Source organism: Chiroxiphia lanceolata, chromosome 7, assembly GCF_009829145.1.
Source record: "Chiroxiphia lanceolata isolate bChiLan1 chromosome 7, bChiLan1.pri, whole genome shotgun sequence".
Taxonomy (NCBI): domain Eukaryota; kingdom Metazoa; phylum Chordata; class Aves; order Passeriformes; family Pipridae; genus Chiroxiphia; species Chiroxiphia lanceolata.
Window position 1 is genome coordinate 32,754,915 of NC_045643.1, and position 243,793 is coordinate 32,998,707.

At 42.1% G+C, this 243,793-nt stretch overlaps 1 protein-coding gene and 1 long non-coding RNA gene across 2 annotated transcripts; one reads left to right on the forward strand and one right to left on the reverse strand.

Moving 5' to 3' along the window:
• Positions 1 to 101,582: 101,582 nt before the first annotated feature.
• Positions 101,583 to 102,959, reverse strand: LOC116789267. The gene is made up of 3 exons (XR_004357959.1): positions 102,570 to 102,959; positions 101,985 to 102,062; positions 101,583 to 101,890 (listed from the first exon to the last, which is right to left on the reverse strand). It is a non-coding gene; the product is annotated as an uncharacterized LOC116789267 (long non-coding RNA).
• Positions 102,960 to 122,518: 19,559 nt separating this feature from the next.
• On the forward strand, positions 122,519 to 243,522 carry MGAT5 (alpha-1,6-mannosylglycoprotein 6-beta-N-acetylglucosaminyltransferase). Its single transcript, XM_032692864.1, has 17 exons — positions 122,519 to 122,598; positions 167,371 to 167,759; positions 171,664 to 171,831; positions 185,020 to 185,096; positions 186,577 to 186,666; positions 196,057 to 196,128; positions 197,178 to 197,339; positions 198,190 to 198,359; positions 199,287 to 199,421; positions 205,448 to 205,581; positions 209,413 to 209,546; positions 218,814 to 218,963; positions 226,645 to 226,791; positions 230,518 to 230,634; positions 231,420 to 231,494; positions 234,608 to 234,765; positions 236,161 to 243,522. The coding sequence occupies exons 2-17, from the start codon at positions 167,522 to 167,524 to the stop codon at positions 236,357 to 236,359; spliced, it is 2,226 nt and encodes a 741-aa protein (XP_032548755.1). The 5' UTR covers positions 122,519 to 122,598; positions 167,371 to 167,521; the 3' UTR covers positions 236,360 to 243,522.
• Positions 243,523 to 243,793: the final 271 nt, after the last annotated feature.

Genomic DNA, 243,793 nt, shown 5'->3' on the forward strand with positions numbered 1-243,793 from the left:
AGTGCATGGCTTATGTTTGCCAGAAAAGATCTTGTTAGAAAGTACCCACATCTTGATTCAAACACAGTCTTTGTGTTGCACAAGAAAGCCGTGACATTCCCCAGAGAAGCCTGGTACTCTTCACTCTATCTCCTTTAAATGAACAAAAAATCCATTTACAGATATTTAGTTCCAAAATTACTCAGTTTTGGCACTCCATCACGCACTCCATCCTCCTGAGGGGACCAACAGCAGTACAGGAGACTTGCCTTCTGTTCTCATAAAGCTCTGTTGTTGAGAGGCAGTCAATAAAATTTTGTTTCAGTTTTTTACTGTCAATAGTGATACATCACTTTTGTATCATGCATGTCAGGCCAGGCAATCACAAAGCACTTTACAAGACCTCATTTCACAAACAGCTGTAAATGCATGTCCATCCATACACAGATATCCCCACAGCACTGAGTGGGATGTGCACTGTCTGCTCACTGTGTCTGTTACCTGCACAGCCCAGGTAATCCTCCAAACCTCTCAGGTGAGCACCTTACCCAGCCCAATTGGATTTAGATTGCAAAAGAAAGCAAGATTACATTATTCTCTGCAGGATTTTGTAAATCATGAAGTTTTTATACCTAAAAATTCCTTGTAGCATGTATTCCTATGTTAAAGAGTTAAAAGAGCACACAATTTATGCATTATGTTAAATAATTCATGCTAAATATATGTTGCAATATTAAAAGTAAGGTGTTAGCAATAAAATGGCAAGAAAAAGAAATCAGCCCTGTGTTTCTCCACAGGGGAATCAAGAAGGCATAAACATTGTTTAAAAATTCACCTGCACTAACAAGGACAGCAGTAGTTGTTCCTTCTACCTTGCGATGGTCAGAGTGTTGCAAAGGTAAAACTGTTGCTTTGAATGTGAACATGCTTCCAGGAATGCATTTTGTCCTCCGTACAATATTTTGCAGTGTGTCAGTTTCTTTTTGAGCAGTACACAGCCTTTCTAAACTGAAAAAAAAAGAGGAATACTACAAGTATAGGTATTATTTTGTACTGTCTCTGCATACATCCCCTATGGGCTTAGAGGGAATGGAGTTGAAAGAGCAGGAACTACACAGCTACCATTATTTTCTCTGGAAGGTGATTTAGAAAGAATAAAGAATTGGCTTTTCCTTTAGGACCAGTCACAAAGCCAGTGTGGCTGAAAGGCTGGAAAATAGAAGTAAATTACTTTTCTTCCAACAAATGAAAGAAATAAAGGCAATTCCTTCCTTGGAGCAATCACAGTCATAAAATTGGGTGTCTATAGACACAGTCTAACCCTACAGAAACAGAGCTCACAGTAATGAGTCAGGCTGCTATCTAGGTGAAGTTGTCCTGTGTTGATGTGACAAAGACAACATTCATCTGGGCTACCATAGAAAAAGTCATATAAAAATGATGTGGAATCCCTGCTTAGTTGCTCTTAGCACAGAAGACAGGAGGGGGATAACTCCTTGACTTTGGACAGGAAAATAACCTTGGTCCTGCAGGCAGGGTGTCTGCCTGAAACAATAATTTCAAAAAGGCCCAGGATCAATTTTGTGAACGACAGCTACTCATACTGATCACCAAGGCCTTAGAATCTCATTTAAGTGTGATGTTCTCATTTATCAACTCTAGTTACCACAACAACTTTAAGATTCTGGACTACTGCCCTGAACTGTCCAACTCTGGATAACTAAAATACCGTTTCATTAGACTTGCTTTCTAGGAAGGAAAGGATTGTCTACAGCTTCACTGTGTGCATGATAATTTTGTTGTTTAGGTGAGAGGCTGGGGAGCTGCCTGTTGTGCCACCAACAAAGTGCATCAGCAATTTTGCAGAGGTTAATCGTTCTCAGTTTATCCACAGGCTCTCAGACAGACAGTATGAGACTTGGAATGATCTCTTAAAGACCATAGATTAAGAGATAAATTCACTGTTACGGTGAATTTCTACAGACAGGACTGCCAGAGCTCTTACAAGCTCACAGATTTGAAGGACAACCTGTACTAGCACTGCTAGTCCCATAATTTGGGTAATTCACGATAGCTCTAAATTTATGTTTTGTCATTGACTATGATCATGTGTCCTTTGACTAGTCAATGACTATTGATTGCTCCACTTATCCTTATGACATAAAAACTGTAGCAAAAGGAATAAAGTTTACCAAAGAACTAGCTCCACAAACTCTAACAAGTGCTCACAGAGCCCTGACAAAAAGAGATCTCCCACAATACGTTGAGATTGGCCCTGCTTACCTTCTACTAACTTCCTACTGTAAATCATTCCTACCAAATTATATTTAGCATGATATACACATCTGGTACACCATTATTCTCCACCATTTATTACACAACTTCTATGTTGGTACTATTGTCTGTCCTCACAACAACTTGTCCCCACAACTTTCCTACATGTGATCCCTAGAAAACACTAACCAAAACAATGACTAACCAAAGAAATGGGAACAAATTATTTATTACAAATCCCACACAACCGAAAAAATCCCAGAACTGCTTCCCCAGAAGGTTTATTTTGTAATAGCAACATGCCCAAATGGCAAGAGCAATCCATGGTGTGGCTTTAGGATACCACCAGCAATGGACATAAAATGTTCTTCTGCTGCCGTTTTTCAAGCAAATTACTAGTAAGAGAAGAATGAGGCAAGAATTGTCTACCTCTCTGAGGATCAAAGCTTACTGTTTGAGGAAGGTGAAGAAACCTGAGTGCTATTCTAGTTGATCTCAGCGATTTCTCTGTAAGACACTGTGCAGTAGTTGCACTTGCTTTTAGTTCACAGGTCACAAGATTATGAGGAACCTATCAGACACAACTTGCTGGGAATGATAAATTCAGTTTGCAATCAACATCAGCAATTTTCACTTTTAATCTTGAAAACAACCACTAGCCTTCTGCCTTTTAAAGATATTTTGATTCCCTATAAAGGCTATTAGACCATTGCCCACTGAGAGGCAAAATGCTAACAGTCAAATCCCAGTACACATTGCCTCACATGTGAGGACAGACCAAGTGTTCTGAAGCAATAATGAATTTACGAAAGAACTGTGGAAGATGCACTTAAAGTACTCCAAGCTAACACACTCCTCCCATAGTCTCCCACTGTATACAGCTTCTTTCTCTCCTTGTGCCAGGAAGACTGTGGATCTCAGGACCAGCTGCAGTGACCACGGTGGAAGATAGAGCAGTGGTAGGGAAACATGGGTCAGGCAGCTCCTGTCACAGAAACCAGTGCACAACCTCTAAGTTTGACACAGGGCAGCAGCTCCCTTAGGCCAATACCTACATTCTGTACCTGAACATCATACATGAGGCATATCAAGGGGTTGGATGCAGCACAACATAAAAAGCAGAGGCTTCCATCCTCACAGCTAAGTACTGGAGAATACCACACACGTAGGAAAAATCCACCTTCTGCAAAGGTAGAGGGAGTTTTGCTGTTAACTAGGCTTCAGGTTGGGTCAAACTTTGATCTTTATCCAGTAATTAACTTGATATCCTCCCACTGCTGTGCCACTTCCCTTAAACATGGGCCAGGTTCTGTCTTCCAGAGTCTTAGAGCACCAGCAAAATCATAAGAAAAGGAACAGTAAATCCTACCTAAAATTAATAGATAGATGTTTTAATGTAGAACCAAAGAGCACTTTCCTGTTCAGGAAACCAGCAGAACAGCCATTCTTCAGTCCTGTGGGCAGTATAACCATTGCAGACTCCATGAAAGCTTTAATAAGAGGAGTATATGTTCAAATACCCAAAAATTCAGAGTTTGACTTGCCAAAGACATGAAGTAGTAGTGGCTTTTTACTGTAGCAGAATCACTGAGTAATACTACCCCAGGGGAAAACTCCAGGCAAGTTCTCATCTACTTGCATTATAAATTATGCCGACCCTTCAGCTGGACTTATGCAATTTTCCCTGTGGAGACACACTGAAGTTGTACAACTTTTCAGCAAGTCATTCTGGGGAAAGGCTCAGCAGAAACCTGCCCACATTTTGGCAGAATTTAAGGGCTAATATCCAAGGAAACAATAGAGAAAGCCAGCTTTCCAAAGGATATTTAACCCTGGGGACATCTAAAAAATTTTTAAGTGTTCCCAAACTGTTTCCTCAACACCTGTGCAGAAGTGCTCCACAGTTGGGAAGTTTCATATGTAGCTCAGCCTAAGCAGCACCAAGCTCCAGAGCCCTGTCAGCAGTGCCTACAGGCCAGTGCGTCCCCTGAAGAGACACTCACTCTCTAGTTAATTGTGCAGCAAAGGATGGCTCTAATTTGGAAACAGCTAAACTCAGCCCAGAACTGGTACAATGAGATCAAGAGGGAAATACAGAGGGCTAATACATCCTCTGCACCTGTTTTGTACACTTTCTAAGCACCTCTCTCGCTTTCCTTAAGGTAACTGGTGTATTAGATGAACCACTGGACCTAGGAGATACATCCACCATTGCACATATGCAAAAAGGAAAAGTAAATGACATGAAAAATGTTATTATGCAGGAAGACTTAGATTCATCCCTTGATTTATACTGAGTGAGTCAAGCCTGTTAAGACAGAGGCTTAGTATGAAACAAGTTTTAACATTATTAGCCCTGAGATTCATCAAAAAAAGACAGCTAGCAGCCTGCTTTTCAGTGACTCTAGATGCAGTTTCAGCTTCATCATTTGCCAACTTTAAAAAGGGGTTATTTGGTGTTTTGTAATAAAAAATTACTTATATTGCACTGCTTGTAGATCTCAAACATTAAAAAATCTGCCTTACAATCAGCTAACTGCTTTTTTACACTCTCCTATTCTCCTACTTGGGGCTTGTATCAACGTTAATGTTGTTATAGACCAGGTGCTGCTAAAACTTTTGTACAATTATTTTTATTATTTTTTGTATACTATGAATTTCATAAACATACAGAAATGTCTATTTCCATAATACTTATTGCTATTATCATTGATCCTAATTTGTAACAGTGCTGGTGATGAGTTGGACTTACCCAAACAAAGTGGCTTCAATCTATTCAATAGATTGCCCTCTGTAATAATTGTCAGTCAATAATGGTATTTGAAAAGAAAACCAACCCCTCAATTTAGAAATTTTTAATGTTGATTCCCTTAAATTTTGGGGGATTAGCTGCCTTACAGTTATTTTCATAGTATTTCTGTACTCGTGTTTATGTTTCTTGACAAATGTCTTTAAAACTTGATTTTATAATTGAATTGACACTTATTTTGGCAATAAGGTTAATTCTCATGAGCCTGCCTTTGGCATGTGCTCTATGCTACTTACACATTAACAATTAACAAGGCACATTTAACTGAACTCCTACTGCTGCCATATGATCTGTCACTAGGAACTTTGCAGGAGCCTTTACTCACAGTGAAGTCAAAAGTGAAGTCAGAATGGACTGACTGACTAGGATATGCTAGAAGAGGAAGCAATCAGGAATTTCAAATTATTTCAAAAGAATTTCATGTAAAAAGATACAACACAGGTAGAAAACAATACTCACTAGTTCTGGAAAATATTTTTTTTTCAGTTTCATTATTTGTTACTTCCTGATACAGTTAAAAAAACCTGAGACAACATAGGGAATCCTTTTAATTCACCTAATTTCAATGGTTTGTTTTATACCATAAAATTACAGACAGTATCCTCAAATAAAATATTACAAAGAAAAAACCACTCTAAACTGTCTATAAAAATTTTTGTTTCTGTTTCTAAAATCAGCACAATGATCTACTTATCAAATTAAGATTTAATTTTACAAAGGAATAGTAACAGCAGAAAATTAGAAATCTCACTTCTAGGCAGATGCAAGCATGACCATAAAATGCCTGGAAAGTACAAACATTCAAATATAGATGTGTACTAAAAACTCTGTAAAGGTTTGTGCATCTATAGAACACATTATCTGCAGCATCTGCACACAGCTACTTCCTGCGTAAAGTCTTTCACCTATTTACAAGGTCTGTTCTATCAGCCAAGCTTTTTCCCAAAACATGAGGTTAAATCAAAAGTGTTAATGGCATCTTTCAGAGCTACTAGCTGTAAACCTCTTTTCTAATAACATTTAAAGCATTAAACAAAAAATCTGTCCTTACTTACAAGGCAAAGCAGAAAAGGAAGGTCATTCATTATACCCATTCACTATTTTCTGTTTCATTCTGTAAATATTATAGTGCTACTGAGAAAAAATATAATGTCTGAGGTTCTCAGATCTTCCTTCAGAGTTTCAATCACTCACTTCCCAAGAAGGGGTTTAACAAATACCACACTGTTCTGTCAATATTTGTATGCAGCACCACATAGGGCAAGCTGCCAAACTTGCATGGTTTAAAGAGCCAAGGGTAGAAAACTGACACCCTAACAAACACACTCCTCGTTTTGTCTCTTTTAAGGTGGTGGTAAAAGTGTCATCTTTGCTTCTGACTGCAGTTTTGGAAGGCTCTTTGTTCGATTGCTCTACTTCCCCAGAAATGCAGTATTTAATAATTGCCATTCGCTAAACTTCAGGGATTTGTTTCATGCTCAAACATTTCTTACACAATTATAAGCCTTTTGGTCTCCACCAGCTGCACTTTAAATGTATTTAATTGGCTGGAATTTAGAAGGAATCCATTTGGCAGTATTTACATTTGAAGCACGCCCCTAGCAGCTGAAACAGACCCCAGAAGCAGCCCGATTACTTCTCAAAGAAACTGCTTGAATACCGTCAACTCCTACATAACTACAGTGAACTCTGTTATATAGGTGTAGTGATGTAATTAATAACTCTCTGCTACATTTTTTTGCTTATACTGGGAGCAGAATGTATTGTCAACTGATGCATTTAGAGAGCAGTCTCAGTTTTACAGCAGTCAGCATTAGTTTTCAGACTTCACTGTTTCCCAGAGAGGCCTTTCTTGTGCTTTTTTCTCTATCTGATGGTAGCAATGCTTGGCCCTAACACTGGTATATTGTTTCTATACTTGCAGCACAGCAAGAATGTCACCAGCTGGATTTTTGTATAAATATTATTTAAAGGCTTCTAATGTGTAGTTATTCCATGGATCAAAGTATAAACTAAGTTTAGCACATACATTAGGAATGGCTCAGTTTTTCCACTTCTCTTTATTTGTTGAGGCTCCGTGTGGTTATTGTAAGCCAACTTTGCAGAGACCTTAATTTAATGCAGTAAAGTCTTCACTCTAGCCTGCAGTTTGTAATGCAGAAGAGTTTAAGAGTTGACAGCACAGTAGGGAGAGCTACCAACCGCTGCTCAGAAAAAGAAAGAATGAGAAGACATTAGGAGAGAACACAAGAATCCCACTGTACAATGCAGTATTTAGGATTAATGTAGCGACATTACACAGGTCAGATTTAAAAACCGAGAGACATTCCAAGTGATGCTGATTGGAATGCGTGCATCTGAAAACCCCAGAGCTCTGCAAATCCATGAAAGCTCACTGTGAAATTGTAACTGCTTGAGAGTTTCACTTATCATCAGCGTACTCATGGAGGACGCAAGGAGCAAAAGAAAAGGGATTATTCTCTATCGGAAGTACAATGAGAACGGTTTTCCTACATTTAAAAGAAGGTGAAATCGCTCTTGAAAAGTTATGCAATACTTGCCGCCTACAGAGAAAAGCAGCATCTCAAGTGCATTGTATGAAAAGGAGAAGGATTAATGCCACAGAGAGACACCATTATACCATAGAAGAGCTGCATATTTTAATAATTTGACTCCATACAGCTCTGGAAATTTCCATGGTTAACTGGCTTATACTCCTAAGAAGTGGAAACCCTCAGTGTACTGAGGTCTTAAGGGAACTCACTTGACAAAATACTTAAAAAAACCCAAAAAACATGCAGAAATGGCCAAAGCAGATGATAAAACATGAGAAGCCAAATTATTTGTTATCTTTCAACTAGCTCTTCACTGAGAGAGGGCCAAGCAGCTGTCCAGACTCTGTTTGCATTGTTATGGTAACCCAGTGTACCTCACTCACTTAATGTATTTCATCCTCAAATATATTCATGACATATAGAAATATCCTTGCCTTCCTCCTTTTGAAGGCACATTGCCTATGACCAAGCTGGGACATGACCCCAACTCCTCAATGCTTTCCTCCCTCCATTAGGTCATGCATTTATAATTGTCCCACGTAGAGACACTTGCAGCTACAACCCAGATCAGAGCTGACTCAGGTTAGCAGCTGAGACGCACAAGGAAGCATCTTAGATCTTTGAAAGCCAAGGGAAAAAGAAGAGGGGGCTTAAATCCAGACTTCTTTTACCCTCATCCAAGCAGAAACAGCAGATTAGAGAGCCGCATACCTTTGCTCATCTGTAGCCTACCAAAACAGATGACAAAACTGCAACCGAGTTCAAAAGGTGATAAAGAGGAGTTGCAGAACTATTTGTGACCTCAGTTATAATTGAAAATAAAATCCTACATCATTACAAGCAAACAAAATACACCATATTTGAATACTTACTCATGCATCATTGAAAGCTTCACAATTTTTCCTATGTGATTTTATATGTTTGTTTTAAAGAATATGAAATCTTCCTGATAGAAGTGCTACAGTGTAAATATCCAGGGAATTATCAACAAGAATGGTAGGTGGATGTAGAATTCTAGACAGGAAGGTAAATGGCAACAGGCATAACAGCCTGCTCCTGTCCTCCTGCCTCTGTCAAGTGGCAAGCAGAAAACTTGAGAAAGGGAAAGGTCAGCACACCATTCATGCTGTCACTCTGGGAGACCCCTGCGTTGTCATGGACTGCGTGATGACAGCCATGAAGCCTTGATGTGTCACTGACTGTTATAGGACACCAGAGACAATTGGCCATTATTTAGCTTCAATATCTATCTTCACCATTATTTAAATGTGAGCCACTGGTGAATGTTTCCAAAGAAACAGTACCAGTGTGGTTTTCTAAAGAGGGAGACTGATTTATTTTCAAGCTTTATCTGATATTCGAGTCACAGCAACAATAAGCCTCAGAAAAGTTGTACACTGAACTGATTTTCTGGTAGCAGCTCTGCAAGAAAATTCTTGCATTGACAAAACTTAAGCATAAGAAGCATTTACTATTAAGACAGTTAATAGCCCTAAGCACACTGAAAAGGAAAGGCATTACTTTGAAATATCAGGAACTATTAAAAATAGAAGGCAGAGAGAGAAATATGGGTGCTATCAAAGGAAAGATAATCAATCCTTCAAAAGCAGAAACATCAAGCATTAAAGAATACTTCCACCATGCCTAATGGCAATTCTTTGCTGCCTTCCTTCCCTAACTGCTCTTAGCATTCAGCTGGACAAGAGGAATAAAAGCCACATTACAGTATTACACACAAGTAAAAATAAACTATGGCAAAGGAGAAACCCCACGGTGAACGAAAAGCTGGTGTGCTCTTATGCAAATGCTGTGCATCAATGAACCAGTTTCCAGTCTAACAGAACTATCTTCAGGAGATATATAATGCTATTAGTGTGACTGATACCTGGTTAAAAATGAAGGAGGTGAGGGGGATGAGAATGCAAGCGTGTAGGATTTATTAAACAGCAGCCCAGCAGAGTTCTAGTGAAACATATGAAAAATTACAAGAAGAATGATGTTTCTGAAGAGGAAGCTGAAAGAATATGTCACCTAGCCAGTATGCCAGAAACCAGGAGGTGGAAGTATTAAAATAAGGCTTATTGCAACCTTTTAAAAGCTAGGTGAGAGTGCCGGCCACTCAATTATTTTCTTTAATCCAGAGACTGCCCATGTGAAACACTGTGAAAGCAAGTAATTGGATGATCAGGCTCTCCCTGGTCCTAGCTGAAGCAGGCAAGCAGAAAGAAAGCAGAGGACAAATTGCAGCCTTTGTGCTCACAAACTGGGATTACCTCTGCACATTTTACATCATTTTCTGCCTCTCCATCTTCCTTCTGTACATTTCTAGATTTCCAGACGAGTTCACAGGTAAGTGTAGGAAAACAGCAGACTTAAGCTCCACTGGCCTATAATATCACCCAGAAGGTGTCATAGCACATGCACAACTCCCACCATACTATGGTATATGAGAAAGGATGTATATTTATGAAAATACTGCTCTGACCTTCTTTTGAAATCTGGTTCTGCACCCTTTGCTCTCTATCTTGAGGGAACTAGATCCAGTTCAGCTCAATTCACACGTATAGGGTGCATCTTTATTAAGACTGTATTAAAAAAACTCTGAAACTCACATTGTGGATACCAGGTCCTTGGCATAGTTTGACTCCATTACATGGCTCCTGCTGCATTGCACTGCTTCTTCATGTTGACATATTCCCAGTGGAAACAAGGCTCAACAGAAGCAAGATGACCAGTTATGAATGTGTCTTACGCTTCTGAGTAGCAAATTTGAAGCCTTGTAAACAAAAGAATTTATAAAAAAGATATCTGATTTTTTTGGATGGCAGTGACTTGATTACAACCTTGATTCTGTGCAGTGGTAGAGTGGGTGAGGAAGACAATCACCTTCCCAGAGCATTAACACCTCACCTTCTTGAGAGCAACAGCAAGGGGTTTGGAGACATTAGAAACCGACCCCCTCCTTTGCAGTAAGCAGCACTCTGAGAAATGCTTCCACGTTGTCAGTCTACTGGGAGTTCAAATGTCATCTGTCTGTAGCTCCTTTGAAGGAACAAATCTCTGATACTGGAACTGGAACACAGGGCATGTTATGGAATACCAAAAGCTGAGAGGACAGAGACTCTTTGATAGATCAATTCCCTCAAGATAAGCTACATGCATTGTTGGTCTGTTATCAGCTGCACACACTCCTGCGATAAGGTATTTGCAGCACTGTTACATTCTTATAAGTAGGCCTCAAACAGTGCTAAATATGGAAAAGATTTTTCAAAAAATAACAATTAGTTTGTGTCCAAGGTTAAATTCATACTTGCAGCAAAATTGTCTGGGTACAAAGTCATATTGTTCATCATTAAGATAAATTTTGAAGCTTATTGTAATATGTCCATGGGCTTCTTACCACCACTTCTCAGTTTTTCCCTACAAAATACTATCACTTCCTTGTTGCCTCATATCACTTGAAAAGGGAAAATATGAGTTTAAATATGAGTTGTATTCAGAATTGCTGGGATCATATGCCTTGCAAATTGCTGCTATCAGGGAAAGCAGCGATCTACCCATGAAGAGAAGAATAGGACCAAGCATGAAAGGAATGGTCTTGGAGTTCATGTTTTCAAGGCAGAAGACAGGTGTGTGCAGAAGACACAAAAGGCTGTGGGATAATGCAACTGATTACAAACAGGTCTGGACAACACAACTGACTGGAGCGCAAAAGTAAACAGGGGTGGAGCAAAAACATTCCAAATTCTGCATCCTGAGTGGATGCACATTCACCTTCAGGGGAGTCAGTCTGATGCCCTGGAGAGATGTGTCATCTTCAAGTGAAAAATATTTACTTTGATGCATTAAGACAAATGTCATTTTCAGTTGCTGCATGCTGGGTTACTTTTTAACCAGGCAGATTCACATGTCAAGCTGTGACAACTTGAAAAGAAATATAAAAGAACTATAAAAAACTATATATAGAAAAGGTATCAATGTATTGCTCTTCCATTGTAGAAAACATATAACTCCCCATTGCATATATTAAAATATTTAAAACATCTACTGCTATTCTAGGACTTTTCACTAAGGATTAAGTCACAGAAGTTGGGGGAGACACAAAGAAGTCCATAGCTGTTCATTCTTTTTACTTTTATCAGCTTTAATTTCTATTATGTTAATAATTATGTTGAGAAAGACTAATGGATACTCAGCACAGGATATTAAGGACCTCATATTTTGTTTATGCACATTCCTAATAATCTCTTGCTCATAAGCACTCACACCTTGTAATAAAATAATGCCTGAAAGTTCGTTTCAAGGACATTATTTTCAATAAATATCAGAAGCTATGACATTCTCATTAGCTTAATTAAGACAACCTGCAAAGATCAGGTATTTTTAATTAAACTATGTATTGGAACAGCATAGAATGGTAATGTACAGTGTTACCAGTGACACTGATAAAATACTGTTTTTTGTGAAATGAGGTTCTGATCCAGGACACCAGCCATGCCAGCAGATCATCAGGACCACCAGTGTTGGAGAATTTCTACGTGAACACAGAATTCTTTTATTTCAGAAGAAAGTTCCAGATCATACTTTAATCACTCAGGTTTTCACCACTACTTAGCAATTATTATAACAATGCATATATTAATAATCTTGTTTCACATATTCATTTAATAACAGCATGGAACTTTATACAGTATTAGAGGATTCAGCATCTAAACCTTCCCAGAAGGCAGGGATATAGGAAATGTCATGTTCTCATAATGCATTAAGGTACTGTATAGATGGGACATAATTAAAGCAAGACTTAATTAAAGCTTTTCTTCTCCAGAGACAGACAGGTAAAACATAACTTACCGTATTCTCAAGTACAAAAGAGTCTAAAATTGTCTTCACAATTACGCAACTGTAGACTCTCAGTACAGCAAATGAGAAATACAGTAACAGCTGGGAATAAGTGTTGCTTCCATTTTTTCCCATTTCAATCGGAACTAATTTCTAATCCCTTGAAACAAAGCAGTCAGGACCTACTCTGTTTGTAATAGAAAACTTGAATTTTGTAGCTTACTGCTAAAAGATTGTATAGGTGATCCCTTCTGCTCGTGCTAAACTGAAGTGCTTTCAGTGGTGCACCACAAAAATCTACCTGGGTGGAACCAGCCACTTCAAAGTGTGTCCTTGGGCAAGTTACTCAACTTTCTCGGTTAACAACTGGTTTTCTTCATGGCATCACTCACCACTTACTATCTGTAGGTATAGAAAAAAGAGCATTCAAAAACTAATGAACCACATTAATGAACACTATATAAACTTGGTTGTTGGTCTCTTTATATCTGGCGCGTGAGATCTCTGAGATGATGGCTGGCCTCAGTGCTCAGTATGAAGCATGGGGAGAGACTAAAAAGAAAAAAAAAACACAAAACAGCAGCATGTGCTGAGGTGAGGACTGTCCATGAAGTCACATATTAAACTTCAGTCCCTCTTGTACCCGAAGCAACAATTCTTTCTGCTTATTTCTATTCTAATTGGTGGCTCCATCTCTTAAAGGTATTTGGTGATTACAGTTCTCTGAAAAGCCTTACACAGAAAGCTCCCTGAGGAAGCAGCCTACTAGATTGTGTTTTCCAAAGAGTACCTAAAGGTAAAGTGTGCTAAGGAAGGGTATCACCAGTCAGTATTTTCTATGTGAGCAGCAAACCAGCAGGAGTTACCTACCCCAACAGTGTGGGCTCTACCCCACAGTTAGCTGCAATGAATAGGATGTCTATGCTTCAGGCACAAGTCCCTCTTAAGGGCTAAATTTCCAGCTACGTGACAGGATAGAGTCCTGTGAGGGATGAAGAGAGATGTTCCTGCTCCAGACCTCACCCTCCACTGCAGGTGGGTGAGAAGAGGACAGCCCACTCGCTCAGGGCCCTCACCAGGTAAAACTCTCAACGAGCCATGAGTTTTGCCAAGGGAATATAACCAAGGAGGCTGGGCTACATTAATACTGAGAGCTGATTATTTTACATCTGCTTTAGGGCTGCTGCAGAATTATTCCCTTTGACTAAAGAAGGGTCTAGAACAAGGTAGAAAAACCCCTCTTGAATGCTAGTCATTCTAAAATATGAACTAAAATAGTGAATTTACAGGTGGCCTTAGGCTTGGCCGACAAGGTCTGAATGGCTATACTGGGTGTTGTGTGTGAGTGACTGGATCTCTGTGCAGAGGATTTGTCTGTCCTCTCAGCAGTCACTGGTGCAACAGTTGATTTGGGTTCCAGGGAGATGTGAGGGGAAAACCCAGCTTAGAAAAGCAGAGCTGGGCCAGGAATCACAGCTATGAAGTGGAAGTGAGAGAACTGAAAACTGCCAGTCAGCCACAGAATGACTGTCATTGTCTCTTCTTTCAATTCCACACTCAGTTCCTCACAACCTTCTCCTCAAATGACTGTGGTAGCAATAGACAAGAAATTTAGCTATGAAATCCTCTGCTGGAAACAGTTACAGAAGCTGAACATTGTATTATTACTTGAGAAATGTCATTCTTTTGAAAATCTATTCTAGTCACAATGCTGTACTAAATTTTCCTGAGCATAGATGATTTTTAGCTGAATTTTCTTTGTTTATAGGGACACAGGAAAGAGAGTGGGACAAAGAGTTACAGCATGACTAGTAAACAGGTCCAAAGTTTTAAGGTCATAAAACTAAAGCAAGATGCAGAGCTCTGTAAGATCTTTCAGTTGCTTCACTTTTCCTCCAAAAGCCACCAAAGCTTTCTGAACATAGCAGAGAATGATATGGCCAGTTCTCCTGCACCAAGTAATTATGTGGTTGAATTCTGAACAAACAGACCGCTGTAGGATAGTGATATTTACAATTACTCAAATTAGTGGACATGAGCATATATAAACACTCCAACCAGAATGAGAGCATTTTGGTCAATGAACCAGCAAACAACAGGAAGAAAAAGACAAAAATGTTGACAAAAAAAGGATAAGAATAAAACAGCCACTGGGAAGAAGCAGCAAGTTCGACATTTCAATTTGCCAGACCTGAAATTCAGGTTTAAGGTATTTATTCCTCTTCTACATTACTCTTCCATTTTCTGAGGCCCTTAGGTGCTGTAGTATGGGTAGCTGAATTTTCTGTTCATTTTCTGTTTTCAATAAGACAATAAACATTCACCAGATCAAATGACATTTGTGCTAGCACAGCTTTTGCCCTGTGCCTTCTTGGCCACACAGCCCACAGACAGGTTTTATCTAAGTTCAAAATAATATAATGGATTACTTGAAGCATCTCCCGATGACAAAGCACTTTTAAGCATATTCACAGAGCAGGACTGAGAAAGGACAGCTGGACATCTGCAGGGACAAGTGTAGGGTTAGTTTATAGTCAGAGTTTGCAGAGCCTCAGCAGTGATGCTCTGAGTCAATGCATTCTCCAGTGACCTGGGTCAGTACCACATGTGTTGAGGTCACATTAACCCTTCTCCACTTGCAACAGAGATGCAAACACACCATGTTCCTGCAAATGATTGCTTACACCAGCTTTTTACTCCAGAAATCCTATATGAGGGTCTTGTATTGATAACACATTGACAGTGAATCAGACCCTGAGAATTTTGACAGTAGAACAGCACTTAGTTTTTAAAGATACTGCCCAGCTGTGGACTTATTAAATCTAAACTGCACATCTAAGGCAATTTTATTCCTTGCATGACAAACCTAGGTTGTTTTTAATCTGATCCCTAAATAGACCTCTCCCATTTGCATTTAGCCAAATATTTTGTTGTAAAACTTTAACAAGGGGAATGATGATTCACCTGAATTATAGCTATACATCTGCAGTAACTGTTTGCAAGGATGCTTGGATACTTAACACACCCATGGGACGGCTTGCAAAATAATCCACAGGAATGTACATTAGAAAAACACAGCCATAAACATAGCAAGATGAAGGTTTGACTGGGAATTAGTCAGTTAAAGCAAATATTTTTGCATTGAGTGATTAGAATCACAATTAAAAGGTGTTCTCTCCACTATGTGGTAGATGGATACGGCTCACATAAAAGAAATTGTTAGGTCTTAGGTCAGTAAGTGCATTCTTAACAATTCTTAACAAGTGCAAGCAGAAAGAGCAGATAAAGAGCCCGAGACCAGGTTGGCCTTGTATCACACATGAAGATTGATTGAGGCAGAGCAAGTGCAATAACAAGGATTTCAATCATGCCCTAGGCCTTGCTAGAAAAGAGCTTTTAAAAGGCAACAATAGAGACACTACTGCTGATACAGGAAAACCCCAGTGTGTATCATCTGGATCTCCCAAATGCAAGGCTGTGCACTCATGATGGATTGACTTGTCTATACCATGAGAGCACGTGGCGAGCATTTCATTGTTCTGCTCTTCTGCCACTATTCTTTGGACTTAGCCCCCATGGTAATTGGGCATTGGGCTGCACAGGGCCTCAATGGCATCACATTACTTCTTTCCTGAACTATCATCATGCCCTGGTTATTACTTTTCTTCCAGAAAAGAAATTGTACAAGTTCTGCTTTTCATTGCTCAGAAAGCAGCAGAAAATGAAGACGATAAGCCTTAACCGCCCTAGCAGATACAACGTATTTGATATGCTATTTTTATTCTGCTCTCATACTGCAATTAAAAGGAAACATTTGCCACCTCCTTCTTCCCAATTAAAAATCCCCATATGGAAGTTGACTGGACATGCCAGATAGCACTCAAAAAAAAAAAAGCTATAACAAAATGTGGAGGGAATTCATCTAATATTGTCAAGAAGTCAAGTTGTAGGGAAATAAGGAGTGACATTATCCAGGAAGACAACAATACTGTTTGTCTATAGCACCAAAGCAGTACTCTACAGTTGCACAATTAGAACTTAAGGGACTCAACAATGTTTTTATAGGAAAGAGGTACACATTAGATGGAAAATATAATAGAAAGAGTATGCACTCGTTTGGTCAATGATCAGAGAGATCTCAGCTCTACAAATCACTGTACAAGTGATGCCACAGCTTTGCAGCACAGGAGCTATATTAGTCTTTGAGAATCTCCAAATTCCCCGAGCTGTTTCCATTCTGTGTTGTGGATGGATTCTATCTGCCATGGAGTTGCTGTCATAATTCCTAATTATTCTGGTAGAAGAATAAAACACTGGACATTTGTGAGACTGGGTCTCATTTCATGAAAGAAAATGCAGAAAAAACTGACCAAGTCATAAAATAGTAAAGTTGATTTGGGAGAGAGTAGAAAAAGCAATTTTTATAGAAAAGGATTTTGGAGCACTGGAAAACTGCTGTAGCAAAAAAAAAATGACCTGAGTGGAAACTAGACCTTTGATAGATGAACAAGATAGAGGATGGGCTCCTCAGAGTTGCATGATGAAGAGTTCTGCTCCTTCTGCTACATCACCCATTCATGTCATCTCCTAGTACAGAAAGCAGAGTCTCAGGGTCACTGCTGATTTAAAAATAGATCTGCTAACCTGTGGTTTAACTATAAGCAAAGAGTATACAATTTGTTAAGTTTCAGGCCAAGTTTAGTCATATTTCCACAGCACAGCAAATCCACCTACCCCTCTGGCAAGAAAATGAGAGATCATAGAATCAAGAACAAACATGTACTACTGGAGGACACACATTACATTTTTAAGCTCAGACGCTTGAAAGTTTTTGCTATAAAGCAGTTAATGATGGGCCAAAACCCCAAAGGTTTTTTATCCTCCTTCACCAGCTGTCAGCTTCAGCTGCAGATAAACCAGGATCCTGACATAAGCTTCATAGATAAAGCCAGCAAAACATGCAAAGTTTAGATCGTTCCCACAAACACTGGTAAATTCCTTACACACAGGACCATGCTGCTTCTCGTGTTCATTTTCCTTTTCTTCTGTTTGACAAATAGCAAAAGCATCAAATTTTCATATTGTGCCTGGGAAATATAGTTGTCTCCATAAACCTGTGAACTTGGTCAAAGACCTTAAAGCAGCTGTGGCAAATTGAGACAAGAGTTGCAGTGCATGTCTGATGGATGGAAAGCAGCCCCAAGTGCACAGAGGGGTGCCCCTAGGGATATTTCCAGTAAGTGGGCTGGTATTGTTTCCTTCTATTGATTTTGTTACCCACTGGATTTCAAAGAACATGTTGTAATACAATTCTGCAAGCAAAATGCTTGCATTTTGATTGAGAGAACCTGTGAAATCTGTGGAAATGATGATTTTTACTAAAAAGTAGAAGTAAGAAAACAAAACTCCTGACTTCCTCAAATTATCAAGTTTGCACCAAAACCAAGAGGATACATTAAATGTGTAGATATTTTATGGGTTTCTGCATGAGATCTGATAGTGGATTTTCTGATTAGGTCTGAGGGAGCATAGAGAATAAAATCACTTCACAGAGATTAGAACATGAGGAGTTTCAGACAATGAAAAGTGTATCAGCCATACATTTCTCCGAAATGAGTGTCATTCATCTTAATATACCTTCCTGTTCACTTGCTTCATTTCAGTTGGAAAAGAATCTGGTAAAACTTGACATATTTTTATTAAACTAAGCAGTGAAAGAATTATTTGCTGTGAGTACTACTTAAGAGTGAATTTGTAGCCTTTTTTAAAAAATGTGGATTAGGATGAAGACTATTTTTTTCATTTTGCACATACCAGATCCATAAAGGAAATATAACACAGTTTTAGATGTCCAGGGAAACCACAGTGTACTTTTTAAAATCTATGTCTACATGAATGAACTAGTGCCCTTCATATTCGAAAAAGAAACATAATCAAAAGAAAAAGGAAGGTTATTAAGTGATTTAAATCACAGTAGAGCCTATAGAACCAACTCAACAACCAGCTGTGAAAAGAGCCATATTCTAGATGAAATGGACTGTAACATATTTATAAAAGAAAGTAAGGAACATAACCTTCAACTTTCCCTTAGGCCTCATAAAAGAAATTCAGCTCTGATTTAAGAGATCTGAGGCAGGAAGGTATCACAAACTCATTTAGTGAAAAAAAAAGAAAGGAAAAAACCCAAATAAAAACCCCAAAAATTTAGTTGCTTAAAACTTTAGACTAGATTATTTGCAATTAATTAATTTTTTCATCCTCTCTCCTTCACCTATTCCAAAGAGTATAAAAATCTATTACTATGGTGATGGGATTCCATGGAAAAATATTCTTAAGGAAAAAAAAGAAATTAGAAATTTAGAAGTTCTCCTTGTAGCACAGGGAGTCTAAAGCAACAAAAGCTAAACAGGAGTCCTGTTCTATCCCTCTGGCAGTGAAATGAAGTTCAAGCCTGCACCAAAACCCTGACATTCTCCTCAGAAGAGTTTCTCAGTGCAGTCTGAAAAACTGAGGGTAAACTAGAGGGGAATTCAGAATTTATTTAATGATTATTTAACTACTTCATTTTCCCATGGTATTCACCCCCTCCATAATGCCTGACATGAATGCAGAAAGCCATTGACTAGAAAGCACTGAAATGCACAGGCTCCAACCAGGTTCCACTGAAGATGAGCCTTGCAGCCTTTTCTTTAAAGTAAAGAAAAAAGTTCTGCTTGTCTTCCCATCTCACCACATGCTCTCATTCCAGGTGGACCTTTTTTAGGCCTGTTTGTAGATTTACTTCAGTTTATTTTAGTCTAATGTAACCCTCTCCATTTCTCTTTCACTAACACAACACTTCAGCAGACAGGTTACCCAAGCCATCTTCCCCGATGCTTCCAGTTTATCAGGCACCAACACAAGCCTTCTGGTAAACCTGTGGCATAGTATCAGTCAGATCCATGAATATAGAAAATATGACCCATAAGACATTTTCATATTTACTGAAGAGGAAAAAAGAGACTGAGAAGCAAAAAAAAAAAAAAAATCAGTCAGGTGCTCTATGAATCATGGTGTGGTTTGAAGTCTGAATTCCTTAATAATAATGTTTTTGCTGACACATATTGTTTTTATTTGCCTTCAGAACTGTCTGTGTTAATGATGAGTAATTCCACTTGGAAAATATTTACATTAAAGTATTTGTTCTTATGTCACAGGCATAGATTGTGTCTCCATTAAAGGGAAAGACCAGCCAGGAAATGACTAATACTGTAGCCAATTTTAACGTGCTGCCCTGGGATATCCCAGCAGAAATCTAATACACACACAGGGGCTATGGCTCCAATCTCAGCTATCACCACTTGGAGGACACAAGGCTGCATTCAGTCAGTAAGGTACAAAGTTTTTAGAGATTCCCAGCACCATGATGATTTTCAAAGCCGGTCTAGAGTGGCTTCCAACCACAGTTTAGATTCATGTGTATAACATTTACAGGATGAAATAATACCTCAGGCAGAGAAATATTGTCATATTTTACTAATACCACTATTTCCTACACTAATCCTAAATTCAATCTACACAGGCATTCTCATTTGGAGACAGAGGGAATGCAAGGCACTGTAATGTGGGTGAAGGGATTAATGGTCTTTTCTGCAAAGACTGTCTGTGGAGAACAAACAGAATAATTAATTTTCTGTGCTGATGGATTTTAGATGTGAGGCAATAAGGACCATGGTGACTCTGAACACAGAACTATGAAGACAGTAAAGCTCAGGAAAAAGCTGAACTGGACATTAGTCATTAATAGTTAAGCTGGGAATTTAAAATCAAGTTTTCTGACTGATTTTTATACCCAGTAGGAAAATAATCTGAGAGAGTAGGACTGAAAGAAAATAAAAGAATCCTTACAGACTACAATTCCTACTAATGATTGTCTTTAGTTACCACTAAAAAAAAAATCACATTTTTAAACAACAGTTTGTATTTGCACTAAAGAATTTGTAAATTACATAGTACAGTAAGATTAGAAAGATGTTTAATGATGTTTGTTTTTCAAAGCATCAAATATGCTTTTGCTTTTACTTTCCATCAGTTTAAAGATACTCCGTTGTAGGTAAGAAACATAACGCTTCTTTTGTGTAGGTTCAACAGTTAAAATTTAAATGATCTATGGTGGTTTTTTAAGTTGCCAATTGCAATTGAATTATCTTCCAAAATCAAAGGCATTGCCTCTGTTAAAAATCTTGCCCAGGAAATTTTCTCCACTTGGTGTTTGCTGTAAAAGTGATCTCCCAGTTCAGACAGAAACAAAGTCTTCTGAGAAGCTGGGAAACCATAGTTAAATAACATAAAAAATGAGAAAGGAACTTCTCATTGATGAAAACAGGGAGCAAAGACAGAGCAATGGGCTGCTGAGCACCAAGATCAAAAAGTTTCCAAAAGTTATCAAAGTAGACTGTAGTAAACCCACCAGACTGAGATGCTGGATGTGACTCTGCCTATAATACTCACTGGAAACCAAGAACAGAAATAAAACTGAAAAGAATACAATAAAACATTACCCACATCATGTGTTTTTCTTCACAGCTGTATCCAAAGATGAACATCCCAGGAATTCTGCAGATGTCTCCCTTAAATTCCTAACAGAAGATAAATATCTGCTGGGGCTGAAATAGAACCAAGTGGACAAATATTTCAGGTTGAATGTACCCAAAGGACTTTGCATGTCTTCAATACCTTTTTGGACTCTATGACCGTGGGAGATGATGGTGAAACACAGTGTGAAGCAAAGCCACGTAACAGAGCCACAATCAAGACATGCCCTAATCTCTAAAAATTCTGGCTTCCAAACACATCAGGTTCTCTGTTTGCTTTGTATGACTGAAGGAGAAAATCCAAACATGATACATTACTTTCCCTTTTGAACTTCCACTTTGAAACATTTCCAACAGCCTGTGCAGGAGGCAATCGGGGAGCTAATGAGATCACTACATATGGCCTTTGGATGTTGCAGCCATTGTGCGTCCCACAAGCGACAGTGCCTGCTATACATCCCTCATTAGTGACATCTGTCCCTTCTCAGGACAACCCACCCCAGCAGCACCTCTGTGCTGGAGAGCCAGTTGTCCCTGTTGTGGCCAGGGACAAAGAGTTGACATGGGCATTATTCAAGCAGCTCCGCGACAGATTGTGCGGCACAGCAAGGCTCCCTGCACTGTCTTCTGCTCAAAGTGTCCTGCTGAATGGAGTGGGTCAAAGGCACAGGATTTTCTGATCAGCTGTTATCATTTCTAAATTATGAATGCAGTGCAAAAGACCTGCAAACATTTTGTCAGTGTTCCTGCCCACAAGCCACCAAAACTCTTCCAGGTTGTTTTGCAGACAGAGAGCCAGCTGGTGGTTGTGCATAACCTGCACAAGGGACTGTCTAATACCTTGGTTGTCAGCAGGTTGTACATTTGATGACTTAACCAGGTTACAAATCACACCATTACATTGTGCTGCTACTTTTATAAATGTTATTGTGTTACTTCTATTAATGTTTCTAGGCCTGCTTTTTAAAACTGGCCATGATTTCCCAAAGTGAGCAGTCCACAGTCCTCTGAGGTGAACCAGAGCTAACGAAAGTACAGCCCTGGTTCTATAAATCTCTGGCAGTTTGCTGAGGAGATGGATGCATTTAGAAAAGATGGAAAGTATTGTTTCCAAGAAAGGTGACATGAGACAGATGCGAGGCATATTCTCTTATTTTTTTTCCCTGAGACACACAAATACAGGACTGAATTTACCTTTGCCATAAAATAATACGCAAACTCTTGTTTCTCTGTCTTGAAAACAAAAAGAAAGCTATTTTTTCTAGGGAAAAATATACAAAGACATGCCTGAATATTGCCACAGGCACCTTTAATGAAGATTTAAAAGACATTTCAAATGGAAACCTTGGCAAACCTTCCCTCCTCCTCAAAACAATCAACCGCCAACAGCAAATATTTCTGCTGGCAAACACTTTTCTGCTCTATAAAATTCTTCCCCATTAGAAACCTCCTTCCCCAAAGGCCTGGTAAAAAGGGTTTAGAGAGCTCCATGAATATTGTCAAGTGGAGGCTGCACTTTGCCTTAGGGCCAGAAGGGACCATTAGTTCATCTCATCTAACACCTGCATAAAAAAAAAAAAAAAAAAAACAAAAACAAAACAAAAGAAAAAAAATAAACAAACAACAATAGAACAACAAAAAATCCCCAGAATTTCACCCACTCACTTCTGTATACAGTCAGCAAAATATGCTTAGTTAGCAAATATCTTCCAGAAAGTCATTCCTTCACCCTTGATCATCAAAAAATGGAGAATGCATTCAGCAGTCTCCATATTTTTATCTATATGGAAAAACTACATTATATATCTCAAGAATTACTTCCCAGCAAAGAGCTACCCTGTTCTGGTACTGGTATCTGCGTTTGTAGCTCTCAAATGGCCCTCTGTGAATGCAGGTTCCACATCTCATGGGGACGTACCTGAACATTAGGTGAATGTTATTGTGCAATACTGAATGTATTAGTGATTTCAGAGCCAAGTTTTTATAAAGTTTGCATATGCCCATCAGTAACAGTACTGTGCTGAATATATAAGGCAGACATATGTTCTACGGGTATCGAGCCTAAGAGTGAATTTGGAGACAGATTTGGATTGATGCTGAACTACAGTGATTTACCACATCTGTAAAGTCAAAGGACTTCACCTGTTAGAGCTTCTGGGTATGGTTTCTATGTCACCACTGCTTATCCAAAACTCCTGCATTTTTAATTACACAAAAATTAGTCTTAAACACACCATCAGAGAGAAAACGTGTTTCACTACATATTTGTTTTAAAGTTATAAAATATTTAAATTTCTAATCAGTTCGTATCTTACCATATCCACATTAAAAATCAGGGCACTGGCATATAACTTTCAAATCAAACTTATGTTAGTATCTTATGTACTTAACATTATAGCACATTATTGAACAGTTTGTTAGCACTTCACATTTATAATTCATTACATGTTCTTTGCCTACCCTTGATTGCTGGAACTTTTCCCGTTTTGGGGGAAAAATCCAGATTGGAATTTTGTTCTCTATTTATCAGCATATGATTATTTTGGCTCTGGATTTGTATAGCTATGTTGGTTTCCTGCAGTATAAAGGGGAGAAGACATTTCTGCCTTTTTGAGAGAAATAGTAATGATGATACAAAATGACATCCATTGTCCTCATAAAAACATAAAGGATAATGAGGAGATAAAAGGCGAAGCAGAAGTTTAACCAGGAATAAATCCAACAAAAATGGAGGAATGTGAGCTTTTGAAATGGTAGGTATTGTGCCACAGATTGCAAAGTCAGCAGAATTAAAGCTTGTGTTTGGGTGTCCACGTGACATGTACTGAGTCATTGTCCAGCCAGGGTTACTGGGAAGAGCCGTGCCCGGCTGTCACCATTTGTGGGATTGGCCTGCACAGGGTAAGATCTCACTCCCAGTTAACAGCTCTAATATACAAACTCTGCTTTTTCTGCTGTGAGCAGTTTTGCCAAGAGAAGAACTACAGGACGGTAGCGTCTGAAAAAATCTTCCCAAATTACACTCTCACCTGACCAATGGTCCCGCTCGCTGTTTAATGCTGTTTGCCTACAATAACTGTCATGATTTCAAAACCATCATTGCCAGTACTCTTAAATTTGCATCCTTGCTCATGTAAAGATAAAGAAGTGCTTTTCAAACACTGGCTCTTAATCATTTTGGGAAATCCATTTGCCCTCAAGCACCACCCTCCTGAGGCGTGGAAAGAAAATTGCTTTCTCCAACACTGATGCATGTAGACTTTCTTAAGGAGAAATACAGACAAACTTTTATACCACACAGCCCTCTTATCTCAGCATAGCGTCATTATAAGCTTTCTCCTGTGCCAAAAACTATGCTAACAATCTGCAATATGCAGATGTTTTTTCTCTGAAAGAAAGAAAAAAGTAAAAAGATTTACTGGTTTGCTGTAATTTATGGAAGAAGCCTCATCATTATAGAGGAGCCTTCATCTTTCATAGCTAGGAAAAGAAAGCATCATGCTCTGCTTTCAGATGCCTCCACTGGGAGGCATCCCTCAAACACTAGATAACACTGGCAGGCGTAAGACGAACTTCAGTCTCCTCCAGTGGAAGAGGAATTGAAGCTCAGACATTAGGATTTATAAAGTTACTTGAGGAAAGCAACTGCAATTAGAAGACTTATGTTTAAAACAAATCTTAGAATTTATGAAAATCTGCAGGACTGAGGCACCTACCTTACGCTAAATATATGCTCAAGCACTTTAGTGATTTAGGACCACAGCTGGGAGGGAAAAGTTTCTTGTGGGAGTCAGCTCAGCCTCCCAATGTCTGTCAGTGATGATATTAGAAAGCAGATACACATTTGCCACTTTTCAGGTTCTATTCTAAATAACTTGCACTGACTTGAGGTTTACAGCAAATCTTGCTCAAAATCATGTGCCAGCTTGGGAAAGAAAGAAGTCACTAGTATAAAATCAGGGACTCAACACTAGGAACTCATCTGTGAAAACCTACAGGAAGACACTGCTTCTGTACTAAACAGATAATTTCTGTAGTTACTGCATTAGAACTCTGTATGGGCTGTTCAGCACTTTGCAAACTGTAATAATTCCCCACAAACAGCTACAAGATGAACTAGACCACATCAAATGATTTACATGCACAGCAGTTGAAATCTCAATGGATATCAAAGCATTTAATAAATTAAAGACTGTGATAAGCAGATAGAATAGATGGTGAACTGTGTTGTAGGTTTCAACTGTTTTAGGTTTCAGAAAATCCCCCACAGCCTCTTCCAGGAAGATGAAATAACAGGTAGGTGGTTAGAGTTAATTCCCTCTAGTACAGTATCAGCTACTTAAACAAATTAATGAATAACTTAATGTTGATCTCAGCCCTGTTGCAAACATACACACATAGATCATCAATATTAAATTGTTTCCAGTTGCAGAACAGCAATTTATTATCTCATATTGTATACAAGCAGAATAATCTCCTCTCCTTAGCTTTCCCCTCTGGCTGGAAGTTTGTGGGTATAATTCTTTAGAGATACAGTGACACAGAGAAGATTTTGTTGATGCTGGGAACACAAACAATGATCACTTTTTAAGATTCTGACAGATGTAGGGAAAGCGGTCTGTTCTGAAGTTCAAGTTATTACAAAAAGCCCCAATTCATGAAGAGCTGTATTCAGCTAAAGAATTAAGATCATATTGTCTTCATACTGTCTTAACTTGTTAATTTTCTTATACTGCCCTCATAGAAATAGTGTAGTTCAAGTGAATAATCAGAGCCTAGTGAGCACAGATCAGCCATGGATTAAAGATGAATTAAAGTTTTAATTTAATTAAAGGTTAATTAAAGACTGTGCATAAAGAAACCTCCAGACCAAGTTCCTGTCATCTTATCTGAGCATGGTTATTAAAGTAATTTCTACAGCTTTACTTGAAAATCTTTATACATAACATCAATGTAGTCATTTCTCTTCAAGTCTTTTCAAGGTGCCAATCCACTGTCTTATATTTACTGCTTTTCTCCATCTCTAGATTTGTCAGACACAATTCATTCCTTATGAATAAGAAATAGTAGATTTTGTCAGCTGATATTTCTCCAGAGGTTTTGAAATCTCACATCTTATTAATGTCTCCAGGATATTGCCTGCCAGTAAGATTAGGCACATAAGTGTGTAACTGTTTGTCTCTTCCCCTTCCAAGTGGCTCTTCTGCTTACTAACAGGTCTCACCAGCAAGGTCAGCCAGAGAAGGCACTTGGATAGCTACTCAAATGTCACATGCAGTGTATTTTTTCATTCATTCAGTGACCACAGTATTTTCAATGATATATTTCAAAAACATATATCTACTGGCACAAAGCCTGCTAATCCAATGGTGAAATGGGAATGGAACAGTTATAAATAAAAAGAGAAGAAAGAAAGAGGAGGAGATGTTTCCCACAGCTATCATTTGAAATCTCATCTTTGAAAGAAAATCTGTCTCTGTCTTACAAATACTCTTTTGTGCCTGGTGTGATTCAAGTTGCTACTAGTCTTCAGGTTATGCCCTGAAAGGAGCCGGAACTGTAGAAAGAGCAAGATGTGACAAGAGAGCTGGCAGGAATCCAGGAGATATGATTTGCACTGTGTAGATTTGAGGCAGCCTTAATATTTGGGATAACCTAGCAAGTTTGGGGGTTGAAATCTTAGGCATTCAAATTCTATTTATGCTAAGCTCTAATGTGAATTTCTGTAAGGGTGGTGTCATTGCCACCTTTACTGTTGCCTTAGACCAGGTAATGGTGAAACAACAATAATATTATCTACACAAAACATGTCAATTCTTGTGTCCTTTGAACTAAAAACCTCAAGTACATTTAGAGACATCATGAATGTAGCAAAAAGTAAGGATGATCACCTTATAAAAACATTGCTGGCACTGGACAGCTACACAAAATCTTCAGCTGCTTCTGCTGTTATTCCAAATTCAAGTTTGCCTCAATATCGTTAAATAATTTTCTTTCAAAATCCAAGACTTTACATAATTTTAGAGTACAAAATAACATCTCTGTGCTTGTGCAGATGCTTCCCTCCTCTCCTCTCCCAATCGTTTGAAAACTTTAGACACTTCCTGCAGATTGACTAAACATCCTTGCTACTGGTCATGAAATTTCATCTGTTGATTCAGTATGGTACAAATGAGATTATTTAGTTTACCCTAAAGAATGTCATCAACATTTTTGAAAACTATGTCAAATGGAACTTTACATAGATTACACCCTTGAGCTTCTGTACACAACAAGCCCTAGAGGTTCTTTTGATTGTATATCTATACTGAAGTTCTCTGTATAAGCTCCAGTTCAACCAGGTATTCAGACCTTCTCCTTCCTTTGCATGTTCATACTGTCCAGCTTTAAGTGTGTGGCTAACAGACACTTGCCCCATTCCCCAATTCTTCCTTTTTGTCTGCCTGGATTTAAAGCTTCAGACTGTGTCTGTATTTTTAGCTGGAAGTAATTCCAGGCTGTCTCTGGATTGCTGTCTTTGTACTCCTTAGTCTTGCAAACACCACTAACACCATAAAGCGTCATAGGACTCAATCTCAGGTTTACACACGCAATTTACTGTCTTAAAACTGAACAAAACTCATTTGTGATGATTTAGTCCAGACTGATGTCAACAGCCAGCCAAAACTGGGACTTTTTGTTACTGTAGTGGGTTGGCTTTTTTGGATTTTTTAGGCCTTCCTTAGCAACTGGGTCAGAAATCTAAGGAAGTATTCCGTATCATCCTTTAGCGTAACACAACATATAAACAAGGCGGAGATAAGAGAGCTCTCTCTTCTCTCTTCTGGTGGCTGAAGGCGACAGGTCTCTCCATGGACGGTCTTTGCTTGTATAGGCCAAGGCCTGCCTGCTCCGACCTGACATTATCTCCGGTCCCTTTGGGAGGCATGGGGAGTTAGTTGGTGCTGTCTCGTTCAGGAAAGTATTTAATTCCTTTTTTTTTATTTGTTTGTTCACTAGCTCTCTATTAGCAGTGTATATTGGAGGGTATTTGTTTTTAGTTTTTTTTAATCGCTGCTTCCCCTCCCTTTTCCCTTTTTTCCCCTCCGGAGCTCCCTGTTGTGTGTAATATATTTCAATTGTATATATAATTGTAAATATATGTAAATATATATTTTGATACAATCTCATTTTTGTTGGGACTTCCTTGGGTTTTTCAGTGATTCGGGTTTTTTTCCTCCCTTGAGAGAGCGGGAGGGGGAGGAGACAGTTTGGACTTGGCAAGAGAGCCAGGCCAAATTTAGACAGTTACGTTCACTAACTATTCAGTGTTAAGACCTAATTTCCATTAATTCTATGAGTAACTCACCCCTTCCTTTATTTTTCTAATCTAGTTCTGGGAAATTAAATGCTCCCATTATTGCATAGCTAGTAAATGTACTTATTTTCCTTGTAACCTAATAGATTATTATACTACCTGACACCACATCTTCCACTTATTAACCTCCTCATAAAAGGGCCTGCTGTTTAGATACTTTTGGGAATCAGCTATCTGCAACTTTCAGGCTTATGACCAGACTCATCCCCCACAATAGTCTCAAAATGGAATTAGAAACGCCAGGACTTTCTTTGATTGCATTTCTACTCCATACAGGCTTATTAAGTGCTCTTTCAGAGCAGCTGCAAGAATTTCATACATCCTGTACCCTCTACTTGTTTGCCTATGTCATGTTTTCAAATTTCATATCTCAGAGAGCTGCCATTTCAATCTTCCTCATCCTTACCAGAAAAATAGAGGAAGATGACCCCTCTTTATTTATAAAAGCATTAAAAAGCTTGTAGAAGCTCTCACATACAAAATTTTGCTGGTTTATACTACTTGCTAGACTTCCGGTGAACAGAGTCTGATGTGCTTTCAAAGCCCTCTCCCTCAGACAAATCCCAAATAAATATATCCTGTGACCATAGGCAGGAAAGAGGTGCCAAGTCTGACAGCAAAAAAGCCTCCTGTAATATACCCTGGAGAAAGACTCCACAGAAAACCAGCTGCTATGGTTTTGTGATTGTTTGTGATTTTTTGTTTTTTGTTTGTTTGATGACCATATGACACAAAAATTCTATTCCACAGACAGCCTCTATGCAAATCCCCCTTCCTAATGCTCTGCTCCCTGTTTTCCACTGGTCAGTTGTACTGAAACATCTTTCTGCTCCTCCTATTAAAATGCGCTTGGGAAGGATCATGATCCAAGGTGAAATCTTGGCGTCAGGAAAGCCTAATGGCCATTAACATCAAAAGCAGGCAGAACTTTGCCTAAAGGTTCCATTGCCCAAAGGAACTGGCACAGTCCTCTTGTCAAGTTTCTGCATGTGGAGCTGGATTAACTCTGTAGATTAAGGCACTCTATCACCTCCTGAGTATTTACACTTTATTTCATCTAATACCAAGTATGAATTTTGTAACTAGCTATTGTATATTAGGCTGCTTCATTTTCGTGATTTATGTTGCTAGTCTCTCGGCATCCACCGCATAACATAAATCAAACCACGTATAAAAATCATTGCCAAAATGAAATAAGATTTTGCACAACTCACAGTGGTCATGTAGCATCTCTAGCTGTAAAAGATGCTCTCTAATCAATTTAAGATGCATCATCTTTCTAATCTCAGAGCTCTAAAAATATAAATTATATTGAAAACCTATCCACAGTACTCCTGAAAGGCTGAACTTTAAACCCTAAGTCAGTTTCTGCAGCCAAATAATGCAGAAATACCACTTTTCTCCTAATTTTTAACAAAGAATTATTACTAATAGAATTCAGTGTTCCTGAGGCACAAATGAAAGGTAACACCTAATGAGAAGTACTTTCATCATCCTTTATGTGATTCACAATGGTTTTTGTTGCTATTGTTGTCTGTATGTGATTGTGATTACTTTCAGAATTACAGTTGTTGTAAAGTCTGTAAAGACAAAGTGCTCTACCTACCATAGAGATAAATACAAAAACGTTAGTGCTGCTGTTCTCTAAAATTTTTCACTGAAGAGTTGCACGTCATAAAGGGTAAACTTAGCTTTATTAAGAATTGTGATGTGTGAAAACATTATTTGTTAAATTTCAAAATATTTAATGACATTTTTAAATTCTTGACAAGCTTTTTTCTGCTTTTTTTTTCATTTTAAAGCTTCTTTAGAAGATTTCTAAAACCAACTAAAATTACATGTTAAATCTGTATAAAAAAATTAAAACATTTTAAATTATACTCTTACAATATTTGTGGAAATAAAAAAGGCACATCTTTCACGTTCATAAATTTGAATAAAATCACAGATACACAAGATCAACTGTTTTCAGTAAAATCATGTCTCTTGTGAAAAAAAAAGTGTCTTCCACTAAAGAAATACAGCTTCAAATTTTTTCTCAGACCTGTTAACTAATACAGGGATGGAAACTCGCTGCAACCCTCCTCTAGGTAATTCAGTGTTATTAAAAATGCAATCCAAGAAGCATAAAAGCCCAAGGAAAATGAGTAATACAGGCCTCTCGTTTATCATAATCACTAATTGAAGGAAAAATAATTGATTTTATATAAATCTCTAGCTGCTGGATGAAAGACACAGATTCTTTGACACAATTTCCACCCAAATCACTAAGGTCCCTTTTCCAGGGTGGGAGAATGGATGATGATAGCCTTTCTCCCTGTACAACACTTTCTCAATTTAGTAGACTGCTACCACATATAATTATAGATATCTTGGGGGATTTTTTCTGGATCATTTTCAGTTCCAAAACCTTTTCCTATCCTAGATCAAATTACCAGAGAGATCTATCCCTCCTTACAGGTCTGCTGGGACCCAAACCCAGGGATTGAGCAGCACTTTCTCTATAGTCAAAGACCAAGACAAAGCTGCACCCACAGAGCCCCAAAACCCCACCTGGATAATAACTCCAACTCCTGAGTGTTCTCACACAGCCCTGACAGCACGAAGCCCAGACTGCCAATTTGGAAAAGCCATCCCCAGTCCCTGAGTTCTGAGTTAGTATGCCTTCACCTACATGAACTGACCTCTCCCTCATACAGGGCAATTTAATGGCATGTTTTCCATCTAATCCAGACACCTTAAAAGCCCAGCTGGACAGTTCAGCCCAAATATCCTGCAAATCTGTGCATGGTATCCCATATATTTCTTTGGTGGCTCACTGAAGACCTGTAGGGTTGAGGACTGAATAGGGATCTCTCTCCAGCTGATTTCCAGCTCTCATGTCTAAGCAAATGTCTGGTGGTTTTAAAAATAAGACACTGATGTTTTATGGCTCTGACTAGATATTTGATTTTCACAAGGCAGACAATACAGAAAGAATTGTCTAATAATTCCTTCAGAAGGAATCCAGAGAGGGAAGATACTGAAGAATTTAAAACCGAAGGAAGGAGGTGCAATTTAACAGCAGAATGGTTTTGTTTCGGAAGAGTGCACGTGAAATGTTACTGTTGACTGTTCTTTTTAACTAGGTTACTTCTACTGAGAATATTTGTTCAAAGTGACCATGACAAGTGAAACTTATTCTGTGAACAGTGCTGTGGTTTGCTGCAGCTGAGTGTGGCTGCCCCTGAAAGCTGGAGTTCCAATCTTGCAGTGCAATTGCAGAAATAAACATTTGTTTATTTAGCATATCCTTTAATCACCATGTGAACCTGAGCAGTCTGCTGAGGTACAGCTCCTTGCTAACCATTTTCACAGCTGAAAGCTGTCTGTGTGTATGTGTACAGTAGCACATGCACAGCAACATATACTCATGTGTTTCCTTCTAAAGGAAAAGAATAGGTAACCCTTAGAGATGGAACATCATTGTCCTTCTCGACTTAAAAATCATACTGCTAAACTCCAGCAGAATTGAACTCTCTTTGCTGTGCCTCATGACATTTAAGTATAATGAGAGAAGGACAATGTTTTCAGTACGTGAAAATCTTGCCAAACCTCCCATTTAACTTCAGAAGGGTCAGAATTTTAGCTTGAATCTCGCTGAGATGCTAATGCAAAGCCAAGGTCAACTCCAAAAGAATCAGAGATACCTAAAAGTAGTTGATTTACAGTACTAAAAATTAATATGATCAATGCCCTCAAGATGAAAGCAGAGTGAATCATAAAAATATCCTATCCAGGCAAGACACAGATGTCAGGAAAGCTTCAGAAAAGTTTTTCGTTGCAGAATCCTTTTCATTCCTGTTACTTTGTAATTGTAAACCACATTTCAATTCATTCAAACATAGCCAGCTTGAAACACATTCCAATAACAGCTATTTGCCACACTTCTGCATAATGCCAGTAAAAGATAACTAATTAAAAGAAATACTGCAAATAGCTTACCTTACTTACGCTATATGGGCATTCATTTCACCCTGTGGTATATGTGCACCACACAAAATAAACTCAAATAAAATTCAAATCAAAACTTTAAGAGATCAGAGACAAGACTTATTTCAGGATACAGGGAGTATCCTGTCAGGATACAGGGAGTATCCTGTCTTTCTCACTAGGAGAAAGACAGCTCATCCTTTTCAGTCACCCAAACATGTAATTCCTTCCATTCTCATTCACCTTAATAGAGGGCACAGCACAGATGTAGATGACACTTCACAAATTCTCTCCATTTTTGATCACTGAATGTTCTGAAAAACTATTTTGTTTTATATCTTTTTTTGCATCGGCATATAAGGCAGTGGTGCTGGGGCACTCACATCCCATTGCAGCTGAAGAGAACTGTGAGCACCCTTTGTGAGCCTTTTGTCAAAAAACTCCCTCTGATCTTTTATTTTTATACCAATGCGAATTCTCTAAGAATGCTCTAAATTGCTATTCATGTAATTCATGCAGTGCAGCAGCAAATGTATCTCCATTATGCATTCAGAGCCTGAAATTCATTACTAAATGCTATTTACCTCAGAAAAAAAGACACTAGAAAGACCTACTACCTGGTGTGAGCTTTTCTGCAACGTACTTATCTGTGTACATGTAAGCAAGCAGACATTTCCAGTGTCCCTTATCTGTACCACTGGCATGGCACAGTCTATTCAGGCTTCTGCAGGGGGAGGGTGATGACTCTGACACCTTTCATGTGCATATTATAAGAGTAACCACTGCAGAAGTGCCAGGCTGACAAGTAGAAGGAGCTATTACTGACTTCTTAACTCTTGCTTTTGTCTTGGGTTACAGACACAGCACTCTTAGCAACAATCCTAATATTTCATATTTACAGTTTTAAGTGGTGAATCAGTTTTTCCATGTTTATTCACTAACATACCATATTTTTTGATTATAAATTATATATATAAAAGACAGCAAAATGAAACCACTGCTAGAAATACCTAAATTATAGATGTCCTTGCTGCTTTTTCAGGTCCACTGTATGATGCTTTGATGCATTTCTGACTCCAAAGCTCTGTGCAGGGGATTTAGGAAGACAGCACAGACTGTAAATGGTCTAAAAATCCCTGAGAAATATGGGACAACTTCATTGTGGACAAACTTCTATTCATTCACTGAGTGTAATACAGTGAGTGACAGCTTATACAGAACTTGGCAGGCTTCATGAACAGGGAAATAAAAGAAAACTTCGAGCCTGTGATGAGCTTTATGACAGGGCAGTAAAATCCTAATTGAGATACACTGAACCATACAAAGAAGTTTGTATAATACAATGCAAGTTTAAATGAATAGACATAGTCATAAGAAGATGAAAGAAACCTTCTTTAATGATAGATCCTTTGGTTTTTTAGAGTATTAATTTTTACAATTTTTTGCATTTGCTGATTTTCTTATCTATTCTTTTCATTTATGTTATGCATAAGCAGATAAATTCTTATATGTGCTGTCATTATTGCAATTATTTTGACAAGCTTTAATTGCACTAATAATTTTAATTCCCCTTTTTATAGGAATACATAGCATGGTCTGCCAAGACTTGTGTCATCTTGCCTTAAAAATTGTGTTACCCCAAACATGATTCTAAACCTGCAGAAATCCAACAGATATTTAGTGCATTAGTATGTAGGGAGTGTGGGAATAGCTTTTACCATAGTTCTATTTCAATGCATTCTCACTACAGGATTTGGTATGGGTATTGGCAGGATGATTTTTATAGAAATTAAGTCAGTTACAACTACAGAACCGAATATATTTGAGCTCCAATTCCAAACCCAGCTCAAATTTTCTGTCCTAAATGCTACCCCAGCCCTAACTGGTAATTCTTCTATCCCTACTTCATTAGCCCATTTGACCTTCAGCTCTGCCTCCTACTCTTAATTCAGACTTGTTTTACATGTACTCTAGTCCATGATCCGTACTCTCAAGTCTACATTTGTATCAACCACTCATATTTAAAGGTGCTGGAAAATTACTTCTGAAATGAAAGGAAATTCAGTCAAAATTGATTGTAGTGCCTCTGCTTTCTATTAAACCATGTAGTAACTGCATAGAGTACTACTTTGGAAATATGCTAATATAGTACCTGGCTGCTATTAGATAAACCTGAAACGAAAACTAACTACTATGTCACCACTATCTGATCAGAAAACACAAGACACAAGTACTGGTCTTCCTGAGACCAGGTACAGACTGAACCAATGGTTGTCATTTTCTGGTTGGTTACATTGACTGAAGTTCCTTTCTGTTAAATAGTCCTTAAAGTCAGGAGTGCACTTGGCAAACATATAATCCCAACCTTTTGCTGGGGTATTGCTGAGTCTCTTCTGTCAGAAGCTGATAAAAGTTCACCTCCAAGACACAGGATCACAAGAATACAGGCTTTCTTGGTTCTTTCATTTTAGCTCAAATTTCCCTATTGAAATCTGAGCTTTAAGGATGAGACAAGCCACATCCCCTCCATACAGAGTGTTTTGCTCTGTATGATTGCTTTGATGTCTGCAAGTTATAAACCCACATTTCTGACAAATTTTTTAATTTAGTGAGAGACCTTCCTACCTGGTTGCCATGTGGAGTTCATACACATATGCCAGTATTTGAGTTCCAAGTGGAACATCTTCCTTTTGAAGACTTTGTTGAAAACTCTTCAAAATTTAAAATCATTAGCACTTTCTGTCAATTATGCTTGCATAAACCATTGTCATTACCCAGGAATAGCAGCAGGATGAAGATGTACGATGCTGAAAGTAGTCCATTCTTTGCTGAAAAACTTCTACCTTTAAATACCTGGTTTGGACCTCAAAGCAGTTTTATATTTGGTTTTGGAGAAAAAGAGGTGAGAAAGGGGTTAAAAATCCAGGAACAGATTCTCACCTTGCCTTTTGGCACTGCTTCACTAATTTAAACAAATTTAATTGCTCAATATCAGCTGGTGAGGTAACTCTCGGTATTTCATTTTTAAGGTTTTACTTCCATTTTAGCACGGCCACAGTTTTAAAAAGACAGATACTGTCTGGGAGAGACAGACTGAAAGGGAAGGAGAGTGTAGAACTGTTTCCATGGTAACTCTTGAGATAACACTAACAGCCTACCTGCCTAGAGGGATAGGTAAGTGAGACTAAAATATGTATGGAAGAGAAGCACTTTCAAGGTCTCTTTTCAGTTTAAACACATAAATTTGAATTTAGGTACTTCCTGAAAACCCTAGATACTATGAATCCTATATATTCAACCTAAACAGTAAAAGAACATCTGTTTTACACTGTACCAAACAATTTAGGTAAGAAAACATTCTCTGAGAAAAGCCTGGGATCTTTCCACGGAAAAAAATCAAGACTATCTCTTCCCTAGGTAAATTGCAAAGGCTTTGTGTCATTTTAAATCCCACCAAAACAGCAATGAAATTATTCTCCATACTACATTCCATTTTGTTTCAGCGTGTAAGTGGTTTACTTAGAAGGTCTGAAAAATTATTTTGTCATCATTAGTGAGAAAATCCTTTCTGGCTTCCCACACCAACACCCTTTGCACCAACACCATGAGAAAGTCCCGTGCCTGCAAGAATCTGAACAGCAAAGAAAGGCCAGTTGCATGGCTGGCAAAACCAGAGCAAGCAAAAAAGCTTGGAAAATATGAAGGAAAGAAAGGTATTAGTGGAAAGGGTCAGATGGTATTAGAAGTGTATTAAAAAAATAGAGTACTCTTGGGGAAATAAAGCTCAGAATAGACCATGGATAACAGCAGGATAATCCCATTCCCAGTGGGAATGTGCTGAATGTCTCACAGTCAAAGGCAGGAATTGCACTGCTGGGGCCAGTCCCAGCCACACTGCAGGAAGGAGGCCTAGGAAGCAGACTCTGAACTCCAGAAACTTTAACCCAGTGTATTTAGACAAACTAGCACCAATCACAGTTTCCTCAAAAGCATGTTCAAAGTTACCCTGTGAGGGGTATAGTGGTTCTGCAGTGAGCTTTCACTACCTCAAGTCTGCCTAAAAACGTGCATCTTCTCAGACAGCTATTAGAAATCCAATTAGAAACCTAAAATCCTGTGCAAATATTTACTGCAACTTAAGTGATTCCTTTTTTTCTGTGAGGAGAAGAAATAATCATCACTTATCTCCAAACTTATGTCTTCTCAACCACCTGCTGTTCTCATTACTCCACTCCCAGCTCTTTCTAACTCTTTTTGGAAGTGTGGTGCCCAGAGCTGAAGGCAGGATTCCAGCTGAGGCTTCACCAGCACCGAGGTGAGAAGAGTAATTACATTTGACACTCCTCCTACAACATTCTGGAATGATATTTTCCTTTTAACAACTGCATCATGTAGTTGGCACACAGCTAAATAGTCAAAGCCTTGTGGTACATATGTATTTGATTTCCAGAAATAGAACTGCACTTCATTTTCAGTTTAGTCTCCGCTCTGATGCCATCATTCAGAGTGTCTCATTTCCTTTCTTTTCTTCATTTGGAGTCATAACAAATTTTGTAATTATCTAAGTTGTTAAAGTAAAATGCTGACTAGAACTTTGTATACAACAGATCTATCTGCTCTGCCTCAACCTCCCAAGCCTTCCCAGTCCCATACTAAGCCATGGCTTAGGACTCAAACAGGTGAACAACTGGCTTTAAAAAAAGCTATCATGTCATGAGAATGACCTCTAGAGCAGCTTACCTAGCTGGCTTGTGAGAAATGACATATAGGATTCTCAAAAAAAACCCCAATCTTTAACTAAAAAATACTTAAAACCTCTCAGATATATCAATGATACTGATTCCACCCTGTCAGTGCTTCAGTTATTCTACCACAAGTACATTATTTTTCAAGATAAAGTCTTGATTGTCTTAGAATCTGTAAGGAATTGAAATTTGACTGGCTGCTGTAGTATCAACTAGATCTTCCACACTTTTTCACTACAAATGAAATTATTGTGCTAATTTTTCCCTTTATCTTTGGGATATAATTGATGAAATCTTACAGATAGATACTAATAGCTAAGAGATCACTCCAGTGAACCTCTTAGGTACTCTAGGCCAAGCCTAAGGTTCACTGAGCTCTTGACTACAAAATGCAAAACCTACTCTGTCCTTGTACTGGCCTTCACGTCTATCCCCTTATTAAGATTAACTTCATTAAGCATCTGATTAAAATTTAAAGTTCGTGAAGGACAAAGCAAAGAAGGCATTGATAACTCCAGTCCTGTCTGCTTCACCCTTAATTTCCTCTCTTCCTTTGTTTTTTTTCCTTTTCTCCTTATTCCTAATATTCATAGAAGCCACTGATTATCTTTTACACCCTTTGCAAGCAAAATGTTCAGAACTCTTCAAACTAAGACTGACATGACTGAGACTCAGGTAACTGGGTGCTTCTCATTTTAATCCATAGAACATTTTTTCAGACATATCCCAATGCTCGCTCTTGTGCTACTCATAAGTATCAGCTGTGGGTCAAGTAGATTGAAGTTGATTCCAGAAGAAGAGCAGTTCATCATCTACAAAATGTAATTCCCCTCACCCAGAACCCATTGCAGAAGGCTCAAACGAGACATTTGCACTGTACATCAAGGTCACTCTAAGCTGCACCTTGTTAAAATGTCAAAGCTCAAACTTAACTATTACCTTCCTCGCACTTCAAAATGCACCATGTTCTCTAGAATCAATGTGACTGATTTCTACCATAGAACTTTAGGGAGAATAAAAGTATTTGAACTTCTGTTTCAGTGTTAGACTTTTTTAAGTTCTTGCTGTCTAGGATCCTTATGAACTTCCCTCAATTTTTCCAATACCCGAGTACTACCACTCAGCTCCTCACTTATACACAGCTCCCTCTTCATAAATTCTCAAGTAACTGCCTACAGAGGTTTTAAAAGTCATGAATTCTCTGCAAAGTTTTAAATTATCTATCATTGGCAGGTATCTGGAAATTATCCTACATATGTCTGTCCAAGAGATAAAGAGACATAACATTTTACTTACTGCTAGGAAAAAGGTTGGCAATACTAAAGAGGGAGCTGCCAGTAAAGTAAAAAAAAAAAAAGGGAAAGAAAAAAATCTGCTGCTTCCTTCCTTCCCTTTCCTTCTTCCCCTTCCTTCCTCCCTCCTTCCCTCCCTCCTTTCTTCCTTCCTTCCTTTCCTCCCTCCCTTCTACCCCCTGGTGACTTCAGTATGATCTGTTAGCAGCCCACCTTCTCCAAACCAGTTGCAGATTCATTGCCCTTTTGAACCCAGCTAACAATCTTATCTGAGACCTACAGCACCAAGTGAGACAAACACAAATTAGCAGAACGCTAATGGCATTTATCAAGTACTTACAACTCCCTCTGTAAACTTCTATAATCAATATTCTACAGTCTGTGTCTATGCAAATGCAGAATCTTAAACAGTAATGCTAATCCTCATAGAAAATGCTCATACCAGCAGATCCTGTAGATGAGGTTAAAAGGCTGTGAATTGGGTCTCATTTGAAATATGAATGTACTCCATGATTATTCTTCTATTCTTCACTCTTCAGGTAGGTTTTAAAATTGAAAGGAAAAAAACCTAACACTACGTAAGAATACATAAATTCATACATTTTTATAGATATTATCATACTAATATATAGTTAGAAATTCTTTTGTCATTAAGTATTATACAGTCAAGAATACAAGCACTGCAGTTTCTTCAGGAGGCCTCATTTTGCCTCAATTTGTGCCTCACTCTCTACTAACTCTGCCGTGCCTAACAAGCAATAATTGCTATACCACAGAAGAATTACATGTGAAAGCTTTATTCTAGTAACATGAAGTCTGATTCAGTATTCTAGAACCAGAAACCAATCTCAAAATGAACAAAAAAGTGGGCAGGACATTAAATTTTTGCACCAGTAAAGAGTAACTGAATACAAAGTGTTATGAGGAGTCTTAAAATATAGTCCTGTGCAATGAAATGCAGTGCTATACTGGGTTAAGTCCTGTCAGTGAATATACCAGCAGTACCTCTGAACTATCTCACACAAGCCTGAGGTGGCAACAGAGCTACATCAGCTCGATGCCCTGCCTATGCTGTTTATCCCACCCCAAACCAGTTAGTGCAGCTGTGTTGCTTCTGGGACTAAGCTCAAAAACCACATTGCAACAGGTCAGCGTACACAGAGCAGTGGCAAAAGTGCAGTTTGAATGGGTAAACTGTGCCATTTTTCAATTAAGTGACTTAATGGATGCAGCACTTCAAATCTGTTCCCATGGCAATGTAGAAACAGCAATGGCAATACGGGCAGTTTCCTCTTATACTCGCAGTACAAGGAGGAGAACAAAAACCTTCTCTCCATTTGAATGGACAAAAGGAGAAGCATTTTCCAGTGCAAACATGTAAAGCCAAAATCTTTCCCATGTCCTGACCACAGTAAAATTCATGAATAAACAGAAAAGACTTGCCAACGAGGTCAAAAAACTTGGTTTTTCTTTGTCAGACCAACAGGGGTTAGGACTGATTCACAGAGAACATCCTACTCCCCTTCCTCCTGAGCTAAAAATCAAAGCACTGTTGGAAGGAGAGTCCCAGATGTTCTTTCAAGAGGGTGAATAAAAGGAGAAACAGCCTGTAAGGTATCCTCAGCTCTTCTGATTAGTCATCATTTTCCACTGTGTTTGGAAACAGACAGCTAGTGCAGTAGAGGAAGCAAAGAGATGCATCACACAAAAAGTGATTGCTCAGAATATCTTCAGTCCTGAGGTCAAACAAAACATAATCTACATCAAAAAAAAAAACAAACCCAAGAAAATTCCAAGACAAACAAAATTCAAACCAATTATACTAGTTGCCTCTCCTGCATTAGGCAATCTGCAATTGCTATCACTCCCAAACAGAAAATACCTCTTAAGCTGCTAACCTCCTAACCATGGGGGATTTCCTGGGAAAAAGATATCCCCTTTCACTCCATTGTCTGGGGGTCTTGATCATCTCAGTCTAGTATGCCTTAATCTTTCGAAGAGTTTGCTTTTAGGCAGGCCCGCTACATCAGGTGTTGAGAAGCAGCAGGACAGCATTGCAATGTGATGAGGGGGAACACCAAGGATCAGGGTACCCAGCTATCCGGGTATGTATCTCATTGCCTATTGCAGCAGCCTGTTATTAGTATTTGCATTCCAGTTGTACCTAAAGACCACCAGTCAGCAGCAAGATCCTATTCTGCCCAACTTGTTGTACTTACCACGTATCTAAAGCTGTCCCATGCTCACAGAGCACGCTCATCACGCTGAAGGTAACTATGACAGGCTTTCCTGTGCACTGAAGAATTGAACTTGAAGGTAATCCTTTTGCTAACCTTTCTAAACTCAAACACTTGAAAAACAAATGCAAAGCCCTTGCTGAAGTACTCATAGCAGTAATGGAAAGTTTGTAGGAAGATTCCTTAACTGCTTCATATGAAACTGTAGATCCTGAAATTAGTCGGAAGCCTGACCAAAGAACACAGGCATTTTATAGCATTTTCCTTAAGGAAATACAGAGATTCAAAGGAAGCAGATGAAGTCTCAGAATTAGCATCCTAACTTACAATGTTCTGTAACCATTGCTGTCATGCCATATGTCATGCCATCATCTATTTTCTATCTTCAGAGGCCCAGGTCAAATTTCCCTGTTTCTACTTGTAGTTTCTTGTAGTTTCCTTTTTTTTTTCCTAATGGTTTTTGTCATTAAGAGCTATTTAGGCCTTGCTGCAGCCATCCTTTCAGATCTAGAGCTGGCAGCAAATCTGGACCAAGGCATAGTCCCAAGTCTAGAAAAGGAAAATGAGGAGAACAGATTGTTGAAAGCAGCAGTACAAAAACCATTTCTGATTACACTGTTTGTGGATCTCATAGAAAAGTCCTTTGTCTGCCTTCCTTATTTTCTCCTCCTGAGTGTAGTCATGAATGAAAAGGATGCATAATATACACCCTTTCAATGAACACACAGTGGTGTCACTTTGCCCTGAATCCAGGACACTGTTTGGGCAGCTGCTCTTCCACCTCATGACACAAAGCTGAGCACTAAAACATTAAGGGCTCCAACAGAGGAGATGCAGGTCTCCCACTACCCTGCCTTTTAATTAAATAATAAACAGGATTAAATGGAACTTAATTTAATTCCATGGGAAACTCACACCCACTCCATGGTGTGTGCATCACTTTCCTAGCAGTCAGCACTGTATGGATGTCTCTTTTTATTAATAAATGCTTCTCCATCCCAGACGTCCTGTTTGTTGTGTCTGTCTCCTTGTCACTCTCGACATGTGGCTTTCTAATCTCTTGCTTATAAACCATCAAAATCCATAGTTGGGGTATTCTGAAAGAATTAGTACTGGATGTCTTTGCACATGTAAGCTGCAATATATTCAAACATTCACAATACGTTCTTGAATCTAAACTGATGAATGTGGCTGGGTATTTTGTGTTAATATTAATGAGACAATTATTTTCTTTATAAAGGACACAGAGGCAGCTTCTCTTTGCTGACTGCACTGTGACAGGCCATACTTCTCAGCTGCAAGCAATAGTCTTTATACTCACTGTGAGCCCTGAGTGATAAGAATTTGTGATGTTCATTTTGCAGTGGTATTCTGACTGTATGAGCTGAACTTGGTTTGGAGCCCCACTGTATTTGGTTTCTCACAGAAAGCAGTGATACTCTAAGCCACTTCATCCCTTGTGTAACATTAGCTGAATCAGGGGAACTTAGCTGGCCCAGATACGATTTATATATGTGTTGCTGTACGGACTATGGCAGTAATTTCAGAATAAGAATATCACAGTGACCTTGACATGCCTTCTGTTCTCTGTTGTTTTTAGCAGTTTTAATGAATACATCTTTCTCGAGCAAAGGATCAAGATGTGATCCCTTAGATTACCCACACAGATGATGGCTTCTAAATTCATTTTAAAATCAAAGCGAACCGATTTGAGAGTTATTATGAACAATTCAGAGATGGTCGAGCTCAAAGTCTGATTATGCTCCTAGCCATCATTTTTCAGACATGGGGAAATCTGCTAAAGTAAAGCTCCAATTAGGATGCTTGTGTTCTTTTAAATTAATGTTTCGTTTCAATTTTGTTTCCTAGTTTCTCCTGTCATTTTCTGAGAAATACATGTGTTGGAATCATTCCTTTGATGAAGCACAGACAAGAAGCTTAGTGTGCTTTGATGTGGAAAAGGAAAATGAGCCCTTTTTGTTTCTATGGAACCAGCTTGCAAATCAAGGAATTCTCACAATCACTGTAGTTAATGCAGGACAAGCCCAAATATTTTTCCAACCAATAAAGAAGGCTAGAAGAAGCAGCTTATTCAAAGAGTTATGAACAACCAAGTAAGGACGAGACCTTCCATAATTACCTAGACTTCTCTTTTCAGTTTTCTTCAAAGCATCATGAAGCAGTGAACTGGAAAAGCAAACTCTGTTTGGAGAGGGAACTCTGCAGGACAAACCATGTTAGCTAGACATCAAACAGATTCAAAGTTCTAGCATATCGCTGCACACACATGCAACATTTGCATCTTTTAACTAGTAAATAGCAGGACTGAATCACAGTGGCAAGTCCATCTTTGGCTGCATTTATTATTCTTACTTCCTCATACCCTGCACAGACAGTAGAATATGACTCAGGACACCCAGAGCACTTGTACGTGACATATCCCAACCATGCAGAGGAAACAGGCTTTGACTATGGATAAAATACAGTTCCATAAGCTGTAAATGCACTTTGATGTGTGAATAAAGAAGTCCAACTGTACAGTCACAGTGCCCCCCTATAAATACATGTCCCTTAATTTCATCTTTCAGAAAAATCAGAGGCAAGGCTCAAAATGGCCTCAGAAAATTCAAAAACAAAGTATCTTTGATACAATGTAAGAAGGGTCAAGCCTACTCTCTGCTGTCAGGGAAGATACCCTGCTATTGCAAACTGGAAAATGGGAATATTTTGAATTACATCAACATGTTGAAAATTTTGAAACCACTTTATCTACCTTGCTAACTTCAGGAGCTGTCAATCTAGAGTGAAGGAGGTGCATGCTATAAGACTTTTTACTTTCTGACCTCGCTGCATCTAGAAACATTAGCAATTACATCACATTGCTGTACCTGGTTTTCATATACAGCACGATGCTTCAAAGTGAAAGTCACATTAAAAATGGATTAGATTAAATGTGCTAAGTGCCTACTGCAAAGTGCAGCATGCCTTCAACTACCATGGACTTCTGTGAGAAGGGAGAGTACAAGCACTTTGCAAGAGGTGGCCCATTTTGATGGGCTGGTCCCCTCTTACCATTTCAGCACTTTCCCATATGCATTCTGTATCAGTAAAAGGCATGGCCTCTCCTGTAGGTATTATGAGCTAGAATATATATTACACATAAACCATTTATTCCTCACATACTCTGTTCAATAAAAACTGTTGTTAATTTTAGAATTAGAAATTCCCAGTTCTGCCGAGTTTTAAGGTTCCTTTGCACAGATTGCACATAGTAGAAAGATGTTTGGTACTTTATTTTATGCAACCTAGGAATTTTTGAAGCTTTTTTGAGCAAGTTTCTTCTAGGTCAGTTCCATGTACAAAGAAGGATGAGAATTAATAATATTAATAAAAATGCACATTAATCAACTAATTAATTTTTAAAAGGCACTCTTAGTCAGCGAAAGGTGTCATAATGAATGATATATTGTCACCCTGATTCCACAAGCCACCTGCAGCTAATCATGAATCTATAAAGTACACTCTTCAAAGAGAGACCAACTATCTTCAGATCCAAAAGTACAGAAAGAATGAAAGGAAAAAACATCTTCTTCCATTGTGAGTCAGTTCCCATGCAAAACGAGAAACCTGGAGCAGCTACGTTTGGAGAGCTCTCATGTTCCTACTTCTGTATTCTTTTCTTTGATCTAAAAAATGTCAGCCACTGCGGGCTGAACCAATCCAGGAGATTTACACGGCTTCTCTGTTCACTCGTGGGTACTTACTATATTCTCTACTGCAGGCACTTTTAAACAATTCATTTTAATTTTATTCTGTAAAACACAGATGCTATTATGAAACAGACATTATCGGGGAGACTGTCTCTCAAACCTCCACTGCACTCTGGATTAAGAAACTGAGATTCTGTTCCTAGTTGTGCCAGGGATCCATGCAAATGGCTTCAGTGCTGGGTTCCTCACTCTTACACAAGTGCATGCCAATTTTTTACACTGTGTATCATTGTTGAAAAGGGTCCAAATTAGAACTTTGATCAGCAAAACTTTGGTCCTGAAGACAATTTCTTTTCCTGAGAGGAAGTGCCACTACCTCTGGCCAAAGATGGATACAGGGCCACTGTAATGTGTGTAAGACCTCTGCAGCAGGAAGTATATGGGGACCTGCAGAAAGAAAGAGCTTGCACCACTAATAGAGGATTAAACTGAGCTCTTTGCCTCACATTAAATGACACTTTCTGGTAAAACACTCCTAGGTAAAGTTACAGAGGGTAGCAGCTGTCGTTGGCATCTCACAGACTCAGCTACCCAGCCATACCCTGACCTTTCTTGCCAGGTAACCCAGGAAGGAGAGCCTTAAACCCCAGGGAAGCCAAGGAACAACACGCCTGCAATAATCATCTATGTGCTGGTAGATGCAGCACATAATGCATCCCCACACAAAGGAATGGTGTTATCAAGAGTGAGCCTAAGTGTCTGTACTATAGAAACAGAAAGTCTGTATTTTACCTATCTGGAATCAGAAAATCCTTCTGGTATACTGTAAGACAAACTTCTGAGAGTGGCAAATGAGTTCTAATGCACATTTTCACCTGCCATTTTGCTGCCTCCTACAAGTACACAGAGACCCCTAGCTGCAATTTTGCTTAGGACAAGCATTTGCCTGAGAATACCATTTATTATAATTTTAATTGAATAGTCAGGTTTCATTTTTAGCAAGCACCACATGAAGCCACAAGACTGTATAATGCCATTGCCCTGTACAGAATACCTGTCAAGGTCTCATAAATTTCTATTGGCACAAGTTTGTCAATCATCTATGCAGTTTTCCACTGAAACTTCTTGGAGGAAAGGTAGTTCACATGTATATTATTCCCTACAGAAGTAATGAGAACAGTCTGTCTCTGAGCAGTATGATTATCTATCTCAAAACCCTGCGAAAACTGATGCATCATCAGGCATTATAGGAGAGACACACTGGGAAGCTCTTTAAAAGTCAGTTATAAGACCTTTTATTCTTAGACAAAGTGCTGACTCCCCATTGCTTTCAAGTTACTCAGCTCACAGGCAGTCCCGAAGATGGGATGCATGTAGCTCTGGAAGCACAACGTGAACAGATCCCAGGCTGACTGCACAAGGCAGACTGAAGAGCAGCTGTGGGCATGCCTGTCTTCAGAGCCAGACTCCTCCCTATAGAGCTGCCAGAAAAGCTGAACTGTGCTGGGGTCTGTCTCCTGCCAGGTGCCTACTGCGATGCCAGATGTGCCTGGACATAGAGGTCCCTGCTTGTTCTGGCCACTCTTCCCCCGAGAGCTGCCCCAGGCCACACACAACAAATGACAGATGTAGTCAGAGACAGGCACAAGCTGGGCCGGGTTTGTTCTGGGGGCATTTAATTTGTCACCTTGTTGTTCCCACCTCACAGTGCCATAACTAAGATTTCCCCTTCTTTCTGTGCTCTTAGAGCAGTATTTGTTGTTCCTCTCCTCCTCTTTGGACACAAACAGATAGTGCTACTGATTCAGCAAGGAAGTGAAGGCCATCCACTCTTTCATTTGTAAACTGATTTGTGTGGACCCCAAGAAACACATGATCCTGCAGAAGTGATATATGCATCCTTATTTTTCTGGCTAAAACAACAACAACAAAAAGAGATTTGCAATAATTTATAACTTCATAGGATCAGCACGTTCACCAGGAGAACTGCTTGTGCAGCTGACTTACTTAACACAGTAATGAGCTTTTGGCCAGGTGATAGGTTATGTTGAACCTTACTGGATCAATGTGAAGAGGGAAAAGCTCAGCTTATTTGAGTACTCCATCCTCTAAACGTACATAGCAAGATGTCAAGATGGTCCACATACACTACGTGAAGAAAATTAATTCTTTCACGTAGGCCTTTTCCTATCCATCTTCTTTTCTCTCACTTATGCCCAAGATATTAGGATTTTAGCAAATGAAGGCTAAAAGAAAAAAGGCTGAGACCTCATTACATCTTGTTTCTAAATCTTCTGTCACTTCAATTAAATTCAATGCATTTTCACTGCTATCTTTTGGAGAAGATCAATAGAATGATCAGCTGAAAGACTGACTCCCTGTTTGAATTCAAATACTGATGAGCAAATTTCTTATGCAAAAAATACCAAAACACACATACAAAAGGCAAATGAGATTGTGCTTGAGTGGAAGAGATATGGAAAGTGGACAGGGGAACAGAGACTGCAGTCCTGTTCCTGTTGCTCACATAAAGAGGATCATATCCAATTTTTGTCCTAATTTAACACAAAATCTCAATATCAAAACAACGTCTGATATGTTCCCCATGGAAAACAAGCTCTGCAGGGAGAGCAGGAGCACCTGGACAGGGGCAGCACATCAGCTGCTCCACATGTTCCCCAGGGGCCTGTTTTCACCTGAGGTAATCACAGAGGAGCTCTCTGAACCACTTCCCATGTACAGACACACAGCTGTGTACCACACTGCAACATATACTTGTGTCTGCAGACACCTGGGCAACCAGGAAAAGAAGGGTAATACTTTGTAATACCCAAGAACTTCCGCATTTCTCTAGTTAAAGTAGGGAAAAACTGAAAAGGAATTAATTTACTATGCATGAAGACTTTCAAAGAAGAAATGTCCATTAAGGACAATGGTAAGATGCACTTTCATTTCAAAGGCGATAAATTGATTTTCCTAAATTCTAGAGTATCATGAGAGAGATTTCCTACTAGCTCTGCCAGTCATTTGTTAATGAAGTCACTCATCTGACAGAACTCTCTGTAAAAGAGAAAGATTATGAAAGCGCTTGAGTCACAGAAAAGAAAGTATTTTGAGATCTGCGAATGGAAAGTACTACGACACAAAAGTAGATATGCAGGACAGTGGTTATTCATCATCATTGCCTTCTAATAAGACAGTGCAGACACCCAAGCAGCTTCTAAAAAGTTTCAACAGTTTTGATTGTGTCTACATAGTGGCATTATTGCTTTCTTTTTTAAAAAAAAATTAGTATACTTTAAAATTATCTGTAAACGTGTGATCAAGGTGTATGTTAGAACACCTTTTAAAACAAAGCATTTCTTAGTTTCAAAATCGTTCTAATCAGATCAGAGAAAGGGAAGAGGCATATTTAGGCTAATACATAACTACTTACACAACTTTTGAAAAGCTTGGACTGATATATAAGGATTGAAGAGCTGTGAGACAGCATATCTTCACCCATGGTTAACAGAGGGAGATTAAAAACTCTCATAAATTCTTTAATGTAGAAGTTAAGCATAAAAATCACGTGCAAGTAGAGTGACATGAGGTTTCGGGAAGCAGCTGACAGCTGCTAGAAATTCATTGTAAAGCATATGAATTTTGACCTTCCCTTTACAATTAACCAAGTTATCAGCAAAGGCCAAGTATCTGGCATTCTACTTTTTCCTGCTTTAGGCTACAAATCTTAATGTTATCTCAATATGCATTATGAATTCATGTCCTTCATTAGGAATAAGTAGGCAGGGAAACATGAAAATAGGCACTTTAAAGGCTCTGCAGCATTTCTCACACTGTGAGGCAGAATGCCAGGGAATTTTAGAGGGCTTATTTACAGTGGGCATAATGAAGTAAGAGTCGCTCCAGAAATGCAGCTTATTGACACCTGATCTGTAGAGTATCAAAACGTGTTTGAAGAAATGCTTTTATAAGATCGCGATTGCTTATGCCACTGCCATTATTCAGTGTGGCATCGATTCTATATTCCTTTATGTCGCCTGCAGCACCAGAGCGAGCTGCCCGAAGACACACGAGCCGTGTTTGTGTCCCAGCCCCGGCGGCCGCTCGGTGCCCGCAGCTCCCGCACGGCGGGGCCGGCGGCGTTCGCGGGGCTCTGCTGACACCTGGCGGGAGCCGAGTTTGGAATTCTTCCGTACCTGTGCAACACCAGGCCTCTCCTGCCTTTCCCGACTGCCGCGGTGTGGCCGGGAGCAGCGTTGGAACAAGCCACAGTCGAGACGCCCCGGGGCTTGACCCGGTTGAGAGAGCGGCATCGAGGTCACTCCGGTACAGCCACGCCCACGGCGAATCTCTCTCTCGGCCTTTGTCTGGGTGGTTTAACGACTGATGGGCACGACAGGCTATTTTTCACCCAGTCAGTCCCTCTCCTCTTGCAGGGAAATCGGCACACAGGGGGTTTTATGCCCATTTGTCATTTGGAAGGGAGCTAGAAGAGTATAAATATAAAACATATAAATTCTTGTCTCATCTTTCTCCTGTACACAACTGGTCATAATTTTCTTTTATTGTTTGTGCTGTCCTTTAAAACTGATCACACTTTGCTTTTCTAGTTTTCCAATCTGCTGTCTTCTGTTTTTGCATAAGAAATGGCTGCACTTTTCCAAGAAGTGACTGAGGAGGGAACACAGAGGAAATGATACGGTGAGCGCCCCTGGCTGGCGGCAGCACCAGCCCCACGTAAGCAAAAAGCAGCTCCAACAGGGTCAGGGCAAGGGGAAGGAGTTTTTACTTCCTTTTCTAATATCTTTAGGTATGTAAACCAAGCCAGAAAAAGTAAAGGATTTCCTTAAACACCAAAAGAACAAGAAATAAATACAATAATCTGCTGCTGTGGGTTTGGTATTGAAATGATTTGAAAAAATTGAAATCAGTGAAAAGTGGCAAATTTAATAATAGCACCAGCAAAACACTGAGAATTTTCCACTGGACTGATTTTCTGGTTTCTAACAGAATATTTGTATTTTATTAAAATAAAACTGCTCCAAACTACTTCTTTTATTTTTCTCCAGATTATGCCTAACTATATTGTTCATGATCAGCCCAACGTCATTGAAAGCTGCCACAGAGCTGCCAACATGCAGATCTTGGGGATTGGTGCTTTCAGCCTCGTCCCTCCCATCTGGGCCATATTCCTGCAAAACTGCAGCTCTCAAAGTTTGTCTGAGAAAAAAAGTCTCATTGATGCAGTGTCTGGGAGTTTGGTGGGAAGAGAAATCCACGTTCTCTTTCTGGGAAGCTCAGATTAGGTGGGTAGGCAGAGAACAGTGCCAGGCCACGGCCTCAGTGGGTCTGTCCTTGTACTCCTGCCACTTGGCTCATGTACTCCAGCTGTCCCACAGCCTGATGGGCCCCATGGCTGACCCACTCACCTGAGGCATCTCTGATGGTATACATATCTGCTAAGTGTTTTTTGTAGACTGAGCCGCTATAATAAAAGGTAACAGTAGGCTTTTAATGGCAATTTTGCCAAGGCAAGGCACAGACTAGAGGTGAAACTAAGTATTTTGCAACATTAAAAACAGGGAAAAAACCCCCCTCAAGTATATTACTTTGAAGAAAAGTCCAATGCTGTGCAGGTGCACAAGAGAAGAGGGACAAACAAGGAGTTTCAGTTTTTAAAAATTCATTTTACAGAAGAAAAGAATGTGTTAAAATAAGAGGTTCTTTCCCAGGCATCTCACTGGGGGGGAAGGGATTTGCAGCAAAGTCAATGCTCTCTGGAAAGATTTTTAAAGGCATTTTCTGTCAAGAGAGGTTTGATGTGTTCCATCTTCTATTGCTGCTAATGCACACATACAGGAAGTGCTTGGATAAAATTGTGTCAAGACACCAATGCCAGAACAAAGAAGGGTTCTCTACAGAAGACATAAATAGCACCTGCAGTGTTAGATAAGTCTCTTATCTAAACCTACTACATACTGGTGCTTTTACTGTGCAGCAAGTGGCCAATCAACCTGGGAGGTGGCATCATATCGTTACCCAAGGCAGCAGTGATAGACCTCAATTAAATGACTCATCTGAGGTCCCCAGTTAGAGGTGAAAACAGCCATCTTGAGTTTTTGTGGTTTCGTAATGGAGAAACAAATAGGTGATGAAAGTCCCCTTGTAGCAAACACTCTTTTCATTTTTGGCACTTCATCAGAGACACCTTCAAAATCAGTCAAAACAAGCTTATGAAGAATCGCCAGACTCATATGGCTGGGCCAGCTGGTCATGTTTCCTTCTGAAGTGTAAGTGCTCATTTTAGGACTGTAGTTACCACTGCTGCCACATAAATTTTGTACTCTTCTTACTGTTGTGCAAACCCTTTCACATTAAAAAAAAAAGAAGGATACAGAAGTGCTGGAACAGAAGTACAAGACAGCTGCTAAGAGCAAAGAGACATATTCAACAGGGTGTGATCTCCTGTGTGTCAGCATTCTGTGAATCTTGTTTGAGATATTCAGAAGAGCCAACTGCAAAGTCTGCAGTTACGTGCTGATTTCCCTGCCAGAGGAAGCAGCACTGGCTGTGAAGGCAGCAAGGGAAAAAAAAAGGTGATTGTTTCAAACACTCAATTAGTTAAATCAAGTTATTTCTGAAACCTGATCTGAAACGAATAACTAGAGATGACCCAGATCATGCTCAGAGGACCCCAGTAATTCAGTGTAAGGAACTGCACGTATCACATTGATTTTAGTTCCTCCAATTCCATGAGTTAGCAGAAAATTAAGTAGAAAGACCTCTGTACTTAACAGATCTTTTTCACTTGTTTTGCCCATACTGTCCTTTGCTGCACCTCAGCTCTCCACATACCTGAAGAGTACAATTATTTCAAACACCAGATTTTTTAAATAATAAGTAATTTCTGAAAGCTTGTCTGAAAGAATAACTAGAGCTGAGCCAGATCAGGCTCAGAGGACCCCAGTAATTCACTGTAAGGAACAGCACACATCACCCCCTTCTCCAGAAGTCAGAACACTCTTGTAGACACAGGACAAAGGGAATTCCAAAACTGAACTATCCACTATAGTGCAGCACCTCACAGCCTTTAAAAGGTGCACAGCCCCTCAAAGGAGCACAGAGAAACAATCTTTGCCACAGGCCTTGGACAGCTCCACAGTTATTTGCTATGTCTTGCAAAAAGAGGCATGTGGCTCTATAATGTGTACCTTGGGGGCTGACCACAGTTCACTTTTACTTTACAGCTTCTTTGTAGAAAAGATGTTAGATGGAAGTTACAGTCTGCTAAGGTTATCTACAAGTTTTGCAATGGATGTTAGCTGGTCAAAAAATTTCTCCCTTTTTGCAACTCTTCTGTTCTGGACTAGTCCCTTCTGCTGAGCCAACAGGTTTACTAGTGAGTGAATAGCCTGGTGGGCCTAAGGAAGGGAGGGAACCTTGTACCTACCTACATGTAATAAAAGTGTTTGTAGTAAAGGCAGGGAACATCAGCCTGATTTGGAACCGAATGCATATTTTTTTTAAAGCAAAGAAACCACCTGCATGGTGTCATCTAGCAAGGGGTTTTTGCTGCAGAGTGGTTGCAGAGATCTGTCTTAGAACCTATTCAGTAGGTAAGAAATGCAGGACAGCTAATTGTTCTCTGGAATATCAGCACTCCTTACACTTCATTTAGCTAGAAGAAAACAAGATATGTTGAGAAAGGGTTTCGGAATAACTGAAGAAACTCTAAAATCATCATTCAGAGGCTAAATGGTGTCTCAGATTATTTTTAACCATGAATTACTGGGGTTGATCCTGCTAAGAATTGAACATTCAAATCTGAGAAGCGGTTTTAATTAAGCCTAGCCCAGTCCATGACAGAACAGCTTCTTTCAAGCTAGACAGCAAATGGCTCCAAGCTTTTCCTAAAACTTCTTAACCTTGAATAAAGTCTCCCACGAGTGAGGAAGTACACTTCAAAAACATCAAAGCGTTTTGTGGAGAGAAAGCTCTTTAGACATTGATGTGTCTTCATAACATTTATATCGAATCATTACAGTGACTGAGACATGGGGGAGTTAGATTGACACCTTGTTGGGAAAGGCACCCACAACTGCCTGTCGATTGCTCTCAGAGCTGAACTAGACAGAGAAAGACAATCAGTTGGTGAGAGGCACAAGGTGACTGCAAGAAGATCATGACTAATGCAACAGATAGCACATACGGCAGCTCCAGTGTCCACAGGGGCTCCAGCTTTCCAGATAATATAGTGAAAAACTCTTTAGAAAGCACAGAGATATTGAGCAGTAGAATGAGAATGCTGCTTGTAATGGTGAGATGCCTCTACAACTCCTGCCTCCACCCAAAAGCTGTACATTTTAATAGACAAGCAATAGTCACCTCGCATTAATTGCGTTCTCTTCTGTTTTGGTAAAAACTACAGATGGTTAAAGGCAACTGCCTTGTCTTTGAACTAAAAGAGAACAGAGGGGCTCATAGATGCAGAAGAAAATTAAAGAAATTCAAAGTTTTTAAAGAAATTACAGACTGATATGAGACCTCTTCCTGACTAATATTGCATACAGAGGAATACACGTTATCATCAAGCACTTAGATATGCTGATAAATACATGTGACAGAGCTCCCACTACACTACACTACGTCTTTTGTGTAATCATGTCAGCACACTCTAGGGCTATTCCATAGATAAATTTTAAATGTAGGAAACACAGACTACTGAAGTATACTTGGCAGAAACAGAAGCTAGATTAGAGCTGGACATCAAAGCTGAAGGCTTTCCATGATTGGAGGGAGGAAATGTCAGCACAGCCTGAACAGTGTAGAATTTTGAGTTATGTACATCCTACTCTGAAGCCAGATATGCAGTGAGTCCTTATAGTGAGAGGAGGTAAAATGGAGCTTCTTTGCCCCTAAACAAACTTGACGTTCGAAACCTTTCAAATGAGTGTTTCCCAAAGGTCTGAGAAGCGTGTCAACACAGCAGCAATACAGACAACCAAGGCCCTCAGAGGTCATGCAGACCTTGCCCATGGGTGGCAAAAGCCTGATATCATTCATGCTCATTTTCTTATTAGGGTGTTGACAGAGTGATATTATCATGACTTACAGGGAAGCTCTAAGTACAAAACTTACCATCTGTGGGGAAAATCTGACACTTTAGGATATAATTTCGTTGCACACAAGTTAAGCAAAAATTACCGAATTCTATGCTGTTTTATTTTTGCTTTGAGACAAATATTTTTGTCATTCACAATATTCCATAGAAAGTACCTGTATTAAAATAGCTGAATAACTTTATTTTTGCATGTTTTCAGTCTTACTAAAATGAGTAACTTCAAAAGAATTTCACAGACAAGTTGACAAGCAGAGATATGCCTTGGCTAGTGAAATCAACATTTTTCAGTGGCAAAACATTACAGTGGGGTGAATGTTCAACCAGCTATATGTCCCAGCAATCATAAAAACATTACAGATGAGGAAATCTCAAAGCTACCATAAATGTTGTAGGAAAGATTTCCCTCACTGCTCATTCATTGCCTTCCATGGCAATCCAGGAAACGTGTCCAAATCATGCATATGGACACTTTCTAGCACTCATTTACTGTGAAGCAACAACAGCTTTACCTGTCCCTGCACAACACAACTCATTCTTTAAACACAAAGCAATGCCAGCACAGCAGGATGCAGAATAGTTCACTGTGACAGCTGTGTGATTGTAGCTAATCCTTTGATTCATAGCACTTCTCAGCCCTTTATTATCAGAGAAAAAGACAAATGGGAAAACCTTTAGGCATTCTGTTGTCTCTATACATTGTTGCAGGTAAGAGCTGCAGTCCAGAACACAGTGCTCCTTCAGTGCAAATCCTTCTGTGCACTGCTGCAACTCACCACTTACCTGACCTGGCCACCACCTATCTCTGTGTACCTGTTTCTACACTTTAGATGAAAAACATGTCCAAAAGTGCCAAACACTGAGTAGAAAAGTAGTTTTGAAAGTATTTTGCAGCTTCTCCTTTTGTTATCTAATGCACTCAAGATTTGAGTTTGATTCTAGTAAGATGAAATATAAGTGTAAGAGGTATTAGATTTTGTTAGTAGGGGTAATTTACTCTTCCTATCATTTAAACATATATGAATGAAAAAATAATGAGAACCTTTCTCTCCTGAGAAAGAAAAGTTTACATGAATACTGCTAGAAGAAGGAATACTCAAGAGACTTCCTCTTCTCTCCCACTTGCAAGTGGTTCCTAAAATAGATTTTCCTTCCCATAAACTATCTGGAGTTTTTGAAAGTTACATTAGCAGAAGGTAACACTTTCATTCATGCATTACAGGGAGATTTTACACCTAGGACACGTTTGCTACATGCTCCAAATATTACCATCATTCTTGAGAAACTGGAACAGAAACGGAGAGATCAAATGTTTGTCTGTTTGACCTCTCAAAATTAAATGGGCACTTGTGCACAATGTCTAGGATGTTCTGGTCCTGAACACTAAACAACAGTTATTTTCTGCTATTATAAAACAGAAAGCTACTAAATACAGGAATACTTAAGAGCTCATATAGAAACAAAATGTCCCTACCATTGTGGACGCATCTCTCTAAAGGACTAAAATAAAGACAGAACTTCTGTTTCTCAAAATCTTGACTAAAGAATCCATTTTGAATTTAGGCTCTGAATTTGACTGGCCCATTCAAAAAGCAGTGGCTGACTGAAGAATCTCAACTCTGTAAGAAATTGCCAATTCTGGAGCACATTCTGCTTGTTTCAGATTCCACATACTGCAGTTATGAGTGAAACCCACATCATAAGCTTATATACATATTAAAGAGTTAGAAGTTCACTTCAACAATGAGCACATTTCATTCTCTTTCATGATAAGTAACATTTTTCTTTTAATCTTCTTTAATTAATATCCTTCAGCTAATTTTTAATTTGCCTGTGTATTATGACCAACAGGCAGATGATTCATAAACTGATACAGCATTTCAAACACTTTTAATCAGTAAATTGCATTCTTAATTATTTTGAAATTTCTATATTTGTCAAAACTCACAGTACAGTATCTTAATTTGTTTTATGCCTGAAAGTTTCAGAGACAGTCCATAGTAAGTACTGGAGTTTTGATGGAGCCTGAGAAGTTGTGAATACATTCTGCTCATCTGTTTGTTTGGTGCTTCTGTGTTTCACAAACAAATTCTTAAAGAAACATGGTTTTGGCATAATGCCTATGGATTGAACTGCTGTGGACAACCCTAGATGCTTAAAAATGTCATTGACTAGGATCTATATATACCTTATATATACATTAAATAAGCAAGTGGTGAGATTTTAGTCTATAAAAGGGGGATTTTACCTGCACAAATGGAAAACTCTAATACAGAATGACTTACTCAACAATCAGAAAAACAAAATGCTTTTTTTCAAGCAATAACTTGTTGACTGTCTGGGGTTCTGTACAGAGCAAATGCTCAGGATTGACCTGCCCTAAACATTTCAGCATTAAGCTTGAGGTACTGAGCAAAGAGTAAGACAGAAGGAAACAACTTCTATTTGACTCTCATCTCTCAGTATTGCACACACAATTTACATTAAACAATCACTAGGTGAAGACAAGCCTCAGAGCAGAGTCCAGATACAGGAGCTTCCCATTCCAGCCAAGCACCTTTAACACTAGATGCTCATAATGATTTTCATCTGTTTGATCTTCTCTTGGTCCTAGAAATACTGCACAGTAATTGACTTTTTAAACATGGAAAATCAGACTGGCCATGAGATTTCTACCTCCACTTATAGCCCAATGCTGAGAGCTGCTGGATTATGGACTTTTTACCACACTGAAGGTAAAGAAGAGCTGACAGAAAGGAGCCCTGAAGTACGAACCTGCATTTAACTAAACTGGTCACCAGATGTCACTGTCAAATGCACCGAACACAGCAGAATAGGAACTATCCCTGTCAGTAACAGCAGTCAGCCCCGCTCAGCACCCCCAGCTGCGACTGCGTGCTCCACAGAGAACCAGGAAATCTCAAAGCCTGACTTGAAACGGTAAAAAACTTGCAGAATCAGATATCCATTAAAGAGTTTGGACATTGACTGCCCCGGCGTTGAATGTGGATCTCAGACTAGCTGGAATTTCGCCTTTCTCTATGCAAAGCATTAATGGCTGGTAGAGGGTGGCTTATACACACCTTACTAAATGTTTGAGCTTTGCTCTACACCTATAAAACTTGGACCTTTAACCAAGGTTATACCATTCTAAGCACCATAAAAGCCTCTATTGAAAGGGGATCTTTACAAATGTAAACTAAACTGTATCCAAACAGAAATGCTCAGTAGCAGCCACATCAAAATCATTCGGGCCATATGCACTTCATAGGAAATTATGACAAATTTCTTTCCTCTCTGAGAGAGCATTCTGGACAACCCTCTTGCAAAAGTGAATTTTTAAAACCATCATGTTCACAGTTCTTGTTACTGCTTTTTACTCTGCATTACTAGCTGGAAAAATTAGTTTCTTGATTATGAATGTGATTCCCATTCTAGAAAGAAATTTCTTGTGGGCCTATTCCAGCTGGAATAAGTAGTAATTTGGGGGTTTTTTTACTTTAATAAACCAAACAGGAAGTTTCTTGTGGTTTTATCTTCACTTTTTTATTTTCCCTTAACAAAAGAAAGATCAAATCTCAGTTCCTTGTGTTATAATAAGTCTTTGATGGTTTGCTGATATAAATACATAACAGACAGAAATTTGGCCTTCTGTATCTCTGTTCCCGGCAGAACGTTTAACCACTATCTGTGTAACACTGGTGCTGCTTTTCTGTCTCTCTTCTTTTTTTTACTTCTAATGAATTTATAAAATCCTGTGCCTTCCTCCACTTCTCTCTCCACACTTTTCACTCCCCTCTTTGTAGAGGCTGTTTATTTTCTTCTCACAAACTTTCCGCGGCACTGCACAAAGAAGTCCAGCGAAGTCCGACGTTGCAACGCTCCTTCAATGAGGCTGCACAAGGGTTTTATCAGCTCGTGGAATGCACCAGAAAATGGGGTGGAGCGTGAGACAGACAACCAGGGAAACGAATAGGGATAGGGACTCCGGCAAAGAGGGAGGAAGGAACTGGGGAGGAACTGGGGAAGGAAAGGGCGAATGGTAGCTCTCTCCTCTCTGCAGCCTTCTCAGCCAATCAGAGGGGGAAGCGGGGAAGCAGGAATCAGGTGCCAGGCGTGCCTGGGCAAGACCGGGAATTACAACTGTAGGGGGAATCACGCAATGTATATATTTGTAAACACATAAGAACTGTAAAGTCCATATAATAAAGTCTTTTCAATTGCTGTATATCTTTTTCCACTCCTGAAACCGTTCCCATTCTGATCCTTGCTCCTCCACACCTTTTCTCCCTATTTTCCCACCTACAGCGGAAGAGGCTCAGTTCTTACGAAAATGCATTTGTTTCTCCATCCCATCTCAGATAGCTTATCAACTCAATGTGGCAGCTGCTGGTTTCTATACCTCTCTCTCCTCCTTGATGAATGCTTATGAAACTACTCAGTTTTCAGTAATATTCTCCCATTGCTGCCGGAGCAATTGTAGCATCTGGACTCATTAGTACTGATATTCTTTTCAGAGCAGCAAGAATCTCAGGTAAATCTGTAAACTTGCTGCAATCAACAGCAAAATCCCCACTGGTTTCAAGATTAGGATTTTTAACAGACATAAATTACTGGAGAAGAAAGGAAGTAGGGCTTCCATTTCTGGATTCATCTGTCTAAATTATTGAACAAAATAATCTGCAATAATTTTGGTTTAGTTGTGATTAGCAGCTCGTTCATAGTGGATTTGATGAATGAATGATTTTGTGATTCCTGCTCATTGGCTGTATTTTTGACAGGTCTCGTAATGTTCCAAACCCCACACTGTTTATTTGTTTCCATGATTAGAGAGCATAATTCCCTAGATAAACTTGAATATAGCTTTCAATGATTTGCACTTTAAGTACTTTCATATTATTTTAAATTTTAATGTACATTTTCTTTTTCCTTTTCCTTTTCCTTACTTTTTCCTAAGTCACTTGCAAATACCACTAAAAGTCATTTGCAGCAGCTGTACCAAGTAGAACAGTGGGAAAGGCGGCATTATTTCCCTCAAAAACTGAATCAAGTATATGTTGTAGAACCATTTTACCTTTAGTGAACTTGAATTCCCACCTATGAACAAAAAATCCCAGAAGTCTGCCCGCATGAGGGCTTCAGAACTGATCCCAGAACTTGAAACAATAAATAACAACTCACAGAGTACTTCTTAGTTCTTATCTCTGTATTATATATGCAAAAAGAATGTTTTAAAACTGGATTTTAGAAGACTTCACAAATACTCTAAATTGCAGACCTTTCTACTGAGTTCAGCAGATTGTGCCTTTGCAATTCTTATGCATTGAGGGATATAGTCTCCAAAACAAAAATCTGCAGGAAGTATATTTGTCTCCACTTCATAACTAGCGAGCTGAGATACAAGATTGCTGGAGTGCCTAATTTAAGCAACACGGCAGGCTGGCTTTGTTTTGGTGTCAGGACTGTTTCTCGCCACAGATTGTATAGGAAGTCTGACTCTTGACAGCTGAGGAAAACTGGCAGACTAAATCACTTGTTGCTCTTTTGAACTAAATATGATAACACACAATGTATTAAGCAGACAGAATTTCATTCTTCAGCATTGTACCTCCACAGAAGCTTGGGAACAGTCAGCTTTAAGACAAAGTCCCTAGCAGCAGAAGAGACAAACACCAATCCTTAAATATGTGTTACATGCACAGGGAATGCATAGGAAAATGAATACTGTGAAATTACTCTGTAAAACAATTAAGAGTGTTGTGCATATAAAAGTTGGAGGTACTGTTCAAATGCTTACTCTTAATGCCTTGGTGAACATGAACTTAAAAGAAGACACATTTCTCCTATTTAAATTATCATATAAAACTTCCTCTTTGGAAATATGAGAGAGAGATGACTGCCTTTGAATCCCAGAACACTATGACAAGGTCACACGTATCTTTGTTATGTAAAATAGATAAATATAGCATACATGATCTAAAATACGTTTTTGACATAGAAACAAAAGGGCTGATTTTATTTAGGACATTGGTATATAAACAATCTTGGGAAAAGTTAGAAGAAGTTTTCAGTATTGCTCTATGTGGCAGCTGGTCACAAGTAAAAGACCGTTTTTTATTATGGAACGACTAGCACAGATAAACTTTTAGGATATATTCCCAAAGGCAATTTAAAGAGATTTTGCTATTTGCAAAAGGCACTGTTACTGTTTAATTTACAAAGTTAATAAAGTGATTTCTAAATTATTTAATAAGGTAGGGAATAATCATGAAGTTCATAGTTGTTTGCTCCTAGCAGTATGAATCATACACCAGATTAAAACATTCTGGTCATGAAATAAACAACTATAAAAATTTAATTTTAAATAAAAAAAATAATTATAAAGTAAAGGGGCTTAAATAAAGCCCCTTAAATAAAGAAGTGGGTTTTGTGCTAGAGCAATGCTTTTTATTAGATCCAAGAATTTTTTACTGCTTTTTACTATTTTACATATGCCTTTTTACATCCCTTATTCCTTATCATCATCATGTATCACTAATTCATAGCCCTATTAAACTGCTGTGGACTTTATTTCGGGCTTTTGTGACTTGCCACAGTATTTCTAGGGCAGGGAAATCTGAGGGCAGAATGAAACCACTTATGGCTCCAATCTGAATTTAAATCCTTGGAAAGAGGCAAGCAGGAAAGAGAAATAAAACTGGGAGAAACAAAAGATAATTTTAATTCCTTTCTTTCTCATTCTAAAGATCAAACCTTTTAAATCCTTTATAAGACACTATAAAAAAGATTGAAGTTGCTACAAGTAGCTGAGTGTTTGTGGGTCAGCCCTGCTCTGGTTCCAGGTGATAGATAAAACAACATCATACAATCTGTGTACACTTATTGTGTCTCTGTGCACACACAAAGAAGGATTAGGACTGACCGTGTAAATAAGCTGTGAAGTCTAAAATAGATGGAGAGCTTTGTATTTTTCATGTGACTAATGCCTTATGTTGTTGTTCATAATGTACAAGCTATTATTGAAACTTACCCACAACCAAACCCTTTGTTCAAAGGTTTAGAAATATTTGGGGAATATTAAGGAAAAAAAATCAGAATAATTGTGTCAAATAGCCAAGAGTCTTGCAAACAACAACAACAACAAAAAGTCCTGTTTTTAAGTAGAAAACAGTATCACTTTTTTTTTCAGTATTTTTAGTTTCCCAATCAAGCCTGCAAATGGAAGAGAAGTTTTTGTTTGTGTATTAGATTCATAATTTTAATGAAAAACAACTGTTATTATCTACCTCCATCTGTAGCTTCAGGATGTGCACAGCTTCCACAAGATCTTCCACAGTGAATCACTCAAATTCCTATCCCAGTGTGACAGCCTCCCATTACAATTACAGTCCAGAATTTAACAAGTACAAGCAGAGCAAAGCAGAATAAAAAATACTCTTGGAAACCAGAAGAATCATCTCTAAGTCATGTGGATTCTTCCTTCCAGAAACTATTCTGACAGCTGAGTCTCCTAGCCTAGCCACACTATAGTAAAGTAGAAGGCATGGAAATATAATCATGCAGAGTCAAATCCTTGATTCCCACTGTTTTCCTACAAGTTGTGCACAGAGGGGCAGCATCCATCACCTCTACCTAACCAGTGGTCCTATGAAGTTCATTCAGGACTTACCTCTTGGAGCTAATTTTTACTTGAGAGGGTTGTTGGTCTGGCAGGCCCATGTGATGAAAGAATGACACTGTCTCCTCAGGCACATTTGGCAGGAGACTGCAAAGAGTATTCCAGCCTTCAGCTCTTCTGTGGCCAGGTTAAGGCTCTTGGAATGAAGAGTCTCTTCTTCCCACTTAACTATCTGCAGACATGTCTCTGAGCTCCACCAAACCCATTCCCATCTCAGCCCACTCCTTCCCCAGCCCTCCTAGCAGTGATCGCCAGATGCACTGTCCTGTTCCTGCCACAGCCTCACCCAGAGACTCAAGGTTAAACTTGGCAGCCTCCCACCTTTAGCAACAACAGCAGATGCCACTGTCTGTCTTGCTGTTGCAGGCACTGGAGGACTGATCCAGCCCTGTGGGCTACCTCCATCCCATCAACAGCTGCTCCCTGTCTCCTCCTGGGAAGTAGTGGTGAGCCAGATGAAAGCACTGCACAGGTCACAAGCTGAGCCACGGTCACCTAGAAACATTCCAGGGGCCTTAGCAGTGATCCTGGGGCAAAACTTCTCAGGGAGCTTATATCCCACAGCCCAGCAGCTGGCTTTGCTACCAGTACACATTGGGGCCAACCTCACCTTGTTCCTTCCTTCCCTGTCCCGCTGGCACACACCACAGGATGTTAATAGCTTGTAGATACAAAAGTCTAAGTCACATATTCTTTCTTCCCAAAATGTTTTTTCTTGCTTCAGTCACTACAGCAAATTGCATATACCAACTCTTCCTGCAGCAAACGTTTCTGCATACCCCTGACAAAGCTGTTACTATGATTGTTATTAATGTGTTAGTCCTAAAAAATACATAATTTTAAGTTAGTTTTTGTTTCTATAAAAGAACTACAATATGAAGCTTCCATTTAAACTAGGAATATGGGAAAGATTGGAAGGTAACTCCTGAGCCATGCAAGGCTTGTTTTTCATGATGGAACCTGGATATCACTAAATTCCTCTGATCCTTGTCTCCCACAACACATACATGCACATGCATACATACTCTTACCTCGTTTCTCTTACTATTAAAAACTTTCCTTTAAAGGTGTGGCACTTGGCTGATTTAGAGATTTCAGAGGTCAGAGTCACATACATGAGAGCTAAGGATAGACCATGGTTAGTCAGAAGGATCAAACTATGAATATTGCAGAGGAGATTAGATGATTCCAGAGTCCAGGCATCTTTAGAGAAGATAGCAAGACAAGCTTTCCTTTAAATAAGTCCACTCATGACAAGAACAACTCCCACGATACTGACCAATCCCTGCTTCCCAGACAAAAACAGTTCTATAACAAGGGACAATGAAAGAGTTGTGGGGGAGGGAAATATAAATACATATTTAATGGAAACCTTAGAACTGTGCAGTAAAGCACATACACAAAAATAAATTATTAAAACCTGAAAGTAAAATCATACCCAATATTAATTTCTCAAGCACAGTGTTGGCCCTGAAATGGGGAGAAATAGGAAGATATCATGTACTTCTCTTAGGGACTTCTTGTGCTGGGTAAATTACAAGATATTATTCAGAGACTAACTACAGTGTTCAGGAGCAACCTGGAACTACAGGGTATACAGCCAGATACTACTTACCCTGACTTATTGTGAAGATGTAGCAATGTAAATACACTGCTTTCCACCAAATTCAGCCATAGACGTCATTTGTACACAGATGTGTGTACTAATTTTATGCCAATGTTTGCTGTGTGTTCCCCTAGGACTTCTGACAGGTGATTTATCAGCAGAGAATGTTGTGAAGGCAGGCTGCTCCCCTCTGAATCAATCCTTGTATCACAGTCTTGATAAGCTAAACAATAAATGCATTTTGTACTATCTCTTTCTAGTAACTGGTTCTCAAAACTTGCTTTTTCCAGACTGCTCCTTTGATATTCTGTATTGCCATAGACTGTCTTTGAAGAGTGAATAATAATGGAGTGCTTTAAAGAGACTTGTAAAAGTTATGAAGTCATAAAACTCTATTTGATTCCTCCCTCAGACTGTTTTCTGAAAGCATGCTGAATATTAATAGTGAAGTGATCTTATGGGCTTTGAATGAAAGATTCTTTCTCCTCTCAAGCCACAGTTTCTACTGCACTATCCTCATTGACATTTCATTGCCCTCAGGATGATAGGATTTCTATAGGATTTTTTTCCAAGTCTCTTATCAACAGTATTTTGGGACATTTGTCCAAAATGTCTCTAGAGTTTTCTTTTCAAATACATGGTGTAAGTCAATTCTGCACAGAGCTACAGTCATTGTGATACAGCAGGTACATCAAAATACACTTTTGCAAACAAGACATGTACTTGTTTTCCTTTCCTTTCTTATTCCTGGCAACTGTGTATAGGAGCTTCCCATAAATTGAGTCCATTTCTCCCCCTCTTTTCCTAAGGTATGGCTATGTTGTGAATAATTTATGCTTCTGTGTAGAAAAATAGTTTTCTTTATCATGTTGCAGAGTTTGGACTTCCACCAACCCATTAACTCAAAATAAACTCCTAAGCATTCTACTGTCTGATCAGTGTCTGCATAGTGACATTTACCAGGAGAGAGAGAGAGACACAATAGTCAGTGACTGGAGATTCTTACAGACTGGAATAGTGACACTGTAATCTTGCTCGTTCCCTCCCTACACCTATCACCCCTTTTCCAATCTCTATATTCTTTTCTAGACACAGCTAAAACGATCGTTAGAAGCGTCCCTTGACATGTGTTCAACTCCAAACCAGAGGTATTAAAATTCACTTGAAAAACAAAACAAAACAAAACAAAACAAAAACAAAAACAACAACAACAAAAAGGCAATTTAAGCATTTTCTGGTTCCAGGACATATAACAGAAAAGACATCACCATTAGTAAGCTCATTTCTGAGGTCAACAGATGGTCTTGCTACATTTAGAGTACTTGGAAGTTGTTTGCTCTGTTCTTTGTTACAGAAAACACCTTGGAAGTATCCAGACTGTATCCAGAAGGCTTTATACCAGTCCTGCTTAAATCAGCTTTTCTGATACAGCTGGAAACAACTTTTACATTTGTGAGTAGGTATAAATGTCACAGGACATTTTTAAGTAGACATGAGCCAAATTAGAAACAATAAAGGAAAGTCTGATGTTATCACACAGTATATTTCATGCATCCAGTCAGTGGCAGCAGCCCACAGATGGTTAGGCTAGAGATGCTTTAGTAAAGAGAACAATTTGCAGCATTGTATGAGCCATCAGCACAGCATAATAAAACTTCACGGAGGTATGTGTTATACCTTTTCCTGAAAAAAAAAAAGAAAAAAAATTGAAAAGCACAAAATAACTTCTTATCTGCAGGAGTTCATTGACAACTGCCAGCTATGTATCATACAAGTGAAAGGAAGAGTTCTTTAAATGGGAACTTACAGAGGTACCATGGCACTTGAGTAATTAATACTGCTCCCTTGTATCAACTATCTCTGTGTCTTGTTTAAAGGAAAAAATACCACACACTTTTTTCTTGTCATGGTTTTACACTGCCATCCAACACCTGACACACAAATGATCGATATTTAGCATCGCTCCCCACTCTGGTCACATCTAGTCATGCATAATAATTGATGATCCATTCAGAGTAACTCCTTGCAATTATCATAACAAAGATTGGGGATAGACATGCATACGTGGTACTAAAACTGAATAACCACAAAGTATTTCGCACATGCATTCTCCAATTTTCTTTTCCATTTATGGATAATAACACTATTTGCAGAAAGGGCAGCAAAACTTTTCTCCGGGGATTTATTTATAACATATAGTCTTGTTTACTCAAATGTAAATAACAGGCACCGCGACCCGTCTGTAGCCAGGGGCTGGGCGTGTGCCCGCGCTGGAGCCCCCTGTAAGCAGGGCGGCAGCCTCTTTGGCTGTTGAATGGTTTAGGATACAGGAATCTCTTCCCTGAGGTTAAAAAGCCTTTTAATACATGGTATGTTCTCTGTGTGTTAGTACTTCTCTGCTACAATCAAGTTACCTTTCAAACTCTTTTTTGATAAGCTTAGCGAATTGCATTCATTCTGTCCTTCACAGTAGGGCTTTTTTTCAAGCATTCAGATAATCTTTGTGGCTTTCTTCTTACACCGCCTTCATTTCTTCCACTGTTAGAAACACTTGACATCCGACTTGTAAGCAATATTCTAGTACTGGCTTCATCAAAAAAATTGCCTTCCTATTCCTAACCACACTGCCTTCCTGAATAGATTTTAAAAGTCTTCTTAATTCTGTTTGCCTCACACACAACAGACACAACAGTGTGTTGACTCAGTTGTTCAACATGATTTATAAGCACTTTTCAAAGTTGCTGTTTTCAAGGATACTGTCCTCCCCTCCATACTTAAAAATTTTATTTTTTAGACATACAGTTCTTCATGTGAATATATTAAAACAGCGGCTAACTGCACGGGTTTATTCTCTTTACCAAACTATCCATGTTACTCTGTGTGACTTCAGCATCATTATCTGTCCTGCTGTCAAATTTCTGTGTCACCTGCATATTTTGTCCGTGGTGATTTTATATTTAAATCCAGGGGATGCATAAAACTGGCATCACTTTTCTTTGAGTGTTTTCCTTTGGAAGACACAATTTTAAACAGCCTCACTGGATGATTATTTCTCACTGGCATTATTTTTCTAACCCATCCAGACTGTATGTGCTACAGTGCCAGTTATTTTAAATGAGCAGTAGCATATTGAACTTGCTGGATTAACAAGCTAACAGTTAAAGCATATGATATCTCCACAGTAGGATTACATCTGTAATCTCTTAAAGAGTTAAATTAGGCCTATTTTCTATAAATTAATTTTATTACTTTAATTCTTCATCACTGAAATCCTTTGCCTTTTTCCTCTATTGCACCTGTCTCATGTCAGGTTAACAGGCAATTTAACTACAAGTCCTTCATAAATACTCCTAAATTATTCACAGGTTTCATGCTTCTGTAATTTCCTGAGCATTCCAAAATTCATCTCAAAAGCTGGTTAGTGTGTGTGAAGTGCCTCAGCCAAATGTGGGGTTTTTTTAAGGACTTTCAGGTGTGAATGATCCCAACTTGATCATTTGAAAAAAAAAATTATTTTAGGAAAATGGGTGCCATCTGTGTCCCTGAGGCGGAGGTGGGTATCTTGTGTATCCTTGAGGGGCTGCGTGACTCACTGAGAGGGACCTGAGTATTCCCTGTATCACTGAGGGGGAGGTGGGGGTTCTGTGTGTCTCTGAGGGGAAGAGGGTGCCCCGACGGCTACGCGAGTGTCTCCTGTGTCCCTTTAGGTGCTGTGAGGGACACAGGGCAAAAAGGGTGCTCCGAAGGGTCACCGAGGATCCCTGAGGGTGCCCTGAGGGAGACCAGACGGGGCGGGTCGGTCGCCGATGCTGCGCTGATTTTCCCGCCCTCCCCTCAGCCCCCTCAGCCCCCTCAGCCCCCTCAGCCGCAGTGTCCCGCCACTCCCCGGTCCGTGAGGCGGGCGCAGGTGAACGGCGCTTTAGCGAAGCTGGATAAAAGATTGTGGAGTCGCACTAAGGCAGATTTTCGGCTGTTACAGAGGTAAAACAGAGTGTTGGGCAGCAGGGTGTTTCAGTAGAGGGAAAAGCTTCTTGAACTCCCTCACCTTTGGTGAGGTAACACAAAGGGGACTAAGAGTTTCAGAGCGGTAAAGCTGAGGGAACTTGGAAAGCACATGCAGGGGATGTTTTGAGGGAAGATGTCAGGTAAAACGTGAGGACAGACTGAAAATCTTGGAGGGAAAAGCTGAGTAGGGGACATTTGGGGGGTTGAAATATGTGGTGTCCTGAGTGTCACTGAGGGGTTTTGAGGGTCACAAGAGAAGGAGGCTGGTGCCTCCGGTATCACTGAGGGGAAGGAGGATGTGCTATGTGTCATTGAGGGGAAGGCAGGTTTCCCACAGGTTGCTGAGGGGAGAGGCAGGTGCCCGATGCGTCCCTGAGGATCTCTGAGGGGGAAGAGGGTGCCCCGAGGGCTACTCTGGTGTCTCCTGTGTCCCTTTAGGTGCTGTGAGGGACACAGGGCAAAAAGGGTGCTCCGAAGGGTCACCGAGGATCCCTGAGGGTGCCCTGAGGGAGACCAGACGGGGCGGGTCGGTCGCCGATGCTGCGCTGATTTTCCCGCCCTCCCCTCAGCCCCCTCAGCCCCCTCAGCCCCCTCAGCCCCCTCAGCCCCCTCAGCCCCCTCAGCCGCAGTGTCCCGCCACTCCCCGGTCCGTGAGGCGGGCGCAGGTGAAAGGCGCTTTAGCGAAGCTGGATAAAAGATTGTGGAGTCGCACTAAGGCAGATTTTCGGCTGTTACAGAGGTAATACAGAGTGTTGGGCAGCAGGGTGTTTCAGTAGAGTTATTGAGGGAAAAGTTTCTTGAACTCCCTCACCTTTGGGTGAGGTAACACAAAGGGGACTAAGAGTTTCAGAGCGGTAAAGCTGAGGGAACTTGAAAAGCACATGCAGGGGATGTTTTGAGGGAAGATGTCAGGTAAAGTGTGAGGGACAGACTGAAAATCTTGGAGGGAAAAGCTGAGTAGGGGACATTTTGAGGGTGAAATATGTGATGTCCTGAGTGTCACTGAGGGGTTTTGAGGGTCACAAGAGGAGGAGGCTGGTGCCCCCGGTATCACTGAGGGGAAGGAGGAGGTCCTGTGTGTCACTGAGGGTCCATGAGGGTCACGGGGGAGGAATTGGGTGCCCCAAGTGTCACTGAGGGGCTTTGAGGGTCAGTGAGGAAGAGGTGGGTGTCCGGCACATCACTGAGGGGAAAGTGGGTGCCTCGTGTGTTACTGAGGGTTCTGGGAGGGTCACTGTGGGTGAAGAGGGTTCCCTGAGGGGCTGTGAGGGTCGCTGAGGGGAAAGCAGGTGCCGCGTTTGTTGCTGAGGATCACTGAGAGGCAACTGGGTGCCTTGAGTACCGGCGAGGAACTTTGAGAGTCACTGAGGGAGAGGTGTGTGTTCTCTCTGTCCCTGAGGGGAAGGCAGGTTTCCCGCATGTTGCTGAGGGGGGAGGCAGGTGCCCGGTGTGTCCCTGAGGATCTCTGAGGGGGAAGAGAGTGCCCCGAGGGGTGAGTGTCTCCTGTGTCCCTTTAGGTGCTGTGAGGGACACAGGGCGAAAAGGGTGCTCTGAAGGGTGACCCTGAGGGTGCCCTGAGGAGACGAGACGGGGTGGGGCAGAGCAAGGGCGGGTTGGTCGCTGCTGCTGCGCTGCTTTTCCTGCCCTCCCCTCAGCCTCGGTGTCCCGCTCCTCCCCCGGTCTGTGGGACGGGAGCAGGTGAAAGGCGCTTTAGAGAAGCCCGATGAAAGGTTGTGGAGTTGCCTTAGAGCAGATTTTGGGCTGTTACAGAGGTAGGGATTGTTGAGCAGCAGGGGCAGCAGGGTGTTTCAGTGGAGTTACTGAGGAAAAAGCTTCTTGAAGTCCGTCACCCTTGGTGAGGTAACACAGAGGGGACTGAGAGTTTCACAGAGGTAAAGCTGAGGGAACTTGGAAAGCACATGCAGGGGATGTCTTGAGGGAAGATCTCGGGTGAAGTGTGAGTAAAGTGGTGAATAAGGCACAAACCCTGCCGGTGGCACAATCAAGTGCCAGGGCAGAATTAAGGTTTATTACAAAACAATTTGGTTTAAATACAGCGCTTAAACATGTCACATGATCTTCCAAAAAATGACAATCAAGTATTGATTGAGCATGCGTGAGAATGTGGAAAACTACAACTCCCATAATTCCTTGCCACATCTCCCCTTCTCTAAATAATTAACAAGTTGTAAAATAATACATTTTTTAAACATCCTTAATGTAATCAATCTTATCATAACTGTTTATAAAAACCAGGGCCTATCATCACAAGGCCTTTATTGAGCTGTTTACAACTTTATTGGTTGGTGCAATATTCAAGCAACCTTGAATTAGCCAGGGTTTGTAGATGTGTAGAACCTTTTATCTGAGGGTAATTTTGTGTGGTTGGGTAAAGGCATCATCTTTATTTGAAAGGGAAATGTGTTGGGTTGTAGATGTTGTGTTTGAAGTAGTGTTGTTTGAGGTAGTGTTGTTGAATGATTGTTTAAGATATCTTGCTGTAAAATGTATTTGCATTCACACACGTAGGTATCTCCACTCAACTTTCTCATTCACATTTTGATGGCTACTGTTTCATTCTCTCCTAACACATGCATTCTTAAACTCTTTATTGTGTTTGAATCATGGAGTTTTGTTTTTGTATTGGTTACTGTTTGTGTGTTTCTTTCGGTTCTGTTTATTTATTGCTTCTTTGTGATTGTTTCTGTTTTGAAGAAATGTTAATGTAGATTTACACACATAGGGACCAGACCCCTATCTCTTTCCCTCCCTTTTTTGTGTTTTTATAGCATGTTTCTCAATGTGTGGTGTGTTCCTTTTACTATTGTCGGTTATGTTTCTTCAAATCCAATTTCTTCACTCATTTTTTCTGGTGATTGTTTGTTGTGAGGGAGTGCTAATATAAGGCCTGACACATTTAGAAGAGATCCTTTGTAATTTGGTACCCTTGGATACACAGGCATATATCCTCCCTCAAGTTCTGAGATCTACTGGTCCTGACCATTGCCTAGAAATTAGATTTTTAATCATAACTGGTGCTTTGGGAGATGAAAGTATTTGAATTTTATGTTGGTATTCATACCTGCTATGGTTTGTATCATCACAGTTTAAGAAATTTAGAACATATGATGCTTTCTATAAGCGTTCCTGGGGGCTATATACCAACTCCCCTCTTTTTTGCCTTTGAAGCATTTCTTTTAGTGTGCAGTGTGCTCTTTTTACAATTGTTCTGTGGCTGAGTGCGGCATGTTTGTGGAATGGAATATCTTCTGATTTGTGAGATGTGTTTTAACTTTTGTTGAATAACATACAGGATCATTGTTTGTGTTTATGGTTTTTGGAATGTTTGAAATTGCAAAACAAATTAGTACTTGGTAGTATCTTTTGCCTTTCCCTAGTGTGTGTTGTATTATTCTATCTGGAATGTGTGTGAATGGATGTGTCATGTAAGAGTTCGATTTTGTGTGGTTAACAAGGAATTATGTGGTGTGTATTTTTCTAGGTAAATGAGGGTTAGTGAAATCTCGAAGGAAGGAGGCTTCGAGATGTGGAAGTAGCATAGCATGAATCAATTATAACATTCATAAGTTAATTACAAAACAATTTAAATGTCTTGTGTATGTGAGTAAGTTGTAAAACTTATATAGAGTCCCGGTCCACAGTTTGTACCTTATTGTTCCGTTGTCTTCTTCAGTTTGTCCAGATGTAGATGGTCTTAGTGTCCCATTTACTTACTACATCTTTCGTTGTGTAGTTTTCTTTGTATTGGAGATTCCATTGTTGGTCCTGTTAAATTTTTTTTTTGAATGTTTTACAGTCCCCATTTCTTAATAATATCAGTTAGAGCAACTGTAACCAGGTTTAATTCAGTCTCTCAGGCAGCTGCAATTTACAAGCAGCTATTTTGCACTCTTGTTGACATTATGTATGTTGTTCTGTGATTGCAAAATGTTTTGAGAATGTTTGAATGTAACAAATATGGGGATGTTTAAGATTCTATACTTATTATTTGAATAACATTGTTATGATAATTGCATGTATGTAGTTGTATTTGAGAATTTAATAACTTCTAATAACTCTTATTTTTAATAATTCAAATAAAGCTACTGGGAAATTAATGAAAAAATAGGGAAAAAATTTTTAAAACTGTAGTGTTCTGGTTTTGTGGAAATAAATGGTTTTGGTTAAAATGACACCAATTTACATAGTGAAAGGCAACAGCAAGAGCTTTTAGGCGACAAAGAGAATTTTTCTCTCTCTTTACACTAAAACAGAAGGTTTCAAATCTCCTTTTTCATCTTGAGTCCAGCAATTGATTGGTAATCAGCATGCAATCTATGCTGAAACAATCTGTGGGTAAATTTATTTAATTCAAATTTATCTCCCTAGTAAATTGCTTATATTGCTCCAGTTTCTATAATATGTGTAACAATTTTGTTTGCTGATTGATAAAAGGTTTGTCTTGCATTCTTTAGCATAGCTAGAAGAATATGAAACTGCTCAACCTAATGAAAGTTTTGTATCAGCCAGTTTTATATTTAAAAATATGAATTAATGAATATATTGGGCTTTAAAATGGTGAGATGCTAAATTTTATTCCATATGTAAATGTTTTTAAACTATTTTCTACCCTTTATTTCTATTGTTAAGAAAACAATTTACAGTACTTTTAAGAAAACTGATTTGAAAACAAAAAAGAAAAAACCACAAATGTTAGAAGTAAAATTTATATTTTCTTGAAAATGTGAAATGCAGGGGTATGAGTGAATAGTTAATAAAGTTTTAGTTCGCTATGTTTTGCTTTCTTTTTCCCATATTATGTAAGAAAGGAGACTTTGAGTGAGAGATGAGAGGGGTTTGCTTGTCATTTTCCTCACCAAAAGGCAAATCACTTGTTTGTTTAGCCAAAGAGTTAGTAGGAAAGTTTTTATAGAAACAGGAATAGTGGTAGAAAATGACAAAATCTAATTCCACCCAGTTGTTAAACGGTAAACCATTGTTATGTTTGAGGGGCAACACGTTATTTCTTGTTTTGCAAAGGCAATTATGCAAGAAGTGTTTTTTATCCTTTTCTTTAACTTAAAAGTCATTTGTAAAATCTTGGTTTTCAAAAATTCTAATCTTTTTGCATTGTGAGATGGGTAAAAAGTATGAAAATCCATTTTTCTCTACTTTGAGAGATTGATAGATTAGTGAAAGGGTTTTTGTACTTAGCAAGGCTGTGTTTATATGGTTTTCTAGTGTTGTGTGTAAATGCATCACCTGTTTCAAGGAAAGGCCACTGTATCACGGATTTAGGACTATTTGTTTCTTGGGCCACTTGTGGGTTTAGCTGCAATGAAACTGCCATTGGGAAAAATCCGCTGTTAATTGACTTCCTCTTTGACTGAGGCAGCCTCTGTTCTACAGAATGAGTGATTTCAGTGGGTCCAATGAAAACAGGGTTAATGTCTGGGCTATTGCTGGTTATGATGTCTCTGTTTTGTTTTGGGGGTGCTAGTTTAAGAAAACTTGTTAAACAGCTTTGGATGTTTTTTAAGAGCCATTGTGAGGTTACATCTGTTCTGTTGTTAAAAATGTTTGATACTGCTGTCTTTGCCTCCCATTCTAATTGTTTAATTTGAGTATAGGCCAATTTATGCACGTTTGTGTTTTGAATGGATTTGGAGGTGTGTATTGCTCTATGTTGCAGCCTTGTGAGGCATCTTTGGGCTTGTGTTGTATGAGGGATTTGTTTGTTTTGCTTTATCAAGGCTTTTGCAGTGACTGTCTGTAAAGGGATATGTGTTTCTGCAGTTGAAATTGTAATTGGTTGTTTCTTTGCTACTTGTTTGTGTATGGCATACTGTCTAACAGCATTTTAAAATAGTGAGAAGTAAATACTCGATTTAGGGTCCCTCCTAGTATTTCTATTCTTCCCTCCTGTAACACAAAAGAACCTTTTATAATAGTAGATAATTTGTCTATTAGTAAAGTTGTCCTTTTGTGACTTAGTAAGTTAAATATGGTACCTGATAGTTGTATGTCTGCTGTGTTTTGCAATGTTCTCTTTAGATTGCTGGTTGTGTCAGTAGGTGGATTGTGTTGTTCCAGCTGAAATTCTCGCAACATAAAACCAACAGCTGCTGTTGTTAGCAATGTAGCCAATATATATACTGTCCATTTTAACACTGGTAGCTTTGACTTCACTGATGTTCTCGGCTTGTTTTGTGTGCTTTCCCAGTCTGTATTCTCTTCTTCGAACTGAAGTAGTAGCTGTAGCCATGTTTACTGCTCTTTCTCTTCTGCAGGATCCAAAACTGCTTGTCTTCTTTCTGGTTCTCTCATCTCGCTGAGTTCGGTTTGCCACAGCTCAGCTAAGATTTCTAGGGTGTCAATTTCTAATCTTCCTCCTCCATCAGGAATCTTCAGCATAGAAACTGTTCTGAGGCTGGCGAGGGCTGTGGATTGGCTTCTTGGTAGCAGTGCCACAGTGGTGTTTTAACTGTTGTGCATTTGTTGTCTGCTGGTTGAACTGGTGGTGACGGAAGAGGCACTTTAACTTCCGCCTCATGACAGGAGTAAGCTGGCTGTGTCCATTGTTCTGCAGAAGTCTCATGGCCGCTGCGCAGCCAAAGAGAGTTACAGGACTCCCCTGACTCCACAACAGCAGTCCATCTGTTGCACCCTTGTAGCAGCCCCTGCAGCTGACGCTGCTGCTGGTGCCCTAACCCAAGTGAAGTTCGGAGGGACTTGTGGAGGTGGGGGGACCTGTGGGTGAGTGGGTAGGTGGGTGGTGGCTTGGAGATCTCCCTCTGGGGGTGTAGGGACCGGGTTTCCTTCTTGGGGAGGAGCTGGTGTTTCTCAGGCTCAGCTGTGTCCTCCTGCCTTGGCAGAAGCCGTGGGAGAAGAAAGAAGACAGGAGTGAACTTCGAGGCAAGAGCGAAGAAGAGGAGCAGCAGCGTCGAGCTCAAGAGGGGGCACGACAGAGACCCTCTGGGCAAAGGCCCCTCCCTGGCATCCCCGGGGCAGGGATCCCTAAGAGTCCGGCGGGCAGCTTCCGGCTGCGCCGGCCGGCTTGGCGCTGGGCGGACCTCCCTGTAAGCAGGGCTGGGTCCTTTGCTTTGCTTGGCGTTGGCCTTTTGCCATCGCGCTCCTGTGGCTGCCCGGAGAGAGGGGCAACCGCCCTGTAAGGAGGGCGAGAGTGCCCGCCTCCGCGCCCGAGGGGGGAAACGGAGCTCTCCCGACCCCCAGCCCGCCCTGTAAGCCGGGCAGGGCTTTTTTCCCTTGGCACCTTTGGTGCCTGCTGGCGGCCCCTGGCCAGAGTGACCCCCCGTAGTCGGGGCGTGTCACGGCCCGTGTCCCTTGCCCCTCAGCACGCTGAGGCCCTTCTGGCCCGTGCGCAGCCCGGGGGCAAGGCTGAGGCTCTCGTCCCCCGCTCGGCGGCAGGGCCGGCTCCCCACGGCTCGGCGCACAGAGCTTGCTCCCTCTTCTGGGACGTTCCCCCCCCCTTTGTGTCCTTGTCTTGTGGGTGTGAGTGAGTGAGTGAGCGAGCTGGTCCCTTCTGTAGGCCCCGTAGAGACGTAGGCAGCGTAGCTTAGACTTCCCAGGAGGGAAAGAGGGGCTCTGTGCGCCAACCCGTGGGGAGCCAGCCCCGCCGCCGAGCAGGAGAGGAGCGCCTCAGGCTTGCCCCTTGTTCCCGAGGACGGAGCGAAGCCCGTTAGTGGCGGCGCGGGCGCCGCCACCCGCGCCGCGGGGCTGCCCGTCCTGCTGGCGATGTGCCAGCGTGGGCCTCCCCCCGTCCTCGGGGCGGGGGCCCCGTCCCCGCCGGCCTTAGGCCGCGAGGCCGTTGTTGGGAGTGCCGGGCCTCGGGGGGGGCGGCCCCCTAAGTGGGGCTTTGCGCATCCCCCCTGCTCGGCGGGCGGTTGGAGGGACCCCCTGTAATCAGGCGGGTGTCCCGCGGGGTCCCCCGGCCTCTCACAGGCGTGGGGCTGGGCGTGTGCCCTCCCTGCCCTCGGGGCCCAGCTCAGGGCCTTAGGCCACGAGCCCCAGTGCCTGGCCCTTGAGTCAGGCACTTGATGCTGCGGGGGAAGGCCGAGCTCCGTGGCTCCCTGGGTGTGGACCCTGCCTGTAAGCAGGGTCCGGGTCTGGGAGCCTTTGCGCTCCCTCAGCTGGCAGCCTGTGCGGGGCGACCGCCCCGTTAGCGGGGAGCGGGTCAGGTGCCCCCGAAGCGGAGAGAAGGAGCCTCCGTAGGCCTTTGGGCCCAGGGCCCCCCTGTAAGTCGGGGCCAGTGCCCTGGTGTCCCAGGCGCTTTGTGGTCCAGGCAGCGGCCGGAGCCCCCTGTAAGCAGGGCGGCAGCCTCTTTGGCCGCTGCCTCGCATGCCCAACTGCCTTTGCCCAGAGGGCCCGGCTCCCCGCAGCGGCCGGGACTGCGCCGTGCGTCGCCGTGGTGAGTCCGAGTGAAGCCTGGAGAGTTTTGTGGTGGGGGGGGGGCCTGTGGGTGGGTGGGCGGGGAGGGGCTTGGAGATGTGCCTCCGGGGGCGTGGGGTCCGGGTTGCCTTGGTACGGGGGAGCTGGTGTTTCTCGGGCCCACCTGCCTCCTCCCGCCCTGGCAGAAGCCGCCGGAGAAGAGAGCGGAAGAGGCGTCGTGCGGGACGGCAGCGCCGACGCGGCAAGACGCCGCGGCGAGCCCAGCTGAAGTTGGGGGGTGGTGTGGAGGTGTGGGGGTCCTGCGAGTGGGCGGGCGGGTGGTGGCTGGGGCAGCTGCCTCTGGGTCCTGCTTTCCTTCGGTGCAAGGACTCGGAGCTTCTGAGTCCCAACTGCGCCCTCCTGCCTTGGCAGGAGCCTTCCGAGAAGAAAGCGGAGCCGCGGAGCGGGACGGCGAGGCAAGAGCGAGGAAGAAGAGCGTCGGCTTCGCGCTCAAGAGGGGACGGGAGAAAGGCCCTCTGGGCAAAGGCCCCTCCCTGGCATCCCCGGGGCAGGGATCCCTAAGAGTCCGGCGGGCAGCTTCCGGCTGCGCCGGCCGGCTTGGCGCTGGGCGGACCTCCCTGTAAGCAGGGCTGGGTCCTTTGCTTTGCTTGGCGTTGGCCTTTTGCCATCGCGCTCCTGTGGCTGCCCGGAGAGAGGGGCAACCGCCCTGTAAGGAGGGCGAGAGTGCCCGCCTCCGCGCCCGAGGGGGGAAACGGAGCTCTCCCGACCCCCAGCCCGCCCTGTAAGCCGGGCAGGGCTTTTTTCCCTTGGCACCTTTGGTGCCTGCTGGCGGCCCCTGGCCAGGAGTGACCCCCCGTAGTCGGGGCGTGTCACGGCCCGTGTCCCTTGCCCCTCAGCACGCTGAGGCCCTTCTGGCCCGTGCGCAGCCCGGGGGCAAGGCTGAGGCTCTCGTCCCCCGCTCGGCGGCAGGGCCGGCTCCCCACGGCTCGGCGCACAGAGCTTGCTCCCTCTTCTGGGACGTTCCCCCCCCCTTTGTGTCCTTGTCTTGTGGGTGTGAGTGAGTGAGTGAGCGAGCTGGTCCCTTCTGTAGGCCCCGTAGAGACGTAGGCAGCGTAGCTTAGACTTCCCAGGAGGGAAAGAGGGGCTCTGTGCGCCAACCCGTGGGGAGCCAGCCCCGCCGCCGAGCAGGAGAGGAGCGCCTCAGGCTTGCCCCTTGTTCCCGAGGACGGAGCGAAGCCCGTTAGTGGCGGCGCGGGCGCCGCCACCCGCGCCGCGGGGCTGCCCGTCCTGCTGGCGATGTGCCAGCGTGGGCCTCCCCCCGTCCTCGGGGCGGGGGCCCCGTCCCCGCCGGCCTTAGGCCGCGAGGCCGTTGTTGGGAGTGCCGGGCCTCGGGGGGGGCGGCCCCCTAAGTGGGGCTTTGCGCATCCCCCCTGCTCGGCGGGCGGTTGGAGGGACCCCCTGTAATCAGGCGGGTGTCCCGCGGGGTCCCCCGGCCTCTCACAGGCGTGGGGCTGGGCGTGTGCCCTCCCTGCCCTCGGGGCCCAGCTCAGGGCCTTAGGCCACGAGCCCCAGTGCCTGGCCCTTGAGTCAGGCACTTGATGCTGCGGGGGAAGGCCGAGCTCCGTGGCTCCCTGGGTGTGGACCCTGCCTGTAAGCAGGGTCCGGGTCTGGGAGCCTTTGCGCTCCCTCAGCTGGCAGCCTGTGCGGGGCGACCGCCCCGTTAGCGGGGAGCGGGTCAGGTGCCCCCGAAGCGGAGAGAAGGAGCCTCCGTAGGCCTTTGGGCCCAGGGCCCCCCTGTAAGTCGGGGCTAGTGCCCTGGTGTCCCAGGCGCTTTGTGGTCCAGGCAGCGGCCGGAGCCCCCTGTAAGCAGGGCGGCAGCCTCTTTGGCCGCTGCCTCGCATGCCCAGCTGCCTTTGCCCAGAGGGCCCGGCTCCCCGCAGCGGCCGGGACTGCGCCGTGCGTCGCCGTGGTGAGTCCGAGTGAAGCCTGGAGAGTTTTGTGGTGGGGGGGGGGCCTGTGGGTGGGTGGGCGGGGAGGGGCTTGGAGATGTGCCTCCGGGGGCGTGGGGTCCGGGTTGCCTTGGTACGGGGGAGCTGGTGTTTCTCGGGCCCACCTGCCTCCTCCCGCCCTGGCAGAAGCCGCCGGAGAAGAGAGCGGAAGAGGCGTCGTGCGGGACGGCAGCGCCGACGCGGCAAGACGCCGCGGCGAGCCCAGCTGAAGTTGGGGGGTGGTGTGGAGGTGTGGGGGTCCTGCGAGTGGGCGGGCGGGTGGTGGCTGGGGCAGCTGCCTCTGGGTCCTGCTTTCCTTCGGTGCAAGGACTCGGAGCTTCTGAGTCCCAACTGCGCCCTCCTGCCTTGGCAGGAGCCTTCCGAGAAGAAAGCGGAGCCGCGGAGCGGGACGGCGAGGCAAGAGCGAGGAAGAAGAGCGTCGGCTTCGCGCTCAAGAGGGGACGGGAGAAAGGCCCTCTGGGCAAAGGCCCCTCCCTGGCATCCCCGGGGCAGGGATCCCTAAGAGTCCGGCGGGCAGCTTCCGGCTGCGCCGGCCGGCTTGGCGCTGGGCGGACCTCCCTGTAAGCAGGGCTGGGTCCTTTGCTTTGCTTGGCGTTGGCCTTTTGCCGTCGCGCTCCTGTGGCTGCCCGGAGAGAGGGGCAACCGCCCTGTAAGGAGGGCGAGAGTGCCCGCCTCCGCGCCCGAGGGGGGAAACGGAGCTCTCCCGACCCCCAGCCCGCCCTGTAAGCCGGGCAGGGCTTTTTTCCCTTGGCACCTTTGGTGCCTGCTGGCGGCCCCTGGCCAGAGTGACCCCCCGTAGTCGGGGCGTGTCACGGCCCGTGTCCCTTGCCCCTCAGCACGCTGAGGCCCTTCTGGCCCGTGCGCAGCCCGGGGGCAAGGCTGAGGCTCTCGTCCCCCGCTCGGCGGCAGGGCCGGCTCCCCACGGCTCGGCGCACAGAGCTTGCTCCCTCTTCTGGGACGTTCCCCCCCCCTTTGTGTCCTTGTCTTGTGGGTGTGAGTGAGTGAGTGAGCGAGCTGGTCCCTTCTGTAGGCCCCGTAGAGACGTAGGCAGCGTAGCTTAGACTTCCCAGGAGGGAAAGAGGGGCTCTGTGCGCCAACCCGTGGGGAGCCAGCCCCGCCGCCGAGCAGGAGAGGAGCGCCTCAGGCTTGCCCCTTGTTCCCGAGGACGGAGCGAAGCCCGTTAGTGGCGGCGCGGGCGCCGCCACCCGCGCCGCGGGGCTGCCCGTCCTGCTGGCGATGTGCCAGCGTGGGCCTCCCCCCGTCCTCGGGGCGGGGGCCCCGTCCCCGCCGGCCTTAGGCCGCGAGGCCGTTGTTGGGAGTGCCGGGCCTCGGGGGGGGCGGCCCCCTAAGTGGGGCTTTGCGCATCCCCCCTGCTCGGCGGGCGGTTGGAGGGACCCCCTGTAATCAGGCGGGTGTCCCGCGGGGTCCCCCGGCCTCTCACAGGCGTGGGGCTGGGCGTGTGCCCTCCCTGCCCTCGGGGCCCAGCTCAGGGCCTTAGGCCACGAGCCCCAGTGCCTGGCCCTTGAGTCAGGCACTTGATGCTGCGGGGGAAGGCCGAGCTCCGTGGCTCCCTGGGTGTGGACCCGCCTGTAAGCAGGGTCCGGGTCTGGGAGCCTTTGCGCTCCCTCAGCTGGCAGCCTGTGCGGGGCGACCGCCCCGTTAGCGGGGAGCGGGTCAGGTGCCCCCGAAGCGGAGAGAAGGAGCCTCCGTAGGCCTTTGGGCCCAGGGCCCCCCTGTAAGTCGGGGCCAGTGCCCTGGTGTCCCAGGCGCTTTGTGGTCCAGGCAGCGGCCGGAGCCCCCTGTAAGCAGGGCGGCAGCCTCTTTGGCCGCTGCCTCGCATGCCCAGCTGCCTTTGCCCAGAGGGCCCGGCTCCCCGCAGCGGCCGGGACTGCGCCGTGCGTCGCCGTGGTGAGTCCGAGTGAAGCCTGGAGAGTTTTGTGGTGGGGGGGGGGCCTGTGGGTGGGTGGGCGGGGAGGGGCTTGGAGATGTGCCTCCGGGGGCGTGGGGTCCGGGTTGCCTTGGTACGGGGGAGCTGGTGTTTCTCGGGCCCACCTGCCTCCTCCCGCCCTGGCAGAAGCCGCCGGAGAAGAGAGCGGAAGAGGCGTCGTGCGGGACGGCAGCGCCGACGCGGCAAGACGCCGCGGCGAGCCCAGCTGAAGTTGGGGGGTGGTGTGGAGGTGTGGGGGTCCTGCGAGTGGGCGGGCGGGTGGTGGCTGGGGCAGCTGCCTCTGGGTCCTGCTTTCCTTCGGTGCAAGGACTCGGAGCTTCTGAGTCCCAACTGCGCCCTCCTGCCTTGGCAGGAGCCTTCCGAGAAGAAAGCGGAGCCGCGGAGCGGGACGGCGAGGCAAGAGCGAGGAAGAAGAGCGTCGGCTTCGCGCTCAAGAGGGGACGGGAGAAAGGCCCTCTGGGCAAAGGCCCCTCCCTGGCATCCCCGGGGCAGGGATCCCTAAGAGTCCGGCGGGCAGCTTCCGGCTGCGCCGGCCGGCTTGGCGCTGGGCGGACCTCCCTGTAAGCAGGGCTGGGTCCTTTGCTTTGCTTGGCGTTGGCCTTTTGCCATCGCGCTCCTGTGGCTGCCCGGAGAGAGGGGCAACCGCCCTGTAAGGAGGGCGAGAGTGCCCGCCTCCGCGCCCGAGGGGGGAAACGGAGCTCTCCCGACCCCCAGCCCGCCCTGTAAGCAGGGCAGGGCTTTTTTCCCTTGGCACCTTTGGTGCCTGCTGGCGGCCCCTGGCCGGAGTGACCCCCCGTAGTCGGGGCGTGTCACGGCCCGTGTCCCTTGCCCCTCAGCACGCTGAGGCCCTTCTGGCCCGTGCGCAGCCCGGGGGCAAGGCTGAGGCTCTCGTCCCCCGCTCGGCGGCAGGGCCGGCTCCCCACGGCTCGGCGCACAGAGCTTGCTCCCTCTTCTGGGACGTTCCCCCCCCCTTTGTGTCCTTGTCTTGTGGGTGTGAGTGAGTGAGTGAGCGAGCTGGTCCCTTCTGTAGGCCCCGTAGAGACGTAGGCAGCGTAGCTTAGACTTCCCAGGAGGGAAAGAGGGGCTCTGTGCGCCAACCCGTGGGGAGCCAGCCCCGCCGCCGAGCAGGAGAGGAGCGCCTCAGGCTTGCCCCTTGTTCCCGAGGACGGAGCGAAGCCCGTTAGTGGCGGCGCGGGCGCCGCCACCCTGCGCCGCGGGGCTGCCCGTCCTGCTGGCGATGTGCCAGCGTGGGCCTCCCCCCGTCCTCGGGGCGGGGGCCCCGTCCCCGCCGGCCTTAGGCCGCGAGGCCGTTGTTGGGAGTGCCGGGCCTCGGGGGGGGCGGCCCCCTAAGTGGGGCTTTGCGCATCCCCCCTGCTCGGCGGGCGGTTGGAGGGACCCCCTGTAATCAGGCGGGTGTCCCGCGGGGTCCCCCGGCCTCTCACAGGCGTGGGGCTGGGCGTGTGCCCTCCCTGCCCTCGGGGCCCAGCTCAGGGCCTTAGGCCACGAGCCCCAGTGCCTGGCCCTTGAGTCAGGCACTTGATGCTGCGGGGGAAGGCCGAGCTCCGTGGCTCCCTGGGTGTGGACCCGCCTGTAAGCAGGGTCCGGGTCTGGGAGCCTTTGCGCTCCCTCAGCTGGCAGCCTGTGCGGGGCGACCGCCCCGTTAGCGGGGAGCGGGTCAGGTGCCCCCGAAGCGGAGAGAAGGAGCCTCCGTAGGCCTTTGGGCCCAGGGCCCCCCTGTAAGTCGGGGCCAGTGCCCTGGTGTCCCAGGCGCTTTGTGGTCCAGGCAGCGGCCGGAGCCCCCTGTAAGCAGGGCGGCAGCCTCTTTGGCCGCTGCCTCGCATGCCCAGCTGCCTTTGCCCAGAGGGCCCGGCTCCCCGCAGCGGCCGGGACTGCGCCGTGCGTCGCCGTGGTGAGTCCGAGTGAAGCCTGGAGAGTTTTGTGGTGGGGGGGGGGCCTGTGGGTGGGTGGGCGGGGAGGGGCTTGGAGATGTGCCTCCGGGGGCGTGGGGTCCGGGTTGCCTTGGTACGGGGGAGCTGGTGTTTCTCGGGCCCACCTGCCTCCTCCCGCCCTGGCAGAAGCCGCCGGAGAAGAGAGCGGAAGAGGCGTCGTGCGGGACGGCAGCGCCGACGCGGCAAGACGCCGCGGCGAGCCCAGCTGAAGTTGGGGGGTGGTGTGGAGGTGTGGGGGTCCTGCGAGTGGGCGGGCGGGTGGTGGCTGGGGCAGCTGCCTCTGGGTCCTGCTTTCCTTCGGTGCAAGGACTCGGAGCTTCTGAGTCCCAACTGCGCCCTCCTGCCTTGGCAGGAGCCTTCCGAGAAGAAAGCGGAGCCGCGGAGCGGGACGGCGAGGCAAGAGCGAGGAAGAAGAGCGTCGGCTTCGCGCTCAAGAGGGGACGGGAGAAAGGCCCTCTGGGCAAAGGCCCCTCCCTGGCATCCCCGGGGCAGGGATCCCTAAGAGTCCGGCGGGCAGCTTCCGGCTGCGCCGGCCGGCTTGGCGCTGGGCGGACCTCCCTGTAAGCAGGGCTGGGTCCTTTGCTTTGCTTGGCGTTGGCCTTTTGCCATCGCGCTCCTGTGGCTGCCCGGAGAGAGGGGCAACCGCCCTGTAAGGAGGGCGAGAGTGCCCGCCTCCGCGCCCGAGGGGGGAAACGGAGCTCTCCCGACCCCCAGCCCGCCCTGTAAGCAGGGCAGGGCTTTTTTCCCTTGGCACCTTTGGTGCCTGCTGGCGGCCCCTGGCCGGAGTGACCCCCCGTAGTCGGGGCGTGTCACGGCCCGTGTCCCTTGCCCCTCAGCACGCTGAGGCCCTTCTGGCCCGTGCGCAGCCCGGGGGCAAGGCTGAGGCTCTCGTCCCCCGCTCGGCGGCAGGGCCGGCTCCCCACGGCTCGGCGCACAGAGCTTGCTCCCTCTTCTGGGACGTTCCCCCCCCCTTTGTGTCCTTGTCTTGTGGGTGTGAGTGAGTGAGTGAGCGAGCTGGTCCCTTCTGTAGGCCCCGTAGAGACGTAGGCAGCGTAGCTTAGACTTCCCAGGAGGGAAAGAGGGGCTCTGTGCGCCAACCCGTGGGGAGCCAGCCCCGCCGCCGAGCAGGAGAGGAGCGCCTCAGGCTTGCCCCTTGTTCCCGAGGACGGAGCGAAGCCCGTTAGTGGCGGCGCGGGCGCCGCCACCCGCGCCGCGGGGCTGCCCGTCCTGCTGGCGATGTGCCAGCGTGGGCCTCCCCCCGTCCTCGGGGCGGGGGCCCCGTCCCCGCCGGCCTTAGGCCGCGAGGCCGTTGTTGGGAGTGCCGGGCCTCGGGGGGGGCGGCCCCCTAAGTGGGGCTTTGCGCATCCCCCCTGCTCGGCGGGCGGTTGGAGGGACCCCCTGTAATCAGGCGGGTGTCCCGCGGGGTCCCCCGGCCTCTCACAGGCGTGGGGCTGGGCGTGTGCCCTCCCTGCCCTCGGGGCCCAGCTCAGGGCCTTAGGCCACGAGCCCCAGTGCCTGGCCCTTGAGTCAGGCACTTGATGCTGCGGGGGAAGGCCGAGCTCCGTGGCTCCCTGGGTGTGGACCTGCCTGTAAGCAGGGTCCGGGTCTGGGAGCCTTTGCGCTCCCTCAGCTGGCAGCCTGTGCGGGGCGACCGCCCCGTTAGCGGGGAGCGGGTCAGGTGCCCCCGAAGCGGAGAGAAGGAGCCTCCGTAGGCCTTTGGGCCCAGGGCCCCCCTGTAAGTCGGGGCTAGTGCCCTGGTGTCCCAGGCGCTTTGTGGTCCAGGCAGCGGCCGGAGCCCCCTGTAAGCAGGGCGGCAGCCTCTTTGGCCGCTGCCTCGCATGCCCAGCTGCCTTTGCCCAGAGGGCCCGGCTCCCCGCAGCGGCCGGGACTGCGCCGTGCGTCGCCGTGGTGAGTCCGAGTGAAGCCTGGAGAGTTTTGTGGTGGGGGGGGGGCCTGTGGGTGGGTGGGCGGGGAGGGGCTTGGAGATGTGCCTCCGGGGGCGTGGGGTCCGGGTTGCCTTGGTACGGGGGAGCTGGTGTTTCTCGGGCCCACCTGCCTCCTCCCGCCCTGGCAGAAGCCGCCGGAGAAGAGAGCGGAAGAGGCGTCGTGCGGGACGGCAGCGCCGACGCGGCAAGACGCCGCGGCGAGCCCAGCTGAAGTTGGGGGGTGGTGTGGAGGTGTGGGGGTCCTGCGAGTGGGCGGGCGGGTGGTGGCTGGGGCAGCTGCCTCTGGGTCCTGCTTTCCTTCGGTGCAAGGACTCGGAGCTTCTGAGTCCCAACTGCGCCCTCCTGCCTTGGCAGGAGCCTTCCGAGAAGAAAGCGGAGCCGCGGAGCGGGACGGCGAGGCAAGAGCGAGGAAGAAGAGCGTCGGCTTCGCGCTCAAGAGGGGACGGGAGAAAGGCCCTCTGGGCAAAGGCCCCTCCCTGGCATCCCCGGGGCAGGGATCCCTAAGAGTCCGGCGGGCAGCTTCCGGCTGCGCCGGCCGGCTTGGCGCTGGGCGGACCTCCCTGTAAGCAGGGCTGGGTCCTTTGCTTTGCTTGGCGTTGGCCTTTTGCCATCGCGCTCCTGTGGCTGCCCGGAGAGAGGGGCAACCGCCCTGTAAGGAGGGCGAGAGTGCCCGCCTCCGCGCCCGAGGGGGGAAACGGAGCTCTCCCGACCCCCAGCCCGCCCTGTAAGCAGGGCAGGGCTTTTTTCCCTTGGCACCTTTGGTGCCTGCTGGCGGCCCCTGGCCGGAGTGACCCCCCGTAGTCGGGGCGTGTCACGGCCCGTGTCCCTTGCCCCTCAGCACGCTGAGGCCCTTCTGGCCCGTGCGCAGCCCGGGGGCAAGGCTGAGGCTCTCGTCCCCCGCTCGGCGGCAGGGCCGGCTCCCCACGGCTCGGCGCACAGAGCTTGCTCCCTCTTCTGGGACGTTCCCCCCCCCTTTGTGTCCTTGTCTTGTGGGTGTGAGTGAGTGAGTGAGCGAGCTGGTCCCTTCTGTAGGCCCCGTAGAGACGTAGGCAGCGTAGCTTAGACTTCCCAGGAGGGAAAGAGGGGCTCTGTGCGCCAACCCGTGGGGAGCCAGCCCCGCCGCCGAGCAGGAGAGGAGCGCCTCAGGCTTGCCCCTTGTTCCCGAGGACGGAGCGAAGCCCGTTAGTGGCGGCGCGGGCGCCGCCACCCGCGCCGCGGGGCTGCCCGTCCTGCTGGCGATGTGCCAGCGTGGGCCTCCCCCCGTCCTCGGGGCGGGGGCCCCGTCCCCGCCGGCCTTAGGCCGCGAGGCCGTTGTTGGGAGTGCCGGGCCTCGGGGGGGGCGGCCCCCTAAGTGGGGCTTTGCGCATCCCCCCTGCTCGGCGGGCGGTTGGAGGGACCCCCTGTAATCAGGCGGGTGTCCCGCGGGGTCCCCCGGCCTCTCACAGGCGTGGGGCTGGGCGTGTGCCCTCCCTGCCCTCGGGGCCCAGCTCAGGGCCTTAGGCCACGAGCCCCAGTGCCTGGCCCTTGAGTCAGGCACTTGATGCTGCGGGGGAAGGCCGAGCTCCGTGGCTCCCTGGGTGTGGACCCGCCTGTAAGCAGGGTCCGGGTCTGGGAGCCTTTGCGCTCCCTCAGCTGGCAGCCTGTGCGGGGCGACCGCCCCGTTAGCGGGGAGCGGGTCAGGTGCCCCCGAAGCGGAGAGAAGGAGCCTCCGTAGGCCTTTGGGCCCAGGGCCCCCCTGTAAGTCGGGGCCAGTGCCCTGGTGTCCCAGGCGCTTTGTGGTCCAGGCAGCGGCCGGAGCCCCCTGTAAGCAGGGCGGCAGCCTCTTTGGCCGCTGCCTCGCATGCCCAGCTGCCTTTGCCCAGAGGGCCCGGCTCCCCGCAGCGGCCGGGACTGCGCCGTGCGTCGCCGTGGTGAGTCCGAGTGAAGCCTGGAGAGTTTTGTGGTGGGGGGGGGGCCTGTGGGTGGGTGGGCGGGGAGGGGCTTGGAGATGTGCCTCCGGGGGCGTGGGGTCCGGGTTGCCTTGGTACGGGGGAGCTGGTGTTTCTCGGGCCCACCTGCCTCCTCCCGCCCTGGCAGAAGCCGCCGGAGAAGAGAGCGGAAGAGGCGTCGTGCGGGACGGCAGCGCCGACGCGGCAAGACGCCGCGGCGAGCCCAGCTGAAGTTGGGGGGTGGTGTGGAGGTGTGGGGGTCCTGCGAGTGGGCGGGCGGGTGGTGGCTGGGGCAGCTGCCTCTGGGTCCTGCTTTCCTTCGGTGCAAGGACTCGGAGCTTCTGAGTCCCAACTGCGCCCTCCTGCCTTGGCAGGAGCCTTCCGAGAAGAAAGCGGAGCCGCGGAGCGGGACGGCGAGGCAAGAGCGAGGAAGAAGAGCGTCGGCTTCGCGCTCAAGAGGGGACGGGAGAAAGGCCCTCTGGGCAAAGGCCCCTCCCTGGCATCCCCGGGGCAGGGATCCCTAAGAGTCCGGCGGGCAGCTTCCGGCTGCGCCGGCCGGCTTGGCGCTGGGCGGACCTCCCTGTAAGCAGGGCTGGGTCCTTTGCTTTGCTTGGCGTTGGCCTTTTGCCATCGCGCTCCTGTGGCTGCCCGGAGAGAGGGGCAACCGCCCTGTAAGGAGGGCGAGAGTGCCCGCCTCCGCGCCCGAGGGGGGAAACGGAGCTCTCCCGACCCCCAGCCCGCCCTGTAAGCAGGGCAGGGCTTTTTTCCCTTGGCACCTTTGGTGCCTGCTGGCGGCCCCTGGCCGGAGTGACCCCCCGTAGTCGGGGCGTGTCACGGCCCGTGTCCCTTGCCCCTCAGCACGCTGAGGCCCTTCTGGCCCGTGCGCAGCCCGGGGGCAAGGCTGAGGCTCTCGTCCCCCGCTCGGCGGCAGGGCCGGCTCCCCACGGCTCGGCGCACAGAGCTTGCTCCCTCTTCTGGGACGTTCCCCCCCCCTTTGTGTCCTTGTCTTGTGGGTGTGAGTGAGTGAGTGAGCGAGCTGGTCCCTTCTGTAGGCCCCGTAGAGACGTAGGCAGCGTAGCTTAGACTTCCCAGGAGGGAAAGAGGGGCTCTGTGCGCCAACCCGTGGGGAGCCAGCCCCGCCGCCGAGCAGGAGAGGAGCGCCTCAGGCTTGCCCCTTGTTCCCGAGGACGGAGCGAAGCCCGTTAGTGGCGGCGCGGGCGCCGCCACCCGCGCCGCGGGGCTGCCCGTCCTGCTGGCGATGTGCCAGCGTGGGCCTCCCCCCGTCCTCGGGGCGGGGGCCCCGTCCCCGCCGGCCTTAGGCCGCGAGGCCGTTGTTGGGAGTGCCGGGCCTCGGGGGGGGCGGCCCCCTAAGTGGGGCTTTGCGCATCCCCCCTGCTCGGCGGGCGGTTGGAGGGACCCCCTGTAATCAGGCGGGTGTCCCGCGGGGTCCCCCGGCCTCTCACAGGCGTGGGGCTGGGCGTGTGCCCTCCCTGCCCTCGGGGCCCAGCTCAGGGCCTTAGGCCACGAGCCCCAGTGCCTGGCCCTTGAGTCAGGCACTTGATGCTGCGGGGGAAGGCCGAGCTCCGTGGCTCCCTGGGTGTGGACCTGCCTGTAAGCAGGGTCCGGGTCTGGGAGCCTTTGCGCTCCCTCAGCTGGCAGCCTGTGCGGGGCGACCGCCCCGTTAGCGGGGAGCGGGTCAGGTGCCCCCGAAGCGGAGAGAAGGAGCCTCCGTAGGCCTTTGGGCCCAGGGCCCCCCTGTAAGTCGGGGCTAGTGCCCTGGTGTCCCAGGCGCTTTGTGGTCCAGGCAGCGGCCGGAGCCCCCTGTAAGCAGGGCGGCAGCCTCTTTGGCCGCTGCCTCGCATGCCCAGCTGCCTTTGCCCAGAGGGCCCGGCTCCCCGCAGCGGCCGGGACTGCGCCGTGCGTCGCCGTGGTGAGTCCGAGTGAAGCCTGGAGAGTTTTGTGGTGGGGGGGGGGCCTGTGGGTGGGTGGGCGGGGAGGGGCTTGGAGATGTGCCTCCGGGGGCGTGGGGTCCGGGTTGCCTTGGTACGGGGGAGCTGGTGTTTCTCGGGCCCACCTGCCTCCTCCCGCCCTGGCAGAAGCCGCCGGAGAAGAGAGCGGAAGAGGCGTCGTGCGGGACGGCAGCGCCGACGCGGCAAGACGCCGCGGCGAGCCCAGCTGAAGTTGGGGGGTGGTGTGGAGGTGTGGGGGTCCTGCGAGTGGGCGGGCGGGTGGTGGCTGGGGCAGCTGCCTCTGGGTCCTGCTTTCCTTCGGTGCAAGGACTCGGAGCTTCTGAGTCCCAACTGCGCCCTCCTGCCTTGGCAGGAGCCTTCCGAGAAGAAAGCGGAGCCGCGGAGCGGGACGGCGAGGCAAGAGCGAGGAAGAAGAGCGTCGGCTTCGCGCTCAAGAGGGGACGGGAGAAAGGCCCTCTGGGCAAAGGCCCCTCCCTGGCATCCCCGGGGCAGGGATCCCTAAGAGTCCGGCGGGCAGCTTCCGGCTGCGCCGGCCGGCTTGGCGCTGGGCGGACCTCCCTGTAAGCAGGGCTGGGTCCTTTGCTTTGCTTGGCGTTGGCCTTTTGCCATCGCGCTCCTGTGGCTGCCCGGAGAGAGGGGCAACCGCCCTGTAAGGAGGGCGAGAGTGCCCGCCTCCGCGCCCGAGGGGGGAAACGGAGCTCTCCCGACCCCCAGCCCGCCCTGTAAGCCGGGCAGGGCTTTTTTCCCTTGGCACCTTTGGTGCCTGCTGGCGGCCCCTGGCCAGGAGTGACCCCCCGTAGTCGGGGCGTGTCACGGCCCGTGTCCCTTGCCCCTCAGCACGCTGAGGCCCTTCTGGCCCGTGCGCAGCCCAGGGGGCAAGGCTGAGGCTCTCGTCCCCCGCTCGGCGGCAGGGCCGGCTCCCCACGGCTCGGCGCACAGAGCTTGCTCCCTCTTCTGGGACGTTCCCCCCCCCTTTGTGTCCTTGCCTTGTGGGTGTGAGTGAGTGAGTGAGCGAGCTGGTCCCTTCTGTAGGCCCCGTAGAGACGTAGGCAGCGTAGCTTAGACTTCCCAGGAGGGAAAGAGGGGCTCTGTGCGCCAACCCGTGGGGAGCCAGCCCCGCCGCCGAGCAGGAGAGGAGCGCCTCAGGCTTGCCCCTTGTTCCCGAGGACGGAGCGAAGCCCGTTAGTGGCGGCGCGGGCGCCGCCACCCGCGCCGCGGGGCTGCCCGTCCTGCTGGCGATGTGCCAGCGTGGGCCTCCCCCCGTCCTCGGGGCGGGGGCCCCGTCCCCGCCGGCCTTAGGCCGCGAGGCCGTTGTTGGGAGTGCCGGGCCTCGGGGGGGGCGGCCCCCTAAGTGGGGCTTTGCGCATCCCCCCTGCTCGGCGGGCGGTTGGAGGGACCCCCTGTAATCAGGCGGGTGTCCCGCGGGGTCCCCCGGCCTCTCACAGGCGTGGGGCTGGGCGTGTGCCCTCCCTGCCCTCGGGGCCCAGCTCAGGGCCTTAGGCCACGAGCCCCAGTGCCTGGCCCTTGAGTCAGGCACTTGATGCTGCGGGGGAAGGCCGAGCTCCGTGGCTCCCTGGGTGTGGACCCGCCTGTAAGCAGGGTCCGGGTCTGGGAGCCTTTGCGCTCCCTCAGCTGGCAGCCTGTGCGGGGCGACCGCCCCGTTAGCGGGGAGCGGGTCAGGTGCCCCCGAAGCGGAGAGAAGGAGCCTCCGTAGGCCTTTGGGCCCAGGGCCCCCCTGTAAGTCGGGGCTAGTGCCCTGGTGTCCCAGGCGCTTTGTGGTCCAGGCAGCGGCCGGAGCCCCCTGTAAGCAGGGCGGCAGCCTCTTTGGCCGCTGCCTCGCATGCCCAGCTGCCTTTGCCCAGAGGGCCCGGCTCCCCGCAGCGGCCGGGACTGCGCCGTGCGTCGCCGTGGTGAGTCCGAGTGAAGCCTGGAGAGTTTTGTGGTGGGGGGGGGGCCTGTGGGTGGGTGGGCGGGGAGGGGCTTGGAGATGTGCCTCCGGGGGCGTGGGGTCCGGGTTGCCTTGGTACGGGGGAGCTGGTGTTTCTCGGGCCCACCTGCCTCCTCCCGCCCTGGCAGAAGCCGCCGGAGAAGAGAGCGGAAGAGGCGTCGTGCGGGACGGCAGCGCCGACGCGGCAAGACGCCGCGGCGAGCCCAGCTGAAGTTGGGGGGTGGTGTGGAGGTGTGGGGGTCCTGCGAGTGGGCGGGCGGGTGGTGGCTGGGGCAGCTGCCTCTGGGTCCTGCTTTCCTTCGGTGCAAGGACTCGGAGCTTCTGAGTCCCAACTGCGCCCTCCTGCCTTGGCAGGAGCCTTCCGAGAAGAAAGCGGAGCCGCGGAGCGGGACGGCGAGGCAAGAGCGAGGAAGAAGAGCGTCGGCTTCGCGCTCAAGAGGGGACGGGAGAAAGGCCCTCTGGGCAAAGGCCCCTCCCTGGCATCCCCGGGGCAGGGATCCCTAAGAGTCCGGCGGGCAGCTTCCGGCTGCGCCGGCCGGCTTGGCGCTGGGCGGACCTCCCTGTAAGCAGGGCTGGGTCCTTTGCTTTGCTTGGCGTTGGCCTTTTGCCATCGCGCTCCTGTGGCTGCCCGGAGAGAGGGGCAACCGCCCTGTAAGGAGGGCGAGAGTGCCCGCCTCCGCGCCCGAGGGGGGAAACGGAGCTCTCCCGACCCCCAGCCCGCCCTGTAAGCAGGGCAGGGCTTTTTTCCCTTGGCACCTTTGGTGCCTGCTGGCGGCCCCTGGCCGGAGTGACCCCCCGTAGTCGGGGCGTGTCACGGCCCGTGTCCCTTGCCCCTCAGCACGCTGAGGCCCTTCTGGCCCGTGCGCAGCCCGGGGGCAAGGCTGAGGCTCTCGTCCCCCGCTCGGCGGCAGGGCCGGCTCCCCACGGCTCGGCGCACAGAGCTTGCTCCCTCTTCTGGGACGTTCCCCCCCCCTTTGTGTCCTTGTCTTGTGGGTGTGAGTGAGTGAGTGAGCGAGCTGGTCCCTTCTGTAGGCCCCGTAGAGACGTAGGCAGCGTAGCTTAGACTTCCCAGGAGGGAAAGAGGGGCTCTGTGCGCCAACCCGTGGGGAGCCAGCCCCGCCGCCGAGCAGGAGAGGAGCGCCTCAGGCTTGCCCCTTGTTCCCGAGGACGGAGCGAAGCCCGTTAGTGGCGGCGCGGGCGCCGCCACCCGCGCCGCGGGGCTGCCCGTCCTGCTGGCGATGTGCCAGCGTGGGCCTCCCCCCGTCCTCGGGGCGGGGGCCCCGTCCCCGCCGGCCTTAGGCCGCGAGGCCGTTGTTGGGAGTGCCGGGCCTCGGGGGGGGCGGCCCCCTAAGTGGGGCTTTGCGCATCCCCCCTGCTCGGCGGGCGGTTGGAGGGACCCCCTGTAATCAGGCGGGTGTCCCGCGGGGTCCCCCGGCCTCTCACAGGCGTGGGGCTGGGCGTGTGCCCTCCCTGCCCTCGGGGCCCAGCTCAGGGCCTTAGGCCACGAGCCCCAGTGCCTGGCCCTTGAGTCAGGCACTTGATGCTGCGGGGGAAGGCCGAGCTCCGTGGCTCCCTGGGTGTGGACCCGCCTGTAAGCAGGGTCCGGGTCTGGGAGCCTTTGCGCTCCCTCAGCTGGCAGCCTGTGCGGGGCGACCGCCCCGTTAGCGGGGAGCGGGTCAGGTGCCCCCGAAGCGGAGAGAAGGAGCCTCCGTAGGCCTTTGGGCCCAGGGCCCCCCTGTAAGTCGGGGCCAGTGCCCTGGTGTCCCAGGCGCTTTGTGGTCCAGGCAGCGGCCGGAGCCCCCTGTAAGCAGGGCGGCAGCCTCTTTGGCCGCTGCCTCGCATGCCCAGCTGCCTTTGCCCAGAGGGCCCGGCTCCCCGCAGCGGCCGGGACTGCGCCGTGCGTCGCCGTGGTGAGTCCGAGTGAAGCCTGGAGAGTTTTGTGGTGGGGGGGGGGCCTGTGGGTGGGTGGGCGGGGAGGGGCTTGGAGATGTGCCTCCGGGGGCGTGGGGTCCGGGTTGCCTTGGTACGGGGGAGCTGGTGTTTCTCGGGCCCACCTGCCTCCTCCCGCCCTGGCAGAAGCCGCCGGAGAAGAGAGCGGAAGAGGCGTCGTGCGGGACGGCAGCGCCGACGCGGCAAGACGCCGCGGCGAGCCCAGCTGAAGTTGGGGGGTGGTGTGGAGGTGTGGGGGTCCTGCGAGTGGGCGGGCGGGTGGTGGCTGGGGCAGCTGCCTCTGGGTCCTGCTTTCCTTCGGTGCAAGGACTCGGAGCTTCTGAGTCCCAACTGCGCCCTCCTGCCTTGGCAGGAGCCTTCCGAGAAGAAAGCGGAGCCGCGGAGCGGGACGGCGAGGCAAGAGCGAGGAAGAAGAGCGTCGGCTTCGCGCTCAAGAGGGGACGGGAGAAAGGCCCTCTGGGCAAAGGCCCCTCCCTGGCATCCCCGGGGCAGGGATCCCTAAGAGTCCGGCGGGCAGCTTCCGGCTGCGCCGGCCGGCTTGGCGCTGGGCGGACCTCCCTGTAAGCAGGGCTGGGTCCTTTGCTTTGCTTGGCGTTGGCCTTTTGCCATCGCGCTCCTGTGGCTGCCCGGAGAGAGGGGCAACCGCCCTGTAAGGAGGGCGAGAGTACCCGCCTCCGCGCCCGAGGGGGGAAACGGAGCTCTCCCGACCCCCAGCCCGCCCTGTAAGCCGGGCAGGGCTTTTTTCCCTTGGCACCTTTGGTGCCTGCTGGCGGCCCCTGGCCAGGAGTGACCCCCCGTAGTCGGGGCGTGTCACGGCCCGTGTCCCTTGCCCCTCAGCACGCTGAGGCCCTTCTGGCCCGTGCGCAGCCCAGGGGCAAGGCTGAGGCTCTCGTCCCCCGCTCGGCGGCAGGGCCGGCTCCCCACGGCTCGGCGCACAGAGCTTGCTCCCTCTTCTGGGACGTTCCCCCCCCCTTTGTGTCCTTGCCTTGTGGGTGTGAGTGAGTGAGTGAGCGAGCTGGTCCCTTCTGTAGGCCCCGTAGAGACGTAGGCAGCGTAGCTTAGACTTCCCAGGAGGGAAAGAGGGGCTCTGTGCGCCAACCCGTGGGGAGCCAGCCCCGCCGCCGAGCAGGAGAGGAGCGCCTCAGGCTTGCCCCTTGTTCCCGAGGACGGAGCGAAGCCCGTTAGTGGCGGCGCGGGCGCCGCCACCCGCGCCGCGGGGCTGCCCGTCCTGCTGGCGATGTGCCAGCGTGGGCCTCCCCCCGTCCTCGGGGCGGGGGCCCCGTCCCCGCCGGCCTTAGGCCGCGAGGCCGTTGTTGGGAGTGCCGGGCCTCGGGGGGGGCGGCCCCCTAAGTGGGGCTTTGCGCATCCCCCCTGCTCGGCGGGCGGTTGGAGGGACCCCCTGTAATCAGGCGGGTGTCCCGCGGGGTCCCCCGGCCTCTCACAGGCGTGGGGCTGGGCGTGTGCCCTCCCTGCCCTCGGGGCCCAGCTCAGGGCCTTAGGCCACGAGCCCCAGTGCCTGGCCCTTGAGTCAGGCACTTGATGCTGCGGGGGAAGGCCGAGCTCCGTGGCTCCCTGGGTGTGGACCCGCCTGTAAGCAGGGTCCGGGTCTGGGAGCCTTTGCGCTCCCTCAGCTGGCAGCCTGTGCGGGGCGACCGCCCCGTTAGCGGGGAGCGGGTCAGGTGCCCCCGAAGCGGAGAGAAGGAGCCTCCGTAGGCCTTTGGGCCCAGGGCCCCCCTGTAAGTCGGGGCTAGTGCCCTGGTGTCCCAGGCGCTTTGTGGTCCAGGCAGCGGCCGGAGCCCCCTGTAAGCAGGGCGGCAGCCTCTTTGGCCGCTGCCTCGCATGCCCAGCTGCCTTTGCCCAGAGGGCCCGGCTCCCCGCAGCGGCCGGGACTGCGCCGTGCGTCGCCGTGGTGAGTCCGAGTGAAGCCTGGAGAGTTTTGTGGTGGGGGGGGGGCCTGTGGGTGGGTGGGCGGGGAGGGGCTTGGAGATGTGCCTCCGGGGGCGTGGGGTCCGGGTTGCCTTGGTACGGGGGAGCTGGTGTTTCTCGGGCCCACCTGCCTCCTCCCGCCCTGGCAGAAGCCGCCGGAGAAGAGAGCGGAAGAGGCGTCGTGCGGGACGGCAGCGCCGACGCGGCAAGACGCCGCGGCGAGCCCAGCTGAAGTTGGGGGGTGGTGTGGAGGTGTGGGGGTCCTGCGAGTGGGCGGGCGGGTGGTGGCTGGGGCAGCTGCCTCTGGGTCCTGCTTTCCTTCGGTGCAAGGACTCGGAGCTTCTGAGTCCCAACTGCGCCCTCCTGCCTTGGCAGGAGCCTTCCGAGAAGAAAGCGGAGCCGCGGAGCGGGACGGCGAGGCAAGAGCGAGGAAGAAGAGCGTCGGCTTCGCGCTCAAGAGGGGACGGGAGAAAGGCCCTCTGGGCAAAGGCCCCTCCCTGGCATCCCCGGGGCAGGGATCCCTAAGAGTCCGGCGGGCAGCTTCCGGCTGCGCCGGCCGGCTTGGCGCTGGGCGGACCTCCCTGTAAGCAGGGCTGGGTCCTTTGCTTTGCTTGGCGTTGGCCTTTTGCCATCGCGCTCCTGTGGCTGCCCGGAGAGAGGGGCAACCGCCCTGTAAGGAGGGCGAGAGTGCCCGCCTCCGCGCCCGAGGGGGGAAACGGAGCTCTCCCGACCCCCAGCCCGCCCTGTAAGCAGGGCAGGGCTTTTTTCCCTTGGCACCTTTGGTGCCTGCTGGCGGCCCCTGGCCGGAGTGACCCCCCGTAGTCGGGGCGTGTCACGGCCCGTGTCCCTTGCCCCTCAGCACGCTGAGGCCCTTCTGGCCCGTGCGCAGCCCGGGGGCAAGGCTGAGGCTCTCGTCCCCCGCTCGGCGGCAGGGCCGGCTCCCCACGGCTCGGCGCACAGAGCTTGCTCCCTCTTCTGGGACGTTCCCCCCCCCTTTGTGTCCTTGTCTTGTGGGTGTGAGTGAGTGAGTGAGCGAGCTGGTCCCTTCTGTAGGCCCCGTAGAGACGTAGGCAGCGTAGCTTAGACTTCCCAGGAGGGAAAGAGGGGCTCTGTGCGCCAACCCGTGGGGAGCCAGCCCCGCCGCCGAGCAGGAGAGGAGCGCCTCAGGCTTGCCCCTTGTTCCCGAGGACGGAGCGAAGCCCGTTAGTGGCGGCGCGGGCGCCGCCACCCGCGCCGCGGGGCTGCCCGTCCTGCTGGCGATGTGCCAGCGTGGGCCTCCCCCCGTCCTCGGGGCGGGGGCCCCGTCCCCGCCGGCCTTAGGCCGCGAGGCCGTTGTTGGGAGTGCCGGGCCTCGGGGGGGGCGGCCCCCTAAGTGGGGCTTTGCGCATCCCCCCTGCTCGGCGGGCGGTTGGAGGGACCCCCTGTAATCAGGCGGGTGTCCCGCGGGGTCCCCCGGCCTCTCACAGGCGTGGGGCTGGGCGTGTGCCCTCCCTGCCCTCGGGGCCCAGCTCAGGGCCTTAGGCCACGAGCCCCAGTGCCTGGCCCTTGAGTCAGGCACTTGATGCTGCGGGGGAAGGCCGAGCTCCGTGGCTCCCTGGGTGTGGACCCGCCTGTAAGCAGGGTCCGGGTCTGGGAGCCTTTGCGCTCCCTCAGCTGGCAGCCTGTGCGGGGCGACCGCCCCGTTAGCGGGGAGCGGGTCAGGTGCCCCCGAAGCGGAGAGAAGGAGCCTCCGTAGGCCTTTGGGCCCAGGGCCCCCCTGTAAGTCGGGGCTAGTGCCCTGGTGTCCCAGGCGCTTTGTGGTCCAGGCAGCGGCCGGAGCCCCCTGTAAGCAGGGCGGCAGCCTCTTTGGCCGCTGCCTCGCATGCCCAGCTGCCTTTGCCCAGAGGGCCCGGCTCCCCGCAGCGGCCGGGACTGCGCCGTGCGTCGCCGTGGTGAGTCCGAGTGAAGCCTGGAGAGTTTTGTGGTGGGGGGGGGGCCTGTGGGTGGGTGGGCGGGGAGGGGCTTGGAGATGTGCCTCCGGGGGCGTGGGGTCCGGGTTGCCTTGGTACGGGGGAGCTGGTGTTTCTCGGGCCCACCTGCCTCCTCCCGCCCTGGCAGAAGCCGCCGGAGAAGAGAGCTGGAAGAGGCGTCGTGCGGGACGGCAGCGCCGACGCGGCAAGACGCCGCGGCGAGCCCAGCTGAAGTTGGGGGGTGGTGTGGAGGTGTGGGGGTCCTGCGAGTGGGCGGGCGGGTGGTGGCTGGGGCAGCTGCCTCTGGGTCCTGCTTTCCTTCGGTGCAAGGACTCGGAGCTTCTGAGTCCCAACTGCGCCCTCCTGCCTTGGCAGGAGCCTTCCGAGAAGAAAGCGGAGCCGCGGAGCGGGACGGCGAGGCAAGAGCGAGGAAGAAGAGCGTCGGCTTCGCGCTCAAGAGGGGACGGGAGAAAGGCCCTCTGGGCAAAGGCCCCTCCCTGGCATCCCCGGGGCAGGGATCCCTAAGAGTCCGGCGGGCAGCTTCCGGCTGCGCCGGCCGGCTTGGCGCTGGGCGGACCTCCCTGTAAGCAGGGCTGGGTCCTTTGCTTTGCTTGGCGTTGGCCTTTTGCCATCGCGCTCCTGTGGCTGCCCGGAGAGAGGGGCAACCGCCCTGTAAGGAGGGCGAGAGTGCCCGCCTCCGCGCCCGAGGGGGGAAACGGAGCTCTCCCGACCCCCAGCCCGCCCTGTAAGCCGGGCAGGGCTTTTTTCCCTTGGCACCTTTGGTGCCTGCTGGCGGCCCCTGGCCGGAGTGACCCCCCGTAGTCGGGGCGTGTCACGGCCCGTGTCCCTTGCCCCTCAGCACGCTGAGGCCCTTCTGGCCCGTGCGCAGCCCGGGGGCAAGGCTGAGGCTCTCGTCCCCCGCTCGGCGGCAGGGCCGGCTCCCCACGGCTCGGCGCACAGAGCTTGCTCCCTCTTCTGGGACGTTCCCCCCCCCTTTGTGTCCTTGTCTTGTGGGTGTGAGTGAGTGAGTGAGCGAGCTGGTCCCTTCTGTAGGCCCCGTAGAGACGTAGGCAGCGTAGCTTAGACTTCCCAGGAGGGAAAGAGGGGCTCTGTGCGCCAACCCGTGGGGAGCCAGCCCCGCCGCCGAGCAGGAGAGGAGCGCCTCAGGCTTGCCCCTTGTTCCCGAGGACGGAGCGAAGCCCGTTAGTGGCGGCGCGGGCGCCGCCACCCGCGCCGCGGGGCTGCCCGTCCTGCTGGCGATGTGCCAGCGTGGGCCTCCCCCCGTCCTCGGGGCGGGGGCCCCGTCCCCGCCGGCCTTAGGCCGCGAGGCCGTTGTTGGGAGTGCCGGGCCTCGGGGGGGGCGGCCCCCTAAGTGGGGCTTTGCGCATCCCCCCTGCTCGGCGGGCGGTTGGAGGGACCCCCTGTAATCAGGCGGGTGTCCCGCGGGGTCCCCCGGCCTCTCACAGGCGTGGGGCTGGGCGTGTGCCCTCCCTGCCCTCGGGGCCCAGCTCAGGGCCTTAGGCCACGAGCCCCAGTGCCTGGCCCTTGAGTCAGGCACTTGATGCTGCGGGGGAAGGCCGAGCTCCGTGGCTCCCTGGGTGTGGACCCGCCTGTAAGCAGGGTCCGGGTCTGGGAGCCTTTGCGCTCCCTCAGCTGGCAGCCTGTGCGGGGCGACCGCCCCGTTAGCGGGGAGCGGGTCAGGTGCCCCCGAAGCGGAGAGAAGGAGCCTCCGTAGGCCTTTGGGCCCAGGGCCCCCCTGTAAGTCGGGGCCAGTGCCCTGGTGTCCCAGGCGCTTTGTGGTCCAGGCAGCGGCCGGAGCCCCCTGTAAGCAGGGCGGCAGCCTCTTTGGCCGCTGCCTCGCATGCCCAGCTGCCTTTGCCCAGAGGGCCCGGCTCCCCGCAGCGGCCGGGACTGCGCCGTGCGTCGCCGTGGTGAGTCCGAGTGAAGCCTGGAGAGTTTTGTGGTGGGGGGGGGGCCTGTGGGTGGGTGGGCGGGGAGGGGCTTGGAGATGTGCCTCCGGGGGCGTGGGGTCCGGGTTGCCTTGGTACGGGGGAGCTGGTGTTTCTCGGGCCCACCTGCCTCCTCCCGCCCTGGCAGAAGCCGCCGGAGAAGAGAGCGGAAGAGGCGTCGTGCGGGACGGCAGCGCCGACGCGGCAAGACGCCGCGGCGAGCCCAGCTGAAGTTGGGGGGTGGTGTGGAGGTGTGGGGGTCCTGCGAGTGGGCGGGCGGGTGGTGGCTGGGGCAGCTGCCTCTGGGTCCTGCTTTCCTTCGGTGCAAGGACTCGGAGCTTCTGAGTCCCAACTGCGCCCTCCTGCCTTGGCAGGAGCCTTCCGAGAAGAAAGCGGAGCCGCGGAGCGGGACGGCGAGGCAAGAGCGAGGAAGAAGAGCGTCGGCTTCGCGCTCAAGAGGGGACGGGAGAAAGGCCCTCTGGGCAAAGGCCCCTCCCTGGCATCCCCGGGGCAGGGATCCCTAAGAGTCCGGCGGGCAGCTTCCGGCTGCGCCGGCCGGCTTGGCGCTGGGCGGACCTCCCTGTAAGCAGGGCTGGGTCCTTTGCTTTGCTTGGCGTTGGCCTTTTGCCGTCGCGCTCCTGTGGCTGCCCGGAGAGAGGGGCAACCGCCCTGTAAGGAGGGCGAGAGTGCCCGCCTCCGCGCCCGAGGGGGGAAACGGAGCTCTCCCGACCCCCAGCCCGCCCTGTAAGCCGGGCAGGGCTTTTTTCCCTTGGCACCTTTGGTGCCTGCTGGCGGCCCCTGGCCAGAGTGACCCCCCGTAGTCGGGGCGTGTCACGGCCCGTGTCCCTTGCCCCTCAGCACGCTGAGGCCCTTCTGGCCCGTGCGCAGCCCGGGGGCAAGGCTGAGGCTCTCGTCCCCCGCTCGGCGGCAGGGCCGGCTCCCCACGGCTCGGCGCACAGAGCTTGCTCCCTCTTCTGGGACGTTCCCCCCCCCTTTGTGTCCTTGTCTTGTGGGTGTGAGTGAGTGAGTGAGCGAGCTGGTCCCTTCTGTAGGCCCCGTAGAGACGTAGGCAGCGTAGCTTAGACTTCCCAGGAGGGAAAGAGGGGCTCTGTGCGCCAACCCGTGGGGAGCCAGCCCCGCCGCCGAGCAGGAGAGGAGCGCCTCAGGCTTGCCCCTTGTTCCCGAGGACGGAGCGAAGCCCGTTAGTGGCGGCGCGGGCGCCGCCACCCGCGCCACGGGGCTGCCCGTCCTGCTGGCGATGTGCCAGCGTGGGCCTCCCCCCGTCCTCGGGGCGGGGGCCCCGTCCCCGCCGGCCTTAGGCCGCGAGGCCGTTGTTGGGAGTGCCGGGCCTCGGGGGGGGCGGCCCCCTAAGTGGGGCTTTGCGCATCCCCCCTGCTCGGCGGGCGGTTGGAGGGACCCCCTGTAATCAGGCGGGTGTCCCGCGGGGTCCCCCGGCCTCTCACAGGCGTGGGGCTGGGCGTGTGCCCTCCCTGCCCTCGGGGCCCAGCTCAGGGCCTTAGGCCACGAGCCCCAGTGCCTGGCCCTTGAGTCAGGCACTTGATGCTGCGGGGGAAGGCCGAGCTCCGTGGCTCCCTGGGTGTGGACCCGCCTGTAAGCAGGGTCCGGGTCTGGGAGCCTTTGCGCTCCCTCAGCTGGCAGCCTGTGCGGGGCGACCGCCCCGTTAGCGGGGAGCGGGTCAGGTGCCCCCGAAGCGGAGAGAAGGAGCCTCCGTAGGCCTTTGGGCCCAGGGCCCCCCTGTAAGTCGGGGCCAGTGCCCTGGTGTCCCAGGCGCTTTGTGGTCCAGGCAGCGGCCGGAGCCCCCTGTAAGCAGGGCGGCAGCCTCTTTGGCCGCTGCCTCGCATGCCCAGCTGCCTTTGCCCAGAGGGCCCGGCTCCCCGCAGCGGCCGGGACTGCGCCGTGCGTCGCCGTGGTGAGTCCGAGTGAAGCCTGGAGAGTTTTGTGGTGGGGGGGGGGCCTGTGGGTGGGTGGGCGGGGAGGGGCTTGGAGATGTGCCTCCGGGGGCGTGGGGTCCGGGTTGCCTTGGTACGGGGGAGCTGGTGTTTCTCGGGCCCACCTGCCTCCTCCCGCCCTGGCAGAAGCCGCCGGAGAAGAGAGCGGAAGAGGCGTCGTGCGGGACGGCAGCGCCGACGCGGCAAGACGCCGCGGCGAGCCCAGCTGAAGTTGGGGGGTGGTGTGGAGGTGTGGGGGTCCTGCGAGTGGGCGGGCGGGTGGTGGCTGGGGCAGCTGCCTCTGGGTCCTGCTTTCCTTCGGTGCAAGGACTCGGAGCTTCTGAGTCCCAACTGCGCCCTCCTGCCTTGGCAGGAGCCTTCCGAGAAGAAAGCGGAGCCGCGGAGCGGGACGGCGAGGCAAGAGCGAGGAAGAAGAGCGTCGGCTTCGCGCTCAAGAGGGGACGGGAGAAAGGCCCTCTGGGCAAAGGCCCCTCCCTGGCATCCCCGGGGCAGGGATCCCTAAGAGTCCGGCGGGCAGCTTCCGGCTGCGCCGGCCGGCTTGGCGCTGGGCGGACCTCCCTGTAAGCAGGGCTGGGTCCTTTGCTTTGCTTGGCGTTGGCCTTTTGCCAGTCGCGCTCCTGTGGCTGCCCGGAGAGAGGGGCAACCGCCCTGTAAGGAGGGCGAGAGTGCCCGCCTCCGCGCCCGAGGGGGGAAACGGAGCTCTCCCGACCCCCAGCCCGCCCTGTAAGCCGGGCAGGGCTTTTTTCCCTTGGCACCTTTGGTGCCTGCTGGCGGCCCCTGGCCGGAGTGACCCCCCGTAGTCGGGGCGTGTCACGGCCCGTGTCCCTTGCCCCTCAGCACGCTGAGGCCCTTCTGGCCCGTGCGCAGCCCGGGGGCAAGGCTGAGGCTCTCGTCCCCCGCTCGGCGGCAGGGCCGGCTCCCCACGGCTCGGCGCACAGAGCTTGCTCCCTCTTCTGGGACGTTCCCCCCCCCTTTGTGTCCTTGTCTTGTGGGTGTGAGTGAGTGAGTGAGCGAGCTGGTCCCTTCTGTAGGCCCCGTAGAGACGTAGGCAGCGTAGCTTAGACTTCCCAGGAGGGAAAGAGGGGCTCTGTGCGCCAACCCGTGGGGAGCCAGCCCCGCCGCCGAGCAGGAGAGGAGCGCCTCAGGCTTGCCCCTTGTTCCCGAGGACGGAGCGAAGCCCGTTAGTGGCGGCGCGGGCGCCGCCACCCGCGCCACGGGGCTGCCCGTCCTGCTGGCGATGTGCCAGCGTGGGCCTCCCCCCGTCTTCGGGGCGGGGGCCCGTCCCCGCCGGCCTTAGGCCGCGAGGCCGTTGTTGGGAGTGCCGGGCCTCGGGGGGGGCGGCCCCCTAAGTGGGGCTTTGCGCATCCCCCCTGCTCGGCGGGCGGTTGGAGGGACCCCCTGTAATCAGGCGGGTGTCCCGCGGGGTCCCCCGGCCTCTCACAGGCGTGGGGCTGGGCGTGTGCCCTCCCTGCCCTCGGGGCCCAGCTCAGGGCCTTAGGCCACGAGCCCCAGTGCCTGGCCCTTGAGTCAGGCACTTGATGCTGCGGGGGAAGGCCGAGCTCCGTGGCTCCCTGGGTGTGGACCCGCCTGTAAGCAGGGTCCGGGTCTGGGAGCCTTTGCGCTCCCTCAGCTGGCAGCCTGTGCGGGGCGACCACCCCGTTAGCGGGGAGCGGGTCAGGTGCCCCCGAAGCGGAGAGAAGGAGCCTCCGTAGGCCTTTGGGCCCAGGGCCCCCCTGTAAGTCGGGGCCAGTGCCCTGGTGTCCCAGGCGCTTTGTGGTCCAGGCAGCGGCCGGAGCCCCCTGTAAGCAGGGCGGCAGCCTCTTTGGCCGCTGCCTCGCATGCCCAGCTGCCTTTGCCCAGAGGGCCCGGCTCCCCGCAGCGGCCAGGACTGCGCCGTGCGTCGCCGTGGTGAGTCCGAGTGAAGCCTGGAGAGTTTTGTGGTGGGGGGGGGGCCTGTGGGTGGGTGGGCGGGGAGGGGCTTGGAGATGTGCCTCCGGGGGCGTGGGGTCCGGGTTGCCTTGGTACGGGGGAGCTGGTGTTTCTCGGGCCCACCTGCCTCCTCCCGCCCTGGCAGAAGCCGCCGGAGAAGAGAGCGGAAGAGGCGTCGTGCGGGACGGCAGCGCCGACGCGGCAAGACGCCGCGGCGAGCCCAGCTGAAGTTCGTGTTTGGTATAATTTACGATGACTGTTCCCAGAGTCTGGTGAGAGGGAGGATGGAGGTTCTTAATAGTAATTTTTTCAAATTATGACTTAAACCTATTGTTAAAGTGCACTAAGAGAAATAGCTTGTGGGTCAAAGATTGGCTATTGATCACTGACGTGGTCTACTTCTTTATAATTTTTCTGAATTAATTAGTATAGATGAAGGTGGTCTCAGTGATACTCTATGCCGCTTTTGTAAATTATCTATAGTCTGTTGTCTTGTTTACTAAAGTACAAGTTCCTGCTCTCTGGACTGAATAATAAGGTACTTTTAACAGCAGCTGATAGGAATAAAAACAAGTAAGTAAAACGAAAGCTTTCACCTTCTTTCGTCCTGATATTCACTTGTCATTCTACCATTTACCAGGCCACAAAATGAAGGACTAGGATTAAATTATTTGGCTGCCGGATTATCTCTGTGGCTGTCCATAGCAGAATATCTGATGTAAGGAGAGCTGTAACCCCTCTTAATGCAAGACCCAGAGACGATCACTCTGCATGTAGTCACGGTGTGACACAGAATGAACGTTTATTAAACATGGATGGTGGCTTTTATAGGGAGAGCAGGTACTTTTCTAGAACAAAGGGTGGAAAGTGGGAGGAGTATTCCAGGAGTGGCAAATCACAGCAACAAGGAGTGGAACTGTCTGAACATGGACAAATGGGAAACTGTCTCTGGGTAGAACAGGTGAAGTAGGGTAGGATGAATAAGGAAAGGGTTTACATCGAACCAATAGAAAAAAGGGTAACGGATACAGTGCAAGGAATAACACATTTTTATAATAAAATATACTAATAATAAAACAATTGCACAATGAGTAAAGGCACAGTGAAACAAACACTCTCGTGGTCCCAACAGTCACATTCAGCGCACCACCGTGTAAGTACATTCCAATATTTTTTCTTCCTCTTCTGATTTCTTTTTGCTAACTTCTCTCCACCACTCATAGGTCTCCATCGGGGCACCTCCAACAAATATCCATGCAAACCATTGAGAGAGCAGCATATGAGCAGGTGAATCAGACTCTGTGGGGTCACTGTACATCCGACTCTCACTGTGTTAGCTGCACCTGGAATTAGAAAGACTCAAAAAACAAGATAACCCACTTAAATTTTTGCTGAATATTGAACTAGATGAAAGCTAATAGATGTGAACTTTCATTGTCTAAAAAATCTGACCTAAAAGGAATAGGAATTCTGCAAATGACCAGCCTGAAACCTCCCATCATGCTTGCACCTGCTCATCCTTTGAGGTACCTTCTGTAAAATAAAGATATGACTCACTAACAGGAGATATGAAACATTGAAGTGGAGGAACTAAAATTGCAAAGCTACCACCGTGTCTTCCAACAGCTTAACCATCATTTCAATCTGGTCATTGTTAGAGTGCAGTCCCATTGTTTCTTTCTTGCGTAAGTTCTCTCATTAAATTGAAAGGTGGTTGGCAATGTAGACCCCTCCCCCCTGTATTTTTACCTGTGCAGTGCCTTGCACAATGAAATATTTATCTCCAAATAGAGATTCCAGGCCTTATTGCTTCTTGAATAATACATGTACCTTGAGTTATAACCTCCCAAAGACCTATTTACAAGTCAATTTTTTGTTCTGTCTATTCAGCACTGTGCTTCCTGACTACAGCCAATGATAGTATTTTCTTACTTTACAATTAAGGTTGTATTTTCAATAACCTCACCATGTCTATGTACATGTTATATGTTCTTTCTTCCCTTAGATAAAGTACACTACTTATTTACACCAAACTACTTATTTAAAAGAAATTATTTCTCTCCCTCAACTCCAGAAAAGCTGCCATTGGCAACTTAATCTAATGAGCAAATTACCCCAGTGGATGAGACATTGATTTTAATGAAAAGAATTTGCCCTGATCACCAAGATTGCTTGGTGAGGAAAGCCACTAGATGAAAAAAGTGTAGACTCTTATGACAAACATCTACAAAGGCAACATCTTCTATATTCCTCAGATCCATGCTCCATCTTTCATAAACCACTTGAGAACAGTGGACAGTGCTTCCACTCAGAGCACCTTAACATGAGAGAAAAGCATTCTATTAGAATTGTGCCACGGTCTGGGAGAGAGGGGAGTGGGACTGTGACACTGCACAAAGAGCCTGAGTTGAGGTTGAAGATCGGGTGCAATGGCTGTTTATTGAGGGTGTGGGAGGGTTTATATAAGTTCTGGCGTAGAAAGAGCTAGCAAATGGGGTGGAGCATGAGACAGACAACCAGGGAAACGAATAGGAGTAAGGAGTTGGGAGAAAAGGGAGGAACTGGGAAAGAAAGGACCAATGGTAGCTCTCTCCACACTGCAGCATTTTCAGCCAATCAGAGGGAGGAGTGGGGAAAGCAGGGAACAGACAACTCAAGGCAAGTCTGATCATGCCCAGGCAGTACAACTGTAGGGGTAACATACAATGCACGTATTTGAAACCACGTAAGAACTGTAAAATCCATATAATAAAGTCCTTTTTCAATTGTTGTATATGTTTTTCTATGCCTGGAACAGAATTGTGTCTTACTAATTTTTATAGAGGAGGGAAAGACAGCATAAGTTGCTTGCCTATGCACTCATAAGTTTATCCTGAGTCCTCTACACAACTGAAGAGAAGAATATTCCTGAGGATTTTCAAAGTGCTGCTTTACGAAGACCTTAGCCCAGACACACTGTCAGTTCTGCAACCCTGTCTCTGAGGCTAAGAAGGCCTCACATCAGCTGCCCTCTGAAAGGCATTCACAAAAATAACTGAACTTAGTAAACAGATGTAATAGTGAGTCAAGTGAGTCAAGAGTATTTGTGCTTAGTCACCTTGGATTTTCAGGTATTTTTAGGTAAATTCCTCTTTGTATATTTAAGAGCAAGAGTATTTGGAAATGTTACTAAGCAGTGGTGCTTCAGGGAACAGTCTAAACTAAAATCTTTTTCTACATAAAAAAAAGAAGTTCCTCAGCCATTGTGTATTGATCTTGGGGTTTCTAAGATGGACTCTACCTTCCAAGGGAAAGTCTGACTAAAATACTTAATGGAAAAGCTGCCATTGCCTTCCTGGTTACATGGGCTTCACGCACTGAATGTTTTTTAGACATTCAATGAAATTACATTTTAGTAATTCACTGAAACTCTTTCAGAGTCAAAACATGTGGTGGTCCAGAACAGTGGAAAACCTGAAAATTAAATGACACTTCACTTAAACGTGTTGATTAGGCTAAAAGCTTATAAATGCTAAGAACTAAAGATAAGGCACTCTTCCTGGTAGTGGAAAACTGAATTAGTTATAACAATTAGAACTGCCATTTGGGAGCCTTCTGAGTGATTAGTGGTTTCATTACAGGTAATGTTGATATCATGACAGCACTCCGGGAGAGTAGAAGTACCTGTATACACCTCACACACTGTGCTTACCTGCTTCTGGCACCCAGAAGAAACTGTCAATATATACAGTGACATACTAGAATGGACTTGCCAAATTAACCAATTCAGTCTCTGCTATCAGCCAGCTATGTCACGCAATCCCCTTCATAAACATATTAAAGAACACCTCCAAAAATATCAGGGGAGAGAGGGATTTTTACTCTCTTTATGTTTGCTAGAAGAACAGTGTAGACACTCAAACATGTGACATTTAGAAATTTCTGATTTCCTACCTTAATGTAATTAGGACTCAATTTGTTCTTCTGCTAAATTTTCCTTTTAGGTAAATGGTTGTTTTGTCTCTCTGATGTTTTTCAACCAATACATTCGTATGCACCAATTGCATTTCCTTTAAGCCTTTGCTTTGTTAAGTTAAACAAACCAAGTTATCTTACTCCTGTTTTCTCAGGATAAAAAGATTTCATCCTAGACTGTTAGCCTTTATAGATTTTTTCTGGCTTACATTATAGCATTTATTTATCCTTCTCAAACAGGAGTACCTGTATATAGTGAGAACAGTATTTATTATTGCACCTGGCTCTTACAGGATGGATCCATCTCCCCTCATCTCTACTCACTCAACTTAGCAAAGATTTTTTTTTCAGGGCTGCATCATATAGTCAGGTCTGTCCGATTTGAGTCTTCTCTGCTACTGAATTTTGAACAGGTAATCTTCCAGCTGACAGCAAACACTCTTTTTATCTACCTAAATCAGGACTTTGCATTTTATATTACTAAATTGAAATGCATTTCTACAAGCGAGGTAGTTTAGCATTCCTCAGGCATTTGCAAGTCCCTTTGGGAAATTCAGTCTTCTCCATCTTCAGGGCAACGTTTTATCCCATAGTTCTTAGCAAAAATACAAAATAAAACTGGTTACTACCACAACAGAGTAGCTTCGCTATTATTCCTTCTCCAGTACTATATTTCTGCTTTCAGCATAATCTCCTTTTAATTCTAAATGAGGTGCTTTAAGCCATTCAGGAATTATGTTTATAAATCTTATACTAATACCAATTTTTCAATTATCTAACAGGTAATTTTCTGTAAATATATTATACTTTATCTCAAACCTCTTCCTGGTCTCCAACTATGATGTTCATATACTTTTTTTACTATAAGACGCTATTGCTTTTTGCAAGATACATTGACAGAACCCAAACCAGAAATATGGTGGTTCCCAGCACAGTAAGATTTCTTAAGAAGTCCCTCTGGTAAATCATATGGTAAGAGAGTCTAGAGCTTCTAATGTTTTGTCATGGTAGACTAGCCAGAGGGGTATTTCCATGTGGTAGACAGAGTATAAAATTTTGTAATAATGAGGGCCCAGTCCTTTTTGTCCCCCACCCTTTTTTTCTTAATTCCTTCTTGTGGAGGAAGACTGCATCCAGCAGCTGCACCACAAGATGGGGGAGAGATTAGGAAGAGCAGAAGTGAGAAAATTCGCCAGCCCAGATAAAGTCAGTTTAATAACTGAAAGTGGTAGAAAAAACCCAAAACAAATATTGCAAAGGCCATCACTCACCACTTCCATCAAGTACAGCAATGCCCAGCCAGTCTCTGAGCAATAGTCACCTCCTCAAAAACCCCATCCCCTAGTTTGGGATCATTGCTGAGCATGACATTATTTGGCATGGAATATCCCTTTGGTCATTTTGGGTCCCCTCCCAAGTTCTTTCCCCCCTGCCCCAGCCTACTCACTGAGAGAGCAGAGCAGGAAAAAGAGAAAGCCTTGCCTGTGTGCAAGGACTGCTCAGCAACAGCCAAACACTGGTTTGTTACCAACACTGCTTTAGTCCCTGATCCAAAACACAGCACCATGTGGGCTGCTTTGAAAAAAATTTATTCTGTCCCACCTCCAAAGCCTCAGCCAAAGCAGAGGAGCCATATGCACTTTCAGCTGACTAAAAGATGTTTTCAAGGACAGCCTGTCAGTGCTGCCAGTGTGTAAAGGAAACACATGAAAGTTGTCAGGGTTTAATTAACTGAAGGACTGTTATAAATGAAAAGTGTATTTTGAAAATTTCAGAATGGTCATGATTAGCCTCAGAAAGTAAAAAAAAATGGGGCTGTCAAGCATCTTCTGTATTTGAAAGAGAGATTACTTGGTTTAAAAAAAACTGGACAGACAACAGGAGCAGCAGGGACGCTGTACTACACAGATGCAGGGCCTGATGGAACTGTTAACATCCATAGATCCAGCAGCACTTCCTAGATTGATCATGGCTTGGGGGAATCTTTCACAGGACAAAGAATGCCTTGGGTTTGTATTGCCAGCAAGGCTACTCAGTTAGAAGGCACTAATGACAATAGTATGATTTTAGAGCAATTCTAGGAGCTCAGAATGCTGTTTCACATCTCAGTTTGTGCCAAAAGATCTGGGGAGTAGGGGAGCAAAGCAGGGATACCAAATAAAGAGCAGGCAACAGGTTTGATCTTAACTGTAACACTGAAGATTTAACTTGCATCAGTGCTTTCTGATGTGTATATAACTGATTCATTAACAGAACCCTAGAACTAGATCAATTTTTAAAATAAAATTACCATAGTAAGCAATATTCCAGCACATAAATCTTTATAAACAAAGTCTAGAAGATACAGAGGCTTGCTGCTGTCATCTATTCATATAGTACTGTTTGAGAGAATGATGCAATCTTCCTGCAACCTAATTTTTTCCCCATTTTTATATTCATACTCTTTTCCTTTTTTTTTTTTCTTTTTTTTAACTCTTTCTTGAACCATTTGCTCGGTTCAGGCACTTAACTTTCTCCACTGGAACTGCTGTTTTATGTTTAAAAGGAAAGCATATAGGGAATTGATGTACAGCAGTTCTTTTAGGAGTATTCACAGTCTGCTTTGCAAACCCTTTTGGAACAATCCTCACTACTCCCTGACCTTCTTCCCCATCCCCATCTTCTTCTGCAGATGTACTTCCTTCAGCATGGCCCACCCAGAAGCACTGCCTTATCTCTGTCCCATAGAGTGACTTACCTGCCTCAGGGGGCCAATAAACCAAGGTTTGCAAGGGAATTCCCCTTCACAGAAGGGAAGCTGCTATTTCACCTAAGTATTACAGACGGTGTTACAAAGAGGTTCAAGAGAAAGGCATGAAACTGGAGTGCTCATGCACAAAGGCAAATTGTTTGCTGAAGTGTAAAGAATTTGTTCTTGCCTAGTCTAAATTTCATACATTCCTTTTCTCTCACTATTGTTCCAAAGGCATAAATATATATAAATAAACAGGGATTCACATGTGTGTAAGTGTATAATGATTTTTACTAATGGACACTTCTAACTGCAATAAGTTCTTGCTGCACCAAATTCAGGCATATTCTTAGAGATGCACTCAGTATATGTAGTTGAAAACCATAGAAACTGTTCCCTGAATTTAAATTTATAAACATGAATTGTGAAAATTTCACTGACAATTCAGACCGCCTCTCATTTTACCTGAGCTTTAAACTAGTTTTCACTTCTTGATTTTTCCTCTGGTTTTATATTTCTAAAAATACTTCCTAGCACATCCATAACATTTTATGGTACATGCTCAACTAGCATATTCACTCCTTCCTTAATAACTGATACCTTAGGGTTTGCAGAGGTCTGAACTGCACATACATCCATAATACAAGAAAGCACTAAACCAATGTATTCCTTGAGATAATGAGACAGGAAAAACAAACAAAAAAGACACCGCTGCTGTAGCTGATTTCACTTTTAAAAGAGTCCACTAGATGTCTTTTGGCAAATTACTTACACAGTTATTTAAGCCAATGTACAGCTTCGGGAATTGTTTCTTTGCCTCTTAATAGAATTCTAAATTTCTTTGTTTTATTTCTTTTATTGCCATTGGTTGCATCAGACATCGGGGAACAAGTTAAAGGAAACCCAACAACAAAAAGGTTTTTGACACTGAGGTCAGAGAATAGAAGGCTACACTGAGAGATCAAACCTACTGCAATGAAGAACGTGTATCCTGCAAGGAAAGGCGGACCCATTCCTTTTTTCCCAGGGCAATACCATTTTCCTATGTGATTATACAAAGAGCTCAAATTATTCATGCAAACACTTCCATTAGGGTCAACGGGAGTGCAGTGAGCAGGATGTGTAAGAGCATTTCCTTGAAATCAGCAGGGACCAGGAACTCTGTTGTTCTAGATATGGTTTATACACACTTTTATGTACACTTGGGCTTTTACTAGCTAAACTATAAAAAGTAAGAAGAAGAGAGAAACAGAGGCACAGTGCAATTAACACCTTGATGCCCCTTCAAATAAATAAACGTCTGTTTCTAATTGCATAAATGTTTAAATTTTTGCTGGACCATGGCCAAACTGACTTGACAAAGGTCATATATATAATTTCTGCAGAAGAGTTAAGCATTGAATTCCATTATTCTAAAATCCAAGATTCATCAGTTTTCAGCCCCAGGCAATTAATCCAGGCAATAACATGCTACGCACACTGACTTCTGTAACAGCGGCTTTACTGTATCTTTGTCGAGTGATAAAAAAAGATTAAGAAGAAGAAAAAAGGTCTAACAATCTATTAGAAGATTAATTTTTTAATTTAGATGGTGAGAAAAATCCAGAAAGAATAAAAGCAAACAGATCAGATTCCTCAATAGTACCTGTATATATTATTCATGCACCTAAAGTAATTATAATGTGTAAAAACATTAATTTCAAAATAAAGATTGTAAAACTGTCCCATTTACTATCATTTTAAATGTACTTGCCTGTAAGGGATATGACAATGTTTTCTATGACAGAAGAGAGTTAACTTTTGTTTTTCTTAATCAAGGCAAGTTTCTGCTAGAACAAGTTAAAATCAAACCGTCCTCTTCAGCAGTATTTTCAGTACGTAGCCTTTACAGAACCTGCGGCTGTGTGCTGTGTTTGGGAAGTCTCTGAAGCCATGGTTGGACAACATGACAGGATGTAGCATGAACTGTTTCACTCAATCAAAAACAATGCAAAAGGAAGTAACAGACTGTCACATCAAACAGGAGGTATGTGATGGAAATCTCTTGTGACAAATTAGAACCTTTTTGGTCTCTGAAAAGTGGGTACCAAAGCAGTGCCCTAAATGATACTCACTGTGCATCAGTTGTATTTGCAATATTTTTCAGGCAGTTTATTTTTGTTGTTTCTTCATTCCGCCTAAATCATGCAGGAGCTGCCAGTCCTTAAGGAATGTGCTATCTGATGCTGGATTTATTTTGTTCTGTTTATAACAGAAATGGAGCATTTCAAAAGTAAAATCAGCTACAACAGTGATGCCCTTTGGTTTTTTTAACATTTAGAGCCCATGCAAAACTCTGTCCTAAGAGCCGACAGGACCTTACAACATTCATCGTCTCACAGAGCTCAGCTCTTCAAACAAACAAGTCATCTACACATACATATATGCAATTACCTTCCAATAACAAAGACCCTTAACAACTCTTACATAGAGAAAACCAGCCATGCTCACCAGACACCACCCACATGACCAACTTCCATACATATCCTTATGCATTTGCGCCAGGAAATTCATTACTAAGGACATGCCACTCAATTTTTCTGGATTCTAAGTATTATTTTATGAAGTACTTAGAAATTTTTACTATTTGTGTAACTGCAACTAGTCTGTTAATTACTCCAACACTAAACACTTTTGCAACTTAAGTTTTGCCTCCCTAAAAAAGCTGTTTTATTTCATATAGCAGTGCTTTCTCATATAACTAAGTAAATAAAACTAAATAACTGAACTGTAGTTGTTATGGTAAATTGTTCTACATAGAGCTCTGCCATTTGTTGCCTTGTTTCCACAGTGGTGGTTCACTGCATACTGACAAATGAGAACTGTTCCTTTAGAAATCTCTTTCCGCATGCCTTAGTCTTCACTCACCAACAACTTATTTTTTTATTTTTTCAGTATAGACACTGACAGTTCACATATATCAGAACATAAAGCATTGTCATTGCAGATCAGACTACTGGGCCATCAAGCCCGGTAGTCTGCCTTTACTGCATCTCAGAGGAAGGTGCAAATTCTCACAATGCGATAAGCAATTATGTAATGGCTCCCATAAGGGCAACATTTCTTTTGCACTTTTCCAATCAGCCTGTACCCAGAAGTGAAGGATGCTATCATCCTTTATATAGTTTCCTATGCTGTGCATGACAGACTCCCTTCCCTTCTGATTGATATTCAACAGGACACTGTCATAGTTAATAGGCTCAAAATCTAATTTGGCCAAAGAAGAACAAGACTGAAAAGCAAGGTTAGCAATATAACTGTGTTTCAAAAATGAAGACTGAAACAGAGGGGGAAAAGCTGGAATCTGTGGCATTAACTTTGTTGAAGTTTTATGTGAAAGCTGTTTGATGATTTCAGATTCACACAGATGACTAACGAGGAAGACTAAGCAAATTTTGAGATCATATGTTAAAGGGCCATTTGGAACAGTCATAGAGTCCATGACCTGGATTTACCAGCTCTTCTATCGTAAATTCTGAATAGTAGTCTTTAATGGCAACAATCACTCATAAGAAGATACTGCTTTTATTCATATTTCCTGGTGGTATTTTGCATGAATAAGCACTGAAAAGCACTGTCCAAAAGAGCAGCAGTGATGTTTTATGGAAATTAGTCAAAGCTTATAATCCCATTATCCTGTGATTCTAGCATTTCTGGACCTACTGCTCAACAATCTGCTGAGCTCAGAATAACTCAGTTTACGTGATTTCCAGTCTAGTTTGTAATTATTTTCTGTAATTGACAGCAGATTATGTAGAATATCCCACAGAGATCATCAAACCATCTGAACTCTCTCTAGCTCTGAAAAAATCATTGAGATGTCAGAGGACTGTGAGTTCAGATTTCCTTTCCCATAATGGGTCATATTTCCATTCTTTCAAACCCTTATTTTTATCCAAAATCTGACATCTCCCTTGAAGGTAGTCAGCTACTAATCCCTGCTGGCATTTGAACCTAATCAGTGGGAAGAAAGAAGAGCAGAAGTAGAAAAATAAAAAAGAATATCCAGACAACAGTTAGGAAAAAGGAATTTGTATAGAAATTTGTAATAGATTTTTAAAAAGTACATTTTCAGGGGCAAATTAACAGCCTAATGAAGGTTACCGGCTTTGTATTTTATATTAAAATGTGTTATTTCCCAAAACATTTGAAAGATCAAAAATACATGAGTGGAATTATTCTGAGTTATGTAAATGGAAACAACTGAAAGTGATTACCTTAAACTGAAAATGAAGGAATTAATGACATAAGAGCAAAGAGCTGTTAGTTTCCAGAATATCAGTTAAATATGATTTGTCAAGCTAAATAAAGTGTAAGCATTTGGAATGTTCTTAAAGCCAGATAAAATGAAACATTAGCAAAACAATGCACTGTGTGAGAAAGGGAGATTCTGCATTTGCAGCAGGACAAACATGCCTTGACTGGTCTTTTCTATTTATAATTGCTGTAAGTTGTACTTGTAAGAACATGAAAATTAAAAAGTTTCTGAGTTTTTTTAGTAAGTACATATAAATGAGTATATTATGATTAATTTTCATGAAAGCAAATGCAGTACATATGTATTTCTAAAAAAATACATGCTGTCTAAAATGGAAATGCCACAAGCTTCTACATTTACAAGTGTAGATATTGTTTGTCCAGAGTTTGCTGTTAAATTAGTTTCTATTTTAGCAGCTGTTTTCATCCAGAATGTTTTCATCAGAGAGGGTTTTGTTGGGGATTTTCAGTGATATAAAAGTCTAGGAATGTTGATATAAAGTAGACAATTAAAGTTGTGTGTATATCCTCAGAAGGCACTTTACTGTTTTTAAGCAACTTTACAATAAATGACCAATCTAAAGCTCTTCAGAAAATTATCAAAGACTCACCAATGCATCACAGAGCATCTAAGCCTCTGGGCTAAAACTGTGGTCACTTTACAAGTTCTTCCTGAAGGAAGAACCGGTTTGAACCTTGCTTTATGTCTGCCACAGTCATCTGCAGTTACATCTGTCTGAGCTCATAGGATGGGTCTGGTAATTACTACACTATTGGTACCATCCCTCCTTTACAACTCCAGCTCCAGCTGGCAAGGACAAGATTAGATTTATTAAAGTCAATATTTCATCTACCTAATCTGACAGACTGCTGATGTAACTTAACCTGCAATGACTAATGATAAATTAGCCAGCACATGAAAAATACCTGATTTCCTTCAAGCACCCTGTATCTCAGTGATCTACCTCCCTGTAATACACATAAAAAGATGACATTTCTTTCAACACTGGCTCTTCTGATTGAATATTTGTCTTTGTCGCTTGTCAATAAGCCCAGGTCCTAATGACTTTTAAAAAAACAAGACTTCAAACGCTTATTTGTATATTATTTAGCCAGATTTTTTTTAAACTGCATGCATATCCTAAATCACTTGCAACTCTGCTAAACCACATAGGTAACCTAAAAACGAAAAAATGTGATCACACACAGTAAATTAAAGGGAATTCACTGCCACCCCTAGACAGACACATTTTCCAGCTTGCTAATATCTAAATGATTCCCTCTAGGGCCTCTACCATGAGCAAATGTGAGGCTGCTACGGGTCAGTGGGTTATAACCTGAAACTCTCAGTCACACCTCTCCAACCTGGGCTGATGAAGCTTTTGTGCAGTGATCCTTCTCTAGCAACAAATAAGACTTAGAAGTTTGATGCTGAAATAGTATCTCGGCTGTAAAACTGGTCAATATCCAGTTCCACACACTTGGATGGAGCCACCCAATCTTTTCCTGGATCTCAGGCTTGTTAGGAATATATGTCCAGGGAGATACAATTACCTTTGAGAAATATACTCTAGAATGTGTAAGGAGACCAGGGAGGAAAGCCACTGGAAGCATGGGAGCTAATTAGGAACACATTAAAATTCCAGGGTCTCAGTTGTACTAGGAAACTCAAAGCTTGTCTGCAGCTGCTTAACATTAGGATGTACATCCAGGGATAACTAATATATCTAAATATTTCCTGTCCACAGAGACTGGTATGGGTCAAAGACTGGAATGACAGGAGAAATGGATTTGGAGACTGTCCTCTTGAATATTCTTGAGACTGTTGTTTTTTTTATAATGATGGCAAAGAGTAAGGGAAAAAAAGATATAGGCTTGTTTCCATGTTTGAACAATCCACAGAACATCTGAATTCCAGAAGAAAAACTATCTACCCATTTTCTAGCAGACTTTTCACACAGAGATAACATTGATTAAACTGGACAAACTGCTGCAAGTTCAATGCATTATATTCCACATTTGATCCCAGTTCCTTTCTGACTGCAGTTCAAGTTGATTTTTGTCACATTTACAAAGCCTTGAATCGATCTGGGATCTTGGCACGTTAGAAAGTGATTTCCTTAAGCTTCACTGTAAAATATTCCACTGATGACTGGTTTTATTAATTAATACATTAAATGAACAATTAAATATATTAAAATAACAAGATTTGTGAGGAGAACGAAGTCAATGGTAGGATAGAGAATATGTGATTATCCTTTTAGGAAGTAATGAAGACAATTTAATAAATTCTTTTAAGAGTCAAATTAATAATTCCATTGTATTTTGAAATTTCTAAATATGTTAGGTGAATATTGACTTTGGGCTAAATTTTGCACAGTCAATCACCAAACCCATAAAAACATAAAATTAAAGGTGCTTTGCTCTTTCTTGCAATAGGAATCCTATTCACGGATACTCTATTTCCAGAAGTGTTCAGTAACAACATGAAAAGACTTAGAGGGCACTGAAGTTCCAGATGGATAAGCATTCCTCTGTGACTTTCACAGTGCTTGAAAGTTTGCACATATAGTCTTTGTTGTACAAACTTTGTGGGACCACAGATTGAAAAAAATCAGCAGTTCCAGACAACTGAAAGCACCTAAAAGATTCTCACCAAAGTCAGATTAGTTTTCCAGATGATACTTTAAATCCCTATCAAGGAGACATCATTTAGAGCAACCTACAAATTACATTTATCATTTAGCAATTAAAATTCCACCAAAACTTTCATTTACCACCAAACAATGCAAACACATGCTCAGTATTGTTCAGACCTTAGCCAGCCTGATTTTTTTCTTTATTAATAACACTAAGAAAATATAAATACAAATGACCCTGTATTTCATTGACCACAGGACTCTCAACCTTTTCAATTTTTAAATTAGATGAAAGGGGACCTACTAGATCTGCTTAACCAGCCAAAAGCCTAAAAGTAAGCACTCATATGTTATAATTCCACAGTCAAGAACTCCCATTTTTATTGCCAATCTTGTAAATAACAGTCAAGAATTACTGTAAATAATTTCCTGGTGCTGGAAGATATTCCAGGATTTCAGGCATGGGATACACTGCGGTAAATCAGTACCCTACATAAGATTTCCTTCATTTGAGGGACTGAGGAGAAAAGAGTGTTCAAAACTGATGATCTATATCTCACAGTGTGAGTTTGTTTCTAATAACAGCAGCTTCATCTACCGCCCATTGAAGCAAGACACTCTTGTCACAGTTCATAAATTGCTAAAAATCGTTTCCTTTTTTGTGAAGTTTTATAATCAGTACCTTCTAGCTTTATAAAGCAGACTCCAGTTTAATGTCTTTTATAAATCAAGTGCCTCCCACTTTCAAACATTAATTGCCAAAATAGTGACAACAGTTCTCTTTTAAGTAGATAGAAAGTAAACTGAATCTGTTGTTAATGCTCTGGTTTAACAGTTTCCATAAGTGAAATGTCCCCTGGCTACTTGACAGAGAAAAGATGCCAATTTCAGTGGTTGCCTACATGATGTGTTTTCTTCACCCTTGTGTGATAATGCATTTATTGCTAATGGAGAGTAAAGATAAGGTACATTTCTGAGTCTGTACATACTTCTGAGTTTCAAATTAACAAGTTAATAAAATATTTTAAAGAAAAAAAAACAACAATCAAGGATCACTTAAGAAAGTTACAGGCATGTACAACAGTAATATCCAGATTGGGAAGTCTGTCAAAAGTTCTGGAGATTTATAGGAGATAGTGTATTTCCTAGATGTGTTGTTACTTAAAGCAGTTGGCCCGATGCTGAAATCACAACTGATATCCCAGTTCAAACTGTAAAACCAGATTCAAAAATAAGGATTATTTGGATCCTAGTGTTTGCTTTGGGTATCCAATAACAACAGAAAAACAGATACATTTAACTAAGGTAAGGCTGAAAAATAATTAACTTCATAATTTCATTTTGGCTTTGACCTGGAGTCCTTTGTTACACTTGCAATAATGTAGCAGAGATCTAACCAGATACTCTGTATTCCAAATTTAGCACTACATTACACTGGCCACAACCACAGTGTAACACTAAGGGCACTTCTCGATTAAAAATTAGGAATTTCACACTTCACAATCAAGATTTTCCAGATTTTGTCCATGAGACACAGTTCTGTGAGATGCAGTACAACAGCCACAAATGGGGGTAAAGAGACACGGATATATGAATATATACATATACACATATGTATATACATGTGTTTATATATATATATATGTAAAGCTCATCCAAAATTATTTAAAACTGTTATTTTGAAGTCATTCCAGTTCACTATTCAAAATATACCAGGACCTGCAGGGGACCTATAAAGCCAGAAAGAATAATGGAATCTACAAATTGTTAGGTCTTCTTGAACTGGAGCAATTCTGCACCTTGAAGAGGTTGAATTTCATCATAAAGGAAAGGCATTATGTCCTGTTTAGGTCATTTCTTTTAAGGTGAGGGATTCAGACCGTAGGAAAGAAGCAAATGCCCAGATGAGTTGGCAAATAAAAGGAAGGAATAAGGACATTGTAGCAGATGCACTGAGGCAGATGAAGGACCAGCTGCTCAGTATCTTGAAGAAAGAACATGAGGAGACACTTGGTGTGTAGCAGTGTAAGAAACAGGACAAAATCAGAATCATACCTCCCAGTGAACGTTTTCTGAGCTTCCTATCAGTCAGAGAGTAGAGGTTTCTTGAAAGTTGCTACCTATTTAATGGCCACTAAAGGACCTCTTATCCTTGAACTATGCAACTACTTTTTGCATCCATTTATATTTTTGGCATCCAGAAAATCATGCAGATTCTAGAATTTAATTTAGATTTTGCCTGGATGAGTATTTAATTTTATTTATTTGAAATCCACTATTCCAAATTTCACTGAGTGCCACAAATTGTTTTGCTTTGACGAACACTCAACAATTCCACCTCTTTTATCCTTGTATGATCTGTGATTTCGTAATCTTATTTTAGTCAATCTTTATCACTTCTTTCCCAAGCTGTCTTCTTCTCTAATTTCTAATCAGGTTCATCTCTTCTCATATGATGTAATTTGAAGCCTCTGATCACTCCCATCATCCTTCATTCCTTTCCTATATATTTTTTGTAGTAGGGAAAGAGAACTGATGGATACAAATCAGAGTGTGCCAAAGATCGTTACAGACAATGGGATGTTTTGGTTTTTTCACAAATCCTTTCTTAATAATTTCCAGCATTCTGTTTCTGGATCAATATTGGACATGGAGCTGATATTTTCAGAGACTCCTCAAAGCAATTTCACCATTTCATTTCTGATTAGTAATATCAAAAGTCCATTTGGTTATATAGGCAGTCACTTTTCATTTTTAATGTAATTTTGCATTTATCATGCAAAGCACTGTCAACACTGAATCATATATGCTCTTTTATTTTCCTATCACGTAGTATCATAGTATCTTTCTGCAACAATTTGCAATCAGATTTAGATTTTATCCTCAGCAATTTTATATCATGTGCAATAGTCACCTCAATATTCATCCTCTTTCCAGAACATTTACAAATATGCTAAAAAGGAAGGTCACAAAACAAGGTTCTCAGAGATTCCAAAGACAAACTCCATCCACAGAGAAATGATCCTACATTTCTATTTCTACTTTTGTTTTCTATCTTTTTCTACTCCTATATTTTTAAGTGCCTTATATCCCATGAAGATGTCATTCCTTTGGTGGCACAATTTGCTCTGTTTGCTCAAGATTTTGTGGAAAAGTTTACAGATATCTGAACAGAGACTATTATCTGTATTAGAACAATGGTTACTAACTCCTTCAAATAACAACCTGTGAGCTTATTGGTTAGCTCTGCAGATGAGGATCATGTATAGATATTAAACTGTCATACATATGCTATCTATAGACAGCCTAAGTACATTTTCTGCAGATTCATTGGGGAAGACATCAGACTAAGCCATCCACTTCCAATTTTCAGAGTGAACACTACAGGTCTTTCTGAAATTGGTGCTTCTGATAATTACAAAAAGAGGTTGATAAGTCAGTGTAGCAGAGACAACCACTCAGAATTTTCATACCTAAGTTGCTTCAAAACACAAATACCATCAAGTCCTGGTACTGTTAATTTTACTGATTCAATCTAATAACTCTTCTATTGATTCTTTAGTTTGAGACAACAGCTTCATAAATATAATACTGCAGGGGAAACTTAGAAAATTACTACCTCCATAGTGAACACCAACACAAATAACCCATCCATATTTCTTACTATGTCCTCACTGCTTTTGTTCTTTCTTAGTCTTTCTCCTTTTTATACCTTAATAATTTATCTGTTGCTCAGTCTCTCTGGCAAATCTCCATGAGTGGCCAATGACTTGGTTTTAATTCCCCCAAGTCCAATGAAATCTGTAAAGTAAATCATGATGGAATTTCAGTTTGCATTTGGACGAGAACACAGAGTATCCCTTGTACCCTGAGCTGCCATTCAAACCTGTATGACAGGTGGATGTAAAATATCACCATTCTTATTAATTACTACAAAGTGACGAAGACAGTGGATAATCAGCTCTACCAGATTTATAGTGTGCCTGTGAAATTTTAGAATTACATGCCACTTTGCACTGAAATGTTACTGTGATGTCTGAAATCTAAAATAATTTCCTGCAACTGAGGAGTTCCTTAGTACACTTACCGCACACATTAAATACATATTAGAAACGTCTGGTTTGGTACCTAAAGCCAAGAGTTTATGTCCTGTTTGGTAACTCAGTGCAAAGGTAATGGAATAGTACAATTTATATTTACAACATCTGTGGTAATGGGTAGATCTGTTGCAATATCGATCAAAATTTTCTGGTGATGGAAAATTTTATATCCCAGTTGTTACATTTACGGACAGGGGACAGAATAAAATTTTCGAAGGCAAGAGTCAAATAATAATTTATTAGTTTGCTTTACTTTTATTGGTGTTTTTGTTTGGTTTTGTTTTGGGTAGGGGGTTTTTGTTTGCATTTTTTTTGTTGTTGTTGGGGGCTTTTGGGAGTTTTTTCTGTACTGAGCAGAGTTAATGATACCTTTTAAAAATCTGACTTTTCAGTATCCATAAAACCTTGGCAAAAAAGATGCAGTTAAAGCCTAACTGCAAAGTCTTACTCATGTTAAAACCGGGGGTGGGGGAGGGGGTGTGTGTCTGAATATGGGGAAAGGATAGGAACATTTTCTATTTCCTAATATTTTGATATTTAATCAGAGTTAAACCAAGGTTATTCTACAGCAACTTTGAAATGTGATTAAGAAGCAAAAGAGAGAGAGAGGGTGACTTTTCAAAATATCACTTTGTGATCAGAATATTACTAGGGTTGAATATGGTAGCTCTTCAGAAGTATATTGTACTGTATTTCAAAAAATATAGATGAGGTCCTTAGAAATCAGAGCAATCAAACAAAAAAGCAAGGCACGTTCTTGAACAAGAACACATGAGTTTTCTGATCTCCAGCACAGAGGAGACTGTGCTGACTGTTGAGTCAGTTATCATTTTGCAATAAATTCAATTGTATCAATAAAGCTGAGGGAGACATCAAACAGAAAGCTTTAAAAGCATATCTTGGAAGCCTCAGACATGCTTATTGTGTTTGGCTATGAACAGGCAAAGATACTCTTCAGGAAGGTCTTTCTTTTCTTATCTCTGGTTCAAATTTCAGTTTTACCTTCTTCTTTTTCCTCTTCTCCTTTTTTGTTTTATTGAAGTCGTGTTCAACATTAATAATAAAATATTCAGCCCGCCACCAGAGAGTCCACTTAGTATCTGCAAAGCTAATAATCCTTTATTCAGAGGAGCATATGGAGGGGTTATAAAAGAAGGAAAGAAACTCTGAATAGAGGGAGGGAGACCTTCCAGAAACCAGGCAAGGGGGCTTTAAAAGAGATGAAGATTATAATGCAAATGGTCTCTAGTTCCTATCCCAGGTGCTGTAGTGATTAGTGCTGTAGCAATACAAGTATAACATGATGTAACACTGTGTCTGTCTACCTGAGACAAGATGGGGATATGAACCAGAACAAAGGCAGGTATGTTAGATGTAGTCCACCTCACAAGAAAGACATTTCTATATTAAAAGTATTTTCTCTATCTATATTCTCTAATAATGTATATTTTGTAATAACAGATTTTTCTACCAGGAAAGGCAAACTATATTTTATATGTGTGCTGTAATTTTGTTATACAGTGTTACAAGTCAAAAGGGAACACAGTTTTCACATACTTCACTAGGGAAAGGCTTGTGTAGGTATTGCCTGTCAATAATTACAGAATTCTTTTATGCTCTAGACACGTTTCTCTATGTTACAGTAGTTCATTCTTTGAACAAAAAGAGATGGAAAATTCAACAAGTATGCTACTTTAAAGGTGACATTAAGCAAATCTGGAGTTAGCACTGGTGACTTCTATCACTTACGTTTAGGTTATCATCCACTGCTGGTCCATAATCAGAATTCTCCAGAATTCAGTATAGAGATGTGCCAAAGAATTGGTCTCTCAACATGGAAAGTCTGAAATGTGTTCAGTGTCTTCTAAGGATCACTTCTGTCCTTTATGTTGAGTGCACAGTAAGCAAGCTGAAGTTACTATAGCTGTGACTTCTTCACCTCATCTGTTTGAGTTCTCTACCACTCCAAAGCTGTGACTGGCACAAAATCAAGGGAGTTTTTGTTATCCAGTCAGGGCAGGGCTTTGTCCACAACCTTTGGACACAAAATTAAGCAGGAAAACAGTATCAGCAGCTGATATATTGAATGTCTCTACCAGAATGTAATTGTTTTCCTCATTAATAACATACACCTCACAATAACCCAAAAGTTCTCTATTAACAGATATAGCTAAGGGGCTCAGTCCTAGCCTTATGCTATGTTTGAGTGTTCTCACACATCAAACAGAGGTATCAGCCATCTTCTTTAATCGCTTCTGTAATCATTCCTCTCTACACCCAAGGATGATGGGATCAGTACATGCATGGAGTCTGGAGCTGGAAAGATGCAAACAGGCAAGGTGAGATGCCAGGAACAGGGTTCTGATTGCAATAACAGGCCTTAATGGTCCTAATCAGCCTCACCTGGGGCCTCCACCCACACTCTCTTCCCATTGGCAGGGAATGAGCAAAAAGGTGGGTGAAGCTTTAAATGTGGGACAGGCCTGAGACAGTGAAATTTGAATAATTGGTGGCTTACTTGTCACACGCTAAATTGAGGAACAAACATGTAAGTGCTCTACTGCTCTCAGATTCTCCTAAAACTTTAATGCTGCGGGGATTTATGTTCTCTCTTCTTTCAGTCTCTTGTTCCTTACGTTGTAAGAATCCAGTCTTTCTCAAGAAACACTTCTGGAGCAGGGAGCTCATTCACCTACACAGCTTTCACTTCCTTAATCGATGTACACAGTTTGCTCATAAATTCCTTTTCTTTTTTTTCTTTTAGCTGTGTCAGATATAAATACTGTGGAATATCCAGTGTAACTTCCTATTCCTGAAAGGAGGATCTGGTTGGTATGATCCAGTTTGAAAACTGTTGGCTAATGAGGGCTGCTGTTCCCTTCGGTAAGAGTTCTGCTAAGAGACCACTGTTGATATTTTCTGATATATAATACTTCTATATCAGAACATATAAAACTCAAAAGTGACTGCATACGAGCTATGTAAACTAAAAGCATAATAAATGGAAAGTGCTGTAGTTGCTGTTATTTTACCTGCTTTGTTTCCTTATGACAAAAGCCTGTTCCACAAGCCACAGCAGATAATTTTAAAAGTTACCCATCTCACACAGAAAGATATCCAAAGCTTTGATCATTCAACTCCTTGTAAAATTTTCAAATCCCTAACCTCTCATTAAATGCCAGCAAGTGCTTCCAACCAGGAACAGAGCATAATGCTGGGTGAAAACTAAAACTCCAGATTGCACAGCATTATTGCAGATGCTTGTGGGTGCAGACAAGTGTCCTTCAGCATGCATTGAGTACATCACCATTTTCTGTCCTGTGTGGAGAAACCCCAGATGAATAGCACTGAACACCAGCTGGGATTTTTGTGAGTTGTCACCAAAACCATACTCACTTACATGATTTTTATTTTTTTTATGGTAAACATTTTCTGATGATTCACGGCATGTGAAGAACGTGTAACAGACATTGATTAGAGTTCTGCATCTGATTATAACCTATACATATCTCCCTTTAACTTCTATTAGGCTGTGGAGGTAACTAGAAACATTTTTTTTTTTCACTTTTATCTTGATCTTCTCTTCTCCTAGTGAAAGAAGCCTCTATCCATACCAGAGAGCAGGATTGGCCACGAGATGTCACCCAGCTTCTATTAGCCATTATGCAGGCTTGGGAAAATAGACCGCTCTGAAGCTGTGCTAAACAGAGACCGTCTCGCCACTACAAAATAGTCATCTTATTGCAAAAAACAGTAGCTTTTTTTTGCGCTAATGGCTCTCAGAAGTGAACTTCTAGGAGCTTGTAGAGAGTTCTTAAGACGACCTAAGTGGATGAATAAATAAAAATACCTGTATCTAACGCTCAGTAAAACGCTGGCTGATGCAATGCGTCCGCTTACCGCGGACAAAACCGCATCGCTGCCAGAGTCGGGAGCCGCGCCTGACCTCCTGAATTTGCGGAGGAGGACGAGCCAGGAGGAGGCAGAGGAGGCCGGGAGCCCCCTCCGCGGACTCACCGCGGCGGGCGGCGGCTGCGCACGGGTGACGGTGCCCCTGCTCATCCCCATCCCCGTGCCCGGGAGGTTTTTCCCTCGCCCCCGCGCCGGGCGCGCACTTTGCAGACGCTCCCTCGCTCTGCCTGTGCCTGTCACAGGCGTTTCCGCTCGCCCGCCCCTCCCTCCCTCCTCCCGCTCCCCGAGCGCGGCCGGCACTTTGCAGACGCTCCCCGGCTCCCGCCCGCCCCCGCCTGGCCCGTCCCCCGCCGGGCGCGGCCGCGCCTCCGCCCGCGCTCGGCCATGGGCGCTGCGCTGCGCTCGGCGCGGGGACCTACGGGCACCGCCACCAGGTGAGCCGAGACCCCGCCGGGCTGCGGGGACCAGGGGGGTGCAGCTGCCGCCGCCGCGCCCAGCCCCGCTGCGGGGGTCGCCGCGACGGCGAGGGGGCCGCCCGCCCGCCCGCCACACGCCCAGCGCCGCGGTCGCATCGCCCCCGGTGCGGAGCGGGAGGGATGGAGGGCATCGCCCCGCAGCCGCCCCGGCGCGGCGGGGCCCGTGCTCGTCGCGGCCCGGCCGCCCCCGTCACCTTGCGGAACGACCTTCGGGGAGCGGCGGCGGCGCCCCCCGGCCCGGCGGGGCAGGGGAGGGGGGTCTGCGGAGGAGGGGGCGGCCCCGGGAGCCCCGCGGTGCCCGCCCCGGGCGTGCCCCGCGGGGACGGAGCGGCCGTGGGAGGTTTTGGCGAGCGCGGGTGGCGGTGCGGTGGGTGGGAGGATGAATTCCGGGCGAGAGTCTGTTGAAATCTCTCCCCCTGACGATGCCATTTACCAGCTCTCGGTTCCACCCGGTTTGCTGGTTTTGTTCCCTCTCCAATGCTTTGTGAACCTCTAGGAAGTGAATTTGAGAAAAAGGTTCCTGAAAGCTGTCATCTCTTTGCCAAATTTGCCTTGGGCTGCCATGTCTGCTACTTTTTTTTTTTTTTTTTTTTTTTTTGCCAGAGATGCATTGAGCTTTAGACTGGAAATAACAGTGCTTTTCATTTGCCGGGTTCGTTATTTCTTACACATCAACATCATATTGTGGTTTGATCGCAGGGATTTGCCTTGTCTCTGAGAAGCAGGGAGTGACCTGATGTGATTGTCTAGGTGTGCGGACCTACATTAAACAACTATTTGTGGGGTCTGTTTTATTGTCTCCCTTGAGTTTTAGCAGCTGTTTAAGGTAGACTTACTTTTTAATATTTAGGGGAGAATAAATATCACTTAGTTTTGAGGAACTAAATCTTGGTAGAGGCTTTTCTCCCTGTTAACATAAGGACTGTAAGTTCCATCTTTTCCAGATGTGGTACAAAATCATCTCATCTTTTGAGAATATTTTTTTCTTTCTGATATTGTGGTCAGCAAACCTGAGAAAATGAATTCTCCATTCTTGCATTAGGTCTTGTTACATCAATTTCTCTTGATAATTGCAGCAATGATAGAATACTCTTTAAATGAAGGCTTACTCTTAAGATTCTTGTTATTATACAGTCTTATTTGTCTAAAAAGCTCTGTCACCTTGTCCCCATGAAATAGTATGATAGCTTTTCCAGCATGACTCATAATCCTAAATACAGGAATGAATTTTAACTTAGTGCTGTGCAAATGCTTTATCTCAACAAACAGCTTTGTGTATAGAAAATGCAAGTAGGGTGGAGGGAATCACTGGTATTCAGTCTGCTAATCTTTGTCCTCAGGAGGATAGCGTTTGAAGTCGTTTGCAGGCTGTGGGTATGTCTTAGCTCCTAAATCAGTTAGGTGATCTCGGTTCTTTCAAAATACTTTTGCTGTTTCATAAAAAGCTTTCAAAAAAGGAGGAACCGGTTCGTTCTTGTTTTTTATTATTGAAACCATTTTGCCTGGGGACACGAAGTTCAATTTAGTCTGAATGGGTGATTTACCTTTTTCTTTCTTCATCTCTCTGTAATGACTCTGACTGTACTTCATGAGAAACTCTCCTTACTGCAGCACCCACAGTTCACATAATTGTGCTGGTTGTACCAAGCATATTAGTAGGTGAAGAAAAACCTTCACCTTTTTTTTTTTCTGGTGGTTTTGTTGCATACAAGGTAAATTTCACTACTGCTTCCTGATCTTTACCTATATGAGATGATGTAGGGAGTAGTTTACTCTTAAAATAGCCATGGAACAGTATGTTTAGTGAAAAGAATGTCTATGCTTCATGATTTAATGTGTGCACACTGTTTTCTGTTGCTCTTCTGTAGAATATGGATTTATTTTGTACGAACAGAATAAGGATTAAATAAGAACATATGCTTCTTCTTTTCTGGGTGATAAATCCATCTTGCTGTCCTGGAGGAAGGCAGCTTATACAGCCTGGACTGAAAAGATGCTGAAAGACAAAGTGACTGAATGCTGAATATAAGAAGATCAGGTTGTTTAAGCTCCCCAAACTAAACTACCTAAAACTTGGGAAGCAGCCAGCAACACTGGGTGGAAATCATGTAAAATCCTTAATCTGCTTCATGAAATAGAATCTGGCAAAATAATGAAGTGTTCTGAATTCTTAAAATGACTTTGAATAAAGACAATTGCTCTCCAGTTTTAAGTCATCTCCCTCCAACCAGATTCCGTTCTGTTCCCTTGTATAAAAAAGAAAGCTTTATACTGTTAACGTCTATGCTTGAAATAATATGTGGGATTTTATTACTGCTTGTTTCCCTTCAACTTTGAAATTAATTTTTTTTAAATTCATTTGCAGGGTTACATTTTTTGTGTTGTATGCTGCCATCATCCAACAAGTTCACTCTGGTTTTGCTTCTGTTGAATAAAATAGCTTAGTATGCAGTTTTCTTCCTCATCTTGGCTTTGAAATTTTATTAGAACTTCAGGAGTCATCGTTGTTGTCCTTCGCTGATATTGTAACTTGATTATTAGCTATGTGGTAGGTGTTTTGAAGGCTTATGTGAATACAGTGTTCATGTTTTGAGCAGATTGAGATCTAAAGGATACTGTCTTAGTGTTTCATGAGAGGATGGGAGAATTAGTTCAGTTTTTTTGAGAGGAAGAGCAGTCATAAGGGAGATCCAGTGGCAAACATTATGGTTGTTTGCCAACAGATTGTCTGACTTAGTGTTTGCGTAGCCTCTTAAATAGAGGGTGGAAAGAAATACACTGATGAATATCAGAGTGCTAGGTGCTGATAGTATTTTCAGTTATATTACTCCCAAAGTGTCTGCTGAACTCTTCTGCTTAGTCTCTTTTGGAACCAGAGCAGTACTCCAGCAGCAGTTCTTGGTAACGAACATCGGAAGCATCTGCTGAAGGAAATGAATATGCTGCACACTGCTAATCAGCTGGGAATCTGATGAGTGGAAACTTTTTCAGGAATCAGGCAGTTTTGCAATTACTGCATCCTCAATTTCAAAAAATTCTCAACTGGAATGGAATAAGGTCATTCTTTATTCCTCTCTACTTTGGCAAAGTTAATATTTGTGCATCTCTGTGTTTCATATACCACATATGCACATGAACTTAAACAAACAAAAAAACCCCCACCAAAACCTAACACATCTCATCTTCCATACTTCAGAAGAAAAAGTAGACCTTTCTATTTGCCTCTGCATGTATGCTTGCACACTCAAACCCCCCTTGTTTTCCTCTTATAGCCTCCTATTATTGGCATAGAATACAGAAGTTGCACTTCTGAAGTTCCTTATCTGTTTCACTTTCATTTCTTGAAGAGCCCAGACCTGTAATGTAAGGAAGCTGTGAGGAATAAATCTTGTTCAGATTGTGTTTTAGTATAGTGGTTTGATTTCCATCACTTCTGGGTTTTTTTGACTTTTTTTTTTTTGACTATTTCTGGTTTGTTCATGTGAATCGATAATTTACGTGTTGTAATCCGTGGCTACAAAGAGTTTTGTACAAACTTAGACTAATTCAGTTGAAGGGTTTGGACACAGGCTCTCTTAATGGGTGGCATTTGAAGAGGAGCCACCATAATGATGAAGAATTGGTGACACAGCCTCCCAGGTAAGGCGCAGTGGCTTTTTGTGACAATGCAAACTTTTATCGGAGCGGATAGCCTTATTCTTTTATTTAAGCTGGAATGGTTCAGCTGTCTTGAGATGAATTTGTGGGGTTGTGTTCTTATCTTCCCACAAGGAGAAGCGTAGTCTGCTTTAATTAGGTCAATCCTTCAATCCCAAGGTCTGTCTATGCGCTCAGACCAGGGTGTAGCTCCTTTGAGAAACTTCTGCTAAAGCAATGGAGTAATAGTGCATCTGTGTCAGCTTGTGTATTAGGGAGACACTGCAGTGAACAGAGAAGAGGAAATTATTTGGGGGACAGGGATTCCCTCTTAGAGTACTCTTAAATAGCAAAGTCATTTTCATGAGGAAAGCTTAAATCAATGGTATGATTCATTTGATTTATTATTTATGGTTTATATGAGTTAAGAATCCTGTGATCCTGGCCCTTTGAGTCTCACAAGGACCTCTTATTCCTGTTAGCTAACTGTATTTCTTCATACATCCCACAGGCATTCCAAACTGTTTAACCTTGGTTATTAATCTAACCTACTGACGTTTGTCTTACTGATTTTTATATCCTAATAAAAGCCTCTAATCTTTCAGAGCTATCAACCACCTCTTTTGACCTTGTCCTTCAGACAAAGGGATTTTCCTAGATTGTAAGTAGCAGGCTGAACCTGATTTTATTTTTATTGGTAGTTGCTCATGGGTCATGTAGTTTGTTACATTTATTTATATATATAATTTTTGACATGTAATGTACTCCTTTATGTTTCCCTAGAATAGTTTACAATTAAAACCTGTTTTTTCACTCTTGGTAGATTTGGTAATGAAGCTTATTGCTGCTTATTTTCCATTACCTGTTAAGGTTGTGCTCCTCTCTTCATAAATGCATCATGACTGGTCCAGCTTTTTATATAGCCTGTATTGGGGTTCTAGCAAAACATTCTCAGAAATCTACTAATCAAGTAGTAGATTGCATGCTAGGAAAACCTCTTCACCAAAAGGGTTGTCAGGCACTGGAACAGGCTGCCCAGGGGACTGGTTGAGTCAGCAGTCCTGGAAGTATTCAAAGACTTTGGACTTCATAATCTCAAATACCTTTCCCACCTTAAATGATATTATGATTTTAAGTTGTCATAAAAGGTACAAGGTGCAGTGAATTATCATACCTGCCTAAGATTATATTTTGTGAGCTGGATGCTTTTTGACCATTTCCCATTTCAAGATTCTGAACCTTTGGACTCTGCCATATTATGTGATAGTCCTCTTGTCTGCAATATGTGTGACCAGAGTGGATTAACACACTCTTACAGGAGATCCTTGTTAATGCAAAGGCATCTGCTTATATTCACTTGGGCAGTAGTTCTCTGGAGTTTAAAATTGTGTCTTATCCCTCTCTTTTTTTTTTTTCTGTCCCCTCCCTTTCTCTGTCTGTTCCTTTTCTGCTGAGAAATAATACAGTTCAATGCAGGTTTTGGAAATTTCCCTTGAACTCTGCAGAATGCATGTAATCTACTTGGAACATAATTTCAAATATTAAGGACCTACATAACTAAACTTGTATTTGCTCTGCTATTTTGACCTTTTCCTTTTTTTTTTTTTTTTTTTTTTTTTGGTAAAATGAAGTGTAAAATGTGCAGTCTATCAGAAATATTTCATTAGTCACATAAAACTTGTCTGCATGGGATACATGAGTTAAAAATATACATAACTCCTTCATTCAGTGAATTTGAGCATTGATATGGTATTCATAACAAAAATATTTGAACAGATTATCTGCCTCCTAACAAGCTTTTTAAGTAATTTCCATGAGTCTTTCTTGATAGGCCCTGTTCAAGTACAGTTTGTACAATGACTTAATTTTCTATATTGTAGATTAAGAAGAATGAAAATACTAGTTCTAAGTTTCTCAAGAAAGTTTTATGCTGTACCACTACACCTTTGTATCCAGTTCAGTCATATCAATTAGTTTCTTTTTTTCTGGAAGTTTTAAAAAAAAAAACCCACAAACCAAAACCTGGAATAAATGTGAGGAATGTTTCTAACCTGGTGGTTATCCAGGTTTGACATTGTTTATTCATTCCATACCAAGGCACTGTAATAAGATTGTACTGAATGCTGAGTGAACGTGTTTGCATGACCTAACTGTAGAATGAAAGTCCCACACTGTTTCAGTGCACTGTAGTGTGAAGGCTCTTTCTGCCTAGAAGAAATGCTTCCAGTACTAATGCCCCTAAAATATTACTCCAAGTAACATGAACATGAAATAGTTTGCTTCTCACGATGTGGGTTTGATATGCTCATTTCTGTCTTGATGTAATTGAAGCTTGCTGGTTTTAATAATTAAAATAGCAATATATACAGAAAACATAGAATATGTCTAGAAACATTCATCAGAGAGCAGCAACCAGATATTCATCAACTCAGATTCTCGGGATGAGTTTTCTTTCTGTCTTGTGTTTAGTATGAGTTGTGCATAAAAATGGGCCCCCTTTTCTTAGAAGGAATATAGAGTATTTACTTGCTCTGTGTTTACGTTTGGTTGGGGTTTTTTACCTGATCTTTGAATTTATGAGCCACCTCGCAAAAGAGCTTTCTCCCTGGGGAAAAAAAAAAAAAAAAAAGGAGAGAAACTAAGTAGACAGATGTATTTCAGGCCTAGGAAATACATGAAATATTCTTGACAGAGGAACTTCCACACCTATTTGGCAAACTCCTGCTGTAAAGATGAAGGAGCTTGACCTCAGTGTTCTCTGTAGGTTCTAATACATTGTATTGAATACAAACTTTCCTATCTACTTCAGACACGAAGGCATGCACACACACAAAATAAGGCACACTTCCAAAACCTCCAGCCTCTCGGCTTTTGAAACACTCTCACAACCCTGACAAAAAAGCTTTTGGCCAATGGTAGACATATAGTGCATTCACAGTTGATTTTGGCAGAAAGAGGGGCTGCAAAATGAATGGGGCTATTCCTTGGCTAGCAATAAGATGCTTAAGAAACAAGTAGGAGAGCATTCCAAACAAGGCATCATTGCAAGCAATGAGAAGGAGGAGAAAAATGAATATTTCTCAGTTTCTGTGTGTTGATGGAAGATAAAGTAGGAAATGTTAAAATACTTACTTCTGTTGCAGGGATCATGGAAAAAAGTTCCAGAGAGATCAGGAAAAATCTGAAAAAAATATTTGGAGTACTGAACAAATTCAGTTGCTTGAGAAAGGCTTTTGTAGCACCCAAACTGTTTGTCTGTAAGTCAAACTAATTTACTAATTTAGATCTTGGGCATTAAATTTGAATAGACATGTAGCCAAATTAGAATATTTAATGCTTTATTTCTTCTTAGATTTAATTAAGTATTGTCACTCCTGTATTTTGTCAAGTTTTAGTCAGCAAAATTGGTATTTGTGTTTCCTGATCTGACAGAATAGCAAAAGGATGGAGAACACTCTGTGGAGTGGTAAAAAAAGATTTCTCAATTTTGCCACTCAGACTTCAGTCTAGGTTTTACAGGATATTTGACCACATTATTAAAATTACATTATTACAATCAGTCCCTTAGCACATTGATTTGGTTTTCTAAGTCCTTGTAAAAATGAGCAGTTTACTTCCCTGTGTTTCTTTTCATGAAATGCAGTTTCTCAATCAGTATTATTGATCCTCCAAGAGCATGGTGAAATGCAGTATCATTCTGTTTACACTTCATATCTATTTGTGTTATACAGCTGCTTTTCATTTACTAGACTACAAAAAAACATTCAGGAGGAGAATACTTCCAATGTCTTTTCTGCTCAAGCTAACAGCTATTTTACTTATAGATAAAATCAGCCAGTTTTGAACACTTAGCCTAATTTTAGGAGCCTGTAATCAAGTTATCATATGTTATGGTCGTACTTTAAATATGTTTATGGTCATGCTTTAAATTAAATATTAGATTGTTATTTCTAATAGGCATTTTGTTTAAATACCAATAGAGTTATTTATAGGAAAAAAATTCTTTGTTTTGTTAGCGTAACTTATCTTGAAAGATAAGTTCTACTCCTTATAGGTAGGTTAGTAACCTGAATTTCTTGTTAGAATACTTTCCCTACTTTTTTTCAGTAGCTTAGCATTCGTGTGTTCAAGAAATTGAATAATCAATAAAATAAAAACTTTTGAATTTTTTAATGGTGTGAGAAATGAAACCGGGTTGCGTGAATTTTTAGTTTGACTAAAGGATTTGACATATGACTGAATCTAGATCTCGGTGGTGTGAGACCTCTTGGGCAGTGTATCAATCTCATTTTTTTGGCTCCTGTTGTTAATCTTTCTGAAGTCTTTGAGTCTCTGAAGTGACTCTCCTTGGGTTCTGGATTGATAACCTAATAGGGCTACCCATGATTCCTCTGGGGAAAAGGTTACAGTAACTTTCACCTGACCTGCCATTCCAAAATTCTCACCAAGGTAAGTTAAAAAATATTTGAGGGAGCAAGGAAGAGCTTCAGGCTGGAAGATGCACGAGGACTTGGTGCCTCTGCTGGAGTCCATTACAGATTGCTGCATACTTGCGTCTGAGATGAAGTTCTGTGAAAATAGTACCTGCCCACTGGAAGTTTGGAATTTCAGTTCAGTAGCTGATCCAGGCTGGCTCCTGAATTTCCAGTAAGTGAGCAGTTGTTTCAGCACTGCTGATAAATTACCAGCAGGGATTCAGTTTGCCACCAGCCTATGGTGAAAGGATTAGATTTTTAAAATGATGCAACAAGAGTTTAACTGCAGTGGGTAAAGTTCTGTACTGGTGTAAAAGGCATATTGCAGTTTACTTAAGCTCTTTTGGAGCTGATGCTATTTAAACCTCTGGCTCTGTATGTTGAAACTAGTACAATGAGGCCCAAGTGTACATTTAAACTTTCCTTTGAGGGCTGTACTGGCTGATGCACAGCAAATGCTTGTAACAGGTTTAGCTTCTGTTCAGCTTCTATTAAAGTCCTTGTACCTTGATTCATTTCCTGGCATCATAGTTTCCATATGTACCAGTTGCATAACTTGTGCACTGTGTAATGTTACAGAAGAATGCCACTGTTAAGTTACTTAAAACATGTCTGAGAACACTTTCTTACTTACTGAGATATTGGCATGTAAGTGGTCACATCTAGAGCAAAGAAAACAGTGAGTCTTATAAATGAAAAAAAAAAAGATTAATTTTAAAAGAGCTGTACTTGAAAAATAGTATTGTAATTTATATATATGAGGAAAATTGTTCTACATAAATTTTATGTTACTTAGGCTTAAAAAGGGGGTTTAGATTGAGATCTGAAGAATCTACTTGCTCATTATTTGGGGTTTTAAAAAATATAATTAGCAGGGGCATTTTTTTCCCCCTACATTTGAAGTGCAAGTTTTCTGAATCCCATGTACTTGAAGTATGGATTTTTTTCCCCATCCACTGTTAGTATTTAGTTTTGTTAGAATTGTCTTGGTCTCCAGTCAGACTGTTGTTTGTACCTCAGGTCTGTTCTACCCTTGGGTATTGTTCCCAGTGGATATGGCAAACTTGAATTCAGTTGCCCAGCTGAAGGCTTATTACTTCAGGATATGGTGTTCAGAATACTCTGTGTAAGTCAGTAGTATTATAACACTCTTTTATAATTTGTACTACCTTATGCTAATCAAATATTCTGTTCCTTTAATGCAGGAGAATTAACACCAGCACTTGGTGGTGCTTTTATATGGGAATGTCATTAGTCTTCCTGGTCTTCACCAAACTGCAGTTAGATGAAATTTGTTCCCTCATACCAATCCCTCCCCATTTTCTTATCAATGCATTTACATGCCAGTGCAGTGACCTGGCTGACAAAGTATTGTGGCTGTAAATGGCTTTCTGGCATTTGGCCGTTCATGTTTCAAAACAACACCATTCCTCTCCTGTCCTCATCTTCCAGCCATATGGGCTGGCCAAGGAGGCTGGAGGAGGATAATGATGCAGCTTTCAGTGACAATACTGTCTTGGGGTGTTTGAACATCAGTCTAATTTAGAAGATTGTGTTCTTATTACTTCTTAAAATATTAGTTTAGCAGAGGGTTAATATTGGTTAATGCTCTGTCCAGTGGGTCAAATGGCCCCAGTTTTATGTAGCAAATTAATGTGGTGTTTGTTGTTTTGTTTGGGTTATTTTGCCAGAAGACTTAGTCTATGCAAGTATTTTCAGTATACTTTTTAATGTTTGTTTATTCAAATTTAAAAAAAAATCCTTCTCACTGTGTAAATTCCTAATATACAACTAAGATTTCACACTATTGATTTTAGGTGTGTATTATGAAAATAGTTTTTTAATGAAGGTGTACTCTTCCCCTTTGACAAGCTACAAAGTATTTTTAAATATGCCACCCACTTTATTCTTTAAATAACTAAAATTTGACATTTAATTAAAAAGGCTGCTGATGCAGCATTGTAGTTTTGCAGAAATTACTCCAGGAACCTTGCAGTGTCTACTTTGCCTGTACTATGGGGATCAAGCCTATTGCTCAGGATAAAGATGTTTGTCCAGGCCACAAAAATGCAGAATTAAAACCTTTTCATTGTTTATTTTTTACTGACCAGCTCTGCCATCCTTGCATTTGACAAATGGAGGAAGAAATCTGTCAAATGTTGTTATTATCCTTTTTTTTTTAATAATATAGTCTCACTATCTTGGATGTGTGGCTGAGTGCACTGCTAATAGTTGTCCAGTTTATTATGATGTTAAGGTCTTTATTTCCTTAATAAGATTTATTTAGACTGTCAGGGAAAGTACACCAGTGTTTGAGCTGTAAAACTGGTTAAAAAAAAAAAAATTAAGAATGAGAAGTGTTAGAAATGTACCAGAATACTGTGTAACATGTTTCAGGGTTTTGGTCCTACCCTTTCTTTCCATCTTCACTTGTGTCTGTTGCCTTCCATCCCTACTTGGTGTAATTTCACAGAATCACAGTATCACACATTTGAAGCATGTTTCTTTGTCACTGCTCCCTAATTGTTGCTTTACCCACTGCCTCCGCTGTTCCACACCCTACAAGACTGAAGGGCTAATCATGTTGTGCTCTCTTTTCATTTGGTCTTCAGGAGCTATGCAGGCAACAGATGTATTTTCTGTTCTATTCAGCCCTGGAAGTAGCCTTCTAGTAGGCTGTGAAGATTTCAGTGTATGTAATCTCTTATTCAGAAGGTGTGTTATAGTCCACCTATTTCTCAATTAATTTTCTTATTTTGGCTTTGGCATTGTATTGCTTTTAGCTGTTGTTCAAGCTGGATTTCAGTTATGTGTGAGGAAGGCTTTCTGTATTCTATGCTGTGTGTGTAAAAAACCCCATGATTTCCATCTCAGTCCAGACTCTTGAGTGACTTTTGCCTTTTTACTTCAAGCATCTCATCTTCAAGGATGAGATTTCACCATATGACTTAAAATTTTTTAACACACATTACACATAAGCTTTATCTCATGCATTCCTTCCCATCCCTGAAAGTGTACTTCTGAAATTCTTTTTCAGTTAGTGTAACCTGATTCTTTATTAAACCAGTTAGGAAATGTCTTTATTTACTGAACTCCTTGACTTCAACTGTTGGACTAAAATAGAACCCCTCATCCTGCCCCACCCACCCAACAAGCCTGGATGGATTTTTTTTTTCTGTACAATTAAGTCAAACTTGATGAAGTCTCTGAATGGTGTATGTGCAGTTGTGCTGAGTCTTTGTTATAATCAGCTAATAATAGACACAAGATGAACTCAAACCTTTCTGTTGGATTGTTCATTGCCTATTTATGAAAACAGGTGGTTTCAGGCATTGATTGCATGCCTGCAAAGGGCCAGTTGATCTTGCATCTTTTTCTTTGTCACAACAATAACTTTCACACAGATCCTCTTTCTCTTTTTTTCTGATGGGGCTTTTTCAGCTGACCTCAGGAGCTGTCTCTAATGACTGAGGCCATTTTTATTGAAGGTCTAACTTGCAGCCTGAACAAGCTTTCAGAGCTTGTTCAACAAGCTCTGAATCTCCAGAAAATGAAAGGAGCACATTGAAGAAGTGGGTAATCCATGAGTGTCCTGTAGTTTGTCAAGATCTACAGATTTTTTTTTTTTCCCTTGGGGGTTATTTGCACCAGAATTAACTTTCATATTTTTTCCAATATATTCAATATGTTATTGCAATAATTTATTTGGCTTAATTATTCTAAACATTTGTATAGGAAGCTCATCTAAGGCTATCATTATATCTCCCAAAAAAGCCAGCCAGGATAAACAAATGAAAGTATTATGGAGAAAATGTAAGTTTGGCACTTTATATTGTCTCAATGATCTGTTAGAATGTAGGAAAACTGAGCAGAACAAGACATCAAATAAATCTGAATTTTAACAACTTTTAAAATACTATCTTCTGAAATGTCTGGTAAATCTATGCTAACTTTTAATTTAATAATTAAGCTGCTTCTTTTGTAAGCTGGCTATTTTGAGTCCCTCCTTGAACTTTCATTGTAAACAGATTTTAGGTGTCTAATGTGAAATTGTGAATGTCATAGGAGTTAGATACTTAAAGCCATGAAGCAATAATTGGTTTTGCTTTTTATTTTTTAAACTAAATGAAGGAAAAATCCTTCCAATTCTAAAGAATTTTACGGGGTGTTGTTCTTAAGGAGTAATTAAATTAACTGGTCAGGTATTGCTCTCGTTAACATAAAGCAAACTTGAGAATGAAGAGCAGGAAGAATGCAGTTAATTGGAGAGAGGTTAGGAGTTAAATTAAACTTTAACTGTGAGAAAAACAACTTATTTGCTCAGCTGTCTTGAAGGCGAGATATTTTCTGAGATTTGGAAAATAAAGTAGTTAAAAATTCATATACCAAAATTACTTTATGCAATAATAATTTTGGATCAAAATAGTTATAAGAACATAAGAGATGACTTCCAAAGCACTCTTCAGACCTACACCTGTGTTGAGTCTAATATAGGATATAACCTTTCTCAGCATTAAACAGCAGCCTAAATTGGAGTAAAGTCTGGAAGCTATTGATAAAAACTGTAGAAATAAAATATCATATTCCTCTGAAATGCAGAGGAAAATGTTACTGAAAAAAATTTATTCTTTATTTTGTCAGGCTAGTAGCTTGAAACAGTTCTTCTCTTAAGACCAGACCTCATAATAGAATGAATCCACAGAACGGTTTGGGTTGGAAGGGACCTTAAAGCTCATCTCATTCCAATTCCCTGCCATGGACAGGAACACCTTCCACTATGCCAGGTTGCTCCAAGCCCCAACCAACCTGGCCTTGAACTCTTGCAGCCACTGAGTCACTTGAGTGGCCCTGTTGGGTTTTGGGGTGTACCCCCAGAGTTAGAGGTACTGTTGTCCTCTGCACACACGTGGCTCAAGTGCACATTTATCTGGTTCAGGCAGTGGAACCCAGGTGTAAGCCATGGGTTAAGATATGACGCAGTGGTAGAATGGTCTGTGTTGGATCCTGGTGGTTGTAGCTTACAAAGCAAATGGTCTGCTCTGTGTGTTGAAATGTGCCAAGATAATGCCTTGAATAGTTATTTGCAGGTTATGTGTCAAATCCTGGCTGTTGCAGAGATATATCAATGTAGCCCAGTGATACAGGGCTTAAAAGAGGAAGGCTTTTTGTATCAAATTTTAAAGATACATTTGCCAGCAAGTTTCCCCAGTGAGTGGAAAGAGTATTTTCATAATATTAGAAAATCTATTCCTCTATCTCTACCTATCCTTTTCTCTTCATTAGGTTCGACTAAACAGTAAAGAAATCCATTCATCTGTGGTAGTGTCAGTGTAGTGGTCTCTGGGTTACTCTCTGCTACTACTATGGTACTGTTTCAAGACCATTTAAATTCTGCTTGGAGCTGTAAATGATCTTTTTGGCAGCCTTGTGCATTTACATTAACTGCTGGATTGTAATAATTTTCAAATGCATTGTCTGCAAATGAATTTATAGATGAGTATTCATGTCTCAGGGTTGTAGGTTTATTTGTGTCATGTGCATTTACCTAGCTAATATGAACTTGCTTCTGGGAAGGAAATTTGGATCTTGTTAGATGAAAATACACAGTTTTTCACTGTCACCATTCTAGAGATGGACAATATTGTCTATTGAATTTCCTTTCTGATTCTGGAAACCATATGGCTTTAGGATACTATTTAGGAAATATTTTTGAATTTTTTTTTTTTAGTGTTGCGGGGAAGGAGGAAGAAAGCCTTCGTGCTTACATTTATATTCTTATAATGCATCTGTATGGTGAAACACAAGAGAAACTAAGCTAACTACTGACCTAATGTGTTTGAATGGACCTTGGAATTCTGACTCTTAACTGCCTCGTAAATCTTGTCCCTCTTATCATATAATGTTTGACAAATATGTGATATTTTGTTGTACATGTGAGGTGTTTTCAAATTATATAATGTCTGTCTAGTGTGTGAAGGAGCTTTTAGTTGGTACACAGCAAGATTTTCTGCTAGAAGGTACACTTTTTTCTCTTCCATCCATACAATACGACACACATCTAGACTGACTTCTGTTGCAGTGGCAGAGATTTGTAAATGCTAAGTTTTCTGTGCCCTTTTTAGAAAATACTTACCGAAGTGGATCTGTTTCTGCTTGTTTTTGGAAAACCATTTCATTTAAGACAGTGCTTCAGTTTATAGCAAGTGTTCTAAGACCTGACTTGTGTTCCCAGCATTGGAGGGAGGAAAGCTCAATATTCATGCTTGAGAACACGCTGAAGAGCACACATGGGGGAATTCCAGGGCTGATGAAAACTTCAGAAGAGAGTAACAGGTATTTAACATAATTACATAGCTTCAGATTATATAATCCTTGTACGGTTCAGCCAAGTGCAACTTACCTCACCAGGTTTGTCTTTTTTTATTTAATTGGTTTGAAAAGATGGAGAGGGACTGTATTTCTTTAACTGAGAAAGTTCAGAAACTGTGGTAGGCAAGTGAGGTAAATAACCTTCTGATATGGTTCAGACTAGAAAACATAAGATTAAATCCATGACAAGGCAAATATAATCTCATTTTATAGTTACATAAGACTATTTAAAGTGGGTCATTAGTATGGGGAAAAACATGTTTTAATTTTCTAGCCTTTTTTTTTTTTCTCCTCTCCACTTCCCACACTAGAAGGAACGCTTTTCTCTAGGGACACAGATAGGATGAAGCTAAATATATCACTTGTCTACTTTATTCTCCATCATGTTGCTTCAGTGGATATCACTGTTTGAGATTTACCTTCAGAGATTCTGCCTGACATATGGTGATGTGCATAATGAATATATGCAAACATATAGCAATTTAAAATCATTCTTTATTGCACTTAGGTTTTAGTTCACAAATTGCTGTAATAATTAAAGGGATTTGGTAAGCATTAATCTATGCACTTAGGGGAAATTTCACCTAATTATTTATTATCTTTGTGAGATGGAAAAAAACCCCACATTTTAAGACCTGGCTTGACAGTTGGGCTTCTTTTGTTTCCCTATTTCAAATGATGTGCAGGCAGGTTAAGTGTCTCTTCATTGAAAGTACCACCCTTTTTCAGGGAAGGAGAGAAGCTGATAGTTTGAGTGGCATGACCCTGTGTGTTTGTTGGGTTTTCGGTTTCCTAAGCACCTGAAAAAGGCCAAACTTAGGAAAGAGGAGAATGATTGCATGTTTCTGTAGGGAGAAGGAGGCCAGAGAGATAACAGCTACAGAGGTAGATAACAGCTACCTTAGGTAGAAAGGGAGTTGTTATTCTGCAGACCTTCAGAACCGAGAGATACAAAGGGAAGTTACACTTAGGTGTCCTCTAGACATCCAAAAATGTGGACATCAAAAACCTGATTCTCTCTCAGACTCTTTTTTTTATGCTGTTTTTTTTTTTGGTAATTGGGGAAAGGACTGAATGTTCAGTTTCCCATTTGTTGCGGGAACCATGTGATGATGAGGAAGAGGTACATACTGCTGCAAATGAGGTTGGAGCTGTAACCTTCCTTTGATACTCCTGACTGCCAGAATTGCATAATTGGTTGCTAGCAATGGGAGTGCTTGCAGCTTGTGATGATTGAGATAATTTACTTTGAATTTCCATTCAGCAGCTAAGTCCTACTAATCCAGCTTTGAGTTCATCCTGTGTTTCGGTTCTTTATAGGAGTTGACAGTAAAATTTTTCAGTTCATGCTGAAAACTGCATGTTGGCAAATAAACAGGTACCATTATAACACATTGAAATGAGCATCTATTCAGGCTTTGTGCAGAGCCTTTGATCAAAGTAACTGACAGTGAGTGGTAATGTCAGTATGCTGAACCAGAGAAGGGACAACAGAATGATTTTAGGAAAGATTCCTGCAATCTTTATGGAAGGGCCAGTCTATACAGCTTGACTATGCTAATCAAATAGCCAGACCGCCTTGGTAGATGAAATAGCAAATTAATGATTGCCCAACTTATTTTGACTGAAATGTCTAAGGAACACTCAGGTTAATTCTATGGGCAGATGTGAGGGGGGCAGTGACTTCTGGTTGGAGAAGTCTGCTAGCACAGATGATCCAGAATAGCTTGTGCCTTCCTCTCCTCAGCCTGTCACACTGAGAGATTTAGCCATGCATACTGAATCACGTGTCCTATGTGATTTACATTGTCAAATCACAGAATTATTTTCCATGTCGCTCTCTCCATACTTTGACTTCATTGCAATATTTGCTGTTACCAGAAATGGCTGCTGGTAAGTATGAGGGCTTTTGTGTTTCCTAAATATTATTCTTCATGATCAGAAAGTAAGACAAAAAGAGAGAAAGCTTTGGAGGAGTTACGAGCAATAATGGTTCCCTGATATTAGCTGTGCTGTAGATTGTTGGGGTGCACGGAGAAAGGGAAAAGAAGGGACAAAAGCACATCTTAATCTGAGTTTAAGAAGCTCAGGTCCTTCCATAGTCAATAGAGAGGATGAGGCTTTTGGGGCTGCTGCTTTGAATCGCTCCCTAAAAGGGGGAGAAGGGCTAAGCTAAACAGTCCCTTGCTACCAAAAGATACAATTTCTCCTTTCGTTTTCACAAGCTCTGATACGCACCTGACCCATCTGTTAGACAGCTTGGTTTGCAAAACAAGCAGAAAGCTAATGTAGAAAAAGGCTTCTTTTGTTTTCATGATCTGAATCAGCTCATCGAGGGATGTGTGGATTTGGCACATCTAGCACAAAGGAGGGTGCGAGAGTGAGCGCTTGGAGCAGCAGGATAAGTGGAGAGAGATTAGCCTGTTCTCCGCTGTGAGCTGTTGGCTCAGCTCAGCCGTCTGCTGTGGCTGGACCCTCTCCTGTGGGTACCAAGGCTTCCAAAGGACCCAGATGTCTTCACTGATTACTGAGGGACAAAATGACCTGCAGCTTCCCCTTCTGCTCTTGTGGCACACAGAGGCTGCTGCTGTGTCATCCTTTGAATGTTAACTTTTCCTTCCTCTTCTTTCACTTCTTTCACCTTGTGTAATTTTGATTTTTTTTTTTTTTTTAAAACAAGAGAGATGGTAGTCTTAGTAAATCTTTATGCCTTGTTAGGTGTAAAGTCAGCAACAAACTGATGGGAGGGTTTCTGGGCAAAAATGTGCTAAATTTTTCTTGATTGTTTTATTAGTTTCACTGCTATTTGCACTACTGAGCCACACCTGTAGCCATGTCAGAGTTCAGTGCCAAGCCTAGTGAAGCTTCCTTTCACTTGTATCACATCTGGGTTCTTTGCATTTTGGCAAGCAGTCAAAAACTGATTTAGCCCTTTGCAAGAATTAAGCACTGCACTCAGACATCGTAACTCAAAAGACTGTGTCCAGTGTATGGTGTGAATTAATCAAAAGGAAAGAAAATTAATGACCTGCTGTGGTGCCATCCATCACGATATCGCTCAGCAGGTGTGAAATTAACTTGCCTTGGCTGCTGTGGATTAAATTTAACGGCATGACGTAAACCTACAGAAACTGTTTCTGTTATTACTAAGGAGCAAGCAAGTGTTTTAAAGATTCCAGCTTAATGAACTGCTTACGCCATACAGTGGATAGTCTTATGTTCATTTAACAGCATGAGTTTAGATTACGTTCCCTAAGAAGATCAAGTATTACTGTATCAGTAAAAATTGTTAAAGGCGGGCCACAGAAATGTGGTTTTAATTTCTGTAATTACTGTGCACCAGATGGTGGATGTATACTTTTTTCCAACCTAAGTACTTCAGCTCAAATATAAGCAGTTGTGATCTTTATTTACAATTCATCAGATTTTAACCAAGGTGATCACAATTCCTTGTTATGGCCCATTATGACGACCTTCAAAGAACTATGTAGACAATAGACCTCACTACTGTTTGATATAGTTCCAAAAAAAACCTTTTTTTTTTTTTCCCCAGGTCTTAATTATGATGATAGCAAAACTACCACTAATGTTAACTACCCACTAACTTGTTTTGAGTAAGTATCTAATATTAGAATATGTACTTAAAGCATTTTGGTAAATCCTACTTAATTTAGGAACAGTATTACAAAGATGCAAAATACATTATGGATTGCTAACAGCTCGAGAGGAAATGAGGAAAATGAAGGCAATGTATTTCCCATTTGAATCTAAAAATCTTGATGTTCTGCCAACTATTTTCTTTCTGTCCTGTCCTATTTCCTATGTGTATGCACTTTTTCCTCTATAATTGCCCTGATTATTTTTTTTGAAAGGAGCTGTTATTTCTGTGGAAGCTCTCTCTGACTCCTGAGTTCTTTGAGGATTTTTGCTGAATGTGCTCAGAATATCCTCCTGTAAAATGTTCAGAGTCATCTCAGTCCCTTTTGAGAATGCCTGATGTTTTTTGCCCTTGGCAGAAAATAAGTCACCTATGGGGCTTTGTCTCCACGCCTTCCCTCTGAAACTCTGAATACGCATTTCCAGGAGTTAAGGAAGTTGTGTGTTTGTGATTACGAAGACTTAGCTACTGTGGCAAGTTATAACTTCTTTGAATTAGGACTGGCATGCAGCTATTAATATTTTCAGGATAATGTGTCCACAGTACACTGGCACATACTTGATTAGCTGGCCTGTATAAGCCGATTCATTTGACCTCTGTGCTTTCTCAAAGCAGTACTATTTTGTTTAAATATCATTGATAAAGAAAGTGTTAGGCTGGTGAAGGTCTAATTAATTCTTTACAGTTGTAACGAAGTTCTGTGGATTTTGTGTCAGAAAATAATTCTGACTTTAACATTAGTAAAATTGTTTTGGTTCATAAAAGACATGATGTAACTACTGAGAAATGTTAGGGTTGTTCTAGAGTTGTCCCACTCAGGTGCTCTGTCACTGACAGTACTTTCATCAAGGGATAAACCCATGAGCAGTAGCTCTAAGATCATGGGAGCTGTACTGTTCTGGAACTGAAGAGCTCTGTAGTTCTTCTGAAGAATATTTCTTTGGCTAGAGCTGACAAGATATTTTAGACGTTTCTTCTTTCATTGAAGAGCAACATCAGTCTTTGTACCTACCCATTTCCAAATGAGGAGGTAAGCAATTCATGGAGACTTAATGCTTGTAATGTATAAACATTAACAAAGTCCACCGAGCTTTTAACAGTGAACAAAGGTTAGATGATTACTCAGACAGACATGTTTCAGCTGGAGCTGTGAGCTGCTTTCTTTCTGCATTAGGAATTAATATTTGATATGACTGTCTAAAGAAACTTGCTCTTAGGGCTTAGATTGTAACATGATGCTCTTGCAACCCTTGCTTATATTGAAATCAACCCCTGGATACTGTGTTCAATTGTCTGCCTGAAATTTGGGGTTACATTATTGTCTTTATTTAGTTGTACTCATTCCTCTCCTCTTGTTGATGGCTTTTATAGTTGCCTGTGCTTTTTTTAATAATTTTTAGCTCTGGGGGAGGTGGGGAGAAAGAGGAAAAGAGCTAACTTTTTTTTTGTGGAACTTCTCCTTTAGTTTTTGAAGACAAGTGACAAGCAGGCAGGAGTGATCTCTGACAGCTGTGGCAGCACAGAAATTTAACTGTCTTGGCAAACTTTTTGTCAGCCCATTTTGCCAGAAAGAAGGCCTCACATTTCTGTTTTCCACAACAGTCTGTGGAAGTTGGGTCACACAGCTCTTCCTCAGGCCATGCATCCAAACTGACTTTGTGTTGGCTGTTTTGCTTTATTCTCCCATATCTATAATGCTGTATCACAAGGGAGCATGAAGTTAATGTTTCTTCACTTCAGGGTTTGATTGTTTCTTATGCATCACTGCTAGACTGTGGTTTGAAGAGAACTCAGATTTCTCTACGTTGCCTGTAGCAAGAATATGCAAACTTGGTTTTGTCAGCATGCTTAGAGTTAAGCAGTGTGATGTTATATGCCTGTGAGTATGGGTTCCTGAGAAAGTATTTGGATTTCTCTTGATCAGAATGACTGAGGACTGCAGCTAAAATTAGCAGAGATGGTCCATTGCAAGCAAACTGATCCAAGGCAGAGAAAACCAGAACGAAGTCAAACAAAACAATTGCTTGTTCAGTGCCATTGTACAACTGATATTGTGATACAGCTGTCTTCTTGTTGCACCCCATGTCTACAGAGCACCGTTTTATATGCCAGGTTATGCTGAGACTACTTTAGTTTCTGATGGCTCAGAGCACATGAGGAGGGAGCTTGAGTCTTCTTAGCGAAGATTGAAGCAGTGGCCACTGGTAAATCAGTGGGCAGGGTTTGGTCCTTGGATTTGTTTTTGTTGGTTTTTGGATTGGGGTTTTCTTTGGGTGGTGGTTTTGGTGGTTGTGTATGAGGAGTGAATACTTTGTTTGGCTTTTCTCATGACATTTTCTGTATTTTCTCAAACTGCAGTCAATAAATGTCCCCTTCCCAAAGAGTTTCCAGTCTGTAGACTTGTGGTAACCATTGTAACTCAGCCAGGGATAGACAGAAACTTGTTATATAAGAAGTCAAAAATGGTGATACTTAATAAGAGGTCAATTCTGCATGGCACAAATTTAAACTATTGTTTAATTAGCAGTCACCTCTAGTTTGTTATGTGTATGTAGGTTTATGCCACTGATTCATGTAGCTCATAAATGTCACCATAAAATTAGTCAAATAAGAGTGTTAAGGTGACTTGCTACCATTAGTTACCCAGTTGGTTTGGTTTGTTGACAAGTTTGTAGATAAAGTGTGAATTTTAGAGTTGAAGATGTCATAGGACTTGGATAGCATGCAGCTTCTCATTATGGAAAGAGACAGCCTATATCTAAAGATGTAGCTGAAACTTGTTCTCTGGTCATAGCTACTTATTGCCTCTCCTTATCAGCTGTGTCAGCCAGTGCACTGCACCAACTTTAAAAGCCACTAAAAATTGTGGTTAGTTGTCAGTAAGTCAGTGATGCCACTTCTGGGAAACAGTTCCAGTGAGATGCTTTCATTGAATCTTTGAGTTCCTTGCCAAATGACAGTCAATCAAGATGTGGAACTTAATGTGAGCTGAAGTGACCACTTCTTTAACAGTACAGCTAATGATTTCCAGATGCAAATTATGTAATATGCTCAAATAGTTGACATGGTAGGTAGGATCCCAGAGTCTGATCTTAGAAGACTATTGTCATTGTGAAAAGAAACCAGGATATAGTAGAGAGAGTGATTTTGTGGTATGGATTTACATGAATAGATTTCAAAGATTTGCAGATATTATATGCTGTTATTATATTTTATATATAGAAAATAAGGTATGGGAAGGTACAGGGATAGTAGGCCATTGCAGTGTCAGAAGTACTGCTACCTGACCCAGATCATTTTAAGGAAACTAAAGCAGTCTGTCAGATAGCTTTTTTGTTTGCTTCACAGGGTGCATTAGAGGTGTATGTCTTAAGTGACTGAAAATAAACATTTTAATATGTCTTTTTTTAAACTGTAACATTAAACTAGATTGTCATGTTGGGTTCATCTCTGTTCAGAGGCAGATCTTTGTTTTAATAATTTATGTGGAAACTGTATGAAAGATTTAAAATGTGACAGCTCTGAAATAAGAAGATTGATGCTACTCTAGTGTGATCTGATTTGGATTCTGACCTAATTTCTTTTAGTTAGTGATTGGTATAAGACTTTGTGGGGTACTTGAGCTTATGACTTTTGGAGATTACTGACTGATATTTTAGGTTACCAGCTAATCCTGTTTAGGAATAGGATTTTCATCTGAAAACCAACAGGCCCCTTAAATTCTTCCTGTTTTACTTTAGAATTACAACTGGAAAGTGTACAGAAAATGCAGTGGATTGTTTACTTATTTCACACTGTCTCGTGCTGTGGCTTTCTGCTACATAATGAATTTTCTGTGTGCGTAGGTTTAAAAATGCTATTTTTCTTTAATGCTTAAACAAAAGTAAAATCTTCCATTGAAGTTGTTAATTTTGCACACTATCTAAAACAGGTGTGGGAAAGCATTGTGTACACATTGCCCTAAGAATGTTTTGAGTCTTTCATTCTGGATTTTTCTTGCTTTGCCTTGTGGCAAAGCAGCCAGACTATAGATAAGCTAACAAATGCAAATTCACACTTCCATTTGCTTACTCAACAACCGTGTTCCATATATAAACTCTATCTTCCAGATGTTTTCTCCTTGTTAGCAGTAGCTTTCATGTGCTTGTAGCGTATGGCAGAGAGAGCCTTGTTCTTCAATTCCATGCTTGGTGAGGAGTTGCCATCTGCTTTGTGTGTTAATTGGAAGGTAAGCATTTTGTCACTGTTCCTGCAGATTGAGACCATACTGCTTACCAGTCCTATTTATGAGGTCACCTTTGTAATCTTTTATTAAACTTTGTGAAAAGTGTAAGGAAGCAGAAAAATAAAGGCCGTTGTAGCTTTAATGGAATGTTATATGTAGGACTGTAGCTCCTGTAGCTGTTTTGGTTCCTTTTTCTATGCCCTCTATGATGGGAAAATTGAGGTGGAGAAATGAGAAGTTACACTGAAAGTATAAAGTTTATAAGTAATGTTGTATTGACAATGTTGCTTAAACTGTGTGGGCTTTGTTGCAGTTTTGGCCTACTAATATTAATAGGTTTTGCCTTTTTCAGGGAAAGGACATGTATTGGACTGAGCTTGCTGTAAACTGCTGTGGGTCTGCCCAGCCCCAAGTTTTACTGCCTCAATAGAGCCCTTGCAATACATGCTCTGTAGACTGAAACCTCTTCTATTGCCATTACACAGAGAATTCTCAGAATGGCTTGGTGAGATCTTCGTGTCATTGGTAATGGGGGCTGAAGTGAATGGGAGGGGAGTAGGAGGATGTCACGTTCACTTGGGCGATGTCATGCCTTACGTGACATCCCTGCATCCTGGAACCCACAGTTACAGTCTTGCTCTTGTCTCCTGAAAGCAGAAAAGGCTGCAGGTCTGTGGGCACTGTTAGCAATGAAAGGCAGCAACCGAGTCCCAGGAGTTCTCCCACGCAAGTCGAGACAAACTTTGCAGATCTGCAGAGAAGAGTGGTTCTTATCTCTTTTTTTTTTTTTTCTTTTTTTCCCGTGTTGCCTTCCACACCAACTCTAGAGAGTTACTAAGGGTGTGTTCAGTGAAGAAACTGAAACTACCATCATCAATCAGCTCTTAGGGTAGGTGGAGCATTATCTCTCACTGAGGCTTTCTGTGCCTCTTTGGCACTTCAGAACTGCCTTAACAACTGTTCAGGTCTACTTCCTTATCTTCCTTTTCCCTCCGCTTTCCTCGAGTTTCTGTATATCACTTGTGGACTTGTGGTTTTTATTTACTCCCACAATATAGAAATAAATAATATCAAATACCTACAGAACTTGATTTGTGGGTTTTAAATCTGAAAAAGTTGAAGTTGTAGAGATTTGGTAAACTTATTTAATCGTCTATATACAGCTGATCTGAATATTGTATAAATCACATGGAGCTTCAACTTTCTGCTCTTTACTTACCTGGTTAAGATATACTGGCAGTAGTCACATGGAAGAGACAATGCTACCTAGACACTCATGTTGTTTGGATAATTTTTATTTTATTTTTAATCACACAACTCAGATTGTGAGGTATCAAAAGCAGGGCATTTGTGGGAATAGTTTTCACTTAATTTGTACGTGTTTGCATGGGTTTAAGCACGTCCATTATACTAGGGAATATTTGTATATGTTTTAAGAGGTCCTAGTGAAGTTCTTACTTTCAGCATATTCCTGAGGAGTGCATATGTGTATGCTTTGGAACAGATATTTTAAAGGAGAATTTGAAGCCTTATTCATAATGCAACTTATCAAAGCCAGAATCCTTTTCTGAGGATAAAGTAAGGTACTATTAAAAGAGTCAGTGGGAAGATTGCTGTTTGAGAAGGGACCTGAAATAAGGCAAACTAGAATACAGTACAATAAATATGAGAACTTATCAAGGAGTCCTTAATCGATAAGGATTAAAGTAGATCCTTTTCACACACTTGCTTACAGATACTGTGCAGTGTATTCCAGGACGTCTGGGAAACAGAATGGGCTCTGTAGTAACCTGCATAAAATTTCATTGATAAAATACCGTAATTATGAAAAGCTGTTAAGTGAAGTGTTTTCAAAGCAGTTTCAGAAGACTTATGCCATTTGCTTGGTTACAGGCAGCCAAGGTTTGTGACCAAAATACATTTACTTGCATGTGATGCTTGTTAGAAATTGTGTTGATGAAGGTATGCTTATTGCTTAGGGAAAAAAACCCAAACAAACAAAAAAAATGTTTTACAAGATTTTAATGTCTTTTTCTAGTGAATGTTTGCAAGAATTTTGGTATTGGCTCCAAGATTCTTTATCTGTATGGGTTGTTAGTAAAAGCCAACTGCGTGGAAATCAAGTGAGATTCTTGGAATAGATATTTGAAGCGGTGAAACTTATTAATTTATTCTTTGAAGCTTAGTAAGCCTTTAAAAGCCTGTATAGTATACCAGCTTGGAACCTTGGACTGTGTCTCCAGTGTGTATGTTCTCACTTGGTTGATGTTGACTCCTGCTGGTGTTGCTAAGTCTGAGTTTAGTTACATATAGACTAATATTGGTGCTGTTCTTTGGTATTTACAATTGTGTTGAAAATGTTTCACTTACACTAAATCAAGGCTTCCGAGATAAGCAAATACAGGCTTATGGTTGTAACAGTATAATTCTTCAAATAAGTGTGAGAAGCATTAAAATTCCTGTTGTTTTTTAAAACACCTTCACATTTAACAACACAGTTGAAACTGTAAGTTGTCCTTAAACCTTGAGTCACTTTATGCCTGGCATTTCATGTTATAGTGTATCTAAGTACCATTTCTCTGTGAAGAATAGTACTGATGCCATGCTAAACAGGACTATTAACTAAATTCCTTCCACAATGTTTATGGATACTTCTAGAATTCCCATGTTAATGTACACCATTTTGGGAGGTGTGTCTGGTTTGAAGTGTTTGGATTTGAGTGGGTTTTCAAGTCTGCAAAATGAGTTGCCTTACCTACTTAACTTTAGAGTGGAGAAGTTATGCCTGTGAAGGGACTGGAGAATCTGGCATGGGAGGAGAGGCTGAGAGATGTGGGACTGTCCAGCCTGGAGAAGAGAAGCTTTGGAGGAACGTTATTAATTTTTATGTATGAATATGAGTTGCATGGGATTTTTGTAGTGGTGGCTCAGTGTATCAGTAGACTAAGGCAATTAAATACTTAGACGGGGCAAGGGGAAGCCAACTGCCACTTTAAAAACTGGATATGAAATCCTTCATTGTCAAAAGTGATCTTGCTTTTATGTAAATGAACACTTAACAGGTGTTTGAAAACAAGCTCGCTTTTTGTGGTGAGAAACACAATGTTCTTGTTAACCAAATAAGTTTTAAAGAAGTGAAAGAGTTATTTTTTCCTAAGCTTATTTTTCAAAATAAGAAATTCAAAGACTTGCTCAGTCACTCTGCAAGGCTGTAACAATGGGGCCTTGCTAGGCACTGCAGTAAGAGTTAAGGATGGTGGAGAAATCAGGCATAATGCTGAAAACATAAATATAAAAAGAGAAATGCTGATTTTGGATCACTCTTTTTCTTGTACTTCTGCAAAGGAGTACATTGTTAATGATTTTTTATAAAAAGGGGCTGAAATGCATTAAATGGTGAGTTCTCAAGTGTTGTCAGTGTAACCACTCAGTGGTTATATTTCATTTTCCTAACTGAAACTATCTACTACTTTCACTGTTTAACAAAAAAAAGAAACAAAATGCTTGAGTGGAGATGATTTTATAGTAGTCCTCATTCTCTCAGTAATGTAACAACTGCACTTTCACTTAGAGTAACATCATTGAGGTGGATTTCTGAATGATGGAAATTATGCCTTCTTAAATTGCTGTGAACCATGATTTATTTTTTTTTCTGTAGATGGTGTAATCCTTTTCCTTAGACCAGCTTCTAATTAATGTAGCACTGCCAAGTTCACCTCTAAACCACGTCCCTAAGAGCCATATCTGCGTGACTTATACATCTCTGCAAGGATGGTGACTTCCCCACTTCCCTGGGCAGCCTGTGCCAGTGCTTGACCACCTTGTGAGTGATAACCCATTCACCTGCTTCCACTGTTAACTGAATCTGCTTCAGTGTGCAAAGGATAAAAGGATTTCCAAGGTTTGTCTCCTCATGTTTTTTTCCTTACCTTGACTGCAACCTGTGCCAGATCCCTCAGGACTGTCACTGTGTGGCATCAGCTGTGCAATTCTAATGAGCTTCAGGAAAACATCAGCAGCATCTCTGCCTGGTGCAGCCTCTGCAGGGTTTTTGTCAGTCTTGTCCTGTTTTCAAGAAGGCCATGTTTCTTAGTAATGTTAAGTGTAGGAACAGCAACAGATTCTCATGCAGGGGCAGCTGATCAGCATTTTGGTGCAGAAGTCCTGGCTGTAATATCTATGTTTTATTAAATTTATTAGGAGTCTGCAGGACTCAAAAAAGTTGTAACACTGTAAGTCTTCAGGTTTGAGTGACTAACCCAGACAAACTTTTCCCTGAACTAACTGGTGCCATGTTTCTAAAGTGTGCTGACCCATCTACCCGTGGGTTAAATGAGTCCTGTGCTGGGAAGGTCAGTCTGTCCTGCCTATGAGCTACATTTTTATTCCATCTGTTAATATGAATGTTCTGAAGATATTGCCAACAAAAAGTTTACTAAATATATACACTTATGTGGGAATAGATAGTCCTTGAACTGATCAAATTTTCCTGAATACCAAAATTAAACAGGTTTTGACTACCCTCTCAAAAGACAAGTGGTGGAAAATTACTTCCCATGGCTTTCATCACATATATATATATACTTCCTTTCTCTTCAGATTCTTCTTAGGTCGTGATGTTACTCTGTATCAGAACTATTTTTTGCATTCATTTTTTTAATATACAGTATGTATTATGAATGTATATTCATGGCATGTAAAATATAAAATACATTACTATAAAAATATCCTAAATTCAGGTGATAAACTGATACAATATAAAAAGCAGAGCATTGAACTATGATTTCTTGTTATGAGGATAATTGGGAGCGTGAAAGGCTTAAAATGTGGGTCTCTTCATTTTTTTTCAGTGTTTAAGCAAATCCCAAGAAGCAGTTGAAAAGCTGACTTCCAGTAACAGTTTTCAAACATCAGTAAAAGCTTTCTTATTCTCACAAATGCTTGTTACAGCTGTGATTTAAATTGACTTTCCAAATGTAGCAAGTATTATATGCCAAACCCTAAAGAAATTTTCCTTTTTTTTTTTTTATTTCCCTCCCCCTTTAGCACATTAAGAAAGATGGTGGAGAGAGGGAAGGAATAAGCTGGTGCTGAAAAATTCAGACCTCACTCCTACTCTTTTATAAATTGCTGTTAGTATTCCTGTCTGCATGTGTGAGCCCGAGGTCCAGGCTTGAGGTTTAAACTATAAACAGAGATGAGATGCTTTTATACAAGAATAAATGTGCACAGATGGAGATAATCAGAAATTACTTAAGTGTGTAGGCTTTTGTAGAGGTGCCAAAAGCCCACAATACCGAGCTGACATTGATGGGGACTACAGGTGTGAAGTATGCTCAGACATATCCTTGAGTCTGCTTTGCAGAAGGTATTCAGACACCTACAGGAGTACTCAGGAGTGTCTCATTAAGTGCTGTGGGAGTTGTGTATTTGGGCACGTTCATAAATCTCTTAGGCGCCTCTTTGCATATTTATTGAGATTTCTTTAAAATTTTTGCTGTGCTGTTGACAGTTGCTATAATTAAAAGGACTTTTTTTTTTTTTACCAGAGCTTACCTTATAGTTCTCAGTTAATTAAAAGAAATCCTGATGTTGTGGGCTCAAGGGTAGAAACAACAAAAACTTTCAAGGGCAGTACTTTGCATAACATGAAGGATTTCTGTAGGACTCTTTAACCTATTGGATACATTAAAATTCAGGAACAGGACCTTTTGTGCTTTAAAAGTTTTTAATGATAAATGCAAAAAGAAGCCTTTTTAAAATAAAAACAACACTTCTGTAGTTACACCTCTAAGACATCTATTCTTTGAAATTTAGAAGGAAAATATTTTAGAAACTGTTAATGAATTCTGAACTTTTTTTTATTGACAGTCATCTGGCATGACTGACAAAATCCCCCTTATTTTTCTTGTGTGTTCCTCCATTTAAGGCACACTTCTGTAGTAAAGGACAATGTTGGTATTGCAGAGATTCAGAATTTGTTCTTGTTCCTTAATAGACATAGCGATTAACGTGGGAAGTAACAGAGCTTTTTTATTTAATATAAAAACTGTAAATGACCGTTATTTTTGCAATGACATACTGTTCTTACATGTAATTCCTATATTGCACAGTAAGGCTCCATTAAGCTAATAAATCAAACTTTATGTTCTTGAAACCATTTTCATCTCCATTCCCAGTCTTTCCTAGCCACAGTATCAGACTCTCTTTCCAAGTTGCAAATGTGAGAATATTAAAAAAAAGAAAGAGAAAAAAAAGAGAGCCTGAATCTTGCAGTTTTGACATACTTTCTGTGATATATAGCCATTTTCATCCTGTCATGTAACATAAATGTTTTAACAGGCGAACACACCTCCCCCCTTTCTAATCTCAATTTAGTGTAATAGGATTTTTCTCTAGGCTGACTGTGCTGACAGCTCTCAAGTTCTGTATTTTCCTGTACATATTGGTCTGACTGTGTTCCCCTTACCCATCCTTCCACTCCTGTTCCCCCCACTGAAACATCATCTTCTTCTCTTTACATTCAGACACCCCGTCCTACTCAGCCATAAGGGGTTGCTTCCTACCTCCCCCTGGGCCATGTGCTGCCCACATGAGGCTTTCCTATAGATAGAGACTGTGAAAAGGCATCTTTTTGCTTTCTCCTTCGTTCCTCCCTACCACAATTAAGAATTCTCCCTTTAATCTCCATAAAACTACTTCACTGTCCTCAGATCTCTTCTGAAAACTCTGCTGTGATGACTAGAGGATAAAAAATGAAATGAGACTCTCAGTCTCATTAGTGATACTTCCTGAGGTTGGTTTCTTTGTGTTTGTCCAGTCATTCTTATCTCTGTTTGCATGGTTTTATTGCTGGGCACAAGGCAGATCTTTGTCCTTGGTACTTGAGAAACCAAGGTCTCCTAATCCATACGTAGGATTTACTGTAATGCAAATACTAGTCTGAAAAGGGAGGTCTAGCTTTAAAAATTCTGACATATTCATTTTGTACTCCAGTGAAATCCAACCACTTGGCTAGGAGGTAGCAACTGTGGTAATTTCTATTCCTTTCTTTTTTTAAATGATTCTATTGCTGTTCTTCAGCCTGTACCATATTGTCCAGTTTGATACATTTAGGTACCTGGCATTTTAACTTTCGAGACAGAAAAATGCATGTAGGGATTGCAACTTGACTTGTGAAAAATATGGTCAGGATTGTGGGGGTTTTGTGATTCACAGGAATTGCATTTATATGTTTATCTTATTTTGTGTATACGTTTTACTTGAGCTGTGCTGTGTCCTTTTGTCCTTTCATTTTATATGTTGACTCAAAACCTCTTAACTATTTAGCCTTTAACAATTCTGCTGGATGAGCTAGTTTCTCCCTCTTGCTTTAATTGGGAGCTTAGGTCAGGTGGAGATGAATGTATTATCTGTCACTGGAATTTGTAACCAGCCTTATTTTTTCAGTTTCTTTTAGTTCTGTTTTTTGTTGTAAGTGGTGCATAAGGTGATGCAATCTGTTGAAAACTAGGGGTTGCTACTTTTCTTCCTTGCTTCAATTCACTCCTTTTTATTTTGGGTTTTGATTTCTTGAAAAATTGCACAACAGGTATTTAATATAATATTTGTTCCAAGCCTGGTCTTCTGAAACTTTCTTGCCATATTGCAATAAAAAAACTTGAGCAGAGGAGGAAGAATAGGAAATGTTAGGGAATATATTTTTATTTTAGATAAATTGAATTCAGTGGATGACTGGGGGTTTTTGTAGTTATGCAACGCTAAGTTTAGAAATCTTGTCAAGGTTCTTGAATAAAAATTGTGGGATGTCTTGGCGCCTTTCTCTTTTTGAAAGGGAAAAACTATCTGCTCTTGTTCTTTGGAAATGGGTTTCTTGGAGTTGGCTGTAGTGTGGGGAGGGTTTTTTTTAGTGGTTTTGCTGACACTTCCTTAAGGCTTGCTAGCTTGCATTTTTAACCTGCCTTATGGTTATTTGCTTGCAGTGTTTGCAGTGTCACTTCAGTTTTGTTCATAAAACTTCTTGGACATTTATCTTTCACCCGCTACTAATGTTAGATCTTTGTTATTTTTGGTTCCTACTTAGTCCTTCAAACTCCTTCCTTTTCCTTATCCCCTAAAAAGGCTGAAATCTTAAATGCCAACCTACCAGGTTTTCTTTTCATTATTTTGCAGTCTGAAGGGTTGTTTACTTCTGTATTTTCGTATAGCAGATTTTATAAAAGTCTTGTTTAGTTTTTTGTTTTAAATCTTATGTGCAGTAGTTGTGTGTGTTTGTCAAAAATACATTTATTGATTTATTTTTTATTTTTCCCCCACTAGTTATTATAAAGTGATGAAATTGTTCCTTTTTATTGTTGAGGGTTACCTCAGAGATGTCTTGACCTTCAGTGAAGAATGAGACTTTTCTTTTTTAATTAAGTTTTGCCTCTAGTACATTATACTACTCAGAAACTAAATAATGACAATTCCTGCTTCTATAAAGATATGCCAAGTACTAAGTATTTGGTGGGTTATTCTTTGCTGGATTTTGAGTTTGAAGTTTGGATGTCATATAAGGAAAGGGGAAGAGCAAACATGAGATATTTAAGTCATAATTGATAAAGAAATGTGAAAAATCTGATGTGCACCAAAATCATTCTGTTCTCTAGCAGTTTGTGCTTCTTGGTATGTGCTTACATAAAAATGCAAAAAGGATGTTATGCAAGTAAGTGTTTCTTTGCTTGACACTTACTACGCAGCCACCTGTTAAAGCATAACGGTGTGGATGATTCCCAGTGCAAGATGTGAAAGCGTTGCTGCCTGTGATGAAGTATGTTTACTAACCTTCAGAAAGCAGATTTTGTTGTTAGCAAAGTAGAATTTGAAAGCCTGACACAAAGTGAATGCATACAAACTTTGAAAATAGGCTGGAAGGTAGTGTTGTGCTAGTAACAGAGACAGAGCAGCCAGCTGACTCCTGGAGAAAACTGCACTTAACTCTATACTTGTTAAAATACAACTGTGGACAAGGGTGGCTTTAAAAACATCTTTTTTGGACATCTTCAGATTTAATAGTATCAGAAAAAAGCCTCATGACACTCTTGTGCAATATGTAATGTGACAACACTTGACTAATGTTCTAACCTCAGTGTCAATGAACGTAATTAATTATGCATTGTCAGACTGGTGAGGGGAATTTATTCTCAAAATAAGTGTGGAGGAACTAATGGAAATTACCAAAGTCTCTAAAAGATGGCTAGTTCTATCTCTTCTGTCACCTGTGGTTAGCTCTGTGGGTTTACAGTGTTTCTTAGTATTGCTGTTCGTGTGACTGTAAAATGTGTTAAAGAGGGTGGTTATTCTAGAACATTTGAAAGTATTACTCTGAATTTTCCCTGATCACGTGGAAAGATGTTCATCAGTTTATTTAAGTAATTAATGTGACCCTCGACCTTGGAGTTCTCGAGTTGTAAATGCTTAATATGTAATTTATACCAAATATATTCCTAATCATGAATGTAGATCTTGAATATGTTCTTGCAGCATCTGTGGTTTTATTTCCTGTTACTATCTGTCTCCAGCATCCTCTTACTGCCTGTGCAGCAACCTTAACATAAACCCATAATGTCTCATGCAAAGATAATGTTACATTTTGTCCCTGCTGACTCCTGGCAGCTGTAGAAAATATTACACTTGTGAATGTGTATACATGTAGTGGAACATACCCTATTTACTAATGTCCAGATCCTTATGCTGTGAGCCGATGCAAGTGTTTGGAAGATAAAGTGCATAGAGAGCTGACCCTATGAGAAGTTAATTTTTTAGTGAAGTTGATATTTTGGTAAGACTAATGATAATATTGAGGAATAGGAGTTCTGAAGGAATTTGCCATTACCTTGAATATGTTATTTAAGGAAGGTCTTGAAATAGGAAGTTCTATTCACTGTTTGTGGCTTTCTCCTAAACTAAAAACTCCACCTACTTCTTGCTCAAGGTGAAAGTTTTAGCAGCTTAAGTGTATCAGGAGATAGCAATAACTCTTTTGACAAGCAAAAGAGCACAACCCTGTTTGTGTATGGAAATGATTAGTTACGCTTTACCAGTGGTACTTATAGTCCCCTTTGTGTCTGTTGGCATATCACTCATAATATTGATTTAGTATTGTTTAATGTTCTGTGTTTTCTTGGTCTTGCCTGACCCAGTGTATTCAGCTGATCAGTTTGTCTGTCAGCTGCTCTTTCTGGTACCTTTTCATTTTGTTTACTCTCTCTTAGACTTGCATTGAAATGTTTTCTTACCTCATCTCCTCGCTCGGGGTATTTGTTTTTCTTCCTCCTTCCTCACTTTTCAGTTTAGTCTCACTTAGTCTTGCACCGATTTCCACCACCCCACTCCTCAGATTTTCAAGTTGGTTTTCCCCCTTCTTATTACCTGGTGTTTTCTCTACAACTTTCTTCTCCTGTCTGTTCTGCAATTTCATCTGTAACTGCATCAATGAAATGCTGATGACATTTGCAAGTTCTTGCTCATAATTAAAAGGAAGACCTGAGCTTTGTTTCCTATTGATAATATTATTTATCTGTAATCTATTACTCACAGAATGTGTGAATACAAAATTTCGGTCTCTTTGATCTTGTTCTCTTCTAATTTCCCAATGAAAGAGGGCTCTTTCAATCATCCAGTTTTGTCCTTCATACTTTCAATTCCCGTTGGACTTTCAGTTAAACTGGTTGTGAAATTTTTGCAAGCTTTCTGTGAATTAGTAGCTGGCTCAGAAAGCCCCTGCTAGTACATTAAGGAAAGACATGGAATGAGAAAAGTTGGTGGAAAAAAATAAAATGCAGAAAACTGAATTGCTGCTGTTCTTTGAAGTATTTGCATTTTGTTGCAATGGTCAGAGGGCTGTACGTGGCATGGGCAGCCTTAGCAGGTTTCCTGCTGCAGGAACTCGAGAAATCCTGTTTGATACAGTTACTGCTCGTTCAAGCAGAAGCCAAAGTCTGGTTCCAAGTGTGTTCTGTCCTAGTCGATCTGCGATTGTGTGCCGGTCTCTAACCAAAATACATGTAAACAAAGGGATAGGGCTTTTATAAACCTTTTTGGCCATTAACATTACAAATTGTTACTTTAGAGAATAACTACAGGCAATTGATTTATGAATTTATTTCCTTGGCCGTTTCCATGATGAGTGTCTATGGTATGAATGAGTTTGGTGACTCAGAGTAGTTTAGCATGTTCTCAAACATAGATTTGAATGAGATGTGCTTTTTGAAGATAATCGATAACCCTGCTAATAATGCTTTGATTTATATAGGGGAGTACTAATAGAAATCACAAACTGAATTCCTCTTTAATGAAAATATTCCAGGAATGCAAATGATGTCCTCGAACTGTTGGTATTTGGTCTTGAAGACCAGACTAGATACAATCCACGGCACTGTCCTTTGGTACTAACACCCACAGCCCTGAGCTGAAACACCAATGGTGTGAATGTCACATTCTCAAAACCTATCAGGTTTTTTTGCAGATGTGTTCCTGTTCTGCTGTGGTACTTGCTAACATAAATAGAGATTTTGAGACCTAAGGTGTGATTTTTATGTCTACTAAAGACAGACTTCAGGCTTCATTTTCTCATTTATTTCTTGCTTGAATTCTGACTAGAACCTTTGAGAAGAAAGAGGAAATTCGTGACCACTGAAGCATTCAATATTGTAAATAATTAAATTTTCCAAAATGCTAACATTTACATTTACTTTGGAACTGCTGTGCAGGGGGAATAAAGGTTTGCTTTCAGCACTGAAAATGAAGCTACTTCTGCTACCAAACCTTGAATGGGAGTATTGATAATAGCCTCAACAAAGCATGCTTTGGAAAGGAGGTCTCTCCAGTAATTTGGATTATTTATAAAAAGCACCGAGGCATTAAAGAAAGTTCATTACCCAAACCATTACTGCACCGTGGACCAGAACCAGCAGATGAAATAGCTTTTTCAAGTAATAGTAGACTATCGCTGTCTAGAGGACCTGAAAACTTTGGAGTGAGAGAAGCTAAAAAGAGGAACACTGCTGTTAATGATGGGGTATATGCAATAAGGAGAGCTTATGGAGTTCTGCGTCCATCCTTTAGTGCTGTGTTGTCAGAACATCAGCTCAGAAACCCGAGTTGTTTGCTGGGACACTTTCACATTATTTCTGAATTGTGCTGGTGGCGTCGTGTGTCCTCCCACCTCTCCCTGCCTCGCAGTGGTCTAGAGAGAAACTACAAAGTCCTATTACTGATTGACTTTCCTTATGCTGCCTGTGCTGGCTGTTTTCTACACGTCACTTTTTTTCTTTTTTTTTCCCCCCTATTTAGCTACAGCTGAAACAGAACTATTCCTCAGAGTTTGCCAGTACAAGTTGTTCTACAGCTGTCTAGGGGTGGCAAAAGAGGGGAGGCTGTTTTCCACCTACTCAAAATAGTTCCCAAGTTGTACCCTGTGCTATACTAAGTACAGCTCATTTGTTTGCAAAGGAGGCTCATATAGTTTATTAGATCTTGCAGATGACTGGAAAGCTGATGGCCTCCCGGCAGTACAGTGGTGACAGGCTGGAATGTGGTCATGCTTGGCCTCATACTGGCTCTCCTTAGAAAATGCTGTTGTGGTCATGGCCAGTGTCGTTCAGTATTTGTTGTGGTTTATGGTAAAGCTTTAAAATTCGTATCAACATTGTGAAAATCATGTGCAGAGAGGTTTTATGTGAAGGCTCATAATATTTGTTTTCTTATGGCTGGATGGATCAGAACAGTGTAGGTATCAAAACTTCAGTTTACTTCCTTTAACAATCCTTTCAAGCCCTTTGCTTTAAAGTTCTGTCCTGTGTGACTGTAGGTTTCTAACCAGGCTTTATGGGACATGTGCAGAACTCCATGTGTGTCCCTTTAAACGTTTTGACATGTCTGTCTGACAAATTGTTGCTACTTGCAAAGAGAAATAAGAAACATTAACAGCTTTCATTTTAATGATCTCTAATCTTGAGTGGTATCATCTGTTGACAAATACCAACATTGAGCAGCAGGGTATATACAGGTAATGCAGGAAATAGGTTAAAATATTTTGCTGTCCTGCTAACCTTCAAATTAGAGATTAAACAAATCGCAACTTCATCCTTTCAATAATAAAGAAAAGGTCTTAAATGCAGAAACTAGGGCAATGGAATAATCAGCAGCACTGTTGCTTCCAAACAGGTGACAGTGTTGAAATTTTAATTCCATTAAATTTTGTACTTTGGAGATGCAGCTTGTACTTCCAGCCATTTGTCTAGCCACATAAGCTGGAATGTGTTCAAAGTGCCTGCCAAGAACAAATCCATTGGAAGAAATGTTATACTTTGACTCAGGTTCAAGACATTCTAAAGCAACAAGAGATAAATATTTCTGAAGACTTATTTAATGTTGAGCTTAGATAGTTGGGCTTTTTTTCCTCCCTGTGATCTGATACACACTTGCTTAATTGCATGCACATAAGAATTTTCTATATATTTCTTTCTACTTTCCTCTATTTTGACTTGACTCTTCTTTTTCCTTGTCATTTGTCCTTTGCAAAAAGTTTGTGTGTAGAATCCTCTAGCAACAATTAATTTAAAGCAAATTTAATGAGAATTTGGTTTTGCTTCGATTATATACCACCCCCAGCAAGTGGTAAAATATCCAAGAAAGTTAATTTTTTTACACGGATATACTTATATATTTTGTCTTCTATTTTTGAAAAACTTCTTCAGTACAATGTAGTGAGTATTTTGAGCATGAATGTGTTTGGATCTTTCCTTAAAACTTGTACTTTATTTTTGGCTGTCTGTCTGGGGTCCAACACAATTGCTGAAAACTACGTTTAGTGTGTTGACCATCGATTTTAGAAGGGTTGATAGCTGGGCATCCACATTGATGAGAGCTTTCTTGCTGAATACAAAGAAGGTTTTGACTTTGCTCTGTGAGTTGGACAGAGCTCCTGTTGAGTGTTACTTGTATTTTTCTCTTGGACAGATTGCAAGATGTGATGTAACAGACTGATTTGTGGTTAATAGCAGTGGGTGAGATTGGAGCCTGGAGTATCTGCTTGATGTAAGCAATGAGCTAATGGATCCAATTTCTATATAATAAACTTAGTTGGTTTATTAACTTATGTTAATAAACCAAACATAATTTGGTTCCTGTGATTATAAAGCTGAAGGTAATTTTATTATTCATTAAAAATAGTTTTATGAATAAGTTCATAGCAATGCTTGTAACTCTTGCTACCACAGTTATACTGTGTCCTGAAGAAATTGGGGAGAATTACCAGAAACCAAGTTGCACTCATGGGATTGCTTTGTAAGAACGAAGGACTTTTTGCTCTTAACTTTGGAGAACATCCAGGTGATCTGAAAAATAGGAGGCCATACTTCTCAGCACGTGCCTTTCAGAGGACAAATGCCAAATGTAAAATTCAGAATGACACAAGAGGATGTCATATATTAGCCTTTGACTGAGGGGAGTTGCAAGGAGGGGAAGAGAAAAATGTACTTGGTCCATGCTAGAAAGATGATAAAACTTACTAGCCATGAGTCCTATTTTTAAAATTCATTAAAATTAATGAAGTAACTTGAAGGCTTGTTTGTTCAGTGGACTTCAGGGACTCTTGAAGGCATGACTCATGGATGCTTTTTTTTCCCTGGGTTTAGGGGATTTTGTAGATGATGACTGGGGCTCTCAGCCTATGTAAGGTAATTTCTTTCAAAAAAAAACCAGCCAAAAAGCACAAAAACTATTAATCTCAATCAGCATGCTGACATCCCAAAATGTTCTTTTTAAGTGAGAAAATGCTATTTTGGGCATATGGTTTTAATGGAGTAGCAAGATGAAGGTTATTAATATTCCTTGTACTTTGACTGTAAATGGCTGTAAAAATGTACATTTCTTTTGTTTGTTCAAGGTCAATAACATTTCTGATTTTTCTGAAGTTTATTGAAGTCCTGTTCCTAGTCCTAACATTGATTCAGTTTTTTGATCTCTAAGCACTTTATTGAAAGAAGATTGGGTTAGTTTGTGATTATGTCTTTAAATGCATTGTCTGGAGTCTTTCTAATCAATAAACACTATTTGTACCGTAAGGGTTTCAATACATAAGGATTTTTCCTTATGGATTTTCTCATAATCCCTTTTTTCTTTATCTGTTGTGTAAACCTTCCTCCCTTTACTCTTTCCTCCCTGAAATATCATGGTAAGCAAACAACATGAAAGGAACAACATCTGATGGTTTAATTTCTGTAGGACTTGGCTACGGAAAGTGATGTGCTAGGTAGAAAACTGGAAACATTTCAGAGTGCTCTGTAAAACCATGGACACACATGGGGGAATTAAGGTGGGATGCCACCCAAATTGTTTCTAATTGGAGAAATTTATTTTTGAAAGTGAAGGCAAGCTGCTTGCTCAGGATGCAAATTTACTTGGTTTTATGACACCTTATCAAAAGGCTGCTTTTCCTTCTTTTAACTTTCATCCCACCACCTCCTGCCAATTTCTACTACATGCACATGCACAAAAGCAAACATGCCTCCCCAACCTAAAAAACCCCCAAACTGGAGTATTTATACTCTTACTCTCCCTCAGTCCATCTGTCCTGCTGCATCTGTTGAGACCCAGTGTTGCTTTGCTTTTCTCACTTCATGGGATTGCATCCCAAATTGCCACTTCAGGCACAGTACATGGTGCCACATCAACTGTAAATGGGTGGTGAGCGAGAAGACACAGTGATATCTGTCAGCTAGAAGGAAAGAATGGGTTGGCAGAAGCATTGCTGAAAATAAAATTGAGCAGCAAAAGGAAGGGCAAAACTAAGACTCCATAATACAGTCAAGGAAGTGGGTTTATGCATTTTATATATTAAGGAACTTAAATTATAAAATGTGTAGTTAGCAAAGGTTTGCATAAATATTGATTGCCAGATGAGTCTGGTATAGTTGCATGATTTTTCAGCTGCCTCTTCTTCCTGAGGAGCCCACCTGTGAGATATGTAGGCACTATGTACACCTTCAACCAGCTGGAAGCCCTCCCCTAGACCTAGGACTTGTAGGTGTGGGTTAATATTATCAGCTTTTCTGCCGTGTTTCTCCTCCTTCCAGAACATTCTGTCATGGATTTTGTCTTTTATTGGACTGATCAACTGAAGAAAGTTTGGTTTAATGTAAACAAAAATGTTTTGAGGTGCTGTCACATTTATGACTTGAACTGTTAAAATAGATTTTCTTCCTTTGCTGCTGTGACCCAGTCGGGCAGGATACAGCTCTTGGCACCCTGAGCAGGTGTGGGTTCAGCCTTTGGTTGTTCTGCTGTCTGCCCTCTGCTTTATGCATTTGACATGGTCAGTGGCTAAACAGTACCTAAAGTGCTTCTAAACAATCATTATTTAGAGGGTCTGAAGTTTTGTTCAGATGTGTGCATGGCTGTATGTTAGTACAATATATTTGCTAAGTTTAGTGATTATTTAATTGCCATGTCAGTACTGAAGTCAAAATGTGTGTGGTATGGAGATACTTGACAATGTGAGCACACATCGTGTTGAAATGCAAGTAATCTTATCAGAAATCGGGCTTCTTTTTTCTTCTCTGATCCTTTCTTATCTTCTACCAACAGAGCATGTGATTGCTCTTTGATTTCACTTGCCTGCATTAAGTAGAAAGCTGTAGCTTATCCCGTTGTTTAAGCTGTATTTTGAAAGAAGGAAAGGTAGGTTCATCCTCCAAAATAACTAACGGAAGCCAACATCTTATAATAAGTGGAGGGGCGGGAGGAGGGCAACACATCACAGATTGCACTGTTTCAGAACACAGATTGGCCAGCTGGGGTGGGACATCTGCTGAGATATACCCGTATTCCCGCAGAAATAAACAACTGCAGTACCAGGAAATCCATTAATTTGCATTCGGTTGGGGTATAGTGCACATCTGTTTAAGCAATGCAGCTGCAGTAGGAGAGAGTGGTTAACATCAGTCTGGGATTGTAGTTTATGTATATTGGAAGCTTGTCTGGTTTAAACTCTTAAAACATAGTAGTCCCAGTTTGGACTCATCATTCCTAGAAAAGAGGTTTTAGAGAATTGCCTATCCCTTTTAAGATGCATTACGTCAGGTTCCACATGAAGCATGACTCCTGTCATCCCTCAGCAGAGAAGTGCTGGGATATGGCAGGTGTTTTCACTCACCACTGAGATTTCTGGCTGTAGCTCTGGCAGCCCACTGGCTTGACACTTGAATTATCGTAGCTTTTAGGTTAACACACCCTTCAAGGGAATAGAGGACATTCACATCTTGATTTTTGGCCTTGGCTGGTATGTAACAACTTGTTCCACAGAATCAAACAGTTGCAAACAGAAGTGCAACTTGCCCTCTTCAGGAAACATTCTGGAAAATAGATCAGGATTTGCATTAGGATCCTGGGGGGAAGGGGGTTGGTTAAGAGCACCTCTTGGAGGTGTTGGTAATACAGTAACAAACTGCAGAGTCAGGCAGGGTGGCACAATGCTGCAACTGAACACACAGCGTTTGTGTGTGCAAGAGGAGAATGAGAGGTTCCTGTGACTGAGGGCTTAGAAGGCTGATAAAACAAAGCAGCTTTAAATCAGCTTTATAACAAAACTTGGTTAGGGTGATATTCATTAACAATACATGTTGCTAATGGCTAGGTTTTACTCATTCCTAGCCATTACCACTGCCTAGTCAAAGTAATTAGTCTGTAACAGTCCCATAATGAGCACAGGGTACCACAGAGCTGGTGCCTGTGTTTAGCGCTGATGGTTATGGTCCTTGATGGCCAGATGTGTGAGGCTGGTACCTCTCTAGAAGATGGGTTTTCTTATTGCTTAGCAGTTTTATGCCTCCTTTTCAGCTTTTGCTGCTATTAAAAGAAAAGCAGGGTTTTTTCCCCCCAAACCTCAAGGTTCATCAGTGACTGATGATTAACCATCACTGAGTAGTTTACAGTGTTGGGCCACTCTTCTATCAAACCTGTGCCCTTATTTTCCAGGCCTTTGTTCTTATCTCATGTGTAAGCTGTAACAAGAGGCATCAGGTACCCAGCTCTAGCTCCCCGACAAGTTCTCTGAATAATTTCTTAAGCATCAGAGACCAGAATTTGGTCCTTGCACATTTGGCATTGGAACACAGACCTGTTCCTAGCAGTGACAATACTATTTATACTGAGCCACTTGGTACAAAAATGCTTATACTTAGTTTGCTAGTCATGCTGTGTAAGGTTGCTTATGTTTGAGTTCATAACAAACTAATAATTAAGTATGACTCAAGCTGTTGCTTTTATGGGTGCAAAAGCTTCTGTTTTGGCTGCAGACAATTAAGGTTTTATAACTATGTAGCTAGTCATGAGCACTGCATTCAACTAATGAACAATTTAATCCTGAGTATCCTGAGGATAGTGGTGTTCTAAGCTTACCCTGAGTAAGTACCGTTTCTAATATAGGTACAGATTGGACAGAGAGCATCAAGCTGTGTATATGTACATACTTAAAAAGAGACTTTGCTTAATCTCTTGTAGATGATTAATTCTCCTTCTTTAAAAGTGAAGAGGAATATGTGGATATGTGTCACCAAAATCTGTTCACATGAAGATTAACTGTTTGTACTCTATTTTAAGCATAAAAAAAAAAAAAAAAGCAGTCTTTAAAATGCCGAGAAATGTGTGGTTTGCATCCCTCATGTATGGATTACTTTAGCATTGGGATACTTATCTGAGTTGATTTTAAATAGTGTCAGGGTTCTTTTGTTGTGATGACATCAGCATGGTAATGTTATCCTCTCTAACTAATGAAATGACCAGCTGTTGAACAGCGTTTCATTAAACATAGAACAGGAAAAAAATGTGTTTTTAATGAAGCACTCTAATAGTACTTTTAGTACTTTAACATTTTTGTGCCTATGTAAATGGGTGTAAGTTTAGCCCCTTTCCAAAGAAATCTGCTAATCATTTTTGTCCAGGGTAGGGGCAGTTGTGTTTTAAATTGTTGTATGTTTTTCGCAGAAGACTTAGTTAGTCTGTTTTGAAAACAAAACACCAAAACAACCCCAAAAAACCCAAACAACAACCTTCCCCTCTCCCCCCATCATACCATCATGTTGTTTCAGTTGTGGTGCGATTTTGGTAGTTAGAGTTGAATTTGAGGAAGAACATAACAGAGATGTTTATTAAAGGTATTCTTGTCTTATATATCTTTTAATTTGTGTATGTGTGTGTGTTTTTCACACTTGGTGTTTAGTTTTGGTACATTTAGCTGCTCTGATTAAGTCAGGAGCAATTATCTCCCTAACAGTTTCACAACCAACCTCCCAACTATAACATCCAGTTTCCAGAGGGTGCTGGAATTATTTCAAGAGATATACTTAGAGTGAGACCACGTCTTTCCAAAGCTTAAGGCAAAGGGGATGGGGGTGGCAAAAAAGAGCACCTGTCATTATTTAGAGGAATGAAGAAATATGTGCTTCCATATTCTCTTTAAATATGACTCCCATTGTACGTTTTGGAGACTAGACTAGGAAAAGGCCTTAGTAGTTAGCAGGATTGGCTCCTTTGGGAACATTTATAAGGCATGAGGGAGAATGAGGGAAATACTCTACTGCCTTAAGTTGGGAATGGCTTGCTTGGTATGAGCAGAGAGATAACTTGTCAGTCAAAATCTATCAGTGATTATAGTAGACAGAAGTGTGCTTATTGCTTCAACTCTTGGTCAGCTCAGTTATTAATTTCCTGTCAAAACAGAAATAAAAAGAGACATTTCTGTGCTGCTGTCTTCTAGAATTCCGCATAACCCCTTGATATCTTCTGTCCACTGTCCACTTAGGTACCAAATAATGAGTCATTACAGGTATGTGGTAATCATTAGCTGTGGAATAGTTGTGTTGCAGACCTTGACAGCTGTCAAACCTATGGTTAAACATATACCCAAGTCAGTGCAGCCGGCCATGGAAGCTCTGGGAAGCACAGAGATTCTGCTGTGCACTTCACAAACCACCTTGACCACCTGCAGTGCTGTAAACTTAATTAGTTAAGTACATGTCGTTGGGCATTCATTGAGTTGCTGACCACTGGAATTGCTTAAGGAAAAAGTAAAGCTGGTTGGTGGTGTTTGGGTTTGGTTTTTTGGGGATTTGTTTATTTGTTGAAATACTGGGTGCCAGTCTTCCATCTATCAATTAATTTAAGTCCTTTCTTAGAGCGGTACTTTAACATTTGCTGTCTACCTTGTTACAGTTTTTGAGTGGATTTAAGATGTATTTTTCTGTTGATAAATGGAATAAAAAAGTCAGCAGCTCTGTTTAAGTAGATCATTCTCATAGTTCAGTGTTATATACACTGTTCCTTATACCATCCTTGTTTCTGTTCTAAAACTTTAAAAAGAAGACTGTGAAAACTTGCATTTTTTAATTTCTGTTTTTAATGTTATTATGTTCAGAGGTTTTTTCCCCTAAACAACTAGTCATAAAAAGTCATTAGCATTTGTCTGTTAAAATGTGGTGGTGATAGGTTTACTTTCTTATTCAGTGTTTTCCACTTCACAGACAACTCATAACTGGGGAAGAAATACTGACTGTTTAACCACAGATCTTTTTGCCATAGAGGATGCTGTCAGTTCTTACTTGAAATTAAGTCATTGTGGGAGTTTGTCTGAAATATTTTGGATGTATTTTTAAAGTTTTGATGTTGTTTTAAACTATGGAATTTTCTATATTTTATCACACCAGATATTGCAAAAGAATAGTAAAACATTCAAATTTTAATGATATAACTATTCAGTCAACTCAAGAGTATCCCAAAGCTATGGTTAAATAAAACATAAAGAAGTAAAACTTCCCTCTGCCATTTCTTGGAAAATTAACTGCTTTATGGAGAGCAGCATTAATGGAGTCCTTCATTTCCTCTGTTGAGACTGTTCATTTTCTTTGTTGAGATATTCTAAGTGTGGAAAAAGTCAACTTGAGGGCTTTATAATAGTTTTCACTGTACTTGGAATTAATTTCTCTGCACCATTCCTCCTTAAGCAAAAGACAGCTGCAGATTGTTCTTTTAGCAATGTAAATGCATGGGACGGTCTCTCCCTTGCCTGCTTTTAGTCTACTAGGTAATGCACATTCACTTCTACAATCCATCGTGTGTGTGAAACGGGCACACACAGGACATGTTGGAAGATAAGTGCTCCAGAAGTGTTCTGTCCCTCTGCAGAACTCCTGGTTCAACTGGAAGCAGAAGATCCAAAGGGAATTTTAACAAGCAGGGAGCACTGCTAGCAGGCATCTGTGTAATTATCCTATTAAAACAGAGCAGCATCTGCATTATCTATGCAAGTGCAGAATGGAAAGGAACATTATGTTCTCTAATCCTGTCTGGGAGCATTATGAAGTTAAAAGGATAACATTTTACCAAATCTGTGTTCTAACATGATAGGTTACACTTAATTGCCTTTTAATTACCTTTCTTCTCGTGGCTTTCAGCTAAGGACCCTGCCTCTAGCCCTCATCACAGACCTTTCCTTGCCTTTGGGTTGTTTATGCCAGGTTTTAAATTTGAGTTTTCCATGAAAAGATGGTCCTACTGTGTCTTGAAGGCTGTTACTACAATTCTTTTTACCTACTGTGTGAAGAGCTCTGAGAATATTAGTTTATGTACACAAGATGTGGTGTAGCATTCGGACGTTTGTGCTTTCAGTCTGTTGCAAAGGGCAAAGTCATTGGACTATGTTTTATGAATAAGGAGTAACAATGCATGGCAGGGGCCACACAGGAGCAAGCGATTATTCCAGCCTTCTACCTGCTTGCAGTGTTAGGCAGGAGAGTGTATTGGCTTAAATAATGTAGATTTCTTTTCTCCTCTTTACCCCTGAGGGAGTCTGATTTCCTGATCACCTATCTAGCCATATGCCATAGCCCTTGCCAGGAACTCCGAGCAGTGTCACTGCCAGCTAAAATTACTTGTTTTCTGAGAACTGAATTACATTGAGAATTGTCTTAAATTGCTGCACTGGCACCATCACAAAGTTTTGCATACACACACAAAACTAAGTATGTAATAGCAGCCTTACCTTGGAATTCAGCATAGAGACTGCTTCAAGCATTGAATTTGATCCAGATCCTGTGGTGTGTTCCACACCTGCTCAGGCACATCCCTCCTGCTTTGTTGTCTTTCCAGGGCTTTTTTCATTCTCTTTGTGCTCTGCTAGTACACTACAATGATGAGACATGCAAATTAAACATTTACAAAGCCAGCATATTGTCTGCTCCTGTTTTCTACCAGTTACAGGGAGGACCTCGTATGGCTAGTGAAAACTTCACTTGTGGTAACTATGCTTCTTTTCTTTCTCCTTGCAACAGGATGGACCTGAAGCACGGATATGCATTGACAAAGGAGTTGGAATAAGACTGAGTCCTGCTCTGTGATATTTATATACCTGGACCATGAACTTGCTGTTTGGCTTCATGATTTAGGAACCTTTGTAGTAACTGTGTGAAGCTGTTGGGAATCATGGCATTCTCTCCATGGAAGCTTTCCTCTCAGAAACTCGGCTTTTTTCTGGTGACTTTTGGTTTTATTTGGGGAATGATGCTTCTGCATTTTACTATTCAGCAGCAAACACAACATGAAAGCAGTTCAGTCCTGCGTGAGCAAATTTTGGATCTCAGCAAAAGATATATCAAAGCTTTAGCTGAAGAAAATAAAAATGTGGTTGATGGACCTTACGTGGGGACAGTGACAGCATACGGTAAGTGTGTTCTCTAAATGACATAATAATCTGATTAAGGCTTTTTTCCTAAGTTGTCCAAATATTTTACTTCATAATGCTGCTCAATTGACAGTTCTTCGCCCTGTACAGATGGAGAAAGTGGTCTTCCCTTATATGTATGAAACAGGACAAATTTTACATTTCCAGTCACTTGGAAATGAAGCTGTCTGCTAATTTTTTTTACATCTATATAGTAGCTATATCCACTATGCCTTAGGTTATTTGTTAGAACTTCATTTTAAAAAACTTTTTTGATGTTCTTGAGAAACTTGCAAGGCTTTTCAATTTGCGTGTCAGTGATCTAAGAAATTCCCTGTGGATAGAGACCTGCTATGTTTATTTCTTCTTCTCTATTTCACTTCTATGTTCAGTCAATTTACTTAATGTTTAAGTTTATATCTGGCATAATCTTAAATTAGGCTTAAATATATCCTATTTGCCTCAGGGCAGAGAACTTTGAGTGCTTTGTTCGGCAGTAGGTTTTAATGCTTATTCTCTTCCAGTTTGTACACGAGAGTTAAGTTTGCATGTGTGAGATAAAGCAAGTAGAAAAAACAAAGCATATTACCAGAAAAGATTATCAAAATAAAAATATAATCCAGTTTCAGGTTAGATGTAGCCCCTTTTTCAATCTGATAAGATCACATCATGCACCTTACTGGTTTAACATTTTTCAGACTCACTTTCTTTCCTACTTACCTATGTTCTTTCAGGCTGTTCGGAAAGCTAATGGTTAATTAATGATCTAAGTTTGTTTCCTTTTATAGTTGCTTTAATATTCAGCTCTGAAGAAACTGGATAGATGTTCTTGTATGCTTGGACGAAGAATATAGACTAGGATGCAAAAGATAACAGCTGCACATTTTTCTCTAGTTTTCTCTTAATACTCTTTACCTTTTGGTGCATGCAGTGAAAATATCTTGCTGGGAGGTTCTGTCCATGTCTTGTTTCTGTTACCTCTTTTTTTCTTCTAAAAAGTGAGTTTTTGGAGTTTGTGTGCATTTGGTTGCCTGTAAGGCTGACATTATTATCCCGAACATTGCTAACAATTGTGTTGCTTCGTCGCTTGAATAACAGCCTTGCTCTGTAAGTCCTGATTTGTGAGTGCAAGTTGAACTATACTGGCACTGTAGTCTTACAAAGCAACACAAGCAAAATAGAGTGGTACTAGATCAATATTTGGATTGAAGACCTGCAAGCAAGTAGAGGTCCCTAGAGGATTGTGTGCATGGGTTTAAAACAAAACTCTGTCTGCTTTATAGCCATCACCAGTGTCCTGTTATTGTGTAAGGCTGCTTGATGGTAGGTGAATTGAAGAAGAAAAAAGGCAGCAACAAACCCCAAACAATCTGGCTCCAGGTGTTGAAAGGTAACTGCATTAGTATGTGCCTGAGCGAGGTCTGAGGGTTCAGGATATCCTTAAGCTAAGTTCCCCCTGCAGCTCGTAGCCTGAGGCGTTCATTTCCTGTTCCAAATCCCGCTGAGGAATAAGTTGACTTGCTGCCAGACAGTGGTCAAGTTCCCCAGGAGAAGTTAAACTGTATTTGAAATCGGGTAAAATAACTTTGTAACACTTCTGTGAAGGTAAAGCTAAGTTTGGTGTAGAAACTTAGTCCGTGGCCAAGACTAAAGACTTCCACACCTGGCCAAACTTAACATTTTCAATAAAGTAGTTTGGAAAGATGCAAAATAATGGTAATGTATTTATTTAAAATATTACAGGCTCACTGTGGTGAGTCAATAACACCATATTAAATAATACTTTATGAATCTGAGTAAGGTAATTACTTAATAAGTAAGTTAATTTTTCCTGTTTGGCATACCAAATGGTTTGTTGCTAGGAAATGATCAGGTTAGCTGTTCAGGAATAAACACATTAATGACTGATGTTAATAAAAATTGGTAGATTGCTTTACTGTTTTATGAAAATTAATGCTCTTGCTAAATTAGCCTTTTTATTTCTTTTAATATTATCCTCTGGTTTCTTTAAGTAAGCACAGCTGTGATTTCCATGTTCAAGAATAAGTTTAATGTTTACTTGATTTGGCTGCTTTTACCTACCCAAAAGGTTTTTTAGCCATTCCTTAATTGTGGTTGCACAGCTTGTTTACTTTCTCACTTTTTCATTCTACCATGTAGTCACCTGTCAGGTAGGTGGATGAAGCACTTTTCTTTTAAAAGTTATAATCCAGATATACACAGTGAAAATTAGATTCTTTTTTATAGCAGTAAACATTTTTTTTTACAAAAATTTTTGTGAATCTGTGCTTCTGCCCACCTCTTCTCAAACTAGCCTCCACTTGCCTTTTTGTTCTGCCAAGCAGTCTCTCATATCAGTTTTTTGGTATTAGAGTTAAAAAATAATAATTTTTAGCCATTTTTTTCTCTACGGTCTGTATCTGCCTTTATGTATGCTATGTTTCTTCCTCTCTGTTTCCTGAATTATTTTTACTACTTTTTTTCCTAGACTTTTTTCATCCTTCTGTACCATGGTTTTATTCATGTTAAGTCCATTCTTTCCTTTTCTTCTGCACACTATGCAATTAAATGACTTCCGAACCCCCTTTAAAACAGTCCAGATGACTAGTGCTTCAGATTCCCCTTTCTGATCTTTACAGGACAAAGGAAAGCACACAGTTATAAAGAAAAAGACCTACTTTATAGTTCCATGGAATAAATATAACTCTCCTTTTATTCAGAAAAAAGAATTATAAGCTTTCTAAAAGTAATAGTGTTTTGTTATTTACTCTGTCTTTTGCACAAGAATTGAGATAGTCATGGGAAAAATTAAAAAAAGAAGGAGCACAAAATAAATGTGGCAAAAATACAACTGATATAGAAACAATGGAATCTTTTCAGGCATATGGAGAAATTTTCTATTACATATCAGAAAGTTATTTGATTCTAAAGTTCTGGAAAACAGAAAATGTATTATATGTATACATATGTAATTATTTTATGTAATTAAATGGGGAAATAATGTAAATTCCTCGTACCAAATTCTTTAATCTTTACAAAGGTAAATGAAAAAAGAACAATACTTTCAGCATCTTGGCTTGTTGCCATTATAATTATACAGTTTACTCTGATAGTGGTCTAGCTTTCTCCTCTTGCCCACAGTTCTTTTAGCTTGCAAAACTCTCTGTGTTCCTTCAAGGAATCTGAACAAAATAAAAGCAAAAGAAAAAAATATCAGAGAGCTCTTTCTGTGTTGTTGTTTGATATGCAAACTCCTGTTATTGTTTATTGCTTTGCACAGCAAGGAAATGCTGTCAGAACAAATAGGGGCTATCACCAAGAGACTGAAGAAAAGAAACACCTGATTTTTGTTTTGTGAATAGGACAGAAAGGTTGAACTTAACTGTGTGTTTGGATGTTTTGCCAGTGCAGAAGCTGGTTATGTGGAGGAGATGCAGGAGAAGGTTTTTGAACTGGGGCTCAAAGCTATCCCTTTTGGAATGGGGATTTTAGTTCCCAGGTGACTGAAGAACTGACTGTTCTACTGATAGTGCTTGAATATGGATTTAAGTGTAGAGTCATTATTATTTAAGCAGCTTCTTATTGCTTGAGCTATTACAAAACATGCATTTTTCTATTCCTATGTGTGTCTCCATGAGGGAGCACACTTTACCTTGAACATGGATGTCCATATGAGTTCCAGTGTGCTTTATAAAATGGACAACAAGTTCCATATCCAGGGAAACTTGTATGTGAAGCTGAACAAAGTAAGGAATGTGAGTGCACAGAACAGCTAATGGCAAAGATTTGCACTGAGAAAGAGTTTATATATAATCTAGTCTCGTTCTTTTATCTATTTTTTGATCCTGTCTGACAAGTGTGCATTGCATTATTAAGCAATTTAGCTTTTCATTTTACTTTGCAGATTTGAAGAAGACTCTTGCTGTCCTGTTGGATAATATCTTGCAGCGCATTGGGAAGCTGGAGTCCAAGGTGGAAAATCTTGTCCTTAATGGAACAGGAGCAAACTCTACCAACAATACTACTACTTCTGCTCCCAGCTTAGGAGCAGTTGAAAAGCTTAATGTAGCAGGTGGGTATGGCAATTACTAAAAGTATTTATGGGCTATTTAATCTATATTTTTCTCTCTTGGCCATAACATGATTTTTCAGTGTTAAGTACATGGAATGTCTTAGAAAACGAAATTCGAAGTCTAGCCTTTGTCAACAGCAATCTAAAGTCCAAGCTCAGAGGAAGACTTTCTTCTGTGGTAACTTGAACACATGAAGAAAATCAAATTCTCTGCCAAAGGGGTACAGTCCACCTGTTTATAGTAGATGTTTCGTGCTTTAAGTGGTTTCACTTTAGAACGATGAAAGTGGGCAGATGTTTTCTCTCTAAGCCTAACTATTTGGGTTGGTATGAATCTGCTGTGGAATTCTACCATATGCACTTTGTTGGTTATTAACTGAAAGAAAATATTAATTATATTTATTACTGGTCATGATTTAAAAATGTACTTCCCTATAGTGCTTAATGGCTCTTAGGATTTGATACAGAGAGATTGCCTACCTGGTACCTTCATCTTAAATAAAAACATGTTTTGACATGTCATTTGAAGTCACTAATTTTGTCTTCAGTGAATGGACTGTTTTGTTCTGCCACCAAGTCTAAACAGATGCTGAGAGTCCTGACTAGTAGGAAGGTCTGAGTCTGCCCTGCTAATGATCTTTGCAGTCCCAAAAAGGGAGCAGAGCAGAAGAGTTAGGGCAACTTGGTAAATAGGTTGATAGCTGTGCTCCTACGTCATGCCTGTGCTTCGTTTTCCTGTAAAAATATATGTTTCTGTTAAGAGGATGTTACCTACTTAAATCTGTCAAAACAGAGAAACAAATGGTACCTTTTGGTAGGGTAATGCCCTGCCCTTTGTGTCTCTCTTGCCATGTAGTAAAAATATGCATATAGGAATTTGCAACAGCCCTTTGCACGTGTGTTTTACTACAGCTTGCCTTGTGGTACCTTTCCTTCCGCCCCTGTCTCTCTTGTCTTGGTTAAAGTGAGGGCAGATGAGGAAGAAGTAGCTGAAGAGGTGTAGCACCTGCAGGTTACTAATAGGCTGAACCATGTTGCTGCCACAAGACATAGAGCACAAAGTCTTTGTTGGAAAGTATTCTACTGCGATGGAAGGTGAGGGAGTACAGCACTGTTATAGTTTCTGGGCTATATATAAAATGAGAAACATCCCTGTATGTTTTCTTTTTGTATCTGGACAAAAGAGAGCCTTGATGCTGTTATTTCAACAGATTTACAGATAATTGGAAGATACATACTCATGTTGTTGCTTTAACATTTATAGGCAAAGTTCATTGTTCTTGTCTGACTAGAGGAAACATCTTTCATCAGTTCTTAGGGTGATTTTAATTTTGTTTGTTGTTCTTGGAGTTGACTAGATTGACAGTTCTGGAGCCTGCTAGGAGTTTTCAGTTTGCAGTGTTTGCATAGGTTTTTGCTGCCTGAGGCTTGCTCTGTGACAAAGAACACGATTCGTCTTATTAGAGGTTCAGTTTTTTACCTTTGATTCTTGGTACACTGAGTTTAAAGTGTCTGAAGAAACTATTAAACAGCAACAACAGAAAAACCTTTAGGTAACAGTTTCTTAAGTTTCAGTTAGTGTATTGTTCTGATGACTAGATGATGTTACTGTTCAGGTATCTCCAGGCTGGATAGTACCAATGGTTAGAGTAGAGCTTGAATCTAATCTTGTGTCAAGTGCCTACTCCTCATCCATTTGAAGCAATCAGTTGCAATTACTCTGACCAGAGGCAGCCAAAAGGAAATGAAAGACTTGTTTCTACTTCTGCCTTGGTAGTAGTTTCCTGACAGCAAACTCTGGAAGCCGTATGATTCCAGTATAATCATAATATAAATATCTTCTCTCTTAGGAAGGAATTTTTCAGAAAATAAGCTAGATGAGTACATTGTGATTACAATACCAGTTGCAGTGTTGGTTTTGTCTGTAATATTTCGAAAACATCCTTTTTTTTTTTCTTGTGCTAGAGCAATTGAGGTAATCTGAAAATTGTAGTAAAGGCATTTTTTTACCCAACAGTTTGTAATTTTCCTGGATCTGAAACATGTATGTATACAAATACACGATACTTCCATTGTTTTCTTTGTAATATTCAGCTGTTATGCTGTGATCACAGAAATCAAGCATGTTAGGATTACCTTTCCTCTCTTTACCAACTATAGTATTTTAATGCCGACTTTAGACAGATTCATGGTAGCTATTGTTAATAATTTTGCTCTTCCTCTCTGGACAACAGTAGAATTTATGGAGCATCCTAGTAACATCATGTTTAATAATTCTGGTAACTTTTTAAAGACTTCTTGAGTTTATATTTTTTGCAAATCTTTTCTCTTTTTTTCTTTAACCTCTGAAGTAAATTAAGCATTTAATAGCCTCATTCATCAGTGCAACAGTGCAGTGTCATTAGCAGACTTTCCTACAAGAGTCCTGCTTCCAGCGGAGCTACTTCATGCATTTATTTTTTTTTTGGATTGAGCTGTCACAGTACACTGAGACCTCTGATTATATAATCTGTATAAGCATGTCCCTTTACCTATGGAAAGCCTTTCTGAAATAAATGGAACTTCATGCAGGCTTGAACTCACCCTGAAATCTGTTGACACTGCTTGTAAACCTTGGTAGTAAATAGTGGAGTCACAAATCATCCCAAGATCTGCATTTTGTCCTCACTGACCTTGTGTAAAGTTTACTGTGTTACATACTACCCAAGTAGATAAAAGTGATAAAATAGGAAGGTGGTTATGGTGTAAGTATTTGTCCTCACTGCTGATTATGACAAACCCAAGAGCAAAACATAGTCAGTTTTAAATGATAAGAAAAATATTATGGTGACAGGCTTGACTGCTCAATCTGAATATGCCATGAGCTTTTCTTCATTTTGTATTTTCAGTGTTAATAACACTTTTACAAAAGAAAAAAGTAGTCCTCATCTGCAAACTAGGAAAGAACAGAGATTATGATGATTAGTCAACATTTCTCCTTCCAAAACCTCTCTGCAAGTATAGAAGTTAATAAACCAGCAAAGATTTACTTTTTTTTAATGCTGTTCAACAAAAGAGAGTGTAGTCTTCACTGTATAAGGCAATGGCAGCCACGAAAGCTAGGGAGATCCAGTGTCAGACTGGGACATGTTCTTACCTGGAGTTTATAATCCATTATAAATTACTTTTTGAAGAAATGAGCAATAACTTCTCTGAAAGAACCTAACAGCAAAAGAAAAAGGAGGCACTGGCATGGAAAATAATCAAACTATTTAGCAGTTTGGAAAAAAAGTCTTTGTTTTGAATTATTCATGTAGTCAGAAGTTGAAGAATCTGTGGCCAAACAGTAGCCATCGTGGTTATTTGTGCCTTGTAACAGCCTAATAGAAATATTTTGACTTCTTTAAAACAGTTTTGATAGTTTTTAGCCTGTGCTTTGACCGCTGTAGCCTGAATGAGCGATTTATGTGATAGGTATTACTTGCTACAGAGCCCATGAACTTTTCTTTCAATAGAGTAGCCTTTTCATTACTATACTGAAACTTGAGATGTGTTGGTATTTAGAGATTACCTACCATAAGAAAAATATATTATTTGACCAAGATTTATAATTGTACTTCGGGCAGACATGCAGGCATCTTAAGAATATGATTATTTAAAATTTAAGGGCTGCTTGGAAATCAAGGTATTCATTACTTTACAAAGGTCTCTTCAACAGTTATACTCTTTATTTGGTGAGACATGGAGAAAAGTGGTTTGGGTTTGTTGTTTATTTGTTTTTTTTTTTTTAAATTGTTCCACCTCTGGCTATCAAATGTGATGTAGAACTGAGACAGTAGTGGTGAAATCTGCCATGGAAAATACCACTCTATGGTGATGTGGAGAGTTTTTGGCAGATAAAAGGATCTGCAGAAAATCCATCTGGATTATGCTCATTCATGATAAGAAGGTGATAGCAGTTGGTAGGAGGAATTGCTGAGGATTTAGCAAAGACTGTAACTTAACTGCCTCTGAAGTAGGGGAACTCGAACTTTCTTTTGATTCATTTTTGAGTTTTGATCACAAGGCTGGAACATCTCTCCTATTGAAGACAGGCTGAGAGACTGGGGCTGTGCAGCCTGGAGAAGAAGAGGCTCTGGGGAGACCTTAGAGCCCCTTCCAGTACCTAGAGGGGGCTTACAAGAGAGATGGAGAGGGACTTCTTACGAGGGCATGGGGTGACAGGACAAGAGGAGGGTGGGTTTAGGTTAGATATTAGGAAGAAAGTCTTTGACTGGGGAGGCACACGTACAGGTCGCCCAGAGAGATTGTGAACACCCCATCCCTGGAAGTGTTCAAGATCAGACGGAAAGGGGATTGAAGCAACCTGGTCTGGTGGAAGATGTCCCTGCCCATGGCAGGGGGATCGGAACTAGATGATCTCTAAGGTCCCTTCCAACCCAATCCAACCCAAACCACTCTATGATTCTGTGACTCTCAATCTAATGGTTATGTATATGTAGACTGTAGTGTGCATTCATATCCTCACTGTGTTTAGGTTTAATGTTTTTTTAGTGTGGTACTGCACCTAGTTCTTCCTCTGAAGTTAGTTTTGTGGAATCTTTCATTAAGGGAAGCCCAAGAGCAAAACAGCTTCTCTTCTCTTTTGGGTTGTATGAGAGGATAATACAGCATGAACTCTCAGTATCATAAATGCCTTTAATCCTAGTCCTAGAGGAGCTGAGAGTGGGACCTGTGCTAGAGGGTGAGGCTGCATAGATTATGTTCAAAAGCAAAGCCGTGAGCATTTCGGTAGCTTGAGTGGGAGGTTAGGTGTTACTTTTTTTTTTTCTTCTTTAGAACCATGTGTAAAATCATAACCATATTTTGCTTTTTCTTCTTCCCTCGGCAAAAAGATCAAACAATATGGTGGTTTTGATACTGACAATTTTCAACTGCTTTTTCAGAACCTCCATTTCGTTTATGAAAGAGTGAATTGTTAAGGCGCTTATGAGGCATCGGCTGATTTGTTTTGAAAGCAATAAAATCTTCTTTCCTTCCCTCTTTTCTCTGTTTATCCAAGTTATATCTGAAAAGCTTCTGAGATATTTGATAGCCATCCTTTTTGCATTTGTGGGAGGTAATATATTCCCATATCACACAGGAAAGTATTAATCTAAACCTTGGGTGTCTAGCAGATAAGAGTTTTCATCAGCCTTTAGAACAGGAAGCTTTGAGGCACAGCCACAATTGACACCCTCAAAGTTGCTGTTGTAAAGATGATTAAATGGAAATGAGGAAATATGAAACCATTGCACTTTCAAGCAGAACTTGGCTACACAGCTGCTACTGTTGTAGCTGCATCTTTGGTTCCCTGTGACAGGCACAAGATCAGTTTGGTTTTGGCAACTTGAGTTATAACAGTTGTACTATTCAACTATGAAAGAAATCCTTGATATTTGTGGGACAGAATTGCACTAGCATATTTCATGTATTTCATCAGATGGGGCAATCTGCTTGCACAAACATGGTCAAAGAATCAGCCCTCTGTTTTCTTCATGAGAATTTCTTTGGTAAACAGGAGGTATGGGGTTTGTGTGTTGTGGATTAGGTTTGTTTTAGGTGGTTGGTGGAGTGTTTTTCTGAATTGTGAACTCTTGCTGTGTTCCAGCAGCTATGGAAAAACTTCATTTAAGCAAACTAAAAGAAACTGTTTCTGTTCCTCAAGCTTTAAAACATTGCTAAATAATAGTGGTATTAATTCTTAAAGTACATTTTGCAAAATAGTTTTTTAAAAATACGAATATTGATTTAAAGCAAGGGCCAAGGTGCTCTGAGGGCACTGTCATCACTCTACTGTGCTTGTTCAGTGAAAAGCTAAATTTTTGATAAGCATGACCATCTAATGCCTCAGATAGTATAATTGCACTGAAAACTGTGTCAGACCGGTTGTTTACAAAGTGTTCATTTGCCTGGAAAAGGGTCACTTTGAAGGATTTTAGTTGTGTCTTTGATCCCATAAAAATGAACCAAGTGGAAGTTCACGTTAAATCCTCCTCAGACGCCCCCTTGTATGTAGCTGGTGCTTGGAAAGCTCTTGCTAAAACTAACAGCAGTTCAGTGTCAAGTTCCTGTGGGTAGCACTGCTCAATGAGGGAGAATTTTTTTGCTATATCTGTTCAAAGTTCCCACAGCTTTTTCTGCCTTACACATTAACTTCTGCTGTATTGGCTGTTGAGTTCTCTTTTAACAACTTTAGTCTTAACATCTTTAAAGTCACTCATTAGGATGCAGATTTCAGTATATACTTGTCATTTAAGACATGATGGCTTGGATGCCTGTCAGATATCTGGCATCCTTCCTGAGTATGTGGCAAGGCAGGCTGACAAGTCAGCTTTGGCAGTGCTGCAAGAAGGGGGTTTTTATTTAATGTTATATGGTGAGAAGGACCTTTGTCATGGTGTTTCCATGTCCTTATTCTTAAAAACTTGGAGCTGCCCCACTGAAGCCTTTTAGGTTTTGGGGGAAAGACGCAGGTAACCTCACGATGAGAGGATTTGTTTCCGTGGGCTCTGATGAATTTTGTTACACATTTAACAGCCTTGTTAGTTTTAGCAGTCTGCAACCACACTTACAACATAGTCCTGTACTTGCAGAGACACACTAGACTAAAAAAATCTAAGACACTGCATACTATTTTAATTTTCAAAGCTACCCTCCTATCTTGAGGACTACAGTAGGCTTTTAGTTAACGTGGTGTGTTGTGCCTTAGTTAACGTGGTGTGTTGTGCCTTAGAAAACAAACTGGCTGTCCCCACAGAGCATCAGTGTGTACCAGGTGCAAGAGGGTGTGGGGCTGCACTGGCTCTAGTAGCTAAAATTGCAGCTTTCTCAAAGTGATGCTTTGCTTTGACTCATGTTTATTGTGCCTTATGCATTGTATTCTTTTCCCCCACTATATATAATATTAAGAAGTTTTTTCCATTGTGCTGTCTGCCTCCCACAAAGGCAGTAGTGTGGAGGTGGAGAGATTTGTGTGCTTTCAAACCTGGCTGTTGCAGCACAGTGTAGTGACTGTGCAGAAGACCACACGTGAATGTTTTCCACTGCAGTGCAAAACTGTATCACTGATGCTGGAGGGGGCTGTTAGTGGTCCCCTGGGCTGCATTTTGATTAACCACTTGACTACAACTTGAATTCTCCTAACACTGCATTGATTTCAGTGGCGTTAATGGAGCACAGCAGCACAGCAAGTGTGAGGATGGGCTAGCAGTAGAAAAGTTAATTTTCTTTAAATCATACCAATGCTTTGCTACTGAAGTTTCTAAAATGTTAGTAGAAAGCATTTTGTGCTCTGCATTTAAAAGTCTTGAAACCTTTAGCTCATTTCATTGAATATGTTGTTAGTGCTTTCAACTCACACTGCAAATTCTCTCTTAAAAGAAATCTTACCAGCTGGAGATAAAAAATGTGAATTGAATTGAGAATGTGTTAATTAGTGGGAGAAGGGAAAGGAGACCTTATACAAACTAAACTAGCCTTAACTACAGTCTATGTCTAACCATAGATACGAGATTTCGGAACTGAGATAGAAGCAAGAGAAAAATAGTACTTACATGTAATGATCAAAACCAGAAGGAGAACAGAGATAAAATTTTTCAAATAGGTCTGAATGGATATGATTACTCTGACCTTGTAATACTAAGGAGGTTCCTGATTTTATGAGATCTGCTGATGGCAACACTTTTGATTTGATCTATAACCCACGCTATGTGTCATCAAAAGATACTCTAATATGCTTTTTTCTGCTAGTCTAAAAATCTGAGTTTTAGCCTCAAAGTTCCAAAGTATATCAATTTTTGTGTCATGTTCTTAATATATTTCCATTCTTTAAAGAATGCTACTTGGGCTTTAGCAGAGTAGGTGGGCTTCTGGTGTCACAACTTGCAGCTTCAGCAGTATTGCAGCCTTTTCATTTGCTTTAACTAATATTATTTAACTATTTTAAAACTTTTATGACAAACAGAGTACCTATCAAACAGCAGTTATTGCTGAGTGACTAATTATAACTCTTTTTCAGCTTACTGTCTTAGTGGAATATTTCTAGACTTCCTAACTGTCTGATGGAGAAAATTGAGGCAGAATTTTTAGCCTGTTACAAAGCACATTATTTGAAGAATGTGCAATATAGGAAAGGGCTAAAATATATGTGCAGCGCTCACTACTGCTCATTTTTATTTTTTTGTTAAAGAGTAACTTGGAAGCAAACAAAAAATCAGTTTCTGTGCTTTTAACCACATAATTCTCATCTGGGTGTTGTAGACCTTCACTAAAAAAACCCCTATGGACATGGAGTTTAATTGCAAGAGACAATGAAGACCTGTACCTGTGAACTGGTGTTTAGAGAGAGCAATATCAAAGGGCTGGGGCTCTAGCAGGTGTAGTTGCTCATATTGAGCAACAAGGAAGAAGCATCTTTTCCCATGCAAGGTTAGGTGGCTTAGCTTAAATCTGCCATGTTGTTCATGCTGACGTGCCAGACTTTGCACTGAAATAACTGATGATTGTTCACAAGTTCAGGTTCACTTGCTGTGCACTAACAATGTCTGATGCAAAGCTGTACATCATTTGTGAAGTGAACATATGGCTCCCTTCTAAACATGGGGATTGAGTTTGTTAGTTATATTTTAAACATCCCAGAACCTCACAAACAGTGCACAGTATTTAAAGAGGTTTTTTTGACTCTGCATTAGGTTGGTGTTTTATCAATATTTTTCAGTTTTTCCAGCATTATCTGTGACAACTGCATGCTCTTAGATTTATAACATACATTAGTGTTTTCAATTTATCAATGCGTTGGTTTTTAATGTAACATAGTATGAGATAAATGTCTAATAATTATGTCTTTGCATAACAGCAGTCAAGAGGAGATAAGCTGCTCATGACTTCAAAAACAGGTGTCTGTAAAATAGAAATTAACATTGTGGCTCACATGAAGTTTAAAGAGAAAAAAGTGTGTATATTAACTGCTGTTGCTTTGTACTAACTTGACAGTTGCTGTATAACTAACTTTTTTGGCTGTAAGTTCTAAGTTTTGGCTGGGAAAAGAGATCTCAAAACTTGCATTTTAAATTACATAAATCCTAATTAAGGATAAAAATCCTTGTGGTTTCTCAAATACTCTTTTCCAACAAAAGTCACTTTAATGTCTGGCTTAATAATGTATTTTTCCCCTTCAGGAAAAGACTATCCAACATGAATTTGCTAACAGCATAATACATCTATCCAGTCCTTTTAATATGAATTTTCAGAAATTATTAGTGTTTGAGGTTTTTGTTACCTCCAAATGATGAAAAACTCTAAAGTCTTGACTTGTATTTTAATACTTGGCTTTTCATGTTTTGAAAGGTCCTGATGTGTAGATCTGCATCTTCATCCCCCCTGTCTTTATAATCCATTTAGAAGTGTAAATTGCTGGTATCTGGTTGAGCTTGCCATGAGATAGGCAAGTTCACCTCCTGGATGCCTGTTTAAGAAGAGCCAACTCCTAGTTAGTGTGGATGGCTGAAGCCTGTGCATAAAAAAGGGAGTGAACTGACATGTCAGTGTGGTCCCACACTGAGCTCAAGACATGCCAGGCAGTGCTGTCCAACCATTGCTGCTTCTGCTGCTCCAGCTGTGCAGCAGGGTTTGATGAGGGCAAGCTGGACTTGGTTGTTGGTTTGTAGCTATGAGTTTGTATTTTAAGAGACTGGTCACAGCGTCCTTGACTTCAGAAGTTTTAAAGGACGGATCCTTTGTTTATAACTACAGTTCAGATCAGGTAGCTTAGTGAGGATGGGAAAGGAGCCTTTTTGTTGCCCACAGGCTTAGTAGCCTGTTACCAACAGGCTCCAGCACACACTTATTGCCTAGTTAGTAGTGAGCAGCAAGAGGAGCAGAAATGAATTCTTCGTGCAGGTTCTGATCATTAAAAAGAAAAGAAAAGTTGAGAGGGGTGTTTCTCAACCTGGAACTGTCACTGACTGTGTGCAAGAAGAAAGGGTACGACTTTAGTGCAAGTAGTAGCTGACTGGAACCATCAGAATTATTCAGTAGTGAATTCAGAGTTCTGCATTGAATTCTAAGTCTTATGTTCGGAAACCAGTTCTGACTTGCCCATTTCTGCAGGCAGCGGTTGCTTTGGACAGCAATCCTTGATGTAGATGTGTTTCCAGTCTGATTGCATCAGCTGGGCTTCCTGTGAAGAGATACAAAGGAAAGGCTACTTCTCTAGGGAGTACTCAGATGGAACAGAGTTGCATTTCTCTGTTCCTTCTCCTGTTCTTTCACATTCGTTTCCTCTTGTATGCATATATTGCTACATTTTGTTCTGCTCTGGATAATACTTTATGTAAATTGTTTCATGTTACAGTTTATATTTAAGCTTTATAGAATTGCCTTCACTATGCTATTACCTGATTAGTAGCTGTGAATGAAACAAGTGAAAGTTGATGTAGGTGTTTGGGATATAGATCCGTAGTAAGGCTGAATGGGAAGATGGAGCGGGGAACTCATGAATGTGTAAAGCATCTGCATAGTCTGTGGACTATGTTGGAAAAAAGACTAACATTTTTGAGGAAGGTGAATCCTAGGAGTGTTTACTTTTGCTGGCAAGGAGGGGAAATCTGTCAGGTGCTCTTGGTAATACTATTGGAGACATTAGTATTTCACTATGCATTTTAACATGGTTAGGGGTGATAAAGGTGGGCATTAGTGTTCTGTACAAGCTGTACATAGAGATTATCCCAGAGAGATCAATACGCTGTTTGTCTGTAAGTCATCCCAATGGGAGAGCAAGAGTGGGGCTGCTGTGGAAAACACCTAGTGCTGCTGGCCCCAGAAGCCTGGAAAAATCTGTAACTTGTGCTGACAAAAATGTCTGTCTCTTCTTTTTTACTTCTTGGAATGGACAGGAACAGGGAGGGCTGGGAGGGTTGGCTTTCTGCTTGAAAAGTATCTGTATGTGGTACATACAGATACAGCAACTGATGGGAGCTGTTGAAGTGTGTGGCTCCTGCAATATGTGATTGTTGGAAGAGGGCAGTTTTTGTTCTTGCAAGTAGATCTTGCAAATACAGGGATCCTGTAAAACCTTGTGAGCAATAAACAGTAGCACAGATCACTGCCCAACTACAAAAACACACTTGGATGCAGAAAACCTGTTTATGCATGACAAAGCAAACAGGTAGACTACAGTTGTGTATCTACCAAAAATGAGACCATTGTGGTTTTTTTCTCTGTCCTTTCTTTCTTTGACAGACCGTGGGATACCCATTTAAATGCAACATGGTACTTGGCACTGAATGCTGTAAAATAAAAAGTTATACTTAAAAGGACTTCAGAAGAAGAGGGGGTTTTCTTGACTAACTTTTTGAAGTAGAAAACCATCATATGATAGCATAATTAGCTTGAGATAGAAGAATTTTTTTTATTTTAAATGGCAGAATTGATGGATCATTCCTGTTGGCAAGCTGTACCCAGCCATTCAGCATTTTCAGCCCTAAATTCAATATGATGCTGAAAGTTGAACTTTCCCTGTATTTGAGGTGCATCTCTGATGTATCATAGATTTCAGATGTCTTTTTTTATTTTAGGAAGATTTGAATTTGACATGCTTTACATAAAACTCTTACTTTGCATTCAGGCCAATGAGTTTGTATTAAAAAAAAAATAAAGAAAGAAAAAATCCACAAAAAGTCCCATTCTTATGTAGCTGCACTGACTGACTTGAGAACATACTTTTAAATTGCTGCTATCTGTATGCATGCTCTGTATGTTCTTACTCAGAGCAGAAATCAGAGCCTTAGATGTCAATGGTCTAGTCTGCAAGAATCCCACAAAGATAAGAAGACAGAGAGAATATTTTGAAAGTGCTTATTGATTTGAAATTACAAAGTCATCATACAGACTACTTTCCTTCAGTGCTATTGTCATTGGCAGTACAGCTCAGTTTGTGAAACTACTCCTGCTGCAGAGACTGCCAAAGAAGTGTCACCTTCCTGGCGTGATTCTTCTTTCTCTCATCAACTCAATTTTGCAACTCACATTTCAAGTTTTATCTTTAAAAGAAGCTATGTACAAAAAAAAAAAAAAGAAACTATATGCAAAACTCTGTGCAGAAAAACCTATGTGCTGCTAGACCAGGTGGTGGTTTTTTGTGTATAATACTGTAATGCAACATTCTAACTTTTATCCACCGCTCTTGCTGCTACTTCCTTCTAATACTGCAGCTTTTTTTTATTTTCTTCTGGGCTTTCTAATTAGCATATTGTGCATAAAATCATGCACTTTTACCATAGCATGAAGTGTTCTTAGATTGATGGCTGTCTGGCTTTAATGATCTTGATTCTTGCCCGTGGGAAAAGCAAGAAATCATACAGGTATAATATAGATAACTGTGGGATGAACTACCTAAATTGAAAACCTTATCCTCCACTGCCTTTGACAAGAATCTCTTCACTGTGGTAATAGTTTTTCTTGCCTTAAAGACCTACATTATAGGGTTCTTCTAAGAAGAAAGTCCCTTCCTGGACTTGATGTGGTAATGTCCTTTAAAACTGCTGTTTTTTCCTTGGCTCATGAGCTAGAAGTGTTGCTGTGTATTATACTCTTTAATGTTTTGCAATAATCTAGAATGAAAAAAATCATGGGAGACCATAGGAAATATTTCTTATGAGATGTGATGTAGTGCTACTCAGTTGTAAAGTTAGATCATATTGCAACATTTATTAATTGGGTCATATATCTGATGCCAAGTTTTGGATCATTGATATTTGATAAAATGATAACAGAACTTGAAAAACTAGTTTTTATATTTAAGAGCAATATACATCTTATAAGTATTTGACAATTCAAAACAAATTGTTGCAATTAGTAGTTTTAAGCACACTTTGATTAGAAAGATATTTTCTTCTTGTTATTCTCAGTATAGATTAGCTTTATTTTTAAGCCTTCATAGATCAGTTTTTGTAATTCATCACTTTTACTTCAAGTCAGAGTTTAAATGTGCGCAACCATTTTCTTCTATGGTCAAAAAGAAGCACAAATTTAATGTTATAACAAATATTACACAGTAGGACCCTTCAGTCAGGCTGGATTGTGGATTGGTGAAAATAAAAGGCGGGATTCATTAGACTATCTGTCAGAACTGTAAAATGAAATTCAGTTATGGTCTGTGTTTTTCTTTAGATCTCATAAATGGAGCCCAAGAGCAGTGTGAATTGCCTCCTATGGATGGTTTTCCTCACTGTGAAGGGAAAATAAGGGTAAGTGAACTGGTTTGAATCTTATGTGTGTTCTGTTAAAAAGAGGATCTTTAGGAGTATATGTCACTACAGCATTGCTCACCTCAAGCCTTTAATACTACTACTGCAGAGAAATAAAATGACATCCTCCTAAGACAGAAAAAAGTTGCCATATCATAATAAAATGCTATATTATTTATTGAAATGCCTTATTATTTGAATTATATCTTGTCATTCAGAAACTTCTCCTTTTTGAAAAACTCTGTTTTTTTCCCCATGATAAGTAATTTGACATTCCCCCACCCCAGGATTGTGATTCTGTGGGTCTCTCGCTCTGTTTCAGTAAGACATAGGTTTACACTTTTTTCCTCTCTTTGCCCACATCTCTATGTGGTTCCTGTCTTCTCCTTTTCTGTTGAAAGCGTTTTGCCTCTTCTGCTCATGAGCTAGGCGGTGCCCTAACTATGCACCCAGAACTCTGGGATTCACAGTGGGTTCTACATAAATCCTATATTTTAGTAATAATGCGTTTGGAAAGGCTAAATAACCAAAGCCATCAGACTTTGATTGGAAAGAGAAAAAAAACCCAAGCAACCAAACACACCCCCCCCCCCCCCAAGAAAAACAAACAAACAACCCCCACCAAACTTGCAGAGATGAAGTGTTTGGAGTTTTATTCCCCAATGTACATGTCAAATGTAAGGATACTGCTTTATTGTTGTGGGTGTCACATCCCTGGAACTGTCCAAGGCCAGGTTGGATGGGGCTTGGAGCAACCTGGTCTAGTGGAAGGGGGAGGGGGTTGGAACAAGGTGGTCTTTAAGGTCCCTTCCAACCCAAACCATTCTGTGATTCTATGCCTAGTGAGGTACAATAGCAAAATTGCTTAACTACCAAAGTATTTGTGAAATTATGTTGCCTTTATTTCTCTAAATAAAATTCTTCAACTGTGAGATTTTTTTAAAAATCTGTATGTTTTGAATCTCTGGTCTGTATTTCAATCTGTTTTGACAAACTGGCCACATAGTGGCTATGTCTTGCATTATTTGAATATAAAAATATGAATTGCAATTAATGACTTGCTTCTGCCAAAACGGCATATTCCTGGCAGAATTGGGCAGATTTCGATCTTGGTAACTGAAATGATCTCTTAAATTCTAGAGTGAGCGTATCATGGGGAACACTCACAATGCAGCCACAGTCATGTGTCTGGATCTCGATTATATTCTCCTTTTGATATTTGTCTCTGCTTGCCTGGTTACCAGTTTATACAAACTGTGCTCGCATCTGCTATGCTGTTGCTTCCCCAGTGTAACTGAAAGCAGAGATGCAGCATGCTACAAAATATTAATAAAATCCCTTTTTTGTTATTTTGTAATTTTTTAATTTTTATCTGGTTGTTTATAGTTGCTTTCAGCTTCCTCTGTTATTCCTGAGTTTGGTGTGAAAGTTATTTCATTGTACTTAAACCTAACAGACTGTGTTTTTTGTTCTGTTGCAGTGGATGAAAGATATGTGGCGATCTGATCCCTGTTATGCAAGTTATGGTGTAGATGGGTCCACGTGCTCCTTTTTTATTTACCTCAGTGAGGTCAGTAGTCTTTTAATCTGCAGAAGGGGAACATCATATTGCCTTCAAAGTTTTGGTAACTGTACTTTTCTCAAACAAAATCGTAATTTTCTTCAGAAAAACTCTATGAAGAGGAAAAACTTATTGGAATTATTGTGACATGCATTGCTATTATTCATAAGCTCTCCAGGGGTTTCTAGCCTGGAGAATTCTAATGTTTGTAACTGAAGTGATGTAAGCAGCAACTCTCCAGGGAGTCCACACTAGGTGTTCTGTTAAACCCAAATATGAAACTCAGTCTTAGATCTTTGCCTTTGAACACTTTTTCTGTTGATTTCAATGTAGCTTCTGAGGTACTAATAGGGAGGCATTTTAGGGAAGGCATTTGGAATGTAAAATTTGGAAAGTGGAACTAGTTGGTAAATTGTCCTAAGCAGCATGGCCTCTTCCTGCTTGGAGACTGTGAATTGCAGGATCTGTTAAAAGAAAACAAAAACCCCTGAACATTGAGTTTTTGAGTGAAGTTGGCAGTATATTGGCTGAAGTATCTATCAGAACCAAAGCTGTCCTGTACACAGCGGAGTTGGGTGCTTGTCCTGCTGGGTTTCTCTTTATTTCCTGAGCAACACTTGTTTTCCAAGAATGAATTTTGTTAATTGTTACTTGCTCTATTACTGTCTTGGAGTGTGGGTGCCGGAAGCAGTCAAGTGTATTCAATCACTTGGCCTCCTCTTTCTTATTAGTAAAATTTCAATGACTTACAGCAACTGATCTTATGGGTATTATTGATATCTAGTGGATTACTGCTTGTAAAGAACTGCAAGAGACAATGTGGCTGCAGAATTGAAAACTAATATTAATTTCCTAGCTTCTGCAGGATTGGCAGTGTGAGGCTGATTTTTTAAATTATATATCTGAGATTAAAACAGTAAGTCTATTATAATAAGTAACTCAGTTGTAATGAAAGCAGTTGCTATTAATTTACTCAGTTGACTGTCATTGAACTTTTGATGGCATTGCTTGCAGCAGCAATAGTTAAATGCATTTCCAAAACGTGTATCTGAAGATGTGAAAAAGGCTGGGTTGAATCACAGTTTTGACTCATTGCATTTCCAGTACCAAGTGTTGATTTATTCATGGGCTGTGAAGCTAGAGAAGGAAAAGATACAAGATGACTATATTATTTATCTTGTTATTTATTATAGAAGTTAGAGATATGGTTTCATAATCATCTGAGGTTGATCTAAGTCTTCTACTAGAAGGTCTTGTTTTAGCATCAGCAGAGTTATGTTTGGTCATTAATATTCTGTCAACCAGCAGGTGCTTCATGTTTTTAATGCAGATATATCTTAAAAATGAAGATATATTTCAACTGAATGAGAGAATCTAACATTCTTCAATGACATTTATTATTTGTATTTCTGTTGAATCAGTTTTTTACACGACAGTCTTCTCTAATCATCAGTTTTGAAAACTCAGTCGATGCTGTTAGCTTTTTCATAATTGATCTTTCATGGCCAAATGTGAGCGGACTTACAGAGGCCAAATGGTTGTTTTTTCCAGGGTCTCGGGATTTGAATTTTTTCTTTAAGCAGCAATATTAAATTTGGGCAGCTTTTCATTTCATGAAGGAACAACAGTGCAATTAGTCTGTGCATATTTGGCAACTCCAGACAAAGGTCTTGTCCTTTTTTTTTGTAAAGTGTTTTCTTATGACAGAATGTAAAACTAATATTGGGTGAGCATGTTATTAACCTTGAGTTTAAATTTGGCATTCTTAATACCATGATTAATTTAATGATTAATGCCCAGCAGCAGAGGTTGAAAGCTTAAATGTTTGCGAATGCAAGCGTGAAATGAAATTCTAATAACACCACAATGATATGGATTTATGAGGTGTGTTGGCTGCTAGGGATAACTTGGAAATGCTGTTGCTAGAGTAATTTGTCAAAGTGGACAGTGATGAAGAGTTGACAGTTTATAGTATGGTTGCAGAGCTGAATGATAAATGTGTCTACAGAGCTCTCAAGTCAAAACTGCTGATTTAAAATATTAAAATGCATTAGGATACTGGAAAGGATATTACTCTTAAGATTTTTCTTTTTTTACTTCAGGGTTACAGTATAGGAGTAAGATGGTTGTGTGCGTGCATGCTGTGTTTGAAAAGGCAATGTATGCATCAAATTCTGCACAACCTCAGTTTGAAAAGACAAAATGTGCATCAAATCGTGCATATGTCTACTTTTGCTCTACAATATAGTGTGACAAGCGTCTGTGCTCTGTCATACTCTTTTGGATCTACGTTTTCCTTCTGAAGCAGTTCAGTTAGGGTATTACATTATGCTCATCTAGTACTCTTTGTTATGCAATTTTAAACTTGTAAACAACAGAGCCCAAAATATGGCATTTTAGTGTGTAACATGGGTCAGAACCACAGAGGCACAAAGTAACTTTCCCACAGTTTATGTTAAGCTTTAGAGACAAATGGTTGGAATAAAACCCAGCCTTCTGCCATGTGTGTTTGCAAAATAGAAATAGTATTGTCAAAGTTCAGGTTGTCCCAAGTCTTCTCTTCTGAAGAGTCTGCACAAGTGCAGGTATTAGCAGTTCTGCCTCTTCTGCCTTGTTTTGGATGACACTCCTGCAGAAACAGGAACAGCCCTTCTCCAGTGTTCTTGTGTCCTGCCTGCTGTACCAAAATGTGGCAAGTGTGGCAAAACAAGGAAAGCACATTCAGGCTTATGTTTTTGATTTAAAGCTGTCCCCCATACAAACTTGCAGATGAAGCTGGAAGAAATTTTGCGCTTTTGTCTTACTGCAGGCACTGGATCATTCCTGATGCATGACAGGCACCTGTGTGGTCATAGAATCACAGAATGGCTTGGGTTGGAAGGGACCTTAAAACTTACCAACCCACTGCCATGGGCAAGGACACCTTCCATTAGTCCACGTCGCTCCAAGCCCCATCCAGCGTGGCCTTGGACATTTCCAGGGATAGGGCATCCACAACCTGTCTGGGCAACCTGTACCAGGGCCTCACCACCCTCTGGTCTTCAAAACACTAATTGTGCTGAAGCCTTTGAAGACTGGAGGCGCAAATGGTCTGAATGGCAAAAACAGATTTGAACAGAGTCTTGAACAGAGCAAAACAGGGATTAGAAACAGCACAAATTAAAAAGGAAGTTAAATTAATGCTAAACTATCTGGATGGTTGAACTTGCTTCCTTTTAACCATGATGCAAACTTGCCCATAGAGAAGTTACTTTCTTTTAATTTAGTTATGAAACAGGCAGGTTTTTTACACTGTAATGATATTGGCACAGTTATAATTTTCACGGATGGCATTGCCTCTGGGGAAAAACGTGAAAAAATTAATTTCTAGGCAGTACCAAAATATATTTCACTGCAAAATGTCAGTTTGCAGCTGAAGAAGGAAGTTTTTAAAAATATCTTCTAGAAAATGAATTTTTCACACTGTTTTCCAGCTTTAAAAAAAAAAATGAAGGGGGCTTATAGTTCTTTTTTTTTTTTCTTTATCTGCATATTTGCTTTCTCTCAGAGGACTGCTTTGCACACAGGAGTGGGGCTTGTGCTGTGCCTGGTGGTCAGCAGGGAGCTGTGATACAAGTTACTACCTCCCAGGGATCATGACACTGGTGTTTACTTGCTGGAGCCAGGCAGGTCTCTCTAAAATCCCAGACTTTGGATCTCCAACTCCCCTTTCAGGTCCAAGTGTAATTTTTGGTATCCATCTTGGAATCCAGTGCTTCAAAAGACTTAAAGCTGTTTTGAATTCCAGTCTTTGAGACTCCTGTAGCTTTTGCACATTTGCTGCAGAGAATTCTTGTTTTCAATCCTTCAGACTTGGTGGAAACAGAACATATAGTTTGGTTGTGGGAGTATTTTTCTTTATCCCTCTGCTTTGAGGGATAAAGCAGAAAAATACAAACCAAAGGTGATTTTGAACATCAGTTTGTTTCCAGAATGAAAGTTGTAGTCTGAGGCACATTTTAGTGAAAACTCCTGGGAATCATAATTATAGAGGTTCCTTAAATCTTTGTGGGTTTTCTATTTTACTGCAGTTTGCTCACATTATGTGGAAGTCCCCTGTCCACAACTTTGGCTCCATGTGTAAGCTAATCTGTGACATGGAGTTAATGGTTTGCATTTCTTCAGAGGAATGGAACATCAAACCAGCTTCTTTGAATTCTATGTAAATACTCAGAAATTTGACAAAAACTATGTTGTCTTCTGAAATATGAAGCAGAAAAAGTTCAGACTTATTTAGTCATCTTACAAATGTCCCTAAGAAATTGAAATGCTGATGATAGTCAGCACTTTGTCCCCGAATTGTCTATTAGTGTATTGGCCTGAATTTGAGTGATTTGTTCTCAGTTACCTTTTCTGCTTCTGTCACCTTAAACTAGGACTAGTCTTTTTATGTCTTGTTGGAAAAGGCATAAATGCCAGTGTAAAAGACTTATCAAATTTAGTGGACATTACTGAAGTTAGATGAGAGACCATTTGTTGATTGATGAAATCAATCAATGCAACTTGATTTAGTATAAAATGTTGTGTTGCAATGTCACTGGGGCTGTGGGTACCCAACACCCAATGTTTGAAATTGCCTTTGGAAACAACCAAATCTTAAGTTACCTGTACACTCCTCCGTTTCACTAAACAGGCAGTCAGTCATCTTGCACGTTGCAGATTCTGTAACACCTTAGAAATGACACTTGTCACTGAGGAAATGCTAAACAAAATACAGGAGTTGAGAAAGTCACCTTCCCAATGGAAGCAGTTCTTTCACATTAAATTCTCGAAGGGATTTGTAAGTGAATGTTACATGTTCTCTTCTCTGCCTGCCTTCATGCTGCCTAATAAATTTAAACATGAACCTTCTTTCACCAGATATTGCACTGTTTGTGGGGGGTGGGTGGGTATTTTTCACTCTGGGACTGATGTAAGATACTTAAGATCAACACTGTACCATGGATAGGAGTACACTGAGCAGTAGTGTGTTCACCTGATCTGCAAAGAAAGTTACTTTTTCTTCCCCATAGCTGGGCTGCACCTGCCCTTTAGAAGAATCCAAAATGGATATTATCCCAGGTGTTCAGAGAGTGTACCCTTCAGCCTCTGCTTTATTCAACTCCCACTGTGACTCTTTAAAAGCATAAAGGACTTTCTGAAATTTTGGATTTGGAGAGCTGCGGGCAGAGTATACTTTGATTTAATGTGGAAGATGCTTAGACTACTCCAGTGCTACAGATGTTTGCCAGGTTCTTATAACTGTGCTTGAAGTACTTACTCTGTAATAGAGTCAAGTGCTGCAATCTCTACCTCAGTTTCAGTGAGTTTCTGAAGAAGAGTTACTGGAATACCTGCAAAGCTTCTATAAAACATACTCGTCAAATTTCTTGGGTTTTCTTGTTTGGGTTTTTTTGTCATAAATTTAGCCATTTACACCTCAAAGCAATTCAGAACACCAGCTTTTCACTAATACCTGCAATCATGTAGCACTTAAATTTTGAACTTCTAAAGTGCCATGCAGCTTAACCTTAAGGAGCTGGCTGTATATACTCCAGGCAGGGCTGTGACTAATGTGATTCAAAACCAAGTAGGGAACACTTGACTTTTCAGGTGCACATAACTTCCTGAGCATGATCAAAGACTACCTAATGCATTTGATTGGCATAGAATTCAGTACCAGCTACAGGAGGCACAGCTGGTCTGATTCGAAAATACGACAGCACAAAGATAAATATAGTGTGTTCTGAATAATAGCTTGGCATTTATATCACTCATCCAAAAAATTATCTGTCTTCAGATCTGCAATTGCTGCTTCCCAACAGTCGTCTTTGACTGCTAATCTGTCTGGTGTCACATCCTTCCTATTAAATCATTTAAATGACAGTACAGCAGTTGGTGGCTATGGAGACCAACCATAGAGAAAGAACTGATGGTAACCCAGTAAGAAGAAGGTTGTCCTGGAAAGGTGGAAGAGGAGTCCTGGTTTCTTCTTTAGAGAGAACTTCAGTGTTTGGTCTTAAATGATCAAACTAACAATTCGAAGAGCAGGATCCAGATGAACACCACTGCCCTCCTTCACCTTGCTCATATTTGTTGCATGAAGATATTCTGTACCTAAACAAATACGAAGATGAAGTATTTCTATATTTGTGATGGAGTTTTCATCTGGACCTGCTTTAGTGATATCATAATCCTTTCTGTCATCATTGCCAGTGACAGGGAAAAGGTATGTATGAATGGAATGATACCAAATCTGTAACTGCATCCTGCAGCATTAGTACATGCTACATCATCTTTCTGTTTATAATCACATCTATACACACATTCACACACACTTTTTTCCTGCCACTGTACATGGGTTTTAATCAGTTATTTCTGGTCCAGGTCAAGTCACGCTTGAATGCTGTTGCATTTTCTGCAAAACTTTTCTTTTGAGTTTTCAGCCAAAGCAGGTGTTGTGAGTCCGTCCCCCTGTCCCTGCCCTGTTCTGTATTAGGAGCTTCCACAAGATGTGTTGCAAATCGAAGTCCCTATTTCTTCATGTAATATTCTATGCTCTATGTCTCTCTTGTCCCTGGTAGTTTCAGTGAAAGCCAATAGGCTTTCTTTAGGTAATTTGGAAGCAAGGGGAGAAAAGCAAGTTCCAGGCACCAGGAACTTGAAATTGCATCGCTGCCAATGCCTATTTGTCACTTATCACTTCCAGTTGATTCTTTAATTATCTGCAAAATCAGCTCTTTTTCTGAACAACAGAATTTGTATTAACATTTTGGTTGGTTTTACTATCATATGGGTTTGCATCCTGATGTTTGCATCAAGTTGGCACATGATCATAGAAAGGCTTGGGTTGGAAGTGACCTTAAAGCTCATCTACTTCCAACCTCCCTTTCATGGGCAGGGATGTCACCCACTAGATCAGATTGCTCAGGGCTCTATCCAACCTGGTATTGAATATTTCCAGGGCTGAGGCATCCACAGCTTCTCGAGGATGTGTTTGGCCTTCTGGACTGCAAGCACACACTCTTGGCTCATGTCCAGCTTTTCATCCACAGGAACCCCGAAGTCCTTTTCCACAGGGCTGCTCTCAGTGACTTCTTCTCCCAGACTCAGCTCCTGGCTGAGATTGCCCTGACCTACTACAGAAGGCCACCAGATTGGTCAGGCATGGTTTTCCTTTGGAGAAGCCATTCTGGCTGTCTTGGATCACCTCCTTTTCTTGCATGTGCCTTAACATTACTTCCATGGGGGCTTGTGTATCCCTCATCTTTTTTGACCAAGAATGCCTGAAATTTACTAGTAAGGTAATCCTGGTTTGGCTGGTTTGTCAGTCAGTATTTTACCTCTCCATGTCCACTTTCCCTTGTGTCAGTACATTGAATTAATGTTGTTTCTTCTTTCCCCTTCTCATAGTATGTCAGACCGGTTTGCTTCATCTTTGCTTTCTTGGTGCACTTGCGAATTATTATCCCCCATCCAACAGCTCTTTGTGAGCCACTGGCTCATAAAAATGAACAGAATTTTCCTGTTTCTCTAAGAAAATGCCAAGGTTGCTTCCCAGTGCATTTATCAATCCTGAAAATAACAAAACAACTGACATATGTTGAAGAGTAGCAAAAAAAATCTTCTGATGAGTTAAATTGGTCCTTCCAATGAGAGAGGAATTTTCTGAATGTCAATAGGGAAAAATGAGAGGCAGACCAACTGCAGACACTGATAGTACTTTGAATCTACTCCTCAAGTGTTTATTTATGATGAGAAGTACCGTAATGTAATTTAGACTAGAGGGACTATTTCTGAAAGCACTGAAGAACTGTATTTGTTTTTCAGTCAGTGAGGCATGCAGCTAACTGTCCTTGGCAGCTCTGAAAAATCTGCAATTCCTTTAGGATGCCTGGTGGTGCAATGTGAAATACATGAAGCCAGAAAAGGGGCACGTACAGTAGTCCTTGAAATGTCATATCTTAATTTAGATCGGTGTTAACGCTAAGAATAATGCAAAATTTGTATTATTAAAACAAAGAAAGAGGGAGAGTTTGCGACTGTGCATGATTTATGACATGGAGCTTGCAACTCCTTTCTGCCAATGATTCTACAAGTTTATGGTTGTAGAAGTTAGGACTGTTGATTGCTACAATTTCTAGTATGGTTCCAGAGTTGGAGACCACGGAAGAATCAGATGTTTTCAGAGGAGGTTGATAAGTCACTACTTTCAAACGTTGTATTAAACACACTGAGTAGATTAAATAAGAGCATTCAAATTTAGCTTTTTATCATTTCTTTGAGGAACCTAAGTTTGATACATTTCTTCTCTTTAATGAGGTTATGATGGCTATTAATTAATTTTCATGTGATTGGTCTTCTAGGCAATCATATGGTATGATCTTAAGCCTTTAATCTGTAATGCTTCAGGCTTACTTCAGCATGATTAAGCTAAAATTGTGTTTTGACAGGTCTGCGTTTGAGAGAACCATAAAAGCAAGTCTGACTTCTAATTCTCTGGGAGCTGTGAACTTAATGAGTAGTGATGGGGTATCTTAGCTGGGCAATAGCTTTTTATATTTCTCCCTTTTCACAGTACAGTCATGTTTCAACTTTCATGGGTTTGCCTCCAACCGTGAGATTCCTGCTTCCCAAAGCAAATGGTTTCATTTCCTAAGGCACATGAATAATAAGGATTCGACGGGACAAGCAAGATCCCTGAGGAGAGCACAGGAGCTTTCAGTGACTTGCATCCATTTGTTGTTTCTTCTCTAACTCGCTGTTGTACTTTTCTAGTGGCCAATAGTAGAAGTATTGCATTTGCATTGGTCATGTTTCTCTAAGCATTACAGCTGTTCATACTTGCGAATATTGTTACTTATGTTATAATTACATTGTTCATACCCCTCAAACGTGGTGGCTTTGATTCTATGATTCTTCTTTTTTTTTTGTCTAGATTGTTACAAGGTAGAACTTTGATCCCTGGGTTTATCAATCTTTGTCTTTTTAAAAAGATGGGAAATGTTCCAAAATGCGTATTGTTGAAAGGTCTAGAAGCATCAAAAACTTCTTGAAAACATTTAAGAACTGCTCAGAGAAACTGTATTTTGAGCATTTAACAATTGACCTCTGTATTGAAAGGATTTGATCTTCTGTTTTCATTATCATGAATGAATATCTAAATGCAACTTTTGGTTGCAAATCTGCAAGGTTAAAACAGTATTGAATTGCAAAAAGTCTTTTTCTTGCAAAAAGCAGTTCTACCTTGAAGTGGTTACTGTATTATCAGCTGATGCCCTGTTTAAACCAAAGAAAAGTGTAAAGTAAAGGCAGTGAGAGGCTTTGCTAGATCAGCTGAAAGTAGAATAGGATGATTTATTTTGTATGATTATTTTACAGGTTGAAAATTGGTGTCCTCGTTTACCTTGGAGAGCTAAAAATCCTAATGAAGAGACTGATCAAAAAACAATGGTAAGAACAACCATGTTCTTAATAAGAACAAACATGAGAAATAGTTCAGTAATTGTGATTCATGCAAAATATCCTGGAATCCTGTGCCACATAAATGCTAATAAGACTAGAATTTATAATTTTTATTCCTCTTGGACTGTATATATGAAGCTCATGTATCTTCTCCAGTCATTGTATTGTGGTAGATTTCCATTAAAAACATTTTTGTGTTTAAATTTATGAAATAGTGTGCACAAATAGTGAGAAAAATTACAAATCCATAGACTGCTCATCAGTATTAACTATATTTGAAACTGTCCATTTTTATTGTCCCATAAATCTGGACCCTTTTTATAAAAGTGCCTTACTGGAAAAGGCTTATATCCATTTCAGATTTGTAGTAACATTTTGATTACTCCTAATTTTTTTCCCTGTAAAAACTCCACAGCACATAGAGTTGTTTCTAAATTGTTACAGCCTAATTATGTAGCACTTAGGTATTTTAAGATAATTTAAGATAATTGCTGGGCTGTGTATGAACGTTGCTTACATAACATAGATATAGGCTATCTCATTTTGCAAAATCAGTTGTTCTTAGATCAGCTTTTAAATGAGTATTTCCTTTAAAAATTATACCCTAGTAATGTTTCTTCCTTTATGGGATACTTGGAGACATTCTTGTATTTGGAAGATTCATGGTACACATGACTCTTCAGCATATTGTTCTGTATTGTGTTTTAGACGTACTTTAATCTCCTTTTGAAGCACATGAGCAAAAATAAACAGAAAGAAACACATTGTGAAACATTGTAAACATATTCTGAGCTGCCAAATGCCACTAATAAAAATAGCAGTAATTTATGTAGCTTAGAAATGTCTGTTTAAATATATCTTTAATGTTTGGACTAAAATCTCAACTTGTGCTAGGAGTGCATCCTTTTTTTCTATTTCTTTTTATAAAAGAAAAGATATAAAGCACAAAGTTCACATCTGAGCATTTTTGCCACTTCTGGAAAGTACACTGAAGGATAACTAATGTCTGGGGTTTTTCATTAATGCTTTAATTGAAGGCTGAAATTCGCATCAACTTTGATAATCTCTACAAAATGATGTCAAGACATGAGGAGTTCAGGTGGATGATGTTGCGCATCAGACGAATGGCTGATACCTGGATTGAAGCAATCAAATCACTTGCAGAAAAACAGAATTTGGAGAAAAGAAAACGAAAAAAGGTAAATGAGGATGTTTTTATTCCTGTCACTTGCGGTTATATAGGCTCTTTCAAGCTTCTTATTTCAGAGAGAAAATGCCAAACACGTCTTAAAGGCTCCTGTTTGTGCTTGTGCCTCTTTTCAAAAAATATTTTGCTGCTTGATATTATGGTACAATGGGAGTTTGCTTTACAGAAGTTTTACGTGCTTTCCATAAGTCAGTCTGGGAGTGAATTTTCTGACCTCTTTAGTTTTGGATAAAACAGAGACTACGTAGAAGTTTCTAAAGGGAGAAGCTGCAAATTTACTGCTGGAGTTTTTACGTAGTCATAGGAGCTGTACATCTTTGTTGTCCAAAATTCAGACTTTAAATGGTGTACGTCAGGTTGAGATTTGAGTAGGCTGAAAGTGGTCCACAACTTTGGATTGGATCAGTTTAGACCTCCTGTAGTGAGTTCCATTTTAAAACCATGAGATTCTTGAAAAAGGTCTATTTAATTTGATGTAATTATTTTTTTTAATTATCTCAACTAATTAAGATAAAGCCAAAAGTTGTAAACACAACAACAGGTTTCCCTTCCTGCCTTGTTCTTACTGGAGCCAGTTCTTTATGGCAGCAGGCCAGGCACAGGAGTGTTTCTACCCTCTCTTAAGCCTGGCTGGCTGCATCTCAGCTCCTTGCTTGAGATTCTTAGTCTTTGCCTTCATTATAAAATTAAATTATTGGGGTGGAAGTATTGGGTCATTTTCGTTGATTTTTTGGGGGGTTTTTTTGGCCATAGTTGGAATTTAATAGAAAGAAAAAATGCCCTAAGGTATAACAGTTGCATGTTTAATGTCGCTGACTCTAACATGTGACTTTCATTTTCAGATCCTTGTTCATTTGGGGCTTTTGACAAAAGAATCTGGATTCAAGATTGCAGAAAATGCGTTTAGTGGTGGCCCACTTGGTGAATTAGTCCAGTGGAGTGATTTAATTACATCTCTCTACTTACTGGGCCATGACATCAGGATTTCAGCTTCACTGGCAGAGCTCAAGGAGTAAGGAGATTACTTTCACTTTTGAAACTGGCATTAAAAGAAAAGAATTGTAAACTCTTGAAGCTTCTATTAGCAGTATATAATTTCTTGAAGCGTAAAATGAAAGTGATAATTCACTAAACAGACGATAAGATTATTTTCAGGAGCTAAGTATATGTGCCATGGAAAGGATAATGTGTTTTCATTGTAGCTCCAGGCTCCTGGGACTTCATAAATGAATGTTGTAAAATTCAAACTAAGCAGCTTAGACTTTAACGTTCCAGGTGCTTTAACCAGCTGCGCTAGGAAATGTTACAGACTGGCCTAATTCTGTGTCCTCTTCTTCAGTTTCTGCTATTCTTCACTCAGTATCTCACTTTAAAATAAAGGTTTAAATCCTTTAAACACATTACTTTTGATGTAGTTAATTGCTTATGTCAGATCAAATTTCTACCTCACTCTTGGTTGTCCTGCTTTTCCTACTAGTTCAGCATTAGACATAAAACATCTGTTTTAAGCATGAGCAGATACACTTTTTCTGTAGCTTTCATTTTTTATTAACAAACATGAGAGCACTGTTTCATAGAGAACTCTTGTACTATAAAGCTGTCAATGGAAGTCAGAAATTGTTTTAAATAACTTTTAGAATTTAAATATAACTTCAGTAATTTAAAGCACACTGTTTTTAAACATTCCAACCATATTACTCTCTTGTTTAAACTAGGTGAGGTTTTTCATGAAAATTATCACTTTAATGAGATATAAACATTCTTTAATAAGTTCTGAGCATCTCTTGCATTTGAGTGTTCTTATATGGTTTGAGATTTGGAAACAATAAAAGAGTAACCCTTTTTTGGAAACTGGAATTATTGGAATAAGTAGTATTACAGCATCAACTCAAGGTATTTGAAAGTAATGTTTTTCCATATTCCTTCTTTTTTTGTTTAGGATTATGAAGAAGGTTGTAGGTAACAGATCTGGCTGCCCTACACAGGGAGATAAAATTGTAGAACTCATTTACATTGATATCGTGGGACTCACTCAGTTTAAGAAAACCCTTGGTCCATCATGGGTTCATTACCAGTAAGTATAACACTTATTTGACCTCTAAACTGCTTTTTTAAAGAGCTTTTGTTGAATAACACATGTAAAAATACTGAAGTGAGTCCACTCATCTGAACTTGAATTTCTTTAAAAGTGAAAATGTGGTTCTCTGTTGTCTTTAGCTCTGAGGAATAAAGGAGCTATTTATTACCTGTTTCTTGCATACCATCATTATCCCCTCCAGCAAGCTTGAGATTCTTGGATTCAAGCATTTTTAATCTTAATGAATTGTATTATCTTCTTCAGCCATCATCATTGTCCCTCTTTCCCTCACTTCTTTACCGAGCCCCCACCACTGCTATGTTCTGTAAATTAGTAGATGAGCTGAGAGGCATGTTTTGCTTGTTGATGTTTGTAACCATTGTGGATCAATGATCCTGGAGATTTATCTATTCTGATTGTATTGCCCAATGCAATTTTCTCTGTTCCATTCCTTAAGATACTGAGAGTTGTCTTTAGGGGCAGGCCGGAAGAATAAACAGCAGTTATTGTTGCTTCTTTAGTCTATAAACATCCTTCTATTAAAAACAGAAGATGAGGGTCACAAGAAATAACTTTGTACAGTCTTCTTAGTGTCTGCAGTTTTAGAACCTCATTTTTTTTTTCAATAACTTTAGATCAGCAAGCCTCCCGTGTATTGTACAAATACCTATCAGCACAAAAGAAAACCAAATCTAAATTACTGAATCTGATTCTTCTATGCCTAGTTGAATTAGCTGTGTTTTATGATCCATAAATCCAGTAAATCCTATTTGAAGGAAGATATTGAGAGGTGTTCACTGCAGGCAGAAGAAGTGTGTTCTTACAACCCCAGGATTTTCTAGAGCATTGGATCTTTCCAGTGTGATTTTAAGTGGGAGTACTGTGATCAACATTGCAGATTAGATTACTCTTAATCTCTTTTTTGAAGCAGGGGAGTAAACGGATATTCTAGTTTTTAGCAGCCTGCTAATAAAGATAATCCCATTTTCCACTGAGCTACAGTTGGTTGTCTGTCTGCCAGAGGTAATTGTCACTAGACAGTCACATCCAGTACTGTGGTCAGCATATGAAACTTTCTTATAAATTTTAAATGTTTCTTCCTGTTTGCTTTCAATTTCCTACTTGATATATTCTATAACAAAGATAAGGAAATACACCATGATACTGAGATTATTAGATTAGCTGTTCAATTTTTCTTTTCTATTTCATAGAATCATTAAATCTTGAATTATCAATCCACTTTTCATTGATTCCTATTTTGTGGTAAAGGCTGATGTTTTCTGGATTAGGAGAGCAGAACTGGATTTAATTCTAAATACCTTAGGTAGAGTAGTAGTTTTTGTCAGGCTTTTGAATTAAGAATATCTTATTGCCTTTCTTCTACAATACTGGATTTGATGGAATGGAAAGGAGCCTCATCTAGTCCATGACCTTGCTGAAAAATATATAGGGTGCGTTTGTCCTTCATGAGAGACTTTTGCCAGTCTTTTGCTGAAGACTGCAAAAGATGCCCCAGCCTATTGTTTTATGTAGCTAAGATTTTCTTTAAAGTGTTTTTCTTGGCCTAGTTTCTTGCAAAGTGCCCATTATTGCTTATCTAGTATGGTTCTGGGGAACAAATTACTTTTTTCTCCTCTCTGCCAGACTCTGGGATGTCTTATATACTGCTTTTACTTCAATTTGTTTTTTAAAAAATAGATTTAGGAGTTTGAATCATTACATACAAAATTCAGGTTTGTACACCTTTCATCAAACTTGTTGCATTTGCTGTGAATCTCTTTAATTACTTGATCCTTTGTCTAAAGTTCAGTGTCCAAAACAGGGTCCAGAGTCTAGCAGAGACTACGAAATTGATTAAAGCAGGAGAATTAATTCATAGCTTCATGCATGCTGTCTCCTATTTCAGGATCCTCTTGCAATCATTTTGTTTTCTCTCAGCATCCTGAGTTACCTCATAAATTTTGTCATCAAAATATTTTTAACTTGAAAACACTAAGTGTAGTATAACAGTATAGTTGTGTGTTTCTGTTTAATTAATTCCAGTAAAATAAACATTATCAAAAATAGGCCTGATGTATAGCCCGTGTTCTTTACAAACTTTGTTTTCTCTCTCAGTTGTATTTAATGTCACTAGAAATATTTGTTTGTCTTTAAAGAAGTGTTTCTTACTAGACGTGTGCAGGTCAGCTCAGTCTGGTTTATGCAGACCAGACTTAAATACAAATGATTTAAAATGTTTTTATTCACTTCAGTTCGGAATAAAGTAGTAGAATAACCCTCTGCCTTCAGAACAGTCTCTTGGTAAGAGTGCTTTATATAATCTTTCTGGGTGAACTTGAACCCTGAGGTAATTTTTGGTAATTGCAAATCAGGTTTCTAGAACTGTTATCTCGAAAGGATGACCCTACTTTGGGGAGAGAGTATTTCTGAAATACTGATTTGTACAGCTGAGCTCTGTAGCACCAGTGACTTTTGGTAGTACTTGCTTTATCTGTGGTATAATTGGTGCTGTAAATAGCATGAATATAGCAAAACAGATCTCATTTTCGAGTGCACCTTATTTTCAAGCAGAAGAATGCCTGGACATGCTGGGTTTTTCAGCTCTGAAGTTGGGATATTTTAATGCAGTTTATGTGCAATGAAACAACATAAAAATTAGTAGCTTAATATAGTTAGAGAAGTGCAGCCCATTGCCTTTCTTAGCACCCACATCCTCCACACATCATATAAGAGTCTGGTATTTTTTCATTTTTCTACAGTCTCTCTAGCAATGACTCATTCCCATATGCCAAAAATCCAACTGGCTTTTTTCTTGAAATAAATTAACATGACAGCTATCCTGAAAAATGAGCAACGTTCCTGCTTTTCATGTATGTTCTCTAGAATACATCTGTTTTAGCAGAGTTATTTTCTAACTTAAGTTTTTGCATTTTAAATGAAAGTACTGTGTGACCTGAAAGTTAATGTGTGTCTATCTCTGAGGACTTCCATGGGCAGATAGGAGCTGCTCCTGGTCTGAGCTGGCTGGACATACGTCAGGACAGACTGGAGTCTGTGTGTCTGTGCTGGTACTTTGCAGTGCCAGAGCTCAGGGCACTTACAGAGCTTCCAAAGCAGAACTGGTTGGATTTCAACCACTCTGCTCCCAGGAAGGTGTCTGCAGCCACTGCTTTTACGTACTCTTTATTTAACAGTTTATGCTGCACCGGGTTGCTTGTTTAAACAGAGCTGAAGTAGATGGAACTAGAGAAAAATTATAACATCAGATGGCAGAATGTGTATGAATAAATGTGTATAAATACTTCCACTAGGACACCCCAGTTAAGATTGTGCTTCTGCCCAATATTTATGGAAAAAAGTTCCCTTTAAATAATCCTGGGTTACTTTTGTCTGATTTTTTTTATAAGCGCCAAAATGGTAACTTCTAATGTGTTACACAAAAAAGAGAGTTTAATATGGATGTTTCTAAAGCAGTTTGCTACCCACCAGTCATCTTTTTAATTAGGCAGAGAATAGACTTATCAGTCTGACACCAATTTCAGGGCATGCTGTAATTCTCTGCAGCTTCACTGCTAAAGCTAGGTGACATTTTAGGAAGGAAGGGGGTAACAGAGTGAAAAACTGAATTTAAAAGTACACCAAATTAAGATTTTTATTTAAAATATATCCCTGATTTAATTAAAAAAAAAGTTTTGTCATTTTCAAAAGCAATTATTTCACTTTAGAAATGCTAAGGCATTGTATGCAAAAATAAATAAAAAAATATTGAAAGACATTTAAACCATGAAGTGAAACAAATGGAGAATATGGTACTAGGGTAAACAATTGAGGTATTCCTACATATATTAAAATGTCAGTTCAGCATAACTGGTATTAATTACATTCATTTCTAGGTTTTGAATCTTTAGCAGTTCTTTTCTGCTGCATTTCAGGGATTAATTTCACCACTTGAAGCTTTGATCTCTCGTACTATTTCTGCACACACTTGCACCTTTTGCTACGATCTTTTTTCTGGCTTATTTTATTCCTGAATCACATAAATATTTTTTGTTTTCCCTGCTTTCTGATGCATGACATTTCCTGCCCTGAATCAGAGACCCTGTGTCTACTGGATGTAGTTCCATGTATCTCTGTGAACCATTAGTGCTACGTATCTTAAATCTGGATACAGGAAAAAGAGGAAACAAAGCACTTGGTGCAACGTAGTGCTCCTTACTTATATGATTTGACAAACTCCAGTAATGTTGAAGTTCTTCAGTAGCTTTATCCCATTTTTCATTTCCCTGTACTCAGGTACCTGGCCAAAAGCTATATATTTGAGAGGAATTTTGTTTTAAGGCCTGCCAAGAAATGAGAGGGTTTTTATTACTGAATGATTCATCAGTGCAGAAGTTGTTTTGGTCCTGCTGGAGTATTTTGTATGATGCAGAGATAATTGCCACTGTTGTAAAATATTTTCATTGAGAACAGTTGACATAAAACACTGTACAGAAACTGATCTGTCAGCTTTGTTGTTTGGTGAATCATAATGTGTTGTATATTTTGACTTTCTTTTTGCTTGAAAGATCTCTGTGAAGGTTTTAAAAAAAGTGTAGTTTTGATCAATTTGTACTTTGAAATACAAAGGTAACATTTCATATGAGAGTTTAAATGTTGCTGGGTCTTTTTTCTAATTCCTAAATTAATGAATACTTCAGAGAAATGAGCAATATATAAGAAATATGTAAATGTATTTTGGGGACTAAATTCTTTCATCTTTTAAAGCCAAAAAGTGGTTGGAGCTAAGTTCTTTAGCCTTTTGAGGGCTAAATTCTTTCACGTGGGAAATGTTGAAAACTGGGGAAAATAAAGCCATTATTAACATTAACTTTTGCAGCCAACTCCCTTCTCTGCCACCCATGAGGTTGTGTTTTTTCCTCAGCGTGTACAAGCCTGGTGATACAATATGCAGTGATAAGAGTTCATGTGTTTATAACACAATTGCACATGGTGTGGAAGCACATCCTGTATAAATCTTTTCTGAAATATTGTTTCTAGGGGGTAGAAGAATGGCAGGGTCAGCAGCTTTGGAACCATATAATCCAGTTCATTTGCAGTGGAGCCAGTGGCCAGTGTGATGGCCATAAAGTTCCTGCCCAGGCCATGTCAAAGGTCTGGCAGGCTGCATTTTGGAAACATAACTTCTAGGATGTACATGCTATAACGTGCTGTCTTCTTCACACTGAGACTTTTTCTGCCTGTTCTAAGGGCCTTTTTTTTGAAAGGAGACGCTTGTAAATGAAGTGATTTCTTTTTCAAGTCATTAATAGGAGTTTAAATAAAGAGTGAGTGTGATTCTCTCATCCCAGGCTCCTTGTGATCCAGTGCCAGAGTTTCTCTCTGTTGTATGCTGGTTTTTGCAGGCATTTGACTACTATATTGTTTCTTCAAAAGTCTGTGATAAAATGTTTCATAAACAAATAAATGGTCTGTCTGACTGTGCAAGAGCTCAGCAAATTAAACTGTTTTCAATGCTTCTCCAGTAGGTCTAAGAGCAGAACCTGGAGCCTAAATACAATTGTCTAAAGACAATATAGTGTTCTGCTCTGATCTTCTTGGCATGTGGCCCTCAGCTGCTGCACTTGATTTTGTGGTAATGGTTGAGAACTTCAGAAAATAGATGAAGAATCCTCTCTTCTTCTGCCTAAATTCTACTTCAGAGCCTTAGGAAATGCAGGTGACCACTGTAGCATCCCAATAAGCTCTACTTGGATGCCAAAGCATAACTTCATTCTGTAAGAACAAAGAAACCCAAAATAAGCTCCAGGGTTGTTATTTGAATGTCTGATATATCCTTGAATTTTCTGTTCATAATGTCTTTGTGAATGTAATATGAACAGAAACATTTGAAATTAAAATGTACCTTCAGTTTTTACGCCATCCGCAAATGCAAAGACAAAACACATGTTAATTATCATAGCTATATATATATATTCTTAAATATACATATGTGTACCTATAGTAAATTTGTTTTTCTCTTTTAGGTGTATGCTAAGAGTTCTGGATTCCTTTGGAACTGAACCAGAGTTTAACCATGCCCACTATGCCCAGTCTAAAGGCCACAAGACACCATGGGGAAAGTGGAACCTTAATCCACAGCAGTTTTATACAATGTTCCGTAAGTACCCTTCTGTTTATAAATAATTTAGAACTTTAAAAAAAGGAGTGCTGTTATTAAGACGAATCTTTTTATCGTGAAAGACGAATTCATGGTTTAATAAAATGCAACTGCTAAATGGGCAGAATCATGTAGTTAAGTGTCTGTGGGCTGTGCTAAAGCTCTGTCATGCTTTTATCCAGCAATCAGAAAATAAGAACATCAACCTAATATAAAGAGTGGTAAGGAACTTTTTTCTCTGGATGCCTGTGGAAAGCGGTGCTTGGCTTTTCCCTCAAGTGTCAGTGAGCTTTTGTTAGTTTTGACTTCTCTAATCTCACAATGGAGCAATAGATTTTTGACAGACTTGCTCGATTACATTTTTATAAACTGCACTCCTGCATTTCATCATGTTGAACAGAAGTTTTTAACTATGTTAGCTATAGTGTTCTATTTCTGCTTCTGTCCCTCAGCGAGAAGCGCCATTCCTTTGCAATTTCTTTGCATTCAGGATTGATAAACGCTCAGCAAAAAAAAAATTTTTGCCTCTACTTTCTTGTGGCTTTCTCAAAATTTTCACCTAATGGGTTTTCATGTTGTGAGTATTTATCCTGAGGGGAGCTGATTAACATTTAATTGCCAGCAATGTACAAAGCTATTGAAAAATAAGCAGTAGATTTCAGCATTGCTGTAGATCTTCCAAGCATCAATAAATATCTTCCAAAAAATCCCACAACCAAACCTAAAAAAGAAACAAAACAAACAAAAACATAATATAAATTCTCTATAAATTGGATCAGATTAAATGATTACTGTGACCTGCTCTAGACCTAGTCTTTGACTTTATGGCACTAGGTTCTAGAATCAAAGGGTCTTTCTCTTACACGTGGTAGTAGTAGTTTAAGTGTGTTATCTCTGAAAGGTGCAGAAAGTCACTACTGCCAGCTGGCTGGAGGGTAAGCGAGGCTTAGGGCAGTGTATGTTGTGTGCAGCAGCTGCTCAGCCCAAATCTGTAAGGAAACACTTGGTAATGACCAGCCGACCTCCACAGTTTGATGCTGGTCCTCGTCTGAGACTCAGGCCAGGGCACGCACTGTTCCCTCTCATCAGACTTCATAGTCAAGTCTTTCAAACTTTTCTGCTTTTCACAGCAGAATTTTACATGCTACTGTCTGCTTGACACGCTTTTGATTTCAGTTGCCCTGTAAAATTCTTGAGAGAGGCATATTTTGTCTGTCAACATTTGCTCCGCAGGTTTTTCAGGAGAAATATAAGTGAAGGTTGTTCAAAAGATAAAAGACTGCATTCACAGTTGTTCGGAAGCAAGTAACAAAACATGTGGTGGTGAAATGTGACTTGGAAGTGGTTGCAGAGTTTGTCTCTGAACATTAGGAAGCAGAGCTTGTTCCGTATCCACATTTGCTAATATTTATTGGTGTATGTCCTAAACAGAAAAGGAGCTCAATCGTGCTTTATTTAAGTAGTCCAGCTGTTGGGAAATTTGTATGTGAGGTCCTATTCAAGATAACACCAAGGGTGGTGATGCACTTGAGGAAAATAATTGGATGAATACTTGTGGTACAGCTGTGTGTGTGCACCACTCAGTCCCACTCCATGAAATGCAGAAGAAAGTAAATCTCTCTAGAGATCTCTTTTGTGGCAGTACAGACTGCTGTTACAGCCTCTCGTTCAGAGAAAATCACTTCATAATGAATTTTCCAAAGCATATGACTATATTGGAATCTTAATAAGTAACTGTTTCCAAGTTTTGCTACTGGAAATGACTGTGGGTTTTCCTTTGCAGGAAAAGTGGTAAACAGATTGCAGGCAAACTCATTCCACTCAGTGGTTCCAGTGCTGTAGATTGTTCAAGGATCTTACTTTTTTTTTTACTAGGTGCAGAAAAGTTGGCGTGTTTTGTGATATTTAAAGTTTATATTTGTTGTTTGTTGTCTGCTGCAGAGATAACACCATCTTTATGAGGTTGTGATTAAAAGTGCATATTATGCATCAGTAAAGATTTTATGGCAGATTGGAACCCTGGACAGCTTCCCAAGAACCCCAGACTCTATTATGTTTTGAGAACTTTGATTATAAGGGCAGAAAATTATTACTGAGCAACAAGCATGTCATATTCAAACCTGTGGCATATTACCAAGTGCTTGACTGTTCTCTGAGTTTTCCAGAAGCATGAGAAGTTTTCTCCCTTTTTATGTTTTTGGTTTCTTTTTTTTTTTTTAGTTCAAATACTTTTACACAAAATACCAGCACTGGTACTTTTAAAACTGCATGACCTTGCTTAAAAATCCATCTGGGTGCTTCCTGTCAGTGATGTTTGAGGCACTGAATTCCACCAGTTCTAAATCTAACTTTAACAAAGGTTTATTTTTCTTTTGAGAGTGTACTGCCTTGCCTCTCCTTTGAATGCAGTCTCTCATCCAAAAATATGAAAGGATGGAAAAATGCCCCTTTTCAGGCATATTTGCTATGCAAAATGCCATTTCCTATGCAAAATTCTAAAAAGTCCTTGGGTCTAAGTGAGTGCAAAACAGTTGCTGAGGCATTTTTTGTGAAAAACAGTGTCATTTGAAAGACTGAATATAATGCAGAGGGATGTGTACACAGTGTATGGTTTCTGTCTTCTACTGCATTATCCAGTTGGCTAATTTTCAGGAATCAAAAAGCAAAACCTCATAATTGCAATAAATTTTTTTTTAATAACTGACTATAAATTTAGCATTGCATGTAGCGTGAGTGCCTAGGGTGTTGTCTTTGGAGTTGTTTGTTTGTTTGTTTGTTTTTGCTTTGGATTCTTTAACTTTGCAAAATGTACTTAATAATTGTCAGCTTGTGTGCCAGAATTACAGGGGAGACTTGTAGGGGAGATCCTGTGTTTATTGCAGCCATTTTGTGTGAGGTTATGATACTTTTCAGAGAGGCAAAAAAACCCCACATGTTGGAGTAACTTTTATATAGTAGGCATGGATGTTTGCCTGAAGCCTTGAATGTTGGAGTCCATCCCTGGAATTAAACACCCTGTCCACAAAAAAAAAACCAAACAAAACAACAGTTTTAATGAGTCTAAATGTCCCTGTCTCTGTAGAAGGAGAACAGTGGCCAGTGTTGCTGGAAGTCACTGCTGGAAAAAGACCAACAGAGGCTAAAAATAATATAGAAAAAACTATGAGTAAATTGCACTTTTGTTGTCTGGGCATTGGATTAAGAACAATTTTGCCAACTTCACTTGCTACCTTTCAATATTTTGTGATTGCTATATCTGGGTGAATTAGGCAATGAAATTCATATTCTGATTTACATGGTGTGACTTTGTTGGCCAGTAATTAGCATGGATACGTAATACACAATGAGTTGGATGGTTGGTGTTAGCAATTCTGGTGTAAGAGGTGAACCCAAGAAATTCAGTAAAATTTATTTATGCCATTGAGCAACAAACAGCTTTGATAACAAGCATAAATCCAGGGGGTTTTCAAATTGTTGGTATTGCATCTCTGAGATTGTCAGGCTAGATTTCTTTTGTTTCTTTTATCTCTAATAATAAAATAAAGCTTAGCACACACAGAAAAAATCATTATCGTTGGAATCAGCCTAGCTGCAGAATTTTTATTATCAGAAACAAGGCAGAAAATAGCTGCTTACTTCAGTAGGCACATGGGCAGAAATATAAGAACTGGTTTTGATAATAAAGCAAGCAAATTTATCTTTCAGTATTAATATGAAAGAGATGATCTGTTGAATAATATGTTCCTTATAACTTCCTTTCTGACAACATTCACTCTATTGTAACATTAGCTGGTACTTTCAAAGGTGTTGAATATGCTCTGTTTCTTACAGCTCACACTCCAGATAACAGCTTCCTTGGATTTGTGGTAGAGCAGCACCTGAATTCCAGTGACATTAAGCATATTAATGACATCAAAAGGCAGAATCAATCTCTTGTCTATGGCAAAGTAGATAATTTCTGGAAGGTGAGTTTTCTATACTCATATGCCCGAGCAAATTTATTTTGATCAGTAGAATAAAGCATAACTTTTAATTTAAAAGTATCGCTTCTGTCTAAACCCATTTTCCTGAAAATAAATATATTTAAATAATTCAGTTGAACATTTTGAAGTCTTTTTGATAGGAAACTTCTGACTAGAATGAGGTGGATCCTTTGCTATTTATGTATGCCTTCCTGATAGAATGAAAATAGTCTTATAGTCTTGATATGAGAATAATTTTGGAAAATGCAGAAGCTGGTAAACATAATGGGAAATTGAAGGTGTTGGAGTCTTTGTGACCTTTAATCAGTCATAAGCAAATGTGTATTTCAGTTATTTCTTTTCTTATATCTGCAACCAAAAATATACTGCATTTTGAAGTGGAAATTACATTTCACTAAAAGCCTTAGAAGTGAGCAATCTTATTTTCTCTCCTGTAATAGTACCAGAGTTTTGTTTCTTTAATATTGCAATTACTGTATTGTCTCCCATCTGCAGACCAGAGCAGCAGAAAAACAACACTGAGATTAGGTCATATTTTCACCAAGTTAAAATATATTGTGTTATTAAGTCACAGTGGTCCTTTTCTTTTGTCCACAGTCCTTTTTTGTAGCTCCTTCTTCCAGGCTGACACCCCTGGGAGTGTCTCTCTCATGCAGTTTCCAAAGAGATTGCTTACTAATAACTGAATTTCTTCCAAGTTACCTTTATCTCCGTGTGCCCACATGCTCTGCATGCCCGTGTCCTCTGTGTGCCTTCCCTCTTGCCTAAAAAGACCTTATTCTAAACCTCTTGTCAACTGAAAAAGGAACTGATCAGGACATGTGCCATACATAAGACCAAACAATATGAGAGTGTGAGAGCACCTATATCTTATATTTTCTTTTCTTTTCTCTTCCTTGGCATGAGAATATTGGTCTTGCACGGTTTTCTGAACCACATCTAGTCTGACTGAGATTATACAGAGTAAATTCTTGAAAAATGATACCTACAAGTAAATGATCAATCTGTGAGGTAAAACAAACCTAAAACTGAAGACAAACAGTAAAATGTTCCCGGTGGTAGCAGAAAAGGTAGAGCTGAATGCTTGGCTTCTGTGTTGAGAAAAATATGTAGTTAATACTGTGACGGTTATTGTATTTGGCTCATGGTATAGAACAAGTTATAATGCCCCAGTCTGCGGTCTCTTCTGTCTGCAGAATGCTGGAGCAGAGCTGGGATCCTCTCTTCAAGTCTTTTTCTAGCTTAGGCTCTTGTACTTTTAGTTCCTGATCTCATTATCAGTCTCTCAGGAACAGTTGCTTGCCATAAGCATCTAAACTTCCTGACCTGATTTGTAGTGCACATCAGCAGAACAACCTGTTGAATCCTAGTTGGATTTAAGGAACAAGATAGTTGCTTAGTCACCAGGGGTTTTTTTTCACTGAGATATATATCTTTCTCAGTTTATTTAGTCTGCATGAATTCAAAAATATGTATTAATAGTTGATATGCCCAGAGGGGAGATTTGTGACTGCCTAGTCTCAGATTCTGTATGGCACACTTATTCATGGACTCATTAAGACAAAAACATGGCTTTTTGGAAAAGAACATCCAATTTTGACTTTTAAATAGCACACAGTTTAAACCCCACTGTTTCCTCTGGTAAAGTTGTCAAATAATTGCCTTCTCCCTTAAGACTTTGCATTGTTTCTGGTACAAGTTTACATACGGTAATTTCCAGTCCTAGTAGGAGTTAGACTTTCTCTACTGGCCTGCTGATGTTTCTGTTCTGTTTCCCTGTAGGAATATATAGACTGAGGTCAAAGTAACCTGGAGTCATCTCCTGAAAAGCCTGTATATGCTGAACCCCTGAGAGCTTTGTGCTTCCTAATCCTTAAGTGATCTCACATGTCTGTTTTCTCTGAACCTTCTCAGGATTATTCGCATTCCTCTTGAAATGTGAATTTTAGCAAAGGGCACATGGGCCATACCAACACCAAATCCAAAAGGAAATACTGTGTGCATTGTTAGGCAGATCCCCTTTTCACCACTGTGAACTCGTGTTTAGGTGACTTCTCTACCAAGCCCCTTGTATCATGTTTTAGAAGTGCTGCTTTTCAAGTCAGTGCTCTGTTTCTCTCAGTATTGCCTGTCTTGTTTTTTCCAAGATATGTGATTGGATATCTGGCCATATTAAAATGGGTACTGTATGGTTGTAACATCAAGCACATTAAAACTGTAACTTGCAGATTGTAACTGCAGTCATGCACATGTGCACTTGTATATAAAGTGCAAATCACTGCAGACAGACTTTGCATCAGTTACAGTGTGGCTTGTCTTATCTGGAGTGATAAAATCCAATTCTTCTGATCAAGAGAAAGCCTGAACTAATCTTGTGTCTGTGTAATTTGCTTATTTCACGTTTCCTTCATTTTCCCTGTTCAGTGCTCTTTTCATCTGCCACCATGTCTTGTAAGGAGCCAGACTAATCTATTTATCCTGCTCCTGTTCTTTATACTGAACATGGCCAATTAACAAGAAATGTAATCTCCACAGAATACACGTGTCACTGCTGGGTCTGATCAGTCATTAGAGAAGCACAATGTGGAGGGGAAAGCATCCCACTTCCATAGACTGTGGTGTTTTTGGGGAACAGCAGTTGTGAATAAATTGTTTAATTTTTAACGAAGCAGGTTAAAGTGGAACTGAAGTATGCATAGGACCATTTTTCCCTGGGGGTGGGGCTGGTATAGCCAACTGCTGTCATGGTTTTATATAGCCATAGACATGGGTTCTTTTCTTGTGTGGCTATACCTGACTCAGTAACATTCATCCCATATTATAGTCAGCAAGTCCGGGTACGCCTTGCTGGAGGTCAGGAAGGATTTGTGCTGCAGAGAGCATAAGAGAAATCTTGTTTATTTTCCTCTAATAACTAGATCAGTCTTAAGTGGGTTGAGGATTACAAATAGGAGACTGTAAAGAATTTTGCCACATTCCTAAGGGTTATATTTAGAGGTAAGCTGTCAAGGGCAACGTTTGCCAAGTTTTGGATGTGTTTGTTATAAAGGTTTGGGGTTTTGTCTGGCATTTCTGACAGTACTAAGGAGTAAAGAGAATCCTATTCCTGCCAAAATGGGAAAAAAAAAAAAAGGAATGAGTAAAATGTGAGTGAAACCCATAATGCTCTCCATTATCAAAATTGGCTTTAATTACAGAACATTTCAATTAAAAAGAATGTTTTTTATGTTGCCTTAGCTCCTGTTTTGGTCTGTCTTTTCTTTGGTCTTCTTCCTGCAACTTCCTGTCATTATATTCCACTAATTTTACCTTTAATCCTAGAAAGAAGAAAGAATCGAGATTCATTTTGCACTATTTGCTATCTCTCTTTTGTGGGGTGCTGTGAGAGAAGTCAGAGTGTTGCTTGTATCAGAAAATAGTCATTAACGCATAACATGAGTGTATGATGATTGCTTTAGTATTTATTATTGAGTATTGGAGCTGTCTTGAAAATATTTGTCTATTTAGAGGCAAATTAACATGTGAATTTGTTACTAATGCCACTCGACAAGATGGGCATTCTTCTTAAATATATATACTGTCTGCATAACAAGTTTAGAAGCATTGGAGATTGGAAATGGTTATCTTTAGTTTGTTCTCAATGGCAAAGCACATCAACAAGGCTGTTCTTACTAATGTCTCCCCTTTAGAACTCCAGATGACATATAATATTCCCATCATATGCATGAAGTGGGAGGAAAGTTGGAGAGGAAAAATTATACTTGTAGGAATAGTTCTGTTACAGGCAGAAATCAGTGTCTTACTGCTTGCAGTATTGCCTTCCCTTCCTTCTGATTGATTTTTGTACCTCATATATAGCAATGTACTTTGAATGAACATTTCATTTCTACTTTCTAACTAAAAGAAACATTAGGAAGGGGACAAAAGTTCCTTTGCATCTTTTCTCTCCTATGTGGTCAGTGCATTCAAAAACTTGTCTCATCATCTTTGTATTCTGTGTTCCTCCAAATGTACAGCAGCACTGTGTGCCTATCAGTTGATCAAAACTCTTTAGTTGCTGTCTTCAGACAGCAGGAGCACTGTCCTGCTTCATGTCACATAACAAATTGAAATGAGCCAGACATTTTACTTAAGCAACATTTCTGAAATTCACCATTTCCTTCTGAAAGAAGTATGGATCAGAAAGCCAAGTAAATCAAAGCACACGAGCAGTTATAGGTGCAGTAAATAAGCATGCATGCATGTACACTTTTAAAGGCTTATTCTTGAATATTTATTATGAAAATCAGAATTTAATTTAGTATGAAGAAAGAAAGTGTTTTTTATGATATTTACCTTTCAAACAGGTCAGTGATCAGCTTCTCATTTTACAGAACTCTTGAGCTGCAGAATGAATTAGTGAAGCCTTACAGTACTGATCCACACAGTCATCTACAAGTATTTGGTTAGCAAAAAACCAACACAACCTTTTCTTCCTGTGACCCCACTCTGTTTTCTTCTGTACCCCTGAACTTTTCTACTTTACCACTTAGAATGCACAACGATGTCTCATTGTTAGTTGTGGAAATTTCCATTCAAAGGACAGGAAATTCCTGCCTAGGTGTTAGTGTGCATTGCATGACAATGAAATTGTCAACTCTTATAAAAATGTTAGTGTTTAAAAAAACTCAAACCTTCATGGATGAAATAAATAAAGATGAGGATAAGGAGCTGAATAAGGATTTCTGGCAAAGATTGAAGAATCGAAGTCTTTGCTGAGATGTTTTATTCATTTTTTGTGCAAAAATTATGTATGTGCCAATGTGTGTTTTATGAAGAGATACCTAAAAAAGAAGCCATAAATGGACATTCAGGGAAGAGCAAGAGCATGGCAAGCTTGCATAATACTTTCTTTGCATATTCTCTCTCTTTCCAGCTTTTCTAATTCAGTGTATTTTCTAAATCTGTTTCTCTATTGATAAACTGTCTGTTGGCACATTTTTGAGATCTCAGTAAGAGGTGACTTCAAAGTACTTGTTTGATCGTGAACCTATGCAAACATTTTTTTGCCTTTGCAACTTTCTCTGTCGTGGAGTCCCTCAAATCTCTGACCTGTTGCAGAAGGAGTTGTTAACTTTGGGATTTTTCTAAACCTGCCCCCATCAGGTTTTTTATGCCAATTATGGGTTTGTAAAACTCTATCATGTTTTGTCAGGTTGTCCCTTTCAAACTGGAGAATTGTTAATGACTTTGTTACAGATTTCTGTATGTAACAGTGGAAACCATCCTGTATCTTGGATCCTTCTTACCCCTCTCAGAACTGTGTTCTGTGTTTTCAGCTTCTTTTTGAGAGAAGGGACCAGAAGTGCAGTGATATCCGAGGAGGGAGAGAAGAACTTTTTATAGAACAGTTCAATAATATTCCCTTTATTTTTCAATTCCTTTCCAAATAATTCCTATCATTTTACTTGGTTGGTGGATGGACTGACTGCTACTGAACAATGGACTGTTTTTTTTCGTGGACCATGATCATATATTATTGTAATGCAAAGCCTTCATTCTTGAGTGACTCTGGGTAGCTCAGGTTTTTTTTCATGCATGAAGTGAGGACTGGTTTTCAACATGTGTGTCTCTTTAGTTATGTTGAATTTATTGGGTAATCTATTTTCTTGTCACTTTGTCCCTTACTGAGATTACTGAGGGGGCTTTTTCAAAAAGCTTCAAAACTTCAAGTGTTCAATATTATGATGTTTTTCTGCAAAATTTTGAAGTTAGTTTCAGTTTTGCACCTCTGAATAGCGTGTATTGACAGCACACTTTTGTCACTACTCTGTTCTCTTTCTCATGATGACTATTCATTCACAAGAGTGATTCCCAATCTCTCCCAAAGAGATTTAGTCCCTTTAAGATTCTTAAAGATTTTCGACATGCTGCTTGGCTTCTTTTTAGAGAACACTACCAGGGAGAGAGGATTTCCTTGGACAGGAAGAATTGACTGTTGTAATTTTGATGGGTTTACATGGTCAGGTAGTTAACACTTTATTGAAATTTCAGATAATTTGTTCGGTGTAGAATTCACACTTGTTAGTCAGGAATCACTAAATCTTCTCCACATCTATTTTTAAATTTAGTGGCTAGCAGTTTGAAAATTTCATATTTAAGCTCCCAGGGGCATCATCTACTCTTTGTGATTTAGCACTGTAAAACTCTTACAGTTAAACACTATGTATTTAACTCTCTTAATACTCCTCAGCACTTGTGCTCTCTTCTAGCTCCCTCGTAGACAGGATTTTCATTATTCAAGGATGTCTTGAACAGCCTTTGATGACAGTTCTTGAACAGAGATTATGTTTGCATCACAATCTCAATTGTCAAACATTGCAGGTACACTGCATTTTGGCTTATTTTTGACTTGACACTTAGAGAGATAAGCCACAAGATGTTAGGACTTCTAGACTCAACAGTATGCCTTTAGGATACATACAAAGATGTATCCCAGTACTAACTTTTCTGAATTACATTTGTCCTGCTTTATGAAACCATTACCCCCTGAATTTTTCAATATAAGAAAGTGAGGCTGGATATATGGGCTCTTTTACATACATTTTACAGTCTGAACTTTCAACCCATAAAGCAGTTTAGAACACTGATTCAAGCTCTTCTGTAATCCAGTTGGCCTGTAGTTCTGCATATGTGCTTCTTAGTTTCATTCAGTGCTGACTTTTTGGTGTTCTGTGAAGGCACCCAAATGGTCCAAAATTGCAAAACACTGTCATTACCTTGAACTGAAAACTGTTGGTAAAGCGGAGTTTTTAATTACCACCATCTACTACCTCAAGAAAACTAAGAGCAGAGTTTAATTCTTGATGAGTTTTTTTAGCTTTTATATTTAAATTTTTCACCCACCAAACTTAAAATTTCACCTCTTCATACTGTACCTTCTTGTTAATATTGTCCTAGGTAAAGACTTATCAAATAGTTGTCACTTGATGAGAAAGGCCTTATCGTGGTGCTTTTAAAACTCAGTGGAAATGATTGATGAACAGTAATAACAGTTCTACAGTCAGTGATCAACAAAAAGTACTTTCCTGAATGGCATGTTTATTTTAGCTGCTGAAAAATTGTTTCAGAAAAGGTTTGTATAGCTGTTACTCACTGTTACACTTCCATTTTGATTCTGAGGAGAAATAACTTGCTTTCTTTTAATGTGATTATCTTCCATGCTCAAAGTCTTGGTTTGCAGTGTGGACAGCAGGATGATAAGTGCAGTTAGGTGCACACTGCAGAGAATGCTGGGTTTGCATTACTAGCCAGCAGTAATTCTTCTTTGCATTTATTTTGGAGAAAGTAAAAATCTGGAGTTTACTGTCAAATGATTTAAGATAAAAGAAAAATTATACCTGCTCCCTAGCAGGCAAACTCAAGAAGTGCATAAATAGTAGAAGGAGTGTTAATATTTCGTTTGCAAGTCAAATTTCTTGATTTATTTACATGTAGCCTTTCTATTTATAAATGTCGTATTTACACTCTCTCATTTTCCAATTCAGTGTTTTTAGTGTTCAGAATCAGTGTCCTGATTATTTTTGTGAATTATTTTGGCTTCTTACAATAGATACCTTTATGATCAAAAATAACACTCTGCAAGGAATGTGGAAATTAATTGCAAAAGGAGAGAAATGTGAGATCTAGGCAAGGTATAAGGTGCTGATAATATTTTCATGGTGCTTGATAGATGGTTATGAAAGCAGTTGCTTTTGACTTGAAGTAAGTAAGGAAATAAAGGAGTGAGGCTTTGCTTGGACTTTGATTCTCTTTGGGATTCTAAATGTTTTATCTGTGGTTTTAGACTCTGAATCATGAAAGAAATTAGTCATATGTTTAAGTAATGTTCCCAGTTAATGTTATGGACAGTTAATGTTCAATTCAAATCTGAGGTAAAGGGAAAAACAAAAAAATGGAGCAAGCTTTTAGTTTTTTGAATAATTTGTGTTAATTAATAATACCAGCAGCCACATTGAACAAAAAAGCATCTTTGTCTTCATCTTTTGACCATTTTATATAATACTTAGCCCAGGACATTGTCTGGCCAGTGCAGCCTTGGCATAGCTGCCAGAGTAAGGAGACTTATTAATGAGGCAGGTCTCCTCCATTTCAGCACAGCCAGGGTCCCCAACAGATTGGGCTAAAGCAAGGAGCCCATCATTATGTACATTAAATACCCTGTGCATTCAAATGCATCCCAACAATTCATTTAGCAAGGAAACTGTAAGAAGTGATAGCATTCATTCACCTTGGCCTGATACTTTACTGCTCCTCCAGGATCTGAAAAGACAGCATTTTCACCAGTCTACTTGCCCTTTGAATGAACTTCAGTAAAATTTTTGGCCAGCTTTCACACAGGGCTGTGGAGGAACAGAATTTACATGACAAAAATAGTGAGTGAAAGTAGAATTCTTAAAAACTCGCTGCCAAGGAGTGTAGAAACTTGTTGCCTGATTTTAGAGCTATTACTAAGACTATGTGCAAATATTGAGGGAGAGTCTTCTGATCTGTGCTGCATACTGCATGTAAATACTGTCTTTAGCTAATTGCCTTTGGAATGCCAGTAGTCTTTAAAACTCAAAAAACATATGGCATTGAAAATTAAAGTAAATCTTGTTTGCAAATTAGAATGGTGTACAGTTTTTTCATAATTTTTTTTTTTTAAATGCAACACTAAAGCCTTTACTCTTGTCTGCATTTTTTCCAAAATGCCTTTGAAACTTAAGGTAAGTGGAATATTTGTAGGCATCTCATGGGACTCAGATAATGGCTATTTAGATAAAGGTGTGTGTTCAGTTCTTCAGTTGGCAAGACTACATCTTACTAAGGTGACATTCACAGTTTTCTTGACAAAGAAGGTAGACTAATTCTTGTGCGTCTCTGACAAAAACAGTGAAAAATTGCTATTTCAAAATGAGGGTTTAGTATTTTTAGGCCAAGCATTGTTTAGGCATGCTGAGATTGCAGCTGTCTGGTGGTGACCTGGTTTTTGTCCAGTTAAAAATTAAGAGGACCTTGGTATAGATTTATTTATACCTAGACTATGAATGAAAAAGCTGCAGTTTACTTCCAGTCTAGAAGAAAACAAAACTAATAATGTAATGAAAGATGAAATATAGAGATCAAATAAGAATGAGTGAACTTCTCTTGCTGGCTTTTGAATACTGGATTGAATATTGCTACTTCAAATTTGTAAAGACTGAAAATATTTTATCATTGCCATTACAGGATAAGAAGGCTTATCTGGATGTCATCCACACCTATATGGAGGTCCATGGAACTGTTCATGGGACAAGCACCATGTATATTCCTGGCTATGTAAAAAACCATGGGATACTCAGCGGGCGGGATTTGCAGTTTCTACTGAGAGAAACCAAAGTAAGTTTGCCAAGTGGGAGTGGTGGCAAAAATAGCTCCAGATAGGCAGTGTCTGCAGTGCATGCATTTCACCTCCTATGAATAAGCTCCTAATTTAAAAGCACTGGGAAAAAAATTATCAAATGTAAAGGATCTTAAGTCGTCTTCTGTGTGCTAAGAATACGTTTCTCATCATGTCCGTGGTTTTTGGATTGACAGCTCTTATTAGAAAATTGGCGTGACAGCCTATAGGCACATTTAACAACCAGCTTGAGAAACAGGGATAAATGCATTTTTCATTTTCTTCAATGTGATATTCAGTTCAAGGAGATTATCAGCTGAGAGTGTGCTTTGTTTCCCATCCCTGAGGTCAAAGTTAGGTAACAGCGGAGAGCAGTGCAGTCGCATGCTTGCTCTGCCCTAGCAATGACTTTAACCCAGAGCGACCCTGCTCTCTCAGGGAGAAAAGAAAAGCAAGCACTTCATTTGCCATTCATGTCCTTCCTCTGCTTCAGCTGTGCAGAGAGAGTGAGCAAAAGAGCATGCTTTTTGTGGTGTGCTTTGCCTGTGGCTCCAGAGTCAAGGGAACTCAAGATAAGGGACGATATATACATCAAAATAAATAACTTCTGTCCCCATAGTTAAAATGCTTTGTTGGGATTCTGTGCCATTCCTGTAATCTTTGTGGCACTTTACAACATTAAAACACTTCAGTAGTTTACATTTAAATAGGATGTTTAACTTCAAGTTGGTGAAAGAAGAGGGTTGTATGTTTAAAATTAGCAAAATCTGTGGAACTGCATCCCTGTTGATAGTTTCTTGCTGTGCACTTCTATAGAAAAATCTATTAAAAAAAAAAAAAGGAAAGAAAAAAGCAAGCAACTCCCAGGCTTCCCACACAAATGTAGAGATCTCTGTCTTTAAGTACTTGGGAAAATGTTGGTAATTTGACATCTCTGTGTGACAGCTGTTGGTAAATTATGAGTTTTTAAAGGCAACCACTGTGTGTATGTACTTGATGCATACAGATACACATAATGTTGCATATTAAAAAGTCAACATTTACTTTCGTCATAGATAATCTGAGATTACACAGCTTTTGCCTGTGTGGAGTAGGAAATCCCTGTGTTAATCATAATGTGGGAAGAATATTGACCTTGTAATAACCCCAAGCACGAACAGTGCCTCCTGAAAAAAATATGTCTTCTATTCACTGAAATAGTAAAAGAAGCTAATGGAATTCCTGTAGAATTATTCAGTCCTTATAATTTACAAGTAACAGTTCATAATAATAGTTATGTTTGCCTATGTCTTCCTCTAGTTCTTTATCAGCCATCTTACATGTATCACAATAAAAGACTTGCTTTTCAATATTAACTAGATAGCTCATCTAGTTGTTATTGGTTATATTTGTTGTGTTCAAAGATGCAATGTAAAGACACATTCAATTCAGGACAAATTCAAGTTGATACCTACATATTATGCAGCTTAGTTGCATGGATTCTGTGACACAGGAAGTAGCAGAGTAGCTTCACTCAATTTTGACTAGTAATAGGAATATCAGATGGAAGAGACTGTCTCGTGATTATGAAGTGCTCCCGAAACAGTAAGTTGCTTATTTTCCACAAGAAGTCTTTGGTGAAAAGCATGGATCTGCACTGTACTGTTATCAGAGTCCTACAAGCACTTTAGGTTTTCATGATTTTCTCTACTATTGTTCAGCATTGGTTATGGTCGGGTTTTTCCTTCATAATGGTGGGGAAAATCATCTGAGTATTTGCTGCATTTCTTAGTAGATGACACTAAGAAACACATCAGTGTGTTTCAGAACCCTCTATAAGGAATTCATATTTTTATCAATTATCCTCAATTATCTTCTTTATACAATCTTTCTTAATAAACTTTTTTTAAAAATTACATCTGCAAATGTGGCTTTTCTGAACTTTTGTTAGCAGGTTTGCAAATGACAAAAGCTGTTTTCCTTTTAAGGAAATTATTTATTTATGATGCAGCCAGGCTAACCAAACTTTGCCTTGATAATAAACCATTAATAGTCCATCTGCTTCTCCTCATAGTTATTATTGTCAGGGAAATGGGAGTGCGATGTATTTCTAATGTTGCACTGAAATGAAATTAAATATGGCTTACTGCATCAGGAATTTTGCTTATTATTCCTGTCTGATACTGTTTCAATATATCTAATGGAACAGAAGAAGTGAAACAGCAGCATCCGGGGTTTGAAAGTGGAAACTGAGATTACCATCTAATTTGTTTGGACATTTTTAGTTGAAGTGGATTGGGGAGGGTGTGCAGGGAGTTGTGGGGTTTATGTTTTTTGCTGGCTGATGCTTCGTATGCCACAGGTATTCTGGCTGTTCTGCCCTAGCATATGGTTACCTGTCAGTATTGATCAACACATGTACTTGTTCTAAGTCTTCTTGTTGCTTGTATGTTCACAGTTTCAGATTCTGATACCCTTTAAGAGACAATACTTGAATGTAGCTGGTTATAAAACACCACTCACCTGTCACTAGTGGCCATCTGCTGTTTATGTGGGTCAGTTGTGTTTATATCAGATGGATCATGGCTTGAATTTCTAAAACAAGTGCAGGTTTTCCACAAAAATCAGGCTGACTTAAATGGGAGCTTTGTGCCCTGAGGAGCCCGGTGTTTGTGTGCACATGCATGCTGTGATGTACAAGGACACTTTTTTACCATAATCACTTTATTCACTAGGCAACATGGCCAGAGTTCCCTAATGAATTTAGTTAAGGAGGTTTTGTCACCAGACTATCTGTGTGCTGCAAGTGTGTGAATAATCAGAGCCATAACTCTGGGCTGGGAACATCTGTGGGTACAATGCTGGCTGGGACCATCAAGGGCTGCTGTTGCTGTCTCCCAGCAGCAACCTTTGTCTTTAGGCTTCCAGAAGCTTTCAGATGTTTTGAGACCAAGGGCAAGAATTCTCTGTCATTGCTTGTGATGTCAACACTGTGTTAGCAAGTTTTTGTTAGGTCAGCTGACAAATGTTCTGGTTTCCACAGAGTGAGAGCTAAATAATACTCAACAAATTAGATGGTTTAGTGTACTCAGAAGCGTCAGTTTATGTTGAACTGCTTCATTTTGCCCTTAGACAACAAAATACCAATAGGTAGTGGCTCAGTCCTGTGATTCTTAGTCAGAGCTTTGCGTTCCCAAAATGTATTTGGTCTCTGTAGGACACAGTTATTCTCAGAAGCATGCAGCTGCCATTTCATTCTGGTGTGTGTTATAAAGCAGCACATTTCAGAATAAGTGAGTTTTCCAGTCAGGAGGGGGCTGTTTGAGCCTCATCATGGCTAGTTCAGCTGTGTAGTGCATGACAAAAACGAGACATGTCTACAGTTTCTAATGAGAAGATGTAAAGCCATTCATCACGTCTGAGGAAAATAGGGTAGGCGAGCTGGCAGCCTTCCTGCCAACTTCCATGGCTCCTTGCCAAGTGGGCAGCTGGAGGAGTTGGACTAGACTCTCTTGGAAGAACCAGTATTGAATTCTTGAGAAATATTTCTCCCTTTGAGAAAGTTTCAGATGCAACTTTTTACTTCAGGTCACTGTACATTTTTGAGGGAGCTCAAATTCTTTTTCTAAGTGGGATTTATGATTTCTGAATGGTGATTAATAAAAACAGGAGCAACACCCTGCCTAGACAGAAACAGGAAAACAAGCTGGTTTTCATATTGCCTTTTATGAAGGACTATCTATTTTTACTTCCACACGCTTCACAAAATCAGCTGAAAGGACATTTAACTAGTGATTCTATTCTCAAGTTGTTTCAATCACAAAAGAATTGACTTTTCCAGAAAGTATTTTATATTCATGAGGAAAATATAGCAAGATAGTTAACCTTTGCTATATTCCTCTTTCTGTAGTTCAGAAGATAATATGTAAGTTCAGTAAGGAGACATATAAAAGTGGTGATAAACCTACCAACCTGACAGAATAAATTAGATAAAGTGCAGTAATGTCAGAAGGGGGAGAGGAGAAGATAAACACTCCTGTTCATGGAACTATAGCATTTAGTCTCTGGAATATGAAATTTTTTCTCTTAAATATTCAGCTACTCGTAATTACAGTCAGTGAAGTAAAGCATTCACTCCTTATTTTATACTTTCGACTATAATTTAGAAAGCCTGTTTGTTTGCTTACTCATTTTAATAATAGTTTGATATGGTCCTGTAAACTCCACAAATTGCTTAGCATCAACTGAAAGTCAATGGTTTCCAAAAAAAATAGAAGCACACTGTTTTTTCACAGAAGTGGTTGTGAGTCACTTTTTGTGCCAGAAAATCTCCACTTGAATACTGCACTGTGAGAGGACTGCCATTCAGAAAAGAGTGGTGTCTTGACTAGTGTGATGCTGGGTGACCAACTCAAAATTCTGAAATTCCAAACGAGGGGCTCAGTTCATTGCAAAGGCAGAAAAGGTTCCTGAAGAGCCTTTTTTATGAAAACCTAAGTGTTCCTGCTTGAAGGTTCCAATACCTGCTTTACTCAAGTTGGGCAAGTGAGATTGCAGATACAAATGCCCTTTTTTGATTCATGCAGACCTACAGGCACAGACAGATCTGGGTAGCAGACCTTACTAAAAAGGAATGTTTTCCTAAAAAACCCACACTGCTGTCACCATGAGGATTTTATGTCTGCATTTATTTGCTGTTATCCCTTTTATATATACTTGTATACTGTAATCTCCTCCTGGCAATCATCACATTGCATGAGGCATCAACCTACAGAGCTGGTTGTGCCATGTGCCCACTTAAAGCACTGCAGGAAAAATAATGGTTCTTGCTTTAAGAAGCATTTGAAAGGTGAGCAAAATGCTCACATACGGAACATGAAATGGTTTCAAGCACTAATCAACTAGCAGAGCATAAAGGAATTCTATCCTGCATAGCAATTCTGCTGCAGCTAACAAAGTCAGATCAGGGCTAATATTTTTAGCCACATGTACCCACTGTGATGTTACCAACATGGTCACTCACATCTGGAGTTTTGCAATGTAGATCTTCGGCTGTGGGTTGGAGGTGCCTCTCCATGGTGGAATGGGTTACCAGACATAGTGACTGGTAAGAAAGTATCCTAAAAACCATAGTGTGGTGGAGGCAACAGTGTACATCTATATAAAAAAATAGTGGAAAAAACAGTCTGTTCTAAATCTTTACTCTTTGTGGGACAGAGCCTTTTCTTCCTCACAGCCTCACCTGTACTGAGGATGGATGGTACCTGAAAACTGTTGACTGTTATTTCTACTTTTTTCTTTTTTTACTTGTTTTTCAATTAGTGACTTGCAGAATTTTTTACATTCTCTTAGGAAGTACCTTGACAGATTGTTTTAGCCTTTCTGGAAATAACAGGGTGCATGTAATTCAAATGATTAGCAAATGAGAGCATTGTGAGTTACAAAAATGGCCTGTGTTCTCTAATACCTGCTCTTTTAATCAGAATTAACAAAACTCTCTCAAAGGCATTTAAGGTATTTCTCAGCTTTGCTCTTTATACCGTACAAAAATACTGGCTGACCAAGGAACATCAATCATAGAGACTCACAGAATGGTTGGGTTGGAAGGAACCTTAAAGATCATCTAGTTCCAACCCCCCTGCCACAAGCAAGGACACCTTCCACTTCATAAAGGACAATTTTCAGGGGCAGGGTCTAGATTGAGTTTGGGAATTTCAGCTGACTTGATGACGATGAGAATGGAGACTGATAGAAGATTTTGGAGGGCTGAAAAAAGGACTTAGGGGAGCTGCAGGCAGCTGTTGCAACCTTGGGCCAACAGGCAGCACACACACACTGTTCTAGTGATCAGACACATCTTTCTTCTTTCAAAGGTGCAGTGCTGCTTAGAGGTGAGGTTGGAAAATGGATGAGAAACAGGTGGTAAGCTATTTATTACAGATTAAGTGATGACAGTGTGCTCTGTGCTGTCAAAACATAAACCCATGTTTCTTTCCCCATGGAGCTTCCTCCTAAATAAATGGGCCAGTCAGACACAGAACTCAGCAGTGCACAGCAGCAGTTTATTAAAAAAGTGCAAAACTAAGCAAACAACTCAGCATTCCCTACCTAACAGACAAACACAGGATCATAGGAGAATTGATACTTCAGATGGGTTTAATTGCTGGTTCTCAGCTGGTTTTCTGCCTGAACTAAGGAGTAGTTTAAATAAATAATATTTTATGTGCAGATTGCATGAAATGGTTCCATATCCATAAGTCATTATTTTCAAGACATACCTTTCTGTAAATTCAGCCTCTTTTTAGATGAAATTTAATATGCATCTCATCTGACTGACGGGTCAGATGTCTTATGCCATATATAAAACCTGAATTTAGATAATCTGTCTTTAATGGAGATAGTCTTCCAGATCTTTTTCTTATCAGCCATGGGAGAGTTTCTGTAAGATTTAAATTAGTGAGATAGCTGGGAAACTTTTTGCAAGCAGGCAACTTTTTAAACCTGAATATTGAAAAATGAAATAACAATATTCAGCTCCATGCAGTGCAAACTGTATGTCCTCAACTGTGCTGAGAAGTGTTAACATGCATTTTTTTAAATGAGCCAACTCTGAATTTATACTGTTGTTGCCATGGGTTGGAGAGAATTGATGCTGCAGTGCCTGTGCACGACAAGACTGACTACAGGTTTATGCACCAGCTCCTAGGAAGAGCCTCCAGCTGTGAATGTTCTTTTAGCAGGATTCATTTCCATGTTGCAGAAGATTTAATGCAGAATAGTATATTTTGACCTCTTTGAATACGTACATCCTGAATACATGATCCTAATAGTTATGAAGGTTGTGCTTTATTTTCTTGTAAAAGGCAGTAGCTCTCTCTATACATACATTAAGTTATGCAGCAGTGCCAAGAAATTGCTGTTACAAATCAGGGCTTGTATTTCTCCCATTATATCTGGACAGTCAAATGAAGATGAAGAATCCTATATTTAATTCAGGGGAGTTAACTATGTTTGGCCAGGAAAGGGGTCAAGATTTTTTCAGGCAACTCTGAAAAAAACATTTAATGTCTTTTCATTTTCCAGAGCACCTGTAATCTCAGGTGATGTAGGGAAAGCTTTAGGATGCTTTTTTGGGCTAGTTTCCCTTGGAGGCGTTGAACCTTCTGAAGCCTGTGCAGGCTCTTGCTGCCTCGGTACAGCGCCGTTAGCTGATGTTTGCTGCCACCTACCGTTTTAATTAGGAGCCTTAATTAGTGTGCCAGGAGCAAGTTCATGTTGGCAAACCCAGCAGGTTTGGAGAGGGGGAAAACACTAGTGTAGCTGTTCCATGAGTCTGCTGCGGTAGAACCTGTACCTGTAGGAAAGCACCAGCAGTTTCATTTCAGCCCCAGTCAAACCACTAACTTTGGTTTTTCTTCAAAAAAATAAATGAAAGGGTCTGTTGTTGCCTCAGCTCCATGAAAAACCACCTCAGCTCATTACAGAAGATTATTGTCAAATGTGTTTTACAGGACATTCCATTACTGCTTGGGTGGGAGGAGGTGAGCTGTTGAATTTGTCCCATTTTATTCTTAACATTACTTTTTTTTTTTTTTAAGCTGGTACATTTAGAATGGGTTATTGCTTATTTTAAACTAGCACTCAGCTTTGTGTTCTTGTAAATAACAAAAATTAAGACAGCCCTTGTTTTCTGTTTTTCAGCTGTTTGTTGGTCTTGGATTTCCATATGAAGGGCCGGCTCCCTTAGAGGCCATTGCTAATGGATGTGCTTTTCTAAATTTAAGATTTAACCCACCAAAAAGTAGCAAAAACACAGATTTTTTCAAAGGCAAACCTACCCTCCGAGAGGTAAGCTTTATCAGTCTTGGTGATTTCTTTTTAGCAACACAGTGTAGGGAAAATTGCATAAATGTTCATGGTTTATTGCCAAAGGTGTGCAACTGCTTTTTTCTTTAGCCATTGATGGGATTATGAGTCCTTATTTTTATAGGATAATCAAAATGTTTTTGTTAATATACTGTTAAACTTTACCTCTAGATTTGCCTATATGTACATTTTGTTACTTCTTATTGATAGAACTGAAGTTTCATTTGAAAATCTGATGTTCTGCCTGGGAACAGATCATCATCTGACACATGATGATCATTTGAAAGTGGTTTTATTTTGTGGAAGAAACAGACATTGCAGTGTACTGTGCAGGAAGTAAATAGGCACTGAAATAAATTATGAAAATGGCATTTGTGGGTGGTTGTGTGTGTTTTGGGATTTATTTTTTTCTCCAGAAAAGACCTGTTCAAGGCACTGTTGAGCTGAGGTATTGATGTTCACAGCCCATCATGTTTGTGGTTAAACACTGGAGACTTTTGGAAAACTGACTCTTGAAGAGAACGGGAAAACCAAACTTCAAACTTTCAAAACAGCCAGTGTGTTTAGACTCTAGTAAGAAAAAAATGAGGCAAAGTAAACTAACCCCTCATCCTGGCACTGACTTCGGAATATTTTTCGTCTTCAGTGTAGGTAAAATTCAGCCTGTACCACTTGCAAGCATTTAACAGTCACATAACTGTTTCTGACATTAGCACTTTTGTCTGTGACCATGGCTTGTTCATGGGTGTATATACATATTTCCTTTACATATTTACCTGAAGGGAAAGCTCTCAGGTAATATGTACATGATGAGAACTTTGTACAGCCTTATTTCCCAATTCAGGTTACTCTTGGGCCATATAAATTGCATTCTGATCAGCATCAGCTGGTTGAACAAAAGGCAGTTTCCCATTTTAAACCAGTAACATAAATTATGATTTTTATGATCCAGGACTGTAATCGCCTTTTAGCTTGTTATACATTGAATTCATGTCCTGTACAAGCTGAAACTTGCCCCTTCTCACAGTTTGTGTTGCTAATAAAGGAGACAGAAGTAAGGAAACAAAAGCCTGTTTAACCTTCTCCTTGGTCTTGGCACCTCTCAAACCTTTTCTTCTGGTGGGTTCCTCGACTGTTTGTCTCGTTTCCAGTTGTTCTGTGCCCAGACACTATAATTGGTCGTGCTCAGTAAATAATCCAAACCCACCTAACTCCTTACTAGGAATTTCAGTGCTTGGAATGCCATGGTAAATCCCGATGGCATGTGTCAGCACTAACAGAAATGCCATGCACCTGATTTGTACAGAAAAATAATCCCTATTGACTGCCCCAGTCCAAAGTAACATAATGTATATCCATCAGGTTTACACATATCCATCAGGAATATTACTGTGTTCACATGCCCTGCTGACCTGTCTTGACAGTAACCTTTTCTCTAACTGGTTTTCACAACTGCATTTAGATCCGGTTGCCGGTAATCCGTGTACTGGTTCTTTAGGATTAAGAAAGTCCTTAAATGCTTCTCTCAGTTTTTTCAAGTGTTACAGGAGAACAAAAAGAGCTTGTGCAGTTCTGTGACATGGTTGTCCATACACAAATGTGAAGATAAAGTCTGTGTTTAGTCCTTCTGTAAAGTAACTTTTGCAATTTACTGTTTCTCTATTTTTCTAGGTAGAATTTTGGGGAGGAGGTCTCCCCTCTAGCCCCATGATGGGGTACTGTAAACTATAAAAAACCTGGAAATTATAATTTATTTTTTTTTAGATCGGCAGCTGTTTTGTCTTGAGACAGGATTTTGCTGAAAGAGAGAGACAGGAAAAAAAAAAGAAAAAAGAAAAATCATCCTGAAGCATCTTGTTTTATACCAGTATTTGTACCCATATTTCTTCTCCATTCCAGCCCACCTCCTGCCAAAGAAAGAAAACATTGTATGCTTAATCTGTTTGAAATGTGTACTTGATGGATGTGGTTTCTTTCATTTGTTCCCTTTATGAAGGAAAAAAACCCAAACCTGAAATTAGAAATTAATTCCAAATTTATTTATAGGAATTCTTAGAGCATGTCTAAAAAACAATAAGCCTCAGCTAGCCAAAGTATCTCAGTACTAGGAAATAAATAGTCTTAATGTTTTTAATAGTATAGATACAGAAAAACTCATACAGTAAAAGTATGTTGCTGGTTACTCTTAATACTTAAACCAAGTACTAGTCTGAGAAGTTTAGTGGTTCATCTTCCAGATCAGATCTGGCTTTAATGTTGCCATCTGTCTGTCTGGGATGGTAGAGAAGGAGTCTAAAGAATATTCCTAAAGCTTTGTGGAATTTAAAACACTGGGTTATATTCATATTCTTTAAGGAGCAGTAGGAAGTTCTTTGTTGTTACAGAAAGCAATAGGAATGCAGCTTCTGCCTATGAAGTGCAGACATAAGCACCCTGGGAACTCAGTCTTGGAAACCCAAATTTTTAAGTACATACAGTTCTAGTTGCAGTAGAAAAACTATTGAAAATAAAAAGGTTGGAATATGTCAGTCCTCTTCTCCACCCCGCTGCCTGAGCCATGAGGTGGGAGCCCGTGGAGAGTCCCCTGGAGCACTGCTCTCACAGCACAGATTTCTACTGTGTAAGTAATAAGACTGGCTTGCCTCATCCACAAGCAAAATGCAAGAGGCAAATTTAAAAAAAAAATAAATAGTTTTTTTAATAATTTTAGTAGTGAATGCAATAGTTTCCTGCATTCACTTGAGGAAGAGCTCAAGTGCAGTGTATGCCTAGTGCAGGAGAAGGTTCTGCCCAACAGATACAGTTTTCTGCTTCAGATTTTCTGCAATTTGAATAAAGATAGCATAAAGAGGCAGCTGTATAAACAATGTCTATAAATAACCTATCCTGTGGGGGTTTTTTGGTATTTATTTAAAAAACAATTGTCTTCTGAGGTTGGTGTGAACCACTCCCCTCTTCTGTAGCTTTTGCTCCCTTTCAATGTGTCCATTTGCATGTTCCTTTTCACTCCTGGGCAACCTGTTACAAAAATTACTTTTAGTGCTGTCCTGCAGGTTCTGAAAGGAACTCTAATACAGCTCTTCTTAGTTACCTTAAGTGATATTTTCCTCACCACTTTGTCAGAAAACAAATTCAGTGAACACCCTTCCTGAGGTCAAATTACTCTTGTACTACCAGCAGTGAATTCATCCTGTGTGATAGAAATTATTTTCTATATACTGTTGCTCACAGAACTTTGGAAATGCTTGAAATCTGAAGGAAAAACAGGATGAGGACATTATCTGAAGGAGAGACAGAGAGGGTGAGGGTGACATCTCTGGGAGCCAGTCATGCAGGTCTGACCAGGACTGGTGGCAGAGATGGGTTGTAAAAAAGGAGGGTGGCTCTGTGGATGAGCTGTGGGGAAGCAGGGTCATGGTGTAATTTCAAGTCCTCTGTCACGTGGATCATTGTGAGGATCAAAGTCTCAAACTGGAGGTTGCACATATGTTACTTGTGATCTGCACTATCTGATTTTCGGTTTTCCAGCTAAATTCACTCTCTAAATAAGAGAAGATCTGAAAGATAACTCAGAAGGTGTGATGGTGACTGTTAGATTCTAGCTGAATGCTTGCATTATCCTGCTGCATTTCATCCAAAAAGTGTGATTAAGAGAGTGAGAGGTAAGAATATCTTGATACATTAGTTTTTATCATTTCTTTATTTCAGTTGACATCTCAGCATCCCTATGCTGAAGTTTACATTGGGAAGCCCCATGTCTGGACTGTAGACATCAATGATCTTTCTGAAGTTGAGAAGGCTGTGAAATTAATTTTGAATCAAAAGGTGAGAAATGTGTCCTCAATTTGCCATCAACGCTTGAGGGTATAGTGTGTACTGCATGTAGAGTGCTTCCTAATGTTAGTCTGATGACTGCACTTTGGTAGGATATTGGAGGAAAAAATGATTATTACGTATCTGTGGTTTCTAAATTATCATGGTTTAGTACTGGATATGTCAGGTTTTTTCTTGAAAAAGTATAAGTGTGGATGAATTCGTATAGAAATGTGAATTTCATATGTGAATTGTACAGCAGTTTATATTTTCTGTGCATTCACTGAGGAAGTTTCGTTGTTGATCCTTAGAGCATTGCAAATTCTTCAAATACTGCTCAACTCTGTTGACTGATTTTGTAGCCTTGACATAACTACCACAGAAGTGCTTGTGCACTTTTGGTGTGGAATGGTAATGAGGGCAGTTCAAGGTGGGGGAAAAAAAAAAGTTTGAAGTAATTTTCAAAGGTATCGCATTCTTTTTTGTCACTTCAGCTTCAGAACTGAAACTTAGTTAAAACAGGAGCTCTGGAATCCCATAGGATCTCAGGCAGGCTTTACATCTGCCACTTTGCAATACACCTTGAGTTTCCTTCAAGTTACTCATGGAGCAACTTTTACAGCCTTTAAAAAGGAGCAAAACTCAGCTTAAACTGCTGATGGTTTAGTAAAATTGTGATTTGTTAATGAGTTTATTTGTATTTATTGTTGCTACTTGAGCTGTAATGCAGTATTTGAAACACACAAAGTTGATTGAAACAAAAAACCTTCTAATCTTAACACCCTCTGTTTCCACAGATTGACCCTTATTTGCCCTATGAATTCACATGTGAGGGAATGCTTCAGAGGATGAATGCATTTATTGAAAAACAGGTATGAGCTTTTATTGTGGGATGACAGTCTTGGTGTATGTTGGAAAGGAAGGACCCTCTCCATTTTAAAGCTTCTCAGTGTTGTTGCTGTCCAAGTAGAAATAATAGTTGTGCAGACCTTGGTGTTACATGAAAGCAGAAAGGCAAAGTAATTTTTCAGTGTGTATGTGACTTCTTTAACTGTGTACACAAAAAAAAGCTTTGTATCACAAAGGATCAGGTAAATACTCATGCTCTTTGGTAGAATTGCAGTTGGGCTACAGCCTCTGGGCAGATTTTTCAAGTATTTAGTTTCAATCGATAAAGCTTTAAATGGTTTGGAAACCAGTTACTTAAAGGACTTTTGGTCCCTGTGCATACTGCCAGCTGAGAGCAGCTGAAGATGTTGAGTTGGAGTAATAAACTGCAGAGATTTACATGGGATCCTGGTTTCTAGAGACTGTATGTTTGCTTGGACTTCTGCCCAAGCCAGATCTGTTGCAGGAGCCAGCTCTGCCTTTTGTTCTGGCTGCTCCAGAAGAGAGATGGGAATAACTTTTATCTCTGATATGTCATTTAATTGCCAGTTTTCCTTTCTAAAGCACTGGACACGCTTCTCTGTACTTGTATTTCTGTAAGTGTGTGGTACTAAAAGCAGTCATAAAGAATAACACAGTTCCAGGTTAGAAGTGCAGTTAACACAGCACAGCTATTTCCAGTTTCCTACCAATAAACACTTAAAACTTTTTGCTGCTGTATTGATGACATAACCTGTAAAAGTATCTCTTCTGCTTTTGGTTCTTCTACCCAAGTTAGCTATAATTGAGAGTTTTTGTGAATACAAGAAGAAACGGAGCTCAGTGTAAGGGAGAAAAAGAGACAGTCTAGAGATAGCACCTGTGGGGGAAACCTGTCTCTCCCCTCTGGCCCTCCCCCAAGGGCTAAGCCCTGCTTTGTGCTTCTCAGAAATCAGTAGAGCATTGCAATTTTGATCATTGCTTTGACTAATTGTCAAAAGTCAGTGGTGTTTCAGAGCCCCCAAGATGCTCAAGCATCATTATTAGCTCCATGTGCTTAGCACTGCACCTGATTAATGTGTCAGATGAAGCAAAAATAAAAGCTGAGACCTTATTTTGAGGAGTTTGTGGTGGGAGGCAGGCAGAACAGAGAAAGCAGCATGAGCTGGGAACAGGAATAAAGATTCCTGGAGCTGGTCAGGTTCAGAGGCTGTGGTGTACATTGACCCCTTGTGGTCTTCAGGGGATGTTTGAGTGTGAAGAGGATGGGGCCAGATACATTCACCCACGAGCCACTCTGTGGAACAGTGAAACTGTAGGATTTAAAGGAGGTGTTTGGAGTTCCTCTTCTGAGGCCTTATCTCAGGGTCAGGAGGGTGGACAGCGTTTATAAGAAAGGTTTGGTGAATGCCCTGAACCTTCAGATCCAGCAGCTAGGCTAAAGGTCTTTATGGTGTGAGGTAAGAGAACTATTGTGAGCTGTGGTTTCACATTTAGCAGTGCCACCTTCAGTTGGATGAAACCAGCTTTCACTCTAAGCTACTCCACTGCCCCTGCCAGCAACTCAGCGTGGCTGTGAGGTGCATCCAGGCCATCTGCTAAATCCATCCTGTTTGCTCTGTGGTTGCAAAGACAGTTGTGTCTGCTCTGCAGAGCAGCAGCACAGGATGGGAACCAAAGGGTGGGACTGCTTAAATTTTGGCACTGCCATCAAAGGAGCAGCCAGACAACTGCAGGCAAAGCAGCAGGGATTCCCTGCTGCAAATCTGGGAGCTGTTGGATGGGGCAGACTGGGCTGGTGGAACACACAGGCTGACTTAGAAAGAAGTGGTCAAGAAGAGTACTTGGTAACCCAGCAGAAAATGTTTTTGGCAGGGCTCTACTAGGTTAGAAAACTGACTTGGCTCAGCAAAGGGTCAGCTGAGCACCAGAGCTTGGCAAAGGCAGTGAGGCCGTTCATCCAAGAGCAAGAAATGACAGAGGAAGGAGGACACCTCCTGTGACAGCAGGGCTAGGCCTTTCTCACCTTGAAATTCATGGGTCCCTTCCACCTCAGGATATTCTTTGTTTCATGGTTGTATAATACTAAATTTATGGTTAGACCTGGAAGTATGAAAACTTCCTCTTTCAACAGAGGAAATCTAAATGGAATAAAAGAACTTCAAACTGATATTGAGAACTGCTAGATCACTGGGGGCTTTGGGTCACAGTGAGGGACCTGTTCATACAGGTTTTGTCGTTATCCAGAGAAAGCAAACCTTGATGGACCAGGCCAAAATTGTTTTATCACCTTTTGATGAGAGTTGCGAAATGTTAAAATACAGTCTGGGTACTGTGGAATGTTCTATAAAACCAGTGATTAAAATTTTCTTTGCTTTTTCTCATTTTAAATGTCAAGACTATAAGAACTTGGCTTTGAATAGTTTTTGTGAGCAGGTGTGTTCGGGTGTCATTTCTTCCCTCCCTTTTCCCACTGTGGTGACACCTGACTGCAGATATTATTTATAGCCAGGTTTTTTTCAGTGTTGGGGAAGCACTTTGAATTAGCAGCAGTTCAACCATAAAGAACAAACAAACTCCTGGTTGCTTTACAGAAATCTTCAGGTTTTTATGAGTTCAGCTCACTCCATAGCACTGAGTCCCCAGATCATTCCCACATGTCTCTTCCCATGGGCAACTTGAGACATTTCTCTCCTAACTGGCCTCTGGAATTCTTCTCCCACGAGAACATCCTCCTGATATTTGTGCTGTTATGAAAAGAGTTCCGCCTGCAGTAAGTTAGTGAAACAGGAATCTCTGAGATAAATCCAAAATGGGTTGGGTGTGTGGAAGGAAAGGGACTGGCTAGAGTTGCTTATGATAAATTTAAAAAGGTAAGGGTAGGAAAGAAGCTTCTTTGGGAAGAATGATACTACATTTCAAGTAAAAATCAAAGGCGGTAATTCCCTCCTGCTAAAGATTAAATATTCTTTTTAAATGTGCTTAAATTATTGATTTTAATACAACTAAAGTGAGCTGCAAGATGATTGTTTGGGTGATAACCACTTATTTTACTAGTGGTGAAAATTGCCGTCAAGGAACCAAACACATCATAATAAAATCTCCTCTGTCACTGCAGGATTTCTGTCACGGGCAGGTGATGTGGCCCCCATTAAGTGCCCTTCAAGTAAAAATTGCTGAACCCGGAAAATCCTGTAAACAGGTTTGTCAGGAAAGCCAGCTCATCTGTGAGCCTTCCTTCTTCCAGCATCTTAACAAGGACAAAGCTCTGCTTAGGTAAGTACTTAAAAGCACAGGCATGTTGTTTTGTCTCTTTTTATTGCACTGGTCTTTGCCACACATAAAATTTGGTGCATGAGTTGTGTGAGAAGGGAAGGTGGGGAGAAAAGCACTGTTTGGCTGCAGCAGCTGCGAGGGTGCTGGCAGTGCTTTTTGGCAGTGCATGGCAGTGGTGACTGCTGTGCTGAGAGTGTTTGCAGGGAGGAGTACGGCACCAAAGCAAAAATTCACATCTCTGCCTTTCCCCCTCTGTCTCCTCTGTGTGTGCACCATTATTTTAAAAATAGCTTCTATAAAGTCTTGCTTTTGTTTTTTGATCTGCCTCTTTGGTCACACTTAACATCCCCATTGAAACACTGTATTCATTGGCAATTAGCAATGACTCTTCCTGCAAACCTTTTGTCACTATTGTCCAGGGTAAAGAATTGTAAACCCTTGGACATTAGAGGTATCTGTGCCGATGTATAAAGCTCACCAGCTATGCAATAAAGAAATGAATGTTTCTTTCAGGTGCTATCTCTTTGGGAATATCTGTGTTCCTTTCAGAATGAAAACAAAGCTCTCAAAGCTAGTCTCCCACAAATGGCTGCTAGAGAATCTGCTTTCCAGGTTTTCTATCCCCACTTTTTGCTAAATTCAATTTGTATTTTGTTTGAAAAGTTATAATTTCCAGTGGAGTTCAGAAGCAGCTCATATAAAAACCTGGTCAGGCTTCTTTTCTAGCTGTCTAGACAAAATCATAGTTCTGTGGGAAAAAAAAATCTGTTAAGTGCTGAGAGCTACCAATGTTTCCAGAATAAGTGAAAAACAAGGCTCTGCTGGAATTGCTACCCTCCTGCTTAAGCTTTGTGGTCAGAAAATGGCATTTCATTTCATTTTCCAGCTTGCTGTTTCTGGCAGGTTCCTGGGAGTGACAGGCCCTGCTCTGCCCAGCTCCCGCTGTAGTCCAGCAGCATCCCTCATCCCTCATCCTCACAGTCCAGCTCACCCACCTGGAGCTGCCCAGGGCTGCATGGCACTGTGTGGCTTCCCTGGGAGAAAGCCCTGCTGAAATTAGAGAGAATTATCGCCCGATTTTAGATTCTCTGGGTTTGTCTTACTAAAAATCCATGGTGTATTTAAATATTAGGTTTTGGGGAATAGTCAAAAGCATTTTTTTCCTTTTTAACTTCTTTGATGAAGTTCAGTGAAGCTGAAAAGGCAGCACTGCCCTCTGCAGAGAAAATCTGCACAGGAGAAAAGAAAGTTACGTTCTGGAAAGCTGCAGTTGTAAATGTACTTGATCTAGGATATAATATAGCATTTTCTTTTCTTTTTAGCGAGGAAGGATGAAAACTGTACCAAACTCCTATAAACTCCAGTGTGATTTAGATCATGTGCTTTGCTTTTCAGGCATAACATTGAATGTCTCACCATGGAGTCTGCAAATGATATTCTGGTCCCCTCTTTTGATGCAAGAAGGAAGCACTGTGTTTTCCAAGGTGACCTGCTACTGTTCAGCTGTGCTGGATCCCACCCCACCCACAGAAGGATCTGCCCCTGCAGAGACTATATCAAGGGGCAGGTCGCTCTTTGCAAAGACTGCCTATAGCAGCAGCAGGGCTGCTTTGAGTTGGGGACAAAATGTAAGTAGTTTGGAGAGGAGCTACTTATTACTTCCTGCACTTTTGTCCAGGTTTTTTCGCTGCAGGCAGAGCTATCATTGCTGGGCAGAATTGTCTTCTAAGAGAGGAGGGATTCATAATAGACAGCTCACTGATCTGTTTTTCCTGTAAGGACATTTGCAGTGTAACTCTTCAGACTCCTTCACCTGTTTGCAAAGAGAAACAAGTTTCATGTTCGACAGTGATTTGAAGATGACGGCGCAGAATAGTTTGTAGAAAATTTCCAGACCCATCAAATTTCTGGTTTTGTTGTTTGGGTGAAGTATTTTCTATTTTTTAATGAGTTAGGACATCCCTCATCATGATTAGCTGAAGTATTTAAACTTCATTCCAGTAGAAAATTGAAAAAAGTGTGCTTGAGGGAGGGGGGTGCCAGGGAGGAAGGACTAACATTTTATTCTAGGTGCACTGGTTTGGGTACAGCTTTAGCTTGAATGGCTACAAAGTGGTTTACTTCACAAAAACTTGGAATTACAAGAGAGGTCTGTACCCTATTATTGGGTTATTTGGGCCCAGTTCTGGTTTTTTTCCTTTTGTTTTTTTTTTTATTGAATCTTTGTATACAACAAGGTATTGTCTGCATCACAGCTGCTGCATCAGAGCAGTCTAAACAGAGTGTAACGAATGAGCAAACAGGCAGTTGACAGCATGTGACACATCTTGGTGACTGGATAACTGCAAGGGCTGTGGCATTCTTCAGTGTGGAAAAGCTACAAAAACATACTGCCATTTTTGGAATGGACTCATCACAGTTTACTGGTCCCATTTAGAGAGTAAATCCTCGGAATTTGCCCATGCTTCTGTTGTAGTCTGTCTACTAGAAATACTGTGTGAAGCAAAAAGTATTCAGCATATTGGAGCAATATTATTGTTAGAACCTCATTTTGCTACGGCTTCCAGTAGTTAAAGTGTTGCTGAATGACATAGAAAGGTAAAACTAAGCTAACTATAATTATTGTATGGTAGAAATGTAAAATGTCTTCATAACTAGCTCGGTTTTTAAAGAGAAATTTTTTCTGAAGAATAAGTAAGAGGAAACAAAGTACTGCAAAGAAAAGCATTGATCGGTCTTGTGGGTTCCTTGATTGATTTTCTAGTTTTAGGGGCTTGTTTGTTTCCTTTTTCTTTTTTGTTTTTTTTTATCAAGCACACCAATTACAAATTTAGGGGAAAAAAACAATTCAAGAGTTTAGAATTCAAATCAAACTTCAGTTTTTTAGAGCAGCAAGTTAACTCTTCTTAACTGCCTTCTTTTTATAGAAGTAATTTTTGTTATTTTCAGCAGAAGGTGACGTGCTTGACAGCACCATTTGTAGTCAGGAAATTATGTGCTAAGATTAGTGAGAAACAAATCTGCAGTGTCTGCAGGTTTGCAACTGGGACATGCTCTCACTATGCTGGAAAAAACCCTCAAATCAAGACAAACATTTTTTTCATAAAGATTAACCAGCGTCATCAGGTAATCATGAAAAGTATAGATACTTTACATTTTCCTTTCTTGGATATATCTGGTTGGTTCAGATTGTTTTTGTAAGTGGCATTAATTATCTGTGTGGGAATACTGATGGGTCTAGCGACCTACCAAAGATCAAGCAAGGCAGATGCTATTTCACCTTGGATAAATTCTCCAGCCCAATATACATTTAAAGTTGCAATTTGAAAGCAATGAATGAGCCTTTTCAAGCCTCTGGTTTCCTGCCTCAGCACTCCTGACAGTGTTACCCTGTAACACTGCATAACATCCCTCTGGACTACACAGGAGCCTAATCCTGGGGGATTGTCGAGTATAGGAAAAGGGTCTGTGGGAGCTGTTGAACAGCAGGGCCACCAGGATCTGGGTTTGATGGTGGGAAAATCTACTGTATTTTAGAGTAATTTTTCAGAAACAGAACAGCTGGGTTCTTTAATGGGAGGCAAAGTTTTTATATGAAAAGAAAACAAATGCAAACCAGTATGAAAATCCTTCCTGCTGCCATAGCTCAGCATTTGCTTCAGTCAGCACAAATGTATATTGCAAAAGTTTGCGATAGTTTTACTACCCTGGCAAAGCTGGGGGAGGATGATTGGAAATGGGTCTGAGCAGGCGCAACAATGAATTCTGTATTTATACGAAATATCCCCTGCCTACCTGTGCATATCTGTGCAACTAGAAAAGCCTGAGTATCTAAGTCTATGTACTTCCAGCTGGTGCCAAAAGTAAAGGCAATAGTAGGACTTGTCTTTGCCAGTTCAGCCTGAGGTTCTTCAGGCAGGAATTTAGTTTGGACTGAGATATCACAGAACTATATCGGAAACAAAGATTTGTGCGTGCGCACCTGAAGAATGCAAAACGTGGGTTTTGCTGTAGTGTAATTCTTTGCTGTAAATACATATTTGCTTGTTCCCCCCTTGCTGTATGGCCCCCATGACACACTGCATTTGATTTTGCCTCTAAACCTTTAAAGATGGGAGGGGTTTGGTATTTGTTATTATAAGATTTTCTGGTCTAGTGCTTTGCTCAATGCTAAGTTTGCCTTTACCACAGCAGGGAGAGTTTATTCTAAGCTCTGTTTTTCCATGCTGTAGCACTGTTTCTAGTCTGCTGAACTGAATTACTGCATTCTGGCAAAAATGAAACAGCAGCACCGATGCCGCTTGCATTTCAGCCAGGGACACAACATCCGAATTGGCTTCAGAGTCACTTGTCTCTGATCCGATTTCCACTGAAACCTGTAGAGAAGATTCATTAATCTTAAAGGAAAAAGAATCAAGACCTACAGCTTCAGTCTAAATTTCTATAAAAGGAGTCTATCATGTGAAAACTGTAAGTGCATAAACTTTGCAAGCATTGCTCACTCAACTCCGTTCAGCACTCCCATCGCACAGCGTGTTCCTTCATGCAGTGGTAGATAAGTGAATCCTTCTGCAGATAAGCACTCAGGCAAATCCACGTGGGACTATTTAAAAGTCTGAGTAATTTACAAAAACCTATAATATATATCCACATTTCAGGATAGCGGGCAGCCTTCTGTCCAGGTTCCATAAGTATTTTCTTTCCTAATTAAAGAATAAAGGTGTAGTCCAATTCTTGCACTTAAACAAGGAAGTTAGAGATGGGACTGTGCTGCTGTTGTCAGTCTGAGAGTAAAGCTTGCAGCTTCCTTTGCTCAGAAGCCAGGTTTTTGCATGACTGCATTTGAATATATTGATCTGTGATTGATGGGGAAAAAAATGTCAAAAATTGAATACAAAACCATTTTACAAGCTTTTAAACATATCTCTCATATCAAGACATTCTTTGTTTTAAAATTTTGTATTTTTGTATGTGACCTAGTTTTTTTTCAAAAATCTTGTTCCTACGGGATTAGAAAACTTGAGAGAAGCATTTACATATTTATTAAAATTAACATAAAAGGCTTGCCTTTGAAAGGTAAAGTTGGTAAATACACACTGTTTAAAAATGCCAATAAAAACCTCATTTATTTCATATATGCAAGTTGATTTGCACATGTATAGAGTTGCTTTTTGCATTTTTTGCTTAGTTTCTATGTTTCTTTTTGTAAGTTATAGTTGCAGCAGTGTGTTTGCTTGTTTATATCAGATTATGTTTCTACAAATATTTAATGTTTATGTGCCTTTTTTTACTTTCTTTGGGGTTTGGATGTGTGTTTGGAATATGGACACTGTCTGAACAAGTATAATGGAACACTAATTCCAGGTAAATAGTGCTAATGAATCTACAAGTTAGAGTTGTGAATTTTGAGTATTTTTAAGTAGTGGAGAAATCTGTTCTAAAACTGTTAAGGGTTAATAAGATAAAAGATACTATAATAATTCTTGCAAAATATTGCTTCTGCAAGCAGAATGCAATTTACTGAGTATCTGTGATTTGGCATGAGAGCTCCTGCTGGGACGGGATGTCTGTTCAATGACCAGGGAGCAAAGGAAAGCCATTAACATTCCCCAAGGAGACAATGCTAACAGAAAACCTCCAGAAACAGCCACAGCTGATTTGATGAGCAGGAAAATTGAAAATCCACATTGAAGTCTGTGAGGCGTTGATTTTTCAGATGAAGATGTCTCGGCATGGACGTGCAGGGGGTGATTCCTGATGCCACCAGAGAGTACAGTCCTTTTATCATACCTGAATTTACAGCTCTCAGGGGGGAGGAAACTCTGGCTATTCAGCTTATTGCAGATGTCTTTTCTTTTTAATGCTACTACTTTGTATTTTGCAAAACAGCTGCTGATCAGGTTTCATGGATCAGCTGGAATGGAGTTGTAGCCAGAGCCAGGACTCTTGTGTTTTCCCAGCTCCACTCTGCTCCCAGCTACTTGTGCCAGGTTTTGCAACTTGCTGATTGCCAAGGTTCAGACTTGTTGAAGGTTTCTCTTGATATCATCAGCCCCAATCAGGTTGTGAGTTGATGTCTTCTCATTTAGTCATGTTGTTCTCCTGTCCTCTAAAATCCTAGTCATCATCTCCAGTTTGTCCTTGATATGAAGACATGCCCTCCCCTCTCAGGAACAAGTGGCCCATCTAAATTGCAAAGGTGATTTATGAGTTTGTAGCACTTTTCACATAAACAAAATCCAAATTGCTTTCTCAGGTATGTCTTTTGCTCACAGTGCATTTCAGGACCAGATTTTGCTAGTAAATTAAATTAAATGGGATGAATCAGGCTGGATACAATCTCATCCAAGTCTAATTAACTTCATGACTCCCACTGCTTCAGTGATAGCACAACTCCTCCATTAACATTTCTTAAAATTAAAAAAGCAGCCCTCTCTTTTTAATAAAGATACAGCACTGTATCTTACATGATAAAGACCAAACACTTGCAGGGTATATTACACACATATCAGCAGCCAGTTTTGCTCGCTGTCACAGCATATCAGCTCTGGCTAAGTTGATGTTACTGATTATTAAAGTAATCAGTAGTAAAGTTTATCACTAAAGTGTCAGTTGAAAATTTGGTTAAATCACTGTTCAAGCCGCAGTTAGGAGTCAGAGGAATGGCCTGTTTGTTGTTTGTTTATTTTTAAAGAGATCAGGAGTTATCAGTTTGCAATTTCAGTCTTTTTTCCAGGGGTGCTAACATTTGGCATGGCTGTTTCTTTGTGGTGTTTGCCCTACAGCTGCTATGCCTTCAGCTTCTGACTTTTGATCTCTTTCCATTTGTAGTTCTCCTTTGGTCCCATCATTTTAGGGATCACTGTAAAGTCCAGGAGAATAATGCACTGACAGATGTATGTTTTCATTCAGGCTGAAAAGCCCAGGGACAGATACAATTTCATTGAGATTTGCTTTAATAATATTGCTGTAAAGGTAACATCAAAGCATACTGTTTTATGGGCAGTGACTTTAAATCTTATCTTCATATTTTTAAGCAGCTCTGTAGTTTTTTTTTTTTAAATTAGTTTGTAATTTCCAAATATTATATTTAAATTAAATGTGTAAACAGCAACTCCATGTATCAAGTGTAAAATGTTTACTGTAGGAATGTGTTGAAAATACCAGAGGCTGAACCCCAGAGTGCCTCAGATGTGCAGCATCATTTGTGTTCTTTCTTCCAGGGAAAAGCAACAAAGTGCAACCATCGCTGATGTGCCTTGCACATTGGAACTCACCCATTTTTGTAGGTGTAATCCTTTTCATATCCATTAATTATGAACATGCAGTGGTATGTCTTATTTCAGCAGACCTCTCTCAACAACATTAAGCCACCTGTTTATTAAACGGGAAATAAAACCAGATCCTCAAAGTTTTGATAGAATCAGTAATAACTCCACCATCAACACACAGAAACTGCATTAAAAAGCATTAGTTGTATTTAAGTGAGTGAAACCCTTCTCTCTGCTGGCAAGATCAGTGCAGGTGCCATTTACTTAGGTGGGCTGTGCATGGGACCAGAATTTGTCACCTCATGTAAGGGCTCGCAGGACTGGAGCACTGAGGACCTGCTATCCCCACATTTCACAGCCACCAAAACGCACGGCTGCTTCTTGCGCAGGAGAACGCGTCGGTCTGAGCTGAGCTGTCACTGCAAATACCAGCCCTGGGTCAGTGCCTGCGTCCTGCAGGAGCCCCCAAAGTCCTTGGCTTTAAGGAGAGCATGTAAATAACTCCCTGGTGTTTCCTGGAGCCATGCAGGCGCTCGGCAAAGCGCATGCAACGCAACCTGGCTCTGATTCCAGCAGCTGCAGAGTAGTCTGAAGTATCAAATACGTACACGATAAATCAAGTTAAATTGCTGTCTGAGGGAAGTTAATTTTAATAGGGTTATACCCAGAACTAATTTGTCATGTTCATTAACAGGTCTGTTGCAGTACAGTGACGGTGAAAACAATTTTTAAGGAGTCATGGGTTTATTTGGTTTTTTTGCAAGGAATGCAGCAGAGGAGGAGGAAATGGCAGTTTTTACCAAAGGAAAAATGAGTAAGTTTTATGAGGAAAGGTACCCTGAAAATTATAAGAGAGCTAAAAGAAAAATATAAGGGAATCTTTACAAAGCTAATTTGGGCTTTGGGAAGTTGATCCCCCTGAGCTTGCTGGGCTGACTGCTGAGGGAAGATCCTTCATAGGGCAATTTTGGGCAGCTCTTTGGGTTTTGATCTGCATCATTTCCTGGAGGAGTCTCCCTCTCCACTGGTGAAGGGGGTCAGTGTCTGAATAAGCCTTGTAGCACTGTAAATTAACAAAAATCCCTACTGAAATCACTGAAAGTAAAATACTGCTTTTTGCAGACAATAATTTGGAGTCAATGAGGGTTTTTAAATGTACACGAGAACTTCAGGGTCAGGCTCGTACTATGGGGTGTTTGGTTTGAATTCTCCCCTAACAGGTTGATCCTTTGTTTTATTTCAATGGTTGTGTTCCACTATATTACGTTCAAGCAGCTGGATTCAAACAGAACAGAACGCAGTGGTTCAGATACTGCCAAGTCACTGGGGTTCAATAGGATGGGATTTTTTTTCTTTTTTTTTTTTTTTTTTAGAACAGTAAATGTCTGTACTTTAATGGCATAGAAAAATGCTTTGTTTTCACTGTTGTAGAAAAAAACTAGGGAGAATTTATTTTTCAATAAACTTTTTTCTTGTGTGATTTGGATTTATGATTGCTTTGTGCTTAAATGGGAACTCCATGAACTGCCTTTTATCCCAAATTGCATTTGTGTGGCTTCTCTTCCAGCTCTGCAACTGGGCATTTCTGTTGCTGCCCCACCTCTGCAGAGCTCCCACACACATCTTATCCACAGGAACAACAGGTGAGTAATTACCTGGTTGCTTTGTTTTGTTTTAAACCTGAGCTGGATAATGGATTTACATCAAGCCTCCTTTAGTGAGGGCAGTTTTGCCACAGCAGTAGTTAGGAATTCATG

What these genes read in the sequence shown, in the direction of transcription:
- MGAT5 (XM_032692864.1), top strand. Translation starts at nt 167,522, where the DNA reads ATGGCATTCTCTCCATGGAAGCTTTCCTCTCAGAAACTCGGCTTTTTT. An exon ending in CCATCATGGGTTCATTACCA is followed by an intron (nt 199,422 to 205,447) that starts GTAAGTATAACA and finishes TTTCTCTTTTAG; the next exon opens with GTGTATGCTAAGAGTTCTGG. An exon ending in GCAGTTTTATACAATGTTCC is followed by an intron (nt 205,582 to 209,412) that starts GTAAGTACCCTT and finishes TGTTTCTTACAG; the next exon opens with CTCACACTCCAGATAACAGC.